The sequence below is a fragment of the Bubalus kerabau genome, chromosome 1 (genome assembly GCF_029407905.1).
Source record: "Bubalus kerabau isolate K-KA32 ecotype Philippines breed swamp buffalo chromosome 1, PCC_UOA_SB_1v2, whole genome shotgun sequence".
Taxonomy (NCBI): Eukaryota; Metazoa; Chordata; class Mammalia; order Artiodactyla; family Bovidae; genus Bubalus; species Bubalus kerabau.
The window spans coordinates 244,463,947-244,752,304 of record NC_073624.1 but is presented as its reverse complement, the minus strand read 5'-3'; the positions used below and the strand labels follow the sequence as shown (position 1 = coordinate 244,752,304).

At 39.5% G+C, this 288,358-nt stretch overlaps 4 protein-coding genes and 1 long non-coding RNA gene across 11 annotated transcripts; 2 read left to right on the top strand and 3 right to left on the bottom strand.

Moving 5' to 3' along the window:
- Positions 1 to 66,605: 66,605 nt before the first annotated feature.
- MAT2B (methionine adenosyltransferase 2 non-catalytic beta subunit) lies at positions 66,606 to 84,872 on the bottom strand. 2 transcript variants are annotated; one of them, XM_055562084.1, is made up of 7 exons: positions 84,403 to 84,872; positions 76,811 to 77,005; positions 74,066 to 74,180; positions 73,722 to 73,874; positions 70,695 to 70,888; positions 69,726 to 69,839; positions 66,606 to 67,546 (listed from the first exon to the last, which is right to left on the bottom strand). In XM_055562084.1, the coding sequence occupies exons 1-7, from the start codon at positions 84,430 to 84,432 to the stop codon at positions 67,376 to 67,378; spliced, it is 972 nt and encodes a 323-aa protein (XP_055418059.1). In that variant the 5' UTR covers positions 84,433 to 84,872; the 3' UTR covers positions 66,606 to 67,375. The 2 variants fall into 2 exon arrangements, with proteins under 2 accessions (XP_055418059.1, XP_055418053.1); XM_055562078.1 differs by lacking the exon at positions 84,403 to 84,872 and adding an exon at positions 81,796 to 81,991.
- Positions 84,873 to 99,275: 14,403 nt separating this feature from the next.
- Positions 99,276 to 132,663, bottom strand: HMMR (hyaluronan mediated motility receptor). 4 transcript variants are annotated; one of them, XM_055562031.1, is made up of 18 exons: positions 132,431 to 132,663; positions 129,177 to 129,275; positions 128,610 to 128,689; positions 124,335 to 124,379; positions 120,486 to 120,674; positions 119,345 to 119,431; positions 119,158 to 119,258; positions 117,109 to 117,183; positions 116,800 to 116,978; positions 116,006 to 116,154; positions 114,370 to 114,584; positions 112,047 to 112,163; positions 106,113 to 106,259; positions 105,701 to 105,853; positions 105,514 to 105,613; positions 104,495 to 104,671; positions 101,176 to 101,338; positions 99,276 to 100,218 (listed from the first exon to the last, which is right to left on the bottom strand). In XM_055562031.1, exons 1-18 carry the CDS (start codon positions 132,474 to 132,476, stop codon positions 100,199 to 100,201), a joined length of 2,142 nt encoding a protein of 713 aa, XP_055418006.1. In that variant the 5' UTR covers positions 132,477 to 132,663; the 3' UTR covers positions 99,276 to 100,198. The 4 variants fall into 4 exon arrangements, with proteins under 4 accessions (XP_055418006.1, XP_055418001.1, XP_055417995.1 ...); XM_055562026.1 differs by having other exon boundaries at positions 128,610 to 128,692; positions 132,431 to 132,662; XM_055562020.1 differs by having other exon boundaries at positions 124,335 to 124,382; positions 132,431 to 132,660.
- A 173-nt stretch (positions 132,664 to 132,836) lies between these two features.
- NUDCD2 (NudC domain containing 2) lies at positions 132,837 to 139,138 on the top strand. Of its 2 annotated transcripts, none has more exons than XM_055562061.1 (4): positions 132,837 to 133,286; positions 135,444 to 135,492; positions 135,711 to 135,862; positions 138,644 to 139,138. In XM_055562061.1, exons 1-4 carry the CDS (start codon positions 133,098 to 133,100, stop codon positions 138,725 to 138,727), a joined length of 474 nt encoding a protein of 157 aa, XP_055418036.1. In that variant the 5' UTR covers positions 132,837 to 133,097; the 3' UTR covers positions 138,728 to 139,138. The 2 variants fall into 2 exon arrangements, with proteins under 2 accessions (XP_055418036.1, XP_055418042.1); XM_055562067.1 differs by having other exon boundaries at positions 132,846 to 132,979.
- A 6,985-nt stretch (positions 139,139 to 146,123) lies between these two features.
- On the bottom strand, positions 146,124 to 153,527 carry CCNG1 (cyclin G1). 2 transcript variants are annotated; one of them, XM_055562044.1, is made up of 7 exons: positions 153,320 to 153,527; positions 151,801 to 152,064; positions 149,636 to 149,889; positions 148,997 to 149,075; positions 148,818 to 148,916; positions 148,409 to 148,603; positions 146,124 to 147,446 (listed from the first exon to the last, which is right to left on the bottom strand). In XM_055562044.1, the coding sequence occupies exons 2-6, from the start codon at positions 152,062 to 152,064 to the stop codon at positions 148,412 to 148,414; spliced, it is 888 nt and encodes a 295-aa protein (XP_055418019.1). In that variant the 5' UTR covers positions 153,320 to 153,527; the 3' UTR covers positions 146,124 to 147,446; positions 148,409 to 148,411. The 2 variants fall into 2 exon arrangements, with proteins under 2 accessions (XP_055418019.1, XP_055418025.1); XM_055562050.1 differs by lacking the exon at positions 151,801 to 152,064 and having other exon boundaries at positions 153,320 to 153,526.
- A 45-nt stretch (positions 153,528 to 153,572) lies between these two features.
- Positions 153,573 to 276,596, top strand: LOC129637794 (uncharacterized). Its single transcript, XR_008707575.1, has 4 exons — positions 153,573 to 153,847; positions 223,061 to 223,201; positions 243,582 to 243,717; positions 275,806 to 276,596. It is a non-coding gene; the product is annotated as an uncharacterized LOC129637794 (long non-coding RNA).
- Positions 276,597 to 288,358: the final 11,762 nt, after the last annotated feature.

Sequence of the window (288,358 nt, the reverse complement as noted above, 5' to 3'; positions counted from 1 at the left end):
ACTTCAAGTTAAAGAACTTGATCATGCAAATGAGGAATGGCAATACCTTCTCCTCTGTTATGTGGACAAATCCTGTATGCAAAAAATGACTAAGGCTAATAGATGCAGCAAATCAAAGGAGGGTGACAAGGTCATGCCTTAACTAACCACTCCTGGGGAGTATGGTGATGCAAGAGAGACAGAAACAGATCAGCTAGCACATTCCCTTTTCGCTAAAGCAATAATTTGGATTACTGACAACTAACCAAAGAGCCTTGATTTATCAAAATGGATACTATTATTATCCTCTTTTCAAAGATGGGAAAGCTGAAACTTAGAGAGATTAAATAACTTGCCCAGGGTCACACCAATACAAATGACAGAACCTGGATTCAAACCAAACTCAGTAGGACTCCAGAGTTAGAGCTCTTAATCATTGTAAAATAAAATCTATTAAGCAAAGCCATCCTGCTAGGCATTTTCAGAATGCAGGGGGGAACAAAATTGCTTTCAAAGAAATAGTTCTGTAGGTGAGATAGATAGGAATATAAATGGCAATCATATAAAGCATATTATGCTATTATTATGTGACCCAGGACTCTTTCATAATAAATACTGTTCATTTACAGTATCTCATTTGAACTTCTCGATGACTCTGTGAAGTAGACAACACAGGGACTTTTGTACTCTGTTTTACAGATCAAGAGAATGTCAAAGAGAAAGTTCTCCTAAAATGAACTCACGATGTGATGACTAATGAGGTAAAGACAGGACTAGACAGCATCTTCAAATTCCAAGGCCAGGTCCCTTCTCCATCACACTATTTCCTTAACCTGGTTTTACTAACAAAAGTGTTGTGCTGTTCAGGGAAAGATATTTTGGATTCAGAGATCAAGAGTTAGAGGAACTTCCCTGACAGTCTAGTGTTTAAGACTCCGTGCCTTCCACTACAGGAGCCATGGACTCCACCCCGGGTTAGGAAACTAAGATCCTGCATGCCATGTGGCACCAGCCAAGAAACCAAACAAATAAACCAAAAAAGAAAAAAAGAATTACAATCTCTCTCTCAACATTGAACTACTTGGGGAATTTCTGATCAAAATTTCTAAATGAAACTTTTAACAGTAAGAAATATTTTTTCCATCCAATGTAATTCTTAGACTCTTACAAGTTTGAAAATTCAGTCAAATAAGACAGATGAGTGGAACCATATATTCACAAATTTTTTTTTCCGTTCTTTTATATTTTTTAAAATTTGATTTGAATCCATCTGGAACATATTTTGATGTAAAATGTTAGCTGTGAATAACTTTTTTCCCTCCACATAACTGATCAATTCACCAGTATCTTTTCTAAATTAATCCAGCATTTCCTCTCTATATACTCATATATACATCCTTAGATTCTTTTTCTGAGCTGTTAGTTCTATAAGACTAGTGTGTGAAAAACTTTGTAAGTATAAAAGATAATAACAATAAAAGAAAAAGATGGAGAGTTTTGCATCTGTGAAAACATGCAACAGTGCTTGACAGATTAAAAAAATTTAAGTCGGTACAGACTCTGTAATACACAGTCAAAAATGGTAATTTGCAGAACTGTTATAAATACAGAGCAATAAGATGTCCAAGCAGAAAGATGGACAAAGATTAGGAACAGTTTGCAGGAAAAAAATACAAATGAGAAAAAAAAGTAAAATATGACAGTGTTGACATGGATATGGGGAAACAGTCTCCTCTACTACTAGAGACCCTGTAATAATTGGTATCTTTCTGGAAAACAATTTAAAGGTATGCATGTAAGGCATAAAGTGTCCCATGCCCTCTAATCAGTAGCTCTACCACTAGGACTTTTCCAAAGAAATAACTAAGAACGTGGGCATGGCTGTTTCATACAAAGATGGCCATATTCCCATCTATAATAGCCAATAAGCAACTTTGAACTTAAACTATAGCTGGATAAAACCAACAATGGTTTTATCCACCAACAAGGACCTTCTGTATAGCACAGTAAGCTCAGCTTTCTTCACAGTCCAACTCTCACATCCATACATGACCACAGGAAAAACCACAGCCTTGACTAGACGAATCTTTGTTGGCAAAGTAATTGGCTATACTCTAATATAAAATAAAAAGTTTTTAAAAATAGTTTTATCTATGCCTAGAGCATCCTGTAGGCATGAAAACTTGTTCATCCATCCAAACTAAATTCTTGAAACTTCCACTGTGTGTCAGCCACTGTGCTGAGTCTTGAGAATACACAACCCCTACCCTTTGGAAGCTCACAGTCTAGTGGGAGAGACAGAACAATCAAAAATCACACCGGAGTAAAAACTTACAACTATGATCAGTGCCCAGAGCAAAAACCACTAAGCCATGTGAATATCTAATGGGGAATAGATAGGTTGCTGCTGCTGCTGCTGCTGCTAAGTCGCTTCAGTCGTGTCTGACTCTGTGCGACCCCAGAGACAGCAGCCCACCAGGCTCCCCCGTCCCTGGGATTCTCCAGGTAAGAACACTGGAATGGGTTGCCATTTCCTTCTCCAATGCGTGAAAATGAAAAGTGAAAGGGAAGTCGTTCAGTCGTGTCCGACTCTTAGTGACCCCATGGACTACAGCCTACCAGGCTCCTCCGTCCATGGGATTTTCCAGGCAAGAGTACTGGAGTGGGGTGCCATTGCGTTAGTGAGAGCAAAAAACAGCTCCCAAGAGAAAGAAGAGCAGTCCAGACGAAAGAAACAGCTCACAAACAGCTGTTTCTTTACACAAAGAAAATACATGGAAGTGGTGGGGGGAGGGGGAACAAACAAACAAAAAGAATGGCTACACAAGTATATGCACATTACTACTTTTACACACACACATGCACACACACACACACACACAAAGTAGAAGGAATAGCAAAATACTGGGTTGGCCAGAAAGTTCATTCAGGGTTTCCATAAGATCAAACTTTCTGGCCAATCCAATATTAAAAGTGGTTATATCTGGTTGGTCGAGATTCCAAGGTGGCCCAGTGATAAACAATCCACCTGCCAAGCAGGAGACACAGAGATCTTCCCTGGGTCAAGAAGATCCCCTGGAAAAGGAAATGGCAACCTATAGTGTTCTTGTCTGGGAAATCCCATGAACAGAGGAACCTGGTGAGCTATAGTCCATGGGTTCACAAAAGAGTTGGACACAACTGACTAAAGAATCACAACAAATATCTGGTTGGGATGATATTTATCCTTACCACCATTTCCTTTTTTCCTGTTTTATATTTCTTTTTGTAGTGATTTTGTAAATACCAAGATAAAGTATGAAATAGGACAAAAAACTGCATGATTGCCTATTGATATTATACCCATTTCCATGTGTAGGATGGGTGTCATCCAAGTCAATCCCATCCCAGGGCCGTCTCTAAGTGGCCTTACCTAGAGGAAAAAGTTCATAGTAGTTACAAACTCCAGAGTAAGCTGTGTTTTCTCACTTGCATATCTTTAGTTACAAATGACTATTTACCTGTCAGCTGGGCTGAGAACACCCATAGGTTTTCCTTTGAAGTGAACCTCTTGGATTTAAAGAGATTTTTTTTAAGCTGTTGAAGGTTTGCTTGATCTAAAGTCTCAGAGACGTTTGAAGTTGTGACTTAATGGAAGATTATTTTTATTCACAGTGATCAAGCAGTTAATGAGATAAAGTAGTGAGGAGACAAGCTTAATAGAATATGTGGTTGCGCCGCATGTTAATCTTTATAAAAGGCAAAAAGAAAATAACAGGAAACCAGGAAGAAATTGGGACAGATGGCTGAACAGCTCAAAGATAGGAAAACCAACTCTCCCCTGCACAGGCTTTCTAAAGTAAAGCCCTCTCAGGTTGAGTTCAGTAGATTAAAAAAAAGAGACAAAGAACAAGAAGATGGAGAGTCAGGATGGAAATCTTCCTGGTGGCTGATCTTTGAGACTTTCCCCTAACCCTTCCTCCATCCTTGCCCCAGCCCTCCTCTGAAGGGCAAAATGGACCTGGAGCAACTATAGGTCTTCAATAAGGAAAGAACATAAACAGTAAATAAAGCAGTCATCTGCCTCAATGGCTCATCATGCACCATTCTAACTCCAAAAGTCATAAGCAGGTGATAGTACATCTCCAGGCTGGATGGATTCAGCAGCAATGCACTGCGGAGGCCAGTGAAGCAGACGCAGAAAAGGGGAAGAGAATGTCAACTCCATCTACTCTCTGTGTTAATTGAGTCTCGTTATTATTATTTGTTGTTATTGTTTGCTTCTTTTTCAAGCCAGGGGAGAAAAATTCTGAATACCATTGAAGTCAGAAAACTGATAAAGCCCAGTGGCCACAGAGGAGAAAAGGAAATGTGTCATTAAAGGGTATCCTTTTACCCCACTAAGATGGAGGTGGACCCAAGCGTGGATGCCTGTAGTATTTAAAGTGGCCAATGCATTTGGGGAAAGTGGCAAAGACACATTTCTCATTGGGTCCTTTGAGAGCCATCTGCATCTTACTCCTTTGGGATGCTTGCTTAAAATCCAGGTTCCTGCACCCAGACGAACTACTGATTCCTTGGGACCCAGGAGCTGCACTTTTCAAATATTTTAAAGATATTTACATTCTAAATCTCATATCCAATATCTAAAGTCCTTGAGAATCTATAATTCTCCTGGGTCTGGTTACAAATGGATTTGGAAACTAGAGTTAATGTTAGACTGGGCTTTATTTCTAGAATCCACCTTGGCAGAGGGGCAACCCTGCAAGGAAAATACTCTGGTTTCTGCCCTCTGTACCTCCATCCCATCAACCCAGGAACTAGGAGTTAGTTTCAGGGTTGGTGTCTTTGTGGACCATGCAAATAATATGAGGTCACAAAAGGGGAAGCCTGTGGTATAACCCACAGGAGAGAGCTCACCCTGATCACCTCATGGAACTCAGACCCGGAGGTCTGAGGTTTATTTTTTGTTTGTGTTTTTACAACTGAATATGCTGGATGGGCCAGGTGATGGGCTAGCATCACATGGGGAGCCTTCAGCTGTCAGTGTCCTCAGTCCCTTTCTCCCCAGGCCATCAGCAGTACAGAGGAAGCTGACCTCATCTGACCTCCAGCAGGACAGTCAGCAGACAAACAGCAAGGAGCAAAGGAGGGCGAGACTCCTTGTCATTTCCCTTTGCCAATGGTAGATTTGTCTTTCAGTCTGCCTTTTTACTTAGGAAAATGCTCTCTAGAAGAACTGGAGATAGAGGTCTCAGTTCTTACTCCTTGCGTCGAGGCAGCTTCAGACCTTCCCTTCTGTCCGCCTCTAGTCTAAAATACATTACTTTAGATGCCTGTCCCTAGAGGCGGCTGGGGCGTGAGCACCCAATTACCTCTCCGAGTCCCAGCTCCTCCTGCCAGTTTCTGGCCGTAGGAATTTTCCTTTCTTGATCACAAGCTCAGTTATGCATTTATAATTATGTTGGCTATACTTTATCCAACATTTCTAGGAGTTGTGTAGCAAGAAAGAGGGTTTTCTGGGCTCTCTTGCCTTATGTATTGCTGGAAATAGAAGTTCTCAAAACTGCATTCTTAGCAAGCATCGCAAAAGATTCGGATCTACACGCTGAAGTTTGAGGACATTGTAATCTTAGCAAGTAATGAGACTTCAGAGTTGTGTAACAGTAGTTTATACAGTGTTTTCATATTCATTTATTTCATTTCATCCTTGTAACAACCTTGCAGAATAAGCAGAACTGGTATTTTTATTCCCAGCTCTCTGGTGATAAAGCTTTGTCAGCCTAAGTTTCTTGCCTAAAGATATAAAAGTGGTTAAGGAGCAAAAATGAGGAGCTTCTGCTAACTGTTGCCTGGCTGCTGAAAGGTTAGAGCCTGGCTACAGTACTCTTTCTATCTCCCATCCTCTAAATCATCCACTCTACCTAATTTGAGGGGTCACTTTTTAGCACTTCAGGAAGACCCAGTGAGCCTCCAACCGTGGTCCAAGCGGTAGTGGGCTCACCGTGAGACTTCAGCCACGTCTCTGTTTCTGGGTTTGCATTTGGTCATTCTTCTTACAAACACATGCATTCTACAGACATCTGAGCACCTACAATTGCCTGAAAACAAACTACAGACCTCATATCCAGCCTATATTTTTAATATTCTATGGGGAAATTTTACTATGGACTTAACACTGCAGTTTCAGACTGCTTCAAAGGGCTTTATAGCAAGCAATCATGTAACTAAAACAGTTTTCTGCTCTGCCCAATGTTAACAGAGTCTTCCCTTTCTACTTGGGAGAATGGAACTATCACCTTTTCCTCCTATCTTTAGGGTTTACAGAGAATAAATGTCTTCCCTATAGAAGACACGCCAAGAATTTTTTCACAAGCACAAATTGCCATGAAAACTTAAAAGAATTAGTTTAAAGGAAAGTTAATTAATTTTATTTTAGTGTTGTTGTTCACCTGCCTTTGAAATTGCTGCCTTTTTCCCTTTAGGGCCAGGCTGATTTCCTTTAGTTCCTTTAGCACATGGTAATTTGCATGAGTGTGAAAACATTTTATCTACATTAATATTCTAGAACTTGAGTAGTCTGTGTAGTCCTGAAGACAATCAGGTCAGCCAGTATCCAACAGTAGTTACATGGCAGAACATATAACTGTTCATGCAATCAACAGAAAACTCAACTGCTGTCCCCCAAATAAGGTGGACTTATGTTGAATATGGACTTCCCAGGTGGCTCAGTGGGTTCGATTCCTGGGTCAGGAAGATCCTCTGGAGGAGGAAATGGCAACCCACTCCAGTATTCTTGCCTAGAAAACTCCATGGACAGAGGAGCCTGTCAGGCTACAATCCATGGGGTTGTAAAAAGTTGGACACAACAGAGCAACTGAGTATGCCTATGTTGAACATGCCAACATAGAAAGCTCAAGTTATATCCTTAACTGAAGAGAGTTTAGCTAGAAAACAAGGTATAAGGTTTGACTCCATTCATGTAAATGCTTAGAAAGAAATCAATTTTGAGTAGAAAAATAAAAATCAAGAAGGTAAGAAGCTCTCATTAAAAAAAAATTAAAAATATATCATTTCATAAGGGAAAAAGTGAAAGCACTCAGGTATAATACATTTAACAAGAATATCTAAGCCACCAGCTAGTATCTAACTGATAAAGATCTAAAACTACCAGGAAAGGAGACAATTCTACAAATTCTTTTTGAAAAATATTTGAGTTATCCTTCTTCACATATAGTTATCAAAATAATTTTCTTAATGTCTACATGTATTAAACTCTTACAAGGTACCAATCACAGTCCTAGCAGTGTTAACCAGAAAAAGAAAGAAAAAGAGCATTAAGCTGCAAAATCTGTAAGTCACAGCTGCTCCAGAATGTCTATAAAGCAGGACCCAGAGGCAGCGATCTGACAGGGGATTGGGATTGAGCTCTATTGTATAGAATTTAAATCAATGCCAATGGATCATATTAAATAATGAGGGGAGAATGCATGACTCATGGAATGGAGATAGACCAACCCCCTCAATGCCTCTGATGTCCTGGGATAAGAAAATTCCCAGTGGAGAAGACACTGCCTCTGGCTCTGGGGAAGAAAACTGGATTTTTGTCTGATAGAAGGTTCTAGAAACTCAACAAGTTTTCAAAAATTTCTATAGAATCATTTTCAGCAATATAGTAGTTATAATGCCATGGATACAGCAACAACTTGATCCCTTCCTTTTAAAAGTTTACTTATTGAATCTAATTACATGTGGCCAACAGTTTAATTTTCCTTCAGTGCAGAGCTTGCCAAACTATCTGTGGTGAAAGACAAGTCTGTTTTTACTCCTTTGTTTATTAACTTCCTTTCCATCAGAGGCTGATGACAGTAAGTAGCTTATTCTATATGTGATTCACCATGTGGGTTTTACATCACCCAACTGAACCAAACACTAACTAAAAAAAAGAATTCACTGACCACATGCTTGGATGTCACAGCATAACAAACTGCTATAAAATTTTCTAAACACGAATTCTCCATTTCTCTTCTTTTCTTGACCTACTGCAATAACAATGCTGGTCCACATACCACAATTTAAGTAGTGTTGGTAAGAACCATACAGAGTCTATCTCAATCTTTCAGTTCACTTCAGTTGCTCAGTCGTGTCTGACTCTTTTCAACCCCATGAATCGCAGCACGCCAGGCCTCCCTGTCCATCACCAACTCCCAGAGTTCACTCAGACTCACGTCCATCAAGCCAGTGATGCCATCCAGCCATCTCATCCTCTGTCAGACACTGATCAAAAAATAGACATATTTAACCAAAAGACATAAACAATTTAAACAGAGCCAATAAAACAATTTAAACCAAAATGCCCCATTCCATTTTTTTTACACTTTTTTCTCAGTTTAATTGACAAGTATCTTGACACAGCACAGCAAGCTGTTTCCAAAAACTGCTTCCATTTGTAACTACTCATTTTTGTGAATTACAATTTTCTCAATATTCTGCAATCAAAATAAGATAAATTGGATATTGAGACTGAAAAATTAATAACAGTCATATACTCCTGCAGAGATGCTCTACAAAAAAATTTAAATTCCACTATAAAACACATGACTGCAGTAGAGATGCACGATGTACATTGGCCCTGAAACATCCTTCAAAAGTAAGCTGGATCAACCTTTCAGAGGTTTGTGAGTTATTTAATGATGAAACCCATTCTTTCCACTACATCAAGGAACATGCTGATTTACATATTTTGAGAAAAGTTGGAAAACTCTCTGCAAGGGTACCTCGTCACTTCTAATGCCTCAAACTTCCTAAATCCCTATATAGTGAATGCAGATGCCTTAACTTTTCACTACCCACCTGCTCCCTCAACACACTCACACTTTTTAAGTGCATCCAAAATTTCTATTGTTTGCCTAGGAATGAAAGGCATCTAAGGCCTTCCATTTTCAGTCATGAGAGCTTTGTGTGGAGCATAATTTTTCAGTTCAAGACAACTAGCCATTGTGATTATAGCTAAAATACAAGAAAAAGCTGTTCTGAGGTATGGATGCGGGAGCGTTAACTAGAATCACGTACTAGCTGAGGGACTAGTTTTATAGCCGATGACTCAGCAAGGGGAATTTAAAGTTGTACTTCAGCCAAAGTAAATGTTAGTACATCATGGATTCACACAATCACCTGAGGATACAGCAAGCAAAAATGTTAAATCTATCATTGCCATGGTTCTACAAAACAATCATGAACTCCCGCTGCCCCAAAACCTATGCCAGAACACTAAAGCTCAAAGCAAATCGGATAAGGCTCCTGCAATCCATCTGGCCATGTCAAACAAGTTTTTTCAGCTTGAGAGCCTAGACCATTTCATAGGATGAAAAGTGAGTTGCTCACTCGTGTCCGACTCTTAGCGACCTGTAATGGACTGTAACCTACCAGGTCCTTCTGTCTAGAAATTCTCCAGGCAAGAATACTGGAGTGGTAGCCATTCCCTTCTCCAGGGTATCTTCCCCACCCAGGGATCAAAGCAGGTGGATTCTTTACCACTGAGCCAGGAGGGAAGCCCATTTCATAGGATATTCCTTGTTAAAATGTAACTTTTTTTTTTGGACCCTAGTAATAATAGTATAACTGCATAAATGACTTAAACAAGCACTGAAATGGATACTTTCAATGGCTTGACTGAATGGTGTATAAACCACACCTCAATTAAGTATTTTAAAAGTAAAAATAATAAAATAAAACAAACTCAGCTCCTGTGTCCTAGCCTGAAATTCAGAGGTAGTTGGTGAGTAATAGAGTTTAGGAGCTCACAGTTTTTTGTACAGAACCTAGCAATTCTTTTGAGGACCAATGTCGAGACTAGACATTCTAAATTATATCCTAGAATTTAGCTGGGCCATCAGACAGCATTAACCTGAGTTACATCTTTAATCATTTTATTGAGATGCTGTCACTAAGGAATGTAACCATCAGGGAATGCCACCATCAGGAAATGCCACTCTTTTAAGATGATAAGTTAGCATTCAACACTTTTCATAAGAGGAAAGAGGAACTGTGTAATTTAAAATGTATATATATACACACACACACACACACACACACAAACTCAAGAACCAAGAAAATACTCTCCTCTTCTAAGAAACTGTTATGTTTGTTTATGATTTTCACAAATAATTTGACTGATATTACTTCCTCTTTTAATTTGCTTGCTAGGAAGCTCAGAGTCTTCCCAACATAGCTCAGTTGGTAAATAATCCAGGTGCAATTCAGGAGACCCTGGTTCAATTCCTGGGTTGGGAAGATCCGCTGGAGAAGGGAAAGGCTATCCATTCCAGTATTCTGACCTGGAGAATTCCAGGGGGTCCATGGAGTCCATGGGGTCGCAAAGAGTCAGACACAACTGAGCGACTTTCACTCACTCCCTCACCCAGGAATCTCAGAAACCAAAAGTTCTTCCAACTATAGTGACTATAAAGGAGTTAATGGCTTATCTTCAATAACAATTTCTATCTTCTCTGGTCTTGATATCTTTTTTGCATGTTTCATCTTACAGGAAACATTCTTATTTGCCTCAAAGCTTTACACAGTGGCAGTTTCACAGCCAATGAGGTTTATCTGAGGCATAATTATTATAAGTTAAGTTGCCTCAAATTTTATATGAAATAAGACAATAAAAATAAATAAGTACATATAGACACAAATACATGGAGAACTTACATCATAAAAACTCCTATTAAACATCAATATTATCTTCTAAAAAACTGGAAATGAAAAGGATAACCAAATAAAACATAGTCTATCTATCTACTCGAGCAAGAGCATTATGGTACAGCCTTCAATTAATGAAGGAGATGCATTAAGGTAGTCCCCAGCATTGTAGCCCTGTAAGATACTAAGAATCTGGTGCCAATTTACTGGAAGGCAAACTTGCCATTAAATGGCAGAAAAACCTTCCCCAAATTCTGAAGATTCCAGTTACCCCACATACTGGTGTGATTGAGCTTAGGATTGGAAGTGGAGTACAAATGTGGACTATAGAAGTCTTTGATACCCACAGGGAGTTATGGTTGGTTACACTAAACAGAAAGCTTTGGGATTCTAAAGAGACCCTTTATTAATTCTACATTTACCCTCCATTCAGAATTTATTCTAAGTGTAATGAGAAGCCATTAGAGAGTTTTGAGCAGGGATGTTGGCCTGATCTCGTAAAAGTTTTAAAATTATTTTTCTGAGAGTCTTCCGGGAAATAGACCAATGTAAGGGGCCAAGGGTAGAACAGGGAGGTCTGGAGTCTGCAGTGGAGGTCCTGACAAGAGATAACGATGCTCAGAAGGTACAGGAGGAGAGCAGAAGAGTTGGTGAGAAGCATCTGGGTATATCTTGTAGGTAGAGTTGAACAGACTTGCTACTGGACTGACTGAATTCTAGTTTCACCAGTTTATTAAACCCTCAGGTTCTGATGCTTGTGCCAGAGCCTACAGTGATAAATAAGATTTGATCACAACTCTCCATGAGCTCTCAATTGACAATGATGAGTTATATTGTTGTCAATTTAAATTGTTTTTTAAAAATCTAAGACATAATGCTTTTATGTTAATAATTTTTAAACATAAAAATTAATAGTTTCCCATAAAATATAATTTGAACATGACAAGAGAAGACAGTGAAAATATAAACAGAAAAATAGCATTTTAAAAATTAAATCACCCAGATGTAGAGAACAAATATACGGATACCAAGGGGATAAAATGAATTGGGAGATTGGCATTGACATATATACATTATTGATACTATATATAAACTAGATAACTAATGAGAACCTGCTGTATATCACAGGGAACTCTACTCAATGCTCTGTGGTGACCTAAATGGGAAGGAAATCCAAGAAAGAGGGGATATATTTATACGCATAGCTGATTCACTTTGCGGTACAGCAGAAACTAACACAACATTGTAAAGCAACTATACTTCAATACAAGTTTAGATAAATAAATAAAAATTAAAATTGGGGCTTCCCTGGTGGCTCAGTGGTAAAGAATCCACCTGCCAATGTAGGAGACACAGGTTCGATCCCTGATCCAGGAAGATCCCACGTGCCAGGTGAGCCTGTGCAGTAGAGCCCAGGAACTGCAACCACTGAGCCCATGCGCCACAACTATTGAAAGCCCTGACCCTAGAGCCTGTGCCCACGACAGGAGAAACAACAGCAATGAGGAGCCTGCCCACCACAGCGAGAGACTAGGCCCCTCTCGCTGCAACTAGAGAAGAAGCCACGCAGCAACAAAGACCCAGCACAGCCAAAAATAAATACATACAATTATTTTCTAAAATTAAAATTAAATCAACATTTATACATACACACAGAACCAGCAAGCCAAGACTACTGAAACAGCAAATTTCCCCCATTTTAAGAAATAATCTTAATCTCATATAAACTATTGTAGAAAATAGAAAAAAGCAGCAAACTCTTCAATTCTTCTACAAGACGAAAACGACCTTATCTCAAAACAGATGAAGAATAGTTGAGAAAGGAAAAAAATACAGCCAACTCACCAGACTATAAATATAAAAATAATTTTTGAAAAAACAGTTGGCAAACTAAATCCAATAACATTAACCCTCTACATTATACCACATAAAAATATTAATTCAAAGTGGATCATATGCATTTGGTATAAAACAAAATTATAAAGCTTCCAGAAGAAAACAAGAGAAAATCTTTACAACCTTGAGGTCAATAATAGTTTTCAGATAGATAGAATGCATAAGACAAGTCATTTTTAAAAATTATAAACTGGACTTCAAAATTAATTGATTTTTATTTTTAAAAGACAGCATTTTAGAAAACAAAAAAGCAAGTTACAGACTAGAAGAAAATATTCCAAAAACATATATGAGATAAAGGACTTGTAACCAGAATATACATAAAAAACACTCTAACTCATTAATATAAAAACAATCTAGGGATTTCCTTGGTGGTTCATTGACTAAGACTTCATGCTCCCAATGCAGGGGGCCTGGGTTCAATCCCTGGTCAGGGAACTAGATCCCACGTGCTGCAATTAAGGATCCCACATACTGCACAACCAAAAAAAAACATTACATATATATATATATAAATAGGACAAAACTTTGAACATACACATCATAAAAAATATGTACAAATAGCTAAGAAGTTCATGAAAAGGAAAACTCATCAGTCATCAGGGAAATGCCAATAAAAAATCATAATGAGCTATCATGACACATATATTAGAATAGATGCATTTCAAAAATAATCATATCAAGATGTAAAGGCAAGGATATAGAGCAACTGAAATGCCCATGGACTGCTGACAAAAATGTAAAATAGTATATCCATCTTAGAAAATAACTTGGCAAGTTTTTAAGTAAATATTGACCTACAATATAATCCAGCCATTCTACTCCTAGGTGTTCACCCAAGAAAAATGAAAATGTATGTCCATACAAAGATTTGTATATGAACCTTCATAACAACTTATTTTTAATAGCCAAGCACTGAAAACAATTCAAATGTCCATCAACAAGTAAGTGGATAATATAAAGGATATGCCACTTAGCAATTAAAAAGAATGAAAGGTGGATTTAACTATAGACACCCTATCATTGCAAGTTGGCAATTAATTCAAACAATTAAAGGAAAGAATATTATGACCATCTGTTTATGTGGAAAAAGGACCTTCTAAGGTTCAGTATCCATTCAGATATTAAAAATAAAGTAGCAAACTAAGAAAGAGAAAGACACTACCTTAATCTGGTAAATAGCATCTTCAAACAAAAACCTACAGCAAACAGAATAGTTAATGATGAAAACTCAGAAGTATTTCCTTTCAAGTCAGAAACAAGCCAAGGCTGTCCCACCACCACATCTTTTCAACATTGAACCAAAGGGCAGAAAACTCAGTAAGAAATAAAATGTGTAACATTGGAAAGGAAAAGTCACTGTTATTATTCCTAAGCAATGACATTGTAAACATAGAAAACCCAAATTATTCCATCAAAAAACTATTAGAACAAATAAAAACAATCAGAAACTTGCTAGACATAAGATCAGTTTCTTTAAACGTTGTGTTCCAATATACCAATAAACAATCATAAAACTATAAAAGAAAATTGTTGATTCACAAACTCAGTAGCTTCCCGGATGAAATCTGAAACTGATCCCCATATATGGAAGGCAAGGAGAGATGGAGGAAAGAGATGGACCACTCCAGATTGGCAGGTGGCCGATTTAGTAATCAAGAGAACTTACTTACGAAGCTCGTTTTGGGCAGCTGCAAGACTGAGTAGATCTCAACACAAGCTCACCAGAACCTTAAAAGTTTCTATAGAGGCCCTAATTGGGTTTGGTCACATATACCACACATACCAACACCTTATTGTCTCAAAGCCATGTCCCTGAGACAGTTCTTAATGTGGGAATGATGGACAGAAAATGCATTCCAAGAACAGGAGGGACAGTTGAGGAACCTTCAAGTTTCCAGGTCCAGCTTGTGGATCAACTGGTGGTCATATTTTCTCATGATCTCCTCCAACAGAAATATGCTGTTGCCCATCAAAGAAAAGTGAGAATGAAACAGACTCATGGACATGGGGGAGTGGGGAGGAAGGAGAGGGTGGGACAAATGGAGAGAGTAACATGGAAACACATGCAACCATATCAAAATAGATAGCCAATGGGAATTTGCTGTATGACTCAGGGAACTCAAAGAGGGGCTCTGTGACAACCTAGAGGGTTGGGATGCGGTGGGAAGTGGGAGGGAAGTTCAAGAAGGAGGGGACATAGGAATACCTATGGCTGATTCATGTTGATGTATGGCAGGAACCAACACAATAGTGTAAAGCAATTATCTTTCAATTAAATATAAGCACATTTAAAAGAAAGAACTCTGAAAAAAATAAATAAAATACTCTTCTGCTTAAAAAAAAAAAAAAGGAAAAATGAGAACGAGAGTGTAGTCAGGAGATTGATATGAAAATCCTTGTAGTTCAGTATGTATAAAAATCATACTTTCTCCTGAAGGCAAGCCCTTGGCTCTGAGGAGTCTTATGTAGCGGGAACAACAGCCAGATTTGTGTTGTAGAAAGTTATCCGCAGCTGCAGAATTGGCAAGACCAAGCCAGGCCACAAATTCCATCTGAACTATGAATACATTCTTCAGACATTCTAAAGGTGAAATAATAAGCAGCTCAATCCAACAAGATGAAATTTTCATTAACAACAACCAAATGCTGCCTTTTGAATCAAAAAGGAGTTTATGCAAATATGAGACCTGATAACAGTTTGTGAAATAAAGATTTGAAGGATCCAGGGAATGACAAGCTTATTAGGAACTCGCAGTGGGTGATAGCTATTGGGAAAGCTATTAGGAAATTCTGAATTAAAGAGAAAAGATAAAAGATGAAAAAGAGGGTCTCCCCTGGTGGTCCAGCAGTTAAGACTTCCCCATCCAATGCAGCCAGCATGGGTTTGAGCCCTGGTCAGGAAGCTAAAATCCCACACACCTTCACATCCAAAAAAAGAACACATAAAACAGAAGCAATATTGTAACAAAATTTTAAAAAGGCTTTAAAAAAGGTCCACATCAAAAAAAAAAAAAAAAAAACCAGATGATGGACCTCCCATGTGGCTCAGGGGTAGAGAATCCACCTGCCAATGTAGGAGACATGGGTTCAATTCCTGGTCCAGGAAGATCCCACAGGCCATGGGATCATGCTGCACATGCCATGCAGCAACTAAACCCATGCACCACAACTATTGAGCCTGTGCTCTAGAGCCCAGGAGTTGCAACTACTGAGCCCATGTGCCGCAACTACCGAAAGCCTGTGTGCCCTAGAGCCCATGCTCCACAACAAGAGAAGCCACAGCAATGAGAACCCCGTGCACCATGATTAAAGTAGCCTCAACTCACTGCAGCTAGAGAAAAAGCCTGAGCAGCAACAAAGACCCAGCACAGTCAAAAATAAATAAATTAATTTTTTTAAAAAATGAAAAAAGAAAATCTCATGGCCTCTCCAGTAGCATGCTAGGCTATTATGTCCTGTTTTGAACACTGTAGCTACATTTTAAGAAGTAACATTAGACATCAGCATAAGGAGAGTTGAGAATGGAGGAGCAGATGACCATAAATTTTTTTGATGCTCGTCCCATGGAGAGGTAACACCTATATCCCTTCTCATCTGAGTTGGCTCTGTGACTTCTATGATCAATAGAATGTAGCTGACTCTCTAACAGTTCCTAGGCCCAGACTTTAAGAAACTCGGCAGCCTTTGCTTCTTCCATCCTGGATCACAGCTCCACTATGTAAAATGGTCCTCTAACCAGAGGCCACCATGCTGGGAGGAAGCCCAAGCAAAGGGAACGGCCTTGTGGAAAGACAGAAGCTCAGCCAATCTCAAGATATTCCAGGAGCAAGCCAATCAACTTCTGGCCCAAACCAGAGCCAGACACTGATGAAGGAATTTCAGACAGTGGGCCCAAGTCAAAGCAGCCCTACTCACAATTTGACTGTACTACATGAGGGATACAAACAAGAACCAGCCAAGTGGGTTCAGTGAACCTACAGATTCATGAGATATAACAAAAGCATAATCACCATTGTATATATTATATCTTAAGTAAGTATCAGTATAATAAAAAGTGGTTCTAACCATTCAGTTTGTTACACAACAATAGAGAACAAAACTTGAGGTTCCTTGTCTCCAGGTCACTTCCTGCTACATGAGGAATGATTAAAAGAATAACGTATATTTAGCTTGGAAAGGAACACTTTAGAAAAGGATAATAAACATCTTCAAATATTTGAAACTCTGGCATGTGAACTAGAGAAGAGTTTTAGTCTCTGAAGGACAGACCCAGGACCAAGATCTGGTGATCAGGGAAGGAGCAAAAATCAGGTTCCTAGAAAGAACATTCCAATAATCAGCATGGTACAAGAATGAAAATGGCATTATTGTGATGTTGGAAACAACTTTCTCTGGATAATGTTCAACTGAATAGACATTTTTCCATAGAGGAAATGTGAATGGCCAAGTGGCACATGAAAAATACTCAACATCCCTAATTATCAGGGAAATCAAAACCACAAAGAGCTGTGACCTCACACCTGGCAGAATGGTTATCATCAAAAAGAACACAAATAACAAATGTTGGCAAGGATATGGTGGTAGAAATGTTAACTGGTGCATCCACTGTGGAAAACAGTATGAAAGTTTCTCAAAAAACTAAAAAGAGAACTACCGTATTACCTAGCAATTCTACCCCTGGGTATATATTAAAAAAAAAAAAAAAGGGAACAGAAACATTAATTCAAAAAGATAGATGTACCCCAATGTTCCCAGCAGCATTATTTAAAATTGCCAAGATATGGAAGCAATCCAAGTGTCCATCAACAGATGAATGGAGAAAGAAGATGTAAACATACATAGCGGCCATAAAAAACAATGAAATGTTGCCATTTGCAGCAACATGGATGGACTTGGAGGACATTATGCTGTGAAATAAGTCAGAGAAAGCAAATACTATATGATGTCACTCATATGTAGAAGCTAAAAAATATAACAGATTAGTGAATATAAGAAAGAGGCAGACTCACTGATACAAAAAATAAATTAGTGGTCACCAGTGGAGAGAGGGAAGAGAGGAGAGGATAATAAAGGGGAAGCGGATTAAGAAGGACAAACTATTAGGTATAAAATAAGCTAAAAATATATATTGTTACAACACAGGGAATATAGCCAATATTTTATGACTATAAATGGAGTATAAAAATTCACCTTTAAAAACTGTGAATCACTGTATTATACACCTGTAACTTACATAATATTGTACAGCAACTACAATTCAATAATAGATAAAAGACTAGAAGTACGACCAGGTGGCTGTGTTCATTCCATGTGTTTCAGAGAGGTGACAGCTAAACCTGTAGGATCTGTGTAAGCTAAAAGTAGCTTTTGTTGCTGTTGGTTAGTTGCTAAATCATGTCTGATTCTTTTGCAACCCCAAGGACTGTAGCCCTCCAGACTCTTCTGTTGATGGGATTTCCTCGGGAAGAATACTGGAGTGGGTTGTCCTCTCATTCTCCAGGGGATCTTCTTGACCCAGGGATGGAACTTATGTCTCCTTCATTGGCAGGTGTATTCTTTACCATTGAACCACCAGGGAAGCCCAAAAGTAGCTTTGAAAGTCGAAAGTGAAGTTGCTCAGTCATGTTCGACTCTTTGCGACCCCATGGACTGTAGCCTACTAGGCTTCTCCATCCATGGGATTTTACAGGCAAGAGTACTGGAGTGGGTTGCCATTTCCTTCTCCAGGAGATCTTCCCAACCCAGGGATTGAACCCGGGTCTCCCACATTGTAGGCAGATGCTTTACCATCTGAGCCACCAAGGAAGTCAAAAGTAGCTTAGGTATTCTCAATCCCTTCTCTTTGAAAATACTGACTTATGAGGCAATAAAATTCTGCAGCCTTGACTCCAACTTACTCTATGCTTAAACAAGACAAATTTCTTAGAAATCATACATGTATTCTATTTGTAAGATATATGCAAAAGTGAATGGCAAATATTGTCAGGAACCTCTTCTAGTATTTAAGCAAACCACTTTATGGAAACACTTTAAGACTGGAAGAAATGATCCTTCACTTCAACTCTTTGACCTACATTAGATAACTACTTCCCTACATCTGATGACTCACTATAATTCAGAAACTGCACTAGTCATTTTAGAGTATTCTCTTATTTGTGCCAAACAAAATTCTAAGATAAGGTCTTATCTCTATTTCACACATTGAGAAATTGAGGCACAGAGAGGTTAAGCAAACTGCCCAAATGCACAGCCAATAAATCTGAAACTCTCACCCAGCTGGCCGCTTGCTTGGAAAGATTGAAGAATCCTTCTCACAGAAAGCAGTGACTTTGCTCTGTGTTCCTTAGAAGCTCCACCCATATCTATTTATGGTGTCCAATAATCTTCTCATTTATCAAATGGGTGATTCAATTCTTGTGTTAGAAAAAACAGAAAGGAGAATAGATTGAGAATAAAGTACCTCTCTTAATATAGAGGTGTAGTTATATGGGTGCTCCAAGGTAGAGTTTAGGACAAAATTGCTAGCCATCTTTCCAGATCTCTTCCCTCAAACATAGGTTACATCACAATTCAAACAAATGCCGTATAGCATAGCACCACCTCAGTGAAAACTAGAAAATAAATTGTATTAATCCAAGGAGAGCAAACAATACAAAGCTAATCATTATTGAAAAGAAAGTGAAATTGATAGAGTCCCAGTCATGTCAGAACTCTTTTCAACCTCATGGACTGTAGCCCACCAGACTCCTCTGTCCATGGGATTCTCCAAGCAAGAATACTAGAGTGGGTAGCCCTTCCCTTCTCCATGGAATCTTCCTGACCCCAGGGATCAAACCCAGGTCTTCTGCATTGCAAGCATATGCTTTACTGTCTGAGCCACCAGGGAAGCCCAAATCATTATTGGGTCTCTCCATTTAAAACAACAATGACCAAAAAAAAAAAAAAAAAATTAAAAAAAAATCTTCCCTAGAAATCAGATAAACCAAACATACCGTTGCCATATTCAAGAGTCAGTCTACAAAATAATGCAAGCTCTCCTTCAGAAAGATGTAAAGTCCACTTGGGAGCCCAAATTAGGCTTATCATCAAGGTATTGATATTAAAAAGTACTGAGAAAACTATCAGTTAGAATGCTTTATGTATTAGTACATATTTAAAAATCATATCTGGATCTTTCTTCATTCCCAGGGTTACAGGGTGCATGGGAAGTTTACATGGGAGGATACACAGTTATTTGTAGCAGTATTTTCAGCAGGGGCTTGGACCAAACGACCCTTCAAGGTGACACAGTATTTTTCAAGTCCACAAACTGTGTTTATATCCAATCCCAGCTCAGACAAGCTTCACTAACCACAGAAGTTGGGATAGAAGCCAGATGCATCCCACACATCCCTGTGGTCCTCCAGCCTTCTGGCAAACTCCGGGACCAGATTGGAAAAATCTGTGCCCAGTGTGGGGGCCAAGTTTGGCGTGATCCGGGGAAGATTTATACGGCTTTGGTTGGAGTCCACATGGTATGTGCTACTTTGGCCAAGTTCAGCTTTGGGGTTTCTGACTCATTTGAAGTGAAATGTATCAGGTGGGGACAGATGGGTTCCCCGATAGGGATAGAAAGGTCTCCTCCAAATACTGTGGGACCCCAAGACAACCGAATGGCCCACCTCTCTACTTGAAGTCCTGGAAACATGCAACGCGGGTGGTGTCAGTGCAAAGGAGCTGGAGGGACACGTACTTTCCAGGATTCGCCAAAAATAAAAATAAATGGCTTTTAATTTCTGAAGGGAGAAAGGCTGGATTGATTTTGCAGGCTCTCCTCTAAACAGCAATTTACATGCTGAAACTCTAAAGCTGAGGGTAAAATATCCCTTCCAGGTGATTTGAAATCTGTTGATTAATTTCAGGTTGATGACCTTGGTCCCCTACAACAATAGAACTTTAATTCATCTCACTCAGGCTGCCTCTAACTAGTTTTCAACAATCACTAAATAACCAGCAAGTGGTGGCTATTTGGTGCATAGAATCCCTATTAATAAATACAAATGAAATGAAGCATATCAAAAGAACCTGAATCCGGTACCAAACCAAATAGGATTTTCTCTGAATTTAAGAGCAAAATGCATTCCCATCAGAAACATCTCAGATACTGTAAGGCAACTCTGCTCAATAGATAGAAATAAAAGGCAATGGATAAACAACAAGGTTCTACTGTACAGCACAGGAAACTAGTCAATACCCCATGATAAGCCGTAATGGAAAAGAATATGAAAAAGAATGCATATATACGTGTATATATATATATATGTATAATTGAATCACTTTGCTACATCAGAAATACAACATTGTAAATCAACTGATCAACTATACTTCAATAAAATAAATTTTAAAAAATAACACAAATATAAGCCACTATGTAATTTTAAAATTCTCAAGTAGCCACATTAAAACACAATAGGTGGAATTTTATTTTTAAAATATTTTTATTTAACACAATATATCTAAAATATCATTTCAACATGCAATCAATATAAAATGTTTCATGAGATTTTTTACATTCTTTTTCCAAGTAAATCTTTGAAATGCAGTATGTATCGCACACTGAAAGTGTGAAAGTGTTAGTTGCTCAGTTGTGCCCGACTCTGCTACCCCACGGGCTGTAGCTTGCCAGGCTCCTCTGTCAGTGGAATTCTCCAGGCAAGAGTACAGGTGTGGGTAGCCCTTCCCTTCTCCAGGGGATCTTCCTGACCCAGGGATCAAACCCACATCTTCTGGATTGCAGGCAGATTCTTCACCATCGGATCCACCAGGGAAGCCCATCTCACACTGAACAGCATCTCAGTTCAGACTTCCTGCATTTCAAATGCTCAAAAGACTCATGTGACTAGTAGCTACCATTAATGGGCAGTGTAGCTCTAAGGTAATAGCCACCCTAAATGTCTTTCTATAAGCAAATATTATGGTGAGCTCAGACACGAGTTATAAGAAGATGAAGAATAGCTTTGACCTCACAGAAATGGCACCATTTAGGAGCCAGCGCCATAGCGGGCCACAGGGCGTCTGAGAAAAGCCTGCTGAGGCGCTTACTCTGCCTGCCTCAGTTTCCTCATCTATGATGAGGGTAAGAGCTCTAGCTATCTCATATGGCTCAGTGATTAAATTAGGGAACACAAGTAGAGTGTTTGGAACCATTTTTGGCATATCGTAACAGTCAACAGATCCTGGCAAGAAGAGGCTGATCAGAAAGCTACCTTGAGGGCAAGGACTGTTCCTTATTCATCACCCTTAAGTCCCAGTATCTCTCTTGGGCCTGGTACCTGGTCAGCGAATGTTTTCTTCTAAGCCCTTAAGAGTGGTGAGACACTGTGACCTGCCACTGGGACCGTGCTTCCAGAAATAAAGGGAATTTAACTCAGGCTTCTGGGTGTGCTGCCAGCAGACAGCCCTCAGCTATCCTCTTCCTAATGGGATTGCCCCAACCGAAGACAAACGGCTTGCTTAAACCCAAGCACTTTTTTCCAGGGTAGTTTACTTACAATAGGACTATTAGGCAGGCTCTCTCCTCCTCAGGGAAGACTGGAGCCCCTCATCCCTTGGGCATGCTTATGCATGGACTTCTCCACCCACCCTATCCTGCATCCTTCCCCTCCGTCCACAGATCCGAAAGGCTCTTCCTACTAAACACCCTGCCTGTTAACACGTAAGCCACAGAACCCAACTGGTGATGGATGATAAGAAACAGGAACTGTTCTGTTGAAAGAAGAGTTAAGATGGCGAATAAACAGTAATGGTCAGGAAGATCCCCTGGAGAAGGAAATGGCAACCCACTCCAGTGCTTTTGCCTGGAAAATTCCACAGATGGAGGAGCCTGGTAGGCTACAGTCCATGGGGTCACAAAGAGTCGGACACGACTAAGTCACTTCACTTTCACTTTTCACTTTCACTTTCACTAATGGCTTTCTCACAATTTCTATTAACCTAGTCAATACACGTGCCACCTGTATACTGCGCGTTGTGGGTTGTCTCTTTGTCTTTCCACCAGCAGCTCATTTCTTCCAAGACGCACAACCAAGCAATGACAGAAGGAACGAGAATAGCTGCAAGCACTGAGACTCTTTCAAGAAAGCCTTTCTTCTTTAGGTTATCCAAGACCCACGCACTGCAACCAGATGCATGCCATCCCGAGCCCAAACCCTCGACTTCTCTCCCATCTCGGACTTTCAAATTCTTAAATTTGCCCTTTACTTAAAAAAGTCAATGATTTCACCAAGAAAGTTTGATTAGTTTCTTTTACTTTCTGTAATGAAGTGCCATCCTTTTTACACTTGAAAGGATCTTTGTAATAATGCAACATTGATCTTTTGAATACAGATGAGCTAACCTAGATAATAGGATTTAGAATGTGAGAGACTGGACTTGGGATGATATTTAAGGCTCCAGTGCCATCAAGAGGAATTGCAGCATAAGACATCTGCTCCCAGAGACATTGTCTGCCGCCACATTAATAGATGGAGAATCATGTTCCCTCCCGCACAAAGTTTTTATTTTGTTCAGCAGCTTCAGAGATGTCAATATGCTCTATCTCCAGATGTCAATCACCCAGTGTGGGGAGGTGGTGGGGAAGAAGGGCGAGATTTAGCCCTGAGATCCGTCCTCTCCAGTCTGCAGCTTTCTACCTCAAAGGTGGAGAGCTGGGATTCAAATTTGATACTAGAAGACAATTTAATAAAACTTTAGGGGAAAAAAAAGGTAAATCATTTATTCAAACAATACTATTTTGCACCAGGCTTAGGTAGAGACTGGGGCTTCCCAGACGACTCAGTGGTAAAGAATCTGCCTGCAATGCAGGAGACCTGGGCTCATTCCCTGGGTGGGGAAGATCCCGTGGAGCAGGAAATGGCAACCCCCTCCAGTATTCTTGCCTGGAGAATTTCACAGACAAAGATGCCTGGTAGGCTACAGTCCACGGAGTCACAAAGAGCTGGACACCACTGAGCACGCACACAGGTAGAGGCTAAGGATGTAAGAATGAACTAAACCTGGTTCAAGTCCTTGAAGAGCTGACAAGGAGAGGCAGGGAAGGTGAGCTCTGGAAAATGAAGTGTATTTTGCAAGAAATCACACAGTAGGTGGCTATTTTTCCACTTCTCCAGCCCTTAGAAAAATAAAGAGAGCTTTTTGACGGTCCCACCCTCCAAGACAGACTGAGTAGAAACAGCCTTATACACAGTCTCACACACTGGGGTCACTCGTGCTCAGTCAGGGCCAAGGTCATGACTTCCCTGTAATGAACAATGTTAGATACAACATCAAAACAAAGTAAAAAGAACTATCATGAAAGACTTAGTCTGGTGACAAGTCCAGGAGGAGCCAGGCTATTATTTTATTTATGGTACATCTGAAATTACCCATGTCTTGTTTAATTAAGCCCAAATTTGGTTTGGGGAGTGATAACTAAGCAACAGCAAAATCAAGTGAGATACTAACCGAAAAGTATTTAGAGCCAGAGACAGCCTAGTGTGGGATACAGGGAAAAGTACAGTGAAAGTGTTAGTCGCTCAGTTGTGTTGGACTGTTTGCAACACCATGGACTGTAGCCTGTCAGGCTCCTCCGTCCACGGAATTCTTCAGGCAAAAATACTGGAGGGGTTGCATTTTCCTACTCTAGGGGATCTTCCAGATCCAGGGATCAAAAACTGGTCTGTTGCATTACAGGCAGATTCTTTACCATCTGAGCCACCAGGAAATCCTGGTGGGCTAAGTTGGGCAAAATTCAATCATCCTAGTCCTGGGGGCTTCTTGGGACTTAGATGATAGGGTAGCTGAGAGTTCCTTCTCCCTCACTCTGTAACAGGTAGTATGAGACGCACTTCACACACACTCTCATTTACCCCTTCGTGGGACTATATGGAGGGGGTTACCTCTGCTTTACAGGTGAGAAAATTGGAGCCCAAGGTTGAATTACTTACCCAAGGGTTCAAAATTCTTAGGGTGGAGCTGAAATTAGAACTCAGTTTATCTGAACCCAGAGCCTGAAGTCTTCAACAAGTAAATCATACCAAACACTTGACCAAGAGTGAGGATGGATCAGCAAGTCACGGGACCAAGAAGGAAGACCGGGATATCTGATAGGCTCACAGGGAGAAGGCAAATTGGAAGACAAGGTGGAGACGTAAGCCAGTGTCATGGGGGCAGTCTAGCCATACAGAGTCAAATCTGAGGGCAGACTTGGATGCTAGACCTTAGAGTAACAAATAAGGTCAAAGGAATGGGGATAACGAACATGGGATCAAAGCAGGGGTTCCCTTACGGGAACGTCTTATAAGACAAGGACATAGTCATCAGATAAGATGGTAAGAGTACAGATCTAGACATAAAACATGAGTTTCCAGAAAAGCAATGGCAGAGCTAATTTAGATGCCCTCATTACATTCTGCTTGGGAATAGAATTGGTCCCAGACTCTGGCCTTAGGCTACCTCTCTACCTCTATGTAGGAACATGATAACCTCAACCAGTGGACCCTGAAACCTCCAAAACATGGACCTTGATATTCTGGCCCCATGAAATGTTAAAAGAAAATAAGAAAAAGAGGAAGAAAGGAAAGGGAGAGGAAGGGAGGGAGGGAGGAAGAGTTTTTAATTCCTAGGTCCAAATAAGTTGAGAAACTCTACATGCAATAGCATTCTTTGATTTATAATGCACATTAGCACAAAACTCCACCTAAACAAGCAAACATTTCCCAAATTTATTTGTCCACTGAGGCCTGCAGGGCACACCCTAAGAAAATAGTGTAAAGAAATGCAGGGGCAGAGACCCACATCCACACCAACCATCTCAGAAGAAGAAAGGAAAGTGGGCTGGCTACAGAAATGGGCATGAAGAAGAGCCAAGATTGACCAGGAATTATGTTGGAAACAGTCGAAGATTCCATTTGAGAAAATGAAGATCAGATTACAAAGGAGCTGGAAATCCTGAATGGTCAGATAGTGGGAGGTTCCTGAACTGAGGAATCATAACATTAGAGATCAAATGTGCTGGGTCTCAGAGCTCAACATCTAAATCTGGAGGGAATTTAGAGATGAGAGTGGGGTGGGGAGGTGGGCTCTGTATTTAACTCAAAGGTAGCGTATGCCTTGGAAGTGCCAGAGCTCTCAAATCAGAAATTTCCTTCTGAATGCCAAGACTGTCATTTACCACCCTGTCACCTTGGCCTTAGGGACTCCATCCGCTTTCCAGCACCCTGGAAACAAAGGCTTGAAGAAGGAAGGTGACTTGCCCAACCTTCCACTCAAAAAGCATCTCAGCCACGATTCACAACCAGTGTAGCTGCCTCCAGAACCAGTGGGCTGGACCATGGTATTAAACCATCGCTGAGATCTTTTCCCTTCAACCCTTCAAGGACAAGAAGCCAGTCTCCATGGTTCCCTCTGGTACCCTCTGCATCTCCACTTCCCTGCTGGTCAGCTGGGAGCATCACCCGTGTCCCACTTCCCCCCACAGGAAAGGTTTTATTGGAATACAGTGTTACATTAGATTTGTGCTACTGCTTTTAAAAATTCACTAAAGTCCACCTTTAGCCAACATATTTTTATTCCAGACAGACTACTATTATAGCTATTTTATTTCAAGCTAAAAGATACACTCAATCCAGTTATATCGTTGGACACCTTTCAGGTGACAGAGCCAACACCATCCCTTAGGTATGTCTCGGGTGGTTTCTATTCTTTGCGCAGAGTGGCCCAGCATTTGTTCCGGCTGCAGTTACCTAAGAGCAACACCTGTCCATTTCCTGTTGGATGTAGCCTCACCTCACACTACCTCCTACAGGTGAGGCTCAGCTCTGGAAGTCACCAGTTCCAAGGGCTTTCCCTCCAACCCCTCTCAAATTAGACCATGGCTGGTCTGGGGCGGGCAGCCCGGGGGGGGGCAAAGGGTCGAGAGGGTTCTCCATCAGAGCTGTCCCCGCAGGCTCATCCCAGCCGGCGACAGGCCCTCATCTCTGGAGGTGCACTCTCTCACAGAGTGCAGGGAAACTGCCTGAGCCTCAGCTTCGACTTGTAAACAGAGGCTTTGAAAGAGCAAAGTTGTGAGTTTGTCTCCACTAAAGCAAACTTCCTCTGCTGCTTGCTTTGGGCGTTTTGCCGATGTCTCTGCAGAGTGAGCATGGATTTTTCTGTCCGTCCCTCTAGCCTCTTGGAGCCGCGCGGAGCTCAGCTGCCACCTCCGGGCTCCGAACAGGCGTGAGCCAGTCCAGGTCGAGCCCCAGCCGAAGGCTTTCCTCTCCCGCTCTGGGCCTCCTTTAACCCTTTCTTCCCCCAGTGTCGTCAGGTGCCCCATCGAGCGCCTGCTAGAGTGCTAGTTAGGAGGCAGGCAATCTGCAACTTGCTGGACTGCTAGTTAGCAGGCTCCCCGTATCACTGGCCTGCAAACCCCGCTGCTTCCAAGAGGAAACCAAGCAGGAGCCAGGAGGTGTGGCTTCCTGGGGCGTGCCAGGCAGCACACCCTGATAACGTTAGTGCCTGCCTCGCAGGGCTGTAGAGAGAACTGAGATTCTCTCCATTTTCACCAAAGGGACTAAAAAAAAAAAAAAAAAATCAGAGTGAGGTATTCTACCCAAGGTTAACTTCAGGTCTGCCCACCTTCCAAAACAGCTCTCCTGGGAATTCCCTGGTGGTCTAGTGGTTAGGATTATGCTTCCATTGTCTGGGGCATAATCCCTGGTTGGGGAACTAAGGTGCGGCAAGCTGCCCAGTGTGAAGCTCTGCAACGTATGAAAGTCAAAGCGCTGACAATTTCTCCAAGTGCTGCCTGAAGCAGGGAGGTCCACATTCAGATTCATTTTTCTTGAGACATGTGGCACCTTCACTGTATCTTTCACTTTTCTACTTTGAGACAGGCGCGGGTATTAAATGCTCATTTTCCTTTTTATTGAAACAAAAACAGTACAAAGTGATTTCATTTTGCACCTCCCTCAGTGTTAAGTAAGCAAAAGGGGACACCTGGGTATGTAGTGACTACATACAGCCGCAAAGAAGGTCTGCGCATGCTAAGTCGCTTCAGTCATGTCCAACTCTCTGCAGCCCCATGGACTGTAGCCTGCCAGTCTCCTCTGTCCATGGGATTCTCCAGGCAAGCACACTGGAGTGGGGTTGCCATTTCCTCCTCCAGGGGATCTTCCCGACCCAGGAATCAAAGTGCTGGCAACTAATTTTTCAAAAAATGTTAAACACAGTATGGGCCTATACAGCCTGACGAACCAAATATGCTCATAGAATAGGTCTGGAACTGTCTGCCATTGCAGCCTCTGCACTGTCCTGCCTTAGGAAGAGTCAGCTGATTAGCTCTGAGTTAAGACCTCCTGCAAACAAAGGGGCCTGGGGACACTGGAACCCAGCAGGACTAGATCTGTCTGTGAAAGTGACACTTCAGAGTTTCTATGATCGTGGGGTTAAGGAAGGTCACACGGTTCCATCTTCAGAGAAAGCTGGCTGGATTCTGCCTACTTAATAGATGCGGAGAAAGATTAAATGCAAAAATTTTCTGATAGCAACAGCAGGATTTAAGTCCTATCTAAAGGTATTGAGGGTTGGGAGGAAGGATGGGTTTATGTATTATCTTTGTGACATTTCCAATTAAATGCAAAATCAACAGAACATCTTCTGCCAGGGTCACAGTGGTAATGAGCGCTCACCCCAGCTTGTTAGCACAACAATCCCTCAAAACAGCAAAAAGGGGGATAAATCAACTCCTTTGCTACCTTTATCAGCATAAACAAAGAGATAAAAATACGGTATAAAATTTTAACTATCTTCCCCCTGTTCTACCTGCAAATGTGAAATTCCCCTGTGCTTCAATAAAGGAAAAATACATCCAATGAAATCTAACAAATGTGCCATCTGTTCAGAAAGAAGGCAGGCATCTTTTACATGTGACACTACTGCCCTCGTGTGGTCTAAAGGTATAATGCAACTGTTTTCCAAAAAGGTTTGAAAGGTTCTGTCCACAGAAACTTCTCATAAATGTTAAGTACTTCTCATAAATGTAAGACAGTTATAACGTGGCACACTATATGAAGAAAGTTTCATTTCAAAAAACACAAATATCAGTTATAATTTAAAAGAACCCTCCATGCAAATCAGACTCTGGACTGAGCTTCCTTATGAAAGGGAGAAGAAATCAAGGGAAACAAGTGTCATTAGGAAACAGCTGGATAGCAAGGACACAGGACTCTCAGACCTAATGATAGCATCAGTCACTTTCCTGCCATAGTGCCGGCACCTGGCTTCGCGCCTCAATGCTTTCCTGTATGGTTTTGCAGAGGGATGAGGGGAGGAGACGAGGGGGAGGGATGGGACACTTTTTAATTCCTACTCTTATTTATTATTTCTGCACCATTAATTTGTACCACCACCTCTGGCTACATCATTCAAGTCCATGGCCTTGAATATCCCAGAGGTTATTCCTGAGAAGGCATTGTTCGAGGGGGTGGCAAGAATTCAGACAGGGAAGTCTAGACAGGGAACAGAAAGGAAAACTTCCCCAGCACAGTGAACTAGACAGAAAAGAGACAACATTATAACTAAAATGAAACAAATAATACTTCCATTTTCTTCCCTCTTCCACTGACTACAGAGTCACTCAGTTATTCAATGAACAAATTTTTTAAATGACATATGTACGAACATACGAGAAGATGGCAGGAACACTCAGCCCTCTCAGCCAGCCTTCTTCCTGGTAAAATAGGGAAAATGCCTTCTATTTAATCCTTTCCATCATCCTATGGGGTGATGGGCATCAAAGTCTTTCTAAGATTGCTCACAGCCTGTAGGCTTTCATCATAGCATTCTAGTTTCAATTGAGGTGCAAGTGTTAGATTTAAATTTCATGAAGGAGATTGTTTGGATGATAATCTGCAAGCTGAGTGGATTTCTTGAGCTTTGTGACCCAGAAGGCTCGGTTGCTTCCTGCAAGGGTTGAAATCAGGCCAATTGACTACAAAACGGGAAAGCCCCCGAGGTCCTCCCCAGGGGAGCCCAAAGCACTGCCAGGTGTAGGCTGCTCAGTCAGCGTTAAGGTTGCTGACTGAGTGGCTGGACATGCCAGCTAGACACCAAGCACCTCTGATGGCTGCAGGCTGCTGTACCCCTTCCCAATCCCACCACTGCCCCAGATCCTGCTGTAAGAGTGAGGGGGACCCTTACTCTCCAGCTAGTAAAGCAGGGGGCAACAGAGCTGGTCTTTATTTTATTCCTATGAGGCCTGTCTGCTGTTCTGTGTGAGTACCCACTCAATTGGAGGGAAATAAATTACTGCATGTTTATTCCACCTTTAGAAGTAGGAAATTAATCTTTCATCAGACCAGTGACGACGACAACGGCCTACTGAAGATTCACACTGAAAAGACTGGGCAGCAGTGCCTGAGAAAATGAGCCTTAGCATGAGTTATACCCAAGCCCAATACACGCCACCTCTGCACTGACTGGCTGTGTGGTCTCAGTGAGTTAATCCCTGTCTCTGGGTTTACATCCTAATCTATAAACTGGGGATACCCGTCCTGACCTGACTCTCTGAGTTGGTGTGAAAATGCTTGCCTGCTTGGCACATGAAACAGGTCAGCTAATGAGAGCAGAGCTGGCAGTCAATAATTGAAGCAGGTTTTGAAGGCCGGGTGAATTTGAGCTTGGCGTGAGCAAAAGTTTCGAAGCCAGAAAGCCTCTGAGTGTGATTTAGACTTAGTGACTATGAGGGATGCAAACTCTCCAGCATCGCGATCAAGGGCAGGGTGGGGAGTCTGACAGCCCAGCCAACATGACCTGTAGCCATTTGTAGAGCATTTATTCCTTCCCTTGTAATCTGTCAGGGGCCACTATCGATCATCTTCCATCCCTTCTGAGCCATCGCTGCGGCTGGGCTGACAGGGTGAACGGTAAAGTGATGGCTCTTAAGTAGGAGGTTTTCGCGATGCCACATTGCTCTGGCTGCTTCTGTAGTCTTTTCACACCAGGGTGATCAGCCTTGCCCTGGAGTGTTTCTAATGTGGTCCCCCTAGTGCTGCTGAAAAGCAAGCCACGACCTTCTTTGTTTCTTTGCTGTCGAGAGCTGGGCAGATGGATTAAGCGTCCGGTCCCTGGTCTCCTTTCAACACAGTGTCTGTTCTCTACTTTGTATCCCAGGCCCTTTTTCAGACCAACTCCCGACAGGAATCTTGGCTCTTGATCTGTCATTACCTTTTCCTGGAGCTTCAGTCCCAGCTGTTTTGTCCAGACCCACTCTTCCATTCATTCACTCCCCTTTCACTTTTCCTTTTCGCTGGTGAAAAACAGCCCATATGACCTGCCTCATCTGCAGTATCTTCCCTGAGAAAAATTGAAATTGACACCCCAGTCTCAAGCTGGAGTTTTTTTTTTTTTTTTTTTTTAGTTTTATTGTGACAGAAATTACATCTTAAAATGGATCATTTAAGTATACAATTTAATGAATGATAGTAACATTACAATTGTACCATCACCATAATCTAATTTTAGAATATTCCCATCCACCTAAAAAGAAACCTTGTGTGCATTTAGAGTGATTTCATATTTCCCACCCCCAGACTTTTGAACATTTCATATAAATGCAATAATACAAAGCATGTATTTCTGTGTCTGTATTTATGTAATACAAAGCATTACATAATCTAATGCCTTGGCCATCACTTTAGACAGGCCCCCAAAGACCATATACCCTTCTGCTTTTCTCGTAGCCTCTTAGCTACTGCTGCTGCTGCTGCTAAGTCGCTCTAGTTGTGTCCAACTCTGTGCGACCCCATAGACGGCAGCTCACCAGGCTCTGCCGTCCCTGGGATTCTCCAGGCAAGAACACTGGAGTGGGTTGCCATTTCCTTCTTCAATGCGTGAAAGTGATAAGTGAAAGTGAAGTCGCTCAGCCGTGTCTGACTCCTAGCGACCCCATGGACTGCAGCCTAACAGGTCCTTCCGTTCATGGGATTTTCCAGGCAAGAGTACTGGAGTGGGGTGCCATTGCCTTCTCTGGGCTTCTTAGCTAAGATGCACACATTTCTCTACAACTCTGAGCATCCTCTATATACTAGGCTCTGGGCTTAGCCTCAGGATACAGTCAGTGGTCAGCAAAACTAGACACAATTCTTGTCCTCACAAAGTTACACAAGTATTTATTTCACCCAAATAAATTTAAACTTATCAATGTGGTATGTTCTACAAGAGAGACAACTCTTGATTTTATTCTGAGCTAAATGAATACAATTTACAAGAATTGTCTACTACCAAGCATCTTGAAAAACATAGACTTTCTGGTCAAAATGGAAATTTTTTTGCTAAAAGTAAGGCACAGGTATTCTATGCAATCCTTATCAAAATCCCAGCTGCCTTTTCTGTGGAAACCCACAAACTGATCTTGCAATTCATATGGAAATGCAAAGCACTGCAAATAGCCGAAACAATCTTGAAAACCAAGACCAATGTTGTTCCTAATTTCAAAACTTACTACAATGCTACAGCAATTAATACAATGTGGTACTGGCATAAGGATAGGCATGTAGAAAAACAGAATAGAACGAGAGTCTAGAAAAAAGAAACAGACATTTATGGTATATTGATTTTTGGCAAAGGCGCTAAGGTAATTCATTAGAGAAAAGTATAGTCTGAGTCTCAGCAAATAATTCTGAGACAACTGGGTATTCACATGCAAAAATAACCTCAAAACAGATTTAAAAAGCTAAATACAAGGGTTAAACTATAAAACTCTTATAAGAAAACATATGTAAATCTTTGTGATCTTGAATTAGGCAATGAATTCTGAGATATAACAAAAATATGAACAACAACAATAAAAAATAGATTAGACTTCATAAAAATTGAAAACTTTGCACAGCAAAGCACATTATCAAAAAGTAAATAAAAAGACAATCTATAGAATGGGAGAAAATATTTGCAAATCATATATCTGATAAGGGTTTAATATCCAGAGTATATAAAGAACACTTAAAACTCAACAACCACAAAATAATCCAATTAAAAACAAGTAAGGGGTTAGAGTTAGAGAACAGACATTCTCTAAAGAATTTATGTTAATACAAATGGTTAACAAGCACATGAAAAGAAGCTAGGGTTATTAATAAAGTATAATTTCATTTTACAGAAAAAAATCACAATGATATATCGTTTCTCATCCATTAAGATGACTCTGGTCAAAAAGACAGACAAAAACAAGTCTCAGGGAGGATGTACAGAATTGTGATCTTCATAAATAGCTGGTAGGAATGCAAAATGGTGCAGCTGCTACAAATAACAGTTAAATAGTTCCTCAAAATGTTAAATATAGAGTTACCATATGACTCAGCAGCTCTGCTACTTGCTATATACCAAGTAGAATTGAAAACACATGGCCTCACAAACTTGTACACAAATGTTCATAGCAGCAATATTCATTATAGCCAAAAAAATAGCAACAACATAAAGCTCCATCAACTGATGAAAGATAAAAAAATGTGTATCCATGTAGTGGAATATGATTCAGCTGTAAGCAGCAATGAAGTACTGATACGCACTACAACATGGATTAACATTGAAAGCATTTTGCTAAGTGAAAGAAGTCAAAAAAGAAGGCCACGTATTTTATGATTCCATTTATATGAAATGTTCAGAATAGGCAAATCCAGAGAGGCAGGAAGTAGACTAATTGTTGCCTAGGGCTGGGGGGAGGGCCGGAGGTGCAGTGGATGAGAGTGACAGTGAGTGTACAAGATGTCTTTTGGGACGATGAGCACAGTCTGCAATTAGATAGTGGTCATCATTGGACAACTTTATGAATATACTAAAAAATGCTGAACTGTGTACTTTAAAGGGGAACATGAAATATATCTCAATAGATCACCAGAAGCCAATTCAAACAAAGCAGAAGTATATATAAAGTGAGAGGAAGTGTCTGCATTCCCTTTTCCCCACATGACTGTTATCAAGGTCCTGTCTCTAGGCTCCAAGCCTACTTTTCCATAATCTGCTTTGTGATGCTTTTTAAAAAATAGATTTATTTATTTGGCAGGGTCAGGTCTTAGTTGCAGCAGGCAGGATCTTTAGCTGGGGGCTCATGAGATCTAGTTCCCTGAGCAGGGATAAAACACTGGCCCCCTGCACTGGGAGCACAGACCCTTAGCCACTGGACCACCAGGGAGGTTTCTGCCTTATGATGCTCCCTGTCACATTTCTCACAAGAGGCAGACTGGCAGGCAGCAACGTCTCTTGACCCCAGGAGCACAGTCAGTTCCGTTCCAGGCTCCAGTGTCTTTCAGCCTTCCTAACAGCATCTCCGTGTCCCCCTTTTTTTCAAAAGTTACCAGCAAAAGCCAGGAAGTGCTCCCTTCTCAGGGCTGAGCCCTCTTCTGAGGTTCTGATAACATTTAGCCTCATCTTATTTCTCAGTCCTTGATGTGGGAGCTGCTTCCCACAGTTACTGTCTTTGTGATATCTGGATTTCCCCTTCTTACTTTTTCAGCACTCCAACCTTGTATTTCTGTAAGTCAAATCCCTTATGTTGAAATATTTTATATGGTTTCTGTTTGCTTAATTGCATCCCGACTGACAAAGCCCATTATATACCTATATACTCCTCTAAGTTTCTTTTAATTCATATTGAAATATTACTTACCATTGTTCTTTGTATAATGGGATACTATGTTATACAAGTTGTTTTATATTGTAGGCATCTTTATCAATGTACTTCCACATCATTTTGTATACAGTTAATGTATCCTTTTTATGGTACTTGGATCCATTTCATCTCCTCCCATGATGTTCATTGCTCTAAATGTGTCTAAAATATATTGTTCTTTCAGGGAAATTTAATTGCACTGAATTCTAATTATATTCACTTATTTATGAGGCATCTACTCTGTGAAGACATTATACTGAGTGTTTGAGAATATAAGGATAAATTAGACATGGTCTTGCACTGGAGAAGATATGAGACACAGCTAAGACTGTAAAATTGAATTTTTCAAGACATTTCTAGTTTTAAGTAATCCATCCTTCTCCTTCAATACACTAGCTATCTTACTCAGATTTTTATTTTCAGTCAAATACAAATTTCCATTCAGTTGCTACTATGCAACTCTTTATCCTGATACTCATCTGCCTCATTCATACCTTGCAATGGCTTTTAGACAGAAATTCTGAGAGTGTATCTAATTTTTTTAGATGAAATGGTAGTAGTTCCAAGGAGATATCAAATTTATCAAACTGTGAAAAATAATAATATAATTATACCTAATATTACAATATCTGAACCAAACTCAACTTTGACCCTACTAGAACTTAAATGGACTTCCGCTGGGTCACCAAAATGTATTTTCTTAGACATCCTAACAAGGTCATTTCTCTCAGTGTGCATAAGGGCAAGATATCAATCCTACATTTCATTTACAACTGGGAGAAGTACAGAGCTCCAGAATAATCTATTAATGACATTTTCTTTAAATAAGCTTTCTTTATACATCCATAGTATATTCAAAAGGAAAAAGAGGAATGAAATAAACTTACTGGACAGCACTAAGGGTTGCTAGAGAACCAACACATGACTCTGAAATTTGATCATTAAGAGACAAAAAAAAGTCAGCATATACTACAACTTTCTAGGGTAAGCATATCTTAAGACAATAAAAACAGCTTTAGTGAAGAAAGTTCATCTGTCTAAAAAAGAATCCCAGTTAATATACGCATAAGAAATTATACTGTTCAAAAATCACCATTTCACAACCTTTAATGAAATAATCAAATCTAGGCAATGGTCATTGTGTTAAGCTTTCTAGAGCTGCTGCAATAAAGTACCACAGGCTGGGGTGGCTTAAAACAATAGAAATCTGGGAATTTCCTGGCAGTCCAATGGCCAGGACTTGTCACTCTCACTGCTGGGGCCTGGGTTCAATTCCTGGTTGGGGAACTAAGATCCCACAAGCCACAGGGCCAGGGGAAAAAAAAAACACACACACACAGAAATTTATTGTCTCACAATTCTGCAGGCTGGTAGAATAAAATGAAGGTGTCAGCAGAGCTATGCTCCCTCTTTCTCACTTGGTGATATCCCCATCAAATGTCAGCATTCCTCAGCTGACAGCTGGATAATTCCAATCTCTGCCTCTGTCATCACCTGCCTTGCTCCCCATATGTCTCTGACTTCACATGACCATTTCCTCTTCTTATAAGACATCAGTCATGTTAGATTTAAGCCCATCCCAATGACCTCATGGCCTCCCTGATAGCTCAGTTGGTAAAGAATACATCTGCAATGTGGGAGACCTGGGTTCAATCCCTGGGTTGGGAAGATGCCCTGGAGAAGGGAAAATCTACCCACTCCAGTAGTCTGGCCTAGAGAATTCCGTGGACTATATAGTCCATGGGGTCGCCAAGAGCAGGCCATGACTGAGTGACTTTCACTTTCACAACGACCTCATCTTAACTTGATTATGTCTGCAAAGACCTTATTCCCAAACAAGATGACACTCACAAGTACCAGAGCTTAGGACTTCAACAGATCTTTTCTTTTGGAGAGGGGAACACATTTTAACACATAATAGTCAACAATAGATCATAAAAAGATTAAACAAGATGTTGATGGGAAACATTACACTGAAAGGGTGAGAATGTCACCCCGGAACCCACAGATCAACACTGGAATCACTGAAAGCTGAACCACCAAACATTACATATGACATGACATGATCAGATGTACATAACTTGGCACCACTGGAGCATATTCTTACAAAACAAATTAAAAATACACTGATTTGGAAATGAGTTTGCCTTTCATTCTTCCTTCCCCCCACCACAGGGTACTGAAGATAGAGGAACATGTTAACCTGAGTTGCTAGGAAGCACTGGCCAAACCCAGAAGCTGAGACAATTATATTGCTTCTACAGACATGGAGAATGAAAGAAAGGGAAGTGTTCTAGAAGGGAAAAAGTACAGTTAAGAGAAAATTGAGCTTTAAGAATGAAAAACCAACAGACCACATTAGGAAACCAAATCAATACACAGGGCAATTGTTAGAAAAAAGTTTATAGTAAAGCAATATTACTATGTGCTAGATATTAGATGATATTAAGAACATTTTCCTAATTCTATCATCCTATTGTGAAACGATGTCCCTTTTCAAGAGGCATTTTGTAGCAATTGGGATTCACTGACAGCATATATAATATTTACTTTATTTTTAAAATGTATTTATTTGGCCACATCGATTGCCATGTGCAGGCTCTTCATTGTGGCATGTGGGATCCCAGTTTCCCCACCAGGGATGGAACCCACATCCCCGACAAGGTGGATTCATAATCACTGGACCATCAGGAAAGTCCCTGTAGTATTTATTTTGAAATGCTCCACACAGTGGGCACTTTCTATTGAGTGAATAAATAGAGGGAGGGATGAAGATGAGGGCTACTCTGGCTTTCACACGTGGAGTAGGACACTCTGTTCAGAATGTCAAGAGTTGCTCATCCAGGTGAGACCTAAAGATTACCTCTTACAGAAAGCAGCATTTCAGAAACAAGCTCATTTCCTGAAAATGTCATGATCCTTTGGATCACTTTCTGCCCATATCATAAACTGACTTAAGGATGCGCAAGGACTACCATTTCCTGAGCACCAACCATGTGACAGGCACTGTGAAGACACATTAAAGCCATTGTCTCAGTTAATCCCTAGAACATTCACATGAGGCAAGTACCATTTTAATCTTCATTTTACAAGTCTGGAAATCGAGGTGTGGCAAGATGAAGCAACTTTCCCAGGGTCCCAGAGGTAAGAACCAACATAGGCATTGTTTGAACTGAAATCTGTCTCCCTCTAGGGCTTGTGAATTGTAAGAATGGTGCAGCAAGATCAATTGGGAGGGCTTATCAATCAACAGTCTTCAACACCTACATGGGAGAGTTTTCAATGAAATTTAGGAAAGGCAACCCACACTATCTCCTCTCCCTCCCAAGACCTCACTATATCAAGACTAATTGGATCTTAAAAGAAAAAGGCATAAACTTATAAGAACAAAGAATAGAAGAAAAAATGAAAATAAAATTTTCAACTCTGGAAAACAGACTCAGTGTTCATTGTTTTAACAGACCTGGGCAAACAGAACCCTAAGCTGGCAGAGGAAGGTTGGAGAAGCAACCCATTTGACATCAGAACCCCAAATGCACAGGAGTTTATCACATTAGGTACCTCTGGGATTGTATAGTAAAAATGAGAGTAAAAACCTGAAAACTGATGGAGCCTGTTTCATAAGCAGTTAGACAGATGCACAGAGTCCTTCCCTCATTCTGCACAAAGGTCCAGTGAGGGCACCTCAGAGGCTACGGTAGGGATCATCCACCAGAAACAGGAGGATTAAGAGAAAGTTAACATACCAAAGCTTAAGACTTCCAAACTTCCTCCCCAACCTTTAGCTCAGAATGTGGAAACCAGAAAGTATACCCTCTGGGCTGCATATAACAAAAGACCTCGCTATGGAATTTGACCAGCCAGAGAGGAAATACCTAACAATCCTGGTATTTGGAGAACTGGACGTGGAACAACAGACTGGTTCCAAATAGGAAAAGGAGTACATCAAGGCTGTATAATGTCACCCTGCTCATTTAACTTATATGCAGAGTACATCATGAGAAACGCTGGGCTGGAAGAAACACAAGCTGGAATCAAGATTGCCAGGAGAAATATCAATAACCTCAGATATACAGATGACACCACCCTTATGGCAGAAAGTGAAGAGGAACTCAAAAGCCTTCATGAAAGGGAAAGAGGAGAGTGAAAAAGTTGGCTTAAAGCTCAACATTCAGAAAACAAAGATCATGGCATCCAGTCCCACCACTTCATGGGAAATAGATGGGGAAACAGTGGAAACAGTGTCAGACTTTATTTTTCTGGGCTCCAAAATCACTGCAGATGGTGATTGCAGCCATGAAATTAAAAGACGCTTACTCCTTGGAAGGAAAGTTATGGCCAACCTAGATAGCATATTCAAAAGCAGAGACATTACTTTGCCAACAAAGGTCCGTCTAGTCAAGGCTATGGTTTTTCCTGTGGTTATGTATGGATGTGAGAGTTGGACTGTGAAGAGAGCTGAGTGCTGAAGAATTGATGTTTTTGAACTGTGGTGCTGGAGAAGACTCTGGAGAATTCCTTGGACTGCAAGGAAGTCCAACCAGTCCATGCTAAAGGAGATCAGTCCTGGGTGTTCACTCAAAGGACTGATGCTGAGGCTGAAACTCCAGTACTTTGGCCACCTCATGCTAAGAGTTGACTCATTGGAAAAGACCCTGATGCTAGGAGGGATTGGGGGCAGAAGCAGAAGGGGACGAAAGAGGATGAGATGGCTGGATGGCATCACCAACTCAATGGACATGAGTTTGAGTAGACTCCAGGAGTTGGTGATGGACAGGGAGGCCTGGCGTGCTGCGATTCATGGGGTCGCAAAGAGTTGGACACGACTGAGCCTGAACTGAACTGAATGAAATAGCCAGGGAAGTCACCTTACAGTGAAGCTCACAGTTGACAACCTCTATTCTCACTCCAGCTATTGGAGCCCTATTTTTAAAAGTGATCAGACTTGTACGATTTCAATTATATGATGTTCTGGAAAAGACAAAAACCATAGAGAGAGTGAAAAAAAGAATTTGTGGTTGCCAGGGGTTGGACGGTGGGGAGGAATAAAGAGGCAGAGCACAGAGGATTTCTAGAGCAGTGAAAGTACTCTTGTGATACTGCAATGATAAGAGTCTTTATACATCTGCTCAAACCCACAGAATATACAACACCAAGAGTGAACTCCAAATAAGCTGTGATCTTGGGTGACTATCATCAATTGTAACAAGTGCACCTCTCTGGTGAGAGATGCTGACAGAGGAAACTGTAACATGAGGGGATGGGATATAGGGGAACTCCATATCTTCCCTTCAATTTTTCTGTGAACCTTAAACATCTCAAAAAAAATTTCTTTTTGGTAAATAAAGTTTTATTAGATCACAGCTGCAGTCACCAGTTAGTTATTGGTGGTTTTCATGCTACAGTGACAGAGTTGAGTACTTACAATAGAAACCATACAGCATGAAAAGCTTAAAATACTTACTGTATTTACTACCTTTTAGGAAAACAGTCACCCCACTCCAGTACTCTTGCCTGGAAAATCCCATGGATGGAGGAGCCTGGTGGGCCGCAGTTCATGGGGTCGCTAAGAGTCGGACACGACTGAGCGACTTCACTTTCACTTTTCACTTTGATGCATTGGAGAAGGAAATGGCAACCCACTCCAGTGTTCTTGCCTGGAGAATCCCAGGGACGGGGGAGCCTGGTGGGCTGCCGTCTATGGGGTCGCACAGAGTCGGACACGACTGAAGCGACTTAGCAGGAAAACAGCTTGTCAACTTCTGACATAGGCTTGGAAATCATACACCATTACTTCTATGGTATCTTGGTATTATTCTTACAAGTATTTTAAAAGTTTATAATTTCATCGAAATAAAAAGTTACCCATCTCATTGCCCCCCTCAAAAAAAGATGTATATGAAATGGATGAAAGGGGTCAGGAGACAGAAGGTATGGTGGAATAATAGGACTGAAAATTCTGAGATGTGCTTTCAACTTTTCAGAGTTGTTTAAAAGCCTCTTTCCCCTTTCTGGAAATACTCATATTCAAAGTTGGTTTGCTTTGCTTATCACCCCACATAAGAAAATTTCCAAATAGCAAAAAAACAACAACAACAACAAGAAAATCGTCCCAAACCCATTATAAATCCCCAAGTCTCAGAAAACAGACATTTTGGTAGAACACACAAGTGTACAGAAAATAACATCAAAAAGGGGGAGCAATAGCATAAAAAGCCAACAGCAGGGAAGTGATTAAATATACTGTTACATTCGCAGCCTACAATAGTATGACATAGATATATCTAAAGATTGCTTGTTGTCATGGTTAAATGTTTATGATAGCGCATTAAACAACACAAGGTACGGAGAAAGACACACAGAAATCCATGCAAAGGAGTATGTGGATGGGGGAGCAGCCCTCTTGGATGTGACATAATGGTTTCTAAGAATTTGGGATAATAAGATCTATCTGTTAAAGAATGCAAAATATTTAGCATACGGCAAATGCTCTGTCAATATTACTAAACACACACACACACACACACAACTGGATGAAAACAAGCCAAAACAATTGACAACGACAATTTCTGTGTGGTAAGATTGTGAGCTATCTTATTTGTATGTGTGGCTTGCTCCCCCCGCCCCCCGCCGTTTTCTATAATGAACATCCATGATATCTCTTTTTTTTTTTTAGTCAGGAAAAAAAAATTGTCTTCTGCCAGCCATGCTAATTTCACCTGGAAGGTAAAGGACCCATAATTGCCCAGGCATAATGTTCGATTGCAGGCATCCAGAGAGAGTCCTGTAATTGAACAAACAGACCTGCTTTCACTGGCAGCAAGAGCATGTATGTCCAAAGAGAGCACAGTGGTTCCCTTATGAAGGCTGAGAGCTTGACGTACATAGAGTGAAACAGGTTTTTAAAAAGTGTGCACACTGGCCCAAGTTTCTCAAAAAGCCTAAGGGAGACCAAATATTTCTTGACAAAAGTGATTATTAGATACACATTAAATCCAGAGTCCTGAAGTATGTGTTTAGCTTGGTTATGGATTAACACTAAAAGAAAAGGAGGCTTGATTAATAACAAACATATTTCTTACTTCATCTGCTGAGGGATGCTTTGGGAAACTAAAGCATTACACTACCCTGTGGACATTCTCCAGGCTTGAGGGTGGGTGCCCTCATGTATGTAAGGTGAAAAGCATCAACAAGTTCCTAACAAGGGCCCCGTGGATGGCTACGTCTGAGGTTCTGTCACCACTTCTGAAAGGTCTCATTTCACATTATCATTCCCCTCCCTACCCTTTTCAATGATAGAACTTACAAGGGTTTTCACACTTGAGAAGACTTCTTTCAGAAAGATCCCACACAAAGTCCCTTGGAATGGATCCATCTGTATGGACTGAATTGTAGTCCCCCAAATTCATCTGTTGAAGCTTTGACCCATGATATGACTATTTTAGAAGATACGGCTTTTAAGAAGATAATTAAACAAAGTCACAAGTGTGGGGCCCTAATTTTATAAGACTGGTGTCTTTCTAAGAGGAGGAAGAGATATCAGAGCACGATCTCTGTGCACAGAGAGGAAAGGCCACTTAAGCACACAGTTAAGAAGGCACCCACTGTCTGCCAGCTAGGAAGAGATCTCACCAAACACCCACCCTGATGTATGGAAAGAGTAACATGGAAACACTATCATATGGAAAATAGATAGCCAATGGGAATTTGCTGTATGACTCAGGGAACTCAAACAGGGGCTCTGTGACAACCTAGAGGGGTGAGATGGGGAGGGAGGTGGGAGGGAGGTTCAAGAGGGAGGGGACATAGGCTGATTCATGATGATGTTTGGCAAAAACCAACACAATACTGTAAAGCAATAATCCTTCAATTAAAAATAACTAAATTTAAAAAAAAAAAGAAAGAAATCCACCCTAACAGCACCTTGATGTGGAATGCCCAGCATCCAGAAGTTTCTTTAAGCCACGGAGTCTCTGATATCTTGTTATGGTGGCCTGAGTCAATTAACTCATCACTCTTCTTTTTTTTTTTTTCAGGAAAAAGTTTTATTCCACATATGAAGTAAATCATGTTTCCATTATTAATTTTTTTTTCTTGGTTGCAAATAAGTGGTAATCTTTTTGCCTTTGCTCATGCTCAGCTGTGTCTGACTCTTTGTGACCCCATGAAATATAGCCAGGCAGGCTCCTCTGTCCATGGAATTTTTCAGGCAAGAATACTGGAGTGGGTTGCCATTCTCTTCTGGGGATCTTCCCAAACCAGGGATCAAACCTATCCTGTGTCTCCTGTGTCACCTGCGTTGCAAGTGGATTCTTTACCTGCTGAGCCATCATGGAAGCCCAATAAGCAGTAGGTATGCACCAAACACCATATGACATGAGTTGAAGGCTTACAACCACACAACATGATAACCTATGTCTGTGTAACCAATTAATAAGAGTATCCTGAGTATAAACATTTTAAAATGTAAAGTTTTAAAATGAAAAATATGACTTAGGGAAAAATTCTTAAAATAATTTCAAACTATTATTTAGTATTTACATGGACTAATAAATATGAATGTGACTCTTTCCTTTTCCTTTTCATTAGTAATTATTTCTATTTCTTTCCAGGCTTGTAGTATATCTGAATATCTTTAATCCATAGCTTACACAAAAATTTAACCACTCCACATTCAAGAATCTAAGGAAACAGATTCTACAATGGTTAGATTGACCAAGTTTTGAACTCCCCTGTTTTAATTCCCTTTTCATAAAGATCAGGCTAAAGGGGTATTTGCCTCTTATATGGATCTATTCATATTACTTGATGGTTCACTTTATTCTGGCTTGACTATTTGTCTGAAGAACTAGACACATAAGAATCAAAATAGCTTCCTCTGATTACCAAATAAATGAATAATGAAAAATATGCAAAAGCCATCTGGGTCTACACAAGCCAATCCTAGATATCATGATTGTTCCCTTTAAGGCTGCTGAGGTTTGAATTATAGAAAACTGATGGGAAAATTCTTTTGAGTTGTTCAGCTAAGTTACTGAGAAGCACAGAAGGGATCATGGAGATTTTATCTTTGACATTAACTGAAAGGAAGTTCCATGGAAAGCAAAATGCATTTATGTTTCAATGCTCTCGAAAATGACCAGCAAGTCACTCTAAAATTTACTTCTGAAAAGGAGTCAGCTTTGTATTGACATCATGGGAGCCGGATTTTGTTAATTGGAAGCTCATCTATGAACAGACATCTAAAAGTTCAATGAAGAACCGTAACACACTTTTAGGACAGGTTTCTCTTCATCTGTTGTCTAACAGAGCAGTCAGGATTGGGACCTGTCCCTTTTTCTTAAGATATAAAAGTCCAGTTATTGCCGCAACATACGTTCGGTGAGCTGGTGACTTCTGGAGGGCAGGGTTTGGGTGGCCTCTTTTATTGATTTGCTTGACCTCAGAAATACACAGTAAATAGCATTCTGGTCAAATTGAAAAGAGAAACTAGACTCCCAACACTGCCCATACCAATCTCAACCCTTCATTGATTTAAAAAAAGAAAAAGGAAAGGCAACAACAGAAGAAAAAGCACCCACAAAAACAACAGGCACCAAGCCACAGCAAGCCCATTATAAATAAAGTGATCTGCTTTAGCAAAGAGGCCTGGTGTTCTCCACCTAATTTAAAAATTACCATGCATTAAGCTAAAAAATCAGTCTCTTTATATGGTAGACAAAAGGGGGAACCAGGAAGACCATCTGTGACTGAGCAAGAATTGTGTTAAGTTAGAGGAAGGGATCCTTGACACACCTCCTAGGCCTACCACGACCTCATCCTAACTTTTCTGACAATAGTGTCTGTAATACAACAGAAGACCTTCCAATGAAGAGTAATAAATCCAGACCTATTTAATGATTCTTCTCACTACCTGGTATTAAAGTATACATTTATTTTCACTTGTATATTGCCCTTGAGCACCACCAGAATCAAACCCATAAAGGCAGTCACCTTCATTTCTTCAATATTCGATGAATAAATGAATTGATGGATGAAACATAATGGACTGAGATTGCTGCATTTGCTTTCAGCATGCTCCTGAAGATGAAATTCAAGTGATTTGGAGGGAGGGAAATGGAACTATTAATACTATAACCAGAACATTATCCCTTGATCATTAGGCAAAAACTGGGAAAAGTCACCTGATATAAAATAAAGAAATCATGGTCCATTGGGTAAGATTCCCAATGCAGGGGGCTCGGGTTCCATCCCTTTTCAGGGCACTAGATTCTGCATGCTGCAACTAAGACCCAGTGCAGCCAAATTAAGAAAAAAAAAAAGAGAGAGAGAGAAATCTTATTGGGAACTATCAAAGAATACTACATCCTACCATCAATACTACATATAAAAACCATAATATAAGTACAATGCAAAGCTATACAGTCATTTAAAAAAAATCAAATCACAGAATATATTTCAAGGGGGAAAATGTGACTGCATGTATATTAGGTGAAAATGGCAGGTAGCAAAGGCATCTACTTAATAATTTAATCCCACACCACTAGATACTCAGTAATCATCATTAGATTAATTCAATGTAAGATTTCCTTTGCACTTATTGCTGCTTTTTGGAGGTGTCTGTATAGACATGTATTCATATATAATTAGAAACAGTTCCATGGAGTTCAAGAAGAAAGACTTTGCTTCAGCCTGAAGCTCACAATTGGATCATAGGACTACAATTACTGCCCTCATATTCATATAATCTACCCTTTGGAGACAGTATGGGTGAATGAAAGCAATTATCTTTTAAGAAATAGGATTCTTGGAACTTTTCCTAGTGGTCCAGTGGTCCAGACTTTGCCTTCCAATGCAGGGGGTGGAGGTTCGATTCCTGGTCGGGGAGCTGAGATCCCCCATGCCTCAAGGCCAAAAAAACAAAACATAAAACAAAAGCAGTATTGTAACAAGTTCAATAAAGACTTTAAAAATGGTCCACATCAAAATGATGTTAAAAATTGGGGGAAGAATGGATACATATATTAATATATGTATGCCTAAGTCTCTTTGCTGCTCACCTGAAACTATCACAACATTGTTAATCAGCTATACCCCAATACAAAATAAAAAGTTTTAAAAAAATCTTTAAGGAAAAGAAATAGGACTCTTGAAGAAAACAAACAAAAACAAATCTGCCTCTTAACCTGGTCTGTCAAGCTCCCTGGCCCCAACCAGTATCAACGTGGCTTTTCTGACTATCCTCAGAACCTGATCCTTTCCTCTCCCTTTGGATATCTTTCTTAATGTATGGATTAGAGTCTTGCCTCCCTTGCTTTTTGTCCATCACAGATCTCTTGCAAGGAGGAGGCTCCTCCCCTGTTACAGGCAGGATCAAGTGCCCTCTAGGATGTAATATTCACCCACAAACTGTCTCAGACTGAAACAAAATCTCCTTACAGCTGCAGGTTTACTTAATGCCTACCACATAGGGTCATTTCAAGAACATGTGGTAATCCCAAAGTTAGATTCCCAGGGTGGGGCTGGGGAGAAGTTTCTGGAGCGTGTCCTCTCAAAGTAAACAAATATATATGAGATTCACCGGACGAGCTAGCTAAATGAGATGTTTCCATGACCTCTCTTCCAAGATTCCCTTTTAATAGGTCATTTTTATTGTGTATGTTGAATAGATTTCTAAGGCAGTTCTGCAGCAGATAACCCACAGATCACACCTAGAAACAGTGCTTCCAGGCTTTAATGACACAGGGAAGACAGTGAGGCGAATGGAAGTGCCTCAAAATTTTACCCCAACTCTGAGCGCAAGTCAAAAGATTTGCCTCTAGCTAGCTATAAAAAAAAAAAAAAAAAAAAAAAAAAACTGAAGTAATAAAAAAGAAGATTTTCAGAGCATTTGACATTTATATCTCAATTCCTTCCTTTAGGAATGTGATGGCATTCTTACCTGGGAACTTTAGGCAATACTGTTTGGCATTTATAGTTTATTTTGCTCAGTAATTATTTGCAAAACGTTTTGCAGGGTATATTTGGTCTCCCCAGATTGACCATAAACTCCTGGGGTAGTTTGAAGGCTTTAAAAAAAACTTCTTTAATGACATGTTAAGAAAGAAAATGTGCTTGTCTCAGCTCTGTTGATGCAAGAGAGGTCACGAGGTGTGTATTTTATACTGCCTCTCATTTAGCTCTAGGTCTGGAGTCAGATCCCTTTTAAACTAGAGATAACTATTAGGTGGAGATACTAATGTTTTAAATTAAAGAAAGCTTTTATTTTGTAATGACAGCAAGTTTCATTTTAATGCAACAGTTCTCAAAATGCAGTCCACAACCAGCCAAATTAAAATGACCTTATTAAAAATGCATGTTCTCAGGCCCCTCCCAGACCCCTTGAATCAGAACTCAGGCAGTGCACCCAGATATCTGGTTTCAATGAGTTCTCCAAGGACTGCTTCTGTCTTAGCCCAGGCCGCTACAAAAAAATACCAAGACTAGTGGGGGCAGGAGGGAGGATCTAAACAGCAAACTTTCGTTGCTCATAGTTTTGGAGGCTGGGAAGTCCCAACATCAAGGTGCTGGCAAATTCAGTCCTCAGTGAGAGTCTTCTTCCTGGTTTGTAGATGGCCGCCTTGGATCTCCGTTAGGGTGTGCAGGCTCCTCCTCCTGGGGCCTGGGGGGGTCTCTAGTTGCAAAGCACAGAACTTCTCTACCTGTGGAGCAGGAGCTCTCAAGCATACAGACTCAGTAGCTGCCATGCTCAGGCTTCTCTGCTGCTGCTAAGTTACTTAAGTTGTGTCCAACTCTGTGTGACCCCATAGACGGCAGCCCACCAGGCTCCCCCGTCCCTGGGATTCTCCAGGCAAGAACACTGGAGTGGGTTGCCATTTCCTTCTCCAATGCATGAAAGTGAAAAGTAAAAGTGAAGTCGCTCAGTCGTGTCCGACTCTTAGCGACCCCATGGACTGCAGCCTACCAGGCTCCTCCGTCCATGGGATTTTCCAGGCAAGAGTACTGGAGTGGGGTGCCATTGCCTTCTCCGCAGGCTTCTCTAGTTGGGCTTAATTGCCTGGGAGGAAAGTGGGATCTTAGTTCCAGACCAGGGATAGAACCTTCGGCCCCTGCATTGGAAGACAGATGCTTAACCACTGGATCGCCAGGGAAGTCCCAGCTGCCTTCCTGATATATACTGACATGGCCTTTCCTAGATGCGCTCTCTCTTCCTCTTAAAATGGCCTTAGATTCCATTATGGAAGGCCCTACCCTCAAGACATAGTTTAAATTGAATTACCTCCCAAAGCCTTGCCTCCAAATACCATCACACTAAGGGGCTAGGGTTTCAACATGTGAATCTGAGGACACATTTTATCTGTAATGTGTTCAAATGCACACTTAGATTTTAAGACTGGGGTTGAAAGGGATGGTGGAATCTGTTTTATTATTTAAAACAAACAAAAAAACTTGAAGTCAATAAAATAGTAAAGCTAGCATGTAATCAAAGTGTATAATCTGCTTGATAAAAAACACTATTCATAAAGTATTAGATGTGCATGAAAAGATTCCCCCATATACACATATAAAATAAATGCACAGAAACAAACAGGAATATTTCTGTTGCATTTTACAAACTACTTTGTCTCACTTGATCCCAGTGGACTCTCCTAACTTCCCTGAGATGAAAATTAAGTCCTATTACTTCCCTATTTAACAGGCAAAGGTACGAAGCTCAGAGATGACCTGGGATGAATCACATGGTCCCCAAGCCGCCTAAATTCTGTATTCACTTCCCTCCACCAAACTGCATTTCCTTATTATAACAAATGAATTCCCGTCTTTCACCTTGTTTCTCAAGGATTGGGGTAAATGTTATCTTCTGAAGCTCCTTGCTCGTTTGTTTGTTGTCTGCAGACCTTTTCTTCATTCACAAATTAACAGCTTGTCCTCGTATTAGCCAGATGGATGGCTGCACCTGGTTAATTGGAGTTGTAAGATGGATAAGTGGATTAAAGAGCACAGCGGCTGGAGTGCTCACTGCTGGCCAGACATAATTAAGAAAGGAGGAGTGAGCAAGTTCTACTGGGGCTTTGGTGAGGAAAGGGCTCAGTGGACTGATTTCCTGGAACTGCTTCAGCCGCTAATTTATGAGAGGCACTCGCTGCCGCGTTGGGAGAACACTGCAATTCTGCTGCTGAGAGGGCACAAAATTCTGCTCTCTCCCTAAGATGTTCAGCATTTAAATCAATGTTTCTCAGAGTTTGTCTATCGACCGTCTATCTCAGAATCATCTGGATGTTTATTAAAAATACAGATTTCTTGACCACATCCAAGGCCCACTAATTTAGGGGGTGGGGGTTGGTGGTAGGGACCAGGAATCTGCATTGATAATAAAAGGGGAAAAGTGAAAGTGTTAGTCGACAGTCGTATTTGACTCTACAACACCATGGACTGTAGCCTGCCAGGCTCCTCTGTCCATAGAATTCTCCAGGCAACAATGCTGGAGTAGGTAGCCATTTCCTTCTCCAGGGGATGTTCCCGACCCAGGGATTGATCCCATGTCTTCTGCAATGCAGGCAGGCTTTTTACCATCTGAGCCACCAGGGAGGTCCATCTTCCTCTAAAGATGGGAACCACTGACCCAGCACATCCTCAAACATGTAGAATTCTAGAATCACCTAAAAAAGACTTCACAACCAACACTTTGGGAAAAATAACTCTGGTAGAGCCCTTGGCTACCAAAACCTATAGCAATGGAATATCCAAATCCCCAAAGTCCTTGACCAATCAGAGTCTATTGTCAGAATACAAGAAGGTTTTGGATGTCTCAGAAGCCTCCTAAGACATCTGTTAGAAACACACTTTCTCAGCCTCAGCCCAGAAGTTGTGAATCAGAAAGTCTGGGGATGAGGTACCCTCAGGACGAGCCTGGGGTATGCTGAAACTGGAGGACCATTGCTCTAGACCCGTACTGCTCACCCTTCAGTGCATGTATGAATTACCTGGAGATCTTGTTAAAACGCAGATTGTTTCAGTAGGTTTGGGAGTGAAAAATCTCCCAAGTGATGTTGATGCTGCTGGCTCATAGACTCTGAGTAGCAAAACTCCAGGCTATTTTTTAATCTAATGGCATAAGAGAAAAATTCACGTTTAAAAAAAAAAAAAAAAAAGGCAGGTCCCCAGGCCTAGGTTGAAATGGTTGGTTAATCAGCACATTCCAAGCAAAGAAAGTAAAGCTGCTCACTGCTATGCACAAACCAACAGAACACTGTAAATCAACTATACCCCAATAAAAATTAAAAATAAAGAAGTGATGCTGCTAAAATACCATCAGTTGGCTTTGAGCTCTGATACTAGGGATGCATGTGCACTGACTGTCCCACAGGCCATCCTCTGAAACTGTAATAACTGTTAATAAGATCACAGGTTTTTACGTGGCTAGGAAAGGAAGCCAAAAATGGCTTTCCAAGGATCAGACTCTGACCCAATTTACAAACATTGTCATCAATCAGCTAATAAGCTCTGATAAATTATCCCAGTTCTCTCTACGGTGACACTGTGTCATGTAAACAGCTCCGGTCAGGGACTTGGGGACTCCTAGTGCTGACTCATGTCACTTTACTGGGCCCTCACACCTGGAGAGACTGTTTTAGGGTCTTTGTTTCCCAGGTGGCTCAATGGTAAAGAATTCCCCTGCCAATGCAGGAGATGCAGATTCAATCCTTGGATCAGGAAGATTCCTTGGAGGAGGAAATGGCAATCCACACTAGTATTCTTGCATGGAGAATCCCTTGGACAGAGGAGCCTGGCAGGTCGCAGTCCACGGGGCCACAGAGTCAGACATAATTTACCGACTGAGCACACACACACACTACCCTTGAAAGTCTGTATTCTCTGACCCCTTCAGCCCAATTATACTTGCTGTATTGCTTCTGCAGCTGCACACTACCACTGCCTACCCTTTTGCACCTGAGTTCAGTGAAAGCAGTTTGGTTTCCCCGAGTCAGCCTCTATTGCTGGTTCAGGGATCACAAACTTGAGCAACACGTGTAGGATTCAGACGCTCTGTGCTTCTTGTGCTTGTACTTTTCACCTTTACCTTGGTACGTTTTCAATTATTCAGCCTTGACATTCCATCACACTCAAATTCCTAATTTGGAATATCGTCACATACAAGATGAGTTTGCCTAGCTGACAGCGGTTTACCAAGTAGCCCGCGTCCTCTGAGATGAAGTATATATAAATTAGAGTGAGAATCTGCTTCTAATAGGGATCTACCAAAATAATTTGCTCAATAAAGACTTTGAATAGCTAGTAGGTTTATGGAATTTCTCTAGTGTAATTAGGAGAGGCATTGTTGTGTAATGAAGAAAATTAATTGGAACTAAGTGTTTAGGGATTGTCTGGTTAGGTAACCAAAGGCATATTTGCAGCCTAATTGTTTTTTGGCAGCTGGAGGCATTTTATACTCTTTCAGAGTGTTTAGTTAATGGATATTTTAACATGCCCCACTGTTTGCTTTTCCTTAAACTACTCCCATATTTTAAAAAAATAACAAAAAAACAGTTCATCAAAGGTTTGAATCAAGTATTTATCCCAATGGACAAATGCCTCAGTTATCTGATGTATTTGATCATACTGTCTACCAAATGCTAAGTATTTTCAGAGGAAGTCCATATTGAGACTAATTTGCATGCCCTCCTGCACCATATAAATTACAGAGTTCTGCTGTGTGCTTACAAAACACAAACACCAAAACATTTTCTAATATCTTTCCAATATTTCTTCTAACCTGCCCCCAAGTCACAAGCATTCTGTCTCAAGTCTCCTCTGGAACAAGACAGAGTTTTGAAAACAGTCTGTTTTAAAATAAGATGGATTACTTATTCAGTTGGTTGATTATTTTTCTCATATGCATAAGATTTTGAGGTCAAGCAGACACAGATTCAAATGCTGGCTCTGTCACTTACTATGTGATCTTCAGAAAATTATTTAAACTACCTAAGGCTTAGTTTCATGATCTGCAAATGAAGATAATAAGCCTGGCATTACAGGGTTGAAGTGAAAATCAGACAAAAATAAATATATTTTATTAAATTAAGATATTTTTGGTTTCAGATGAGAGAAAACTGACATAAAATAACTTAAAATGACAACAAAGAGGAGAATGCTAAGTGCTAATTATTTTCAGAGGAAGTCCATATTGAGACTAATTCTAAATAACATTTATCTAGAATAATTTTATATTTCCAAGTGAAATTACAAAAATATTAGTTTCCATATATTCTTCAGCCAGCTTCACCAAATATAAAATTAGCTGTCATAAAATTATCAAAACCAGAAAATTAGTATTGACAAAAATATACCTTAGTTTACAAACCTGATTCAAATTTTGGTAATCATCTCTTTTCTGGTCCAGGATCTCTCATTGTATTTAAGCTTCAAATCTTCTTGGTCTCCACCATCTGGGAAAACTCCTCAACTTTATTCTCTTAACCTTGACAAGCTTGAAGAATACCAACCAATTAATATGTAGAGACTTGCTTTTATTTTGTTTTATTGCTAAATTTGCCCCAGACTTGGCCATTGGGTGATCCTTCAAGTTGATTCCTGTGTCATTTTCACATACCTCTGTTATTTTGGGGGGCCCTTCCTTGCTTTCTGACATCTCTGTGCATCTCATTATTTCAGCCCTGGAATGAGTCATTTCTCCATAGAAACTTAATGAAAAGTTCAAGGCAATGAAGCTGGCTCCAAGCACAGCCAAATCAAAGGGTTCAAGGAATTTCATAAGGTATTCAAATCTGTCGTTCAAACTTTTGGCTCTGTTTTTCTCAGTTTCATTCTTAGGTTATGTTAACACAACTTAGGTCATATGTCCATCTCTGATCCAATCTCTTTGGCCAGGTATGTATCATATGACCACAGGCAGGGAGGAGTTCAGCACAATAATAAGTGCCACTAGAAAAATTTAAAATATAGGTATAAATAAAGGCAATGTATGTGTGTGCTCAGTTGAGTCTGCCTCTTTGCAACCCCATCAGGCTCCTGTCTATGGGATTATCCAAGCAAGAATACTGGAATGCGCTGCCATTTCCTTCTCCAGGGAATCTTCCCAACCCAGGGATCGAACCTGCATCTCTTGTGTCTCCTGCACTGGCAGGGAGTTTCTGTAGAACAAAACAAACTAACATCTGCTTTCTTCTGACAGTCACAGTGCAAGTCCCATGGAGAAGGCATATTAACACAACTTAGGTCATACAAGGCACTTCAGAATGTCCAAAACATTGAGCATCAGCTACTGTTGTATTAAAAATATTAAAGTTACAGTTAACAAAATTTGCTGAGCATCTCTTTTTTTGTTGCCTTAAAACAAGCAAACAAAAAAACAAGACCAGAAACTAGAGTGAGGAAAATGAAATGAGAATGGAAAGCCAGAGTGAAAAGGCAATCCATAGAATGGTAGAAAATACTTGTAGAAAATATTTCTACCATAGAGAATAATGGTAGAAAAGCTCGATGAGTTAAGAAGACATACAAATGGCTAACAGGTATATGAAAAGATGTTCAGTGTCACTAATTATCAGGGAAATGCAAATCAAAACCACCATGAGACCATCTCACACCTGTTACAATGTCCATTAGCAGAAAAGTAAAAGATAACAAGTGGTGAGGATGTGCAAAAATTAAAACACTGTTGATAGGAATGTAAAAGGGTATAATTACTATGGAAAACAGTATGGAGGTTTCTCAAAAAATTAAAAATATAATTATTGTATGATCCAGTAATCCCACTTTGGGGTATTTAGCAAAAAAAAAAAAAAAAGAAATCAGAATCTCAAAAAAAATCTGCACTCCTGTGTTCATTGAATCATTATTCACAACAGCCAAGACATGGAAACAACCCAAATATCCATCAACAGGTAATGGATAAAGAAAATGCGGTATATCATACAATGGAATATTATTCGGTCTTTAAAAAGAAGGGAATCCTGGGGCTTCCCTGGTGGTCCAGTGGTTAAGACTTCGACTTCCAATGCAGGGGGTGCAGAGTTGATCCCTGATCAGGGAACTAAGATCCCACATGCCTTGTGGCCGAAAAACCAAAACATAAAACAGAAGCAATATTGTAACAAATTCAATAAACTTTAAAAATAGTAAATATTAAAAAAAAAAAACTTTAAAAAAAAGGAAATCCTGCAGTATGATACAGAAGAATCTTAAGAATAGCTAGGTTAAAATATGCCAGTCATAGGACAACTACTGCACAATTTCACTTAAATGAGGTTAACTAAAATAGTCGAGCTCATGCGAGCAGAGAGTATTAATAGAATGGTAGTGGCCCGGGTTAAGGAGAGAGGGAAATGGGGAACTGTTAATCAATGCACACAAAGTCTCAGTTGTACGAGATGAGTTAAGTTGCAGAGATCTGCTATACAGTAATTAACGTGACTATATTGTATAGGTCAGAGTCTATTAAGAGAGTAGCTGCCATCCTAAGCATTCTTTTCAAAAAAAATAAATAAATAAAAACCACACACACACACATACAAACAAGAAAACCTAAAATGAGAAAGCCAAAGCCTCAGTTTCAAATGTGGGAAGAGAAGTGGGGTAGGGATTGATTATATCCATTATTGGGGCCATGACAAATGAGGGTACCACTTTATTAAATGTAATAGTCTCTCCATATTCAGAAGACCTTTAATACTTTCTTAGCATTTGTTTGTTATGTTTATATGATGGTGATTTAATGAGAGGCTGCTTTTTTAAACAAGCCAGAATACAAATTCAAGTAAGTATGTCATCCCCTTCAAGAGTCTGGAGAAATAATCTAAGACATTTGTTTCAGCGATGTTCCAAACTGCTGTCTAAAGTACTCCCCCCAAGAGCACATTTTCAAAAATAAATTAAAATTCATTTAAATTCAAGATTAAGGAGAATGATCAAGTTTGATGTACCTATTTGGCATTAAAACAGTAAGGTGATAATAGAAAATCACTGGTTTCCATTTAATGGAATCCTATGAAGCTCTTAAAAATAATAGAGTACATATATATGTACAGCTATAAAATGACCTACAAAACACACCATCCAGTGGAAACAAGCAAGGAATGTAACAGTAGGTATGTGCTCAGTCACTCAGTCGTGTCCAATTCTTTGGGATCCCATGGACTGTAACCCACCAGGTTCCTCTGTCCATTTGATTTTACAGGCAACAATAGTGGAGTGGAGGGAAAAAAAAAAAAAAATAGTGGAGTGGGTTGCCATTTTCTCCTCCAGGGGATTTTTCTGATCTGAGGACTGAATAACAAATAGCATGCTTTTAACTGTTACTTTTAAGAAAGGAGTACATGTATGACTATATACTCAATCTAGGCACAGCCTATTTCTGGAAGGATATCTGAAAAATTGGTAGTTTTCGAGTAGCTGTTCTAAAAATATTAATATGTTTGTGGCATTTTCATGTTTGTTTCTTAGCTCTTACTAGGTTTCACGATCCCTTAGGACAAGGCTCATGCTCTGTTCTCCCTTATATTCCCATGTGCACAGAAGTTACACTTACAAGACACTCAATAAAAGGCTGTGTATTAACATGCTCAGATTTACATCTGGTGAAGCTAAGATGGAGGATAGAGGCAAAGATTCATCAAAAGGAAGATGAAAGTAATGTGAGGGCTTCTTTGAGGAGGTACTCAAATACAATAGAATCAAGTTTTCATATTCTTATCTCATATAAATAAGTATAACTAAAACTTGGTAAGAGCTGTGCATTCTACTGACTATAGTTATACGTGTAACAGAAAAGATAACTTTTCATTTTGTCCCCAGAAACTGGGATAAGCTTATCCTGCTTATCCTGGTTGCTTATCCTGCAACCCAGTCTTGCACACAGACATCTGCAGTTCTGTTTGTCATTATAAAATTAATAGCCCGTGTGGTTCCCAGGAAAGGAACTTGGAAAGGGAACTTCCCACCACACAGTGTGTGGTTAGAAACAGCTGGCCCTGTGGCCAGGGAATATGCTGATGGCCACTGAAGCATTTTCCATGGGTCACTGCCATTCTTGGAGCACCGGACCAGCCCACCAGCTCTTCATGAAATGATACAAACACACAAGCAGATGGTTGCTGCTTCCCTCCATTTCTTCATTCAAAACATTTCCTGAAGATCATGGCCATGAGTACATGTAAAGTGAAATATAAAAGTTCCAGATTGAGAGCAAGTACATCTGAGACTATGTGACTTGATACAAGTTCAGAGAAGACCTAGTCCATGCTTACATGGATTGAAGTGTTGAAAAGTCTGCCAATCTGAAAAGTCACAATGCTTGACATTACTTCAAGAGGCAATGTGATAAACCACTTTCCCGATGAAAGGTTGTTGTTGAATCACGCCAAGACGCCGGGATTCTTGGCCTCCGGAGGAGAAGAATTCAATCCGGGGCCAGAGACGAGGCTTGATCACTCAGAGCTTTTGTATAATAAAGTTTTATTAAAGTATAAAGGAGATAGAGAAAGCTTCTGACATAGGCATCAGAAGGAGGCAGAAAGAGTACCTCCCTGCTAGTCTTCAGCTGGATGTTATACAGTCACTAGCAGTCTGTTAATGAAAGAAAGAAATGTCTTAAAACTCAGAATGGCACCAGGCCCCTCACCCGTAAGATGCATTTTGGGATAATCTTGGCACCAAATGGTTCATCCTGGGCCATAAAAAGATTAACTTGAATCTTGAAGAAGGGCAGATCACCATACAAATAGTTTCGTTTACAAAGATTAGGGGTACAATATCTGAATATAACATACTGGTTTGTCAAGTAGGTTCTGAGCCAAGAGGCAGAATCAACTTGAAGACAGAGTTTGGGGTAAATGCATAGTACATTAGCATAGCTTAAGATAAACATATCCATAAGATAAATGCATTGGTTATCTCTAGGTCTGAGAATAGTTAACTTCAGGTGAAACCAGGTGTCATTATGGCAACACAGTATTTTAAGAGAAACCTCCTTTTAAATTTGTATAGAGAAGGAAAAAATATCGACAGTTTCTTTCTTCCTGCCACTTAAGAGAGAGAAAAATGTCTGACACTTGCAGGCTATTTCCTCCCTTTGGAGACCCCTGGCCTTCCTGTCTGTTACGCTCTCACCCATCAACATCAGAAATCAGCTGATTTCATCTGCAAATTACAGCATTAAGAAGAGAACATTAAGGAAGACAAAAGGGTTAGCTAACACTTTAAATTTCTCCAAGGACCTACCAGAGCTATGAACGTTTATAGGAGTTATTTCTGTTTCCTTTACACAAATATCCCTATTTTACTGCTGTGGAAACTAAAGCTCAGAGAAGTTAGTTAACTTGTCCCAGGTGAAACAGCCATTGCAATGTCAGACTCTACATTCAGGACCTGACCTAAAGCGACAATTAGCTTCCCGAAATCTGATGGCCAGTAAAAAGTAAAGATGAACAGCATGATCTCTGGGACCAGATCACTTGGACATGAATCCTGATGCCGTCACTTGCCATCTGTGAGACTTAGCATGCCTATCACTTAGTTTTCATTCCAATCCTAAAGAGCGGCAATGCCAAAGAATGTTCAAACTACTGCACAACTGCACTCATTTCACATGCAAGCCAAGTAATGCTCAAAATCCTTCAAGCTAGGCTTTAACAGTATGTGAACCAAGAACTTCCAGATGTACAAGTTAGATTTAGAAAAGGCAGAGGAACCAGAGATCAAAATGCCAACATCCATTAGATCACAGAAAAAGCTAGAGAATTCCAGAAAAACATCTGCTTCATTGACTACACTAAAGACTTTGACTGTGTGGATCACAACAAACTGTGGAAAATTCTTGAAGAGATGGAAATACCAGATCATCTTACCCACCTCCTGAGAAGCCTTTATGCAGGTCAAGGAGCAACAGTGAGAACTGGACATGGAACAAAGGACTGATTCAAAATTGGGAAAGGAGTATATCAAGGTTGTATATTGTCACCCTGCTTATTTAACTTATATGCAGAGTACATCATATGAAATGCCAGGCTGGATGAATCACAAGCTGGAATCAAGACGGGGGGAGAAATATCAATATCTTCACATACGCAGATGACATCCCACTTAAGGGAGAAAGTGAAAAGGAATTATTAGCCTCTTGATGAAGGTGAAAGAGACGAGTGAAAAAGTTGGCTTAAAACTCAACATTCAAAAGACGAAGATCAAGACATCCAGTCCCATCACTTCATGGCAAATAGATGGGGAAACAATGGAAACAGTGACAGACTTTATTTTGGGGGCTTCAAAATCACTGAAGATGGTGGACTGCAGCCATGAAATTAAAAGACACCTGCTCCTTGGAAGAAAAGCGATGACCAACCTAGACAGCATATTAAAAAGCAGAGACACTACTTTGCCTACAAAGGTTTGTATAGTCAAAACTATGGTTTTTCCAGTAGTCACATAAAGATGTGAGAGCTGGACAATAAAAAAAAAGATGAGCACTAAAGAACTAATGCCTTCAAACTGTGGTGCTGGAGAAGACTCTTGAGAGTCCCTTGGACTACAATGAAATCAAACTAGTCAATCCTAAAGGAAATCAGTCCTGAATATTCATTGGAAGGACTGATGCTGAAGCTGAAACTCCAATACTTTGGCCACCTGATGTGAAGAACTGACTCATTAGAAAAGACCCTGATGCTGGGAAAGATTGAAGGCAGGAGGAGAAGGTGATGACAGAGGACAACATGGTTGGATGGCATCTTCCACTCAATGGACATGAGTTTCTGCAAACTCCGGGATATGGTTAGAGGACAGGGAAGCCTGAAGTGTTGCAGTCCAAGGGGTCTCAAAGAGTCAGACATGACTGAGCGACTGAACAACACTTATCTTCACTGTCTCCCTTACCTCCATTTGTAAAATGTGCACAGGAATAGTAACTACCCATGAGGGTCATTTTGAGGATAGGTGGATTTATATAAGTAAAACACTTAGAAAATGTACTTTGTGTATTTATTATGTTAGCTTCTGACTCGAGAGAATCAGGACAAACATACTTTAATGGGAAATAGAAAGGAGTATGATAAAGCTGTAAATCAGAGGAGGGTAGATCAGGGCAAGACAAATAGTGCAGAGATCTCAGTTATGACCTGCGACTGTATCTGAGGGTGAGAGTGGGGAGCAGCTCACCAAGAGCAAACATGGATGGATGACAATGGATAGAAGGAACATTAATGAAGATGAACTGGGAAATCAGACTTGTCCCGTGGATAGGAATATTCTGCAGTTTTTCATCGGCTTTGCTCTTATTATTTTCTAGTCTTGCAACAGAAAAAGCATCGCTTTGTTGAACTATCTCAAAAGCAATCGTGTAAAACAGTCAACTCTATACAATTTGCACTCCTATGAGAGGTTTAGTCTACCTTCCTCAGCTCAGGCAAAGCCTTCTGGAAACAAAGCACCAACTTGGATTTCTAAATGAGCTTCAGTCCCCATGGTTCAGCTACTCAAAGCTTTCAGCAGCACAGAACCTAATAGTTCATACTCCACAGCTGGGTTCTGAGCCTGGGGCTTCCAATGACTTTTTGCAGAGCTTCATGATTGGTTTGCTTCCATGGGATTTGGATCAAGAAGATGAAAAATGAGCCCAAGATTATTTGGAAACGGTTCATATTTAAGAAATCTTCAAATGCTTTCGCAAATAAAAGTGGTCTATGAATATTGTATAATAACGTCTAATAACTTCCCACTTGATGTTTATCACAGGAGGAAAATTAGCAGCGGGTATACCCATACTTCAAAAGTTAGGAAAGGGGAGATAAAATCCAAGTAGTCTGGAAGAAAATCACTTTACTCAGTGGGGAAGAGCAGTTCATGAGGGAAGGAAATTGTATTTGAATTTGCCAGCACTGTGATAATAGTGTTCTATCTGGATGATCCCTATTTTTGACAGAGTATCCCCAGCCTCCAGCACCCAACCTACCAACCTCTGTCCCCACCAACTCATGATGAGCCATCACAGGAGAATGTACTATTCTGCAGCCACAGGGATGGGGTTATGCAGATTGAAGATCACCTATCTTTAATGCATAAAGTTGAAACCAAATACAATAATCTCATGAACAGTCAAACAAATCGATGCCTTGAGTCACCATCCACCCCCATTCTCTTGCGGCATTGATGCTGACCCTCACACTTCATTCTGGAGCCAAGCCTCCCTTCAGGGCCTGCACCACATTAGTGAGTCCAATTGGCCATTTTTTTGTTGCAGAGCTGCTGGTTTAAAAATCAGCATTTATAAAGCAGCTTATTGATGGAGTTAAAAGCCAGGACAAAGATGTAATAAATAATGTTTTGAATTACAGTTTGGACATTTTAAAATGCTCTGGGCTCATTTTCATGAGGTATTTGCATTTTTAATAGGAAAAACAACAACAACAACAACATCTCTGAGCTTCCAGTCTCAGGTTAACAGCCTCATTCAAGTTGTAAATTTTCTGTAGGAGCAATTACAAACTGTACAAAGATTCATTATTTCTCGAGTACTTTATCAGGACATTTCCCCATACATCTAATTTGTCCTGTCTGAAATGTAACTTGACATAAGGGATTTTCTAATTGCTTTTGAAGCCCTTCCAAGATAATCAACAGCTTTTTGGAGGATGATAAAAGACAGTAGACAATATTGCCAGTCTGCCTAAGGATCGCACGCTAAAGTTTATGTGTAAGAGATAGCAAAGAAAGGCAGCAATTGCCTCTTACACTATTCAGTATCTCTATTTTAACTTGGTTTCCATTTAAACAGCAATGTCTAAGAATAGTAAGAAAAGAGACACTGATGTATAGAACAGTCTTATGGACGCTGTGGGAGAGGGAGAGGGTGGGAAGATTTGGGAGAATGGCATTGAAACATGTAAAATATCATGTATGAAACGAAAAAAAATAAAATAAAATAATAAAAGTTCCAAAAAAAAAAAAAGAATAGTAGGAAGAAGATGCCTCATTTTCATCTGCCCCATTCCAATGTCTTGTCACCTTGGGGGTGGGGGTAGATGCAGTCCTTATTTACAAATGGACCAAAGTATAGTCTTTTTATTTTGAAGAATCGTAAGTAAAGATTAAATAAAATATAACCAAATTTGGGGAGGAGAAGAAACTGTGTCAAAAGCTGGTTGTGTTTCTGCAAACCACCACTTAACAATTAAAGCAAATGATGGAACACTCTTTTAGAACCGTTTTACCTTGAGTTTTCAAGCTGCCAATTCTAAATAATTCCATTTTTTAGTTACAGAACTATTATCTAATATACATGGTTGGCAGATTATGGTTCCTAAAGATGTCCACACCTTGACACCTGGAACCTTATAAGGCATTATAGACTTTGTAGATGTGATGAAGGCTACTGACCTTGAGATGGGGAGGTTGTATTGGATCACTGAGAGATAACCCCATCTACTCAGATGCATCCTTAAAACTGGAGAACTTTTCCCAACTGTGGTTCAAGAGATGAGACAGAAGGGTTAGAAAGATTCGACCTGAGGATTCAACCCACTGCTGCTGGCTTTGAAGACAGAAGGAGGGGGCAGGAGCCAAGGAAAGTGGTGGCCTCTATAAGTTGGGAACAGCCTTCGGTTTATAACTAGCAACAAAATGGGGCCTTCATTCCCACAGATGCCAGAAACTGAATTTACAAGCAACCCAAATGAGCAGGAAAACTTATTTTTCTCCAGAGCCTCTGGAAAGGAATGAAGTCTGGAGACACTTTGATTTCAGCCCAATAAGACCTGTGTCAGAGTTAACTACACAATTATGAAATAATACATTTGAGTTGTTTAAGCCGCCATATTGGTAGTCATTTGTTTAAAGCGCCCAGAAAAACAATACGCTGTCTAAAGTATATTACTCTATTTTGGTATCCAGATCATTTTTGTAACACGAGATTAATATGACTTGTATTATCATATTATCATTTAGTGAGTACCACCCTGTGTAATGGAAATACCACTGACTTAAGTAAAATTAAACTATATCTCACAAATGGAAAATATAAAAGACTCTAGTGTCCTTTTAGGAAGCTGACATTACTAACTTAAGAACATCAGGACATTGGATAAAAATTATTAGCTTTGTTTTAGATCAACAATGTTAATATACTGTGCTGACCCTTTATCACCTCTCAAGAACTGCTCTTGGCAGGAATCACAGAATTGATTGTTCTCAATTTTAAAGCTTAGCCTTGGCAGTCTATAATATAAGAAGTTCACAGGAGCTCAAGGAATATTTAAATCTTTTCAAATAAAAGATACTCCAAAATGATAGGAAAATAAAAATCACTTTTTCCAGGTGAGTGCAGGCAATATTAATAGCCAAAATTAAAAGGTTACTTTGGTGCTTTCACTTGTATTAACCGATGGATGTCCTTTTCTAAGATACTATGTTCCAGTGTATTAACTTTCCCAAAGAAATAAAAGAATAGCAATTCACGCGAGCCAAAAGATCACAAGAACTGTTATGGAAGGCATAGAGTTAAAGAAAACCAGGAGCCTTCAGCTCATAAAGATGGTCAGGAGGAGATTCACCATCTAAGTCTATAAAATCAACAAAAGTATGATGTTCCATTTTAAAATGGTAGATACAATACAGGTATGAAATTTTGTTTCCTCCCAAAACCCTAAATATATAAAGACACAAAATAACAAGGACAGGAAGAACACAAAATGAAACAAAAGTAACAAAATTTTGGAAGCTGGAAACCAATGCAACTATGGTAAAGGATTCAACCAATCCCACCCCCACCCCCACCCCCGCCCCAGAGCTGAAATGTAGCCAATAGTTGCAAGAGCTGAGAACCAAAGCAATTTACTCTGAAAACCCTCCAAAGACTCAGAACCAGAGTTGCCAATCTTGGGTGAAAGGGACTGAAGACAGTAGAGAAAAATGCAAAACTAGATTCCCAGATCCCCTTCCCAACACCTCCAGATTTCAGCACGCCTGTCCTCTGGATAGTCTTAACACAGATGACTTCTGGAGTGGAGTACTGGAGGTGAGATGGGAGGGGTGAAGATGGAGGTACCCAACTTAAGTCAGAAGTGACTATAATGAAAGCGGAATGCTAACTTCAGGACTTTGAGCTGTGTGGAAACTCTAACATAATCTAGCAAGGAGTTCAACATCTTGGGTCTAGGTCTCTACTGGATGAACTGCACACTGTTAAGACTGTTACATAAAAGGCAAACTTGGCTCTAACAGCAGTTCTCTATCCTACTAATTATGGAATCTCTAAGCTGTATTAAATCCAGCTGGTATGGGAATCCCTGGATGCTGTGGGTACCACCCACCCCAGACTGATCACCTTCTGACCCTTTCTATCTTCAGCATCTCAAGGGAGGTTAAAGGCATCACAATGATGTATGTCAGGAAGCATTTAACAGGATCTGTTAAATCCTGTGTGCTGTTTTGGATCTGTCAGGAATTCTCTGTTCCTTATTAATTCCTGAATACTCAGGAATTGAGAGGCAAGCCTCTCCCAGGGGCTGAGGAATCCAGGCATTTCCTTCATTAGTGTTTCTATATGGTGATAAGTACCCTCTTCCTTCTTGTGAACCATACAGTAAAAGTGATTGTTTACAACTCTCTAATATGGATCGCCTATGTTTTGTTAAGTCTGGAATTTTAATCTTTACCTCTGCTGAGAATAACTACTTTGTAAGACAGTATATATGCCCACACCATGTTGATTAAAACACTTTTGCTCCATCAGAGCTCTGGTCCCCGTGTCTTTATTTCTCTCTTTCTCTCTCCTCTCTCTTTCAGGCTGATCCCCTGGAGTGCAGAGGTTCTCTGAGTTAGTTCACTTTCCTGCCCAGGCTTCTAAGACCCTCTCAAGAAGGTGCTCTGTACCTTCACCCTATGGAGAGGGCGCCTGAGGCCTTCGTGAACAGAGCAGGCCCTGGACCTCAACAGATGTGTTTAGTGCTCTGCTCCTTCTGGCAACATATGTTTTGTGATGAAACTTTCACTTTGATACACTCCCCCTGAAATGGTTTAATAGTACAGATCTCAGGCTTCTCTCTCACTAGTCACCAGACCACTGGCAGCCAGGCCTTTGCCCTCCAAGTAGGGGAATGAAAGACCCTTTTCTGAGGAATCTTACCTGCCCAAGAGAAGAAAATAATGACAATGGGAGCCACACCCCCACCCCCATCTAACAATGGAAGCACTCACATGGCCCTAGAATAGTTGTTCTCCTTTGGGATAACCTTGCTCCCAAAGAACACCAGGTGATATCTGGAACCATTTTTGATCACACCTGTGTGGCTGGTGTCTAGTGAGTAGAGGTCAAAGGTACTATCTATCATCCTACAATGCACATGACAGTCCTCCTACACAGATATTCAGCAGTTCCAATTGTCCTTTCAGTGTCTCTCTCTCAATCATGATCAGACAGCCAAGGCTTACCAGACAGCTTAACAAAACTAAGCTTCTCTAATAGAGAAGAAAACAGATCAAGCACATGACTATCCCTCATGCTGCTGAGAGACATGTAAATACATCAGATAGACAAAGGTGCCATCTCATGCGGTCCTAGCTCAAATAGCAGTCTTAGCTCAAATAGCACATTTTTTTTTTCCCAATCATCCATCCTTGCCCACGGGCTTTCTTAATAGCTCAGTTGGTAAAGAATTTGCCTGTAATGCAAAAGACCCCGGTTCAATTCCTGGGTCAGGAAGATCTGCTGGAGAAGGCACAGGCTACCCACTCCAGTATTCTTGGGCTTCCCTTGTGGCTCAGCAGGTAAAGAATCTGCCTGCAATGTGGGAGACCTGGGTTTGATCCCTGGGTTGGGAAGATCCCCTAGAGAAGGGAAAGCCTATCCATTCCAGTATTCTGACTCAGAGAATTCCACGGACTGTATAGTCCATGGGGTCACAAAGAGTCGGACACAACTGAGTGACCTGCACTATCCTCATCCTCCGGTTTCAACGAAAATTATAACTACAGAAGATGAGTTCTGCAGTCAATAACCCTCATTATTCGTTCAACTATCCAACAATTTACTACATATTCAGCACGTAAAGTCTAGGGCTGATACAGTATAAGAAGAAAAAGAAACTATTTCCTGCTCTTCAACAAGTCCAAATCTTCCTAGATAAGTTTTAGCATCTCATATTAAATTTGAAGCCTCCAAGTCCAGTTTACATTTCAAAAGGTAATGTTCTGTGAGTTCTGTAACAAACTAGGGAAATGGAATTGTAGGCACTGGGCTCACGAAAGCCTGCTATAACGTTCCACACAAACAACTAAGTCACCCTGCTGTGCAGCAGAGACTGACACAACACTGTAAATCAAACACATTTCCATAAAAAAGAAAAGGCGGAAGACTATAAAGTCTCCACACACTCAAAAGCACATCAGTAAGAAACTGATTAAATAAACTGATTCAGTCACTGATAAAAGGGAATAAATGCAGCCACAAAAGACTACCTGGCTCCTTCTTTGGTAGTCTGGTACACACTGGATTGTGGGGGCTGCTGATAGTGCCTCTTGGGCTGGGATGAGGTCCTCGACCAGGTGCAGTGGCCCACATGGTCACTGGCATCAAGGCCATGGCCCAGGGGTCAGGGATACTCAACCGGCTCACGGAGACCTGTGTGGTGAGGGGAACAGGAGGGGACCCGGTGTGATCCAAGAATGGCTCTTATAAATGACTTGAGAGAATGCTGAAACTAATGGGAGCTATGTTTCTCATTGTCAAAAAAGTACCTATGAGAAGACAGAAGCTAAATAAACCCTGTGGAGCAACACTAGAACTGGAGGCACTGATGTGAGTCATTGATTTCTTTATGTAGAGATGTCAAAAATGTCAAGTCTTTATGAACAGGAAAAAAGACTAAGGAACTATTCCAGACTAAAGCTAAAGCAAGTAAGAAATGCCACACGTAATCCTGGATTGGATAGACTTAGAAAGGACATCACTAGGACAACTGATGAAATGTGAATAGGCTCTATGGATTAGAGGAGGTCATCGTACTGATGTTATCTTCTTGACTTCGATGCTTCTATTATAGTTATGTGGACATGTATTCTTATCTTTAAAAAACACACTTAAGTTTAGATCCTAGGTGATTAGGCACCATGACTCCAACTTTCTCTTAAATGGCCCAGGAAAAAAACATATACATCATGTGTGCATGTGTTAAAAAAAAGAAAAAGAAAGAATAAATGACAGGAAAAATACGGCTAAATGCTGAGAGTTGGGGAATATGGGAAGGGAACTGCAGGCATTCTGTGTGGCATTATGGCAACTTTTCTGAGACTGAAATTTCAAACTGAATAGGGGAAAAAAAGGATTCTTTGTAACTATATAAATTCCAAGGTATTTTAAATGAAAAAAGCAACACACAAACTTAGTAAAATACGTATTTTGCTATCTAAATAAAAAAGGGATGCTGAGAGTATGAACATATATAGAGAGTAACATGCCAGATCTGAATTACATTGATTTCTTCCACTGATAAAAAATTTGGGGTTTAAAGGGTATCAGGTCTAGCTAGAGAAGAAAACTTTTTTAATGTGAAAATCTGAATTGAGTACTATGTGAAGTGAAGTGTAACTCAGGAAAAAAAACAAACCCAGAGAACTTCAGTGGTTGCTAAATACAAGTCCCAGGCTGGTTACTTCAGAAGGACCTGAAGAACATTTATAACTACATCAGCAGGTCATCAGTTTCAGAAACTCTATTTCAGTGGGTACATCATAGCACTCGTTGCAGTAAAATTTCCCTAGTTCCTAATAAAGCATAACATCATTTGGGAACTGAGGCTTTAACCAAATCACCCAGACCTGATCCCCTCTAAACCCCAAATTCTAAGTAAATTAGAAATAAATAGTTTTTGTCCAATGAAATAAGACTATAATCTAGGGAAAGAATACTTCACAAGTGAAATCATAAAATCTGAAAACTGGATTTGTACTGAACTCTGAAAAGAAGCCAAGGCTCACTTGTTATTCTTTCTTTCTGCTTCCTTATTAAGGACCAAAAATACTGTTGAGGTCAACGTAACCTGACTATTACCTGGTACAGAAAACACATTCAAATACTCTGCATTCTTCAAAAGGAACATTCTTTGTAAATACATTACAAGAGTATAGTTATTTACTTTTCATTAAGAAAAATCAGTGGGTACAAGTAAATACAGTGTCTGTAACATTCTAGATTTCACGTGGTAGATTCACCAGGGCTCATTTTATTACTGTGCTTTGTATTTTAATGTACATTAACTATATTCTGCATCAGATAAGGTAATTTTACATGATAAGAAGGAAATTTTTAAAATTATAGCAACAAAACAGTTTAGATATCTGGTCCCTACATTTCAAAAAAGAGAAATAAATACGAGAAAACTAAGCATTACCATGCCAGCAGTATATATTTATTATTATTCATGAATGTCAAAAGACTTACAAGGCCCATTACTATTAGTATAACTGCACATATGAAATATCACTTAGTGACATGGAGTGAAAAGGACAGTTTCATATATATTTAAAAAATACATTCACATACACACATTCTCTCTCTCAAACATTCACCATTCACTGCTACAAAAGCAGGAGGTATCAAGCTGCAGGAGTTCCAATATACATAACATGTTGAAATATCTCAAGCATAAAAACTACACTTAGGTTGCAAAAATAAAGTTTCTTTCTTCAAACATTTTGATCTGAACTCAAGCAAAGCAAACAATGAACATCAATGATTTGTATGCCATTTAACACAATTTAAAACATAAAAGGATCAACAGTTGTAAAAGTCCTGAAAATGTAGAGGTTATTTATAGGAATGAACAATGCATTTCTTCCCCCTGCCCCCCCAAAAAGTCTACAGCAGATGTGTTTCATCCTGGCTCTCAAATACTTGAAAATCATAATTTACTATATTCACACAGCAAATTGAGGCAGAACAAAATGAGAAAATCATTACTTCAAACGAGGCATTATTGCCCTTAAATTTCCCTAGACAATTTCACTTGTGCAAGAGCATCATTTACCTGAAAGACCATGAGTCACAATCGAAGAGCACTCATACAAAACTATTTCCTTTTTTCTTTAAAAAGTGCCATGACTTCTTGACTTCTTGTTTTAAAAAACACTACCACCACCCCCACCACCACACATACACTAATGAAAGACCGTCTGTCTCCATCTCTTGTCAATGAGGAAAGGCCAGAGTGACTCTTTGATTCCAATTCGAAATGGTGTTCGCTGGCCAATGCCCAAGGTCTCCAATCTAGAGCAATCAAGCTGAGCATTTCTCGGACGTTGTGCTCCTACGACAGGACTGTCGGTTATCTTTAAAACAAACACACAAAATCAAAAATAAATGAGAAGCCCACTGATGAGGTTTTACATTCTCTATCTCCCTTTGCCCTCAGTACAAGGAATATGATTTGATCCCTAGAAAAATAAATAAAGCATCTGCCACAATCAAGAAAGCACTTTTTCTATAAACTTCACCAATACACATGGGCTCCTTTACACATGGCAATTTAGAGAAATTTAACAATGGAAACTGCCAACATACAAGCAAAGTTCACTTTGATTAGATTTCATGCAAAGATGGGCTCGATAAAGGACAGAGATGGTATGGACCTAATAGAAGCAGAAGATATTAAGAAGAGGTGGCAAGAATACACAGAAGAACTGCACAAAAAAGATCTTCACGACCCAGATAATCACGATGGTGTGATCACTCACTTAGAGCCAGACATCCTGGAATGTGAAGTCAAGTGGGCCTTAGAAAGCATCATTATGAACAAAGCTAGTGGAGGTGATGGAATTCCAGTTGAGCTCTTTCAGATCCTGAAAGATGATGCTGTAAAAGTGCTGCACTCAATATGCCAGCACATTTGGAAAACTCAGCAGTGGCCACAGGACTGGAAAAGGTCAGTTTTCACTCCAGTCCCAAAGAAAGGCAATGCCAAAGAACGCTCAAACTACCGCACAATTGCACTCATCTTACACGCTAGTAAAGTAATGCTCAAAATTCTCCAAGCCAGGCTTCAGCAGTACATGAACCGTAAACTTCCAGACGTTCAAGCTGGTTTTAGAAAAGGCAGAGGAACCAGAGATCAAATTGCCAACATCCGCTGGATCATCAAAAAAGCAAGAGAGTTCCAGAAAAACATCTATTTCTGCTTTATTGACTATGCCAAAGCCTTTGACTGTGTGGGTGACAATAAACTGTGGAAAATTCTTCAAGAGATGGGAATACCAGACCATCTGACCTGCCTCTTGAGAAACCTATATGCAGGTCAGGAAGCAACAGTTAGAACTGGACATGGAACAACAGACTGGTTCCAAATAGGAAAAGGAGTACATCAAGGCTCTATATTGTCACCCTGCTTATTTAACTTATATGCAGAGTACATCATGAGAAACGCTAGGCTGGAAGAAGCACAAGCTGGAATCAAGTTTGCAGGGAGAAATATCAATAACCTCAGATATGCAGATGACACCACCCTCAGAGCAGACAGTGAAGAGGAACTAAAAAGCCTCTTGATGAAGGTGAAAGAGGAGAGTGAAAAAGTTGGCTTAAAGCTCAACATTCAGAAAACTAAGATCATGGCATCTGGTCCCATCACTTCATGGCAAATAGATGGGGAAACAGTGGAAACAGAGTCAGACTTTATTTTTGGGGGCTCCAAAACCACTGCAGATGGTGACTGCAGCCATGAAATTAAAAGACGCTTACTCCTTGGAAGGAAAGTTATGACCAACCTAGATAGCATATTGAAAAGCTTTACTTTATACATTACTTTACACATTACTTTGCCAACAAAGGTCCGTCTAGTCAAGGCTATGGTTTTTCCAGTGGTCATGTATGGATGTGAGAGTTGGACTGTGAAGAAAGCTGAGTGCTGAAGAATTGATGCTTTTGAACTGTGGTGTTGGAGAAGACTCTTGAGAGTCCCTTGGACTGCAAGGAGATCCAACCAGTCCATTCTGAAAGAGATCAGCCCTGGGATTTCTTTGGAAGGAGTGATGCTAAAGCTGAAACTCCAGTACTTTGGCCACCTCATGCAAAGAGTTGACTCATGGAAAAGACTTTGATGCTGGGAGGGATTGGGGGCAGGAGGAGAAGGGGACGAAAGAGGATGAGATGGCTGGATGGCATCACCGACTCAATGGACATGAGTTTGACTGAACTCCAGAAGTTGGTGATGGACAGGGAGGCCTGGCGTGCTGCGATTCATGGGGTCGCAAAGAGTCGGACACAACTGAGAACTGAACTGAACTGAATACTTTTAAACAACAAGAAAAATGTTATCCATAGAACACAACAGTGATGGACCTGGACTTCCAAGAAGTAAGAAGGTTACCTGTTTGTTTGTTTCGGCTGAGTACAGCTTGAGGGATCTTAGTTACCTGGCCGAGGATTGAATCTGGCCCTCAGCGGTGAAAGTGCTGAGTCCCAACCACTGGACTGCCAGGGAATTCCCAAGTAAGGTTCTAAATGCCATGTACTTACCGGTCTTAAGTGGCTGCTGGGGAGGTTGAAGGCGTCTGCAATTGCACACGCCATTTCATACTTAGTCATCTGTTCGTTGCCAGACCAGTGAAAGGTTCCCTTAATTGATGGATCCTGACAAGGACACAAATAGTTCAAACTGGTTTCAAACTTTCTGAGTTGAGTGGAATAGCAACTGTGACAAGACAACTAACTTAAACAGGTCCAGGATATACAATGTATCGTACCTTTCTGGAATGCTCTAAATAAGATATCTAAAATCAAATTTCTATAAATCTCCCCAGTTAAAAATGGAAATCAATTTTAGAATTCAGCCTTAAGAATTGTTTTAAAATAAACTGTTAGTGGCTCTGATTTAGTGGAAATCCTAAAATCATTACAGATTTTTAAGAAACACAGACCAATTCAACTAGCATTTTCAATTATCCTAAGAAGCTAACACCAAAACTTAACAGAACCATTTTTCAAGATGAGTTAATTAGTCATAACATCCTTATTGTCATGGTACATATTTTTAAAAAATACACAAATTTGATGCATTAAAAAAAAATCATGCTACTATAAATATTCTAAAATAACTCAGTCTCTAACTTTCCTTTCTGTAGATATTCTATTTAGCTCTAACTTTTACAAATACTTAAAATGAGCTATTTTTCAAATATCTAAAAGAATAATTGTAAATTATTCTTACAGTGGCTGAAACAATTAAGGTTCTTCTGTGCCACTACCTAGATCTTAAATAGACGTTACTCGGTACTTAAGACAGGCTTCTTACAAGACATCAGGCAAAGAAAAATACAAGTTTTCAGTTATCTTGCAGTAAGAGAATGACAAATGGAGTCTATAGTATTTGAGAAAAAAAATCAAATATAACAGCATAAAATTTTTATTATTCATAAATACAGCTACTATCCAACTACTTTTGCTTGGTGTCCTTCCACACGTTTAAAAAAGCACTCCGATTCTCACCAGCATCCTCTTCTCTGCTAACTGACGACACACGGTGGCCACATCTTTGACGTGTGTGGGGAACCGTTGCTGCCAGTGGTCCATGTTTGCGGACTTGTTGCTGAACTGCACTTTATCAAACATAATAGTCACAGCACTTTCCTCAAGCCTTTCAACTTCTCCATACAGAACAGGAATTCTCAAAACAGCAGCTCCTAGAGAGTAATAAAAGCAGATAATATTTCAAAGCTCACTGGTTCTTAAATCTTGCTGTAAGATCAGAGTGTGTAGATTTAAAATACATTATCACAGAAAACATGCAATATACCAGAATGACACAGCTCACCTATTTAAACAAATGTGATCTAGAATATTTTTAAATGTCTCTGTCGTGTAGGATATTTTTATAATTATATAATTTCATTACTGTGGCCATTAAAAATAAAACTGATCATGACAATTTCAACAAGTGATCCCTGATTATTCCTAGATTAAAAAAATAAATGCAATAAAGGACATTTTGGGGACAAAATTCCTACATAGATTGTGTATTGCATTAATGCTAAATTTCCCAAGTGTAATAACTGCATTGTAATTATGTGAAGAACATCCTTCTTGAAGATACATGGTGAAGTACTTTGGGGTGAAATGCAACTAATTCTCTATGAGTTCAGGAAAAAAAACAGTGTACGTGTAAAACATATGGCAAAACATTAACAATTGGTGAAATCTGTATAAAGTGTATATGAGTGTTCGCCACATAGTCCTCGAAATCACTGACTAAGGAATTATGAGGTATTTTATGTGGGTCAATACTAAGGAGTTATAACAGACTAGATAATTTACACTAATTGAAATTCAATGAAAACTATTTTAAATTAACTTACTAAAGAGCTGGGCAGATGACTTACGAATAACACAAGTTTGAACAGTGTGGTTCCATTTATACGCAACTTTTTTTCATGCAAAATATCATGGATAAGATGTACTGAAGTGGATAGCCTATCCTTACATAGGCATAAGGTGAGTGATAGCTAACATAAGGTTAATGTGTTTTCTTAATGTTTCATAACTTCATTTTCAAAGAGTTACATTACCATACAGTATGCCTCATCTCTCTTGTAACTAGAAAAACTCTGTATCAGTCTATCATCACAGGTAAGTGGTTTTTAAAAAAAAAAAATTAACAGTATTTAGCTGTATGATGAATGACTGTAATACCTATGCCAATAGTTTTATAATGATTCATTCACTAGTGTATGGGCAAGGCTACCATGAAGCAATCGTTACTAATTATACTAGGCTACCATTTACTGCTTCTTCCTTACTGATTCCTGAATCATACCTGTAAATAAATATAAATTTCTTCTCAGATTATCTTCATTTTTGATGTGTGGTCTTAGTAATACATGACACGTATAGTGTTTTGTACCATCTAAAACAACACTAGCGTAGTTACTGATGGATGATTCATCTTGTAAACAAATGAGGTAAATTTACAGTGTTGATACAATACTGTATGTATTTTCTCTTATGATTTTTTAATGTTTTCTTCTCTCAAGATTACTTTAGGAACAGTATATAATACATATAACACACAAAATATGTGTAAATTGACTCTGTTTTAGTAAGGTTTGGGACAAGAGCTGCTGTTTAGCTGCTAAGTTGTGTCTGACTTTTTTGCGACCCCATGGACTGCAGCCCACCAGGTTCCTCCATCCACAGGATTTCCCAGGCAAGAATACTGGAATGGGTTGACAGTTCCTACTCCCAGGGAACTTCCTGACCCAGGGATCAAACCTGCATCTCCTGTTTTGGCAGGAGGGTTCTTCACCACTGAGCCACCAGGGAAGACCCTCTGTCAAGAGTAGGCTGTGAGCAATTAAGTTTCTGGAATCTAAAGTTACACATGGATTTCCAAATACGCATGGGTTGGCAACACTAATCCCCAAGCTGTACAAGGGTCAGCTGTATACTAATATATATTCAAAGATGATTTCCAAAGGATAATTTATATTAATAATAAAAACCCTACAGTCTGTATATGGTATGTATAGTAGGGGATGTTTCTCAAGGATGTAGTACAGTCTAAGGCAATAGTTTCAGTGCAAAGGATCATTAAATCAGATATTATGCAGCCACTGATATGAAAAAGATATCCTAGAGATGGCTCCGTAAGAACTGAAATGCATGTATGTGGGGGGAGAAAAATCAGTTTATAAAACAATATGCACAGATGTTTAGAAATCCACAAAAAACACTTCCATAACCACATTTAGTGCTTCTCTGAGGAAGCACTGTAAGAAAACTCTACAGTTTTAGATTTTAAAAAAAAAAAAATTTAAGGAGGTTATTTCTTTTATAATTAACACATTAATGTGTGTGTGTATATATACAAACCTTTTCATTATAGAGGACTGGAATGCAAAAGTAGGAAGTCAAGAAACACCTGGGGTAACAGGAAAACACATAGGAAAAAAGAAAAACCATACAAATGACTGTGGATATACAAACACAGGGAAAAAATTAACCATACAAATGACAGAATACTGCAATCTAAGAAAAATGATACTGACCTTTTTTTTTTTTGAAAGATTACAAAAATCTGATTTACTTTCTATCTATAATGGTATTCATGTACACACTGATACTGGAAATGATCTGAAAGGATTCATAAACTCTTCAGGATTTCAAAAATTCTTGTTTTTCTTGTTAACTACATTCCCTAGTTTTTCTCCAATGGATTTATGCTCCTTGACTAAAAAAAAAAACAACAACAACAGGAACTTCCCTGGTGGTCCAGTGGTTAAGAATCCGCCTTCCAATGCAGGAGATGTGGGTTCAATCCCAGGTCCAGGAAGTAAGATCCCACATGCCACAGAGCAACTAAGTCCATACATCACAACTAAGACCTGGCACAGCCAAGTAAAGAAAAACCACTAAATAAGTATTTAAAAAATTAAGATACAGACGCGCATACACACAAATCTTAAACAAAAAGGAATCCTCAAAAAGAGTCAGGGAGCTAACTAAAGAGATGTGTCTTACCTAAATTGTTCTCCAGGACGGCCTTTTCTCCTTCTAATTTTGTTTTGCCATACAGATTTAGGGGATTTGGTATGTCTTCCTCTCTATAAGGTGGGTTTGTTCCATCAAAAACATAATCGGAGCTAATGTAGATTAGAAATGCTCCAATTGCAGCTACCAAAGAAAAAAAGAGAGAGAGAAAATAATCTATTAAATTGCTATACAACCTGATTCTTTACTGGAATTTGTAACAGCTTATTCATCAAAAGTATAACAAATTTCTTATAAGCCATCTACAAAATTTTAATATTTGCACACTCAACGATCACTTAATTTTTATGAAGATTTTATAAAGTCTTCATTACCTGCTTCCTTTGCTAAATTCCCAGAAGCATCCACGTTAAGTTGAGAAGCAGCATCTGGGTGATTTTCTACAACATCTGGCCTTCTCTCTGCTGCACAGTGTACGATGACATGGGGCTAGAAGTTAAGCATTGATGTGTTTTTAGCCCCAAAAGGAATAAAAACAGAAGAACTATAGCCTTCCAACAGTAAGTTAATTCATAGAAACATGTTTATTAAAACATTCCTTCAACTAAAGAATCTAATTTTTAATGTGGTTTTGTCACACTTCCCTTTTTCAACGTTCAAACTTCCTTAAAAATATACATAGGCTCTGAGAAGGAAAGAGCAATCGAGCAATCCCTAGGCAAAATCAGACAAAACTCTGGGGCAACAACCAGGCTTCTAAATCAAAATAAGCTTCATCCCCTCATCTGAACGGGAGAAAAGGGCAATCATTTATGTAATTCATATGACCTAAATATTTAGTTAAGTCTATGGGAAAGGGAGAGGAATAGCAATTGCAAATTAAATTCATAAATTCTAATCTCTTAACTTCATCATTTAAAGAAAATTAAGCATCCATAAAAACTTATATTGCCAGTTAAGTATGCTAAGCAGTGTGTGATGATCAAGGATTTCACAATTTAATGGAAAAAAAGGGTATGTAAAGAGACCATTTCAATACTGTATAACGTGAAGGTCCTTGGTAGAGACTGGGCATCTACTTCCCAAAGGAGCTGAGTCCGAGTTAAGTTTTGGGAAGACCAGTGATCAGAAGGGCTCATGTGCCCACACACGAAACTTCCTCCTTCTCAGAAACTGCTTGAAGAAGCATGATCTGAAAGTTGCTTTCAAACTTACATGTGCATAAGCTAGGATGGTTCTTAAAATGTGCAGTCCTAGGCTCTACCACAGGCTTACTGAATGAAAATTTTGGGGAGTGAGACATAAGAACAAGTTTTCCAAGTGATTCTGATGCAATGTTCTTTAGGTCGTATTTTTAGAAAGAACTTGAATTTCCGATTTCACCTCAAGAGTTGTAACAAAACCTAATTCTTTCTATAACTTTTCTGCGACCATGGCCAACGAGTTGTTTAACTTCTCTGAGCCTTTGTGATCTCTAAAACGGAAATGAGTCCCTTGGACTGCAAGGGGATCAAACCAGTCAATCCTAAAGGAAATCAACCTTGAATATACAGTAGAAAGACTGATGCTGAAGCTGAAGCTCCACTATTCTGGCCACCTAATGCAAACAGCGGACTCACTGGAAAAGACCCTGATCCTGGGAAAGATTGAGGGCAGGAGGAAAAGGGGCAACAGAGAATGAGATGGTTGGATAGCATCACCGACTCAATGGACATAAGTCTGAGCCAATTCTGGGAGATAGTGAAGGACAGGGAAGCCTGTCCTTCAGATGTGCTGCAGGCAATGGGGGTCACTAAGTCGGCAACTAAACAACAAAAACAGATATGAGAACAACTATTTTGCAGTGTTGTAAGGTTAACAGATACTATTTTCAAAAGGATTTGTAGTGGAAGGAGAGGGTGGGACAAAATCGAGAGAGTAGCAATGACAGATATACCACCATGTGTAAAATAGCTAACTAATGGGAAGCTGCTATATTTAACATAGGGAGCACTGCTCTGTGACAACCTTAAGGAGTAGAAATGGGGAGAGTGGCTCAAGAGGGAGGGGATAAACACATACATACACACACATACATACACACACACACACACACACACACACACACACACACGGCTATCTGTGTAGTTTTACCGCAGAAACCAACACAACATTGTAAAGCAATTATCCTCCAGTTAAAAATAAAAAATAAAGAAGCAAATATTTTTACCCTCAAAACAAGAAAAGGATTTGCATAGAAAGTGGTACTTAGAAGAGTAATTCTCAAACAGAAGCTTTTTACAAAATGCTTAATTTTCTGCCTTTTGTTAACCTATATCTCAACCTAATTTTTTAAGGATGACATACTTTTCCACCCCCTCAAAAAAAGAAAAAATGTGCACTGTATACTATTGCTGCTTAATAGGTTAGAGCTTAAGTACTATAACTTCCTTGAGAACAACAATTTTTATATCACCCAGACAGAATCACTGCAGATAGTGACTGCAGCCATGAAATTAAAAGACGCTTGCTCCTTGGAAGAAATGCTATGAAGAACCTACACAGCACACTGAAAAGCATAGACATTGCTTTACCAACAAAGGTCCGTCTAGTCAAGGCTATGGTTTTTTCAGTGGTCATGTATGGATGTGAGAGTTGGACTATCAAGAAAGCTGAGCACCGAAGAATTGATGCTTCTGAACCGTGGTGATGGAGAAGACTCTTGAGAGTCCCTTGGACTGTAAGATTAAACCAGTCAATCCTAAAGGAAATCAGTCCTAAACGTTCATTGGAAGGACTGATGCTGAAGCTGAAACTCCAATACTTTGGCCACCTGATGCAAAGAACCAACTCACTGGAAAAGACTCTGATGCTGGGAAAGATTGACGGCAGGAGGAGAAGGAGACGACAGAGCATGAGATGTTTGGATGGCATTACCGACTCAATGGACATGAGTTTGAGTAGGCTCTGGGAGTTGCTGATGGACAGCGAAGCTTGGCATGCTGCAGTCCACAGGGTCGCAAAGAGTTGGACATGACTGAGTGACTGAACTGAGACAATTCTTAATAGTTTCTTCCTTACCAGCTGAGCTACCAGGGAAGCCCCTTAATAGTTTACTTATGCTTTAAAATAAACCATACCTGAAAATCATAAATGATGTGATGAACTGCATTAGAATCCAAGAGATTGACCTGCTCAAATTTTGGTCTTGCTCTTCTAAAACCACAGCCAACGGCATGCCAATTATTCTGCTGAAATTCTTTGTACACGGCTCTGCCAAGAAGCCCAGTGGCACCAGTAATGAGAACCCGCCTGTTGGGGATGTTAACTTCCTCCTAAAATGTGAAAGAGGAGAAAAGAAGTAATTAATTTGAAAATAGCCTCTCAACAAAATTAGCCACCATCTTCATTCACTAAACATTTCAAGTCTGAGTTGTCTGCTTCACGTCCCATATGTATAAGTCTTAAGTTAGAACGAAGATCAATCAAACTGCATCAGTAAGTATGTCACTTAAGAGAAAGTTTTAATAATCCTTCCCAAGAAAAAGAACCTAAGATGATACTGTAAGGAATCACCTAGTCAAACAGATTTAGATTTCCTAACAGTAATAATGGAAAAACTTATTTTTTAGGATCAATGATGTCCAAAGTAGTAATAACCATCAACTTTATTTATGTTCTTCCATTTATAAAAATGCGGTTTAAAGCTAACTTATTTCTGCCCTGATTAAATATTAGGGTTATTTCGCCAACATGTTTCCAAACCGACAGTTTTGCTCTTCAATTTTTAATCTCAAGTTTTCTTTTAAACCTCATTACTGGGATATGTCCAAATTAGAGAATTTCATATTTCATAGAAATTTATGCGGAAGAAAAATAAATTTGGTCCTTACAGAACTAACATTCTAAGTTTAACTAAACTTGTAAATATTCCTACACTGACTCTAAATTTACCTATATAGACCAGTTAAAACTAATAAAACATAAGTAGAGGATAAGAAAAAAATAAATATTTTAAACTGATCTATGTTACTATTGTGAAAAAGGAAAAATTCCTCACACACTGAAATTAAAAAAAAAACTACTATTTAGGAAACAATTCCAATTATCTCTACATAGAAATTTCCCTTCTTCCCAAGACAGGTTAACGCCAAATATCCTCACAGACATTTGAATTAAGAAAACACTATTCAAAACAAAAAACAATTTTTATTAGTGTATCAACCTGAAGCCTTTTAAATTTGAAATGTTGGTTTAGTCACCTAATTCTGAGCTGTCAAAAACCTTAAATATACACACAATAACCAAAGATCTTTTTTCCCTAGCCCTCAAGACAGCTAATTTAACAGACTATACTTGAAAGAGAAGAAAAAAAAAGGCCACCTAAATCAAGTATGTCTATCAAAGGAAAAACCAGAAATGAAAGGGCTGAAACAGAAACAGAAACCAGAAACAGAATAAAGGCTAAGTTTTTAAAGGTATTTCTTCCTTAGTTCACCCCATTTCAAGATGTTTTAGAAGCTGAAGAAAAATTCATCTAGGCTCTCTCTTGCAAAACTTGGCTCTAAGTCAAAACAATCTATGCAAACAAAGATTTAAGCCAGCAAAATATTTTCTTTGAATTTTTGGCAAGAAAACAGCCCTGCAAAGACTGCAATTGTTAAAGAGGTTAAAACAGGCCAGGTTTAGTAGAGACACAATCAGAAAACAATTTGCACAGGATAAATACCATAAAGATCCCTGGGAAAATATTATAAAAGGCCTATGAGTTGGTTTCTTCTGAGTTTCTCATGTCACTCTAAAGAAGGAAAGGAATAGACAGTGGTTCTTGGATCAGTGGTTCATAGGCTTTACTGCCTAGGACAGGAATCAACTGGAAGGCTTTCAGATCCAGTAGATTTGGAATGAGGCCTGATAATCGGCATTTCTAACAAGTTTTCAGGTGGTGCTGATGCTGGTGATTTGGAAACTTAACTTGAGAATTCCAGGAACATCCAAGACCTTCCTAAAGATAGCTCTGACTCAAACAAATAAAAACAAACTGCCATTTACCCTTCCAGAAGCAACAACCTTGTTACCCTTTTCCCCTTAAAAAGGAAAACTAGAAAAAGAAGTCAAAGACCAAACATCATGCTTGAAGTAACCACGAAATTACTGAGCAGTAAAATAAGATCTCTGTGTACTTCACTGGTGAGTGAAGCACATTTTTTCTTCATTTATTATCTGTTAAATGAAGGAAATAAAGATGCATCTTACAAATGTGTTTGGCAGTTTTTTTGCCTTTTCAGTGCATCTTAAAATAACAGTCCAGATAATCTCACAATTGAGAGCATCTTAGATTTGATGAAATATAGTATTAAGTTACAAACACAGCGAGGGTCTTTAAGGCATATAATATTCTTCACTTGAAAACAGTATGGGTGGTTGCGTGGAGAAGATACAAACTCTGTACAGCCTGGGATAATTTGTAAGCTCCCTGGAAGAAAATATTTCAATAGTTCCCTAGTGGTAAGATGTCAGTGTGCAGTAATTTTTGGTATTAAGAGCAGAGAACTGAAGTGCAAGCATTTTCTGAAACAAAGAGATTCTGCACAATCCTCTTCTTGCAAATTCTCATGTGAGAGTTTTCCAAAGCGAGGAACCTTAAATCTAAAGATGTCACAGGTTTTGCCCACAGTAAAAGGAAAAAGGTTGGAAACACAACTGGTGTCATTTTGCTTCCATCTATCGTCTAGTCAAATGCATGCTGAGTTTTGTCTCAATCCTTTGAACTTATACTTGGTTTTTTGATGACTAAATTTTATCTTCTCTGCCACAAACTGTGGCATTAAGAAGTTACTCCAACTCTACTAATGCGACTTGCTGGTAAAAGTATGCATTTGGACAGATGATTAAGGCTCTTACAGCTTTACAATCCTACAATTCTAACATTTTCCATATTACCCTTCCCACAGGAGATATCTGAATAAACTGAAAGTCTTGTTTAAAGTAACTTTTCTTCTTTTCATACAGTTCTCTTTGGAGACTCAATCAGCATGTTCTGTCACAGTATAGAAGCCAAAACAAGAAGTTTTCATTCGGATTGCAAGTTTTTTGGTGGCTGGCAAATAAAATACACATCACTCTGAAATTAATAGAAGTCAAACAAAAATATCTCTATTTTTGAGTCTCTATAAACAGAACTCCACCTGAAGCATCTTAAAGCACAGTTTTGATTTTTTTTAAAACCAGAGAAATATTCCTCTGAAAATAATTTCAGTTCATTACTCTATAAATTACTTTACTTCTGCCAAACACAAGAATGTCCAACACCTTGAGGAACTCTAAATGAGGAACAAAAAGCTGCGTAGTTAACAAGCATAATTAAGACCTGAAGATATTCTGTATTCCTGAAAAGTCTATTTTTCAGTTTTTATTCTTATGAGTCAAGTATATTAAACATGACTTTAATTTGCATCTGCCTCTTCTCCTATCAACTCACAGATTTAGAGAATTCAGTAACACCAGGTGACCAGATTTATACACACACACACACACACACACAACAAAATGTTTGAAAAAGTAAGTACATATGAATAAATGAAGAGTCATAGCTCTTATTATGCCATCAAATCAAATAACAGCAAATTCTAAGGTACAGGACAATAAAAGGCTCTTCCAAAATGGTCCAAAACAGCACTCTGGGACAGTGGTTTCTACTTTAGCACACTTGGATTAACTTCTACTAAAAATGTCCTAGAGAAAGTCAAGAGTGAAATATGACAAATATCTAAAGTAGGATCTTCTTAACTTTTAGTGATAATTATACTTTGCTATTTTCAGAACCTCTTCAATTTGGCAAAGTTTCACATTGATTTATTTGATTGTCACAACATTCCCCTAGAGATAGATCTGTGAGTAGACACTCCTGGACTTTGAGAAGCTTTTTAAAATACCTAGGTGACCCTGGTCTAAACTCCCACTGTCACTCTATTGTACCCCACAGCCAGTAATATGAACAGGAACCACCACAGTTTATTCCTCTAACATAAACTATAAAACAGTCCCACTACTTCAGGTTCTGAGAGAAGCAAATCGTGTCAAGCCTTTGGTTGTGTAATTTGAATGAAGGAAAACGCATTTTCATTTGTCTACTGAACTCACTGTTAAAACTGATTAACCTTTATATACACACACATGCATGCCCAGTGCACATACACACATACATAAACAAGCAATATGCAACTTTAGGGACTCAGCATTGTGAGGGGTACACAGGAGCGAAACAGAAGATCACACAGCCCATCCATTCTAACTTTACTCCCCAAATCCCAAAATGACTTGAAAACACTAAATATGCTATATTTTGAAGGTGTAAAAATTTTGCATTCTCAAAAATAGCCATCACTTACATCTTCTCTTAAATCCTTAAGATACTGATCTTGGCATGAACATTCTTCTTATCCCCAGTGCTAAATATCCTATGGACTGATGAATACTGAGGGGCCTGGGATGAAATAGAGATTGGGGTTTATGGAGGAGATTTGTGCAATCTCTGCAGTGGTTCAAAGCCTGAGACAGTCAAAGTGATTGTATTTGAATCCCAGCTGCAATCTTACTGAATGAACTTGGACCAAAGACCTGCTCTCTTAGTCTCAAATATCTGTAAAATGGAACAAAACAAATAATGCATATAAAGTGCACAACAGTGCCATGCATAAACTAAGAGTTCAGTTCTTATCTCCAATCCTGTTACTACTTCTGAAAAGCCACATGGCTCCTTTTTTCCTCAGAGATACGAATAGTTAAGATCAAAAGATATGAACAAAGGATGAAAACGAAATTTAGAAAAAGTCAAAACAGCTCGGAAAATCCCTCTTCATTCCTGAGAGGAGAGACGGGAGGCTAGAAAGTGAAACCCGACCTAATCATTTCCTGTCGCAGTGGCCGAGAAACAAAACACAGAAGAGTGTGCACCGAGGTAAACAAACTCGGCGGCGCCGCCCTAGTCTCCTGGGGCCTCCGACTCTGGGAGGATGCGTCTGGAAAACCACTCGAGCCCCCGCCACCAGGCTCTTCCCGCTCAGCGCACTTGGTTACCCCGAGACGTCTCCCCACCCCACAAGACCCGGGGCGACTCCCTCACCTCCACCAACCGGCAGTCCCCGGGAACAAAGTGGATAGAGAGCTCTTTCTCCCGGCCCACCATGCCCGCCGTCTTTGCGCTGTCGTCGCCGCCGCCGCCGCAGCGACCGCCACTTCCTTCAGCCCGAGATCGCGGCGGGACGCAGCTCCAACCCCTTCGGCCCGCCTACCCTAGGTCCGGGCCAGCCCCCTTTCACCGCTTCCGGCTTCCGCCGCCAAGACCGCGCTTCCTGATTGGCCACGCTTCGCCGACGCCCCTGAAAGGAGGCGGGCGCGTTCGGGACGCTCCCAGCCCACGCGCCAACTCTTAAAGGGATACACAAAACAAAGGCCCTGGTCTTAAACTGCGAATACGAGTTTTGTTTAGAGGCCGGCAGGGGACGGGAGGGGGACACGGGGGGCGGGGGTCAATATTTTGTGTGTTCTTCCTTCTCGACTAGGTAAGGAGTGAATTGGATCTCCCAGACTGTGTGCGGTGTCTAAGAATCAACTGGGCACGTGATACATAAAGCGGGATGGAGGTGGTGGTGTAGTCGCTAAGTCGTGTTTGACTCTTGCGATTCCATGGACAGAAGAGCCTGGCAGTCTACAGTCCATGGGATTCTCCAGGCAAGAACACTGGAGTGGATTGCCCTTTACTTCTCCAAGGGATCTTCCCAATCCAGGGATCGAACCCGGGTCTCCTGCATTGTGGGCGGATTCTTTACCAACTGAACTACAAGGGAAGCCCCGTAAAACGGGATGAAACACTTTAAAGTCTTGGTGGGAGGAGTGAAGCGGACGAGGAGACGGCACAACGCGTCTGTATCTCTAGAGCATTAAGTTTTCCTTGAGAGATTGAAAGAGAGACTGGAATAAAAATAATAAGTATTGATATCTGCGTCATTAACACTTAAAGAACCCATTTGTCTTTCTGGCATGCCAGAAAGTAGTACGCGTGAAATTTCGAACGTGTCAAACTCTTAACTAGTTAAAAATAAAAACACGTAGGGGGCTGGGGGACGAATTATTTGGTTGCCCCTTCAAAGCAAGGATTCTCGGACTTTTATCAGTAATTGCTGAATGAGTTCTTGTAGGAGCCTGGCGGGCTACAGTCCATGGGGTCGCAGAGTCAGACACAACTTTGCGACTAAACCATGACTGGGACCCTACATTCTAGTGAACTTTAACCGGAGTCAAGATCAGCCTTTGAGAAGCACCGCCTTACAGGTTGCAGCGTCAAGCTACGCGAGGCGAACCTCCACTACCAAGAAAAGTAAAAGAACTAGAAGAGAGTCATGCTGAACCTTCTACAACCTGGATTACGCTTTTTTCAAGTGACAGATCAAAACCGGCCCTATTAGGCAACTGCAACGGATTTCCAGTTCAAACCCGAAAAGCCGGGATGCCCGTGAAATTTACTTGCAAAACACCCGCGCATGGATCTCATAGGTTTTGTCAAATTTGTACGTAAATCTGTACTGTTCTTGTCCAGACACGCAGGATACCAAAACCTTAAAAGTCGCCCACAAACGTGATTACTGCTTGGGTCTTTCTAAAACATATTTTTATAAACCATTTTTGGTTTAATCTTAGAGCTCAACATTAAGCAACCTTTAAAAAATTTTTTTCCACGTCTGAGTCCGGTGACTTTCTTTTCTACCCAACCCCCAACAAGAACTCATTTCCTAATTACTGTAAGAATAAAGTTTCTTTTGAACTGAAACAAGAGACTGAGCCTTCACACTTTTCTATTTTTGTTTTACTCCAGGCTGTTAATCAATTTAGCATTATCTAGAGTCCTTGAGAGAAAAGCTCCAACGCGAAACCATGCATAATTTGCAAACAACAAAGAAATGGTGTGGGTGTTGGGGGAGCAGATTCAAGATCCTCTTGATTGTTTTTTAAAAGTGGTAATTTTTGTGAAGTTTCTAGTTGCAACGGTAATGCAATCTAATCTTTCAAAAAAAAAAAATTCTGTCCTACTCGAAGACGATTTCAAGGACTTGCATATGCAATTAGCATTTTGATTTTCAGAGCAGCCTTATCTGGAGTGAGGAACAAAAAGTTTACTTGCCTACATTTGAGGATCTGGTTTAATATTTGCCAGATAAAACTTGGGTATGGTTCTAGGGGCACATCGGGTTTTAATCATCCTTTTTAAAAATGGAAGTTTCTACATGAATAAAAACGTCATTGTTGTACAGACAATATCCAAGTTCGTGTGGTGGCTAAGTCTATAAATTTAAATAGAGCAATCTAGAGATAAAAGTTAGGTTAGCAGGTTCATTTCTTGCCAAGACAAAGAAAGCCTGGAGCACCCAACTATAGATAAAAGCGTTATTTCTATAGAACCTTCACCTACATGAATGCATTTTAATCTGGTTAAGTGAAACTGCTGTTTTGGGTTATTTTTGTCGATTGAGACTTAGCTGAGCTCTCCATACAGGGTCAATAATTAAAGCTGTTTAATTATTCCAAGTCCCAAAGTTATAAGTCTTAAAGAAATGAATGACTTTTTTTAAAAACACACCCTTTTCGGCTTTTACGTTCCCAGACGTTCACTGGGATTCTTGTAAAGAAACTCTATAAAACTCCAGACTGCTTTTCTTGAATAGCTCACTCTTACCTGTTCCATGTTCTCCGGCATTTCAGGCATGATTCCAAAATTATCTGAGGAAAAAGATTTGAGATGGGTTTAAGCCTCTGCCTCCTCGGACCGGGTCTTTGTTCTGCCTGCAGAGAGCGTAGGCACGCGAAAACGTGAGCCACAGCTTCACTCGACCTTTGAAATTAGCATTTTGAGTCGGGTCCCAGAATCTCGTGCAGCATTCCACATTGCAGTAAACTGGCAGCTGATTCCCCGTGGCAGTCTTGAAAATACCCAATGAGAAGTTTCATGTTGTACTGCCAGCCAAATAAGGTCCATTATCAAAACCATTAGGAGAACCAACTTAGAAATATAGATACAACCACAAAAAGCTTCCTGTGAAGACTTGTTGCAATTTTCTCTTGTGAAAGAAAAGCAAGAGCCAGCAGTTGGAAAGCACGCAGGCCATGCAATTGATTCCTATTCTGAAATAGTTTATTGAGTTATGCCTGATTACAACAGAATCCGTTTGGTAAAGTTCTCCAGTGGTTTCTAATTAATTATTTCAAAGGACCGGTAAAAGGCACTTGTGGTAACAATACGCAGATGTTAAAAACCAACAGGTTATTTCCATTAATATGTCCTGTCCCGTTTGAGGAAATGGTGGGTGGAGTAATTTAAATTTGGCTGAGCTTTAAGGACTGCTATTTCCGTGATTCCCAGACCTACCAGCACGGTACAATCTATGAAATAAAATCAAGTGAAGCCTGGCAATCCTATTTTTAAAGTTTAAAGGGTATTGAATATACTCTGTTAAATTTTGAACCACTATTCTGGATTAAGGCCTTTTAACAGTTTAACAACAACCAACAAAAAAAAATTGCCATTCAGGTACTTCCTGGGTGGTCCACCAGTGGTTAAGACTTCAGATTTCCAATGGAGGGGTTGAGAGTTCTTAGCTACACTTTAGAATGTAGCTAAGATCCTACATGCCTCACTGGTCAAAAGACCAAAACATAAAAACCAGAAGCAATATTGTAAAAATTCATTAAAAGTTTTTCTAAAAATTGCCATTCATGTAGAGCTTTAGAAGAACATGACTTTTTATATTCTACTCCTATAAAGCACCTGGTAAACGGTATGAGGCATGTAGACGGTCTGTAAGTGATGAAGAATATACAATTTTTAAAAATTAATGAATTAAAGTTCATCCAATACTTCGGCCACCTGATGCAAAGAGCTGACTCATTTGAAAAGACCCTGATGCTGGGAAAGATTGAGGGCAGGAGAAGGGGACCACAGAGGATGAGATGGTTGGATGGCATCACCTATTCAATGGACATGAGTTTGGGTAGGCTCCGGGAGTTGGTGATGGACAGGGAGGCCTGGTGTGCTGCAGTTCATGGGGTTGCAAAGAGTTGGACACGACTGAGTGACTGAACTGAACTGCAAGTTCATCAAAATTTAAAACTTCTGTTAATCAGAAGACAATATTAAGAAAATAAGTAAAACACAGACTGGGGAAAATGATCTTGATACATTTATCTAAAAGTACTTACATTCAGAATACTTAAACTCCAACTCAAAGTTTTTTAAAAATCATTTTTTAAACGGACATAAGTTTTGAACAGATGCTTTACAAAGTACAGATAACATTTGCAGCAAGTTTTACTTTCCTTTTAGGTTCCAAGAATTCACTAATAAAAGAAACCACACATTACACACACAATAAACAATCTTATTATTTAATAGATTATCTGACTTAATTTCAATGAGAAGTGAAAGAAGCGCTCAGTCATATCTGACTCTTTGGACTGTAGCCCACCAAGCTTCTCTGTCCATGGAATTTTCCAGGTAAGAATACTGCAATTAGTAGCCATTCCTTTCGCCCGGGGTATCATCCGAACCCAGGGATCGAACCTGGGTCTCCTTCATTGCAGGCAGAATCTTTACCTTCTGAGCCACCAGGGAAGCACAGAATTCAGCTATAATACAGTCAGTATACAATCCAATATACATAATTTCAATAAATAGTTATTAAAAGAAGAGAAATAGAAACAATAGAAGTAACAGCTTACATACCACCAAATTGGGAAGACAACCTAGATTCAGACTTGAACAGCACCAGGAAGTCCCCAAATAACAGCAATCTGGAGTTCCAGTTGGGAAAAGGGTCCTGGGTGGTGTGTGCACCCTGTGGGTGAGACTTCAAATTGCAGCTTCTGGGGGCTCTCCCTTATAATCCCAGACAGTAAACTATCATCCGTTTATATGCAAAAATGCAGCTGTAAGGTTTTTTTTTAACTTTTACAATGGTATTTGTTTGACCTTGTGAGTCATAAGATTTCTTGTGGGGGGTGGGGAGGGGCCTTTGGCCAAGCTCTCAGGAGCTTAAGAAATTTCAATATCTACTCCCTTTCTTATCTAAATTGCCCCTAGACTAGCTGGTAACAATTGATGTACTCCCAGGCCAACTGGAATCCAGACAGAGTCCAGGCAAGGTCAGAAATTGGTCAGAGGCCTGCTCCTTGACTTCTGAAGCCTGAACAAAAGTAATTCCATTTTAATTTCCCTAACATTATACTTTAACAAGCGTTTTGAGCAATTAGAACTATGATTCATTCCTGGTGGGATATTAGTTCAGTTCAGTTGAGTTGCTCAGTCGTGTCCGACTCTGCAACCCAATGAATTCAGCATGCCAGGCCTCCCTGTCCATCACCAACTCCCGGAGTTCACTCAAACTCACGTCCATTGAGTCAGTGATGCCATCCAGTCATCTCATCCTCTGTTGTCCCCTTCTCCTCCTGCCCCCAATCCCTCCCAGCATCAGAGTCCTTTTCAATGAGTCAACTCTTTGCATGAGGTGGCCAAAGTATTGGAGTTTCAGCTTTAGCATCATTCCTTCCAGAGAACACCCAGGACTGATCTTTAGAATGGACTGGTTGGACCTCCTTGCAGTCCAAGGGACTCTCAACAGTCTTCTCCAACACCACAGTTCAAAAGCATCAATTCTTCCGTGCTCAGCTTTCTACACTGTCCAACTCTCACATCCATACATGACCATTGGAAAAACCATAGCCTTGACTAGACGGACCTTTGTTGGCAAAGTAATATCTCTGCTTTCGAATATGCTATCTAGGTTGGTCATAACTTTCCTTCCAAGGAGTAAGTGTCTTTTAATTTCATGGCTGCAGTCACCATCCAGAGTGATTTTGGAGCCCCAAAAAATAAAGTCTGACACTATTTCCACTGTTTCCCCATCTATTTGCCATGAAGTGATGGGACTGGATGCCAGGATCTTCGTTTTCTGAATGTTGAGCTTTAAGCCAAATTTTTCACTTTCCTCTTTCACTTTCATCAAGAGGCTTTTAGTTCCTCTTCACTTTCTGCCATAAGGGTGGTGTCATCTGCATATCTGAGGTTATTGATATTTCTCCCGGCAATCTTGATTCCAGCTTGTGCTTCTTCCAGCCCAGCGTTTCTCATGATGTACTCTGCATATAGGTTAAATAAACAGGGTGACAATATAGAGCCTTGATGTACTCCTTTTCCTATTTGGAACCAGTCTGTTGTTCCATGTCCAGTTCTAACTGTTACTTCCTGACCTGCATACAGGTTTCTCAAGAGGCAGATCAGGTGGTCTGGTATTCCCATCTCTTTCAGAATTTTCCACAGTTTATTGTGATCCACACAGTCAAAGGCTTTGGCATAGTCCATAAAGCAGAAATAGATGTTTTTCTGGAACTCTCTTGCTTTTTCCATGATCCAGCGGATGTTGGCAATTTGATCTCTGGTTCCTCTGCCTTTTCTAAAACCAGCTTAAACATCAGGAAGTTCACGGTTCACGTATTGCTGAAGCCTGGCCTGGAGAATTTTGAGCATTACTTTACTAGCGTGTGAGATGAGTTCAATTGTGCGGTAGATTGAGCATTCTTTGGCATTGCCTTTCTTTAGGATTGGAATGAAAACTGACCTTTTCCAGTCCTGTGGCCACTGCTGAGTTTTCCAAATGTGCTGGCATATTGAGTGCAGCACTTTCACAGCATCATCTTTCAGGATTTGGAATAGCTCGACTGGAATTCCATCACCTCCACTAGCTTTGTTCGTAGTGATGCTTTCTAAGGCCCACTTGACTTCACATTCCAGGATGTCTGGCTCTAGGTGAGTAATCACACCATCGTGATTATCTGGGTCATGAAGCTCTTTTTTGTACAGTTCTGTGTACTCTTGCCACCTCTTCTTAACATCTTCTGCTTCTTTTAGGTCCATATGATTTCTGTCCTTTATTGAGCCCATTTTTGCATGAAATGTTCCCTTGGTATTTCTAATTTTCTTGCAGAGCTCTCTAGTCTTTCCCATTCTGTTGTTTTCCTCTATTTCTTTGCATTGATCCCTGAGGAAGGCTTTCTTATCTCTCCTTGCTATTCTTTGAAACTCTGCATTCAGATGCTTATATCTTTCCTTTTCTCTTTTGCTTTTTGCTTCTCTTCTTTTCACAGCTATTTGTAAGGCCTTCTCAGACAGCCATTTTGCTTTTTTTCATTTCTTTTCCATGTGATGGTTTTGATCTCTGTCTCCTGTACAGTGGCACGAGCCTCCGTTCATAGTTCATCAGGCACTCTGTCTATCAGATCTAGTCCCTTCAATCTATTTCTCACTTCCACTGTATATTCATAAGGGATTTGATTTAGGTCATACCTGAATGGTCTAGTGGTTTTCCCACTTTCTTCAATTTAAGTCTGAATTTGGCAATAAGGAGTTCATGATCTGAGCCACAGTCAGCTCCTGGTCTTGTTCTTGCTGAGTGTATAGAGCTTCTCCATCTTTGGCTGCAAAGAATATAATCAATCTGATTTTGCTGTTGACCCATCTGGTGATGTCCATATGTAGAATCTTCCCTTGTGTTGTTGGAAGAGGGTGTTTGTTATGACCAGTGCGTTCTCTTGGCAAAACTCTATTAGCCTTTTCCCTGCTTCATTCAGTATACCAAGGCCAAATTTGCCTGTTACTCCAGGTGTTTCTTGACTTCCTACTTTTGCATTCCAGTCCCCTATAATGATAAGGAAATCTTTTTTGGGTGTTAGTTCTAAAAGGTCTTGTAGATCTTCACAGAACCGTTCAACTTCAGCTTCTTCAGCGTTACTTGTTGGGGCATAGGCTTGGATTACAGTGATATTGAAAGGTTTGCCTTGGAAACGAACAGAGATCATTCTGTCGTTTTTGAGATTGCATCCAAGTACTGCATTTCAGACTCTTTTGTTGACCATGATGGCTACTCCATGTCGTCTAAGGGATTCCTGCCCGCAGTAGTAGATATAATGGTCATCTGAGTTAAATTCCCCCATTCCAGTCCATTTCAGGTCGCTGATTCCTAGAATGTCAACATTCATTCTTGCCATCTCTTGTTTGACCACTTCCAATTTGCCTTGATTCATGGACCTGACATTCCAGGTTCCTATGCAATTCTGGTCTTTAAAGCATCAGACCTTGCTTCTATCACCAGTCACATCCACAACTGGGTATTGTTTTTGCTTTGGCTCCATCCCTTCATTCTTTCTGGAGTTATTTCTCCACTGATCTGCAGCAGCATATTTGGCACCTACCAACCCGGGGAGTTCCCCTTTCAGTATCCTATCATTTTGCCTTTTCATACTGTTCATGGGGTTCTCAAGGCAAGAAAACTGAAGTGGTTTGCCATTCCCTTCTCCAATGGACCACATTCTGTCAGACCTCTCCACCATGACCTTCCCGTCTTGGGTGGCCCCACATGGCATGGCTTGGTTTCATTGAGTTAGACAAGGCTGTGGTCCGTGTGATCAGATTGGCTAGTTTTCTGTGATTATGGTGGGCTATTAAAGTGAAGTCACTCAGTCGTGTCTGACTCCGTGACCCCATGGACTTCAGCCTCCCAAGCTCCTCTGTCCATGGGATTTTCCAGGTAAGAGTACTAGAGCGGGTTACCATTTCCTTCTCCAGGTCTTCCCAACTCAGGGATCAAACCTAAGTCTCCCACATTGCAGGCAGAAGCTTTACCCTCTAAGCCACTAAGGAAGCCCTAAGGGCTATTATGGAGATAGAAGGTCTGAGTGGAGGAGACAGGGCCCAAGCTTCTCAGCACTTGGATTTTTACCCGTAGTCCTCAGCATTCACAGACTCAGTCCTGTAAGTTCCCTGGGAGGCCAAAGCTTGGTAAAACCTTGGTAAAAAACCTTGAGGCAAAAGCTTAGAGGCTTAAAGAATAGGCCAAAGTATAGTCCATTCTAAAGGAGATCAGCCCTGGGTGTTCTTTGGAAGGAATGATGCTAAAGCTGAAACTCCAATACTTTGGCCACCTCATGTGAAGAGTTGACTCATTGGAAAAGACTCTGATGCTGGGAGGGATTGGGGGCAGGAGGAGAAGGGGACGACGGAGGATGAGATGGCTGGATGGCATCACTGACTCAATGGACATGAGTTTGGGTGAACTCCAGGAGTTGGTGATGGACAGGGAGGCCTGGTGTGCTGCAGTTCATGGGGTGGCAAAGAGTTGGACACAACTGAGTGCCTGAACTGAACTGAAGTGATAGGCCATTCCTTCTAAAGAGACCTTATCCACACCTCCAATACACTCTAGCCTGGTACTCCCTGAGTATGCAAACCAGTCATCATTTCGGTTCAGTTCAGTCACTCAGTTGTGTCCGACTCTTTGCGACCCCATGAATCGCAGCACGCCAGGCCTCCCTGTCCATCACCAACTCCCGGAGTTCACTCAGACTCACAGCCATCAAGTCAGTGATGCCATCCAGCCATCTCATTCTCTGTCGTCCCCTTCTCCTCCTGCCCCAATCCCTCCCAGCATCAGAGTCTTTTCCAATGAGTCAACTCTTCGCATGAGGTGGCCAAAGTACTGGAGTTTCAGCTTCAGCATCATTCCTTCCAAAGAAATCCCAGGGCTGATCTCCTTCAGAATGGACTGGTTGGATCTCCTTGCAGTCCAAGGGACTCTCAACAGTCTTCTCCAACACCACAGTTCAAAAGCATCAATTCTTCCGTGCTCAGCCTTCTTCACAGTCCAACTCTCACATCCATACATGACCACTGGAAAAACCATAGCCTTGACTAGACGGTCCTTTGTTGGCAAAGTAATGTCTCTGCTTTTGAATATGCTATCTAGGTTGGTCATAACTTTCCTTCCAAGGAGTAAGCGTCTTTTAATTTCATGACTGCAGTCACCATCCAGAGTGATTTTGGCGCCCCAAAAAATAAAGTCTCACACTATTTCCACTGTTTCCCCATCTATTTGCCATGAAGTGATGGGACTGGATGCCAGGATCTTCGTTTTCTGAATGTTGAGCTTTAAGCCAAATTTTTCACTTTCCTCTTTCACTTTCATCAAGAGGCTTTTAGTTCCTCTTCACTTTCTGCCATAAGGGTGGTGTCATCTGCATATCTGAGGTTATTGATATTTCTCCCGGCAATCTTGATTCCAGCTTGTGCTTCTTCCAGCCCAGCGTTTCTCATGATGTACTCTGCATGGAAGTTAAATAAGCAGGGTGACAACATACAGCCTTGACATACTCCTTTTCCTATTTGGAACCAGTCTGTTGTTCCATGTCCAGTTCTAACTGTTACTTCCTGACCTGCATACAGGTTTCTCAAGAGTGCAGGTCAGGTGGTCTGGTATTCCCATCTCTTTCAGAATTTTCCACAGTTTATTGTGATCCACACAGTCAAAGGCTTTGGCATAGTCAATAAAGCAGAAATAGATGTTTTTCTGGAACTCTCTTGCTTTTTTGATGAGCCAGCAGATGTTGGCAATTTGATCTCTGGTTCCTCTGCCTTTTCTAAAACCAGCTTAAACATCAGGAAGTTCACGGTTCACGTATTGCTGAAGCCTGGCCTGGAGAATTTTGAGCATTACTTTACTAGCGTGTGAGATGAGTGCAATTGTGTGGTAGTTTGAGCATTCTTTGGCATTGCCTTTCTTTGGGATTGGAATGAAAACTGACCTTTTCCAGTCCTGTGGCCACTGCTGAGTTTTCCAAATGTGCTGGCATATTGAGTGCAGCCCTTTCACAGCATCATCTTTCAGGATTTGGAATAGCTCGACTGGAATTCCATCACCTCCACTAGCTTTGTTCGTAGTGATGCTTTCTAAGGCCCACTTGACTTCACATTCCAGGATGTCTGGCTCTAGATGAGTGATCACACCATCGTGATTATCAGGGTCGTGAAGATCTTTTTTGTACAGTTCTTCTGCGTATTCTCGCCACCTCTTCTTAGCACAGCTGAATTCTAAAAGGCCTAAAAATTTCCCCTTAGATAGTCTTTGTTTGCAGAAAGCCAGGACTACTCTACGGCTGCTGCTGCTGCTAAGTCGCTTCAGTCGTGTCCGGCTCTGTATGACCCCATAGATGGCAGCCCACTAGGCTCCTCTGTCCCTGGGATTCTCCAGGCAAGAACACTGGAGTGGGTTGCCATTTCCTTCTCCAATGCATAAAAGTGAAAAGTGAAAGTGAAGTTGCTCAGTCATGCCCGACTCTTAGTAACGCCATGGACTACAGCCCACCAGGCTCCTCCGCCCATGGGATTTTCCAGTGGTTTGCCATTGTCTTCTCCACTATTACGGCTACTACTGTTATTATTATTGTTATTATTATTAGCAACTTTATGGAACACTAACCTTATTGGCCACTCACCCATGTAGTTGGTGTAAACTCCTGCTGGTCTTTACTATATTCTGTACCTCTGTTTATCCTTATACTATTTAAGCAGTGTTCCTTTTTCTTCAGAGTAGTTAAATCAGTTTGTAATTTTACATTTATGCTTGATTGTCTTTCTTGCTATACTGTAACTTTGAAGTTAGGCATTGTCTTGGTTTTCTATAGCCTCTAGCAGATTTAAGAAACCTTGATAGGACTTCCCTGGTGGTCCAGTGGTTAAGAACTAGCCTGGAAATGTGGGGACACAGGTTTGATGCCTGGTCAGGGAAGATTCCACATGCCTCGGGGCAACTGGGCCCAGGCACCACAACTACTGAGCCTGTGTGCCACAACTACTGAAGCTCTCGCCTGAGAGATCGTGCTTCACAAGAGAAGCCACAGCGATCAGAAGCCTGTGCACCACAACTGGAGAAAACCCCACTCAGCAACAAAGATCCAGCACAGCCAAAAGAAAAAAGAAAAAAAAGTTACCTCTCAGAAATTATAGGCACTCTGCAGTGGTGTTAGCAACACCCTGGGAACACACTTTGAAGCTGTTCCAAATATCAGTTAAAACTGCTAATAAAATGGAATTTTATATTTTATACAGTGAGATAAAGGTGATGTTAATTATTTCATACTTGAAGGATTGTATAATGCTGGAGTTGGGAGGTGGTTAGGTGTTGGGACTTGATATTCTCAGTCTAAAACCATCATACAAGTGGTAGCATGCTGCTGCTACTGCTAAGTCACTTCAGTCGTGTCCGACTCTGTGAGACCCCATAGAGGGCAGCCCACACGGCTCCTCTGTCCCGGGGATTCTCCAGGCAAGAACACCAGAGTGGGTTGCCATTTCCTTCTCCAGTGCATGAAAGTGAAAAGTGAAAGTGAAGTCGCTCAGTTGTGTCCAACCCTTAGTGACCCCATGGACTACAGCCCACCAGGCTACTCCGTCCATGGGATTTTCCAGGCAAGAGTATTGGATGGGGTGCCATTGCCTTCTCCGAAGTGGTAGCATAGATTCCTCCTAATAACTGTCCCACTGTCTTCATATTTTTGAAAGGGAAGAAATCATTAGCATCCACAAAATGTTTAATGGGCATATTTTTTTTCCCTTAAGGGATTTTCTTCCATTAATGATTAAAAAACAAACACATTCTGAACCCCCCAATTCCCCCCAATAAAGTTCCAGATTTTCAAAGATTGAAAACTAGTTTTCTTTGAACAAATGTAAACTAAAAATAATGCATGTAAAAATAAATAGGTCTTACATCAATAAAAGATAAAACTAAAAAAAAATCCCCAAAGACCCTCCAAAAAATGTCTTCAGGTAAATAAATAAAGCCACTTAAAATCAGTAGCCCAATTTGATAAAGGAAAACAAAACAAAACAGTAGCCCAATATTGAGAAAATAATCTCAATATTAAAACTTGTTTCAAACTGAACTACTTTCAAAAACTAATTTATTGACTTTGGCTGTGCTGGGTCTTCGTTACTGCGAGAGCAACAAAGATATATACAATATATACTGATAAAATCATCACCATAATCAAGATAGTGAATGTATCCATCACCCACAAAAGTAATATTGCCACCTTTCTTACTCCTGATACTGGTAGTTTATGTATTTTTATATTCTTGATTAGCTAGAGGTTTATCACTTTTTATTGTTTTTTTTTTCAATTAAATATTTTTCATTGATCTTTACTTTTGTTTTTTAGCTTACCGATTTCTCCTCTGACCTTTATTATTATTTTCCCCCTACTTATTTTGGTTTTAAATTGCTCTTTTACTTATTTCTACAGTAAGAGCTCATTGATCTGAAACCTTTCTTTTTTGGAAATAAAGGCCACCAGTGAGGTAATTTTGCTCTAAATCTGCTTTAGCAGCATTCTACAAGCTTTGATATATTGTGTCTTCATTTTCAATCTATTCAAAATAGTTTCTATTTTCCTTTCAGATATATTCTTTGACCAGTATCTCATTTAGTAGTGTGATAATTGATTTCCAACTATTTATGGATTTTCCAGAGACTTATGTTATTGACTTCTAATTCAATTCCATTGCCAATGGACAGCACCCTTGGTATGACTGGAATCCATTTAAATTTATAGAGACTGTTTTCATGACCCGGTGTATAAATAGTCAATCTTGGCAAATTCTTGTGCTCACTTACAAAATATTCTGCTCGTGTTAGGTGATTTCTGAAAACACCAATTTGATCAAGTTGGTTCAGAATATTTTTTAAATCTTCTATATTCTTTCCAGTTTTCTATTTGTTCTACAATTTATTGAGGGAGGCTATTGATATATCTATGTAATTAGATTTTTCAATTTCTCCTTGTAAATCTATTAATTTTTTGATTCATATATTTTCAGACTATCATTGGCTACATAAATGTTTATTTTGGCCTCCTGATGAACTGATTCATTTATCATTATCACATGAAACATATTCTTGGTAATATTCTTTGCTCAGCAATCTATTTTGTCTGATATTAATACAGCCACTCTAGTTTCTGTTTTCAATCTGTTAGCATAATCTTGGCACATCATCTTGTGTGTGTATGTGTGGTAAGAACATTTAACAGATTTACCCTCTAGAAAATTTTAAAGTGTAAAATACAGTATTTTAATTATAGGTATGATGTTGTAGAGCAGGTCTCTAGAACTTACCTTACACAACTGAGACTTTATGCCTGTTAATTAGCAACTCATTTCCTCATTTCCATGATGGATGGTTGGATGGCATCATTGACTCAATGGACATGAGTGAGCAAGCTTGGGGAGATGGTGAAGGACAGGGAAGCCTGGCATGTTGCAGTCCATGAGGCTGCAAAGAGTCGGACACGGCTGAGTGACTGAACAGCAACATTTCCTCTGCCACCCAGGCCCTGGCAACCACCACTGTACTCTTTGCTTCAGTGATTCTGAATATTTTAGATACCTCATGTTAAGTGGAATCATGCAGTTTCTGTCCTCTGGTGTTTGGTTAAGTTTACTTGGCATAATGTTCTCAAGGTTCATCCATTTTTTACACGTGGCAGGATTTCCTTCTTTCTAAAGGCTTTATAATATTCCACTACAGGTATATTACCACATTTTGTTCATCCATGCCCACATCTTAGCTATTGTGAATAACAATGCAATAAACATGGAGGTGTAAGTATCTCTTCGAGATTCCAATTTCAATTATTTGGGATAAATATACATAAGTGAGATTGCTGGACATTGGCTTCCTGGTGCTTCAGTCGGTAAAGTCTGCCTGCAATGCAGGAGACCTGGGTTTGATCCCTCAGTCAGGAAGATACAACTCACTCCAGTATCCAGCTCCAGAGGAGCCTGATGGGCTACAGTCCATTGGGTCACAAAGAGTCGGACACAACTGAGTGACTTTCATGGTAGTTCCATTTTTAATTTTTTTTGAGAAAGTTCCATCATACTTTCAATAGTGTTGCACCATTTTAAATTTCCACCAACAGTGTGTAAGGGTTCTAATTTTCCACTTCCTTGCCAACACTTGTTAGGCAGAAACTTTTTTAGTTGGATGCCGTCCTACTTGTCCATTTTTGTTTTCTTGAGTGAACTTTGGTATCATAACCAAGAAATTGTGGCTAAGACCAATGTCATAAAAGTGTTTTCCATGGTTTGTTACAGTAGTTTTAGTTTAAGGTTTTACGTTTAAGCCTTTAATCCTTTTTGAGTTGATTTCTGTGTATAGTGTAAGGTTAGGTTCCAATTTCACTCTTTTGCATTTGGATATACAATTTTCCCAATGTTTCCCAACGTTATTTGTTGGAGAGACTATTCCCCATTTCCAAAGGGAATCTGTCTCTGTATTGTTGTTGAATTAGTTTGTCAGGGGAAGGAGGGACTAGGTCTTCCTATCCCTTTAGCTTGGTGTATCTTTTAACATCCTTGTATTTTTCACCTTATTTGTCATTATACATGAAGTGTATTTTTGTGGGCAGCATATAGTCATCTTGCTTTGTAATCCAATTTGATCATTTCTGCATTTTAATTGAACAGACCATTTACATTAATATGACTGTCAATATGATTAAATTTAATTATATTATTAATTTCTTTTTGACTCATCTGTTGTTTTCCTTTTTCTTTTTTTCTGCCTTTTGAATTGACTATTTCTTTATAATTTCATCTTTGTTGACTTATTGACAAGTGTTTTATTTTAGTGATTGTATTAGGGTTTATAGTATGTATTATTAAGTTACCACAGTCTGTCTTCAAGTAACATTATTTCACTTTACATATAGTATAAAGAACTTGCAATCATATTCTTCCATTTTTCTCCTCCGAGGCTTTGAGCTATTGCTGTCCTTATGTAATTTTAAATATGTCTAAACTACAGACCACACTCTTGCTGTTCTTTTTAACAGTCAATTATATTTTAGAGACTAATAATTTTATGTCTGAAAATAATTTTTCATCCTTGCTTCTGAAAACTATTTTTGTTGAGATAGTTTTAGGTTGACAGTTTTTCTTTATCACTGCTTTTCAGCAATTGTGATGTTGGGTTCTAGTTTTCCTATTTGGAAACGTTTCCACCATTACTTCTTCAGAAGTGATTTTTCTGTCCCCTCCTTCCCTCCTCTGGGAACTCTGATTACATATATGTTAGGCTGCTTGAAGTTGTCCCAGAGTACATTGGTGTTCTGCTCGTTTTTTGAACCTCATTTCTGTGTTTCATTTTGGATAGTTCCTATTGCTGTTTTCAAGTTCACTAATCTTTCCTTTTGCAATGCCTTCTCTCTGTACTCCCATTGAGAGTTTTTATTTTCTTATATACTGTAGTTCTTATCTCTACAAGTTCAATTTGGATTCTTTTTTAATGTTAAATATCTTCACTAAGTTTTGGTATATGTGGCATATATAAAATAGCCATTGTGATGTTCTCTGATAATTCAGTCCTGGGTTGACTGAATCTTCTCTTCAGGAGATGATGTTTCCTGCCTCTCTGCATGTCTAGTGATCTTTTGATTGGATGTTAAGAAACTGTAAAACTTACATTCTTGGGTGCTTGACATTTTTATAAACCTATGCGGTTTCTTGAGCTTTGTTCCAAAATTGTAATAATTTTCTTAGAAAGGATCGATCCTCTTGGGTTTTCCTTTTCTAAGATTTGTTAAGTGGTACCAGAGTGCTCACTTTAGGACTAATTATTCCCCAGTACCAAACCCTTCTGCATATCCTAGTCAGTTCCCTATAAATCATGAGGTTTTCAAGTTAGGCTGGTGGGAACAGGCAGTATTTCTAGCCTGTGTGAGCTTTGAACACTGTTACTTTTAATTTTGGGGGATGGTTCTTCCCCAGGCTTCAGGCAGTTTCCTCATATGCATAACTAGTCAGTATGCAGGTGATTCCTTGAGGGACCCTTTGTATCTCCACAATTCTCTCCTCCAATTTTGTCCTTTCAGTACTCTGTCCTGCAGTCTCCAGTATCTTTGGTCTCTCCAGATCTCACTTCAGGCTTTTCAACTCAGTTAGTTGGCTGGGCTTTGCCTGGGTTCCCCTTTTATGTATGTTTGCAAACTCTCTCAAGGCTGTAAACATGGATGAATTGTAGGATTCACCTTGATTTTCCCCATGTCTTAGGGATTTTTTTTTTAATATTTAACATAATGAAAATCATTCTTTTATATATTTTGTCTTTCTTGGATAGTTTTAGGGTGCACGTGCATATGTGTGCATGTGTGTGTGTGTGTGTAGGGTAGGAGGAGGAGCAATAAGTCTGATCCATGTTACTTTACCTTGGCTAAAAGCAGAAATCTTGAATGATTCCATTTTATTTGACAGTTTTTCTAATTTCTACATTTCCTTTGAACTTAACTATGTATTAAGATCTAATAAAATAATTTATTAAGAAAAGTTATCCTGATTCCATTTTATTTGACAGTTTTTCTAATTTCTACATTTCCTTTGAACTTAACTATGTATTAAGATCTAATAAAATAATTTATTAAGAAAAGTTATCCTGATTAAAATAGTCGCTGTTGGTCCATCAATGGGGAAACATGACAAAAAGGTGGCTTATAATATACCAACTGTGTAGCTCAGGTATTTTAGGTGGAGAATGACCACTTTCTAAGTAGTATACTATTAATACCATTAGTGGTTCTGCAAACAATATGGGGAGAGGAGGGTAGGGACAATAAATGCACCTTAAATAGAAGCATTAAGTGATTTCATATAATACAAGTTGTATAATTGGGTCAGTGACTTAACATGTAATTTTATTTCATGATACATAAATATTAATCAAACACCCAGGAATCAGGCAGATGTCAAGCAGCTAGACAAATTCTCTAAGGAGGTTATGAGCAGGGACTTCCCCAGCAGTTCTGTGGTTATGACTCCATGGTTCCAATGCAGGAAGCATGGGTTCGATTCCTAATCAGGAACTAAGATTCCACACTTGGTGCGTGGTATGGCAAAAAAGAGGTTACAAGCTGAGTTTCTTAGAATTAACTGCTGTTTATGAGAAAAAAAAAAAAAAAAAAAGGCAGATTTCTAGACCAAAACAGATTGTAATTTAAGAGGACTGGGATGGGGTCTAGAAATCTGCAAAATATTAACCAACTCAGTGGCTTTGGTAAGAGATAACTATGGAAAAAAGCTTGCCTCTATTTCTTATTTGAACTGGAAAACGGACAATGGGTGGGGCAGAATGAACATTATTAGGAGAATTAAAGTAGAGGCAAGAACAAGCCAAGGTATTTTAGCCTAGCATAAGAGGTTCAGACTAGAAAAGGTCTTCAGCATCAAACTAAAAAAACCCTAAGGTTTCAGAATAGGGAAATGATAGTATGAGAATGATTTTTAAAAGACTACTGATTTGATGGGATGAGTGAGCAAAGCTGGAAAGCGTCAGAACATTTAGAATGAGGCAATAAGGGTGAGCATCGAGGAGGAAGTACTGACTATAGTAACTAGAATGTCAGAGAACACTGGTAAAAACGGTCAAACTTCCTTTCACATATGTAAGGACAGGAAGTTAGTATTAAATAAGAGATTTAAAATATTATAAACACAATAGTAAGCAAAATAATAATAATAAAAAATAGTAAGAACAAAATAATCTTCAACAGGTTTTTCAGATGTTCACTTGCATGATTCTTGAAACTCCACTAAGAGCTCAGGAGCAGTTTGTATTGCCTGGAAGGAGTATTAAACAGCAGTGTTAGTTTTCTAAATTAAAACTAATGCATCGGTCATTATAAACAAAAAGCAGTTTACCTTCTCTAAGGAAGATGAAGCAATACTTGCATTTTATTTATATTTCTTCATTTGCTATTTCAGCCAATTTCAGTTTATTGTCAAAGATAGAGAGATTGTAGTCAAGAAAGAGAGAAAAATGGACTTCTCCGGTAGTATAGTGGATAGATATCCACTTGCCAGTGTAGGGGACATGGGTTCAATCCCTGGTCTAGGAAGATTCCATATGCCAAGGAGCAACTAAGCCTGTGTGCCACAACTACTGAGCCTGTGCCCTAGAGCCTGTGTTCCGCAACAAAAGAAGCCACCGCAACGAGAAACCCTCACACCGCAGTGAAGAGTAGCCTCCACTCACCACAACTAGGGAAAGGCCAAGAGCGGCAACAAAGACCCAGTGCAGCCAAAAATAAAGGGAATAAGTAAAACAAAAGAAAAAAACAAAAATCTACTTCTCCAAAATTACAAATTGGATGTTTAGGTTACAACATGTCAAGGGTGTGATAGAGGGATTAATTCTGGTAGGGAGTGGGTATGAGCAAAAAAGGCAGACGAGGGGACTTCCCTAGTGGTCTAGTGGCTAAGACTCCACACTCCCCACACAGGGGCCCTGGGTTCAATCCCTGGTCAGGGAACTAGATCCTACATGCCGCAACTTAAGAGTTTGCATGCCACAACTAAAGGTCCTGCGTGTTGCGACTAAGACTCCACATGGCCAAACAAATAAGTAAATAAATATAAAAAAATAGAGAAAGAAGTATGACAAGTTTTCAAGAAAGATAAAAGGTATCAGAAACTGTTAACAGATTTTCACAGTTCATAAAGATAGATAACTTGCTCAGTGCTGTGAAAGCAAATCCAAAGGAAGATGACAGTTCTGTATGTTTATTCATTTCTTACCTTCTTTTAATGGAGTTTTGGGAACAAAATTTTCTTTACTTTCATGAAGAAAAGCCTTTGAAGGATCAAAGTGTTTGATACCCAGAACTTTATTCAATTCCTCCTGAAGTTTTGCTTCACTTTGTTTTCTTTTAGTAAGCTGAGCACGGAGTTTTAACACCTCCTATCGTAAGAAAAAATACAGTCCGTAAATAATTATTGAAGATCATGTTGGTGAAATGTGCTACCGACATTACTGACAACTCCACAGTTGCTCTTTTTTCAAACCTTAATGGCAAAAGCCTACTGCATACAAGCTTTCAGACTATAAATTACAAAATGAACAACTATGACAAAGAAGATAACAAGTTATTTAAATCTTCCTGTCCCTCTATAGGTACAAAGTTGTATTTCTGATAAAAGTTCAATACCAAATTAAATGCTGAGATTCACTACTGGTGAGACAGCATGAGAAGCTCTAATGACTTGCTTCCTAGTGACATAAAAAATTGCCAAAAAAAGCAACTACTTAAAGCCTCTATAAATGGCCTTAAGGTAAAATAGCAAGTGAAGAAACAATTCAAGCAGATCCACAAAAGTGCTTTTTGTTTTTTAAAAAAGGCAATGTCCTGTTGTGTTTGAACCAATCCTGTTCCCTCTCACCCTAGTCCTTGCTTAGCAAAGCAGAGACTCCACATTAGACCTCTGCAGACCGGAGCAGAGGGTTCCGTCCTCTCCCTGCTCCCAGTCAGAGGCTTCTCCTGCCAAGAGGAGCAGGATGTCAGCATCTCTCATCTTGCCCCTAGCTCTTCCTTGATCTGAACCACAGAAAATGTGGCTGAGAGGTGTGTGTGTGGGTCTTTTCTTTCAAGAAACCAAGGTGCAGAGTGCTGAAAATACCCAGACCCTGATCACCCTTTACCTGGCTAATGAGACAATGGTTCCAAGCCAACAGAGGCAAAGTGAGAGACCCTCAGATTGCTCATTTCCCTCTCCCCAAGTCTACTAAACATCCAGCTACAGGGACATAGGTGTCACTCAGAGGAAAGCTTGCCATTGTTCCCAAATCCAGATCTGAAGCCTTGTCTCAGAAATTCTGACTAGGAGGAGAACACAGAGCTCCTAATTTATTCCCAGAGATAGTGACTTCACTTACAACAGAGCTTAGAGCAGTTCAAGCTGAAGGGTGACCTTAAGAACAGTAGAGGCTGTGTGGTGCAAGGGAATGGGAAGTGATTAAAAACTGGGCTAAACTGTAAGCTGACTAGTTTGTAGAAGAGAAGTGTTGAATAAGACAGGTGGGAGGAGCCCTCCTGTAGCCAGAACAAAGCCAATCACTGACCTAAAACACAGTTCCAACAAAGGAACCAGAATTAGATTGGATTAATCTGTAGAGTTAGAACTGGACATGGAACAACAGACTGGTTCCAAATAGGAAAAGGAGTACATCAAGGCTCTATATTGTCACCCTGCTTATTTAACTTCTATGCAGAGTACATCATGAGAAATGCTGGGCTGGAAGAAGCACAAGCTGGAATCAAGATTGCCAGGAGAAATATCAATAACCTCAAATATGCAGATGACACCACCCTTATGGCAGAAAGTGAAGAGGAACTAAAAAGCCTCTTGATGAAGGTGAAAGAGGAGAGTGAAAAAGTTGGCTTAAAGCTCAACATTCAGAAAACTAAGATCATGGCATCCGGTCCCATCACTTCATGGCAAATAGATGGGGAAACAGTGTCAGACTTTATTTTTGGGGGCTCCAAAATCACTGCAGATGGTGACTGCAGCCATGAAATTAAAAGGCGCTTACTCCTTGGAAGAAAAGTTATGACCAACCTAGATAGCCTATTCAAAAGCAGAGACATTACTTTGCCAACAAAGGTCCGTCTAGTCAAGGCTATGGTTTTTCCTGTGGTCACGTGTGGGTGTGAGAGTTGGACTGTGAAGAAGGCTGAGCGCTGAAGAATTGATGCTTTTGAACTGTGGTGTTGGAGAAGACTCTTGAGCGTCCCTTGGACGGCAAGGAGATCCAACCAGTCCATTCTGAAGGAGATCAGCCCTGGGATTTCTTTGGAAGGAATGATGCTGAAGCTGAAACTCCAGTACTTTGGCCACCTCATGCAAAGAGTTGACTCATTGGAAAAGACTCTGATGCTGGGAGGGATTGGGGGCAGGAGGAGAAGTGGACGCCAGAGGATGAGATGGCTGGATGGCATCACTGACTCGATGGATATGAGTCTGAGTGAACTCCGGGAGTTGGTGATGGACAGGGAGGCCTGGCGTGCCTTGACTCATGGGGTCGCAAAGAGTCAGACAGGACTGAGCGACTGAACTGAACTGAATTGAACTGAATCTGTAGAGGAATTTATGACCTGGGGCAATGTTAAAAATAATCGAGGGATAAGCCAGCAACTATGTGTGATCAGGGAGACAGGGAGGCAGACTTACCCAAACCAGCATCATCTCAGGGTGACTGTGTACACACCCCAAACTGAACCTCCCTCAGAAGCAACATCAGAGGCACAAACTAGTGGGGGATGGGGAGGACGAACAGACTTCACTAAATAAGAAAATAACAAGATACTTGCAAGGGGACGGCAGTACCCAGAGGTGCTACAATATATTGTCTAAAACATCCATTTTCTAACCGAAAAATTACAAAGTACGCAAACAGGAAAGCATTCCCCGCATACTGGGGAAAAGCAGGCAACAACAACTGCCCAAGAGAGTAACCCAATATCAAATTTATCCAAAAAAGGGTTTAAAGCCATTATAAACATTTGAAGTGAAGGAACTTAAAAAAAAAAAGGGAGTAGACTCAAATTCCTACAAACAGAAATGAAAGAGGGGCCATTGCTACTGATATTATCAAAATAAAAAGGAATGTAAGGGAATATGGCACATAATTGTGAATCAACCCATCAGAAAATGAAATGCACATATTCCTAGAAAGATACAAACTACTGAAACTGTCTCAAGATGAAATAGTCAATCTGAGGTAGGACTGTATTGCTATAAACTTCCCTGTTAGAACTGCTTTTGCTGCATCCCATAGGTTTTGAGTTGAAGTAGTCAATCTGAATAGACCTATTATAACAAGTGAAGAGATTAAATTATTGATCAAAAACCATCCACAGAGAAAAGTCCAGGTCCAGATGCCTTCACCACTGAATTCCACTACACATTCAGTAAAGAATTAATATCAATAATTCATGAACTATTCCATAAATAGAAAAGGTGAAACACTTCCCAACTCATTTTATGAAGTCAGTATTACCCTGATAAAATAAAAACCACCCACCCCAATATCAACAAAAGTAAACGTGACTTGACAAACCGATTTGAGATTGCTATTTTCATCTTTCAATTTCACAACATGCTTGATTTTCTGCTTTAGATTCTGATGACCCAATAATTTGGCATATGAATCTCTTAGATTATTTAGTTGTTCCTGAGCCGCACCATGTTCATTCAACAAAGCCTGTTTCTCTGCTTCAAATGCATCCAGTTGTAGCTGAAAAAGATTTTTTTGTGAAGTTAAGACTTAAAACTATTAAATCCTACTTAACTCGTATTAACTACAAGGAAAACTAAACTGAAAGAAAGTAAAAAGGCAAGACAGGACTTCCCTGGTGGTCCAGTGGCTAAGACTGCAGAAGACTGCAGGCTCCCAATGCAGGGGAGCCAGGTTTGATCCCTGGTTGGGGAACTAGATCCCACATGCTGCAATTAAGACCCGGTGCAGCCAAATAAGTAAATAAATATTTAAATAAGAAACTCAACAACCACAACAACAAAAAAGGCAAAAAACAAAAATATATTATATTGACTTACTCTTAGGGCTCTCCATAAATTGTCTTTTTTTTTAAATAAAAAGTTATTTTTCATTTCAAAGATCAATGAAACAGAAAGAAAGAAACAATGAAAAGACCTGCTAGCTGGGCTAATCTGTATTACCACAACACATTATAACCAATACTGTCTTCTGACTCTAAGTACCCAGATTTGCATTTATCCTTTAAGCATTAATTAGAGGAACATTGAGAAAGATCATAACAAAATAAGTGTCATAAATTTACATAGATTATCAAAAGTTCATATCAGGAGAGCCTTCTAAGGTATTAACTTTTAAGAACCTTATTAAGGGGTAATATTTAAGCCTATAAAGCCTATATTAAAAATGTATGCATAATAATGTAGTAACATCTATAATAAACCTTCTGTAATAGGAAGTTAAACTGGCAATGTAAATGCACAGCAAAATGATCTTTCAGAAGAACCATGTCACTGCCATGACTGTGACACAGAACAATACGAATTCTCAAATACAAATAAGTTAAGTCCTAATTAACAGACCTGAAAAGGCTTCGTCTTATTATATAATTCTTCATAGAGGAGACGCCACTTATTCATTTCCTCAGTTAATTCTGCTATTGAGTTTTCTTTTCCAGCTTTTCTGTAAGGGAAAATTAAATTAAAAATCAAAGTATACTAGAAAAAATAACTTGAGATGCATGGCATTTTAGTTTTCAACCTAGATTACCTTGCTTCTTCCTCTTCCAGTTGTTTCTTAAAGTCTTCGCTTTGTTGCTTGAGTTGGTTCTGCAAATCAAATATTCTTTTAAGAGAAGAAACTGTAATTTCTTTAATTTCTGCTTCTTTAAGTGCTGATTTGGTCTGCAGATCTAGAAGCATCCTTTGGTTTGAGAGAGAAGAGTCCATTAAAAAAGTTATAGCCATTTAAATTACCTTTTTTAAAAAAAGAATCTCAAAGAATTGTTAAGAATTATACTTTTTAAACTGTATAAATTCATAATTCACCATTGAAGATCACCCAAAGCAAGCCATGGGACTACAGTTTTCTGCACCACTTAGTAGCTGGCTTGCAGCAACATCCAATTGTCCTAATGGTTCTAAGACCACAGGTGTGGGTAGGTTTTATGTCTCCTACATACCTTGCATATTCTTGATTTGAGTTCTCAGTGGCCAATATTTGATCTCGGACATCCTCTGCACTTTGCTCAGCCTTGGCCAGTTTTTCCTTAAGTGATTCGTTCTGCACCTTAAGATCTTTTAGCTCACTTGCTGTTGATGCTTTATAGCTTATTTTTTAAAAAACAAGGTTAAAGGATTTTTCTAACATATGCATGACAAATCTATAGCTGATTGGTTTATATTTTATACACTTTTAGGTAAAACAAACAAAACCTTATGTATTTTCACATTTGCACAGCTAAGAATCCAATGTTTTGAAGTCAAGTTAATACTAAACATTAACTTATATGACATATGCAGTTCCTTTAAAGAAAAGAGTCAAGTGCCTAGTATGGGTGGAATCTATGAACAAAAATAAAAAGAAATCAACTACCAAACATGGAAATTACCTCAGAACAAAAACCCCACACAATCCCTCTACCTACTGTAATACTTTATTATCTTGTGGGTGAGAGAAAAAAATGCCTCTTCAGGTTGTTGCAAAATAAAAGGAAAAATAACTACATAATTAACTTTGTTCTAAGTGTTTTAAAGGCAAACTACAGAACATGTTAGCTGATAAAACTGGAGAACCTACATTTTGCTTCATGATTCAGAAAAGGCTTTTCTGAGGAATTTACAGTTAAGTTGAGGTGTGAAAGTGAAGAAGAACAAAAAGCCTCTTGATGAAAGTGAAAGTGAAGAGTGAAAAAGTTGGCTTAAAGCTCAACATTCAGAAAACGAAGATCATGGCATCTGGTCCGATCACTTCATGGGAAATAGATGGGGAAACAGTGGAAACAGTGTCAGACTTTATTTTTGGGGGCTCCAAAACCACTGCAGATGGTGACTGCAGCCATGAAATTAAAAGACACTTACTCCTTGGAAGGAAAGTTATGACCAACCTAGATGGCATATTCAAAAGCAGAGACATTACTTTGCCAACAAAGGTTCATCTAGTCAAGGCTATGGTTTTTCCAGTGTTCATGTATGAATGTGAGAGTTGGACTGTGAAGAAGGCTGAGCACCAAAGAATTGATGCCTTTGAACTGTGGTGTTGGAGAAGACTGTTGAGAGTCCCTTGGACTGCAAGGAGATCCAACCAGTCCATTCTAGAGGAGATCAGCCCTGGGATTGCTTTGGAAGGAATGATGCTAAAGCTGAAACTCCAGTACTTTGGCCACCTCATGCAAAGAGCTGACTCATCGGAAAAGAGTCTGATGCTGGGAGGGATTGGGGGCAGGAGGAGAAGGGGACGACGGAGGATGAGATGGCTGGATGGCATCACTGACTCGATGGACGTGAGTCTGAGTGAACTCCGGGAGTTGGTGATGGACAGGGAGCCCTGGCGTGCTGCGATTCATGGGTTCGCAAAGAGTCGGACACGACTGAGCGACTGAACTGAACTGAGGTGTGATGGATAAGGAGGATTTAGCGAGCCAATTGGGGAAAGTATTTCAGAGGGAAAAGATGTGTATGTGCTCGGAGGCAGGTAGAACACAGTCCACTAAGAGCTGGGACTGGGGCTTGCCTGTGGCTCAGTGGTAAAGAATCCGCCTGTCAAGCCGGAGACATGGGTTCAATCCCCGGTCTGAGGAAGACCCCACATGCTGTGGAGCAACTAAGCCTGTGCGCCAGAACTACTGAGCCTGTGCTGTTAACTACTGAACTCAAGTGCCCTAGAGCCCACGCTCCTCAACAAGAAAAGCCACCTCATTGATAAGCCCGCGCACCAGAGTTAAGAGAGCAGCCCCCACTCACTGCAACTAGAGAAAAGCCCTCATGGCAACGAAGACCCAGCATAGCCAAAAACAAATAAATAAAATACTAAGCATAAAAAAAAAGAGCTGTGACAAGAGTCTAACAAACAAGAGAGGCCAAAAAAAAAAAAAGAACAAGAGAGGCAGGAGCAGGAGCAGAAGCAAGAGGCATGAGTCCTTGCTGGTGGGGCATAGTGGGCTTACCTGAATGATAAAGAACATACTTCAAAGGTCTCTTAAGTAAGTGTGTAAATTATTCCAGAGATATGCAGAGAACTGACTGGGGAGGGCCAGGAATGCTGAACTGGAGGATTAACCAGAGGATGATTATTTTTCAGCCCAGATGAGTGGTAAGGGAGGATTGGACCAAGGAATTGGCAAAAGAAAGATGTGAGATCTCTTTTGGAGGCAGAATGAAAAAACTCAAGAAAGAGATTGCATGTTGGGAGAAAGGGAGAGAAGATGATTATGATGACTCAAGACTTACAGAAGGAGAAACTCAGAAGATGGAGATGTCACCGACTGTGATCAACAAGAATGAGAAACGAGAGGGACAAAGGGAGACAAAGATGATCTAGAGTTGTTTTGGTGGGGTTAATACCAGACAACAGTGAGAGATCTACTTGAAGTCAAGTAGGCAGCTGAATATATGAGTAGGGGATGAAGGGAGAGGTCTGGTTTGAAGAAATAAATTTTAATGCTACTTGCATACTAATGGTGACTGACATCACAGAATGCCTCTAAAGGCACTAGTTTTCAAAGTAGCAAGAAGGAAAATTTCTTTCCAGAGTTGTGAACAGCACTAAAAATTGTATATGTATACGGATATATATAGTTGTTGTTCAGTTGCTCAGTAGTGTCCAACTGTTTGTGACCCCGTGGACTGTAGCACACCAGGCTTCCCTGTCCTTCACCATTTCCTGGAGCTTGCTCAAACTCATGTCCATTGAGTCAGAGATGCCATCCAATCATCTTGTCCTCTGTTGTCCCCTTCTCCTACCCTCAATCGTTCCCACATCACAGTCTCTTCTAATGAGTTGGCTCTTCGTATCAGGTGGCCAAAGTATTGGCGCTTCAGCTTCAGCATCAGTTCTTCCAAAGAATATTCAAGGTTGGTTTCCTTCAGGATTGACTGGATCTTCTTGCAGTCTAAGAGACTCTCAAGAGTATTCCAACACCACAGTTCAAAAGCATCAATTCTTCAGTGCTCAGCCTTCTTTATGGTCCAACTCACATATTCATACATGACTACTGGAAAACCACAGCTCTGACTACACAGATCTTTGTTGGCAAAGTAATGTTTCTGCTTTTTAATATGCTGTCTAGGTTTGTCATATGTATATTAATTATATGTATGCTGACATATAAAATTAAAATATACAGGGACTTCCCCAGTAGGCCAGTGGTTAAGACTCTGTGCTTCCACTGTAGGGGGAATGAGTTTGATCCCTGGTTGGGGAACTAAAATTCCTCATGTCACACAGCATGGCCAAAAATTCAAAAAACAAAACAAAACATATATATATATACATACACACACATACATGTACACACACACACACACACACACATACATATATATACGCTATGTATGTCAAAATATATCAGATGCAGAAACACATCAGAGAGATTAGAAGGTACTAGTTAATGAATGGGTATTAGGCAGTTGATTATCCATATGGAAAAAGAAATATGAATTTTATCCCTTTATCACTACACATACAGAAATCAGTTCTAGGTGGAAAAATGAAAAGTGCAATTTTGAAACAAACAAACAAAAAAAGGTGAATATCTTTAAGTTCTTGGGATAGAAAGAAGTTTTTGTATGTAAAAGTGTTCACATAAAACTCTATAAGTTTAACAACACTAAAATCAAGAATTGCCATTCATCATAGGAAACCATAAGGAAAATGAAAAGACAAGCCACACTCTGTAAGATATCTACCACCCATATTGCTGATAAAAACCCTACAAATCAACCAAGAAAAGATAATGCTCTAGAGAAATGAATAAAAGTCATATATAAGCTTTTTACAGAAAAGGAAAAATGAATTATCCACAAGAAGAGGTCCTTTTACATTTAGTATACTGGCAAAATTTATGAAGTCTAACAAGCTTCAGAGAGGAGGTAGATCAATGGGAACTCATACATCACTAGTGGGAGTGTAGATTTTCACCTCCCCTTTATAAAATGATTTGGAATTAAATTTTGAAGTTGAACACTCACTTAAATGTGACTTTAGAGTAATTCTTACAGGTATGTAAGAGGAGACCACAAGAATATTCACAGTACTGTTAATAAAATGAAAGAAATGGGAAACGACCCAAAAGCCCAAAGCGAGAATGGATAAATAGTGGTAGACTGATAAGATCAAATATTCTATAACAGAGGATGAGATGGCTGGATGGCATCATCGAATCAATGGACATGAGTTTGAGCAAACTCCAGGAGATAGTGAAGGACAGGGAAGGCTGGTGTGCTGCAGTCCATGAGGTTGCAAAGAGTTGGACATGACTAAGTGACTGAACAACAATTCTATAACAGTGACCATGAACAAACTATAGCCTCAGGCAATATTGTGATTCAACCCTAAAAACATACATAATGCAGAGTGAAAAGGCAAGTCCCAGGATATGGCATATACTACTAGGACATTTTTGGTGAAGTTCTGGAAAAAGCAAAATTAGGTATTATTCATATGGACATACATTATACAATTATACACAGGAAAAAAGCAAGGAAGTAACTGATGTAGATTTTGAGATGGTGTTACCTACTGCGGGGAGGAATGAAGATGGGACAGTGGAGGATTCATACAGGTAGCAAGCTGTTGAAACTCTTGGTTTATAGGTTGTCTTCTATGAGCTCATGCATGTTAAATTTACCTTTATGATTCAGGATTTCTGTACACATTGTATCTTTTTATTGAATATACTAAAATAGATAAAAGAGCCCTCCACCCAAAATTATATAAAGTAAATACAGTAAGTAAAAATGTTAACATTAATACACTCAGTGTGAGACTGTGTGATGTACTAGTGTTTGTTGTATTATCCTTTGTAATTTGTAGTGCCCTCCAAAATAAACTTTCTTTAAAAAAGGGAAAATAAGTAGACTGGATAGGAAGTAGATACATTATAATATCTATCAAGAAGATGGGCTATGAGATTATATTATAAACTATAAATATAAACTAGTATATATGTGAAGTCGCTCAGTCATGTCCGACTCTTTGCGACCCTGTGGACTGTAGCCCACCAGGCTCCTCCATCCATGGGATTCTCCAGGCAAGAATACTGGAGTGGATTGCCATTTCCTTCTCCAGGGGATCTTCCCGACCCAGGGATCGAACCCAGGTCTCCCGTGTTGTAGGCAGACGCTTTAACCTCTGAGCTACCAGGGAAGCCATATATATAGGATGAATAAACAACAAAGTCCTACTGTATAGTATAGGCAACTATATTCAATATCTTGACATAAACCATAATGGAAAGGAATGTGTAAAGGAATCTATCTATATGTACAGTAGAAATTAACACACTGTAAATCAATTATACTTCAATAAAATAAATTAAAGAAAAAAAGATGGGCTATAAACATGAGGAGGATTTGGGGGTAAAAACAGTATTGGGAATGAAAGGTGCAGAAAGAAGTGGGGGGTGAAGGGAGATTTAAAAAGTTGTGTTTTAAAGACAAAGGCACATTAACATGTTCTAATACTGATTGGAAAAATTCTAGAAGAAAGGTTGAAAATTAAGAGATAAGGGATGAATGATGGAAAGAGGTCACTAAAGGTTAAGGAATGAGATACCTCATCTGTAATAGGTGGGAAGAAGATAGGGTAAGCATAGATGCAGGTACATTTATAGGTTCCATGAAGAGGAAATAAAAGCGTTTGGATTCTTTGTGAGGAAAATGATGACATCAGGAGAGTCAGACAGATGTGTATGAAATCTGAAGTGGGTACTGGGAGAGGGAAATTACTATATATTCTAAGACTACAGGTAACATGAAATGCCCATTTATGATTGGGCACTGTGGAATTTAAAGTAATAACAATTGTTTTATTCATATAGTTTTGCTGACAGATGTCCCTAGGTGAACACCCCTTGCCTGCTCACGTATGTTTGAGAGCAGCCTCCCCATAAAAATACCTTTCAAACTGAGCAGTAACATCTTCCAGATTCTGCACTGTACTGTTATGTTTTTCTTGCAAAAGCAAGGTGGCCTGAGTATTAGCAGCATTACTTTCCTCCAGTTCGGCTTCTTTCCTAAGAAAAAGGAATGGTTAAAAGATAAGATGCTAACTGCATCTTAATTTAATATACCATTTAATATACCATTAGCTTAAGAAAGAGACTAGGATGTACCTTTGACACTGTGAATCATATACTCCACATTGGACAGCTTAGATCTACATTCATGATCTATATCTGCTATCATGTTTATTTACATGCAGCTTCATCTTATCTTTCCCATTCTTATTTTACTTTTGTTTTTATCCTAATTTACTTACTTTTATTTTCATACCATATGTACTTATGTAGGTAGTTTAAACACTTTTGGGGAAGAAATGAGATTAAAAAGACTCTTAAGACAGAATCTTGGCAGCATCCAAGACTGAAGAATGTGAAGGATTGTAAGTTAAGAAGCTCTTGGGTTAAATAAAATTTAATTCTCTGAATTAGGATATTTAGGGAACACTAGGTACAGTTAAGGTAACTTCGTTTTAAGAGGTCTTTTGAAAAAATAATTACAAGACTATGTAGATTTATTGTGACTATACAAATAACCCACAAAATAAATTACTAATTATTTAAAGATTCAACAACTTATTTAGGAGGCTATTTTGCCTAGACAGAATGGCTTTTAAGTCATCTTTATAACTATAGACTACAAATCTATAAAGATTTCAAATACATGAATATTACATATTTCTACAATGGTGACAAACTTTATTTGACAGGCATATGAGCTTATAAGAGGTATTTGAAAGAACACATAAAACTAAAACTATAAGCAGCATTATTCGCTTAAAAGCTAAGTTGGACACTGAAACAGGATACACAATTGTTCAAATTCATTCTGGAATGAGCATAGGATTTTAAAAATACACACCACAGCTAAAAGCAATTAACTACTACTAAAGGATTTAAAATAAAAATACTTTTTCCTGCTCCCTAGAGGAATCTTGTCAACTTTTAAGTTTTTCTCTGAACCCTGAAATTTCCACACTGGAAAGGACCTTACAAATAATCTCATAAAACTCCTTTATTTTGTATCTAATGAAACAGAAAACAAAAGAAATTAAGACAGTCTTGCTCAGAATCACACATTTAACTAACAGATCTAGTAATAAAATCTTTATCTCCTGACCTTTGAATTGAGTTGAGTTAGAATAAATGATTATCTCCTTTTTCTTTCTGAAATTGACATCATCCACTCAAGTTTCTTAATGTACCTGTTCCCTGAGGCTGGCTGCAGGATGAAACAATCCCCCTAATTACACTTTGGTACTGTTCCCCAAAATGCAGGCATATATAAAAAAATTTGGTGTTTTTTAAAATCACTAACCACTAAAATAGAAAAGGGATTAATAAAAAAGCACCTAATAAGAGATAGATACATAGTTGTGATATAAGTGATGAGTTTTGTAAGGTTATGTCTAGTAACCTTTCTAGAAAATGTTTACTGCTGAGATCCCAAGAATTCAAGTATTTGTTTACTATTTGAACTCAAGAATCAACTTGAATACTGTAAATAAATGTGATGGAGGGCATATAATGTGAAAACAATATGAAATTAAACAAAAAAAAAGGCACTGGATCTCAGGCTTTCTACTTTTAATGATACATTTTTTTTATTTCTGGATTTCCTCCAGTTCTGGTTGTTTCTTCCCCATTTTGGTTTTTGATTGTTATTTCTGAAGTGTTTGTGGCTCCCTCTTTGAACTTTAAATAAGAAAAGGGCATGGCTTCTGACTTGGGCTGTCACATACCTGTCTATCTGTACTTCCCGCACATGTACTTTACCTCTCTGTGTCTCTTTCTTATTTGTGGACTTCCCTGGTGGTCCAGTGGTTAAGAATCTGCCTGCTAATGTAGGAGACCATGGGTTCAGTCCCTGGTCTGGGAAGATTTCACATGCTGCAGGGCAACTAAGCCTGTGCGCCACAAGAACTGAGCCTACACTCTGGAGTCTGCATGGCAACTGCTGAGCCCATGTGTTATAACTACTGAAGCCTGGGTGCCCTAGAGCCCATGAAAGTAGCCCCTGCTCACAACCAGAGAAAGCCTGCATGCAGCAATGAAGACCCAGCACAGCCAAAAGTAAATAAAATTAAAAAAAAAAAAAGAAAGAAAATTCCTTATTTGTAAAATAATTCCAACCTCACCACTCACATGATTGGTGTGGGAATCCCAAGAGAATGTACTAGAAAATAACTTTTAATTATAAACATGAAGTCCTATTACGAACCCTTTCAGCTTTTCTTTGAGGCATTTTAGTTCTGCAGCTCTAGATTCTGCTTCCTCTTCCAGTTGCTTAAGCAGGTTTTCAGCTTGTTCCTCCTTTTGCTGTAATTTATCCAGCTCATCCAAGGCCTGCTTTAATTCTCCCTCAAAGAGAGTTCTCTCTTTAATCATTTCTTCTTGAAAAGAACAGAGCTTCTGCTGAAGACCAGAAGATAATTCCTGCATATAGATAGAAAGCCAGCAAAATCATCTGAAAGGTTTTGACAATTTAATAAATAATTAAATTTAATAATCTGTGAGATTTTACTAAGGACAAGAGAGAAGTACAACTAATGAAGTATGGACGCTAAACTCAAGAGCCTCTGAGAAACTTGAGAGATTCATATTCATTCTGTCATGGGTTATATCCTACCCTTTGTTAAGACTGGGGTAAATGTTATTTCAGTTTTTTTCCTATGCAACACACACTTCTTAGACAACAAAAATTATATTCTACAACTGGCTTTTATCATATATTTTTCTCATATGATACTATATACAGTATTATGATTTCAATGTTATATAGAAGTATTTTAAAGCTATATAAGTAAATAAGAATAAATAAATACAAGTAAATCACCATTGCAAAAAAAATTCTAACATTACAAATAAAGGAAAAATTGCCTTTGACTATTCCCCATTCCAATCAAGATAACCTCTAAATTTTGCATTATAAGCCTTATGGTCTTTTTCTATATATGCACATTCTTTTAAAACATAAATTAAATACACTGTGTATAAAAAGGTCATTTAAAATATCATAAAAATAGTTGTTGAGGTCTTTTCAAGTCAGTATATACAGATCTACCTAATTCCTTTGTCACTGCAGATTGCCAACAATATAATATTTTGCATTAGTTCACATGAGTACTTGCTTGCTTGACTAATTCTCACCAATATATCATATTACCAAATGTTTTAACTTGTGCCAATCTTGGAAGTGGAAAAAAACACCAAAGGATTTCTTTGATTATTATGACAAGTACAGCATCTTCTCATTTTACAAGCTATCTGAATTTCTACTGCTAAGAATTATCTATTTCCATCCTATGCCCATTAAAAACACTTTTTTGTTTAATTAAAAAAATGTTTTTGGCAGCACTGAGAGCCATGCAAGATCTTCATTCCCCGACCAGGGATCAAACCTGTGACCCCTGTAGTGGAAGCTCTGAGTCTTAACCACTGGATCACCAGGATTATTATTATGATTTTTTAATGAACTTCCTGTGTTTCTCATTGATATGTAAAATGTTCATGTAATCTGGATTTCAAAAAGTCACATTTTGTTTTTTGTTTAATTAGACACTCTTTTACCACAGAACTGTAAATGCCTACATAGTAATCTAACACAAGAATGTGCTGAAAAACAAATTAAAACAATTTCCCTATATTGTTTCAACTGTTGCTTAAATTTTTCAAATCATGAATGACTGTGGTGACATCAGTTAAATATGCAGCAAAGACACGATTACTTCCTCAGGATAAGAATCTAAAAGTAGAACTGTTGGATCAAAGGATATATACAATTTAAAGGTTTTCTGATACACAGGGAAATGTATGACATAAAAGAAGCACTAGGCTTTTTTAATATTGTAAACTACCTTCTCTTGTTGCAGAAGTGAATCCATTTGCAATACTTTTTGTTGTAGCTCTTCATGTTCTTGTTTTTCAAGAATAGACCTCTCTTTTAAGCTTTGTATCTCAGAATTTAGATTTTCGTCCCGTTCTCTGTTTCTATTGATGAGGTCTTCTAGAAAAGGAAAAATATTAACAATGGTGTAGTTAGATACTAATATTACCTTTGAAAAACCCAGATTCCCATGGTGGTTCAGAGGATAAAGAATCTGCCCACAATGCGGGAGACCCAGGTTTGATCCCTGGGTTGGGAAGGTCCCCTGAAGAAGGGAATGGCAATCCACTCCAATATTCTTGCTTGGAGAATTCCATGGACAGAGGACCCTGGTGAGCTATAGTCCACGGGGTCACAAAGAGTCGGACATGACTGAGTGACTAACACACACACACACACACACACACACACACAGAAGTCAAGTACTTCCAAAGAGGGAAAAAAATTCTGAAGTTTCTGTCATTACTACATATAAAACAGTATATACGTTATATAATAAAATCCTCAAACCTAGCTCTATGTATCTATCACTTTTAAATGGCCACCCAATGAGGAGGTCAAATGTATATATTTCAACCAAGATAAGCAATATATTCAAATAAACAGATAACAAATATCATAAAAGATAAAAATTCCCACGCATAAAACAAAATTTTCATTGTTGTTTATGTAATTATTTAAAGTTGCTATAACATATCAGTACTTTTAAAAACTATCATAGGTAGTATTTATCTAAAGAAAATAGTACTATAGACAGTAGAATACCTTTTTCTTCTTCAAGCACCTGGCATTTAGACTTCATGTCTTCTATTTGTTTAGACAATATAGTAATATTTTCCTCAAGAGACTGCTTAAGGCTTAAAACTTCATGATTCTTCTCTTTCAGATTTTCTTCTAACTGGGCAATATCTAGCTTGTATTTTTCCACTTGATCTGATGCACAACTGCATTAAAACAAATTATGTTGAAGAGCACATCTATTTAAGCAGAGGAAACATTAAATGAAAAGAGATGAAAATGATGTATTCATCGCACTTCAATAAAACAAAGTCCAAAAACTACTCTTCATATTACCTTATTTCTTCAATGTATTCTAAGAGCTTCTCTGCTTCAGATTTTTCATCAACCTTTTCCTTCTCTATTGAAACACTAAAAAAAAAAATGCATACATTAACATACACAATAATCATACTTACTCTGTACCAGAGTAAGCATCTCTGGTACAGGGTAAGCCTCATTCTGGTGCAGAGTAAGCTTACTCTACAGAGATGCTTACTCTGTGCCAGATACTGTTCTCTCAGGCAGGCTGAGAGACAGGCTGACTCTAGGTTCTAAACTCCTAACCATTAATTTGTGTGACCGCTCACGTTGACAATTTATGCAAGTAGGAGGCTCAAGTTTATTGTTTTTTTTTTTTTAAGTGAGAAAGCTTTCCAAATATATTCTGACAAAAGGATTATGATGATGAGAGTCTGTATACAGTTATAGATCTGTAACACTCTGAGTGTATTAGAAACCACCTTTCCCGTAGCTTTCTTAGAATCCCCACCCACCACACATACAAAATAGAATTTTGTGTGCTTCAAAGCCTTTCTTCCAAGCTGCCTTTTATTCAGTTACTTGTTGAGAAAGGGGCAAGGGACTTTAGTAGATATCTTACGAAAGGATACATACGAATGGTCAATAAGCACATAAAAAAGATGTCTGACATTAACAGCAACAAATTGAAAACATAGATGATATACTATTTTACATCCACTAGAAAGGCTGAAATCAGACAGGCTGAAAAGTATCAGTGCATATATGACTGTCAAGTCGATTCAGTCGTGTCTGACTCTTTGCAACCCTATGGACTATAGCCCACCAGGCTCCTCTGTCCATGGGATTCTCCAGACAAGAATACTGGAGTGGGTTGCCGTGCCTGCCTCCAGGACAAATATTGGTGAGGATATGGAATGAATGGAACCATCATGCATTGTGAAGTGGGAGTGTAAAATTGTATAAACACTTAGAGCTTTTAAAAAAACATTACATGGGACTTCCCTGGTGATCCAGTCGCTAAGACTCCATGCTCCTAATAAAGAAGGCCCAGGTTCAATCCCTGGCCCAGGTTAGATCCCACAGGTCACAACTAAAGATCCCGCATGCTCCAACTAAGACATGGCAAATAAATAAATAAATAACAAAACAAACAACATAGAAAACATTATACGTACACACTATGACCTTGAAGTTCCACTCCTAGATATTTACTCAGAGAAACAAAAACCTATGTCTACAAAAAGGTAAATATAGTAGTCTTATTGACAAGAGTCAAAAATTGGAAACCCAAGTCCTGATCAATAGGAGAGTAATGAACAAATGGAGGTATATACGTATAGTGGAATACTACTCAGAAATGAAAGAAACATATAATACACACAATATGGATGAATCTTGACTCTGCACTTTCAACACAAAACGCATGGGTTTGAGACCTGGTCAAGGAACTAAGAGCCTGCAAGATGTGCAGCATGTCCAGGGAAAAAAAAAAGCCACATATACACATATGTGCATGCATGTGATGATAAATGTCCCCAAAAAGGTCAAATTAACTTACAATGATGGAAGTCAGAAAGTGGTTGCAGGCGTGGGGGGTAACTGTGGGGAGGAACAGGGAGCAGGAAGGAGCACGAGGGGACTTTCTGAGGGAATGACAGTGTTCTCTACCTTGTTTGGGTGGTGGTTACATAGGAGTACACAATTGTCAAGTCACTAAAATGAATACTTACGATCTGTGCATGATATTGTATGCAAATTACAGTTGAGTAATTAAAAGAAGTCTAGGATTGTAAATTAATCATAGCTTCCTGTATCAATGCTTCTCAGTTTCAGTCTCATTACAACCTCCATAAGATTATGTGCCTTTCCACAGCACTGATACAGAAGATGTACAAACACAATACATTCATATTTCTTTTCAGCATAAAATGTTGGGGAACGATTAGGGTTCAGCTGTTACTTAGGAAGAGAAATAGGGCAAGTAGAGGCAGGCAGTGAGATGAGTATGGAGTAATAACCAGCCAAGAAAGCCAAATACAAAACTGGTTACACAACGTAACCTCTTTTCTTTTAGTCACTCACAGTTTCCCCTCAAGTTGTACTATTTTCTCCTGAGACTCCACGAGGTTCTTCTGGGTGAGCTGCAGCTTTACCTCCATGCCTTCTTGTTTAGCCATCATGCTCTACACAACAGAAATATCTGTTTTAGGAAATGAGAACTTGTTCAGATCTCCCCAGTTCCAGAAAACTCACCTAAGGTATCACTCACCCGCATCTTGGTTTCTCTTTTGTTTCTCAGTTTCATCAACTCAAGGCTTAGAATTCTCAAATTCTTCTGGTTATTATCTTCAGAAAACTGAGTAGAGCAAACACATAAAAAATTGAGAAATATTTTCTACTAAAGTTGTGTAAAAATCACGTAAGTATTGAGTATTCTATCTATTATAGGCACTACTATTTGCTTACAACATACTTTGGTAGAGAAAAGTATCCTTAACCCACACCGGGATTACTGGCTTTATACTACTTCTATTCTTGTCCCTCCTTTTCCTTCATGTGATTTTCTGGTCTACTTTTGAAATCAGCTTCAGTGATTACTTATCTGTATATGCTGGAAAGTCTACTGTGTGGCTCTAAAACAAGATTTTTGCAGAGTCTTGTCTGTAAAAATTGGTTAATTCAAGTGTGTTTGCTTAACAAACTGCATTTGCATTGTTTCATCTACTTTGAAATATGCAGATTACAGGGTCCATCACAGGCCTAATAAATGATAATCTCCCTAAGTGAGGCTCAGGAATCTGCTGTCTTGCCCATGCTTAATTCTTATGCATCCTTACTCCCTTTGTAAGCAAAGAGCCCAGCATGTTACAGGCCTTGAATAATAGATTATTAAGCTGAACGGTGATTTACAGCTTCCTTCCACGTCTATAAAAAGGAGGATGACCATGTTAAGTCCTTTAAGATCTATTAGTTTATTGATAAACAGAATTTATCTACTGAGCATATTTAGTCCACACATTTATTCATTTTCTACTGTATTCCCAAAGAGATTTAAGACAGAGGCCTGCTATCATGCTATTATTTATTGCAGAGAAAGATCTTTAAAGATACTTCTAGATGTAAATTCTAAAATGTTATTAGTGGTCTTACTAATTGGGAATGACTTTGAAGGAGGGTGAGAAAATGTCAGATGTTAAAACAAAAAGTAAACGATTGTTTATGTCCTCTTATGTGCCAGGCACCATAATAAACAAGATACAATAATAATTCCTATTGGGAGTGGCTTAATATTTAATGTACATTTATTGACGTTAAATGACTAAACTAGGCCTAAAATTCCCAAACAGTTCTATGAGAAAAAAAAAATAATTGTTTTTTATTCAATTGTAAAGATTATGAGGTTCAAATACCTTCGATTTTAGGAGCTCATTAGTCCTGGTTAATTCAATAAGCTGTTTTTCCAGTGAAGCATTACTTGCAGAGAGAGATGTTTTTTCCCTGACGGCAGCGTTTAGCTTTGCTTCCATCTTCTCCACCTCAGCTTCCAGATCCTGGATCCGCCTGTCCTGAGCTCCACGCTCCTGCACAAGAATGCGGATCTGGACAGGAACAAGGAGAGGAAATGAATAACTCCCATATTACTGCCAATACAGTTACTAGATGCTGTCCTGTGCTGTTCTTAGTCCCTCAGCTGTGTACAACTCTTTGTGACCCCATGGACAGTAGCCCGCCAGGCTCCTCTGTCCATGGGGATTCTCCAAGCAAGAATACTACAGGGAGTTTCCATGCTCTCCTCCAGTACTAGGTGCTAATGATAATCAAAACATTAAAGTTCTAGAAAAAGCTCTGATTGTGATATGATGTTCTTCAATAGTCTTAGCTGTTTAAGCAATCATATTTTCTTTATGACACATCTTGAAAATCTATAAGCATTTTAAGAACAGAGAATTCAAACTGCCATAAACTTCTAGGTGTAATTATACTGTTTATTTACTTTTAAGGCATTGCTACCTATAAAAGTTCTTCTTTTCTCTAGTTCTAATTATAGGAATTCAAATTACAGCTTAAAATGCTAAACACCTTTATTTCTGGGAAAACAGAACAGGGCTTCTGGGTAGGGTATGGTAGGCATTAGCAAGCCATCATACCTGATGCAACTAATGGGTAAAAACAAAAATGAAAATAAAAAACACATATTTGTCAACAGGAAATGTGGAAGCCAGAAGATAATGAAATGTTTAAAATGTATGGGAAAATCTGCCAATATAAAATTCTATTCCCAATGAAAATAGCCTTTAAATATGAAGGTAATATACAGACATTTTTCAGAGAAAAAACAAAAAAGAGCCGAGAATATCTGTCAACAGTAGAACTGCACAACAAGAAATATTAAAGGAAATTCTTCAGGCTGAAGGAAATGATCTAAGGACTGACAGACTGACAATAAAGGTAATAGAAAAGGTTTACCATGTAAACATTAGATAAATGAAAGCTGGCATGGCTATGTTAATATTATACAAAGCAGACTTAAGGCAAACATTATTACTAGTAACAAAGAAATTTTATGGTCAAAAGGTTATTTTAAGAGAAGATATAATCTTAAATTTTTCATGCACAACAGCAATATTGTAACAAATATACAAAGTCAAAACTGACAGAATTAAAAAGAGAGTAATCCACAGAGCTGTAAGTCTAAAAATACCTTTCTCAGAACTAATAAACACACAAAAATATCAGTACAAATAATAGATTTGAAGAAAACTATTAAATGACTTGAACTAATTGATGTATATAGACCACTATAACCAACAAGTGCATTTACATTCTAGTGCATATAAAACATTTACTGCAATACACTTTATGGCTTCCCTGATAGCTCAGTTGGGAAAGAATCAGCCTGCAATTGCAGGAGACCCCAGTTTTGATTCCTGGGTCAGGAAGCTCCCATGGAGAAGGGATAGGCTACCCACTCCAGTATTCCTGGGCTTCCCCTGTGGCTCAGCTAGTAAAGAATCTGCCCGCAATGTGGGAGACCTGGGTTTGACCCCTGGGTTGGGAAAATCCCCTGGAGAAAGGAAAAGCTTCCCACTCCAGTATTCTTGCCTAGAGAATTCCATGGACTGTAAAGTCCATGGGGTCGCAAAGAGTCACTTTCACTTCACTTCAAAATAGACTTTATGCTTGGTATAAAAGTATCAGGAAAGCACAGCTATATTAAGTCACATAAAAAGCATTCTCTACTCTTACTGGCTTTGTATTCAAACTTATCTCAGTATTCTAAGCCAATAATACTTAACTAAAAATATATCAAGCACCACTTACATTATGATTGTGAACTAGATGCTAGGAACTGAACAAGATTTAAGATTCCCAACTGTAAGAGTCTTTATTCTTACATTATTGGTTTACAATCAATGTCCATAGCATAGTACTATAAAGCAGAAAAAAGAACATTTAAGACTACCTACATCACACTTTTTTCAGTTAAAGAAGTATAAAGAAGGGTTTGTAAACTCAAATGCCTACATGACCAAGTAGACAATATAAAAGAGCCAGGTGAGGACTGACAGCAGATGCGACATCTAAAGAAGGCAACCCAGGTAGATGCAACCTATTATTACTTTTAGAATGGATAAGCAACAATGTCCTATTGTATAGCACAGGGAACTATATGATTTCCTGGGATAAACCACAATGGAAAAGAATATTAAAAAAAAGTTAAAAAAAAAAAAGAACGTTTTTGTGTAAAATGTGTAGAACTAAGTCACTTTGCTGTACTGCAGAGATTTGTACAACATTAAGTCAATTATATGTCAATTAAAAAATATAATTAAAAAAAAAAAAAGAAGGCAACCTTGCACAAGCCTAGTAGATTCCCCTGGAGGGGAACGCAGAAATTGTCCTGTGAGATCTTTTTATTCTTCAACAGTAGTCAGAAATCTGAGTTTGTTTTCCATGAAATTTTACTTTTAAATTAAATACTGATATTTAATTCAAATTACCCAAACAACAAATACTTGGGGGGGTTAAATAATATACAGCAGTATTTGTAAAAAATTTTTATTATAAAAGATTAAGTAACTGATACAAATGACTAGTTCTAACTCTGGAACTGCCACTCCCTTATCAGCTATCTCCAGAGACACTTAGTTATTAAATCTCTAAGTATTTACCCCTACATCACAGGCATGTGTCCTCAATAAAATGATAGCTAATGTTATTAAAATAGATACAATAAAGGATCAGAGAAACAAGGGCAGAGATTTTCAAAGTTATCTTGACATATTTCTGGCCTAAGCCAACATTTAACTGTAATCAATGGAAAATTTTAATATGTCTACCAGAAAGAGTTGGTCAGTAATGGAAATGTAGAAAAAAGACTGCCAGAAAAGCAAAGCTGGCAGTGACCTGCCTGGCCCTGCTTACAGAAGTAAACAGGTTTTTTATAAATAGCTAGTGTGAGGCTGCTGTACAGCAGAGAGTTCAGCTCAGGGCTCTGTGATGACCTAGAGAGGTGGGATGGGAGGGAACCTCAGGAGGGAGGGGACATGTGTATACACATAGCTGATTCACTCTGTTGTACGGAGGAAATTAACACAACGTTGTAAAGCAATTTTACTCATCAATATACATATACACACATATATGTATACATTGAAAAAAAAAGTAAGCAGGTTTTTTAGGTTAGTTTTGCTCAAAAAGATTTATTCTACGGTGGAAATGCACTGTTCAGTGTGGTAGCCACTCTCCACAAATGCCTACTGAGCAGGTGAAGTGCGACTAGTGGAACTGAATTCTTCATCTTATTTAAATAGTCACGTGTGCGCAGTTGGTCATTTTATCCTTGAGAAAGGATATACTTTAGTGCAGAGATGCATTAAGTTAGCACAACTCCATTGCAATTCAACTAACCTGCTAGGATTTCATGCTTACCAAGCAATTCTCTAGGTAGTTACTGTTTTAACACAGAGATTAGCATGTAGGAATAGTGTATGCTATGAGGAAAGGTAAACATTTGATCCACATACAAACTAAAATACTGAGCTTTACTTATCAGTTTTTCATGACATAGATGATCTTATATCCCTCCCTTAGTATGCTAACTGTATACTACATTGACAATCAAGGTCTACAATATGGTATCCAAGCCAACGATTGGTTACCCTGTGGGTACCAGTCTGGATGGTACATATATTTCATTATCTGACTCCTCAAACAGCAACAGAACCCTTTTTCAGTAACTTAAATGTATTGCTCACCTCTTTTTCCAACATCTTCAAATCTTTATCATTCTTCTGAGATTCCTTCTATTTAAAAATCAAAGAACAGTGACAATCAGCTTTAAGTGCCACAAATATCATACCCAATTTTGATTTTTAGTAATCAGGAAAGATTAAGGGTTCTAAAAGATTAATTTCTATTTTAAACATTTCATTAAGTCTAGTAAATATTTTGTAGGTGATTTATCTAGCCAATGAAGGAAAAGTTTCTTCAAATCTTAAAATATTTCAGGTTTGAATGTTTTTAGCCCAATAAATTAGACTTTTGCTAACAAGTTCAGTGAAAATAACAGGTCTTCTTTTCTAATGTTAAATAATACATTTTAAGTATTTAATTATACTGTCTCAGAAGAAAAAAAAGACTTAAAAAGAGATATCAACTTAAACCTAGATCCACAAAACAAAAAATAAAACAAATGCAAAGACATGAAGAAAAACTGAAATAGTACAAACTGATTCTAATCTACTCATTGCCTTTATTCTTAGTAAGATGTGTTTTTTATATATCTTTTTATATTCACCGGTCTTTGTGAGATAATGGCCAAAAACAGAATATCTATCTTTTCCATCTACAGATGGAAGAAAAGTCATAAACATCTTGAACAAAATGTATTTTATATATTTCTAACATGGCGGTTGGCCTGTCACATGTTTAATTTCCCACCTGATGGCATTTTCTAGGAAGGTCAAGAAAACGAAATAGGCCTTCCTTGAAGGCCTATTATGTAGGAGTTTTACACAAACTTGTATGTAATTTCGTTTTGGTTTGGGAATTCTGTAATTAATTTAAAATTTCAGAACTGTTTATCCAAGAAATTCAAGTCAAGAAATTTACATCAATTTCCAAAAAAGGATGCTTATATCAGTGCTGTCCATAAAGATATAATGTAAGCCATGCACATATTTTCAAATTTTCTGATAGCCATATTTAAAAGTAAAAGTTTTAATAACACATTTCACTTTATCCAAAATATCAAAAGTATATTTCAACATGTCAGTATAAAATTATTAGCAAGATATTTTATATTTTTGGTACTAAGTCTTCAAAATTTGCTGTATATTTTATACTTATATTGTTGTTTAGGGCCTAATAGTGTCCTTAAATAGTCTTTGCAATTCCATGAACTGTAGCCTGCTAGGCTTCTCTGTCCATGGGATTTCCCAGGAAAGAATACTGGAGTGGGTTGCATTTCCTTCTCCAAGGGATATTACCGATCCAGGAATCGAACCTGTGTCTCCTGCATTGGCAGGTGGATTCTTTACCACTGAGCTACTAGGAAAGCCCATTTTATACTTCTAGTACATCTCAATTCAAGTGCTAAATTTTCAATAGAAATATCTAGCTATATTTATTTATTTTAAAAATATTTACTTTATTTGGCTGTGCCAAGTCTTAGTTGCGGCACGCAGGGTGTTTAGTGGTGGCTAATTTTATTATTATTTAATTTTAATTAATTGTGTAGTTAGAAACTGAAACTTGATTCTGTTGATATTTCTAAATCTAACTATATTTAGACTTCACAAAACATAGGGATGAAAAAGTAGATTCACATATCCAAGTTATTCCAAAAACACGTAAGAAGTACAACTGAACTGAATATCAGTTTTTAATAATACATTAATTAAAATTCAGTTCAGTCAGTTCAGTTCAGTTGCTGAGTCGTGTCTGACTCTTTGAGACCCCATGAATTGCAGCACGCCAGGCCTCTCTGTCCATCACCAACTCCTGGAGTTCACTCAAACTCACGTCCAGCGAGTCGGTGATGCCATCCAGCCATCTCATCCTCTGTCATCTTCTTCTCCTCCTGACCCCAATCCCTCCGAGCATCAGAGTCTTTTCCAATGAGTCAACTCTTCGCATGAGGTGGCCAAAGTACTGGAGTTTCAGCTTTAGCATCAGTCCTTCCAAAGAACACCCAGGACTGATCTCCTTTAGAATGGACTGGCTGGATCTCCTTGCAGTCCAAGGGACTCTCAAGAGTTTTCTCCAACACCACAGTTCAAAAGCATCAATTCTTCGGCGCTCAGCTCTCTTCACAGTCCAACTCTCACATCCATACATGACTACTGGAAAAACCATAACCTTCACTAGATGGACCTTTGTTGGCAATGTAATGTCTCTGCTTTTGAATATGCTATCTAGGTTGGTCATCCTTCCAAGGAGTAAGCGTCTTTTAATTTCATGGCTGCAGTCACCATCTGCAGTGATTTTGGAGCCCCCCAAAATAAAGTCTGACACTGTTTCCACTGTTTCTCCATCTATTTCCAACGAAGTGATGGGACCAGATGCCATAATCTTAGTTTTCTGAATGTTGAGCTTCAAGCCAACTTTTTCACTCTCCTCTTTCACTTTCATCAAGAGACTCTTTAGTTCCTCTTGAGTTTCTGCCATAAGGGTGGTGTTATCTGCATATCTGAGATTGATTGATTACTGATATTTCTCTCGGCAATCTTGATTCCAGATTGTGCTTCTTACAGCCCAGCGTTTCTCATGAGGTACTCTGCATAGAAGTTAAATAAGCAGGGTGACAATATACAGCCTTGACATACTCCTTTTCCTATTTGGAACCACTGTGTTGTTCCATGTCCAGTTCTAACTGTTTCTTCCTGACCTGCATATAGATTTCTCAAGAGGCAGGTTAGGTGGTCTGGTATTCCCATCTCTTGAAGAATTTTCCACAGTTTATTGTGATCCACACAGTCAAAGGCTTTGGCATAGTCAATAAAGCAGAAATAGATGTTTTTCTGGAACTCTCTTGCTTTTTCGATGAGCCAGTGGATGTTGGCAATTTGATCTCTGGTTCCTCTGTCTTTTCTAAAACCAGCCTGAACACATTCTAGGAATCAGCTAACTAAAATGGACTGGAATGGGTGAATTTAACTCAGATGACCATTATATCTACTACTGCGGGCAGGAATCCCTTAGAAGAAATGGAGTAGCCATCATGGTCAACAAAAGAGTCCAAAATGAAGTACTTGGATGCAATCTCAAAAAACGACAGAATGATCTCTGTTTGTTTCCAAGGCAAACCATTCAATATCACAGTAATCCAAGTCTATGCCCCAACCAGTAACGCTGAAGAAGCTGAACGGTTCTATGAAGACCTACAAGACCTTCTAGAACTAACACCCAAAAAAGATGTCCTTTTCATTATACGGGACTGGAATGCAAAAGTAGGAAGTCAAGAAACACCTGGGGTAACAGGCAAATTTGGCCTTGGAATACGGAATGAAGCAGGGCAAAGGCTAATAGAGTTTTGCCAAGAGAATGCACTGGTCATAGCAAACACCCTCTTCCAACAACACAAGAGAAGACTCTACACATGGATATCACCAGATGGTCAACACAGAAATCAGATTGATTATATTCTTTGCAGCCAAAGATGGAGAAGCTGTATACAGTCAGCAAAAACAAGACTGGGAGCTGACTGTGGCTCAGATCATGAACTCCTTATTGCCAAATTCAGACTTAATTAAAATCAAATAACGCTAAAAATCTAACTTTTCATTTTCAAGTGCTGAGTAGCTACATGTAGTTTACCACTTTCATACTGGACAACCACATTTTTGTTTTTGTTTTTTTTATAGAATAAGAGATTTAGGTAATTGTCAAGTGAATAAACAAGAATAAGCTTAATGTATAGCTTTGGTTTTCTAACCAAAGAGCTTGGGAACTCTTTCCCAACTCTGAATCTTTTTCACATTAAAATACCAAGTTGTACAACTCCTTAAGAAAGTACAACTTGCTTTATGAACTAACGGAAACAGTAACAGTACACTCCTGCACAAGTCCTAACATAAAGATATTAAGGATTTAATCTCCTCCCACTCCGTGGCAGTTTCTGAGTGGCAAATCCCTTGTGGACATTAGAATGGTTTTTCTTTTCCTTCATCAATATTTACCCTCCCCTTACTTTGTAAAGTCAAATGATGATAACTCAAAAAATCAAAGCATTACATAATTTTTAAGGGCTCACTAGGTATTATAAAGCTTATCCATCTATAGAAATGACTAAGAAGTGGAGACCACTTTGTAATTCTGAACTAAGGGTACATTTAAACACAATATATTTAGTAATGACATAGGTTGATAAGTAAAACTTACTAGAGTTCCAATGATAATGTTTTACTCATTTATAGATTTATTGATTACCTTAATTTATAAACTGAACTTACTCTAGTCAAATATAATAACTTTCAGAAATGTTTTTATGATACAGTTGATGAACCAGCTAGAATATAAGGGCACCTCACCTTTAATCCTGAAGTCTTGACTTTTCTTGCTGAAACAGGCAAGGTAGTTTCTTTGTCAATGTTAAGATTTTGTTGTGATTCTGCTATAAAATGAATTGTACAGATCATGTTTCGTGCTCACATGTTTGAAGTACAGACAAAATACCAATTCCCAAATTCCTTATAGAAACTATTAGTGAAGCAATATAAAATTATTCTTTTCTTGATTGTACATTTTCAAGTAATTAGTTGCACAAATGACATATTTCTTTACACATTTTAACACTTTCTTGATTTTCCTAATATTCCCTCTAATATTTTCCGAGAGGATTAATGTAATTACCAAAAGGAAAACTACATGTCTATGTGAGTGTCTTACTTAATTTTTCTGGTTATATGACAGTGTAATGATAAAAGTGTTATTCAGAAGTCGACCCTTTTGTATATCTATCAATTAAGAAAATTTAAATATAGTTGTAGCTTCATATTTTTAGAAATGTTATAGCATCTTTAAATTTAAATAATGTTATCCTTAACTTCAAAATTTACATGATCATATAACTATTATTCTATTTTGGGATCCATTACCTTTTTCCTTTTTAAATCTTTGTGACTTCTGAAAGGATACTGGTCCTTTCAATACTTCTGAAGTTTTAACATCATAAGCACCTGGGGATGGTGCACATCCTAGAAGAAAAATAAAACATTAAAATCTCATCTAATGTGACTTACATGTTAACATGTTTTACAAAAATCATATAATATCATTTATATGTGGAATCTAAAAATTAATACAAATGAATCCATATGCAAAGCAGAAACAGATTCACAAACACAAAAACAAATTTACAGTTACAAAAGTGTAGGAGGTAGAGGGATAAATTATAAGTATGGGATTAATACATACAAACCACTAGACATAAAACAGATAAACAACAAGGATTTACTGTACAGCACAGGGAATTATATTCACTATCTTATAATAACCTATAATAGAAAATAAGCCAGAAAAAATATAATTGAGTCACTTTTCTGTACACGTAAAACTAACACAATATCATAAATCAACTATACTTCAATTAAAAAAAGTAATAGTAAAGTGAGTAGCATAAATGTAAAAATACCATTAATAAATTTCTTTTCTAATTAAAAAAATGACATAAAGTAACTTATTCACAAAACAAAAACAGATTTCGAAAACAAACATGTACCAAAGGGGAAATGTGGAGAGGAGGGATAAATTAGAAGCTTGGGATTAACATACACATACTACTATATATAAAACAGATCTCCAACAAAGACCTATTATATAGCACAGGAAACTCTACTCAATATTCTGTAATAATCTATATAGGAAAAGAATCTGAAAACCTACGAATATATGTATAATTGAATCACTATGCTGCACACCTGAAACTAACACAACATTGTAAATCAATTATACTCTAATACATTTTTTTTAAATGCTTCATTTTCAAATGTAAAATTAGCACATTTGATATTATAAAGTAGGCCTCTCTGTGAAGAACAGTATCATTATCTTCCCAGTGATATTTATTTCAGTTAGGTCAAAGGAACACAAACAATTCAGCAAAACAACAAAGACAGTCTTGGGATGGACATGTCCAGTCTTGAGATGAACATGTCAGAACAAGCAACACAGCTGTTAGTAAGAACTGAATTAAGAAATAAAATATTTGGAATCAAATCTATTCAAAGAGAGTCACTGAGATTTTAGAAATTATGCTACTAAAAATGTCTAGCCCTGAAGATTTAGCTTGGAATAAAAATTTAGTGATGATCCATCTGTGTCTAATATCAGTACATTAGGAAATCTATAAAGCCATGTTATGCAAAGTACAAACTACACTAGACTGTATTTCTATGTTCCAGCAATTTATGCTCTATAACCTCATGTAACTAGAGTCTCAAATCAAAGGTATTTCCATGTACTTATGCAAAGATGACTTGAGATCTGGCTCTTAATTACTTTAGATCTCAGTCTGGATGTCACCTCTTCCATTTTCTCCAAATGCCCACATCAAGCTAGAATCTCCATTCCATAGCAGTTTGCGTGTACTATTCCTATTGCAGAACTTCCTGCAGTTTTGTAATGGCCTATACTAATGTACTTATCCATCTCCCACCTTAGACAAAACTGCTTGAAGTCAGGGACAGTCTCAATCACGTCCCTACCCTCAGTATTTACCTCAAGGTAGAGTTTGGTAGTGTGGCAGAGAAAACAGAAAGTCATGGGGGATGTAGGATTGGGAACAGAGGTTTGTATAGTAATCAGTTAGATTAGGGTTCAAATCCAGATTTGTCTGCCAATCTGGTATGATAATTTTATACCTATAAACTGCCTTTACCAATCTTTTTTCTTTTACGCCTGAATGGGACATTCAAAAGAAATTCACAAGTCCACACCAAAAGCAATAGTAAATCTGGTATGATAATAGTATGGGCCAGGTACTTTGTAGCCACAGGGAGAAGATGATGAATAAGAACATTATACTCTCTCCTTTTCCAATCTAACGTTAAGACCCTTGGAAAGTTATTTCTATTTGAGACTGTTCTTCATTCATGAAACAAGGCTAAAAAAATAGTATCTACCTCATACTTTGGTGTTTGGATTACTGGAGTAACATAAAAATCATTGCAGTGCCTAATACACACACTAAGCATCAAATAAATGGTCACTTATTATTAATAAAGCTGTGAGCCTAAAGTTTTATGTAATTGTCAAAACCAGTTCAATATATTATAAAGCAAACAAATCTCCTAAAAGGACACAATGACATAACTCAGAGTAGTTCTTTGAATGTTTGACAAATTATATGGTCCTTAAGTCTTTAGTTAAAAAATAAGCTGTGTTGATCCAATTCTTCACTGGCCTTCCTTTGTGAGCAGGGTGATGCTCATTTCCGTTTGTATGTTATTTGACAGAAATTAAGATGTAACAAGAGACTTAAAAAGTGTACTTTATAATGGATAAATCATGAGTTATGATGTTAAGTTCTGTTACTTGCAGGCTGCTCAGTAGTTACAACCCCCCTTAGTTTCCTCATCTGTAAAATGAGAACAATTGTACGCGCCTCCCCTGGCTGTTGGAAAGAATAAACCAGACCCAATAGGGAAGATCTTAGCACAGTCCCTGAATACAGTTAGCATCCACTGGGCTCAGGAACACAGGATGGATTCATGCAGGCCTGGTTTCAGGCCCCTGTTCTGCCAGTTCGGTTGTGTAACAGTGAGCAAATATAAGTTTCCGTTCTTTTATGGATAAAATAATGAATATTACGGATTTGGGGGAATTGCTCCCTTTACTTCATCTATAGTGTTTTCAGTAAGTGCTACTGCCATAATTTTATACGTATAAACTGCCTTTACCAATCTTTCTTCTTTTACGCCTGAATGGGACATTCAAAAGAAATTCACAAGTCCACACCAAAAGCAATAGTAAAATATACGTATGTGTATATACGCACACATATATACAAGTGAGGACTCCGGACTTGATCAACAGCTACCAATGCTTCCTAATTCCTATTCCCTTCCCTTGGTTTTAGCTTCTCCACAGCACTAATTGTATATTGGCTGCATTCTCCAACTGAATTAAACTCCATGGAGCAGAGACTTTGCTTCGCTCACTGTTATATCCTTAACCTCAATCGTGCCTGGCAAGTAGTAAAAGCTTGGCATGTGTTTCAGGAAAATGGATCAATTTAACGAGCCCCATCCCAGCCGTAAAAATCGCCTATTTGCCTCTGATGAAGGGAACCCAAGCAGGACAAGGGGCGTGAGAGCATATCCTGTTCCCCAGCACCTTTTCCCGTACGCACCAGAAGGGTCATTGAATCGTTTCAGGGGCGCCTTAGGGAAGGACATGCTGACGACCAGCTCCGCAAAACCGAAGGTCTCTACCGGTCTGCGGCTACTATCCTGCGGGTTGTTTAGGCCTGTTGGCTTCAAATTCAAATCGCCCCGCTTAACTCCCGCCCACCGACGTCAGCCAATCGGAACGCCAAAGACCAAAGAGCTTGCATCCTCGGCTCTCGCTTCGTTCAATTACGTGACCTGTTTAGGCCACCATCCAATAGGAGGCTACTACTGTCTCCTCTCGCTCACTGGCCCAATCAGTACTGGCGTTACTCAATTGTAACTACGCAGCAGCCGCGTTTGCGCAAGCGCAGTTCACACCAGCGAGGTTTCCGTCGCTTTTGACGTCATATTGGTGGCAGTGTAATGAATTCTAACTTCTCTGGGTCCACCCCTCTTCCATCGTTCTTTAGATGCGAACTTTTCCGGATTTCAGTTCCTTAAACCTGGGTCCTGCCGGCCTCCTCAATGGCCAACTGAAAGGGAAACGCGCACTCAAGCGGAGACCGCAGGTTACATTTCTGCGCATGTGCAGTGACCCGAGTGACAGCCTTGGTGTGGCTCAAGGCGGGGATTCCGGGGGTGAACTCCGCTTGCTCGGTGCCACCGCTTCCGGGAGGCGACTGGAGTATGTCAGCCCCGTTTGAGGAGCGCAGTGGGGTGGTTCCGTGCGGAACGCCGTGGGGCCAGTGGTACCAGACCTTGGAGGAGGTGTTCATTGAAGTTCAGGTGCCGCCAGGCACTCGCGCCCAGGATATCCAGTGCGGCCTGCAGAGCCGACATGTGGCGCTGGCCGTGGGTGGCCGCGAGATCCTCAAGGTAGCGGCTAGGTTGGGGCTTGTGCTCAGTTTCTTCCCGGCCTCCCCAAATTCCCGAGTCCTCAAGTTCATGGTTTCCGTGGAAAGATTGCTGAAAGGCCGTTCGGCCTCTCTGGCTGGCCGAAGGGTGAATAAGATTGCCCTGATTTTGGCCTGGTCGGAGCCCCTGACCTCAGGGCCGTTCGTTGTTTGAGGTTGGCATGAAACTAGCCAGTTTACCTTGCTTTGTTTGTAAGCCAAATGAAACTCCTCTGCGGGTCTTCACTGAGAACTGCCTAACTAGATCGTTGAAGGAAAACAAATATTTTTGACATCTGTACCTCCAGGCACTGATCTTGGTGCTGGGAGGACCGCGGTGAACGAGCCAGGTACTGTTCCCTTACGCAGGGAGGCATAATTAAATCAATAAATATATAGGAGGTTATAGGAAATGAAAAACGAAAATAAAGATGTTGGGTTGAGGACTTGGAAGTGATGTCCGTTGATTTATTTTCTCATCTAAAATTGGAAAAAATCTGTAAGTTTGTGGAGTGTTTAAGCCGGTGGTCAAGAACTTGTCAAGAAAGTAATGGATAGCCCTTTTATTCTTAGCAGTACCCTTTGGGTCTGGGACCCATTTCTTCCTTGTTAAAACGTGTAGTTTAATTCAATTAACTTGAAGTTAGATTTCTTCTTCAGCTTAGAAGCCCAAGATATTTGATGGCAGTGTTGTGTAATGGTGAAGGGAGACTGCTTGAGAGTATACCTGGCTTGGCCATTTTCCCAGTTGTAACCTTGGGCAAGAGATTTCATTGTCTAAGCCTTCATCCCCAAAGTGGGGTAATTATAGTACCTTTCTCATAGGATTATTTTAAAAGTAGCATGGTATCTATGAATGAAGAGCTTGGAGTAGGTAATAACTAATATGTAATAAGCTTGCACTACATGTTCCTATTATTATCTTAATATGAAAGTGTTTTGAGTGTCTCAGAAAAGGAAGATTTATACGAAAGACACTGATTTATGTCAGCTTGGCTCTTGATGACCTTTCTGGATAGTTGTGCTATTTATAATTTACTGAATGGTGATTTCAAATTACATTTCAAATTTACTTTAGTAATTGCAGTAACCTAGGGAATTTGGCGGAGAAGGCAATGGCACCCCACTCCAGTACTCTTGCCTGGAAAATCCCAAGGACGGAGGAGCCTGGTGGGCTGCAGTCCATGGGGTCGCGAAGAGTCAGACACGACTGAGCGACATCACTTTCATGCATTGAAGGAGGAAATGGCAACCCACTCCAGAATCTTGCCTGGAGAATCCCAGGGACGGGGGAGCCTGGTGGGCTGCCGTCCATGGGGTCGCACAGAGTCGGACACGACTGAAGCGACTTAGCAGCAGCAGCTAGCAGGGAATTTGTCAATAACTCAGTCTCTAGGATTTTAGCTACATTTATACAAGTAGTATTCACATACTCCCCCACCCCTTGAATTGACATATGAAAAGACTGTTTTCTTTTTTTAATGTGACATGTAATTTCATTTCCTAAAGCTAAAATTTGGTAAGTAGCAACAAATCAAATTGGATTTGAGCAGGTGCAGTCTCTTTTAAACTTATGTTTTACTTAGTTCTTTCTTAAAACAAGAGTTTCTCAAAAATCAGTCACAACTCATCTGACATCATAGGTATATACGGATGTGTGTGCTTTCATTTTTTTTTTTTTTCTTTTAGTGCTAAACGGCCTTACAAAGAGATTGAACCAGTTTTTTTTTAAAGTTTATATTAAGATATCATTTTTCCTTAATATCTGTAGGAGAGTTCTTTTTGTAGTTTATTGGTAAAGTTAACACACTTCAGATGTTGACATCACATTTGACCAATCAGTAGTATTTCTTCATCTTCTAAAAATTAAGGAGCCCTGATCTTTTTGTAGAGTGCTCTGTGTTCTTTACTGTAGTATATACTCCATCGTGTAAACTAGGTTCTCTTTTACTCGCTAGGCAGGAACTTAGGGTTGGCCACCTATCGATGTGTTGAAATAGTAGAAAATTTGTTCTCCCTACTCTAAACAAATTAAGTAGTTATATGTAGATTAGATAGGAAATAAGGGAAGTCTTAAATCGGGAAAACTTGATGAAAATTAATGGAATTTCTTTTAGTACCTCATATGTTTATTTTTCAGGGCAAACTCTTTGACTCTACAATAGCTGATGAGGGAACATGGACTCTGGGTAAGGGTAATCTATTACATTTCTTAGAATCTTTTTAAAAGTTAATTTTGTCTTGGAAATTAGTATATTTCCCCCTGCTGTAGATTTGCAACTTTGTAAGCTATAGTAAAAGGAATGTATTGAAAACAATTGTATGTCAACATTTCCTAATTATGTTTCTGAAAATATAAATTAATGATGAACTTTGATTTCTTTGTGATTTTTGTTTGTTTGTTTAGAGGATAGAAAAATGGTCCGTATTGTTCTTACAAAGACGAAGAGAGATGCAGCAAATTGTTGGACTTCTCTTCTAGAATCTGATTATGCAGCTGACCCTTGGGTGCAAGACCAAATGCAGAGAAAACTTACATTAGAGAGATTCCAGAAAGAAGTAAGTCAGATCAACTGAAGAATATGTGTAGTTAAACATCTTAAACTCATAGAATAATTATTACTTGAAATCAAAACTCAAACGTCATTTTAAAAAATTGCTAGCATTCTTCAGATAAATGTTTTCAGTTTAATGGTTAGAAAACTGACTGGCCTTTCTATATAGGGATTTAACCTCACCACCCCACCTCTGCTGCCCCAGAGGAATTTATCTGTACCACTGTGATATCTAAGTTTAAATTTATTTAGTTTGCATCAGTAGTTCATGAATAAACTGATAAAAATTCTCTCAGTACATACGTCATGTAAAAAAGTGAAAGGCCCTTTAGTATCTCCCATTCTGTATCTGTCTCATTCTCATCTCAATACATTGAATTTATTGTTTTTTTTTTTTTAATATAAGTGGAGGATCACACAGTATGTATCATCATGTAGCTTTTTCATTTAATAATATGTCTTAGGTCTCTTTCCCTACTAATACATGTGGATAAAATTCATTCCTTTTAATTGCTTTAGAGCGTTTCCTAGTTTGAGTGTATTGTTTTTACTTAGCTCTTCCTCTTTGATGAGATTTAGATTTCTCTGTGTGTATTTCAAACAAAGTTTGTGCTTTCATCTCTGAAAATACTCAAATTTTCCTTTAAGATAGCTATCTAGGAGAATTATTGGATCAAAGCACTGTTAAAGTTTTGATAGATAATTTCTGTATAAATGATGATGATTCCCAAATGTATGTCTCTAGCCTAGACTTTTTATGGAATGTCGGAACTGCATATCCAGCTGTTTACTTAACATCTTGGCTGTTTAACAGACATATCCAGCTCAACATATCCAAGTGAACTTCCTAATTTCCCTCACACATTTGTTGTACCTCTGGCCTTCTTATGTCATCTGATAGAAACTGGTTGTTCTGATGGAACAACATTGGGGAATCATCCTCCACTCTTCTCTTTGTCTCACGCCCTGCTTGTCAGGAGCCTTACTGTCACGGCCTTCTAGGTATGTTTAGAATTTGACTGCACGTCACCACCATTCTACCACTGCTCTCACCTGGATCACCTCTAAAGTCTTGCTTAGGTTAGTCTAATGACCTTCCCACTACCCGGTTTTCTTTTTGGCTTGAACTGGGTCTTGATTGCTGCACACCAGCTTTCTTTAGTTTCAGAAAGCAGGGGCTCTTCTCTAGTTGCAGTGTACTGGCTTCTCATTGTGGTGGCTTCTCTTACTGCAGAGCACAGGCTCTGGATGCACGGGTTTCAGTTGTTGCAGCACAGGAGCTCCTTAGTTGGGACTTGCAGGCCCTAGAGTGTGTAGGCTTCAGTAGTTGCGGTCCATGGGCTCAGTAGTTGCAGCTTCTTGGCTCTAGAACACGGGCTCAACTGCTCCTTGGCATGTGGAATCTTGCCGGACCGGGGATTGAACTTGTGAACCCTGCATTGGGCAGGCAGATTTTTATCCACTGTGCCACCAGGAAAGTGTTTCTTAATGACCTTTTAATTGTTCTCTTTACTTCTACCCTTGCCAAGCTGCAGTCTTGTGAAACTAGCAGCTAGAGCAGTCCTTTTAAAATGTAAATCAGACAATATTACTTCTCAGAACTCTTTCACTCGAGTAAAAGACAAAGTCTTCTACAAGGCCCAGACTCATCTGGTCCTCCCTGACGCCTCTGATCTCCTGTCCTGCTGCTGCCCCTCTCATGCATTCTGCTCTAGCCATGCTGGCATTTTTGCCTTTTATGAAACATGCCTGACCATTCCTTCTCTGTCCTTTTGACTGCAATGCTCTTCTCCCAAAGTTTACCTGATTTCTTCACCGTTTTCCAGCAATTTCTCAATGAAGCATATTTTGATGATCCTATTTAAATACTCTAATTTCCTTATTTTCCATACTTTACCCTACGTCTTTTTTCTTTTTTCTTTTCTATAACACTTACTGACTTTTAATACACTGCATCATGGGGCTGACAAACTATAGCCAGCAGTCAAATCCAGCCCACTGCCTGCTTTTGAAGGAAATGTTTTACCGGAACACAGCTATGCTCATTTGTTTGTGTATTGTCTTTTATATAGCAGCAGCAGAATTAAGTCTCGGCCATGACCGAGACTATGTGGCCTTCAATGCCTAAAGTATTGATATTTACTACTTGATTCTTTACAAAAAAGTGTGCTGGCCCATGCACCAGGTAGCTTAGGGTTTATTATTTGTCCTCTTGTTAGAATATACACCAGAACAGGGATCTTTGTCTATTTTGTTCGCTCTTAAATTCTGCATGCCTTTCATGGTGTCTTCTAAACAGTAGCAACTTAATATATGTTTGTTGAATAAATGAAATGCCTCTTAAATGACTGAAGCCAGAGGTAGTACTTCCTCTATAAGACTGTTATGAGAATTGAATATTTTAGTGTATATATATATATATATATATACCTCTTAGAACCCTGCCTGGCCTATAATAAGCTCTCAAAAAAATGCTAATTATTAAAATCTGTTTATATACTGATGGTAAAGAATATGTTTGCCCATACACTTGTGAACATTATAATATGCATACTAATCTTCTAAATATTTGTAAATATGAAAATTGAAAAAAATCTCATAGTTTTAGGTTCCATTTTGGCGATTACAGTAAAATTGGATATCTTTTCATGTTTATTGGCCATGTATTAATATATTTCCTTTTTTGTCAGTTGCCAGTTTATATCTTTTTATCATTTTCTTTTTGGCTTATTTATATTTTTCCTTTTAATTTTATCTGAATTTTTTTTTTCCCCATGTCTTTTAGAATCCTGGTTTTGACTTCAGTGGAGCAGAAATCTCAGGAAACTACACTAAAGGTGGACCAGATTTCTCGAATCTTGAGAAATAACTGTGACCTTCTTGCTGCATTTTGTGGATCCTAGCAGATGTTGCCAACTTAATCAGAGGAACAGATTATGTGGTGGAATAAAAATGTGGATACCTAGTTAACAGATTGCAAAATACATTTAAATATGGTTCTAAAAATTGCATTCAAATATGATTTACATAGGAAACATCTTAAATACTGTGGAAACTATTCTATTGATACATGGTAACTTTTATTTTGGACTTGTTTTTGCTCAGCATGATGTTTTATATGCTGCACTTTACTAATTTCATATTTAGCCTGTATTTTTAATACAAAAAGTTCTAGGGTCTAGATCATGTAAAATGACAGGGTGCCTTCAGGGAATATTAAGTTTTTCTTTCAATAACTGTGATGCAGGAATAATGTTCAATAAATTTTTCTAAATAGGAATTGTGTACCCCTTTGTCTAAGTGTACCAGTTCACACAAGGAAATTGTATTACTGAAGAAAATTTTCAGAAAGGAAAAAATAATTCATGAATATATTCTAAGTTAATTTTAAGAGTTACTGAAAATTTCTGAATTAGTATATTATTCTTTGAGAGATGCCTTTATGTCAAGAAATTGAAAAGTAGCTAAAAACGTATCAATAAGAATAGACTAATGCAAAAGGAAGCACTGAAGCAAATTTGGTTATTGGTAAATCCTTTGTTAGGGACAAGAAGCACATTCAATGAGTATAACTCAGTGATATCTTTTTGATGTTCATTGATCCAGGCATATAGGTAAGAATTGTCTTGAAATTTTCTTTCATCCTTTTTATGTCCTTTCTAATTTTAAATATTTTGAATAATCTGGAATGTATAGAGAAGTTACAAGTAAAGCACACAGAATTGTCTTCTTCCTGATTCTTCAGGTTTGTGTGTAAGTTGATAACATGATGCCCCATCACCTCTGAGTACTTTAGTGTGTATTTCCTTCAAAGGACATCTCCTACATAGCTTCAAATACAACCATTAAAATCAGGAAATTAGCACTGACACATTATGACCACCTAATTCTGGACGTTTATTCCATTCAAGTTTGCTTATTGTCCCAGTAATGTTCTTTATAGCAAAAGGATCCAGTCAGAATCATGCCTTGCCTTTTGTTTTATTTTTGTGGTTGTGCTGCACCACTTGTGGGATCTTAGTTCCCTGACTAGGAAGTGAACCCAGGCTCCCAGCAGTGAAAGTAATGAATTCTAACCACTGGTCTGCCATGGAATTCCCCATTTCTCACTTTTTGATATCAGGGGTCTATAGTATGCTTCAGACTGGAAAAAGTCTTCATATTAACCTTGACTTTTATAACCATGACAAGTTAGAAGATCACAGGCTAGTTTTGTACAACATCTATTATGGTGTGTTTTGTCTGATATTTCTACACGATGAGAATCAGGTTATGAATCTTTGACCGTTGCAGAAGAGACGTGATACTGTGTTCTTACTGCATCCTGTCACAAGTTACTGGTTACAGTTCACCCTTTTTCTGATAGTGTTTACTGTTGGCCTGCCATATTGGTGGTTTTCAAACTCTCAGATTCAATCAACCAAGGATAGAAAATAGTAAAAAAAAAAAAACAAGTGCAGAAGCTTCCAAATAGCAAAACTTGAATTTGCCTTGCAACAAGAAACTAGTTACATAGCATTTATGTTGTGTTTATAACTATTTACATAGTATTTACATTGTATTTTACTAGGTATTATAACTCTAGAGGTGATTTACAGTATCAGGGAGGATGTGGGTAGATTATATGTAGGTTATATGCAAACATGATGTCATATTATTGAACATCTGTGGATTTTGATGTTTGAGGGGATTGCTGGCTCCAATACCCTGCAGAAGCTGAGGGACAACTATACTTAGATCATTGATGAAGTGGTGTCTGCCCATCTTCTCCACTACGAAGCCATTCTTTCATGCTTATGACTATATTTTGTGTGATGTAGTTTCAAAGTACTACCTTGTTTCTCATCAAGCTTTAAATATATGTCTTATATAATACACACTCATTATTTCCACTTTATTCATTGAGTAAAAATCTATTATTCCCATTACTTTTATCCTCAAAATTTTTCTAGATTTGGCCAGTGGAAATTTCTTGTAGATGGCTTTTATGTCCTTTTGGCATGTTCCCATTATTATTTGAGCAATTTCTTATTCTCTGGCATAAGATATTCCAGGCTTCTTATGCTTTCCCTACCCTTGGCCAAGAATCAGCCGTTTTTCCAGAGTCCTGGTTTTCTGTGAAGAATGGTGTTTAGAAACCAGGATCTGTTAGCAGTTGCTGTTTGTGTGTGTATTATGCATATGTTTACATCTATACATTTATGTCTACATATATGTTGAAAACCATGAGTTCACACTTAAACATTGATTTCTGACCCCATGGGGTTCATTTTGCTCTCTCCAATTATACAAAACTTTCAACGTGAGATACCTGATTCTTGTTATCCTTAATATATTTGGTTCCCCATTCTAGGTCATCTTCCCATGTGAATGCCTTTCTCAATCTGCTCAGCCTCCAACACCCTGTGCTAAGCAGAGGTACCTGTTTCACTTGCTTGGTTTCTGATGCCCCACTTGTCCACTGCAGCCCAGGCACACCCTTTGGCAAGATACCTGTGTTGTTCATTTTGCCCAATAACTTAAAGGATGAATGGGGAAGAGATTTTTTTTTTTTGACATTAAAACTTTTTTTAATATATTTTGAATAAACATAAGTAAAATTAGTTTGTAGTTTTGTGAATTTTAACTTACATAGATATATGTGTGAAAGTGAAGTCGCTCAGTTGTGTTCGACTTTTCGCAACCCCATGGACTGTAGCCTACCAGGCTCCTCCATCCATGGGATTTTCCAGGCAAGAGTACTGGAGTGGTCTGCTATTTCCTTCTCCAGGAGATCTTCCTAACCCAGGGATTGAACCCAGGTCTCCCGCATTGTAGGCAGACGCTTTACCGTCTGAGCCACCAGGGAAGTCTAGATATATGTGTGAACACCTCCAAAATCAGGAAACTAAACAGTTCTATCACCACAAAATCTCCTTCATGTTCTCTTTATAGTCACACCCTACTCCTAGCCTCAAACCCTGGAGTCCACTGATTTTAGTCTCTGCCTCTATATTTTGTTTTTTTCAAGAATTTCATTGAAATAGAATCATATGTAATCCTTTTTAAAAGATAGCTTTGAGAGAGAATTCACATCCCATATACTTTATTCATATAAAGTATATAATTTCTCAGTGGTTTTTAGTATAGTCATATATTCAACTATCACCATAGTCAACTTTAATTTTCATCACCTCAAAAAAACCAAACCCATACTTTTTTCTTATATTTTGGCTGTGCTGAGTCTTCATTGCGGTGCTTAGTTGCCTGTGGCATGTGAGATCTTAGTTCCCTGCCTGGGATTGAACCCAGGCCCCCCTGCACTGGACGGCAGACTCTTAACCACTGGATCACCAGGGAAATCCCTAAAACCTGTATTTTCTTAACTAACCCTCCACACATATACCCAACCCCCTCAATCATTCACTACTTACTTTTCACCTCAGATTTCTCTGTTACGGATATTTCATATACATGGAGTCATAATGTGGCCTTTTGTTTCTGGTTTCTTTAACTTACATAAGGTTTTAGAAGTTCATCCATGTTCTAGAATGTCAGCGCTTCATTCTGTCTGGCTGGATGATATTCCATTGTATGATTACCACATTATTTACCCATTTGTCAGTTGATGGACATCTGGGAGGTTTCCACTGTTTGGCTACTATGAATATGCTATAAACATTGAACTACAAATTTTTATGTACATCTATTATTTCCTTACAGAGGAGTGTAATCTCAAGTTTTTCAAAAACTTTAATCATTTGAGGAGGATTGTTTGTTTTCCAATCATGTTTGTTTTCCAAAGCAGCTACACCATTTTACATTCCCACCAGCAGTATGAGTTTCAGTTTCTCCATAACACTTAATGTGATTTTTTGATCTTGGCCATCCTAGTGAATGTGGAGTGGTATCACGCTGTGGTTTTCATTTGCATTTCTCTGATGGCTAATTATTTTGAACATCTTATATTGTACTTATTGACCATTTGTGTTATCTTCCTTGAAAAAAATGTCTATTCAGATCCTTTGCCCATTTTTAATGGGTTATCTGCCTCTTTAATATTGAAGTGTAAAAGTTCTTATATATATTCTGGAGACAAGTCCTTTATCATATATGATTTGCATATATTTTCTTTTTGTATAGATTTTCACTTTCTCAACAGTGCCTTTTGAAGCCTGAATGCTGTTTTGATACAGTCTAATTCAATCATGTTTCTGGTGTCATGTCTAAGAATTCTGAAATCCCAGGTTACAAGGATTTTCCTCCCAATGTTTTCTTCTAAAAGTTTTATATTTTTATCTTTTACATTTAGATCTGTGACCTATTTTTTTTTTTTTTTTTGGAGAAGCTGTGAAATATAGGTGGAGTTTCATTTTTTAGCATATAGATATCCAGTTGTTTCAAAATCATTTGTTGAAAAGGGTATTCATTCTCCATTAAATTGTTTTTGCACTTTTCACAAAAATCAATTGCTATTTATATGGGTCTGTTTTTGGTCTCTGTTCTATACCATGAATCGGTGTGTCTTTCCCTTCACAAATACAACACTGCCTTTAAGTCTTAAAATTGGGTAGCATGATTCCTTCAACTTTTTCAGAATTGGTTTGGCTGTGTTAATTTTCTTTGCTTTTTCATGTAAAGTTTAGAATGAGCTAGTCTATCTACAACAAAAAGTCCTGAAATTTCCACTGGAATAGCATGTCTTCTGATCCATGAACATGGGGCATCTCTTCATTTAGCCCCTCTGATTTAGATCATTTTATTGTTTTCTGCTTCTAGAACCTTTACATCTTATATTTATTCCTAAGTGTTCATTTTCTGGAGATGTTGTAAGTTATTTCCTTTTGAAACTTTTTGATCCTGTGACTTTGTTAGTTGTCTCCTTGGAAATTTTTGCATAAACCACAGACAGGAAAGTTTTTGTCTGCTCTAGTTTGTAGTCTTTTGTTTCCTTTTCTTGCTTCATTGTACTTGCTAGAAAAAGAGGTGGTGGAAATGGCCATCCCTGTCTTGTTCTAGATGTTAGTTTTGAAAGCATTCTAACATTAAGTATTATGTTAACTGTATGAATTCTCTCAAATGCTTTTTTCTGTATCAGTTGATCCTTTTTTTTTTTCTTCCTTTAGACTCTTAGTATGGTGGATTATATTGATTTTCTAATTTTGAACCTGCTTCTCTCTCCCATCCTTTTCATTCCTAAAATTTCTTATCAGTCTTGCTAGAAGTTTATCTGTTGCTCTTTTCAAACCCCAATTTTTAAATTTTAATTAGCCTTATTGTTTCAGTTTCATACACTTTTTTTTTTTTTACACATCCTTCTTCAGACTTTCTTCCTTGTGCTTGCTTTGGGTTTGTTTTGCTCTTTTTCTAGTTTCTTAAAATAGAAATTTACTAGTTTTGAGACCTTTTTTAGCAAAAATGATTGATACTATGATTACTAAGCACTGCTTTAGCTGAATTCCATGTATTTTGATATTTTCATTAAGTTCAAAATACATTCTCTTTTTAGACTTTCCCTTACAGGAATGGATTATTCATAGATGTTTCTTATTTAACTTCCAAGTGTTTGGAGATTGTCCTTTTAACTGTTTTCTAGTTTTATGGTCAGGGAACACGTTTTATATGATTTTAGTGCATTTCTTGGTTTGTTTATGACCCAGGATATATTCTCTCTTGGTGACTATGCCACATTCACTTGAAAAGAATGCTTATTCTATTTTGGGATGAATTTTAAATAAAGTAGATCCATATGGTTGTTGGTACTTTTCAGTCCTACATCCTTGTTGGTTTTCCAGTACTATACGTTACTGAGTGGATCTTTTAAGCCTGCAACTGGAGCTTTGTCCATATGACCTTTCACTGCTGTTAGTCTGTATTACTTCTTGTATTTTTAAGCTCTGATGTTAGGTGCATACATATTTAAGACTCATATCTTGGCGAATTGATTCTTTTATCATTTTTTAATGTCCTTTATTCCTATTAACTTTGATACAATTTCACATAAGTCCATTTAATCTATTTTGGGAAGTAATGCGCAGAGTGTTTAGGAACATAGCCTGAGTCACAATTGCCTGGATTTGAATCTCACATCCAAGTACAGGTATGTGACCTTGGGCTTATCTCTTACCTGCTCTGCTGTTCTGGTTTATTTGTAAATGGGATAATCTCATTCAGTTTGGAGAATAACATGAAATGATTCATCTAAAATATCTGACAATAGTACCTGACAGTAAAAACTATCACTGCTAACCACAAATGTTAGATCAGAAATACCTAGTTTTTAAAAAGTATGCCACATAATTTAAAAAAGGTTAAAGTGCCTATTTTAAAAAACAGCACTTATGAAAACAAGGATTATTCAATATATCTAACCTGAGTCAAATAAAATAGGAACCTTCTTTTATAAGTTTTTCTTTATTCAGTAATTCCTTACAGTATCTACTTTCTAGCTTGTTAGTTATATGAACAGTTCAAAATCATATATTAATAATTAACAAGCAGTCTAACCAGACTAATACAATACTTGGCGGTTGCCTGTCATTACCAACCACCTGCTGGAATCCTGTTTAATTAGGTAAGAGGGTCAAACAGAACTACAGACGGGCTGAATCTGAGGGTGATTTAGTATTAAGGACAGTCATAACAGTGATGGGGTAGTCCATGTGGTGATGGTGGTAAAGAACCCACCTGCCAATGCAGGAGACTGACACGGATTCGATCCCTGGGTCGGGAAGATGCCCTGGAGGAAGGCATGGAAACCCACTCCAGTGTTCTTGCCTGAAGAATTTCATGGACAGAGGAGCCTCGCGGGTTACAGTCCATAGGGTCACAAAGAGTACAGACATGACTGAAGTGACTTGGCATGCCCATACAATGGAACCTAAATAATAAAAGTGACCAACAATGCATAAGCAAGTTTTTGATGCATATTAAGCATATTTAATTGTCATCATCTTGTGTTTATCTTTAAAAAACCACTAGAAAGCAAAGTGTCAATTAGGTAATAGCTATACTATCATAACTTTTTTTCCTTACCATGCATCTTGTTGTTGTTCAGTCCTAAGTTATGTCTGACTCTTTGTGACCCCACGGACTGTAGTCCACCAGGCTCCTTTGTCCATGGGATTTCCCAGGCAAGAATACAGTTTCCCAGGTTGCCATTTCCTTCTCTAGGGGATATTCCCAGACCAGGGATCAAACCTATGCCTTCCTGCATTGGCAGGATTCTTCACCAGTTAGCCACCAGGGAAGCCCACCATGCATCTTACTTTAGTGCTAAATTGAAAGTGAGTGGAGACAGCTTTTTATTGTGGTGCTATTATCACATTGCCAAAATAGTTAATTACATTAGAAGAGAAACAAATAGAAAACCACCTGGCAAAGGAATGCATTTCAGTAACTTTATTGAAAGGTATATCCCTTAGTACCAAAACATAATGGGAGTTGGTTAGGTTACCTCTGGCAACTCAAAATTAACACTGATGTATTTAAAATATTGAAATTTATCAGTATTTTGGAAAAACTGTAAAGTTATCCATAAAACATGGTTTACCAAAGTATAAGATACACTGTGGTTCTTTGGTTCATTTTCTAATGCCTCTATAACCATAAAATGATGTCAAAATTGGGTACAGCCATCCTGGATGGATTCAGGCTACACACTGCATTGAGTAACTCTCTGCAACACTTTAACCCTGTAGATCTCCAAACACTACACCTCAGCAACCTTATAATTACGAAGATGCCTACTTTCTTAATACTTGCTTTTGGCACACAGTAGGGGCAATTAATGTAAGTATATTCTCTTCCTTTTAAGCAAAATTCTAAGTTAGAACCAAGTTTTATAAAAAGAGTCCTCAGTAAAAACTGATGGAGTGTTAAAAAGTTTTCAGAGTGATGCTAATTTGTTTTGAGTTACTAGTACAGTAAAAACTAATTTTCTTGATGGGACTAGACTGAGGCAGTAAATTTTGTATAAAACTTTTAAAATCATGGATACAAACATCACCTGTTTTCTAGAAAAATATTAAAGATAACATGCCAAAATTAACGAGTTGGTAGTTTTGCTTTACATAAATGCCCTCAAATTTAAATGGGATTTCTATATAGCAGTAAGGTCCACATCTCTGGGTTAATAACTACTTGCATTATAGGTGCCAAGAAACTAACTATTCTCACTGTCTAGAATAGTGACCCTTATTGTGCCTTAAAAAGTGCATTTGTGAAATGGTGGTTTTGATGTAAACCTCATAGTTTAAATTTAAGTAGGTTACCCTTTTTAAACACCACCTAAATACAATATATTGACCCAATATAGAAACTTGGATCAATGTCAGAAATGAAGATTCACAGTTTACCTTTCCAGGCTTGTCATTTGCATTTCACATTTATACTGTTATTTTGATTTGTATGTTTCATAGGTGAATTCAAATTTGAGTAATTCCACTATAGGGTAATGTTAATTAGGCAGTTTTCCCAAATCTGAGAACACCGATGCTAATCTAGTTGTGATGTTTTGAGGCTTCACAGCTTAAATCCGTTATATTATGGAATCCACAGCTCAGGATTGTGGAGAAAGGCTTCAGAAGTTTTTTGTTGCTGTAATCATCCTATTTAACAAACAAATAAACCAAGTTATCAGAAGTCTGCCAAACACAAATTTTACTACCTGTTAAAATATCTAAGATTCATAATCATGTCTTATGTAGATGTGTTCTATGTTCACATTTAGTTTTGGTAGGAAGAAAGTTAAATCACCACTGTTGAGTTAAACTTAGATGGTAAGAAAGTCTATCATATATTCCTGAGGAGGTTTACATTTTTTATGCATGTAAATACTTTCCACTGTTCAACTCTTAGAGCAATGATACACAACTACAGTGCTGAGACACCCTGGCAGTTTCCAAAGACCCAGTGTAGAAACCACCTGTCCTAACTTATTTTTCTTTAAGTATAACACCCAAGTTCATACTGATTTTCCTAGTAAGCTAATAGTCTCAAATTAGTTCAATGTATGGTTCAAAATTTTGGTCCTGTTCTTTTACTCAGGCTTGTGTAACTTTAAGTGAAATAAAGGTGGAGTCTACATGTAACAAAATAATATGCAATTAGAAAAAAACAAAACACTGTTTTAGTGCTACTTTTAAAGTTTACATTATTAAGGAGGATGTGGCTTTGTAAGCTGATAATTTAATGAAATGGCTAACGTATATTTCAAAGTTTAGATAATTCCTTACTCTTGGGATGTTGTATTGATACCTTGAATGTAGTGTGCTTGGTCACTAATTTGGGTCAAACTCTTTGTGACCCCATGGACCCCACCAGGCTCATACGTCCATGGGATTTTCCTGGCAAGAAGACTGGGGTGGATTGCCATTTCCTCCACGAATGTAGTAAATGCCCTCAAATATTAGCTGATTAGATCAGTGAGGTCATTTTCCCCTTTGCTATTCCAACTCCATTTTGTTTATTTTGAAAATAATTCAGACTTATATTCTTGAATTGTAGAAGAAAATTATATAGCATTAGAAAATTTTCTCTAACGTGGAGGATAACTACAAACCACATTTACCAATTAAGGGACCGTTTCAGGAATTGTTGGAAGGTGGGTTATCCTGTAGTAACTATGCCTCAGTTGCCGTGCAGTACGCCCAGAAACAATCCATTTCAACTTCTGAACATTTGGTTTGGCACACTTGTTCGATGAATATTCAGCTAAACACTTGGATACAAGCTCTTGCCAGAAAGTCAAATCTCTGCCACTGATCTGTACGTAAATTAAAAAAAAAATGTTAATAGTCCTATAGTTTTCATTATAGTAATTAATAATTACAATCTTATTAACATGTCTTTCCTTATCAAAAAAAATTTAAGTTACTTAAGTTTCAAGCAAACACATGACATCTCACTTTACTTTAGGAACAAGTGGTTTAGTTTTTTTTACAGCTGTGAATAGGATTTAGGCTATGACCTTGACATACCTTGGAATGTTTCTGAAGATGTTCTACTCCTTCTGTTAACTCTATATACTTCTGTGCTTGGATCTCCAATGCGATGATAGACAATGCCAACACAGACGGCTAAAAGAGATTCATTTTAAAGTAAATGTTGAATATGAAAATAGGTATATAAACAAATTTAATCTTTATAAAATATTTACCTTTGCTTTAGAAAATATGATCCTGCAGTAACATGCCTTAAGTTGGGCTTCTAGTCTTTCAAAATTAAGGCTACTCTTCCTTTAAAGAGAAAATGAAATTTTATGTAGGTAATTTTACATCAAATCAAAAGAAATTTTTAGAAAAATAATGAAGTCAATTTTAAAGTGAAGATTATGCACACTTATCATAGAAAAATGAATTATGTGAAGAAGTTTCCTTCCTTCAGAGACATTAACTTAAGGATACCATAGATGAATTTTAAATAATTTGGGCCAAAAAAGAAAAATTTATTCTACAACTACCAAGGTTTCTTTTCATTTTAATAAATCTATTTTTGAATTGAAAGTTTCTTTTTCCATAAATTCATGTTAGATGCTTGTCTATTAGGTTCTGTAAGTTAACTAGCCTATAAATGGAAAATGTAATGTTAAAGACTTTACCATTTTAAGAATTCAAAGACTCCAAGAAGCTACTTTTGACTGAATGTCTCCTCACTTTTGCTGGAGAGTAAAGTGAAACTCAAGGGGCTTAGCTGTCATTTTACTTGATTGAAATTCTCCCAGCATACTGATTTTATGAAACATTCAGATAATATTCTGGTTTCTACATCTCCTTTGTTGAAAACAAAGCTCACATACCTTTCATGTGGCACGTTCTCTTGAAGGAGTGAGTAATAGAGCTGTAGAAACTGAAAGGCAGTAGTAGCTTTGACTTTCCAACACACCTTCTCCAATACAATCTTCTCCATTCTCATCAAGTCTGAAACCGTGAACCTGTACTGGCTTATTCGGATCAAGTCAGTTGCCAATGGGACATTCCTTTCCTCTTCTGTTGATTTTACAGCCAGATAGAAGCAGCTTAGTCCAACACACCCAAGGTGCTTGGGCTGTACCTGAAAAGACAATAAGTCCATCTCTATCTTATTTCAATTAAAAAAAAAAGTATAATCTAGAACTCAGACCCATCACTTTGAAAAATGTATTTGTGAGGTGAATTTCTCAGTGGCAAAGGACTTAGCAAGATTCACTGATGCCTCAACTGTAGGCTGTTAACCATATGCACCCACTTGGAACCAATTTTTGAGTAAATGGAGTAAGTTTCAGTGTACTGTTTGGCTTTAGCATGTAACAATTCTTAGTTCTTTTGGTTTTTTAAATCACTGAAGAATGATAAGCAGTAAGTTATTTGGTCAAAGACTCATATGAGGATTGAAATATCTTACAGCTTATACACAAAATTTCTTTTTAGAATGTTGTGTTTTTCCAGGCTGTTTTCTTTGTAGTAATACTTGTGAAATGTTTTTAAGTACCGTGACACATACTGTTTACTCTACCTGTAAAGCTCTATTCACTACCAAGCTTTTAAATTTGTCCATCATTTTCTGAATGTCTACAATCAAAATTCTATCCAGTTTATTTAAAAAGCTTTATTTTGGCTATGCTGAGTCTTCCTTGCTGTGCGGGCTCTCTCTAGCTGTGGAGAATGGGGCCTATTCTTCATTGTGGTGTGTGGGCTTCTCATTGTGGTGGCTTCTCTGTTGCAGTGCATGGGCTCCAGGGTGTGCGGCTTCTGGGGTCTAGACCACAGGCTCAGTAGCTCTGGCACATGAGCTTAGTTGTGTGGCCGCATGTGAGATCTTACCAGACCAGGGGTTGAACCCCAGTCTCCTGCATGGGCAGGTGGATTTTTTACCACTGAGCCACCAGGGAAGCCCTCAATCCACTTTAAGTTTCAGCTCAACTGAAGCTTTAAAAAGCTTTTACCAGTATTTGGGCTCTCCTCTTCTTAGAACCCCTTCAGCAATATATTTATATTTCGTTTGAAGTATAATGTAATTCTTTTCTTATTATTCCTTGTACTAATGATAGTTATAAGTGCAACCATTACTCCCACTAAGATTATAATATACTTAAGGAACAGATGCATGTCATTCACCTGTGACACATTTAGAATTAAAGGTAGTGCCTACACATGGTGTCTAAAAGAGTTGTTTAATTAGACTGTTGAACAAGTTTCTTGAACCATTCAACAAACATTGAGCTCTTTCCATATATGTTGTATTCTGTTAGGTACTTTGAATAAAACATGAGTTTCATTTTAAGTGTCACATTATCTCATTATCTACCAACAACCATGGACACCGAGAAGTCAGATGTATTTTTAATAATTAAACTCTGAAAGCTACACAGATGTCCTGCTTATCCAATACAGGGTAACAACTGTGTATCTGCTCCTTCAGAAGATACTCTCTACTATATGCAAACTTAGGCTGGAAATGCCAAGCATAGGCATGACTTGGGTAAATGTAAGGCTAAACCAGTTGGAACTTTATTATATATGAACAAAGATCAAGAAATATACTCTACTGATCAGATGGTAGACATCATGAACAAAAAGGAAAAAAAAAACAAATTCTAATTTTTAACCCACAATCTAGCATTCTGCCTTTAACACATTTCTTAAAAACAACAGTAAACAAATGAAAATACCCAGACTATCAAACAAGACTTAAAAAATTTTACAACAGCCAGCTCTCCTACTGGGAGGCTTTACAATGATTTGATATTAGACTATTATTCAATGTCAGAAGTTAAGTTTAATAGCTGATGCATTACTCTTGATTAAAAGGAAGAATATTCATCAATGCTATAGCACACAGAATTACCACAACGTTTTGGTTACTTGCCGAAAACAACAAAAAAATGGTCAAGTTATGAATACCAGCCCAAAGCTGGCAATACCATCTCCAAAACACATTGAGCAAAATCACGAAATACTCAGGGTAATGCAGCTTTAAACATACCTTCATTTTAGACAGGAATCTGTCCAGTAAATTCACAGCTAGAGAAAATGTCTCCGTGTCAAAGCCAAAGAACTGAGTTAGACTAAGAAGATCTTTTACTTCAAAGTCCCTCAGTCTTGCAGTCATTCTAAGGCCATTATCATGTGCAGATTCAATTAGTCTCAAGCCGCAGACCTTTGGCTGACATCTCAACTCCTGTTCCAACAGGGCATTCAGCTGGTGTAGCAGTTTCTGAGAGTCAGTTGTTGTCAGTACCTCTATCATCTATATATAGAACAAAGCCCAGAAAGGAGTGAAAGAACAGCCCTTCCTGTCCTGCCAGGTGCCTTATAACACAAGCCTCCCCTCTCTCAATGCTATTAGTGAATCTCAGTCATTGCAAAGGGCCATCTGTTATTCTCCCCCTCCCCAACCAGTTGGTTACATCCATCCTAAATTGTGACTTCCTAGACGGCCTTTTCAAAAAAAAAATTAATGAATAAAAATAAATAAATGCTAATCTTCATGCCCAAACTTTGAAATTAGACGGTAGTATGTATTCTGCCGCTTAGTAACAATGTGAACTATTCAAGTTAGTCAATTTTTCTTAGTCCTCAATTCCTAATCTGTTAATAGGTTATTACCCATTTCATAGACTTATGTGAAATGAGTAATATATTGCTTGCTACGCAAGAGAAACGAGTTCGATCTCTGGGTTGGGAAGATCCTGTGGAGAGGGTATGGCTACCCACTCCAGTATTCTTGCTTGGAGAATTCCATGAACGCCCGAGCCTGGCGGGCGACAGTCTATAGGGTCGCAAAGAATCGGACACGACTGAGTGACTAACACGTTCAGTTTCAGGTACACAGGTATCTAGCACATATAATAGGTGCCTAATAAACACCTGGGCAATATTAACGAGCTTATTTATAGTCTGTAAAACGAGGCAATATCTGCGTCTTTAAATGGCTGTTAAGAGTAAACAAGATGATTCAACTAAAGAGTTTAGCATAGTGCTTGGCACTCAGTGTTCAGCAACTGTTAACTTTTATTGATGTTACGAAAGGAAACTCAGGTGTTAAGAGCACACGCAGTGGGAACAGGAGGCTAATCCATCCTGAAAGAGCAACCTGGGAGTTTCATTAATTTAGGGCAATACTGAACGCCCACTATGCCCCAGGCACAAGATATATGGACAGTCCCTCTCCACAACAACCGAAAGGCAGGAAGCAAAGCATCTTCAGGGTTGAGCGACGGAAGAGGTGGACAAATGTGGAATCACAATCTTCAGGGATCCAACTCTTTCGCCCCCGGGCTGGTGCCTGGGACCACGCCAACTTGACATTAAGACGCCTAGGGAGGTCTAATCTGGCCCCGCCCCTCCAGGCTCGGACTAGCCTGAACTTGTTGCTCGGTCTAAAGTTAACCGAGGAAAAGGGCGCGAGGCGAACCCTCCACCCCGGCCCCTTACCCCCACCCCGCGCCCCCAACCCTGCTCCGTAGCTGCACCCTGCAATCAACCCCGAAATCCCAGCTCACCTTGATCGCGACTGCAGCTCCTCAGCGGTAACCACCCTCCCCGGGCCTGCTCTCACCTCACCCCACGATATTAGATCCGAGAGGCCTACGAGGCGAGAGGACTCGCGGGCAAGAGGGGACAGGCCCGGGGAGGGGGAGCCGTCTTGGGTGGGGGTTTCTGCAGCGCCGCCGAGACGACACTGCCCTTTTCTGGGCCAGTTCGGAGCCGAAGGGGCCGCGCCTGGCCTTCCGAGTAATATATTGGAGGGCGGGGCTTTCTCGCTGCGATGGGAGGTGGGGAAATGGGAAGCATTTCCCCGCTAATTGGTGTAAGTCTTTTGATGGATGGCTCCCGCTGTCCAAAGAGGGCTGGTCAGTAGAGGGAAGATGTCCGGCCAATCAGCACACGTTTTTCCTTATCCCCGGAGTCAAATTCTCCGCCCCTTGAGACCACGCCCCTGCCTCTAAGCGTCTCTCATTGGAGGATTTCCCCAAGTGTCTTCGATGAAGAGGAGGAGTTAACCGCTGCGTTCACTAACCCAGGCCCGGGTAAGGCCTCAGCTGGCAAAAGGATTGGCCGGAATATCGTTCCAGAATGTACTGGGAGTTTTCATTCAGTTCCGTTTAGTAGAGTGGTTCTGCTGTCTTTCACAGTGGCTAGTTCTAACAAAAAAGTGAAACCCCTATTTTTCTTTACAGATGGAGAGGTGGTGGGTTTTCTGTGGTGTGGTTTGTGAAGTTTCTAGAAGTTTCCCCATGTGCGCTTTGGAAATCACTGGGTCCTTGCCTTATTTTGCTTTTTGTAAAATTTAATCGAAGAGTGGAGTTGGGCTACATAGATTCTTGGTCTTCCTGAATTTCCTGAATTTGAATTGTGAACGAATTAGAAAAGTTGGTAGTTCTATAGTGGCTTAAAACGAAAGGTATGTGGTTGACCCTTAAGAGGAATGAGTAGACCAGAATGATTGCAGTGATTAAAAATCTGAGTCCACAGATCCCGTATGTGAAGCGATATTATTCTTTTTATTTACTGGCCATGAACTTAATCTCTGCTTGTGAGCCTCTGCCTGGTAAGTGGGAAAATAATTAGTTTGAAGCGTTCTTGGACTCCTTCCCTCCTTTTTTCCCTATTCTCACAAATGCGAAGGATCTGCATTAAAAAGGGGTTGAGGATTGGAGAAGGAGGAGTTGGTTATCATTTCTCATGGACTGTATGTACTTTGACGTCTCTGTTCTCATGGCCTCTTCCTGGTTAGTGGCTACCTGGGTTTTGAAAAAATGAGAATCTGAAAGGACATCTCTGTTGTTTGCCCTGCCAGGTGCTTCCCCGAGGCAAATGACAGGCAAATGACGCAGAACCAAGCCTTGAAACGGGGGCAGAGTTATGAGGAGAAAAGGGTAGGGAAAACCAGGGAGAAAAAGTTAATGCCTCAAAAATATTATCGCTAAAGCATCACTGGGTCCGTTTGTCAAAGCTCCGTTTGTCAAAGGTCCGACCAAGGAAGGGTCCTTGGTCCTCCTTGAAAATGAACTCATGAAATGAGTATAAAAGGGCAATTTAAAACATTTGCTGCTACTGCTGCTGCTAAGTTACTTTAGTCGTGTCCGACTCTGTGTAACCCCATGGACGGCAGCCCACCAGGCTCCCCCGTCCCTGGGATTCTCCAGGCAAGAACACTGGAGTGGGTTGTCATTTCCTTTTCCAATGCATGCAAGTGAAAAGTGAAAGGGAAGTCGCTCCGTCATGTCTGACTCTCAGCGACCCCATGGACTGCAGCCTACCAGGCTCCTCCGTCCATGGGATTTTCCAGGCAAGAGTACTGGAGTGGGGTGCCATTGCCTTCTCCGTTAAAACATTAAAAAAAATTCTTTTTACAGTAATGCGTGAGTTTACAAATGTACATATTTCTCCTTTAGTAACAAAGGAACCAGTTAGGAACCAAATTAGGAATATAGGTGTGTGTGTGTATATATATATATATATATATATATATATGCACTCTTTAACTATTTACTGAAGACGTATTGTATGCCAGTGGAGGATGGGATATACTAGTTCCTGCCCTTGTGGAACCTGTGGTTTTGTGGATAATATAAACCGATTTGTTTTGAAGTCACAGATTACTAACTAGGTTTTAGACTTTTAGCAACTTTTTAATCACATTGAGTTTCCATTGTCGTTTCTTAAAAAAAATAGGAGCTAAATACACTTTATTCATAGTGCTGTCAGGAGGATTAAATAATACAAAGTACAAAAAGAGGTAGGCATTATGCCCAGAGCACAGTAAGTACTTGATAAATAGTATCCTTTATTGCTAACATTTCTTTTGAAATGTTTTGCTAAAGGATGTATTTAATTCTGTTTTATCTATTTTAGACTTAGTCTTCTAGAATCAGATTGTTAGAATTATTTGTTATTGTTGTTGTTTAGTTGCTAAGTCATGTCTGACTCTTTGCAAATCCGTGGACTGTAGCCCACCAGGCTCCTCTGTCCATTCGTTCTCTTGGCAAGAATACTGGAGTGGGTTGCCATTTCCATCTCCAGTAGAATTGTTTACTTAACACTAATAAAAGTATCTAAAGTGCATGTATTAATTTCTATGCCTTTTATACTTAAAATTTTCACAGCAGCCTTAGGTAATATATCACTGTTTATGTAATAAAAATGTTTCTCTTACATTATGATCTTATTATTACTTTTTATTAAAACCTGAAATTCCCTGTATGAAAAAAACTGTTTCAGTAGTACTGAAGAAGCATTGATTAAATATAAATCAAATCAAATGAACATTTTTTACCTTTTCTCCTAACCTCTCACCTCCACTGTCATTTTTATTTGATAATAGAATACAGACTGTCATTTAAATAACTTAAAAATCCTAATTAGCAAAATGTGCAAGTGTAAGACAGTTATGTACTACTGTAAAAGAAAAAAAAAATGAGCCTTTTGTTAACTGTGATTTTATTTTTAAAGACTTGTAGGTTGAGTGATGAGACTATCGGGAATCTTTTAAAGGACTGACTTCCAGGCTATTTTCTAGGCTCAGTGATATATTCAGCTGTCAGTTTCATACTTCCTTCTCCATCAACAGTTAAGTGCAGGAAGAACCAAAGCTCAGAATAATGGCCTTAAGGCTGGGCAAAAATCCAATACAGTAAGAGGAGGCTTTAATCATACTCTCTACATTACAGACTATTGAAGTACCTCGAGCAGCAAAAAATTATAACAAGCAGGTAAACATTGATGGCTTGTCAAATGCTGCCCTAGCTGTGGGAACTTCCTCCTTGGTTCTGCTTCTATCCTGGAGACTGGAGGAATCTTTGCACTTCTCCTTCTGTTGAGGCTCTCTGACATATGTCCAGAACTTCGGAATGTAGGCTTGTCCAACAGTGACGAGGGCCAAAAAAATGAGGATCAAAGGGATCACAGCTGAATTGTCTTCCCCTCTACTTCCTGATCCTTCCTGGAAACTACTTATTACAGCCCCCCCCCATGTATCCAGATGTTCTCTGGTGCATCTGCTCTGTCTTAGAAGAGAACTTGCTAGATCGTGGCTTCACGCAGTCTTTGTTGATCTCTGGGATAGTTTGGGGCTGAGAAATTGTGTATAGTTTGGGTGGTGATGGAAAGGCAGGGAAAAGGATACATAGAAATCAGATTACTATCATTTGTAAAATAGAGTGGAAACCTGCTATATAGCTCAGGAAGCTCAACTTGGTACCCGTGGTGACCAAGACGGGTGGCATGGAGGGGGGAGTCAGAGGGAGGTCCAAAGGAGAGGGGATATATGTATACATATAGCTGATTCACTTTGTGTGTGTGTGTGCTCAGTCATATCTGACTCTTTGCGACCCTATGGACCGGAGCCCTCCTGGCTTCTCTGTCCATGGGATCCTCCAGGCAACAATACTGGAGTGGGTTGCCATGCCCGCCTCCAAGGGATCCTCGTGACCCAGGAATTGAACCCAAGTCTCTTATGTCTCCTGCATTGACAGGCGGGTTCTTTACCACTAGTGCCACCTGGGAAGTGACTCACTCTGTAGTAGTGCAGAAACTCCCACAACATTGTAAAGTGATTATATGCCAATAAAAACAAAATTAAAATAAAGAATGCCCAGTTAAATATATATATATAATATTATATAAAATTATATCTATAAATTTTACACAATATATATTATATAAATAAAATTATATATTTATTATACATCATATAAAATTGTACAATATATAAAATTATATATATATAAAAAATAAAATAGACTGGTAATTTCAATTATATCTTGCCTTTGAGAGATTCTAGCTACCTCAGATAAAGTCACCCTTTCCAATTAATTGAGATATTCACTGGAAAAATAAACTTTGTCAAGTAACCACTGCCTGGTTATATAAAGATACCTGGAGACATTGGATGGAGATCTTCCACTTGCTTGTATTTAGTCTAATGGCCATAGACTCTGTTGAGTACAGGGCACAAAGCAAAGATCAGCCAATAGTCAAGAGTTTATGTTTATTACGTATTTCCCATGTGCTAAACTTAAACACACATGACCTTATTTAGTCCTCTAACAACTGTGATATTATCTTGAGAAATGAGGAATATCTTGTATATTTCTTAGTTGCTACATATGCTTAACTGTTTTACTGTTTACTAAATGTACTTAACACGGCTTCCCAGGTGGTGCAGTGGTGAAGAATCTGCCTGCCAATACAGGAGACCCAAGAGATGCAGGTTCAATCCCTGGGTCAGAAAGATCCCTGGGAGTAGAAAATGGCAACCAACCCTAGTGTTTGGCAACCTACTCCAGTATTTTTGCCAGGAAAATTCCATGGACAGAGGAGTCTGGTGGGCTACAGTCCATAAGGTCGCAAAAAGTCACACTTGATTGAGCTACTGAATGTGTGTGTGCGTGGGCACACACACACACACACACACACACACACACACACACAAATATACTTAACAAAAAACTTGAATTTTGATTTTACAGTATTAAAAAAAAGTTGTAACATTGTAAACTGACTCCTCAACTTCAATACTCATTACCATTTTGCCCATGCTGTCCTTTTACTTTCTGTTTGTCCAGCATTCAATGCATATTTATTGAGGACTTTCTGGATGCCAGACCATTGTGTTCTGTAGTCTCAGATTAAAAATGTTAACGATTTTGGGCAGTAGGGTGTGTTGATCGTTGTTCTCTGTGACGATAGTGGTTGGAAGGATCAGCTGGGTAATTCTCCAGGGGCCATCTGTTTCTTTTTTGAAGGTGTCTCTGGGGTCTGCTGCTTTGGTAGGAGAAGGACGGATTGGGGATGGATAATAAGTTCCCACTGGAGAAGGGAATGGCAAACCACTTCAGTGTTCTTGCCTTGATAATCCGATGAACAGTATGAAAAGGCAAAATGACAGGATACTGAAAGAGAAACTCCCCAGGTCAGTAGGTGCCCAATATGCTACTGGAGATCAGTGGAGAAATAACTCAGGAAAGAATGAAGGGATGGAGCCAAAGCAAAAAGAATACCCAGTTGTGGATGTGACTGGTGATAGAAGCAAGGTCTGATGCTGTAAAGAGCAATACTGCATAAGAACCTGGAATGTCAGGTCCATGAATCAAGGCAAATTGGAAGTGGTCAAACAGGAGATGGCAAGAGTGAACGTCGATGTTCTAGGAATCAGTGAACTAAAATGGACTGGAATGGGTGAATTTAACTCAGATGACCATTATATCTACTACTGCAGGCAGGAATCCCTTAGAAGAAATGGAGTACCCACCATAGTCAACAAAAGACTCTGAAATGCAGTACTTGGATGCAATCTCAAAAACGACAGAATGATCTCTATTCGTTTGCAAAGCAACCCATTCAATATCACGGTAATCCAAGTCTATGCCCCAACCAGTAATGCCGAAGAAGCTGAAGTTGAACGGTTCTATGAAGCCTACAAGACCTTTTAGGACTAACAGCCAAAAAAGATGTCCTTTTCATTATAGGGTACTGGAAACCAAAAGTAGGAAGTCAAGAAACACCTGCAGTAACAGGCAAATTTGGTCTTGGAATATGGAATGAGGCAGGGCAAAGGCTAATAGAATTTTGTCAAGAGAACGCACTGGTCATAGCAAACATCCTCTTCCAACAACACAAGAGAAGACTCTACACATGGACATCACCAGATGGTCAACACCAAAATCAGACTGATTATATTCTTTGCAGCCAAAGATGGAGAAGCTCTATACAGTCAGCAAAAACAAGACCGGGAGCTGACTGTGGCTCAGATCATGACTCCTTATTGCCAAATTCAGGCTTAAGTTGAAGAAAGTAGGGAAAACCACTAGACCATTCAGGTATGACCTAAATCAAATCCCTTATGATTATACAGTGGAAGTGAGAAATAGATTGAAGGGACTAGATCTGAGAGTGTGCCTGATGAACTATGGATGGAGGTTCATGACATTGTACAGGAGACAGGGATCAAGACCATCCCCATGGAAAAGAAATGCAAAAAAGCAAAATGGCTGTCTGGGGAGGCCTTACAAATAGTTGTGAAAAGAAGAGAAGCAAAAAGCAAAGGAGAAAAGGAAAGATATAAGCCTCTGAATGCAGAGTTCCAAAGAATAGCAAGAAGAGATAGGAAAGCCTTCTTCAGTGATCAATGCAAAGAAATAGAGGAAAACAACAGAATGGGAAAGACTAGAGATCTCTGCAAGAAAATTAGAGATACTAAGGGAACATTTCATGCAAAAATGAGCTTGATAAAGGACAGAAGTGGTATGGACCTAACAGAAGCAGAAGATATTAAGAACAGGTGGCAAGAACACACAGAAGAACTGTACAAAAAAGATCTTCACAACCAAGATAATCATGATGGTATGGTCACTCAGAGCCAGACATTCTGGAATGTGAAGTCAAGTGGGCCTTAGAAAGCATCACTGCGAACAAAGCTAGTGGAGGTGATGGAATTCCAGTTGAGCTCTTTCAAGTCCTGAAAGACGATGCTGTGAAAGTGTTTCACTCAATATGCCAGCAAATTTGGAAAACTCAGCAGTGGCCACAGGACTGGAAAGGTCAGTTTTCATTCCAATCCCAAAGAAAGGCAATGCCAAAGAATGCTCAAACTACCGCACAATTGCTCTCATCTCACATGCTAGTAAAGTAATGCTCAAAATTCTCCAAGCCAGGCTTCAACAATACGTGAACTGTGAACTTTCAGATGTTCAAGCTGGTTTCAGAAAAGGCAGAGGAACCAGAGATCAAATTGCCAACATCCGCTGGCTCATCGAAAAAGCAAAAGAGTTCCAGAAAAACAGCTATTTCTGCTTTATTGACTATGCCAAAGCCTTCGACTGTGTGGGTGACAATAAACTGTGGAAAATTCTGAACGAGATGGGAATACCAGACCACCTGACCTGCCTCTTGAGAAACCTATATACAGGTCAGTAAGCAACAGTTAGAACTGGACATAGAACAACAGGCTGGTTCCAAATAGGAAAAGGAGAACGTCAAGGCTGTATATTGTCACCCTGCTTATTTAACTTCCATGCAGAGTACATCATGAGAAACGCTGGGCTGGAAGAAGCACAAGCTGGAATCAAGATAGCCGGGAGAAATATCAATAACCTCAGATATGCAGATGACACCACCCTTATGGCAGAAAGTGAAGAGGAACTCAAAAGCCTCTTGATGAAAGTGAAAGAAGAGAGTGAAAAAGTTGGCTTAAAGCTCAACATTCAGAAGACGAAGATCATGGCATCTGGTCCCATCACTTCACGGGAAATAGATGGGGAACCAGTGGAAACAGTGTCAGACTTTATTTTTCTGGGCTCCAAAATCACTGCAGATGGTGACTGCAGCCATGAAATTAAAAGACGCTTACTCCTTGGAAGGAAAGTTATGACCAACCTAGATAGCATATTCAAAAGCAGAGACATTACTTTGCCAACAAAGGTTCGTCTAGTCAAGGCTATAGTTTTTCCTGTGGTTATGTATGGATGTGAGAGTTGGACTGTGAAGAAAGCTGAGTGCCGAAGAATTGATGCTTTTGAACTGTGGTGTTGGAGAAGACTCTTGAGAGTCCCTTGGACTGCAAGGAGATCCAACCAGTCCATTCTAAAGGAGATCAGCCCTGGGTGTTCTTTGGAAGGAATGATGCTAAAGCTGAAACTCCAGTACTTTGGCCACCTCATGCAAAGAGTTGGCTCATGGGAAAAGACTCTGATGCTGGGAGGGATTGGGGGCAGGAGGAGAAGGGGATGACAGAGGATGGGATGGCTGGATGGCATCACTGACTCGATAGACGTGAGTCTGAGTGAACTCTGGGAGTTGGTGATGGACAGGGAGGCCTGGCGTGCTTCGATTCATGGGGTCTCAAAGAGTTGGACATGACTGAGCGACTGAAGTGAACTGAACTGAACTGAATAAGTTCCCTTCCTTATTCAGATATCTTTTTATGCTGCTAACCTTCCTTACAAAAGCATGTACACGCACACGCACACACCCCTCTACAAAAAATTTTGACAGAGTTGAGGTTTGGAAAATGAATACTTTCCTTTTTTATTGGAGTATAATTGCTTTACAATGTTGTGTTAGTCTCTGCTATACTAAGAACTGAAACAGCTATATGTATACATATATCCCCTTTCTCTTGGGCCTCCCTCTCACCCCACCACCATCGCACTGCTCACAGAGCATGGAGCTGAGCACTGAACTGAGTTCCTTTTACTATATAGCAGGTTCCCACTAGCTATTTGTTTTACACACGTGTGTGTGTGCTCAGTCATGTCTGACTCTTTGTGACCCCATGGACTGTTGCCCACCAGGCTCCTGTGTCCATAAGATTTTCCAGGTAAGAATACTGGAGTGGGTTCCCATTTCCTCCTCCAGGGAATCTTCCCAACCCAGGAATCAAACCTGAGTCTCCTGCATTGGTAGATGGATTCTTTACCACCGAGCCACCTTGGAAATCCCTGTTTTACACATGATAGTGTTTGTATGTTAATCCTACTTTCCCAGTTCATCCCACCCTCCCCTTCCCCCTCACCCCCTGTCCACATGTCATTTCTCTATGTCTGCATTTCTGTTCCTGGCCTCCACATGTTTATCTGTACCATTTCTTTAGATCCCACATTTATGTGTTAATATACAGTATTTGTTTTTCTCTTTCTGACTTATTACACTCTGTATGACAGCTCTAGGTCCATCGACATCTCTGTAGATGTCCCAATTTTATCCTTTTTTATGGCTGAGTAATATTCCATTGTATGTATGTACTATCCCATGTATGTACCACATTTCCTTTATTCATTCATCTGTTGATGGACATTTAGATTGTGTCCATGTCCTGGCTATTGTAAATAGTGCTGCAATGAACTTCAGGGTACATGTGTTTTTCTACATTATGATTTTCTCAGGGTATATGCCCAGTACTGGGGTTGTTCTATTTTTAGTTTTTTTAAGGACTGTCCATACTGGCTCCATAGACACATATCTCCATAGTGTCCATATCAACTTACATTCCCTCCAGTAGTGCAAGAGTATTCCCTTTTCTCCACACCTTCTCCAGCATTTGTAGTTTGTAGATTTTTTGATGATGGCCATTCTGACCAGAGTGAGGTGATACCTTATGTAGTTTTGATTTGCATTTCTCTAATAATTTAGAGAATGTTTTCTTGTGCCTTTTGGCCATCTGTATGTTTTCTTTGGAGAAATTTTCTCATCTAGCTTTATTGTTCCTTTGCATTGCACTAGAATAAGGGACCTCATAGGCCAGAACCTTTATTCTCTAGATTGGCCTTAATTGCTTGGAGTCACCCACTTTCCTCATTTCTTTACCTTTTAACTCTTTAACTTTTGATCTGAGTTTTGATTTAGCCAAATTAAGAGGTTGGTGCAAAGGACATTGCAGACAAAAGCAGCAGTATGTGCAAAGACACAGAGGAAAGAGACTAAGATTTCTGTAAGTGAAATATAGATTAGTCTGGCTAAAGCATGGAGGGTGTCTGAGGGGTGTTTAGCAATGAGATGGGGAATGAAGCATTTGCTTATCCTAAAGGACCAGTAGTCATATATACTATTATTGGGATGTTGAACTTTAAAGGCTTCTAGGAACCAACCATGGAATTTAAAGAGAATACCACATTGGATTTGTGCTTTAGAATGACCATTTGGCATCAGTGTGAAAACTGGAAAGAGGGAACCAAGAGTAGAGTTCACATCAGATCAGATCAGATCAGTCGCTCAGTCGTGTCTGACTCTTTGCGACCCCATGAATCGCAGCATGCCAGACCTCCCTGTCCATCACCAACTCCCGGAGTTCACTCAGACTCACGTCCATCGAGTCAGTGATGCCATCCAGCCATCCCATCCTCTGTCGTCCCCTTCTCCTCTTGCCCCCAATCCCTCCCAGCATCAGAGTCTTTTCCCATGAGTCAACTCTTCGCATGAGGTGGCCAAAGTACTGGAGTTTCAGCTTTAGCATCATTCCTTCCAAAGAAATCCCAGGGCTGATCTCCTTTAGAATGGACTGGTTGTATCTCCTTGCAGTCCAAGGGACTCTCAAGAGCCTTCTCCAACACCACAGTTCAAAAGCATCAATTCTTCGGCGCTCAGTCTTCTTCACAGTCCAACTCTCACATCCATACATGACCACAGGAAAGAGTAGAGTTAGGAAGAACAATTAGGAGCCATGGCCCTAACCTAGGAAAAAATTAGAAGACTCAACTGAGGGAGTGAGAGTGGGAATGGAAAGGAGATGGATTCAAGGGACCTTAGAAGGTCCAGCTGATGGATTGTGGTGATTGATTAGATTTGACTGGTTAGGAGATCTGGATGAAGGAGTCAAGAATAATGTTCACATTTCTGGTTCAGGCAAAAATTGAATGGAGAAGTCTATTTATGTGCTAAGATCAGAAAATATCGGAAAAGAGACCAAGTTTGTGGGGGAAGACGTTGAAGTAGTGATGCCTGAGGAAATTCCAGGGGGAGATGTCCAAAGGCATCCAGAGGAACATTGGTGCCACAGATAACTTTGAGACTCATTAGAATATGGGGGCTGGTGGTGGTGATTGACTCATGGAAGTAGAATAGTTAGGGACCATTGGAGATTGTAAGAGAAGCCTGAGGAGGGAGTCTAGGGAACAGGAGTCTGTGAAGGGATCTTGAAGGAAAGGACTTGTTGCAGGATTCAAGAGAAAGTGTTTCAAGAAGAGAGTGAACACCAGTGTCTGATGCTATACTGAACAACCAAGAGAGGAAACGAAATCAATGAATGTGTAACCCACTCTTGCAAGGAACTTGAACTAGGATAGAGGCCCTGGAGAGGGAGTGGATATGGAGTTGAGAGAGAGATTTTATTTTTCAAAGATGAACTAAACTTGCACATGTTTGTACAGTAACAGGAAAGAGCCAGCAGAGAAAAAGAAGGATCTGACTACTGGAACAATCTAAGTCCTCATATGACACTAGTCAATTTGCATTTAGTCAGCTGTATTGTTATGGAAGCTTCTAGTCAAATACTCACAGACTACAATGGAAGCAAACCACACAAAGGGGCAGAAATTCTATGTGTTTAGCGTGCCTAAAATTTTCTAAATAGATGTTAAGAAATATTGCTACATGCTTGATAAACGTTTGTTTTTTATAGCTATTTTGTATTCAGCATTTCCAGTTTCAAATTATCCAAAGCATTCCTCTTGATTTAAAATATTCTGACTTGTCAGTTTTAGGAACTTTATATCAGTGTTGAAGTAAGAGTAATAAATAAAAACATGCATTTTATGTACCCATGTATAGTTAAAATATGATAGAACAAGGCATCTATTTGCTCAAGCTTTAAACATCGAGCTTTTGTTGGAAGTCAGCCATACATAGATTGAATCAAATAGAATAAAAGCTTTAGGCACATTATGGAAGTTTCTATTTTTAATGGAAATATATATATATTTACATCAAACAACCATGAATGTTCATGAGTATGGAAATACATGGTTGTGATAACTAATACTGTCAAATAACCTTGATAAAAATTTTTCTGTAACACATTTCCTGTCAATCTTGGCCTTTAAAAGAACTTTTAATAACTAAAAGCGGTGGTTTGGTTGAGACATCAGTGACAGACTATAGTCTGAGTCTCATTTTTCCCATCTCCCAACTTCAATACTTTCATATTTTAATTGGAAAAATAGTAACAGTACTACATCTGAGGTTTAATTAATTGAAATGATACTCAGAAATAGCATATGTAAGAACTCAATAAATGTTAGATATTATTATTTGGAGAAATAAGTAACCTTCTGTGAGATAAATAAATTACAACCCATGGTACCACTGACGTCAATGACTAAGTATATTTAAACTAGCAAGGTCTTTGCTCTTTTTTATTTACAATAATAAAATAGTCTTCCAGTTGTTTTCACTTTAAAGTGGCAATTCATCTCCTAGTATGCCAGATATATGACCTCATAAACTGGGAGTGGTTGGCTTAACACAAATTAGCTAACAGACATAAACCAATATTATACATTTTTGTTTAGACTGTCTTCTGTGAAGCATTTTCCATAAGTGGACTCTCCCTTATGTATAAAAGTATATGGTGATTCCCATCAAGAGATAGTAGTTCAGTTCAGTTCAGTAGCTCAGTCGTGTCCAACTCTTTGTGACCACATGGACTGCAGCACGCCAGGCCTCCCTGTCCATCACCAACTCCCAGAGCTTACTCAAACGCATGTCCATTGAGTTGGTGATGCCATCCAACCATCTCATCCTCTGTCATCCCCTTCTCCTCCCACCTTCAATCTTTCCCAGCATCAGGGTCTTTTCAGATGAGTCAGTTCTTCACATCAGGTGGCCAAAGGATTGGAATTTCAGCTTCAACATCAGTCCTTCCGATGAATATTCAGGACTGAAAATTCCTTTAGGATGAAGTGGTTGAATCTCTTTGCAGTCCAAGGGACTCTCAAGAGTCTTCTCCAACACCACAGTTCAAAAGCATCAATTCTTCAGCACTCAGCTTTCTTTATAGTCCAACTCTCACATCCATACATGGCTACTGGAAAAACCATAGCCTTGACTAGACAGACCATTGTTGGCAAAATAAGGTCTCTGCTTTTTAATATGCTGTCTAAGTTGGTCATAACTTTTCTTCCACGGAAGAAATTTTTAGCAAACTCTGTAGTTAACAAGGGGCCTCTCTAGTAGCTCAGCAGGTAAAGAATCAGCCTGCAATGCAGGAGACCCCAGTTCAATTCCTAGGTCAGGAAGATCCCCTGGAGAAGGGATAGGCTACCCACTCCAGTATTCTTGAGCTTCCCTTTAGTTCAGCTGGTAAAGAATCAGCCTGCCCAGTTCTATTCCTAGCTTGGGAAGATCTGCTGGAGAAGGGAAAGGTTACCCACTCTGGTATTTTGGCCTAGAGAATTCTATGGACACAGGGTTTTCATATTTATTTTCTCAAGCTCCCTAAAGTCCTTGCCAGATTTTTGGGGCAGAGATTGTGTGTTAGTTTGCTAGAGCCACCATCACAAAATAGTAATACCACAGACTGGCTGCTTTAAACAACAGAAATTCATTTTCTTACAGTTCTGGAGGCTGAAGTCCAAGATCCAGATGAGAGCAGGTTTGGCTTCTCCTAGGGCCTTGCTTTGGCTTGCATGTGGCCACCTCCTCACTGTGTCCTCATGTGGACTTTGTGCTCACATCTTCCTGGTGTCTCTTCCTCTTCTTCTAAGGACAACAGTCATATTAACTTTTTAGGGACACACCTTTAACAGCTTCATTTAACTTCAAATAGGAAATGGCAACCCACTGCTGTGTTTTGCCTGGAAAATTCCATGGACAGAAGAGCCTGGTGGGCTGCAGTCCATAGGGTCCACTGAGCAACTGAGCACAAATCTCTTTAAAGGTTAGATTTTCAAATATAGTCACATATGAAATTGAGGGAGGTACAATTCAGTCCATAACAGACTGTGGTTCATATTTTCTTGGGGAGAGCCATAAGGCCAAAGGGGTTAAATGATTTTATTTAGGGTCACTTGGCAGGACTTCTCATCCTATTTTTCCTCATTGAATGTCCCATATTCCCTTCTGGAATTATTTCTCCAGAAATGCTTTCTTGATGGCATGTGTTTATAAAGATGATTTTTGGTTCATGAACTGAATAAGGGTATTTTATCCACAGTTGAACTCTAAGCTCAGAATTTCATTGCTTGATTATAAGCTTTTCTTTATTCAACTAAACTGTCTGTCTTAGAGTTCACTACTGTTAATTTTAGGTGGTCATTTCACAATAGCTTTTGAACCAGCTTGAGAAATTAAGGGCTACTGCTAAGTCACCTCAGTCGTGTCCGACTCTGTGCGACCCCATAAACGGGAGCCCACCAGGCTCCCCTGTCCCTAGGATTCTCTAGGCAAGAACACTGGAGTGTGTTGCCATTTCCTTCTCCAATGCATGAAAGTGAAAAATGAAAGTGAAGTCGCTCAGTTGTGTCCAACTCTTAGCGACCCCATGGACTGCAGCCCACCAGGCTCCTCCGTCCATGGGATTTTCCAGGCAAGAGTACTGGAGTGGGGTGCCATTGCCTTCTCCGAAATTAAGGGCTAGCTTACTTAAATACTTCCTACCATACACACCCCTTAACAATAAGGACTTGAAAAAGAAAGAACCTGTTATGAAACTGCTGGTAAGGAATGTGATGTTAAGAACCTCTTTTGGGCTGTGAATTAATAATTGTTGTGGTTCCAAATTTTCAGTTTTTTAAAACAGGGTAATGAATAGGGACATCTTGTGAGTATCGATACAAATGAAATATCCTCTGTGGAATACAGAGTCTGAGTTCTTCTAGCTTCTCCCACCCCACACTCCATCAGGAGCAGCCTGTTTTGATTCCTCTCCTACAAGGCTCAAAAAATTCATAGCATGTTGGGTAACAGAATTTGTTAATATTTGAGAACTCAAAGCATCTTTCTAATCAGACATTTTATTACACGTACACATTCACATTTATTCTTGATTCATTGTATATTGAATAAAAAGATGTTTCATACAGACTTATCTCTGATTCATTGTACATTTCAAACAGAAGGTGTTTTCATAGCCGGTATGACTATGCTTGATCTTAGCTAAAAGACTGAGACGCGATAGAGCCAGTATGACTATAATCCCCTTTCTTCCAAGAAGAGGCCATCATAACAATATTCTGCGGAACAGTGCCCACACACAAGGCACATTTGCTTCCTTTTTCCTACCTCTAATTTGAGATCATAACTAAGAGGAATTTAATGAATCTATAGATATAAGTGGACTTCCCAGGAGGTGCTAGTGGGTAAAGAATATGCCTGCCAATGCAGGAGATATAAGAGATGCAGGTTTGATCCCTGGGTCAGGAAGATCCCCAGGTGGAGGGCATGGCAACTCACTCCAGTATTCTTGCCTGGAGAATCCCATGGACAGAGGAGCCTGGCAGGCAATGGTCCACAGGGTCGCAAACAGTCAGACCTGCCTGAAGCGACTGAGCACACACACATTCATGCACGTGGTAGCTCTATATTTAACATTCTGAGTAACTGCCAGGCTGTTTTCTAAAGTAGATGCACCACAGTACATTCCCACCAGCAATGTATAAGGGTTCCCATTTTTCCACATTCTCATCAACACTTGTTATTATCTGTTTTTTTGATGACTGCCGTCCTAGTGGGTATGGGCTTGGTATTTAATAATTTTGGTTTGCATTTGCCTAGTGGTATCACAGCAACACAATAATTACTGATATAGAGCATCTTTTCATGTGCTCATTGGTCATTTAATATGTTCTTTGGAAAATATTCAAATTCTTTGCCCAGCTTTAAAATTGTGGTAGTATATACATTAAATAAAGTTTACCATTTTAACCATTTTAAGTGTACAGTTCAGTGGAATTAAGTACATTCATATTGCTGTGAATCTATCACCACCTAACTGCCTGAATCCTCTTCCCCAGTTCTTGGCAACCACCATACTACTTTTTGTCTCTAAATTTGACTATTCTAAGTATTTCAGGTAAATTGAATCATACAGTATTTGTCTCTTTGTGACTGGTTTATTTCACTTGGCATAATGTCCTCAAAGATCATTCATGTTGTAGCATGTGTCAGAATTTCTTTCCTTTTTAAGAGTAAATAGTATTCCATTGTATGTATGTACCATATTTGTTTATCTATTTACACATCAGTGGACATTTGGGTTGTTTCCATCTTTTGACTTTTGTGAATAGTGCTACTATGAAGATTGCTGTAGAAATATTTTTTGAGACTCTGCTTTCAAGTCTTTTGGGTATTCTGAAGTGGGACTGCTGGATCATATGGAAAGCCTATTTTAAAATTTTGAGGAAACATCATACTGTTATGTATAATGGTTGCACTATTTTACACTCCTACCAGTAGCATACAATAGTTCTAGTTTTTCCACATCCTTGCCACACTTGATAGTTTCTTTTTGTGTGTCTTTTTCTTCTTTCTTTTTTCCCCCCATTGTTTGTTTTTGATAAGAGCCATCCTAATTGATATGAAGTGGTGTTTTTGTGGTCTTGACTTGCATTTCCCTAATGATTAGTGATGTTAAGCATCTTTTCATATTATTTTTCATTGTTTTTAAAATTCAACTGATGTTTATTAGGTGTCTTCCAAGACCTAAGTCTGAATATACAGAAACAAAGTACATCATAATCTCAGACCTCAAGAAACTCTTCTTAGTAGAGTATGCTACTGGGATACTAGTAGTGCTTAAGACCTTTTTGGATTTAGGTTGGCTCTAGCTGTGTGACCTTGGGAACATTTTGAACTTATCTTAACATCCATTCTCTCTTCTCTGTAAAAGTAAGAACATCCATTTCACAGGGTTGTTTTGCCTTTTTATGTTATGGCTGACCATTTATGTATTTTCTTTGGAGAAATGTCTATTCAAATCATTTGTCCATTTTTTTTTTAATATCAGATTTCTGTTGTTGCTGTTGCTGAGTTGTAAGTGTTTCTTATATATTCTGGAAATTAACCCCTTGTCATATATATAATTTGCAAATTTTTTTTCTCCCCTTCCATGGATGCCTTTTCACTGTCTTGGTAGTGAGCTTTGATGCACAATAGTTTTTCATTTTGATACAGCCCAACTTTTAATTTTTTTGTTTTGTTGCTTGCACTTTTGGTTTCATATCCAAGAAATTATTGCTAAATTCAATGTCAAGAAACTTTCCCTCTGTATTTTCTTCTAAAAGTTTTAGTTTTAGCCTACCCAAACATAAGCAGAAAAATCTTGCTTTAGATTCAGTATCTCTCTTCTTCCTTATTCTCTCCATGTTGTAATCTCTCATGATTTTTATATCTACTACAAAATGACTAGCTAATCTGAAAAGTTAACCTGTACCAGTATTAATGTGTTACTCCTATTTCTTATCTATGGGTACTTGAAAAACTCTCAAAGATAAGTACGTAAAATAATGTTCTCAGCTAGTCTTGGCTCGAGTGGGTTCGAGGTTGGTAGATGGAATCCTCTGCAGGGTCACTCACTCACTCACATTTGTGGCCTTAATGCCGTGTGGGACATCAGGTTTGGCTGTGGTCAGAATGCTTACATGTGACCTTTTCTTGTGGCTACTGGGCTTTCTCACAGCACAGAGGCTGGATTCCAAGGGTGATGACTTAGACAGAGACAGAGAGCAGGCAGAAGCTATATTGTCTTGTCTCAACTAGTTTTAGAAGTCATGCTACATTCCTTCTGTTTTGCAGTGGGGTCTGTGGGCATGCATGTGCTTAGTTGAGTCCAACTCTGTGCAACCCATGGACTATAACCCACCAGGCTCCTCTGCCCATGGGATTCTCCAGGCAAGAATACTGGAGTGGATTGCCATGCCTTTCTCCAGGCAATCTTCCCAACCCAAGGATAGAACCCCAGTCTCCTGCATTGCACGTGAATTCTTTACCTTCTGAGTCACCAGGGAAGCCCCTTTGTGTTGGTAGCCTAGCCCAACTCAAGGACAGGGAAAATGGGTTCCTCTTCTTAATAGAGAGCTTCCAAGTTCTGGAAAAGCATGTAAAATGAAAAATAGGGTTGTGGTTGTTTTTGAAATATATAATCTCCATGGTAATATACAAATTTTAAAAAGGCAACATCAAAATCTAAAGAAATGATTGTCCAAGTGGTAATTTCAGGCAGAGTTCTGAAAGGGAACCATGAAGTTTTTCTAAGCCTTAAATGAGCCAGGTTTTCATGTAAGTGTTGCAAAGTAGAATTTATTTTTGCAGACTCATTAATCTTAGGATTTGAATGAGATGGTCTAATAAGTTTTTTTAATCATTTTATTTAAGCTTGTACAGAAATATCGCTATCCAAAATGGTCTGGATGTTATCACTGTGGGTTCTTTTTAAAACTTCAAAACCACCAAATTATAAAATTAGGAAAGGTTAGACAGTTTGAAAGACGAATGTTGAACAAAATAATATGTCAAGGAAAGTCAGAAAAAGACATTGGATTTGAAGTTCATTTAGAATTCTATAGAGAAAGAGTGACTGTATTGCCAGAATATGGTCAGTGCTTTTATTTATGCTGTTTTTGAACTTACAGTGATTTACATTTGTGTAACCAGATCTGATTATTTCCATGGTCAATATGGGCCTTTTGAGGAAGTTACTCATAACTGAGGGTGGGGTGGGTGGTGTGGAAACCTACTCCAAATTTTATTCTTTGTTGCTTTGCTAAACAGAAAGTTCTCTAATTAGATATATTTTATATTTTTTATTTGAACTTCAGTGTAATTACTGGTACAAATGCTGACCCTCACAGGAATAAAGCATTAAGTGAATGTTGAGTTGCTGCAGTTAGTTATCACTTTGATTTGAGAAGAAAGACACGGTTACTTCGTTCTCTTAGTCACATGATGTTACTGGTGGTGTTTCTCCCTATTTACTCTCCTGAATTGTGGGTTAAAGGTTAAGGAAACACGAATGTTATCAGTTAACCAGAATGTTTTCGTAACTTTCCTTTATCATTCCGTGGACAATAGAGCCTTTATTTCATATATAAGCTCAAGACTGTTGTGGTAGGTACAAGGAGTTCTTGTTAAACAAGTGCTTATTAAAAGTTACCCTGCAGTTGCAGTTGCGGATGGTAATATGAACATACTCACTAATGAGCTAAACTCATGAAATTAGTCTCATCTTAAAGAGTCTTTCACTCATTAGCACTTGTGTCTAGCTCACCCATCAGGTCAGTGTCTTTGTCAAGCAGAATATATAATGTATATGGGACACACACGGATTACAAAATGAAATTGCAGACCTTTTGAAAAGGATGATGGCAGGATAGATGATCAGAATGGAATGATTTGAATATCAAAGGATAAGGAGAGGCCCTTGGGAAAATTGATGAAGGTCTGTAATGTTTTGCAAAAACTCTGAAAATTGAAGATGAAAGAAAGACTGGTTTATGACTCTCAGACAACTTTATCAAAAGAATTATGCCCAAAATAAAATAAAGTCTACCCTTAATTAATTTTTTGTTTGTTGTGTTAGAATTTAATTGTAATTATAAACTCATTCTTAAATGTGACATAAAATTATTTCATAATCTTTGGTTTCTCTTCTCATGATGAATGTCCTTATAAAAGTTTCTCATTACTTACTATGAAATGATATTCTCCTTTTAAGTAGATATAATTTTCTTGTTATTAATTATCTGCAGATAATGAGGACCTCCTAAAATCAATGCTCTTCCTCTTGGTAGTTTCCTAAAAACCTGGATATTAATACAGTAATTCTCCCTCCAAGACTAGAACCCCCTGGGTTGACATCCCCCTCTTAAAATATTGGAGAATTACAGCAATGGCTGGAATGTTAGAATTTGCCATGCCATAGCATGCACTGTAGGAGAAGGCCATGGCACCCCACTCCAGTACTCTTGCCTGGAAAATCCCATGGATGGAGGAGCCTGGTAGGCTGCAGTCCATGGGGTTGCTAGAGTCGGACACGACTGAGCGACTTCACTTTCACTTTCCACTTTCATGCATTGGAGAAGGAAATGGTACCCCACTCCAGTACTCTTGCCTGGAGAATCCCAGGGGCGGAGAAGTCTGGTGGGCTGCAGTCCATGGGGTCGCACAGAGTCGGACACGACTGAAGCGACTTAGCAGCAGCAGCAGCATGCCCTGCACCTAACAGTGTGCCCTTTGTCTGCTAGCTGAGGAAACTGAACTCTTCCTCTTGTTTCCCTGTAACTGCTCACGTAACAGCCATTCTCTTCTCCCTGGCTTGCATATTCAATCTCGCTTAAACGTAAATTCCTTTGTCTGAAATGTCTCCCACCCTCTTATCTCCACATTCTCAATTCTTTTGGCTTTTTAAGATAGTTTTCAAACACACCTTCTATAGTGAAGTGAAGTAAAAGTCGCTTAGTCCTGCCAACTCTTAGCAACCCCATGGACTGTAGCCTGCCAGGCCCCTCTGTCCATGGAATTTTCCAGGCCAGAATACTGGAGTGGGTTGCCATGCCCTTCTCCAGGGGATCTTTCCAACCCAGGGATCAAACCCAGGTGTCCTGCATTGCAGGAAGATTCTTTACCATCTGAGCCACCACGTGAAGATATTGCCAATTCCTCAGTTCCCCAAAGAAAAACAACTTTTTCTCTCTTAAGTTTTTTTTTTTTTTTTTTTTAACATCATTTGTCTCCTCCATTTGGCAGTTATCACCTTCTGTCTTCTTAGTACTAATGTTAACAGCTAATTTCCTATCTATCGATGTGACTCAAATCCCTGCCCCACTTCTTCCTATCCCTCACATCTGTTCATTAAAGATAAAAGCCCTGAACATTTTCAGTACTTTTTTTCTTGCATTTACATCCATACTATTTTTTTTTGGAAATGGAGGGCAAGGATCCTCATCTAGGGGTGATTTCGCCCTCTAGGGGACATTTGCCTACATCTGGAGACATTCATGACTGTTGCTGCTGGGGAAGATCTATACCTTTTACTGGCTGGAGTCCAGGAATGCTGCTAAACATCCTATGAAGTACAGGACAGATCCCACAACAAAGATTCATAGGGTCCAAAATGCCAGTAATGTCAAAGTGATTGGGTATTATCGCCTTTGCTATGTTAGTGATAGGACAACTGGGAGATATAGTCACAAAACTCTTTGAAAAACTATTATCTATGGATATGCTTCTTGGGGAGCATTCATTTTGTCCACCAAGGGATCCTCTAATAGTCTGTCTGCAGAATTAAAAAAAAAAATAATAAGTTTCGCTGACAGGGAGTGAGGTAGGGAGTGTTAGTTGCTCTTTGGTGTCTGACTCATTGGGACCCCATGGACTGTAGCCTGCCAGGCTCCTCTGTCGATGGAATTCTCCAGGCAAGAATCCTGGAGTGGGTTGCCATTTCCTCCTCCAGGCAAGGTTAGGCAAGTCTGCTTGTTTTCAGTAAGGGGCCTCACTCCATCTCCTCAGTGGCTTGTGTTCCAGAGCCCAGGATCTCTCAGCCTCAGTGTCTTTAGAGAATAAGCCCAGCAGTGTCCATGGGGGTCTGGGAGAAGCAATTACCTGGCTGTCACTTGGGGATGGGGAAGTGAGTGGTTTACTGCTCCTTTTACAGAGTTCCAGACGATCACCCAGATTTCACTCTATCTTCTGATACCCGAAGCTTTTTATTCCTGTGCTTCTCTCTCTTGCCTCCTCTTCCTTCTACCCTCCCTTCTTCTCTCCCTCTCTCTTTCTTAAAATATTTATTTATTTTTGGCTGCACTGGGTCTTCGTTGCTTCGAGTGGGCTCTTGTTGCGGTGAGTGGGGGCTACCCTCTAGTTGCCATCTCGGGCTTCTCCTTGCGGTGCCTTCTCTTGTTGCAGTGCATGGTTTCTAGGGCATGGATATTGCAGTACTTGTTGCTCGTGTGCTCAGCAGTTGTGGCTCCTGGGCTCTAGAGCACAGGCTTAGAAGTTGTGGGACACAGGGTTAGTTGCTCCGAGGCATGTGGGATCTTCCTGGACCAGGGATCAAACTGATGTCCCCTGCATTGCAAAGGAGACTCTTAACCACTGGACCACCAGGGAAGCCCTCTTTCTTTCTTTTTTTTTTTTTTTTTGACTGAGTAGCTTTTCTGCACGGAGAAGGCAATGGCACCCCACTCCAGTACTCTTGCCTGGAAAATCCCATGGATGGAGGAGCCTGGAAGGCTGCAGTCCATGGGGTCGCTGAGGGTCAGACACCACTGAGCGACTTCACTTTCACTTTTCACTTTCATGCATTGGAGAAGGAAATGGCAACCCACTCCAGTGTTCTTGCCTGGAGAATCCCAGGGACGGGGAGCCTAGTGGGCTGCCATCTATGGGGTCGCACAGAGTCAGACACGACTGAAGTGACTTAGCAGCAGCAGCTTTTCTGCAGGCTTTCCAGATGGCGCTAGTGGTCACGCCTGCCAATGTGGGAGAAATAAGAGACTCGGGTTCTATCCCTGGGTGGGAAAGATCCTCTAGAGAAGGAATGAGTGAGTACCCACTCCAGTATTCTTGTCTGGAGAATCCCCTGGACAGAGGAGCCTGGCAGGCTATAGTCCATGGGGTTGCAAAGAGTCAGACACGACTGAAACGACTTAGCACGCAGCTTTTCTGCAGGAACAGTGGTGATGGTGGGAAACCTCTTTCCTGAAGTCCTCTTTTGAGCTTTCTTCACTCTAGTAAATCAGTAACCATTCTTCTATCTACTTTTCATCCTTCAAATACATGTTAACTACTTCTTCACTGTCTCCTTTCCCATTCTCTTTGCATTTTGGAATTATATTGTTTTCATTTCTTTTATTGTTGTTTTAGTGGATGTCAGATAGGTGTGGTAAAAAAAACGCATGTATTCAGTCTGCCTTTTTAAAAGAAGTCCAAAATGCCCTCAGTCCTTTTGCATGGTTTTGAAGTATTCTAATAAAAAAACAAAACCAAAGAGTGATCTCTAGAGATTCATCTTCTCCTTCTCTGGCCTAGGGTGTGTGACGGGCAAGCAGTAGCCAGAGAGCACGTATACCAAACCCAAGACTGCAGTGTTCACTGGAGAACAGTATGGAGACAGAAGGAGCAGGCAGGCAGGTGTCTTGCTTATCCCCTCTAGGGCAGCACAGAGATCCAGTAAAGTCAGGTATCAGATTGCATGAGAGAGACTTCCAGCTGCATGATTAAAGAAACACTTGCCCTGCTTCCAAAGGGAAGAGAGTAGGATTCAACAGAAATGTAATGTGATAGAGTCTTGGTTACAGCCCTAGCCCCCACCCAGAGAGTGGAAAAGCCTCAAAAGGAACTGCCCTTGGTGGGCCCATGAAGCTGAGTTCTGGGGCTTCTTGGCTAGGGGGAGTCCCCTGTGCCCCATTGACATGGTGGCGGTGAAACCTCCCACACTTTAAGGGACCCTGCAAAATCAGCCACTGAGGATCATTATGGCAATCACAGTGGACAGAAGAGTAGATGAGTTTTGTTGATTTTTCAGGTACCTGTAAGCTCCCCAGATTTCCATCTAAGTCTAGAGAAGGAAATAAATGGCAGAATTGGGATAAAGAAAAATAAATGTGAGATTTCTTACACATTTGAGTTGGTGAATAAGGTGTCACATACAATATGTATGTTTAAAATATTGTTCTACTGACTCACTATGGCCTGACATGTTATAAACTAATATGAAACTAAGTTGTTTTCAAGGTTTGTTGGGGTCCTGAAACAGAGTTGATCTTTTTCATTGCACAGACTATGGAGACTATGAAAGAATATGAAAATCTCAATATGTTGACCCCAAGACATTCAGAACTCCAGGCAGACATTATACTGATGAGGAAGTAGAAATGAAAGAAACTGAAACAGCACAATTGAAAGAGAAGTAAGAGCAAGATGAATCTAGATGATACAGAGCAGTACGGGCCACCACTGCCCTCTGCATGTGTTGGACCAGTGACCCGACTGTTGTCAAAAAAAAACTCTGTGTGCTGAATAAAATGAAGTAGAAAGATGAATTTACTGTGAGGGTTTCAACCTGAAGCTGGGAAACACAGGCTTATGTGAGCAGTGAGTTCTGAGTTGCCCAGACTAAGGGATTTTTGTGGGGTAAATGCAGTAGCCGTTTGGCTTTTCCAGCTGACTGGTTGCCTAGTGGCCTTCTTCCTTATTTGGATCAGGGGAACAAGGAAGTCAAGAGATAGTGAGAGCAGGTGTGGCATTCGGGGATTAGCTGGAGTTCTCTGCTGATCTCTGAGAAGAGATGTAAGTTTCTGTTTCTGGAGGTAGTTTTGTTTTTCTTTAAGTACTTGCATTGACTGTCTCCATTTTGTCCCTGACATGGATGACTCCATTTTAGTTTGGTTCTACCTTGTAATTTCAAGAACTGGCTCAGAGTGGACCCACTTCTCTTGCCTCTGAGGTCTTGTGCTGATTGAGTGCTTCTATGTTCTGCCTTTCAGCCTCATAAACAAAGGAGGATTAGGGGTGTCTGAACTCCACACAGCTCTGTCTGGGAAGTGGATCACATCCAGACTGGTGAACTCTGGGACCCTGGGTGTAGTGTGAGTACAGTTTCTGAGGGTAGGATGATGGGGGCATTTGACCTGGAGGCTGAGAATGTCTTCCAAGTAAAATTAATTTTGGCTGAGGAAAATCATGAATTTCAAAGTAAGTAGACTGAGGAGGTCTTCTGTAGCTTAAAAATATAGTTGTCTATCTGGTTTTCATTTGAAATATCATATTTTGCACAGCTACCTATGAAGAGATGCTGTGAGCAAACAACATTTAGCAATTCAGCATTTTGCAGGATCTGTCAAAGGAGACAGAGGGTATCTTACTAACAACTGAGCATATTCAAAAGCCTCAAATTCAACTGTATAGGTACCACAGTGGTGCTAGTTATGAAATGACTGTGATATTATGGTAAAAAGAGAAAAAACTTCAATAAATAGGAAAAAAATAGAAAATAATAAAGAATTTTATTAAAGCAAATTTCATTTGGTTTATAAGTATGTATGTATGTGTTCAGTTCAGTTCAATTCAGTTCAAAATTTACAGCAGGCAACCTGTGTGGAGTTTGATAAGGACAGTGACATGTAGGGGAGTGGGATGCATAGTCATGCGTCCTCTCTCTTCTGCTTTGAAGCTGGTCCCAGAACAGTGGCCAAGCGGACCTCAGTGCCAGGCATGAGGGGTAAACCTTATATTTCTGGGACTTACTAGCTTCATTTCCAGTGATGCTTCAGAGTGCAGGCTTGGTTTTGCTGAAGTAATTAAGTGAGGAGGCCATTAGACTGGGGTGGCTTTAATGCTTTGGCAGCCCAGGGAAGCAAGCAAACCAAACCCTAAGCCAGAGTTGATGCACTTGAATCCAAGAAAATGGACTTTAAGAACAACCAGTCACAGATAGCACCTAGGCTTTCCCAACAAGGCACTCACTTCAGTTATATTCATATAATAATTCTTTGTTTTGCTTCTGTAAAGCATAAAACCTCTCCCCTTGCTCCTGTCAGTGGTGTGTTCCTAACAACTTCTGGTTTGGCAGTGCCTGATTTACATGGACGTGTGCTTAAATAAACTCGAAACATTTACTGTGCCTCAGTTTACCTTTTAACAGCTTTTATTGCACCATAGTGGTAAAGAGTATTGGAGGTGGGGGCAGGGGCCAGAGGGAGCACCATACCTCAGTCTGCTTTGGGCTGAGGCTTAGGTGAGGGAAAGCTTCCATATGGTCCAAATCGATCATTAGATTTCTGTATGGAGACTGGGTCCAAGGCTCTGGCTGGTACTAAAGTGTTCCATTCCTTTTCAACATCTGACTAAGAGCAAGGATAATAGCTAAGATAATTACCTTATTCCTGAGTTTGCTGGCCATAACAACATCAAGATACCTCTCAGTATGACTCCAGTTTCTAACTGCATGAGGGTCACTCCCACTCTCAACATGGCAGCCATCTACCTTTCCAGTTGACTTGTTTTGCTTGTTGTTCCCTCATCAGACCTCTTCCTGTCCCTGGAACACATGATACCTTCATGAGATTGCACTTTTGTTCTTTTCATTTTCTTTATCTAATGGTTTACTTTTAACCCATCCTCCAAGGCTGTATTGGTTTCCTTAGGGCTGTTGTAACAAATTATTCGGTGACATACAACAACAGAAATTGATTCTCCCGCAGTTCTGGAAGCCAGAAATCCAAAGTCAAGGTGTTGGCAATTTTGTTTCTTTCTGGAGGCTCTGAGGAGTATTCAGTTCCATGCCTCACTCCCAGCTCCTGGCGTGGCAGGCAATCCTTGATTTTCATTGTCTTATCACTCCAGTCCCTGCCTCCATTTCACATGGCCTTCTCCTTATTCACCCTCAGGCTTCCCTCCTCTCTCTTTTATAAGGACCCCAGTTATGGCATTTAGGGCTCCCCTATAAATTCAGGATAATATCAAGATCCATCACATAATTACATCTGCAAAGATTCTTTTTCCATTTCTATCACAGTCACAAACACTGGAAACTAAGACTTGGCTATCTCTTTTGGGGGCTGGAAGCCACAGGCTTCCCAGGTGGCACTTGTGGTAAAGAACCCACCTGCTAATGCAGGAGACACAAGAAATGTGGGTTTGATCTCTGGGTTGGGAAGATCCCCTGGAGGGGGCATGGCAACCTACTCCAGCATTCTCACCTGGAGAATCTCATGGACAGAGGAGCCCTGCAGGCTACAGTCATGGGGCTGCAGAGTCAGACACAACGGAGCGACTTAGCCATGACTCACTAGAGCAGCCTAACTCACTTTTCTCACTGCAGTCCTTCTTGATCAGCCCACACTGTTTCCCCCTCTTCTTTGATTCTGTGGCACTATTCAAATACTTGTGTGCCTGTTTCACCTGGGAGATGAGGAGCTCCTTAGACTTGCTGTTCTTGGCACAGTGCCTGAAGTATCGTAAGACCTCAGTGTGCTTGTTACTTAAAGTATTGCTCATGTCACACTGTCATTCTCAGGCTGTCTTACAACAGCAGTATGTTACTCAGACCAGGGCTGCTCACAATCCATTCTGAAATGGGTGAGTTCCTACCAAGGCCAGATATCTTCTCTGAACTAGAAAACATTTTACTCATCTGTTTTACATCTTAGATATGGAACCAAGTGGAGATGGCAACTGTTCAGGTGATACTTACTCATTCATTCAACAAACACTGAACACCTGTTCTGAGCCAGGCCCTGTCCTCACAGAGTACTTGCAATAAAGCAGTCAGTATGCAAACTAGGACTGGAACATGTGAACGCTCAACTTGTATTATGGTAATTGTTTGAGTGCTGAATGAAGTTCAGGACACTGTGAAATTCCTAACATGAGCCCAGAACCTAGGTGGCAGGGAAATTACCCAGGGAGAAGTGACCTGAATGCTGAGACCTGAGCGACACTGAGGAGTTTTGATGGTGAAGGGGTAGGGCTGGAGTTTTCTGGGAGAGGCAATGTGCACAATGGTGGCAATGAGAGAGAAGGGGTAGCCTGCTTGAGAAATGGCTGAGGATGGACAGGTTGTGGTTCTGGCAGCATCAGAATCACCTGCTGGCTTGTTAAATGCAGGTTCAGTTCAGTTCAGTTCAGTTACTCAGTCGTGTCCGACTCTGCGACCCCATGAACCGCAGCACGCCAGGCCTCCCTGTCCATCACCAACTCCCAGAGTTTATTCAAACTCATGTCCATTGAGTCTGTGATGCAATCCAACCATCTTATCCTCTGTCATCCCCTTCTCCTCCCACCTTCAATCTTTCCCAGCATCAGGGTCTTTTCAAATGTGTCAGTTCTTCACATCAGATGGCCAAAGTATTGGAGTTTCAGCTTCAGCATCAGTCCTTCCAATGAATATTCAGGACTGATTTCCTTTAGGATGGACTGGTTGAATCTTGTTACAGTCCAAGGGACTCTCAACAGTCTTCTCTTCTCCAACACCACAGTTCAAAAGCATCAATTCTTCGGCACTTTTAGCTTTCTTCTTAGTCCAACTTTCACATCCATACATGACTACTGGAAAAACCATAGCCTTGACTAGACGAATCTTTGTTGGCAAAATAATATCTCTGCTTTTTAATATGCTGTCTAAGCTGGTCATAACTTTTCTTCCAAGGAGTAAACATCTTTTAATTTCATGGCTGTGGTAACCATTTGCAGTGATTTTGGAGCCCCTCAGAATAAAGTCTGCCACTGTTTCCACTGTTTCCTCATCTATTTGCCATGAAGGGATGGGACCAGATGCCATGATCTTAGTTTTCTGAATGTTGAGCTTTAAGCCAACTTTTTCACACTCCTCTTGCACTTTCATCAACAGGATCTTTTATTCTTCTTCGCTTTCTGCCATAAGGGTGGTGTCATCTGCATATCTGAGGTTATTAATATTTCTTCCAGCAATCTTGATGCCATATTTTGCTTCATCCAGCCCAGCGTTTCTCATGATGTACTCTGCATATAAGTTAAATAAGCAGGGTGACAATATACAGCCTTGACATACTCCTTTTCCTATTTGGAACCAATCTGTTGTTCCACGTCCAGTTCTAATTGTTGCCTCCTGACATGCATACAGGTTTCTCAAGAGGCAGGTCAGGTGGTCTGGTATTCCCATCTCTTTCAGAATTTTCCACAGTTTATTGTGATCCACACAGTCAAAGGCTTTGGCATAGTCAATAAAGCAGAAATAGATGTTTTTCTGGAACTCTTTTGCTTTTTCAGTGATCCAGCGGATGTTGGCAATTTGGTCTCTGGTTCCGCTGTCTTTTCTAAATCCAGCTTCAACATCTGGAAGTTCACAGTTCACGTATTGTTGAAGTCTGGCTTGGAGATTTTGAGCATTACTTTACTAGCATGTGAGATGAGTGCAAGTGTGCGGTAGTTTGAGCATTCTTTGGCATTGCCTTTCTTTGGGATTGGAATGAAAACTGACCTTGTCCAATCCTGTGGCCACTGCTGAGTTTTTCCAAATGTGCTGGCATATTGAGTGCAGCACTTTCACAGCATCATCTTCCAGGATTTGAAATAACTCAACTGGAATTCCATCAACTCCACTAGCTTTGTTCATAGTGATGCTTCCTAAGGCCCACTTGACTTCACATTCCAGGATGTCTGGCTCTAGGTTGATCACACCATCATGATTATCTGGGTCATGAAGATCTTTTTTGTACAGTTTTTCTGTGTCTTCTTGCCACCTCTTAATATCTTTTGCTTCTGTTAGGTCTATACCATTTCTGTCTTTTATTGAGCCCATCTTTGCATGAAATGTTCCCTTGGTATCTCTAATTTTCTTGAAGAGATCTCTAGTCTTTCCCATTCTGTTGTGTTCCTCTATTTCTTTGCATTGATTGCTGAGGAAGGCTTCCTTATCTCTCCTTGCTATTCTTTGGAACTCTGCATTCAAATGGGTATATCTTTCCGTTTCTCCTTTGCTTTTTGCTTCTTTTCTCCTGTGCTTTTCTTTTCACAGCTATTTGTAAGACCTCTTCAGATAGCCATTTTGCTTTTTTGCATTTCTTTTTCTTGGGGATGGTCTTGATCCTTGTCTCCTGTACAATGTCACGAACCTCTGTGCATAGTTCATCAGGCACTCTGTCTATCAGATCTAGTCCCTTGAATCTATTTCCCACTTCCACTGTATAATCATAAGGGATTTGATTTAGGTCATAACTAGGTCTAGTGGTTTTCCCTACTTTCTTCAATTTAAGTCTGAATTTGGCAATAAGGAGTTCATGATCTGAGTGACAGTCAGCTCCCGGTCTTGTTTTTGCTGACTGTATAGAGTGTCTCCATATTTGTTTGCAAAGCATATAATCAATGTGTTTTCAGTGTTGACCATCTGGTGATGTCCATGTGTAGAATCTTCTCTTGTGTTGTTGGAAGAGGGTGTTTTCTATGACCAGTGCATTCTCTTGGCAAAACTCTATTAGCCTTTGCCCTACTTCATTCTGTACTCCAAGGCCAAATTTGCCTGTTACTCTAGGTGTTTCTTGACTTCCTACTTTTGCATTCCAGTCCCCTATAATGAAAAGGACATCTTTTGGGGGTGTTAGTTCTAGAAGGTCTTGTAGGTCTTCATAGAACCGTCAGCTTCAGCTTCTTCAGCATTACTGGTCAGGGCATAGACTTGGATTACCGTGATATTGAATGGTTTGCCTTGGAAATGAACAGAGATCATTCTGTTGTTTTTGAGGTTGCATCCAAGTACTGCAATTCAGACTCTCTTGTTGACCATGATGGTTACTCCATTTCTTCTAAGGGATTCCTGCCCACAGTAGTAGATATAGTGGTCATCTGAGTTAAAATCACCCATTCCAGTCCATTTTAGTTCTCTGCTTTCTAGAATGTCAACGTTCACTCTTGCCATCTCCTGTTTGATCACTTAAATTTGCCTTGATTCATGGACCTAACATTTTAGGTTCCTATGCAATATTGCTCTTTGCAGCATCAGACCTTGCTAAATGCATGTAGCTGGGCCTTACTCCAAAAGTTTGAAATTCATTAGGTTTGGCAAGGTTGGAAAACTTGTTTTTCTAAAGGCTCTTAGGTAATGCTGATGCTGCTGGTCTGATGACCACAGTTTGAAAATCATTAGTCTAGAAAGAGCACAATGAGTGAGGTACAGAATTGGCTAGAGATAGTCTGAATGTGGGCCTTCCCTGGTGGCTCAGATGATAATCTGTCTGCGGTGCAGGAGAACCTATGTGTGATCCCTGGGTCAGAAAGATCCCCTGGAAAGGGAATAGCTACCCACTCTAGAATTTTTGCCTGGAGAATCCCATGGACAGAGGAACCTGGTGAAACACAGTCCACTGGGTCCCAAAGAGTCAGACAGGACTGAGTAACTTTCACATTTTTCAGGCTGGATGTGAAGCAGGGACTAGATTATAAAGGGTCTTAAAAAGATGATGTTTGAGACACTTCCCTGGTGGTCTAGACCCCAAGCTCCCAATGCAAGGGGCCCAGGTTTGATCCTGGTCAGGGAACTATATCTCACATGCTGGAACTAACAGCAGAGAGCACAGATGCAACTAAGACCCTGGTGCAGCAAATCAATAAACATTTTTTAAGAGGTGATGTTTGAATTGGGTCCTGAGGTCCATTGGAAACTCCTGATGGGTCTTGATGGTGACGTATTTTTGTTATGGAGAATCTATCTCCAAGGGACAAAATTGAAGGGGACTGTTGAAGGAATGGAGGAGAGAGGCAATGGTTACTTCAAGCACAGAGGTAGCAGAAGGGATGGAGAGGGTGGATGGATGTCAGAAATACGAGGAGATAGCACAGGAACGGTTTACAGAGGTGTGCCTTTAAAAATCCTCTCCCTAGAGAGTAACATGGAAACATATACATTCAGATCAGATCAGTCACTCAGTCGTGTCTGACTCTTTGCGACCCCATGAATCACAGCACGCCAGGCCTCCCTGTCCATCACCAACTCCCGGAGTTCACTGAGACTCACGTCCATCGAGTCAGTGATGCCATCCAGCCATCTCATCCTCTGTCGTCCCCATCTCCTCCTGCCCCCAATCCCTCCCAGCATCAGAGTCTTTTCCAATGAGTCAACTCTTCGCATGAGGTGGCCAAAGTACTGGAGTTTCAGCTTCAGCATCATTCCTTCCAAAGAAATCCCAGGGCTGATGTCCTTCAGAATGGACTGGTTGGATCTCCTTGCAGTCCAAGGGACTCTCAAGAGTCTTCTCCAACACCACAGTTCAAAAGCATCAATTCTTCAGCGCTCAGCCTTCTTCACAGTCCAACTCTCACATCCATACATGACCACAGGAAAAACCATAGCCTTGACTAGACGAAACTTTGTTGGCAAAGTAATGTCTCTGCTTTTGAATATGCTATCTAGGTTGGTCATAACTTTCCTTCCAAGGAGTAAGCGTCTTTTAATTTCATGGCTGCAGCCACCATCTGCAGTGATTTTGGAGCCCAGAAAAATAAAGTCTGACACTGTTTCCACTGTGGCCCCATCTATTTCCCATGAAGTGGTGGGACCGGATGCCATGATCTTCGTTTTCTGAATGTTGAGCTTTAAGCCAACTTTTTCACTCTCCACTTTCACTTTCATCAAGAAGCTTTTTAGTTCCTCTTCACTTTCTTCCATAAGGGTGGTGTCATCTGCATATCTGAGGTTATTGATATTTCTCCCGGCAATCTTTATTCCAACTTGTGTTTCTTCCAGCCCAGTGTTTCTCATGATGTACTCTGCATATAAGTTAAATAAACAGGGTGACAATATACAGCCTTGACGAACTCCTTTTCCTATTTGGAACCAGTCTGTTGTTCCATGTCCAGTTCTAACTGTTGCTTCCTGACCTGCATACAAATTTCTCAAGAGGCAGATCAGGTGTTCTGGTATTCCCATCTCTTTCAGAATTTTCCACAGGTTATTGTGATCCACACAGTCAAAGGCTTTGGCATAGTCAATAAAGCAGAAATAGATGTTTTTCTGGAACTCTCTTGCTTTTTCCATGATCCAGCGAATGTTGGCAATTTGATCTCTGGTTCCTCTGCCTTTTCTAAAACCAGCTTGAACATCAGGAAGTTCACGGTTCACTTATTGCTGAAGCCTGGCTTGGAGAATTTTGAGCATTACTTTACTAGCATGTGAGATGAGTGCAATTGTGCGGTAGTTTGAGCATTCTTTGGCATTGCCTTTCTTTGGGATTGAAATGAAAACTGACCTTTTCCAGTCCTGTGGCCACTGCTGAGTTTTCCAAATGTGCTGGCATATTGAGTGCAGCACTTTGACAGCATCATCTTTCAGGATTTGAAATAGCTCAACTGTAATTCCATCACCTCCACTAGCTTTGTTCTTAGTGATGCTTTCTAAGGCCCACTTGACTTCACATTCCAGGATGTCTGGCTCTAGGTGAGTGATCACACCATCGTGATTATCTGGGTCATGAAGATCTTTTTTGTACAGTTCTTCTGTGTATTCCTGCCACCTCTTCATAATATCTTTTGCTTCTGTTAGGTCCATACCATTTCTGTCCTTTATTGAGCTTATCTTTGCATGAAATGTTCCTTTGGTATCTCTGATTTTCTTGAAGAGATCCCTAGTCTTTCCCATTCTGTTGTTTTCCTCTATTTCTTTGCATTGATCACTGAAGAAGGCTTTCTTATCTCTTCTTGCTATTCTTTGGAGCTCTGCATTCAGATGTTTATATCTTTCCTTTTCTCCTTTGCTTTTCTCTTCTCTTCTTTTCAGAGCTATTTGTAAGGCCTCCCCAGACAGCCATTTTGCTTTTTTGCATTTATTTTTTATGGGAATGGTCTTGATCCCTGTCTCCTCAATGTCATGAACCTCATTCTGTAGTTCATCAGGCACTCTATCTATCAGATCTAGTCCCTTGAATCTATTTCTCACTTCTACTGTATAATCATAAGGGATTTGATTTAGGTCATACCTGAATGGTCTAGTGGTTTTCCCTACTTTCTTCAATTTAAGTCTGAATTTGGCAATAAGGAGTTCATGGTCTGAGCCACAGTCAGCTCCCGGTCTTGTTTTTGCTGACTGTATAGAGCTTCTCCATCTCTGGCTGCAAAGAATATAATCAATCTGACTTTAGTGTTGACCATCTGGTGATGTCCATGTGTAGTGTCTTCTCTTGTGTTGTTGGAAGAAGGTGTTTGCTATAACCAATGCATTTTCTTGGCAAAACTCTATCAGTTTTTGCCCTGCTTCATTCCATATTCCAAGACCAAATTTGCCTGTTACTCCAGGTGTTTCTTGAGTTCCTACTTTTGGTTTCCAGTCCCATATAATGAAAAGGACATCTTTTTGGGGTGTTAGTTCTAAAAGGTTTTGTAGGTCGTCATAGAACCGTTCAGCTTCAGCTTCTTCAGCGTTACTGGTTGGGGCATAGACTTGGATTACCGTGATATTGAATGGTTTGCCTTGGAAACGAAGAGAGATCATTCTGTAGTTTTTGAGATTGCATCCAAGTACTGCATTTTGGACTCTTTTGTTGACCATGATGGCCACTCCATTTCTTCTGAGGGATTCCTGCCCACAGTAGTAGATATAATGGTCATCTGAGTTAAATTCATTCATTCCAGTCCATTTCAGTTCGCTGATTCCTAGAATGTCGACATTCACTCTTGCCATCTCTTGTTTGACCACTTCCAATTTGCCTTGATTCATGGACCTGACATTCCAGGTTCCTATGCAATATTGCTCTTTACAGCGTTGGACCTTGCTTCTATCACCAGTCACATCCACAGCTGGGTATTCTTTTTGCTTTGGCTCCATCCCTTCATTCTTTCCAGAGTTATTTCTCCACTGATCTCCAGTAGCATACTGGCACCTATTGACCTGGGGAGTTTCTCTTACAGTATCCTGTCATTTTGCCTTTTCATACTGTTCATGGGGTTTTCAAGGCAAGAATACTGAAGTGGTTTGCCATTCCCTTCTCCAGTAGACCACATTCTGTCAAATCTCTCCACCATGACCCGCCCATCTTGGGTTGCCCCACGGGCATGGCTTAGTTTCATTGAGTTAGACAAGGCTGTGGTCCTAGTGTGATTAGATTGAATAGTTTTCTGTGAGTATGGTTTCAGTGTGTCTGCCCTCTGATACCCTCTTGCAACACCTACCATCTTACTTGGGTTTCTCTTACCTTGGGCGTGGGATATCTCTTCAGGGCTGCCCCAGCAAAGTGCAGCCATTGCTCCCTACCTTGGACGAGGGTATCTCCTCACCACCGCACTTCCTGACCTTCAATGTGGGATAGCTCCTCTAGGTCCTCCTGCGCCCACGCAGCCATGGCTCCTTGGCTCCATATACATTACCATATGTCAAATAGGCAGTGGAATTTGCCGTAGGACTCGGGAACACCCCGGGCCTCTGTAACAACCTAGAGGGGTGGGATGGCAGGGGAGATGGGAGGGAGGTTCCAGAGGGAGGGGATATAGGGTATACCTATGGCTGATTCATGTTGATGTTTGGCAGAAGCCAACAGAATATTGTATAGGAATTATCCTTCAATTAAAAATAAACAAATTTAATTATAAAAAAATCCTCTCCCTCATTAACTGTCTCCTATTATGAAATTCTGTCATAGAAATTAGAGTCTAGAGTGTGATCCCCAGACCAGCAACATCAGAACATCCCAGAAATCGTTAGAAATCCTTGTTTCCAGAGTGTAGCAGTGGGGCCAATATTTAGTTTTATAGAGCCCTTAGGGGGATTCTGATGCACACCAAAGTTTGAGAGACCCTGCCTAAGCAATTGTGCCCTTAACTGAACAGAATAAGATGAAATGGAAAATAAAATCCAAATTAAATCAGAATTAAAATGCAAGTCTCCCATGGAATGACCCTGCATTAGGAATTTGTAAAAATAAAAGAACACTGGAATTTAGTTTAATTCTTTCTAGTGAAGTGGCTGGCTGACAGCAGGTTTTGATGGGAGGGGTTGGGCACCCAGTTGGGCAGAACTCAAAGAAAGGGTCTGTGTCAATGGCTTTGTTGCTGTACTTAAGATGTTAGCTGTTTACGGCCAATCAAGTCTTGTGGTGAGGGGGTGTTTTTAAAAATAGGGGTGCCTTTGGGAAGATTCTCACTATACAAAGGGTTTGGCTTTCATTCATTCAACCACAAGATGGCAGCCTCATGTCACTTTTCAAACAGCAAAGTCTAGGAGGAAAAGCTTCAGCTTAAATGATGCCAACCCATTCATCTCTATCCTGTTCGTGGTTCTGGCGTTCTATTTGTTTTTTTTTTTTTTTTTTTTGGACTTCCTCCATTAATTATGACACTGAAAGTTTTTTGTTCTCAGAGAAGCAAAGAACCAAAGTTTTAATTAAACCCATGGGGGCGCTGCTTTAGTAACTACCATGTGCCACACACTTAACATGAATTGTTTCATTTACTTCTGATAATATCCCCATGAAATAAATTTTATTACCTCTCATCTTACATTGGAGAAAACTCAGGGTCATGAAGTTTAGTGATGAGCCCAAGACTACGCAGCCAAAAGGTAGAACTGAGTTTGGAACCCAGGTTAGTTTAACTTGCCAGTAAAACACTCCCGCTTAATTCTTGAGAAAAAGTTGATTGCAGTTAATACGTTTTTAAAACCTCAGTAAACTTTTGGATCGCAGCCATTCTGACTGGTGTGAAATGGTACCTCATAGTGGTTTTGATTTGCATTTCTCTGATAATGAGTGATGTTGAGCATCTTTTCATGTGTGATATTTGGCAAAACTAATACAATTATGTAAAGTTTAAAAATAAAAAAAAATAAATAAATAAAACCTCAGTAAATTAAAGCATTCCGTGATAGCTCAGTTGGTGAAGAAGCTGCCTGCAATGCAGAAGACCCTGGTTCAATTCCTGGGTTGGAAAGATCCTCTGGAGAAGGGATAGGCTACCCACTGCAGTATTCATGGGCTTCCCTTGTGGCTCAGCTGGTTAAGAATCTGCCTGCAATGCAGGAGTCCTGGGTTTGATCCCTGGGTTGGGAAGATCCCCTGGAGAATGGAAAGGCTACCCACTCCAGTATTCTGGCCTGGAGAATTAACATAGACTGTATAGTCCATGGGGTCACAAAGAGTTGGACATGACTGAGCGACTTTCACTTTCACTTCAAATTACAGCTAGACTCAACCCCAAGTTTTGTAAGATGGGAATCATACATAAGGCTTTAAATGAACCTTTTGGGATGGCAGTTAACCTTTTCTAGATATTATAGAAAAGAATAAGGTTTAATTGGAATTTAGGTATAAAACATCTCCAATTCCAGCTGCACATTAGAACTAACTCTTTTGCTTCAAAACATATGGAAATATAGGCATGATTTTCTTAGGATATGTAATAATAATTTTTTACTTTATAATATAAAGTAGTACACAGATAAAATTATCTATTTCCCTGTGAGTCCAGGAAGATAGGGTCCATACTTGAGTCATTTCATTATATTCTGGCCTTATATTGCCTTATTGAGTTGGGTATAGTCAGAATGTATGTAATCAAATAAGAAACAAAATAAATGCAAAATAATCCTTATGAAGAAAATATCAAATTTTATATATAGATAGGACCAGCATCAGTGCATGCTGTCCTATCTTGGAGCCTGAGGCAAAAGGCTCCAAAAGGTTTTTTCATGCCCCCTTAAATATTGCACTCACATGGGTGCCTCGCTTGCTTTACCCTAGTCCCAGCCCTGGAAATACTCCTAAGTGCTTATTCAGATGGGTTTTCTCAATATTTATCCAATAAAATTTTACTGAGTGATTAATACATGCCAATCACTGTGCTTAGTTTTTTAAACAAAATGATGAGCAAAGATGGACCTAATTTTTCTCTCATGGAACTTTATTTTTCCTATGTAAACTTGGAAAGCACTCTAATGCAGTACATGACTATTAGTTACTCACTTCTTTGTTAAAAACAGGAAAAACAGGTGGCAAACTGAGCCATTAATAGTGCTTTAATGGAGCCCTATTTCTCTAATTAATTTTTATAACTTCTGAGTACAATTTGCAGATTGAGATCAGAAAATATTCTGAAAGAAGTTTGATTGTTGATATAAACCATCATCCTTACCTCCTCTTCCTCCATTGGTTTTCTGAACAGAAAAATCAACACACTCTCATAATCAAGGATACCATACATTGTTTTACAGTTTTATAGTGGTTATGAGCATGGGTTTGGGATGGTCATATTGAGTCAATGAGGTATTAAGAATGACTGGTATTTTAGTGCAGGGGTTTGCCTCTCAGCTCTAACACTTTGTTTTATTAGCTGGGTAACTTTGGAGAATTTCACATCTCTCTGCTGCTGTTGCTTCCTTGGCTAAAGGAAGATAATGAGTAAATAAACTAATCTATATAAAGTGCTTAGAGAATTCTTTGATACATTGTAAATGCTGTGTATGCATACTCCTACTAGAGTCCCATAGGACAGAGTGACTGAGCACACACACACTAATAATAGTAGTAGTTCCATCACTGTGATCCTGTGTAAATTACTTGCTTATCTAAACTTCAGTTACCTAAGTGGCATATGGAAAAAACAGCAGTACTTGTATCATGAGGCTCTTGTGATGACTGAGAGAACAAATGAAAATCAGGTAGCTAGGCATCTAAGTGCTCAAAAAATGGTAGCTTTTAAAAAAATGTTTGTCTTCTTAACTGAGGATCCTTTATAATCCAGTAGGAACTATAGAGTACTCATCTTATATACTTGGTGTTGTTCATGGTGACTGGGACACAACAGTTCAGGTCAGTTCAGTCTCTCAGTCGTGTCCGACTCTTTGTGACCCCATGAATCGCAGCACGCCAGGCCTTCCTGTCCATCACCAACTTCAGGAGTTCACTCAGACTCACGTCCATCGAGTCAGAGATGCCATTCAGCGATTTCATCCTCTGCCATCCCCTTCTCCTCCTGCCCCCAATCCCTCCCAGCATCAGAGTCTTTTCCAATGAGTCAACTCTTCGCATGAGGTGGCCAAAGTACTGGAGTTTCAGCTTTAGCATCAGTCCTTCCAAAGAAATCCCAGGGCTGATGTTCTTCAGAATGGACTGGCTGGATCTCCTTGCAGTCCAAGGGACTCTCAAGAGTCTTCTCCAACACCACAATTCAAAAGCATCAATTATTCAGTGCTCAGCTTTCTTCACAGTCCAACTCTCACATCCATACATGACCACAGGAAAAACCATAACCTTGACTAGACGGACCTTTGTTGGTAAACTAATGTCTCTGCTTTTGAATATGCTATCTAGGTTGGTCATAACTTTCCTTCCAAGGAGTAAGCGTCTTTTAATTTCATGGCTGCAGTCACCACCTACAGTGATTTTGGAGCCCCCCAAAATAAAGTCTGACACTGTTTCCACTGTTTCCCCATCTATTTGCCATGAAGTGATGGGACCAGATGCCATGATCTTCATTTTCTGAATGCTGAGCTTTAAGCCAACTTTTTGACTCTCCACTTTCACTTTCATCAAGAGGCTTTTTAGTTCCTCTTCACTTTCTGCCATAACATTGGTGTCATCTGTATATCTGAGGTTATTGATATTTTTCCCGGCAATCTTGATTCCAGCTTGTGCTTCTTCCAGCCCAGTGTTTCTCATGATGTACTCTGCATATAAGTTAAATAATCAGGGTGACAATATACAGCCTTGATGTAATCCTTTTCCTATTTGGAACCAGTCTGTTGTTCCATGTCCAGTTCTAACTATTGCTTCCTGACCTGCATACAGGTTTCTCAAGAGGCAGGTCAGGTGGTCTGCTATTCCCATCTTGAAGAATTTTCCACAGTTTATTATGATCCACACAGTCAAAGGCTTTGGCATAGTCAATAAAGCAGAAATAGATGTTTTTCTGGAACTCTCTTGCTTTTTTGATGATCCAGTGTTTATTGGCAATTTGATCTCTGGTTCCTCTGCCTTTTCTAAAACCAGCTTCAACATCTGGAAGTTCACGGTTTACGTATTGTTGAATCCTGGCTTGGAGAATTTTGAGCATTACTTTACTAGCATGTGAGATGAGTGCAATTGTGCGGTAGTTTGAGCATTCTTTGGCACTGCCTTTCTTTGGGATTGGAATGAAAACTGACCTTTTCCAGTCCTGTGGCCACTGCTGAGTTTTCCAAATGTGCTGGCATATTGAGTGCAGCACTTTGACAGCATCATCTTTCAGGATTTGAAATAGCTCAACTGGAATTCCATCACCTCCACTAGCTTTGTTCGTAGTGATGCTTTCTAAGGCCCACTTGACTTCACATTCCAGGATGTCTGGCTCTAGGTGAGTGATCATATCATTGTGATTATCTGGGTCATGAAGATCTTTTTGGTACAGTTCTTCTGTGTATTCCTGCCACCTCTTCATAATATCTTTTGCTTCTGTTAGGTCCATACCATTTCTGTTCTTTATCGAGCCCATCTTTGCATGAAAGGTTCCCTTGGTATCTCTAATTGTCTTGAAGAGATCTCTAGTCTTTCCCATTCTGTTTTTTTCCTCTATTTCTTTGCATTCGTCCCTGAGGAAGGCTCTCTTATCTCTTCTTGCTATTCTTTGGAGCTCTGCATTCAGATGCTTATATCTTTCCTTTTCTCCTTTGCTTTTCTCTTCTCTTCTTTTCACAGCTATTTGTAAGGCCTCCTCAGACAGCCATTTTGCTCTTTTCATTTCTTTTCCATGGGGATGGTCTTAATCCCTGTCTCCTGTACAATGTCACGAACCTCCGTCCATAGTTCATCAGGCACTCTATCTATCAGATCTGGTCCCTTAAATCTATTTCTCACTTCCACTGTATAATCATAAGGGATTTGATTTAGGTAATACCTAATGGTCTAGTGGTTTTCCCTACTTTCTTCAATTTAAGTCTGAATTTGGCATTAAGGAGTTCATAATCTTAGCCACAGTCAGCTCCTGGTCTTGTTTTTGTTGACTGTATAGAGCTTCTCCATCTTTGGCTGCAAAGAATATAATCAATCTGATTTTGGTGTTGACCATCTGGTGATGTCCATGTGTAGAGTCTTCTCTTGTGTTGTTGGAAGAGGGTGTATCTGGGATACAACAGATACTCAAATCTTTGATGAGAACATTTAGAAATAAATACTGGATTCATACAAGCCCTAAGTTCTGAAGTGTGGGTACAATTGTGAAGTAAATAAAGGTCACTTTTATGTGTATGTGGTGTGTTTGTGTGTGTGTGTGTGTGTGTGAGAGAGAGAGAGAGAGAGAGAGAGAGAGAGGAAGAGATTATACCCATCTAGGAAAGTACTAGGAGAAGGCAATGGCACCCCACTCCAGTACTCTTGCCTGGAAAATCCCATGGATGGAGGAGCCTGGAAGGCTGCAGTCCATGGGGTCGCTAGGAGTCAGACATGACTGAGCGACTTCACTTTCACTTTTCACTTTCATGCATTGGAGAAGGAAATGGCAACCCACTCCAGTGTTCCGCCTGGAAAATCCCAGGGACGGGGGAGCCTGGTGGGCTGCCGTCTCTGGGGTCGCACAGAGTTGGACACGACTGAAGGGACTTAGCAGCAGCAGGAAAGTACTATGGTCTGAATGTTTGTGTCCCCTCAGCCCTGAAAGTTACAAGCTGAAATATAATGACATTAGGAGGTGGGGCCTTTGGGATTAGGTCATCGATAGCTCTGCCCTCATGAATGAAATTAATGCCCTTATAAAAGAAGTTTCAGACCTGTAAGGACACAACTAGAATATTTTAGTTTGTAACCTGGAAAGGGCCTTCACCATAACCCAATCATACTGGCACCCTCATCTGGGACTTGCAGCCTCCTAGACTCTGAGAAATCCATTTGTGTTGTTAATAAAGCACTGATATATGGGATTTGTTGCAGCAGCCGGGATGGATGATGACAGAGTAAATGAAGAGCTCCACTGAGTTCCAGTGAACCTTTTCTGTGCGTCCCTCGCTAGTGCTTAATAAAGACCACAAAAGAAGGCTTCAAAAAGACAATGCAGAGTTTTGCATGTAAAAAAGAGTATTCCCAGTTCTCTATCAATTTCTCTGACAAATCACCCAAGTCAGGTGGAGTTATTCAGGTAGATATCAGAGTAGATTAGTTTATTGGAAAAATATACAGCTAAGAAACACAGAATAGTGGTGACATTTTTTTCCCTTTTCTCCTTGATCCTTTCCTTCTTGGTCATGTACTCTCTTTAGCTTATCCTTTTATTCTCTTTTTAAAGCTTTTTCAAAAGTTAGGGGAAAAAACCAAGTCGATCAATATTTACTTTGAAGATTAAGTGCTGTAGCTTTTTTAGAGTATATCTTTTAAGTTGGTGCCATATGAGGCTGTCTGGACTCTCACCCCACATCTGGAAAGATTTCATCTGCATTCACTAAGCATTAAATCATATTGAGCAATTGACAATAAGAAATAGTCACTTTAGTTCTTGGGAGTCAGGCTCTAGTGGTTTTATCATCATAATGTCAGGATTGTTGGTCTAGTTAGAAAAAAAATCCATTATCTTCTAGAATTTTGCCAGTGCCTGTTAAATAATCAGTTGAATTAAACTATCCATTTAAGAAAAGAACTAGCCTTGAGGGTAAGAGTTTGAACTCTGGAGTTAAACTGCTTGGCTTTGAATTCCTATTATACTGTTTGCCAACTATGGGACTTCTGTAGTTTACTTAACCTCTTAAAGTCTGTTCCCTCATCTCTAGACCGGAGATAATAATATCTGTCTCATAGTTGCTGTAGAAATTAAATGTATGTAAAGTGCTCAGCCCAGTGTTAGCATATGACAAGTGCTGCATAAATATTAATTATCATCACTGTTATTCAGCTGATTGAGCATCCGATGGCTGCAGTCACTGGTGAAGTCACTTCCAAAAGGGGAAAAGTCAGAGCATACATTTTTTCCAAGGTTGCTGTTTTGCAAACTTTAATATTAATGCAGTCAATTCAAGAGATGAACTTCAAAAAATTGGATAGCTGAAGAGGAAAATTACCTAATCACCAATGTGATTTAAAAAGGTTGTTTCAAATTATACTGAATACTAATACTGAACTGTTAGGGAATGAGAATATGGATCATGCCCTAAATTATTTTATCATCTTTTTTTTTTTAATTTTATTTTATTTTTAAACTTTACATAACTGTATTAGTTTTGCCAAATATCAAAATGAATCCGCCACAGGTATACATGTGTTCCCCATCCTGAACCCTCCTCCCTCCTCCCTCCCCATTCCATCCCTCTGGGTCGTCCCAGTGCACCAGCCCCAAGCATCCAGTATCGTGCATCGAACCTGGACTGGCAACTCGTTTCATACATGATATTTTACATGTTTCAATGCCATTCTCCCAAATCTTCCCACCCTCTCCCTCTCTCACAGAGTCCATAAGACTGTTCTATACATCAGTGTCTCTTTTGCTGTCTCATACACAGGGTTATTGTTGCCATCTTTCTAAATTCCATATATATGCGTTAGTATACTGTATTGGTGTTTTTCTTTCTGGCTTACTTCACTCTGTATAATAGGCTCCAGTTTCATCCACCTCATTAGAACTGATTCAAATGTATTCTTTTTAATGGCTGAGTAATACTCCATTGTGTATATTTCATCTTCTTAACTGCACCCCATAGACACCTTCTCAGAAAATATCAGTGACTAGGAGCTCTTTCAGTGTGTATGTATTAGAGAATGTATAGTGTGCAAAGTCTTTCTCTGTTTCTTTTTTTAAATCTTTGGCCACACCTCACGATGTATGGGATCTAAGCTCCCTGACCAGGGATCAAACCCATGCCCCCTGCAGTGAAAGTGTGAAGTCCTAACCACTGGTCCACCGGGGAATTCTCTTTGAAACTAGTTACGATAACTTCTGCAAAAATTCCTAGGATACCAGAAATTTCCAAATGGTTGTATATAAAAGAAACATGAATTTAAAGTAAGATATTTTAGTGTGTCTCTCCCACCACCAAGTGAAAATGCATGGGTATTTGGTTTAGGCTGAAGAACCAGAGCTGTTTCTAGCTACTTACATAAGTATAAACTCACATGAGTAAAAATATTATGAGTAGCTACTATTCAGTTCAGTTCAGTCGGTCAGTCATGTCCGACTCTGCGACCCCATGAACTGCAGCACGCCAGGCCTCCCTGTCTATCACCAACTCCTGGAGTCCACCCAAACCCATGTCCACTGAGTCGGTGATGCCATCCAACCATCTCATCCTCTGTGGTCCCCTTCTCTTCCTGCCCTCAATCTTTCCCAGCATCAGGGTCTTTTCAAATGAGTCAGTTCTTCACATCAGGTGGCCAAAGTATTGGAGTTTCAGCTTCAACATCAGTCCTTCCAATGAACACCCAGGACTGATCTCCTTTAGGATAGACTGGTTGGATCTCCTTGCAGTCCAAGGGATGCTCAAGAGTCTTCTCCAACACCACAGTTCAAAAGCATCAATTCTTTGGCGCTCAGCCTTCTTCACAGTCCAACTCTCACATCCATACATGACTACTAGAAAAACCATAGCCTTGACTATTTAGTAGGTTCTGTATTTATGTCTGTCAAAACATTTCATTTCCATTAAGTGTTTCTCTGAAGAGGGTCAAGAACCTACTCATTTTTCTACCCCATAGATCCAGTGTTATTTATATATTTTATTTTGGGACACAATTTCAGGATAACCCACCAGTGATTTTACTCTAGAGGTATGATTATCTATTGAAAGTTGATCAGTTTGAAATCTGAATTTTGCATGGATTAGGTAGGGGGCTTCTCTGGTGGCTCAGACAGTAAAGAATCTGCCTGCAGTGTGGGAGACTCACATTTGATCCCTGGGTTAGAAAGATCCCCTGGAGAAGGGAATGGCAACCCACTCCAATATTCTTGCCTGGAGAATTCCATGGACAGATGAACCTGGCAGGCTACAGTCCATGGGGTTGCAAAGAGTCAGACATGACTGAATGACTAATACTTTCACTTTTTTCAGGGCTAATTTACCTGCTAAGATATTAGGGTCTATGGGCTTTTTATTTTATTTATTTATTTTAATTGGAGGATAATTGCTTTATAATATTGTGATGGTTTTTGCCATACATCACTGTGAATCAACCATAGGTATACATGTGTCCCTTCCATCCTGAATACCCCTCCCACCTCCCTTCCCACCCTAACCCTCTAGGTTGTCACAGAGCACCGGCTTTGGGTGCCTTGCTTCATGTATTGAACTCACACTGGTTGTCTATTTTACATATGGTAATGTATATATTTCCATGCTACTGTCTCAAATCATCCCATCCTCTCCTTCTCAAACTGAGTCCAAAAGTCTGTTCTTTAAGTATCTTCTTTGCTGCCCTATAGATAGTATCATCGGTACCATCTTTCTAGATTCCATATATATGTGTTAATATATGGTGTTTGTCTTTCTCTTTCTGACTTACTTCACTCCGTATAATAGGCTCTAGGTTCATCCACCTCACTAGAACTGACTCAAATGTGTTCCTTTTATAGCTGAGTAATATTCCATTGTGTATATGTACCACAACCTCTGTATGCATTCATCTTCTGATGGACATCTAGGTTGTCATGTCCTAGCTATTGTAAATAGTGCTGCAATAAAGCTTTTGCACAATGAAACTATAAGCAAGGTGAAAAGACAGCCCTCAGAATAGGAGAAAATAATAGCAAATGAGACAACTGACAAATAATTAATCTCCAAAATATACAAGAAGCTTTACTGTTCAATACCAGAAAAGCAAATAACCCAATCAAAAAGTGGGCCATTTAAACAGACATTTCTCTGAAGAAGACTTACAGATGGCTAACAAACACATGAAAAGATGCTCAACATCATTCACTATTAGAGAAATGCAAATCAAAACCAAAATGAGGTATCATCTCACCAGGTCAGAATGGCCATCAGAAAAAGTCTACAAACAGTAAATGCTGAGGAGTATGTGGAGAAAATGGTATCCTGTATGGGCTTTTTAAAGGACTGCATTTGAGACCTGAAAAAGAATTCTTTGAATTGGCTCCAAAATGCAATAGAAAGCTGAAAAGTCATAATGGAAAAATATTAAATCAGGTATTCACAAAATATAATATTTTGTCAATGTTAATAATCTTAAATGTCTCAGTCATAAAATTTTATTCAGTTTGAAAACTTTAAAAAATTAATTTGCTCACCTGGTAGGAATTCCTAAGTAGGTGTGATGATTGCTCATAAAATTAAATGTGTTATCCAGAGCCAAATATTTTAACAAGCAAAATTTGTGAAGTGTTTAAGAATGTTTATATAGCAAAAATGACTTTAATGAAGCATTTGTAGTTATATGCTCATATAATTCATTAACATGATGTTAGGGAGAAAACTCAAGTGTGAGAGTGAAATGGTCATGTGATTGTCTCAAAATATTCTGGGCAAGCTTTTATTTTTAGCTTGATATCTCTTTCTGCATGACCAAGGTGGCATGGTTAAGCTCTCTGACAGGATTAAGGACTAAAAGCTAAGACAGCAAGCTCCATGTGTGCCTGTCCCATCATTAAGTCAATGCACAGTAAGCAAGGTAGTTGTTCTCAGTCAATATTGTCAGCTGAGACTGTACTAGTACTGTACTGCTGTATTGGCCCGTCAGCTCTGATTCACCTACACAGAAAGATTAGGAGAGGGACAAAATGTCCTTTTAATCATCCTACTAGGAATCGACCCGCTGTTTCTCTGTAACCTAACGAGAAAACTGAGGTATAAGTGCTGATCTCTTGAATAGCCAGGTAGGGCTTCATTTTCAAATGAAACACGAAACTCCTTGGTGCAATTGCTGATCTTGATTTTAGGGGCCTCGCCTGGGATCAACATGAAGCCTTGGGTTGGGAAGTAAAGCCTTCAGAGCTCACATGTGCTCTTGTACCCTGGAATGAATTTAATTCATTGATTAGTATTTTAAATAAGGAAAAAACAAATACCAAGAGCATCCAGTCCACATTTTCTGTCTCTAATGAAAGACAAGTAGGAACCAGTTCATGTATTCCTAACACTGGATCAGAAACCCACTCTGGGTTCCTGCTTTGTATTCTTTTGCTCACTTTTCCAGTAAATATACATTGAGCCTTATCTAGCGGCCAGGGACAATGCTAGACCCTGGACATCTAGCAAAGAACAAGTCAGATAAGCAATGTGTTCTCATTTGGCTTATGTGAAACACACTATCTGGTCATTCCGATTGTGATGGGCACAATTAAAGAAGCTACCAGGAGTGTCAGATAGTGAGTCATTGGAATTTACAAAGAATGATCTGGGCTGTCCTCTGGGAAGTAGTGGCATGTAAGCCAGGGGCTGAAGGCTGAGAACGAGCTGGCTGATTGAAGAAACAGGGAAGAGCATCGCAGGGGAAGGAACAGCAGGTGCAAAGGTTCAAAGGTGGAAAATGCACCTCTGTCCTTCATGAATGGTAAAGGAAGGAGCCAGGGAAAAGCAGGAGGGACCCTCCTCTCAACTGTGTGTGTGTGTGTGTGTATGTGCTCAGTTGTGCCTGACTGTTTGCAACCCCATGGACTGTAGCCACCAGGCTGCTCTATTCATGACTTTTTTCCGGGCAAGAATACTGGAGTGGGTTGCCAAACACTGGAGGCAAGTATACTGGAGTAGATTTCCATTTCCTACTTCAGGGGATCTTCCCAACCTAGGACTCAAACCTGAGTCTTTTGCATCTCCTGCCTTAGCAGGTGGATTCCTTACCACTAGCATCACCGGGGAAACTCCCTCCACTCAATTAGATAATCCTTTAACAAATAGTGATTAGGAGGTATTTTACTAAGTACTTTTAGGGATACAAAGATGAAGACATAGTCCTTGCCCTAAAGGAATTTGTATAAAAAATGTTATTATTTTCCCTGGTAGAGAGTCACTCTCTTAGTCAATGAATAAATAAATAAACTATAGCTTTGTGAGTGCTGGTAACATATATCTCAAATTTAACTTATCCTGAAAAAACAAACCAACTGACAGGCAGAGAAAATGGTCTGTGGTAGGGGTGGGTGGGAGGTCACATTTTTAAAGATGTAGACTTGAGTTGCTCCAAGAAGCTGAGCAGTTGACCCAAGACACACTATTTTATTTTAATCTAATAGCTTTAAAACTCAGATGTCTTCTGCTGTGTGACCTCCAATGGGGACATTAACTTCACCCACAACATCTGAAAAATGGAGGTTTTGGGTGGAATCTGGCTGTTGATCCAAGCTAATTCTGCAACTGAATGATATGACCATGGAACTGTTGCCAAAAAAATGCAGAAAGGAAGGACACATTTCCCAAATGTGCGCTTACTTCCTGCTGGCATCTTCTCAGGGGAAGTAGAAGGACTTTAGGAGACATGACAACAAATAATATTTGGTAATCTACTACTTTGTCCAGCTACTGTGGTAAGCCTCTTTATTCAATTTATCTCTTTTAAATCTAAAAAGTGCAGACGAGGAAACTGAAGTTTAGAAAGCCCAAGGCCATATATCTACTGAACGGTGGAGCCAGATTTGGAACTCTTGTTTGCACACTTTCTATTATATCTAAAGGCAGCCAATGGGAGGCACATGAGTAGATGACCAGGGACATCTTTTCTGGTTTCATCTTTTAGAAAGAACTTCCTAAATGAGATGATTGCTATAGTCTGGAGTAGTTGCTAAAGACAGCTGTTAGATTTTTAACAACAGAAAAGCTATATTTAGCCAGAAGAGAAATAAAGAGAAATCAGGCAAAGCAAGTCAGTAACATTTATTGAGTATATACTTTGTACTAGACTCAATACTATATGCTGTCAACACATCTCAATTTACCTCTTAAGTCTTCCAGCAAAACTTTAGTGATCATCCCTTTGTTGCTGAGCATATCAGTCCTGACTGAGAAAGTAAGGCTAAGAGATTAGAAAACTTTGCCCTTTACAGAGGAGGTAAGCCTCAGGGCTAACATTCAAACTCCTGTTTCTTTGAACACCAAACCTGGGCTATTTCCACTAAGAGAAGCCAAGTTCTAGAGAGGAAGATATATGACTTCCAGATGTTTTTTTCTAGTTCCTTATCCTTTGGCCATCTTCATTTTATTTTTTACTTCTGCATCCATATCTTTCACATACACAAAACATTGTTGATACACCTTTGCTTTCTTTTACTCTTTGCTCAGCTCATATATATATATATTTCCCCCCTTTGATTTTCCTTTGCTGTCTGTGACCAAAGGCTGATTGATGAAAAGTTAACAATTCTCTAGTTAGCATATTAAATAGACTTTTATCCTTTCTGCCAACGTTGAGGCAACTAATTATCAGTCCCGTTTGGGAGCAAGGAAAGTTGACCTCAGATAGAGTAACAGAACCCTTCAAAGGGAAAAAGGAAAAAGTGGAGTCTCCCAGCTTCCTCAGCTCCAAGCCAATCTGATATAATTGCCTGAGAACAAGGACTCAAGTACTTGGAGTCTTCATAGATAGAGAGCGTCGGAAATAATGATTACAGCAAATCAGGACTCATGAATATGCAGTTTATTTCTGCTTAGAGACACTTCAGTTATTGAAATTAAAGATACAAAATTATGGATTGCAAAGAAAGCGGCAGGGACTTTTTTTTTTTAATTTTAACAATTGGAAAATATCACTGGAAATGAAGTCTTCCTGCCAACATGAAGCACATAATAATCATGCCAGAGAAATGATGCTTTTCTAGATGCTTGTTTTAAATAGATTCCTCCCTCCCCACCCCCCCGCTCCCCACCAAATTGTGTTTAAAGATAGCCTATGGAAGCTTTAACTCATGTGATTTTTCCTTCTGTGGATTTCAGTTTCAAGGTTATTCATTTTGGGACAGAGTGTAATACCATCTCATTCACGAGACCTTCCCTATAGTTAGCATCTACCCTCAAAAGCCCTGAAACAAGGCAACTTGGTTCTGGTGCCTGTTTCTTTCAGAATTTCCTTTTTTTTTTTTTTTTTCAGCATCTCCTCAGATGTTTCTAAGCCTGGTGTGCCAGAGACCCTCCATTCCTCTAGGCTTGACCTTTTAGATCCTACCCCATGCTATAGATCTCACTTCCATTCCCTGCTAGACACATCAAAATGACTCATTCTGTGCTCTTTATTCAGGATTTTTAAAAACAGTATAGCTAATAAATGTAAGTGTATGTGCTAATGTTTTATAATTTGTCATGTTACTGTTATCTTTTTACAAGTTAAATTTGCAAATTCCATTTTTAAATGTACAGGCCTGCAATCCCAGGTTGCTACCATGTGGTTAAAATTGACTTGATCATATGCATTGAGCTATAGATGTAAGGATATGTAACCAAAATAGTTCTTTTAAAATGACTCTGTGTGTGTGTATTCATGTGTGTGTTTGTGTCTGAAGAAATAACTAAACCAAAACACAGGATTTAGTGATTCACAGGAGAGTTGGCGAACATATTGCAGGCATTTTTCCATTTCTCTCTTAGTGACTGTAGCAGATATTGCTAATTGCTGAGGCATCTGTTCCAACCAAATTAGGATAAGACATCAGAATCTTTCTTAACACAGCACCTGAAACAAGCTCTATTGATTAATATAAAGTGGCATTTGGAGTAAAATCACATATCTTTCTTGATATAGAGGAAGTTTAAAATAACAACAATAGCGCATCAAGGCTTTGAAACATCAGGCTGGTAAGCTGGTGCTGGGATATAGGAATGAGACAGAGATGATCTCTGGTTATTGGGGTGAAGTCAAGGTAGAGGTGGGAGTGTGGTATTAATAGAGTAATTTAAGTGAATAAAGTTTCAAAACCACAAGGCAGTGTGAAAGTTTGAGTTATAAGGGGATGGGGCATGCAAAGAGACAGTAACCCAGCCTAGAGTGAAGGGAGTGCCTTCTTTGGGGACTGGGCAGGTTTGGGAGGGTAAATGGGGCTGAAAGTCTAGAGATTTCTTGAGGCTTTGTAGCTTTACTTCTGCTCAAAATGTACTTCACAGCCTTTCCAAAATGCTCACCATGTGCCTCCATAAAGCAACTTGGCATTTGCCATTTTGAATGTATAGGTTGGCACACTTGGCATGCTCTTTGCATTCCTAAGTGGGCTTCTGAAATTGAGTAAACAGTCATGTTTCTATAAATAATGGAGGCAAGAACAGGACAACATGCTTCTCCTACAACCCTTGTTTCTTGAACAATGCAGTAACCTAAACCCCATTTTACTTTCTGTGTTTTTCTACTGAGGTTGCTTTCCTACTGAGTTTCTACTCAGTTACTCAGTCTTGTCTGACTCTTTCATGATCCTATAGACTGCAGCCCTCCAGACTCCCTGTCCATTGGATTTTCCAGGCAAGAATACTCGAGTGGAGTGCCATTTCCTCTTCCAGAGGATCTTCCCCACCCAGGGATTGAACCCACATCTCCTGCATCTCCTGCCTTGCAGGAGGATTCTGAACCATGAGGGAAGGCTACCCTATTGAGGTTGAAATGACAACAAATTCTAGACTTTTCAGGCTACTTTAGGACCAGTTAATAACTACCTTTACTTCATCCTGCATTCTTGATACCCACTGGAGAAACAATTGAACTTCATGCTCAGATTGACCAGTGAATAGGAAGCTAAGGGCTATATAGTTCTGCTAAAGCTGTAGACTGTCCTAGAAAAGAAACTTGTTGGAGTCATGGGATCAAGGTATCATTTTATCAGATACATTCTCTTCACTAAAGCTCTCATTCCTTTTCTTGGGTGGATGGGAGGCTAATGCTTCTGAAATGGAAACGTTCAGAAGCTTAGATGTTTCCAGGCAGGTGTGGGTCTTGACCTTCATGTGACACATAGAGGCAGATGATTGGAATTGTTACTTTTGCATTTCCAGCATTATCTTCATCCCTCCCTCCAGCCCATTCTCCCCCACTTGCACAGAAAGGTACATGAACCCACATGGAACTGAAAGGGGGAGTAGATTAGACACTGAAACTAGGACTAAATTGCTTAGCAGGTTAGAAAGGGAAAACCCTGCCTTTCAGTGATCTCTTCTCTGTATCAGTGAATAGAGAGGGATGAAAGTGTTAAGTCTTTTTGGTTAAAGATAATCTAAACTCCTTTACCTGAAATCAAGTTTACTACATAGTGATCAACCAAAGTTGAGGACTGAGACCATTATCTGGATTATTTAGTCAGTAGGAAGGAACCTAATTTTGCTTCAATTAATCTGATTTTACTGAATAAAGAATAGTAGAAGTTTTGGCCTGGGTTATCAAGGTATTTATCTCAATTTCTGACTTTAATTTGGTCTGAGAATAGACTAAACCCTTTCTTTATTAAAGTGTATGCAAAAAATGAAAATTTAAAATTCTCAGAGGTCATATAATCCCCCTTTCATTTCCACTCTTGTGATGCGACATTTCTTGCTTTATGTATTAATTTCCTATAGCTGCTGTAACAAAGTACCCCAAACTGTGGCTTCAACAATAGGAATATATTGTTTCATAGTTCTGAGTCAACAAGGTTAGTTGCTTCTGAAGCTAAAAGGGAGAATCTGTTCCATGAGTCTTGCCCTGCGTCCGTTGGTTTTCCAGCAATTTTTGGTGTTCCTTGCCTTGTAGAAGCATTACCTTGCTTGCTGCCTTTATCCTCACATAGCATTCTCCCTGTGACTGTTTGTCTTCAAATTTCCCCTTTTTATAAAGATAGCAGTCATATGCTAATGACCTCATTTTAAATTGATATTCTCTAAATTGATAGATAAAGACTATCTATCATTTAAATTGATAGATAAAGACTCTATCTCCAAATATGGCCACATTCTGAAGTATGGGGTGTACTATGACATCAACATATGAATTTTTGGAGAACACAATTAAACCCATAATACTCGGATATATTGTGTGGATCCCTGATATACACACTGAATATGTAATTGTAAAACTATAATTATATAATCAACATGCCATTGCCTTCATTAAGAGTCTGGTTGAATAAACGTTTCAAATACACGCATTTCCTCTTAAGTTGAAATGAGAGAATCAGAATTTATCGATATCTATTCAGTATTGTGTTGGAGCTGTGTAGTAATCCTTTTTCCTATCTGGGAAATAGAACCGGATGGACAGCTGGCTTCAGAGTTTGCATGAAGAGTACATAATCCTATTTATGTAACCCATCATGTTTGCAAAATCTGCACTGCAGTTTTTGAGAGGGAATGAGATGTTTGGAAATAAAACCTGCTGTGCAAGAGTGGAAAATTTATCCATTCCTCACTTTATTTCTGTTGTCTATATTCTTATTTTGCATTCTCAAGAGGTATGTATTCCTACTTGTGTTTCTTTCCTGTACATGTCATGAATTCAGAAAAGATGAATTATGTTTCTAGGTCTATTCATTGATCTTCTTTGTAATGTGCAAGTTGTTTAATTCCTCAAGGATTATGATTTCTTAAGTTTAGAGTCAGTCAGATTAGACTGAGGGGGGATGAGGAAAGAATGCTTTAGGGATGAAGTTATGCCACCCTTAAAAGTGTGAGGATTCATCATTCAAAGTGTAACTCCACAAACAAGTCAGCCATTATATCCATATAGTAGCCATCTTTATTTTTTATCAGTCCAGCAACATTTTCACCTTGCTTCTTCTGATTTATAGCGATATTACCCTTTATTTTGTAGAAACCTTTATTGTCACTGACCAATCATATTACCCTATCAACTGGTGACAATGATTGGACAATAATTGGACCAAGGAATGTGAGCAAGTCAGCCAATCAGAGACCTTCCCTGGGATTTTCAATACTAGTAATGAGGTTGAGGGGAAAAAAGCTATCATTTTTCTCTGAGCTTAACTAAGCTGGGGTGATTTAGTCTTTTCTGAAGTCATAGCCTGCTCAACATCTTATGACCAAAGACTTTGTATGATAGGAAAGAATCAGATAACATATAGACACACAGAAAGAAAGAGAGAATGAAATTATCATTTGAATGCTTAGAGAAGGTCAGTTTCATGTGTGAACTTTTAAAAGTTACTTGAGTTGATAAAGTTGTCCAGTTGCTTACGTTGGTTTCAATTGGCATTCTGTCAGTTGTGACAGAAATGGTCTTTTTCTAAGACAGTTCATAAAAAGAATAAGCAATAATACTTGTATTAAATGTTCAGATTTCTCTTTACACTGGCAAAGAAAACTTTCTGTAGGTAGCAGTATTTGAAAGGTATTGGGAATTGTATATTTTTCATAATCTTATTTTTTAGAATTGAAGCTAGTATTTTTCATGGAATTACTCTTCCATTACCACCTGGGATTTTACTTCTCACTTCATCCTTGCATTTCCCATAATTTGAGGGGAACTTCAGAGTAGTATCTAGGGCTCTCAGAAGCCTTCTGAAAGAGAGAATGGCTTCAAGCTTATGCTATACGCTATATGAAATGCTTCTTGTTTTCTACTTATCCTTTAAGATGAGCTGAGATTGAACTTTTCTCCAATTTTCTTACTTAGAAATGGATCTTTACCTGTGTCCCATATCACCCTATGTCTTAATGATACCTATCCCATCTGTTATGTGTTCTAGTGTTGTGGAATAAATCACCCCAAATGAATGGCTTAAAATACCCACTCTTTTATTATAACTCATCATTTTGTTGGTTGGGATTTGAATAGGACTTAGCTGGGGATTATTCTCTATCTGTTGATGACTGAGGTCACTTGCTGGTATTTAGCTGGTCTAGTCTAAAAGGTCCAAGACAGCCTCACTCACCAGTCTGGCACCATGGAGGGGTTGCTACTGCTGTTGTCTCCTGAACGTCCTTTTGGGTTCTGTTTTCCTTTTTCTTTTGGATTCATGCTTGAAAAAAAGTCCCTTTCCTCTTTTTTTAGAAGGGGTGCTGAAGGGAGCATGTGTTCAATCTAGTGTTTTTCCCTGGAAGTCCCCCAAACCTAATTTAAAAGTACTTTCACATTCAGTTTCTATTTTGTCTTTACAAGAGCCTTTTGATTGTTGTTCCTCTATCATTTAAGATAGTAAAACTAAAACAGACAAGGTAAGTGTTTTGGTATTCAAATCATTTTGATTGGGAAGAGTTGAAGCCCTTTCAAGCCACTTGGAGGTAAATATAAATTTTCCATTTCCTTTAAATATCCTTATCAGCCCACAGGCTTAAACTTGTGGTGTCTGCAGGTTGCTCTAGGTACACCATTTGGATTCTTCTGATTTCTGGAGCCCAGGAGGTTATTAGGGTTCCCAGATTAAATAAAAGATGCCCAGTTAGATTTTAATTTCAGCTATACAACAAATACTTTTTGAATAAATATATTTCAAACATCTCATGGAATACTCAAATTAAAAATTTTCAGTATTTATCTGATATTCCAGTTTAAATAGGCATCCAGTATATTTATTTACTAAATCTGGCAACCCTAGCCTACTTAGGTCAACATAGGGTCTATTCTTATGAGGACTGGTTGGATTTTATAAGAAAAATTAAGAAAACATCCTTGGTACTTGGCTGCCAATTGTTTGGAAGCATTCTTTAGCAAAATCTTAAAGAAAGGAAAACGTGGTCTGTCTTTTTAACTTTTTACCTTTGCTTTTCTCCTTCACCAGGTGTAAGCTAGCTTGAGTAATCTTCAAGCTATTTTCTAGCAATACTGCCATTGCCATACATCATAATACAAATAATAACTGTTATTTATTGGGCTGTATGCCAGGCATATTGCTAAATTCTTTAGATGTATTCTCTCATTGAATTCTCACACTAACAGTAAGCAATATCTCTTGCAAATGGGGAGACTGCTGAGGCTCATAAAGCTTAACTGACTTGTCTAAGACTAGTTAATAAGTGAGAGAGGAGGCAGTGGATCACTAGTGCCCCAGTTTTTTCCCAAGAGCAGTTTTGTTGAGAAAGAAGGAAGGAAAGTCTGTGAAATTAGTCCTTTGCATCTTCTTGTGAGCATATTGGAAAGTTTTCTTTTTCTAGGAACTTTTGAGTTTTGTTTTGGCCACAAGAAGAATCCAGGTCTCAGAGTTCCTTATCTCTTTGTCTTCATGGCACTGAACCAACTCTCTTTCTGTCTTAGCTGCTCATCTTTGCAGGCTTGTTGGACAAATTCAAATTCTAAAATAGAAGAGAGACTGCAAACCCAGAACACACTGACTTGTACTTTATTCTCCCACAAAGCAATGCTATGTGGACTAAGCCTGAAAGACTCATCATGTTCATTGTTCAAGGCATCTGATTAACCCTTGAGAAAACAGGCCAGTAGCTGAAGTTTGTTTACACAATGATTCAGTGGTGGTCATGGTTGTTGTTCAGTCACTAAGTCAAGTCCAACTCTTTTTGACCCCCTGGACTGCAGCAGGCCAGGCTTCCCTGTCCTTCTCTATCTCCCAGAGTTTGCTCGAACTCACATCCATTGAGTTGGTGATGATATCCAATCATCTCATCCTTTGTCACCTCCTTCTTCTCCTGCCCTTAATCTTTCCCAGCATCAGGGTCTTTCCCAATGAGTCAGCTCTTCACATCAGGTGGCCAAAGTATTGATAGAGATGGTAAAAAATACCTAAAACAACATCCTTAAGCATTTGGGAAGTATCTAGCTAGATGTAGTTACCTTGAACAGTTGTCATGTACTAATGCCATGCATATGCTACCTCATTTAATCTCATAATACCTACTCTGAGAGTAGGTATATTGGTCTGTATATTTTATAGATGAAGAAACTGAGGCTCAGAGACGTTCAAGGACACATCATTGCATTAAAGCCCAGATTTTGGAATAAGTCTGGGCTTCAAAGAATGCTTCCAGCTCTCCCATTCTTCACTACCTCTCCCTGCCCTCACACTGTAGCCAATTTCTGAAGCGAAAGATTCTTAATGAGAAAGGGCAACTTATGGGCTCCATGTTTCATGCCATTTACTTTGTATACTTTACAATCAAAAGCTCGCAAATCAAATGACTTGCCTATCTTTATTTTTGGCAATTTTATTCATCACAATTATTTGAAATGACCTGATTCTCTTCTCATTATGCTGTTACATTTAGGTGATAAGACAGTAGGTTGGAAGAATTAAAGAATGACTGAGGGACTTCCCTGGTGGCCCAATGATTAAGACTTGGTGCTTCTACTGCAGGGAACATGGGTTAGGAACTAAGATCCCGCATGCCACATGGTGTGGCCAAAAAAAAAAAAAAAGCTTCAGAAATGCATCAAAAAGTTAAAAATTGTGATTTATATAGAGAAAAATGATTGAAATAGAATTTGACCTTGACCATGGTGGTGGAATGTCCTCAAGTTTTGGAATTAAAAGGCATAGATGTAAGTTATGGTACTACTGCTCATAGTGGCTGTGGTTAAGCTATTTAAATTCTCCAAAGCTCACTGTCATCCAATATATGACACTAATATGGATAATAATATCACTCATACTGTTGTTTAAAAGGGAAGGAAAAGATAAGATGTCTGTGGCAGCATTTTGTTTAGAACAAGGCACTTACAGATAGAAGACATTATGTTGAGTGGACATTGGAGTACTGATGAGGTCTTTCTCCAAGTTGTTGTTGTTCAGTCACTAAGTCGTGTATGACTCTTTGAGACCCCGTGGACTGCAGCACACCAGGCTCCTCTGTCCTCCATTATCTCCTGGAGTTTGCTCACATTCATGTCTCCTCTCCTTTGCCTTCAATCTTTTCCAGCATCAGGGTTTTTACCAATGAGACAACTCTTCGCATCAGGTGGCCAAAGTATTGGAGCTTCAGCTTCAGCAACAGTCCTTCCAATGCATATTCAGGGCTGATTTCCTTTAGGATTGACTGGTGTGATCTCCTTTCTTTCCAAGGGACTCTCAAGAGTCTTCTCCAGTTATCACAATTCGAAAGTAGCCTTTTGGTGCTCAGCCTTCTTTATGGTCCAACTCCCACATCTGTGCATGACTAGTGGAAAAACCATAGTTTGATTATATAGAACTTTGTTGGCAAATGATGTCTCTGTTTTTTAAATATGCTGTATAGGTTTGTGATAGCTTTCCTTCCAAAGAGCAAGCATCCTTTAATTTCCTGGCTATAAGAACAAAACAGAATTTTGTTATGTATTGTATTTGCTTGGTCAGTGCGTACTATCACACTGCTGGTTTGAATTACAAATCTAGTTTGTCTATTTCTCCCTAACAAATGAATGCAAAGATTGCAAATATTTACTCACTTTGTACTATGTGAACATAGCCTGTTGCTGCTGCTGCTAAGTCGCTTCAGTCATGTCCGACTCTGTGCGACCCCATAGATGGCAGCCCACCAGGCTCCTCGGTCCCTGGGATTCTCCAGGCAAAAATATGGAGTGGGTTGCCATTTCCTTCTCCAATGCATGATAGGAGAGTTTAATATAATAAAAACTATTTCACATGCACTGCTGTTTTTTTTTTTTTTAACTGAAGACTTTTCTTGTTGGTTTCATTAATTAAACACATTTTGAGCATTTAGTCTGTGCCAAGCACCATCCTAGACACTGAGGTTGAAAAGCATTGCCCTTGTTCTTCAGGATTGTATAGTCCAGTGTAAAGCATAGTACAAAAAAGGAACCCTAGAGGGGTCATAACAGGATGCCCTGGTGGGGACTTTACTTCCATCTCATGGACTTATGACAGGACGAGACCCCACTGACCCCAATGGAAAGGAAAGCCTCTGAGCTGGAAGCTCAGACAACCAATGTACAGAGGGTTATTTCTGAAAAAGTGTCCATGTGTCCAGAAGAGATTTAAAGGAGAAATAGGATTTACCTCAGCAGAATCCCTTCTCTATATGACCCAAAATGGTCAAATACTTTCATACATGTTATCTGGTTATGGTTATTATGTTTACTCTTTGCAATAAATCTAGGAAACATTATTAGTCCCGTCATGCAGATCATGCCTTTGAAAAACACACACTGCTTCTGATGGAGGATCTCTTTCTGCTTCTCAGGTGTATGTTGGCGGTGGACACTGGTTCCTGTGGGAGGAAGGGACACTGCTGTTGCAGTACAAGATCAGGTTCTGGGATGACAGTGTTTTCTTGGGAGGGTTGTTGTGAAGCAGGGTGCAGACTTTTTGTTTAAAACAGTCTTTATTTTATATTGGAGTATAGTTGACTTTCAATGTTGTGTTAGTTTCAGGTGTATGGCAAAGTGATTTAGTTACATATTTACATATATCCATTCTTCTTGAGATTTTTTTTCAGATTTCTTTCCAATATAACTTATTACTGAATATTGAGTGAGTTCTGTGTGCTATACAGTAGATCATTATTGATTATTTTATGTATAGTCATGTGAATATGTTAATACCAAATTCCTAGTTTCACAGGCACTACTTGATCATTAAGAAATTTTGGAATCTGAGTCTTCTAATATCCTACCAATATTCAACTAAATCTGCCTCTGCAGATACTACTAATTAATTAGCAAATATTTCTTGAGTGTTTACTCTTGGTAGAGCATTGCATGAAGTTGAGCAGAGTTGCCAGAGGCAATTCAGTGCCGTACAGTCAAGGGTCATCATTCACATGGACTGGGATACCATAGTACCGCTCAAGGTATGCAGTGTGGTGGCCTGTTAGAAGTGGAAATATGTATTTTTGGGTTTAGCTGTTAAAATATAAAAAAAATTTCAAATGATGCCCCACCGGGCTTTTGCAAACAGTGACAATTTGCATTTGGAAGTTTATTTCAAGGGAAATTCAAACATTACAACCCAGAATTATCTAGTAGGGGTTTTAGAGCCTGATATGAATTAATGAAGGAATTCAAAAGCAATACTTTTAGATTCATCAGACTTCTTCTTTCCTGAAGCAACAGAGAAATTTTACCTTGAAAGGGCTTAGAAGAATGAAACAAAAGCTGATTGCATAAACTCTCTCAAAATTCTAAATCTGAGAGTGCGATTACTTTCTTCCTAAGTCAGGGCAAGAAACCAAAGATGTTTCTAAAAACTTCAAAACTGAATCATTTCATTCTGCTCCTTTCGAAGTCTGACATCTTTTAACATGTAAAATTGTTGACAGACTGGGTCATTATTTGTAATTAACGAAAAAAGTACTCATGTTGAGTAATAATTTTAGTTTTTAAAGTAGTTAGCCATTGCTCAAATATTTCAGATTTAAACCTTATCAGTTAATTATATCTACCATGTGCTGATACAAACATTGCATTATTTTACTGACTGTAAATTATGTTTCCTCCCTTGTGAAAGCCATAACTTGGAGTTTTAAAACAAGATGGACAACATTGGATATGAAAAATCTCTCTTTGCCTGATAAAAATAGTATAAAATCAAATAATGCAGTGGCAATTTGGTAATTAAAGTAGTTAAAATTATCATCCAAAGAAAGGTATGAGAATATCACTGCTCTTTTAAGATTTATTTTCAGTTGGAGGATAATTGCTTTACAATATTGTGTTGGTTTCTGCCATACATCAACATGAATCAACCAGAGGTATACGTATGTCCCCTCCCTTTTGAACCTCCCTGATGAACCTATTTGCAGGGCAGCAATAGAGATGGCTGTATATTGTCACCCTGCTTATTTAACTTATATGCAGAGTACATCAGGAGAAACGCTGGGCTGGATGAAGCACAAACTGGAATCAAGGTTGCCGGGAGAAAGATCAGTAACCTCAGATATGCAGAAACCACCACCCTTATGGCAGAAAGTGAAGAAGAACTAAAGAGCCTCTTGATGAAAGTGAAAGAGGAGAGTGAAAAAGTTGGCTTAAAGCTCAACATTCAGAAAACTAAGATCATGGCATCCAGTCCCATCACTTCATACAAATAAATGGGGAAACAGTGGAAACAGTGGCTGACTTTATTTTTGGGGGCTCCAAAATCACTGAAGGCAGTAATTGCAGCCATGAAATTAAAAGACGCTTACTCCTTGGAAGGAAAGTTATGACCAACCTAGACAGCAGATTAAAAAGCAGAGACATTACTTTGTCAACAAAGGTCCAATTGGTCAAGGCTATGGTTTTTCCAGTAGTCATGTATAGATGTGAGAGTTGGACTATAAAGAAAGCTGAGCACCATAGAATTGATGCTTTGGGACTGTGGTGTGGGAGAAGACTCTTGAGAGTCCCTTGGATTGCAAGGAGATCCAACTAGTCCATCCTAAAGGAAATCAGTCCTGAGTGTTCATTGGAAGGACTGATGCTGAAGCTGAAACTCCAATACTTTGGCCACCTGATGGGAACTACTCATTTGAAATGACCCTGATGCTGGGAAAGATTGAAGGCAGGAGGAGAAGGGGATGACAGAGGATGAGATGGTTGGATGGCATCACTGACTCAATGGACATGAGTTTGGGTACACTCTGGGAGTTGGTGATGGACAAGGAGGCCTGGCGTGCTGCAGTTCATGGGGTCGCAAAGAGTCAGACATGATTGAGTGACTGAACTGAACTGAATGGAGAAGACAGACATAGAGAACAATCTATTGGACACAGTGGAGGGAGGAGAAGGTGGGATAAATTGAAAGAGTAATATTGAAACATATACATTACCATATGTGAATAGAGAGCCTGTGAGAATTTGCTGCATGACCCAGGGAGCTCAAACTCAGTGCTCTGTGACAACCTGGAGGGGTGGGATGTGGGGAGGTGGGAGGGAGGTTCAAATGGAAACATTACTCTTAATGAGTGATTTATTTGATCCTAAATTGGAAATGTTTCTAGGAAGTAAGTGTATATAATGGAATTGTTGAAAAAATAATGGACTGATAAAACAAAAACAGAAACAAACAGGATAAACTGAACCCCACATTGGATTGCTTCACTTCTGTATGTATGGAAGGTGGATGGTTTTTTAGTCATAATATTTGATCCACAAGGTCACCCACAAGTCATCAGCACAAACTGTTGAAAGAGTATGAGACCTCCAGATTTTTCTTTTAATCTATACAGAATCAAGTACTATTTTGAAGAATCTTTGGTATGTGATAAGGCAACCAATCTATTCATTAAAATAAATGAATTTCTTATCTGGTGATCTGAGCCATATAGACAATCATGACTGGATTAGTATTAGCAGGTAAAAATTTCTAGGTGTTATGGGTTTGTACTCTTATTGGAAAAGTACAAATTAAAGCAGTTTCCTCATAAGATATTGTTCATAGCATTGATTGCCTTTGGACATTTCTGACCTTGTATAATCACAGTCACTGTGGTTGAATATTAAATATAGTCATTACAGGTGATGAAGCTATTTTATTTTATATTTTATTTTTGATCTTGCACCTCAGCTTGAGGGATCTTAGGGGCCAGGGATGGAACCCATGCCCTCAGCAGTGAGAGTGTGGAGTTCTAACCACTGGACAGCCAGGGAATTCCTTAATGAAGCTGTTTTAAAAATTATTTTAAAAATGAATACTTATAAAATCAACTGATTATTATTGCATTAAAAGCCATTCTCTTATCCAGTTACTGTGTTTCAGAGTGAAACAGCCCTAGAATGTATGTTTGTCTGTGCTGTCAGTTGTGTCCAACTCTTTGCGACCCTCTGTACTGTAGCCCACCAGGCTCCTCTGTCCATAGAGTTCTCCAGGCAAGAATACTGGAGTGGGTTGCCATTTCCTTCTCCAGGGGATCTTCCTGACCCAGGGATTGAACCCATGTCTCTTGTCTGCTGCACTGGCAGGTGGGTTCTTGACCAGCTAAGCCACCAAGGAAGCAGCTCCAGAATAGTGTGGGAAAAGCACCATGGTGATTGAGTCATTCTTAGCTGACCGATAAGGAAAGCTAGCTATGTGGAGGCCAAGGTGCCCAAGGTCACCTAGTTCTTTGTGAAATTGCCTTCATTTCAGAAACACACAAGAAAACCAATCATTGTGGTAGAGACAAATATAGCTTTCAACCAAAATGGAATAATCCATTTTAATCAATACTGCACTCATGAGACTTGCTTTCAAATTATTTGAGGCTTAAATTATTTTTATTATAGCAAATTTCAAACAATTTGTAAAAAATTTTTAAATTTCAAAAAAATTCAAAAATTTCTATAGAAGTAGAAGAATGTAATGAACCCTAGTGTACCTGTCACTAAGTTTCCATGTTGTAAAAGATTTTGTTACTCTTATTTTTTTTTTTCCATTCTTATTACTACAACTATGACTGATGACATTGCCATTGTTTTTGCTGGTATATTTCAGCCTTTAAAGAAAATCCCAACTATCATGTCATCTAACTACAGTTACTAGTTTATTATGTACATTATATGCATAATATATGTCTGACATATAATGGCATATTTTTAACACAAATACAATGCCATTTAGTTCAGTTCCGTCGTTCAGTCGTGTCTGACTCTTTGGGACCCCATGAACCACAGCACGCTAGGCCTCCCTGTCCATCACCAACTCCTGGTGTCCAACCAAACCCATGTCCATCGAGTCAGTGATGCCATCCAACCATCTCATCCTCTGTCATCCCCTTTTCCTCCTGCCCTCAATGTTTCCCAGCATCAGTGTCTTTTCAAATGAGTCAGCTCTTCGCATCAGGTGGCCAAAGTATTAGAGTTTCAGCTTCAAAATTAGTCCTTCCAATGAACACCTAGGACTGATCTCCTTTAGGATGAATTGGTTGGATCTCCTTGCAGTCCAAGGGACTCTCAAGAGTCTTCTCCAACACCACAGTTCAAAAGCATCAATTCTTCAGCGCTCAGCTTTCTTTATAGTCCAACTCTCACATCCATACATGACCACTTGAAAAACCATAGCCTTGACTAGACGGACCTTTGTAATGTCTCTGCTTTTCAACATGCTGTATAGGTTGGTCATAACTTTCCTTCCACGGAGTACATGTCTTTTAATTTCATGGCTGCAATCACAATCTGCAGTGATTTTGGAGCCCCCCAAAATAAAGTCAGCCACTGTTTCCACTGGTTCCCCATCTATTTGCCATGAAGTGATGGGTCTTGGGACTTGGGACATAGCATCATGGGATGCCATGATCTTAGTTTTCTGAATGTTGAGCTTTAAGCCAACTTGTTCACTCTCCTCTTACACTTTCATCAAGAGGCTTTTTAGTTCCTCTTTACTTTCTGCCATTAAGATGGTGTCATCTGCATATCTGAGGTTATTGATATTTCTCCTGGCCAATCTTGATTCCAGCTTGTGCTTCCTCCAGCCCAGCGTTTCTCATGATGTACTCTGCATGTAAGTTAAATAAGCAGGGTAACAGTACACAGCCTTGATGTACTCCTTTTCCTATTTGGAACCAGTCTGTTGTTCCATGTCCAGGTCTAACTGCTGCTTCCTGACCTGCATACAGGTTTCTCAAGAGGCAGGTCAGGTAGTCTGGTATTCTCACCTCTTTCAGAATTTTCCAGTTTATTGTGATCCACACAGTCAAATGCTTTTCTGGAACTCTCTTCCTTTTTCCATGATCCAGCGAATGTTGGCAATTTGATCTCTGGTTCCTCTGCCTTTTCTAAAACCAGCTTCAACATCTGGAAGTTCATGGTTCACATATTGCTGAAGCCCGGCTTGTAGAATTTTAAGCATTACTTTACTAGCGTGTGAGATGAGTGCAATTGTGCAGTCGTTTGAGGATTCTTTGGCATTGCCTTTCTTTGGGATTGGAATGAAAACTGACCTTTTCCAGTCCTGTGGCCACTGCTGAGTTTTCCAAATGTGCTGGCATATTGAGTGCAGCACTTTCACAGCATCATTTTCCGGATTTGAAATAGCTCAACTGGAATTCCATCACCTCCACTAGCTTTGTTCGTAGTGATGCTTCCCAAGGCCCACTTGACTTCACATTCCAGGATGTCTGGCTCTAGGTGAGTGATCATACCGTCGTGATTATCTGGGTCGTGAAGATCTTTTTTGTACAGTTCTTCTGTGTATTCTTCCCAGCTCTTCTTAATATCTTCTGCTTCTGTTAGATCTCTACAATTTCTGTCCTTTATTGAGACCATCTTTGCATGAAATGTTCCCCTGTTATCTCTGATTTTCTTGAAGAGATCTTTCAAGATTCTTTCCCATTCTATTGTTTGGTCCCGTTCTATTCTATAGACTTATTCTTAATGATAGTTAAATTCACTTAAGCATTTCCAGCTGGGGAATGAGATGGCCAGATTTAAACCTTTCACTCCATTCTCTGCATTCCTTCACTTTAAAAAATAATAACGTTCTATTTTGATTAGTTAGTCAGGATCTTTGCTATTGTTTGCATTCAATGAAGCTTAACTGATTCCAGAGTGCTCTTGATTTGCATTCTGTTGTCAACACTCAGTTGGACCGGATTTCATTATACTGGGTCCTGTTTTATTCTGTTGTCTGAATATTGCCTAAAGCTACAAATACACTGTTCAAAAGCTTCTTTTGTATTTTTAACATCTAGTTGTTTTTGGTTCCCTTTAATAGCTGTTGTTGCACTCAAATCCATTCACAGCTGTCATTTTTCAGGTACAATTCTCAAGTTAAATCTCTTTTCAAGCAAGTCTTTCACTATGTCAAAAAGAACTTTAATTTGTTTCTGGCATGTTATCTCTTTTAAATCCTAAGAACTTTAGGCATGACAATTGTCACTGCATGATTCAGTTGCAGTTTTTTTGTCATCTTGTTTCTGTTTGTTAAAAATTTTTATTTGTAAAAGGGGCAAAAATTCATGATGGATGAGGATCACATTTTCCCCTCCCCCTTACCTGAACCTGAACATCTGTGCCTGTCTACACTTCTCCTTTCACCTGTGGTGCTGATCAGGCCAATTAGTGAACCAAGGACAGGGAGGGGATTGTTCAAAAGGAGGTAAGTGGTATTGCAAAAGCAAAAACGCGCTCCCTCCCCCATCCTCAAATGCTATTCCCAAAGAGAGTTCAGGAGAGGAACAAGGAAATAGAACTGTCTGTGAGGATAGGACTTTTGGGTAATTAAAAATTTTTTTTTTCTTCCAGAAAATGCAGAGTGAAGAATGGGGAGAACAATTTGGGGGCAGTTAACATGAAATTTGGGGTGAAGAGAAATGTGAGAAGAATTTTAAGATGTGATCCAGTCAGTTTCGGAGAAGGCAATGGCACCCCACTCCAGTACTCTTGCCTGGAAAATCCCATGGGCAGAGGAGCCTGGTGGGCTGCCGTCTATAGGGTCACACAGAGTCGGACACAGCTGAAGTGACTCAGCAGCAGCAGCAGTCAGCTTGTTTTAAAAAATAATTTGAAGAATAAGAATTAGTATTTTTTTCTTTGAATGTTGTGAGACTGGTTCATACAGAACCTCACTACAGAACCTTGAGTAGTAGTAGATTTGTAATTTGTACTAAGATTGGGAAACAGCAGATGGAGCTCCAAGTTATTATTATTTGGTAAATCATGCTAGTGGTAGAGTTCTTTGCTAGTTTAAAGAAATAGGTTCTGGGCATGGTCTGGAAGGAGAGGGCAGTAGAAATGACCACTTTTTCTGCATGAACACATCATGGGCTTATGATTTTTTAACAGAATAATTTTATTTATTTATCTTTAGCTGTGTGGGGTCTTTATTGCTGATGGGCTTTTCTCTAGTTGCAGTAAGTGGGGGCCACTCTCTAGTTGTGGTGTGCAGGCTTCTCACTGTGGTGTCTTGTTGTGGGGCACAGGTTCTAGGATCCATGGGCTTCAGTAGTTGCGGCTCTCTGACTCTAGAGCACAGGCTCAGTATTTGTGGCGTCTGGGCTTAGTTATTCTGTGGCATGTAGAATCTTCCCGAATCAGGGATTGAACCTGTGTCTCCTGAATTGGCAGGTGGATTCTTTACCACTGAACCCCCAGGGAAGCCTGGCATATGATTTTTGAGAGGGCATCTTAAGGTTAAGGAACCAGTAAGATAGAGAGAGGGTCCTGCAGCATGACAAAAGGGCCAGGGCCAGGGCTTCAAGGCAAAATATGACCACTGCAAAATTCCCAGTAGTGAGGATGGCTCAGAGAAATTTAAGGACGGGGATGGGGCATCCGTCGTAGCTTAGTCAGTAAAGAATCTGCCTGCAGTTCAGGACACCCGGGTTCGATCCCTGGGTCAGGAAGATCCCCTGGAGAAGGGAATGGCAACTCAGTCTAGTATTCTTGCCTGGGGAATCCCATGGACAGAAGAGCCAGGCAAGCTACAGTTCATGGAAATGCAAGAGTTGGATACGAGTTAGTGACAAAATCACCACCACCAATGTTAGATTTAGAACTGTTGCTCTGCTGTGTATGCTGTGAGGGAACCCTCCTTTGTTACGTCCAACACCACCCTGTGGGACACATACTTAGGGAGGTACACAGTTAATACTGGACAGAGAAAATGATACCTATTGGAAGCTAAAATGAGAACAAGAACTTCTGTAGGATCCCCAAGTAAAAATAAGTAGTAATAATGAGACTATAAATTCCTAAAAATTTGTGGAAGCCTTGGGAAGGGCATTATGGACTGGGGGCATGAACACCAGAGGCATGACTCTGTAAAGTGGAAGCAGACAAGTAGATTATGAGAATATCACAGGGTTTCTCCCATCATCAACAGAGGTGGTTTCTTTAGATGGTTTTCATTTTTTTGACTGATGTGAAAATCTTTCAGTCAGCTACTCAAGAAAGAATTTACAAAGACATCCTTTCTATCCAGAATGAAGGGATAATGGAGTTCAAACCACAACAACCAAAACTTTGTTATGCTTCTAACAGCAAAGTTGGCAAATCACAAGATATTTAATGTGGCTAGATGAGCTCCCGGGAAACCTAAGACTAAATACCTTGAACAGTGTGTTAAGGGTTCTGCACTCCAAATGGCCTCTAGATCAGCGCAGCTGCAGGCAATTTGCAGGAGACTGGCAATGTGGTGTGTGGACCCCGTGGCATGGAATGCTAATCTGAGACTATCCCCTCCAAGAGCTTTCACCATTCATCATTTTTACATCCAGATGGCTCCCATTGTTTTTCTAGTCCTCTTTTTGTGCAAAGTGTCTGCTCTCAAATCATTGTATATTAGTCTTGGAAGCAATTTTATTATTCATCTAGTAGTCCAATTACCACTCTTTGTAGAAGAGGAATTGGAAACCCAGAGAGGGGAAATATCACGGTCAGAACTACCCACTTACTTCGTATCACAGCTGAGACAAGAACATTTACCTCTTGGATCTCAGCTCTGTGCTCATTCCTGGATATCATAGCTTTGGGGGAAATCTGTAGCACAGAGTTTGGAGTCAGATGATCTCAAGTCTAAATCTCATCTCAGTTATTTAATAGCTATGTGACCTGGGAGAGTTAACCTTGTTTTCTCTTCTGTAAAATTAGGATGATAATGGAAACTCCATCACAGGTCGTCTTTACAACAAATGAATATTGATATTTTTTTGAAGTGCTTAATGGTGTCTGGTCCATAGTAAATGCTCAGTTAGTTAGCTTTTGTCATTGTGGCTCCAAGTCTTTCCCCATTAAAACAGGAAGAATGGGTTCGTTTTTTTAGGAGGGGGTCAGAAGAGCCAGTATTTTGTTCATGAGCATCTGGACAGGCATACATGCTAATAGTGTAGTCCGGTTCAGTGATCAGTGCTTGCCAATGTGATAGCTGGTAATGCCTTTCAGTGGGGAACATTTTGCTGGACAATAGGGAGAACGGAAACTTTAAGTTCTTAAATTCTGTGCGCACCACCTCCCACCCCACCGCCATTGGTATCTGGCGTACATTTATTGATAATGATCATTAGTGGACCTTGTCAGCATTTTGGGCTACCAAATATGAAGAGATTCTCTGAATTCTTGATACACTGCATATTTAAGAAACTGATTTTTTTCAAGATTATAAAAATGGCTTCAAAATAAAACAACATTCAATCTTCATCTTAAAAACTTGAATTCTGATAAGGGGAACAGCATCTGGAAGATACAGGAGAAGAATATACACTTGAAAAAAATTAGCAAGAAAACGATACTGTTTGGCATACTGACATTTATTTACTCTTTACTGAACAGTCTTTCCCATGAAATCATAACATCTTTACCATTAATTATAGAAGTTCAATTTCCATGACAACAAAAGCCTCCGCAGACTATTTGCAGAGGAATTATGAGGGAGAAAGTTTTTTGTTTTTAAATTTTTATTATTTGTTTATTTAATTTCTGCCTGGGCTGGGTCTTTGTTGCTGCATGCAGGCTTTCTCTAGCTGCGGACTACTCTTTGCTGCAGCGCAGGGGCCTCTCACTGCTGTGGCTTCTCTTGTTGTGGAGCACAGCTTCAGGTGCGAGGGCTCAGTTGCTGTGGTGCACGGACTTAGTTGCCCCTTGGTATGTGGGATCTTCCTGGACCACAGATCAAACCCATGTCCCTGGCACTGGCAGGTGGATTCCTAACCACTGGACTCCTCAGGAGGTAATATTTAATCTGAGACCTGCAGTATTTGTAAGAGGTAAGGCAGACCAAGAATAGGGGAAGGGCATTCTAAGCAAAATTTCTGAGTTTTATGAGATTTTATTTTCTCCCCAAATGTGGTGACCTAATAGAAAGGGAAAATAAAAGCATGTATACTACCAATATTTATTATTATTATATATTAAATATGATAAAATGATTTATGTTCTGAATCAGTGGTTTTATGACTTTTTTGGTGTGGCTAATTAAGCATATGTAACTAGATGCCATTTAACCTTTTAGAGCAGGAATCAGCACACTTTTGTCTTAATGGGAAAGTGGTAAATATTTTAAGCTTTGCCAGCCATCCAATCTCTGCCACAACTACCCATTTCTGTTGTAGTGTGGAAACAGCTATAAGCAATATGTCAATGAATGAGCATTGCCTATGTTTCAATAAAACTTTATGAACAGTGAAATTTGAATTTCATATTATTTTCATGTGTTATGAAGTATTATTGTCTGATTTTTTCAGTGAATTAAAAATGTAAAGCTATTTTTAACTTATGGGCGATCCCAAAACAGTTGGTGGGATGAATTTACCTGGTAAGTCATAATTTGCAGACCCCTGTTTTTGGTCTCACAAAGAGAGAGAGATTATTCTTTGCTGGTAAAATGGGAGGATATTTTCTCTACCAACCACCTAGGGTGGTGATGAGTGAAAGACATTTGTCATTGAAGTTTTTTGCATAGGACATGTTCAGATGTGATATACTGTCATTTGACATTCAGAAAAATTATTGAATTATCCATAGTAGCAGGATGCACACTTTTACTGGGAGCTAATGAGAAATTTATCTTTTCAAGGAATAATTTTTGCTGAAGGAAGAAAAAATATGAATATACTTTGCATAAGTAATAGTACAAGTATGATTCTATTATTCCTAATATTTCTAGGACACTGGTTGATAGGTTAAGTAATTTCTTAAGTAGAGAAGGGACTGAGCAGATTACATCCACTATTGGACTTTATTTTTACTTCTTTACTTGAACTTATCATTTTCTGTTTTATGTAGATGGTTTATTGGATAGACTGGACTGAGAGGGTACAGTGAGGAATCAGCTTCATTATTTTCTAAACACTACCTTCAGCAAGACTCTTTGGATCACCTTCCCCAATTCAGAGGATTTCTTTGGTGAATCTCGGACACTTTCAGGTATTTGAACAGTCTCATTATTAGGTATTATCAATTTGTATACAAACCAAATCAAAACTTTAATTGCTCATCTAAGTCAGGGTTTCTCTCTATCCAACCTCTTCCCCCAGGCCTGACCACTAAATCCTAGTCCCCCAGTAGGACAGGGCAACACGGTTCATGCTTTGATTGTACTTGTTCCACCTGGTCCTTCCATTCACTCTGCTGCTTATGGCTCTTCTAGAGTTGAGCAGAGAGCATGTATAAGTGTACTTGTGTGTGTGTGTGTGTGTGTGCTGAATTTAAAGAGAAAGGGTATACTTTCTTTGGTATTACTTCTCTGATGCTGGGTCAGTTTGATTGCTGGTGCTTTCTTTCATGACAAGGATAACCTGCTGGCTCTTCCCTACCAAGGAGCATTTTAATGACTCTTTGGATATCCCATGAGGAACAAGTGCTGCCCTCTCAGGCTACTGACATCCCCTTAGTGCCTGTCCACTGGCAGTGCACTCCTGTGTTCCCTTTGTCCTGAGTCAGCTACCATTCTGTGTGTTCACCTGCCCACCCTCCCTGCAACACTCTGGATTTGTTTTCCCGTCTCCCTGAAGGATTATCTTGTGGGCACTTCATGGGATGTGAGGAGAGTGAGTGGATATTTGTTGGAGGATGACTCTGTTTCCACAAATACCCTTCAAAGTGTATTCTCTCTTCCTTATTGTATCTCTGGGCTTCCTTTATCCTGGGGAGAGGTATGTGATGACCCAAGAGCTACTACCGGACAGGATAGCAATTTCTTCAGAAGTGTGTCTAGTACAATTCTGTTTTATGTATGGACCTTAATTGCCCATGATCATCAGGTTTCCATGAGACAAGAAACACTGCATATAAATTGCTATTTCACCTATATATGGTTATTTGTTGTATTTCCCTGTTGTATTTCCCCATATTGCATTTATAAGCTACTTGAGGGTAAACTTCCTTGAATTTTCATCAGTTTTAATACTTGTTCAATGGATCATTGAGTAAGCAGACATTCAGTCCCTCCTCATTACTAAGTAAATGGGGATTGGAATCAGTGGGCCGATTCATTCATTTAGTATTGAATGCCTACTATGTCGGAGAAGGCAATGGCAAGCTACTCCAGTATTCTTGCCTAGAAGATCCCATGGATGGAGGAGCCTGATAGGCTACAGTCCATGGGGTCACTATGAGTTGGACACGACTGAGCGACTTCACTTTCACTTTTCACTTTCACACAATGGAGAAGGCAATGGCAACCCCCTCCAGTATTCTTGCCTGGAGAATCCCAGGGACGGCAGAGCCTGGTGGGCTGCCGTCTGTGGGGTCGCACAGAGTCGGACACAACTGAAGCGACTTAGCAGCAGCAGCAGCAGCAGCCTACTATGTGCCAAGTTTTGTATTATAGTAAGTGCTGGGGATATAGCAGACCAAAAAGGCATCACCCATGGCTTTCAGGATTTATTTTGGTGGAGGAGATAACTATATATAGTTAATTTCAAATTTTTGTGTGTGCTGTGAAATGACAGTGCAGAGTCTTGTCAGAGCGTATAAATGGGAACCGAATTGAAATTGGGGTGATGAGTATCTTAGGATGTGGCATTAGAGAACTGTTGGATTTGTAAGAGTTAAGGCAGGCCAGAAATGGGGAGAAGCATTCTAAGCAAAAGAAAGAGCATGTGCATAGACCTTACTGCAGGGAAAAAGTTGGTGTTTTAGAGGATGTGTTCAAGGAAGTAAGAGAAGGTAAGTGTAGCAGATCCTGAATTGGGAGAAAGAGTGGGGTGAGCTGAGGGTAGAGAAGTAGTTCAGAGTTTGACCTTATAAGGAATACAGGCCATGAGAAAGGATTTGGATTTTATCTTCAGAGCAATGGGAAGCTTTTGGAGGGTTTAAAGCACCCTATTTGCATGCTCAGGTGGTTCAGATTCAATAACTTTTTTGGTATAAGGGTCATAGTTAATAAATACAGGAAGGGTGCCTTATCAACAGAAGTCAGTGCCTGTTTTAGTCTCATAAATGTCCTGCAGATCCCACTGCATTCTGTGAAGACAGTCTTCAAAAACACACCTCATTCTCTGCTAGTCGGAGACTGCATTTGATCATACAGATGGAGTTGTGTTCAAAGGACAGTCTATTGCTCTGCGGAAACAGTGCGGAGCAATCCTGCAGATTTCAGATAACCTAATGGCGAGAATTCTCTTCTTTCAGTGGGAAACCATAGCAACATGCCACTTAGGAGGCACACTATATAATCTATCTGTTCTTCAGTTAGTATTTTGCAGTCCAGAAATAGTCATCACTGCCTAATGTGATTATGCAAAGATCAAGGCAAATTTAAGCCCTAGTGACAGTATACTTCTCCCTCTAACCACGGGGTGGAGGTGGGGAACTGCACCTTCTCTGGAGATGCAGGATCAAGCGAATGGGAGCCAGGAAGGAGGAAGAAATTTGAGCTAGTAGCTCAGCAGTTCAGCACAACTTGTAGGCTGATCCTCAGTCTCAAAGAATGGGGCTGTGGTCGATAGAACTGGATCTTTTTTCCAAAACCTCATATACAGTCAGACTCAGTACCCCTGGGTACAGTTCTAATTAAACTGCAAGATTTATGGTTCAGAGAGTTTATGTCCCAGCACCTTTTGTGATTTCAAAAACACTCCCTATCTTGCTTTAGGTGCAAAATAATAATCTATTAATTCTCCAATGAATACATAAGGGATTGAGGAATTTAGAGAGCCAAAGCTGCCAACTTGGTATCCATCAGTGTGTGCTGGTTAGAAAGGTCTTTGCTAAAAAAGACAGAAATGGTAAGAACTTTAGGGATGGGGATTCAAGAGAGTTGTCACAGTATTACATCAGTTAGTATTTGATCAGTGAAAAATGGTAAAACTCTATAGAAAATAAAGAGAAAAGCAAAAGGAAAAAAAATCTTCTGGGGTCTTCTGCATGGCTGGTAAGACATCTAGATATGTTTTGTTTTGATGAGAATCACATCTTAAAGTGCAATTTTCTTCTCCTTTCTTTCTTTTAACTAGGCTCTCCGCCCCCCTCCCCTTGTCTTTCTCCTTGTGATCTCAGTGCTTCTTGCATTTCCTTTATTTTATTTTATTTTTTTTTCACTTTTAGCTGTTCTGGGTCTTCACTGCTGCCCAGGCTCCTCTAGTTGCAGAGAGCAGGGGCCACTCTGTAGTTTTGGCGCTCAGGCTTCTCATTGCAGTGGTTTCTCTGTTGCAGAGCGTGGGCGCTAGGCCGTGCAGGCTTCAGTAGTTGTGGCACATGGGCTCAGTAGTTGTGGTCAGGGCTCTAGAACACAGGCTCAACAGCTGTGGCACACGAACTTAATTGCTCTGCGCAAGTGGAGTCTTCTTTGATCAGGAACTGAACCCACGTCTTCTGCATTGGGAGGCGGATTCTTTAGCAGTGAACCACCAGGGAAGACCTTGCCTTTTTAATTTTTAGTGCTTTGTGCTGGCTTCATTTTGTGAAGTGTCTCCCCAAGAAACCCATCTGTAAGGTCTCCATGTGTCCTCTATCCATCAGCTTCTCCCTAAGCCAAGCATTACAAAGCTTAGTTGCTAAGAGTATTTATTTCCCACCCTTGTTGACTTACATCCCCAATGTGTCAAGGGCTCACCAAGAAGACCTTTTTAAAAGAGATCGTGCAGTTACATGGGCATGATACCATGACGGAGCCCTAGGGGAAAAGGTAACTCTCCTGCAGTATAGAATGGCATTTGCTTTAGGTCTGTACCTAAGATAGGCAGAGGGAGAAAGAGAAGTCAGAGCTCCTGGAAATGATGCCCAGAGGTGTTTAACTTGATTCATTCATTCATTTGTCCCTTCCTTCTTTCACCATTCAACAAATATTCCTTGAGTACCTCTGTGTCAGGTGGTGTGCTAAGTACTGCGGATATAGCATAGACCTGAATAGACATAGTTTCTATCAGAAGATAGTTCATAGTCTTGTTGGCTGCATCCTGCAGGCATTCATGCCTTGTAATTGTTTAGCGGAGAGTCTGGAGAAAGAACCCAGGACAGTGACAGAGACATCAATGGGTTATTGGATAGAGACTCTTACAAGTCGGAAGCCAAGTCCTAGAATGACAGCCCACTGTGTACAGCCGCTGGCAGACAGGACACAGCAACAGTGTTCGCTACTGGGGAGGGAGAAAGGGGGTGTAAAAAGGAGGCTACCAGTTACAGGGGGAATGGACAGCAGTTTGGCTTATCAGTTATCAGGGAGACCAGAAGCTGGGGCAGGGGCCATGTATGTAGGCAGTTACTGATTAAGCCCTATAATAAAGAGGATTGGATAGTAATGTGAGTAGGTGTACGCTGAGCAGGGAATGTACAGAGAGCAAGAGAATAGCCATCTTAAGTGACTTGATCATACAGTTTACTATGAAAACCAAATACACAACTACTACACAGTATGATATGGACAGTGAGCCTTGGCCATGTGGATTTTATGTGAGAAATAAACCTCTTTTGGAATTAAGCTACTGAGATTTTCCGGTTGTCACTGTGGCATAGCTTATCTTATCGTAACTAGCAGACTGTACCTGGATAAGAGGAATTATACCTGCCTAAATCATCTCTCAAGCCTTTTTTTCATGTTTCAGGAAGAAAGATATTTTCAGAGGCCAGGATTCTTTCCTCAAATTGGTCTCTATTTGGCCACAATATTGTAGAAATCAGCCTTCCCTTGCCTCCATCTCATCAAAAAAGAAAGCTCAGGTGGGTATTCCTGCTGCTTACCTTATGTATAATGGAATCCTCCTGCAATTTGGCTAAACTTGGCTTCTGAAGAAATTTCACATCATCCATTCTCAGCAACCATGGAGCAAGTTCTGTTTCTTTTCGGCTTCGATGCTTCTGCCTGATGCTAAGACAGCTGAGTAATTTTTCCCCTACCTATTGCCCTTCCAAAGCACAAAAGCTGCTTTCACTTTAACATTTATGAGTTACTCATCCGACGTAACTAGTTCTAGCAAGTAAATTACCTGCAGCTGCCTATCAACAGGGCTAGGTGATTATAAAAATTTTATTTAAAATGAAATTGAGCTAGTTTCTTATACCATACAGGCTGTCTCTTTGCTGCATCAACCAGAAGGGGGCAATATAAGAACATGGTTTGCTTATCCCTAACTGTACGAACTCTTTGAAGAATCTGCATTTTAGAATTTTTTTTTTTTTTATTAGAAATCACACCAAGTGCTTTGTGAACTTACTTTTACATATATTTCCAGGGCTGAAAAATTCCAGGGCATTAAAAAAGAACCCTGCAACATATACAAGAGATGTTTATAGACTTCATTTAAACTCAAGGAGACCAAAGTGGAAGTTTTCTATCAAAGATCGGGTAAAAAGTTGACTGGAGGAAGACCAGGCAAACGAGTTTAAGTCCAAAGTGTCCTTGCTCGGCTTCTACTTTTGGTGGAGTAGTTATTAGAGGGTTGAAAACTTCTATTTGTAGAATTTGGCTTTCTCATATTCTCCCTCTGACTGGAGGCAGCTAACACTCAGCAGTCCTTTAAAAAGGAATCCTAAATCAGCACTAATTGAGCATGTTCATGAGCAGCAACCACGAGTTATTTTGGAATAGGAATGCTGAATCTACAGGTGTGGAGGGACGAATAGTGATTCTTAGTTTGCCAATGAGAAGCACAATGAGTGTCATCTCATCTCTCTACACTTCAGTTATCTTCCCTCTTAAATGAGAGGCTCAGATAAAATAACCCCTGGCGTCTGTTCTGTGTTTAAATATCTATGATTTTAGAGTCAAGCATGATTATTCTACCACGACTATTACAACTATTACTGGAAATGTCATGTACTGAATTATTCGTGTGTACCAGCCGTTATGTTAAGCATTTCACATTCCTGTTCTATAATCTTGAAGCAATGCTACAAGGTGATGCTATCACTGATTTTGTAGGCGTGAAAGTTGAGCATCAGAGAAGTTAAAGGAATTGTCGAAGGTCACAAAGCTAGCAAGTGGGGAAGACATGACCCAAACCCAAATATTCTGACTCCTGAGTCCCTACTCTTGGCCATTATCCCATGATTTTTTTTCTTTTTCACCGCTCTTGCCTCTTTAACATTCATAGGCTTGGCACCAGGTTACAGCGATTGCTCTCTTGGGCCTTCTAGCCTTTGCTTCTCTGTTCTTTCCATTTTTCACGCCTCACAATGCCCTCTTACTGGCTCTCCAAATATTACTCACCCTTCAAGGTCTAGTTTATACCTTCTCTCTTGCCTGACCACTCTATCCCATACTAATCTGCTTTTCTTCTGGGGTTTTATAGCATTTATAACTCATTCCATGAAATTTGGACTTGATAACATCTCTTATTTTGCTCTGGGTTTTAAATAAGTTAGTCTTGTCAACATTAACTATACTGCAAAGCTCCTGAGGATGAAGAATACATCTTAGTCTTTTTAATCTCCTGCTATGAAGAGTGTGGGCAGGGTTGCATAACCAGTTGTGGATCAATAACTTCTTCTTATTTGTTAGAGACAGACCTCAGGCAAAAATGATCCCCTTTGCTTCTGAAAATTACAGCATTCTCTGAGAAAAAGTGCTTTCTAGTCTTGCTTTTTAAAAAAACCTATGAAATTGCAAACCTTTCTGGGAAATTTAGTCAACTATTTTACAAGTTTAACAATCAGAAATAATTATTGTTATTAACATTATACAAATAGTTAATGTGTAGGTTACCAGCTGCATTCTTTGCATTGAGCTATTGTTTTATGTGATTATTTTATACTCACAACAGCACTAGGAGGTAGGTAAGTATTCCCCACTTCAGAGAGAGTATAACAGGTTCAGAAGATTGTTGTTGTTCAATCGCAAAGTCGTGTCCAACTCTTTGCGACCCCATGCATTGCAGCATTCCATGCTTCCCTGTCCTTCACCATCTCCTAGAGCTTGCTCAAACTCATGTCCATCAAGTCAGTGATGCCATCCAACCATCTCATCCTCTGTCGTCTCCTTCTCCTCCCACCTTCAGTCTTTCCCAGCATCAGGGTCTTTTCCAATGAGTCAGTTCTTTGCATCAGGTGGCCAAAGTATTGGAGTTTCAGCTTCAGCATCAGTCCTTCCAATGAATATTCAGGACTGATTTCCTTTAGGATGGACTGGTTGGATCTCCTTGCAGTCCAAGGGACTTTCAAGAGTCTTCTCCAACACCACAGTTCAAAAGCATCAATTCTTCAGCACTTAACTTTCTTTACAGTCCAACTCTCACATCCATACATGACTACTGGAAAAACCATAGCTTTGACTAGATAGACCTTTGTTGGCAAAGTAATGTCTCTGCTTTTTAATATGTTGTCTAGGTTGGTCATAGCTTTTCTTCCAGGGAGCAAGGGCTTAGAAATAGCTGAGACAAGAAGAGAAGAAAAAGGCAAAGGAGAAAAGAGAGACTGATTAATTCATATAATATATAAGGCCTCACAGAGCTGGTGAGAAGTGGAATAGCTACAGCTTTTTTTTTTTTAAAAAAAAAACAAAAAATCCTGGGTCTGCCTTTTCTAGATCTGGCCTATTTGTACCATGTTGTGAACTAGACTGTTTCTACAATGGAAGATGTGGGGCTGTTTTTCATCTATACGCATTCTACTCTGTATGGAAAGTGACCTAGGATTTCATTCACTGGACTGTTTAAAAATTCCTGTATTAGATTATGCCTCTCTATCCAAGTGTCCAGTGGCATATTGTGGTATTGTGGTGGGCTGAATTATGGTTCCCATTGGTACCCCACTCCAGTACTCTTGCCTGGAGAATCCCATGGACAGAGGATCCTGGTAGGATGCAGTCCATGGGGTTTCGAAGAGTCGGATGACTAAGGGACTTCCTTTTCACTTTTTACTTTCATGCATTGGAGAAGGAAATGGCAACCCACTCCAGTGTTCTTGCCTGGAGAATTCCAGGGATGGGGGAGCCTGGTGGGCTGCCGTCTCTGGGGTTGCACAGAGTCGGACATGACTGAAGTGACTTCACAGCAGCAGCAGAGATGCCTACCTCCTAGTTCCCAGAACCCATGAAGACTGGCAGTGTTGCAAAGACATTTTGGATGTATGATTAAGTTAAGGGCCTTGAGATGGGAAGATAGTCTTGTATTATCCTGTGGATACTAAAGATGATCACCATGGTCTTTATAAGTGGGAGGCAAGAACAACAGAGGTAGAGAAGGCTGTGCGATAATGGAGCAGGTATTGGAGTGATGCCACAGGAGCCAAGGAATTTGCAGCTTTATATCCTGGAAGAGGCAAGGAATGGATTCTCTCTGGAGCCTCTAGAAAGAGCAAGCTTTCCCAAGACCTTTATATTAGTCCCTTAAAACTCATTTTGACTTCTGATCTGAACTGTAATAAGAGAATACATTTTTGTTGTTTTAAGTATGTGGTAATTTGTTATGGCAGCCACAGGGGACTAATGCACTAAGACAGAGTTCTGTGGATTTACCCATGTCCAGAGGCTGAGGGTCAAGACTGAGACCAACTGCTTGTACTACACCCATACTCTCCCCGATCCAGAAGAGATGAACCCATCTGAAAGTTTTGAATAAACAAGAGTCCCAGCCCTAAATGCCCTCCAGTGTCTGAGCAGTAGTAATTGGGCAGTACAAGAAAAATGTAAAACCAAAGTCACACTCCACTTGCAATTTTCTTTATTCTGGAAAGGAGGGAAAGACTGATGGAACATGACATTATAATGTACCATGGAATGGGATGGACTTTTTAATATTTAGGTGGTTTTATAGAAGCTGGCTTTTGTTTGTTTGTTTATTTTCTTAGTAGAATTTTTCCTGCTTGGATTTAAATGTCTGTGTTCAGATAGTAGCACTACTGCATCAATAGTCTCACCACCACCACCACCAATTAAAAACGAGCACCAGAAGATGCTGCTGTTTGACATCCTTAAGCTGCCTGGTTTTCGTCTGTAAGCAGTGGAATGTAAATGTTGCTGACTCTGCTTTTAGGTACCAATATCATGCATTCCTTTAAACCAGGTGGTAAATATCCACCTGCAAGGCACCTTTGGTTTTATAGGGAAATGAATCATGCTGAACTACTTGAATCTGACCGTGAGAAGCAGAATCCATAGTTGTTAAGAATTTTTTTTAAAGGAATTAGTAGAGTAAACCTTTGATGAAATCTTTTCTGGGGACATGCCAGTGAGGTCATCCATCAAGACTACCCCATTCCTTTTGTTCCGCAGAGCTTAGCTGCTAAATCAGAGTCTGAGAATTGTGACCAACCTTATGAAAGCATCTGCAAGCCATTTAACACAATTACTAACAGCAAATTTTAACTTAATGAGCTCTCAAGTTCCTGGTCTATAACCTTGAACAACTCACTTAGCTTCTCTGAGCTACACTTTCTTCATCTATGAAATGAGGTTGATTACGATTTCTCACATACATAGAAGTGTTACCAAAGAATCTAGTATAAAGGGGCTAGTCAAGACCTTTTCGGTTATAAATAGCAGAAATACAATTCAGACTTATTAAGCAAAAGGAATATGTTTTACATAACTAAAAATCAAGGCTAGACCTGGATTTTGGTACTGCTTGATTCTGCAATTCAAAGAATGTGATTACAAAGAGGGACCCATTTGTGAGGTAGATTCTTTCCTTACAGAGGGCAAGGATTGCTTAGCAACCCCCAGGAAGGAAAGAAACATCTTTCTCTAAGAGCACTGGCTGAATGGTCCTAGGGAGCTCCTGCCTTGGCTTCTCTGTGTGTACTTGAACCCTGATATCTGTAAATTGAGGGGTGCATGTGCTCTGATTGGCCAGGTGTGGGTCTCATGATCTTTCAAATGTTTTTTGTTTGCAGGAGACAGAAAATTCTATTTAAACTACTGCAAACAATAAAAGGGAATCAAATGGCTCACACAGATTTGATTTCAGGTGGGATTCAGCCTACAAACAGTGTCATCAGGGTGATCCCTGATTTCTCCCCAGCTCTCCATGCTGTGTCCTATATTGTTAATTTCATTCTCAGGCTCCGTACATGACCCTCGCAACTAGAGTTTCTCTCTTTACCAGATCAGAATGATTTCATTTCTCACACTGCTTCAGGTTGAGAGCACTCTTTCAGTGCTCCCACACAATTTCTGACTTTCGTCCATCCTCTTAATGGCTGGCATTGGGTCACATGCCTCCTCCTATTGTCTGGAGGATGGAATATATCAATTGCATTAAGCAAGCATAGCTTGCTTATTCAGCTAGGATGCGACTAAGAATGGGGAGATGTGTGTTCCATAAAGAATTTCAGGGTAATATTGGTGAGGAAAGGGAGTTAAATGATGGATAGAAGTGTATTATGGTGACACAAACTCAGTGCAGGCTACTAGCAATGCCTTTCTCACTCATAAGCCAGATCTCACTACTAGACAGAAGGTAAAGGCATGTATATAAGGTAGACAAAACAACAGGTGTCCATGACAGGTATCCTAATATATGTTAGTTTGTTAGGATATTATCATCCCATTCATGTTGTATAAACGGAGGTCCTAAAAGATGAAGGGATGCCTTTAAGGAAGCAGAGATAATAAATGGCTGAGCTGATACCAATATATTCATATATATATATTCCTTATGAAAACCAGTTATGGGAAGTAGCTATAAGGGCCAACTGTTCAGTTCAAGAAGTTGAGGGGAAAAAATGAACATAGAACTAAGGAGGCAGAGAAATGAAAGTACTGAGGATGAGAAAACAGTATTTCCAGATTTTCCAATTATATTTGAAAATGGAAATCCTCTGATAACCTTTTTTCTGGTGTTTTGCTTGAGGATCTATGGTCCGGAACTTGAAAAAACACGTCATTGACTCAACAGCTCTCCTGCGGCATGAGGTTTTTAGCCACTTCTAGCTACCCTCTTAGCTAGGTAGGCCAGTTAGACAAGTGGCTTCTTTTTAGAATCTAATTCTCTTTGTTTTCTCTTTTCAATCATTCCTACTTTCTTTCATAAGAAGTGTCTATATCAATGTGTGGGAAACCACTTAACAATTCAATTCTTCTCAGAATAATTGAGGGTCAAGGATTATCAACACTAAAGAAAATGATTGCATTTCCTATGATCATACAAAACATGGCACTCTCAAAGTGGAAAAGATGAGTATGTCCAGAAAAGAGGTACTGAGGCTTTTGTCAGTCTGGAATTAGGAGTTCAGTCATTGGGTTGAGATCCTCTAGAGTAGGGAATAGGAACCCACTTCAGTATTCTTGCCTGAAAAATTCAGGGGCAGAGGAGCCTGGTGGGCTATAATCCATGGAGTCACAAGAAGTTGGACATGACTGAGTGTCTGAGCACACACATAGCACACTGGGTGGATAGACCAGACTGTATGGGAACAGCAGGTGGACACAAGATAGCTGCTAGAGTAACTAGGTAGAGGAAGAAGAGCCGGGCAGGTCGGACATGCTATTTATAGAGTATAATGGTAGATGGTAGGTCTTAGTCCCAGTTAGAGTTTGAAAGGATGGCTATCAGTATGAAAGATAATACAGCAGTCAGATGGTACCTGTTCAGAGATTTTGAAGTTTTGCCTTGATATCCTTTGTATCTGACATAGTCTTAATGTAGTCAAGTCTTGCCACAGTAAAGTCTTAATGTTTCTTCAAAAAGTGAGGATTTAGAGATGTAGAGAGGCAGCTGGCATCACGGAGATTTGGTAGAGAATGGAGAGGGAACACATCTATAGGTAGGGTTTCCCAGATGCAGGACTTGCAGGGCTAGAACCAGGATGGTCCTGGGTACACCTGGATAGTTGGTCATCCTTTCCCACAGAGCCAAAAACTAAAGGTCTAATTCTGGGAGTACTAGCAGGAGTGGATGGCATTCCTTCTCAACTTCCTAGATGTCATATCTAGTTCAATACAAGGTCACCACTTGAGTCAGAGCACCTCTGGTTTGTGGCTCCTCTAGAATGAGAGATGAGGATTTTCTTAATCCTCAGATTTTTTTTCCCTCAGAAAATCAGTGATCAGATTTCATAACTAGAATGGCCATCAGAGATGATCAATATTGGTTGATTCTCAGTCACACCAAGTAGGACATATCATTTGGTTATTAATATAGGTGAGTTACCTGATTTACTTGTTTACCCCATTGGTGAAATGGTATAATAGTTCTTATACCAAAGGGCTGTTATAAAACCTACATGATATAAAGTATGTGAAGCACTTACTACAGCACTAGGCTCATAGCAGTCAATCATTTACAGTAGGTAGATATTATTCTATGGTGAGGGCTTTCTATCTTCTGCTTATGTAGGTTTAATAATGACAGTATTTTCTTAACACAACTTTGGGTTTACCTCTAAGACAACAGAAGCTGTACCTGGTCCAGAAGACAAATGAATCGGATTAAGAAATAAGAAAAGCTGACGCATGAAATATGAGAAAATAATTAACATTCAGAGTGTTTTAAGCACTCATTAAAGCCCAGACTGTACATTGTATGAATTATCAAAAAAGTGGCTAAAATCTAGAATGCTTATGTGATTCTGAGATTTTACTGGGAAAAGAGAACAATGAGACATAACATTTTATTTAAAATAATTTTGTTTAAAAGCTGCACTGATGTATCAGTAGAGTTAGAAGCCAAGCATTAGATGTAAGGCTTCTGCAAGACTGGGGAAAACAATTCCAGCCTCAAAGAATTTTTGTCAGTTCAATGTAGCTGTCTTTCCAATGACTTGACATTAATTAATGTTAACTTTGATGGGAATATAATTACTGTTTTCTTTCAAAACAAATATATTCATATTCACAAAAGCAGATCAACCAGGTGTTTATGAACCGGAAGTCTACTTCAGCATTAATTGGGAGGTTTGTTTGCTGAATTTTGCTCCCCTTCCTACTCCTAATTCTTTGAGGCCTTAAACAGGTAACTTATGCTCTTGGTGCATTAACTTCCTCACTTAATGTTTTTATTTTTATCTTTGTGGGGGATTAAATGACATATTAAGTGTTGATGATGCAGGTCAATGGTTTCCAATTAGGTGTGATTTTACTCCCCAGTGGACATGTGGCCATATCTGGAGACGCAGTTGGTTGTCATTAGGGCCGTGCTATGGGCAACTGATGGATGAAGGCAATAAATAATGTAAAACATCCTCAGTGAACAGGACAGGCCTCACGCTGCCCATCCTGCCATATTGAAGAATTACCATGATCATGAGATTAGTTGAAGATTTTTCTCTTTTTACCATTGAAGAATTAGGAAAAATATTATTTATGAGGATTCTCTGCTTTATATTATCCTAAAATTTGTACATTCATTTGCAAACAGGATTTTTATGAACAGACTAGAGAAGCATCCTCCTCCACTCCAGGCTCAATGCTGGGTGCTGGTGTGCAATGAAGAACCAAGTAGTTGTGGTCTGTGTCTTCACACAGTGTGGCCTTGTGGGTAAATCAGACAGTGACAAGTAAACAAAGAAATACTTAGCAAAATGGAAACACATTGTCATAAGGGAAAACAACAGGGAAGCCTCTCTGGAGAGGTGACAGCTGAGCTGAACCTTGAATGGTAAGATGGTTCTACTCTTTCAAGCAGCGGTCCCCAACTTTTTTGGCACCAGGTGCAGGTTTCGTGGAAGACGGTTTTTCCGTGGACTGGGGGTGGGGGATGGTTTCGAGACGATGCAGTCACATTACATTTATTGTGTACTTTATTTCTATTATTATTACATTAGATCATCAGACATTAGGTTCTGGAGGTTGGGGACCCCAGTTTTAAAGTTTTGAGTAGAAGGATATTCCAGGTAGTGGGATGAGTATGTTTACTGGTATTGAGGTAGAAAAGAACGTGGCATGTTAGAGGACCTGAAAAAAAGCTGTTATGAGTGAAATGTGTTAGTGAGAGGGAGAGGGGGTGAAATGAGGTCAGAATGAATAGAGAGCCAGCCACCGGAATATGGGGGCTCTTTAAGAAGCTTGGATCATTTTGTAAATACAAGGGAAAGCCATTGAGAGGATTTAAGCAAGGGCCTTAAATGTTGCTATTTATGATTTTAAAAGGATCCCGCTGATGTTCCAGGGAGAATGAATCGTATTAGGGCAAGGATAAAAGCAGAAAATCGATTAGAAGTTGATTGTAATAGTCCAGAGAAGAGATGATCATGGCCCGGATGTGGATAGTGGCAGTAGAGCTGAAGAAAAAGCTCATAGAATCCAGACACAGGTTAAAAGTAGAATAGATAAGACTTGATGAGAGAGTGCATAACTTTAGAGGAGTGTGAAGAAAATAGGAGAGCCAAGGATGGGTAGGTGCTGAATGGTGCCATCAGGTTAGATATCAGTGACAGAGGGGAGGGAGAGGTTATAGGGACCAGAAACCAGGAGTTCTGTTTTGGATCTGATAATACTGAGGTGCTTGTAACTCTTCTATTTTGAGATTCTAGTCAGGAGTTTAGAAGAGAAGTTAGGTTAGAGATATAATCTGGAAGTCACTTGTAAAGAGGTGTTAATTGAGGCCACAAGAAGTAGTAGGGGGGTCTGGGACTGAGCACAGAAGGACTTAAATATTTCGAATCTGGCCGCCCAAATTGCAAAACATTGTATGTTCACATTTGTTAAAAATCTTGTTTTACCTTCCCTCTGCCCTTTAAGTTTAAGTTTCACAGTATCAGTCATGCTTCTTTTGCTAACTAGCTAATGGAATTCCAGTAATTAGACTTCAAACTCTAGCCTCCTCCAATTGTTGGTGCAAGAAACCATTATGCCACGAGGAGAAAAATTTCCACCTTATCTTGTCACTGACGAAAAGCAGATTCTGTTTTGCATCATATATTTCTCCTTGCAATAGATATTTTTAACAATAGCATCTTGTAAAACACTGGGACTTCACATATGGATAGGCCCTATGAGAATAACCTCTAACTTCTAAAATGTCTATAAATCTCCTTAGTTTTTCTTGAGAATGTGTTGCCCCCTCCCCTGCAAATAATATTTCTGTTGACTTCACTTTCGAAGAAGTGTAAATACTCAAGAATTTTCTTTGTTAAACCGGGAGAATGTTCTTCCTCTGCATGTATGAAGGTATACCACCACCACCAAGAGAAACCTCAATCTCTGCTAATTTCTTATTTAAACAAAATATTTCAGAAATTTAAAAAAAATTTAATTTAACAGACAGAACTAGCAAAGGAGGTTGAAGAGTCACCAGATTGGCCTGCGAAATACTAGAAGAGTGGAAGATCAGAGTGTAAATTTAGGAAAGAGTGTTTTCAGAAATTGATCAGTTCTGGAGAGATGTCTGGAAAGGTATTGACTGAAAACAGCCAATAGATCTTTACAGCATGGAAGTGACTGGTGATCTTCATCTAACCAGTTTCAGTGAAATGGTGGAGATGGAGGCCAGTCTGGGTGAGGCTCTTTGGGAAGTGGGAAAGGCAAAGTAAGTCTGTGTGGAGGAAAAGGTATAGAGCAGGTAGATTCAGGACTTGAAAGAGGCAGCATGTATCTTTTAAGCAGCAGGAAAGCAGCTTGTATCAGCATGTAACACATGATGATTTTGTAGGACTTTCCATTTTCATTTTCAAGACTTCTATCTAGTCAGTTAGATAAGTCTTTTATCTCCATTTTTATTGATAAAGAAATAGATAATCAGTTACTTAGAGATATAAAGCAAGTCAGCACTGAGTAACAGAAGCCAGTGCTTGCAACTAGGTCTGCAAAATCAAAGCCAGTGCCCCTTTTTCTTACAACACATATAAAAAGGGAAGCAATGTTTGGGAGAGGAGAAAGGAACCCAGGAACAAAGAATCAATACTCAGTGAACAAAATTCTCCAGTCTAATGGAACCTACAGTTGGTTCCTACTTTTTGTAAGTGAATAAAATGGTGAATCAAACATGTCTAATTCTTTGCAGAGGAAAGGAGCCCTTAGGTTCATTGCATATTGAAAATGGTGTATTTCTAAAGGAAAATTAGAAGAATCACCATTTAGATAGCCGTAAGTTCATGGCATCCAGCCCCATCATTTTATGGCAAATAGAAGGGGAAAAGATGGAAGCAATGACAGATTTTCTCTTCTTAGACTCTAAAATCACTGTGGATGGTGACTGAAGCTGTGAAAGCAGAAAACGACTGTTTCTTGGAAGGAAAACAATGACAAACCTAGATAGTGTGTTGAAAAGCAAAGACATCACTTTGCCGACAAAAGGTCCGTATCGTCAAGGATTTGGTCTTTCCGGTGGTCACATATTTTTGGAGAGCTGGACCGTAAAGAAGGCAGAGTGCCAAAGAATTGATGCCTTCAAACTGTGGTGCTGCAGAAGACTCTTGAGAGTCCCTTGGACATCAAGGAGATCAAATCAGTCAATTTTAAAGGAAATCAACCCTGAATTCTCACTGGAAGGACTGATGCTGAAGCTCCAATATTTAGGTCACCTGATGAGAACAGCCAACTCATTGGAAAAGACCCTGTTGCTGGGAAAGATTGAGGGCAGAAGGAGAAGAGGGCATCAGAGAATGAGATGGCTGGATGGTATCACTGATGCAATGGACATGAACTTGGGCAAACTCGTGGAGATGATGAGGGACAGGGAAGCCTGGCATGCTGCAGTCCATGGAGGCACAAAGAGTCAGACACGACTGGGTGACTGAACAACAACAAGCAATAGAAGAAAATTTAAAACACTAAACTAGCTTTAGTTTTGCCAAACATCAAAACGAATCCGCCACAGGTATAAAAATAAAATAAAATTAAAAAAAAAAAAAAACACTAAGCTAGCATCTGAGATGCTCCTCTTTCTTGTTTCAGCGATACTGACAAGAAGTGCTGGGTCCTCCAGGTATCAGGATCTGATATACCTTTATGGTCTTACATGGTACATTTTGGTCACTCAGGAGTTCAGTAGCAACACAGTGAGAAATTGTGTGAGCCAGATGTAGGAAATGCATCTGGTGAACTCTTGAGCACCTTGAGTTTAAAATAGAAATACCATTTTTATGTCATATTCCTTGAATTTGACATAATTCAAATTTGACATAATTCAATTCCTTTTAAGATCAGAATATCTGAATTTGTTCAAGGTGTAAATATATTGAAATAAATTGCAACATATTCTACTGCTATTTCTTACCCTTGTATATATGCAGATGGAGCATGGAAGCTGTAAGAAATACCCAATTAAAAAGAACTGGATTATTTTCTATTTTTAAAGCCTGAACACCTTGCTGGGATGGTGGTCCAGGTTTAGAAAGATCTAAAAAAGTTAATTACAATATATTTTCAATGATGTCAGTTATGTACTGTATGATTCCAACTATATGACCTTCTGGGAAAGGTAAAACTATGGAGATTGAAAAGATCATTGGTTTCCAGGGGTTAAAGGAGAGGGAGAGATCAATAGGCAAAGCACAGAGGATTTTTAGGACAGTGAAACTTCTCTGTATGGTACTGTAACGATGGGTACCTGTCAATATACATTTGTCCAAATCCATAGAATGTACAACACCGAGAGTAAACCCTAGGATGAATGATGGACTTTGGGTGATTATCTTGTGTCAGTATAAATTCGTCAGTTGTAACAAATGCACCACCTTGGTGGGGGGATGTTGGTAGTGGGGAGGGTTATGCATGTGTAGGGGCAGGAGGGATGTGGGAAATCTCTGTACCTTCCCCTGTATTTTTCAGTGAACCTAGAACTTGTCTAAAAATAATCCTAATTAAAAAAATTGTCATTTTAAGTATTGTCTCCAGGGTAACACGTTGTCAGCTTCTGCCTGAGCGAGGTCACTTCCAGCCTAGTCTGACTCTCAAGGCTGCCTATGAGCCAGTGCTCCTGTGCTAAACACTAAAAGCTTCCTTTCCCTTTACTAGATCTGTGCTCGCAAACTTCATATTCTGCAATCAATTTGATCGACCTCAGAGCCCTATATATAGTCTGTCTACTTATTTATAGACTCCTAATGAAGCCATTTAAAAATACTTTCTCTTGTGAAAATTTTAGTCATTTGCAAATATAGACAGAACCCCTATATACTTTATGAAAGTGAAAAGATCCCTGTGTACCCATCACCAGCTTCAACATTTACCAATTCATGACCACTCATGTTTTCATCTAAACCTCGATCCATTTCCTCTCCTCTCATATTAAAGAAATTCCCAGGTATCATATTATTGAGGCTATTTTTGCTTTAATTTACATCAGTAGATTTTCATATGCTTGCTTTACATGCATATAGTATATGATATACATTGTGTTCCCAAATAGCATACTTTTCTATCTGTCATCACCACTGTGGGAATTGTAATACATTTAAAATTTTCATTAATGTTTATTTACTTTTTAACAAGTAGTATGTGGTTCAAAATTCTAAAGATTTGAAAAGGTATTCATAAAAAGTTAAGACTTCCTCCTTCCTCCTCTTCTGCCTCTCCCCTCCAGCCATGGTAGCTGGTTTATGGATTGTTCATAGATAGTCTATGTATGTATAAAAGTACGTGTGTGTTTGTATGTGACAGAGAGATAAAATATTTTATATACTGTTTTTTTTTCATATAACAGTATGCCTTGGACATCTTTTTTTAACAAGATTTATAAAATGTGAGCCGCCTAATTATTGTTAAAGGCTGCTTAGCATTTCATTTTGTGATTCTACCGCAACTCATTTGTGTGCATGTGTGCTAAGTTGCTTCAGTTGTGTCTGACTCTTTGCAACCCCATGGACTGTAGCCTGCCAGGCTCCTCTGTCCATGGGATTCTTCAGGTAAGAATACTGGAGTGGGTTGCCATGCTCTCCTCCAGGGGATCTTCCCAACCTAGGGACTGAACTCACATCTCTTATGCCTCCTGCCTTGGCAGGCGGGTTCTTTACCACTAGCGCCACCTGGGAAGGCCATAATTTGTTTAACCCACTTCTATTGCTGCACATGTATTTTCAATCTTTTGTTGCTGTATGATATATCTTGCATACATTCTAGGTCTGTAGTACAGTTTTTAAAATTGAATGCCTTGAGACCAATGTTCTGTGTACATTCTGACTTTCTCTTTCTATCCATTCTTTGTTCTAGTCTCTTTGCCATAACTTCCCACCTATAGCCTCCTCACCACATTTTTGGCATGTGATTGAAAATCAAGGGCCATGCTTTGCTCTTAAGGCAGTGATGCAGTGATGATCAGGAGGCTTAACTTTCTGCAGCTCAGCTGAGTCAGCTAAGCTTGGCAGCACAGTGCATTGTAAGATAGTAGAGCTGGGTAGTCTAAATTCAACCCTTTTATTTAATGGTAAACTGAGGCCTAGGAAGGTTAATTATATTTCCCAGTTCCTCAGATTCTTATCTTCTTTCTCAAAGAGTCACAAAAAGACTGAAAAAAATCTGAATATATTTCATATTAAAGTGAAAGTGGAAGTCGCCCAGTCGTGTCTGACTCTGTGACCCTGTGCACTGTAGCCTGCTAGGCTCTTTGATCCATGGAATTTTCCAGGCAGGAATACTGGAATGGATAGCCTATCCCTTCTCCAGGGGTAAAGGAAGATGTAAACTTGTCTTTAGGGTATGGTTTCTGTACTTAAGGAGTTAATGTGGTGAAAGGTCAGCTGATATCACCGGGAGAAAAGGACACTGTAATATGTGTAAACTGCCCTTACTCACATCGCATATATAGCAAGACAGGGGTGATGAACTCCTCTTTTTTTTCACTGAGTTCCCCTTAGGGTTCATATTCATTGCATATTTTTCCCACTCTAAGCCTCTCCTTAGATGCTTTTGATATCTTATTTTACCTGAATAATGGTAACAACAACAATATCAAGAATAGCAGCAATTCACACTTACACAGTTACATGCTTTAAGCATGTTCATTTAATCTTGTGGTCATCCTAAGAGGGAGGTACTATTACAAGTGGAGAAACTTAGGGCAAAGAACAAAATTAGCTCACAGTTAGTCAATTGCCAAGCTGAGATGTGGGTTTGGTCAGGTTCCAGAATCTACATTCTTAAACCTGATGCTATATTTTCCTTTTTGTGTGTGTGTGTGTGAGTCTTTGTTTCTGTGAGCAGGCTTTCTCTAGTTGCAGCAAGTGGGGGCTACTCTTCATTGGGGTGCATAGGCTACTCATTGTGGTGACTTCTCTTGTGGAGCACAGGCTGTAGGCGCACGGGCTTCAGTAATTGTGGCTTTCGGGCTCCAGAGCATGGGCTCAGTATTGTGGCGTATGGGCTTAGTTGCTCTGAGACTTGTGGGATCATTCTAGAATAGGGGTAGAACCTGTGTCCCCTACATCAGCAGGTGGACTCATCCACTGTACCTGAAGGGAAGTCCTATACTTACCTTTGAATAACAGCATTTGGGAGAAGGGGAATGCAAGTGACCTAGACTGGTTCACAGATGTTCAAATTCTTGCCCTACAGGTGGAGGCCAGGAGTGGATGGACCTGGAATTCTATGCGCTTGAGCTTGGTCTGGATGGGCCACTGCTGCTCTTGGACTACCAAGGATGCACCAAGGAAGATAATAAACGGGCATCCAGGAAGGATGCTGTCATCAGGTCAGGTGCACTGTTCAGCCAGAGGATTAACCCAGGGAAGCTGGGCAGGTCTAAGGGAGGTACCATAGTAGAAGACGTTGGGAGAGAGTAGACAAGTTCATCATGGAGGGAAATAGACTCTTCTCGAAGAGATCTCCTGAAATGCTGGAGCCCAACATCAGGGATTTTTAAAGAGAACTTGTAGCCTCCTTTGTGGGGGAAGAGATTTGATAGTGGTGCTTCACTGACATGGATCTGTACAGTAATTACATGGGAAGCTGGTTAAACATTCAGTTTCCTGGGCCCCATGCCCTGAGATCCTGAGGCCGAAAGTCTGAAACTGGCCCCTGGAATCCCGTCTGCGGTAGACACCTCAGGCAGTTCTGAGGCAGCAATTCTGTGGACTCCCTGTTGAGACTGTGGACAAATGTGCAGAGGCAAATTTTTCCCTTTCTCTTGCTCTCAAATCCCACTGTGTTAAATGCTGGAAAAGAATGATGTCAGGGAATCACACGACGGAGACTAATTAGCGCTACAGAATAATAAGAAAAAAATACCCGCAGGGATGTGGGCGGGGCTGCACTGCCACCATACATGTCTGGTGGCTGAGTCGATACCAGAGAAATAGCTGGGGGAGGGATTCTTCACGTGGTGGTATCCTTCATGCTTCTGAGAGTGTCCTGTTTTCTGTACCCAAGAAATCTGAAGATCAAGGGAACAAACTAGATTGAAAACTTCATTTATTTGTATTTTCATCATTTAATTATACAATTAAATAGTTAGACAATCATTAGACACCTACTGTGTGCCACACACTGTTCTAGGATTTTGGAGGTATGCAAGTGAGCAGGATGACTCAAGTCCTTAACTCACAGGCCTTACCCACTGTCTTTTAATGAAAACCACAAAGCTGGTCTCAGGACCTACTGAAGTTCAGGTTCTCTACATCTCAGCACAGAAAGAACTTTCTAATGAGACAAAACGCTGTAGGGTAAGAAGCGAATTTATTTTGAGAAATACACATCTCATAGACAGAATGTGGTCTGTCTCAAAAGGCGAGAACAGCCCTGGGAGAAACACACTCCACAGTGTGTGGGCCATCTCAGAAGCCCAGAGGAATAGTTAGCTTTATGGGCTGGGTAATTTCATGGGCTAATGAGTGGGAGGATTTTTCTAATTATTTTGGAGAAGAGAGAGAGATTTCCAGGAATTAGGCCAATGCTCACTTTTGACCTTATAGTTAGCCTCAGAACTGTCCTGGCACCTGTGGGTGACTCATTTAGCTAATGTTTTACAGTAAGCATACGATGAGGCTCAAGGTCTGCTGGAAGTTAAATCTTCCACCATCTTGGGCATAATTGGTTCTAATCAGATTTTGTTGTATCCTCAAGGGCTCTGTCATTCTTTAGGGATTGTGCCCTGCCCCCTTCCCTCCTGTTTCAGGGCTATACTGCCTGGCATAAACTTTGGCTCTACCACTTACTTACCTCTTACTCTATGCCTATTTCCTCATATATGAAAAGTGGATGATAGTGATGCCTCTCATAGAGTTGTAAGAGTTAAGTGAGGAAATGAATGCAAAACTTTTGCCATTGGCCTGGCACATGTGTTAGTACATAGCATCATTTTTCCAAGGTTAGCCTTCTTTTTGAATCTTTGGTTTATAGCTATTGGTAGTCAACTTCCTAGATCATCTTCATTTGCTCTCTACCTCAGTGGAGCTGCAGGTGAAGGAGAGCTTCCTGTGTTCCCAGGAATATTCACTCAGAAAGGAGCTCCTTTGAAGCTCCTGTGAGCTTCAAACTTGGCTACTCGTTGCAACTGAAACTTATAAATTATGTAATCTGGTTTGTGCCCAGCCCAAAGCTTTGAATTATTCTAGTCAGTGTGGGAAAATGTTGGGGAAAAGGAAAAAGAAGTGATAATCACTCCTTGTGATTTTTAAAAAGTATTCCTCATGAATATTCAAGACCTTCACCAGTACCAGTCACAGCAGAGAAAGGCTGGCCTAACATTTGCTCCCTCAAGTATAGTCTGTTTTTCTTCAGACAATTTTATGTAAAATATCTACATTGTAAAAAAGAAAATTAGAGTGAAATACTAGGAAGGGATAGATGGAGCCACTGTATGCTTTGATAATTCTGTCTGAGTAATTAAGAATACCCTCAAATGCTTCCAGATTTTACTGAGCTCTTTCTCAGGAAACTGCAGAATAATTCAGTCCTCATGCTCACCATTTTAAGGACAAACCTCCTTTCCAGGATGCACTTTTGCAAAGGAGAACAACTTAATGGCTAGGATATAATAAGTCCCCTACATAAGCATCAAGTTCTATTCTGAGAGCCCATTTGTAAGTCCAGTTTGTTCATAGTCCAACAAAATTAGCTTAGGTACCCAACTTATGCAATTGGCTATATAGTACTATACTATAATAGGTTTGTAATAATTTTCACACAAATAGTAGCACATAAAAAACAAACACAAAAATAAAGAAAACATTTTAAATCTTCAAGTACAGTACCTTGAAAAGTACAGTAGTACAGTATAACAGCTGGCATACAGAGGCTGGCATGCATGTTCGTGTCTTTGAAAGTTCAAAGTGTGAAGATTAGTATGTAGGGGACTTACAGTAATTGAAAATGTTTATATAATCTCAATGTAAGGGAGGATCTGGAAAATAAAAATAAACTCAATGAGGATCAAGGCTCCTATTTGGCTTTCAGATTGGAACCTTGGGTTTGGTCTGATCAAAACAAGAAACCTTGTTTCTTGGTCTGATCAAAAAGTAATCTAGGCCTTAAGGATTGCTTAAAAACTTTTAAAACTCTCCTTAGATTCCATTTATCTCAAAAGAGAAGGACTAGGCTAATCTGCATTCAGCAACTGACTGCCCCAGAGCCTCTGCAGTGTGAGATTTGAAATTGACTTTCTCCCTGGAGGATGTTTCTTGGATGCAGGAGGGGAAGAAAAGTCAGCTAAGCCAAGGCATCTTTAAAGATCTTCTCTCAGAAGCAAAATACAAACTGTGCTCTTTAGACAACACATTTCCAATGTTCTAAGCTGTGACCTTCCCTACTTCAAATGAATACCAATGAAAATCAATTCCTCTCTGAGTGAGAAACAAAATTTGCTGGGGCTAGGAGGTAGATGAGAAGGGAATTTAGTTTATCAAGGGAATAGTAGTCTTTGCAGGGGTTTTTGGATCTGCTAAGCAAGCTTTGGTGCTGGGAAAAGATTGAAGGCAAAAGGAGAAGGAGCGGCAGAGGATGAGGTGGTTAGATAGCATCACCAACTCAATGGATGTGAATCAGGGCAAACTCCAGAAGAGAGTAGACAGGGGGGCTGGCATGCTGTAGTCCATGTGGTCACAAAGAGTCAGACATGATTAAGCAACTGAACAACAGCAAAGCAATTTTTGCTTAAGGGGGAAAGAGCTGAATTCCTATACTTTAAAGAGAGTGAGATATTTATTTCAATCTTGGAATTCAAGAAAATTGAAGTTTTTGTCACAAGACGGACATTCTGAATAAAAATATATGCCTTCCTCAACAAACAGAACACTCCAGTCTGATCGTGTTTATCATGACTTGACAACTGTGATGTTGGGAAAAGCCTAAGTACCGCATTGGGCAAACCTGGATTCAAATCCTGCCTCTGTCACTGCTAGATAGCTCTGTGTTCTAACCTCTGTAACCTCAGTTTCTTTATCTCTAAAATGGAGATAATACCTGCAGATGTGTTCTGATGATTAAATGTGATTACTATGTAAGGCTGGGCTTCTCTGGTAGCTCAGCTGGTAAAGAATCTGCCGGAGATTCTTGCAGAAGAAATGCAGGAGACCCAGGTTCAATTCCTGGGCTGGGAAGATACCCTGGAGATACCCTGGAGAAGGAATAGGCTACCCATTCCAGTATTCTTGGGCTTTCCTGGTGGATCAGATGGTAAAGAATCCACCTGCAATGTGGGTGACCTGGGTTGGATCCCTGGGTTGGGAAGATCCTCTGGAGGAGGGCATGGCAACCCACTCCAGTATTGCCTGGAGAATCCCCATGGACAGAGGAGCCTGGCAAGCTACAGTCCATGGGGTTGCAGAGAGTTGGACATGACTGAGCAACTAAGCACAGCACAGCCACATGTAAGGCAATGAATGCAGTACTGGCCTTCACTGGGTACCCAACTCACGGTTGTGTCTCTCCTCTCCCTCTCCTTTCTCTATCTCTGTCCCTTTCTGTTGCTGTCTCTCACACACACATGCACACACACTGTGAAATTCCTCTATGAATTGCTGTCTCCTCCCTTGCTTTTTCTGTTTCTCATTTGCTCATTCTGTAAGGCTCAGCTCCCATTGCCTTCTTATTGTCCCTCTTTCTACATAGATGTCTCCTTTTTACTTTTTGTAGTGCTCATAGTTTCATCCGTGACCCTCAGGAGTTTATTATTTGATTTATATGGCAAAACCAGAATTTTAAAATATTCCACAGCACCCCAGCTTTGAAGGTCGCAGTAAGTTTACAATAAATTTTACTGATTGATATTATTTTTCACTTCAGTACAAAGTCTCTGGATTTCTTCTTTTTTCTAAGTTGACCTGGGGACATCATTATGGCACAGTGGTAAAGAATCCTTGCTTCCCTGGTAGCTCAGCAGTAAAGAACCCACCTGCCAATGCAGGAGACGTGGATTCGATCCCTGGGTCAGGAAGATCTCCTGGAGGAGGAGATGGCAACCCACTTCAGTTTTCTTGCTTGGAGAATTCCATGGACAGAGGAGCCTGGTGGGCTACCGTCCATGGGTTGCAAAGAGTCAGACACGACTGAGTGACTTGAGAGCACACATACGTACAATTTACACATATTAACTCAGTTCTTCAAAAGCACTCACGAGACGGGTATTGTTATCCTCATTTTGCCAAAGAGCAAACAGAGAGTCAGAGATTTTTAATAACTTGTCCAAATTATATGCCAGGGGTGGATTGTTAGGATCTGAATTCAGGTCTTTCTGATTCTTCTTTTTTTTTTTTTTTCCGGCTGTGCTGGGTCTCCCTTGTGGTGCTCAGGCTTCTGTAGCTGTGGCATGCAGGCTTAGTTGCAACATGTGGGATCTTAATTCCTCAACCAGGGATCGAACCCAGGCCCTCTGCATGAGGGCATGAAGTTTTATCAATTGGGCCACCAGGGAAGTCCCAGGTCTTTCTGATTCTAAAACTTAAGCTCTCCCATATTATATAATTTTTCCAGTAAGTTTGTGATGAAAATGTATTTAGGGTTCTCAGTCTTGGCTTTTGAGCATGTTTTCTCTGTGAATATTTTTCATTACTAAATTAGTTCATCCCTTACTGCCCTGAATGTGCCCAGTCTCGTCTGATCTAGGGAGCTAAGCAGGGTCAGGCCTGGTTAGTACTTGGTTAAATTGCCTGGGAATACTACATGCTGTAGGCTTTTGGGGCTTCCCAGGTTGCATAGTGGTAAAGAATTTACCTGCCAATGCAGGAAATGCAGAAGACGTGGGTTTGATGCCTGGTTCAGGAAGATCCCCTGGAGGAGAAAATGACAACCCACTCCAGTATTCTTGCCTGGAAAATTCCATGACAGAGGAGCCTGGTGGGCTACAGTCCATGGGGTCTCAGAGTCAGACACGGCTGAAGCAACTTAGCACACGCACAAACTTGCAACATCCCCAGCCTCTCCTTGGCAGCCCTTTCATAATGATTCTGGGTCCCTGTGAGTAGTGGAAGGGACTCAGATTTCTCTCTTCTGTTCAGAGACTTCAGGTGAGACTCAGTCTCTTGTCCATATCCCTCTTCTTCTCATTGTGAACATCATTAGACAACTAGAAACTTCTTAGAGAGGCAAGAGAGAGCATTATAGATAGAGTAAATCTTTTTAAACAGCTCTGTTCATGGGGTACATATGTGGCTGTGGCATCTGCAAAAAGAACCAAATAGAACACCCATATGCAAACAGTTTTCTTCTTTTTACAATATTGCTTCTGTTTTATGTTTTGTTTTTTTGGCCCTAAAGCATTTGGGATCTTAGTCCCCTGACCAGGGAATTGAACCCTGCATTGGAAGGCAAAATCTTAACCGCTGGACCACCAAGGAAGTCCCTTATTTGCTTCTTAAAAATATTTTCCCCTGCTATAAAACTTTAATAAATAGCTTGGGAAATGATACACATAATTCAAATGGCAACTTTTCCCCCTAAAATCAATGAAAAGAACAGTGCTATTGCAAATAAATTCACTTTCCCTGTGCAAATGACAAGTATTTTCTATACTACAATGCTTTCCAATTATGTTGGGTAGCTTCATGTTGAATAACAACACAAGCTCCCAAATTGAGTCCTTGTGGCCAGTATCAAAGCTTAATAATTTTGGTAATAGATCTTTTTCATGCTTAAATGGATATGTAAACATCATATTAGAGGTTTTGGAGGATAGATATAACACTTTTTCCTTAAACCCTATAATTTCTGCTTTGAACAATGATCAGTGATTTCTCATTATCTTTCTAACTTTCCTATTTATTTATATTTAAAAAGGCCTTAGTATTAAAATAGTGTTTTCTGTTTTGGAGAATAACAAATTCAGCAGGTTGGGCAAATTATTTAAGTGCTTACTGTTGTTTCCTTTGCTGTAGATTGCCATAAATTACTGTGAAACTTTTAGAGGAGATAATTCCAAATCCACAGCCTTTTTTGCTGAATTTCTTAGAGGGCTCAAGAAACATGTATTTTTGGAATGAAGAAAGGAGACACACAAAAGAGAAACATGTGGGCAAAGCACTATATGGAACGTCCCTGATGGCTCAGTGGGTAAAGAACCCTCCTGCCTATGCAGGAGATGCAAGAGACACGTTGAATCTTTGGGGTGGGAAGAGCCCCTGGAGAAAGAAAATGGCAGCCCCATCCAGGATTCTTGCCTGGGGGATCTCATGGACAGAAGAGCCTGGAGGGCTATATAGTCCATGGGGTAGCAAAGAGTTGGACACAACTGAGCTCATGGCCCAAGGCACAGTATGGTCAAGTTTCATCCTTGAATGCAGTCAGTTATACATAATTAAAGTGGAGTCCCAAGGTGTGCTGCAAACTAAGTATTGGGATCAATTTTATTTCATATCTTTTTCAATTTAGTTCCTAATTTTGATGTTATCTTTCAGTTGACTCGACTGTCTCCTCAAATTTGGTTTTCTGTGTGTTTTTTAGAGATTTTTTTTGCACCTGAGAATGTCTTTATACACTCATTTAAAACAAGTGATCTGGATACTAAATTACTGAGTCACTGAATTTCCCTTCACAATAAAATTTAGTGTTAAATCTTAGGCCAACCTAGCTTTTATTTATTATAGGTGGCGTGTTTCTTCTTCTTGCTTGAATACTTTTAAGATGTTTCCTTTATTCTTGTAAGCTGAAATATTTGTTGTGTGCCTGGATCTGAGTGTCTCTCTATTGATTGCATTGAACATGGTGAATGCATTCATACTGCATACTCAGGCCATATTTATTTTTCCAGCAAGGGAAATCTTTCTTTGATTATTAATATTTGAACATCAGAAATCATCCCCTGTGTGTGTTTTTTTTAATAGATATGAGTTTACCCAGAAAAGATAGTAAGCTTGTTCTTAGTGACCCAAGGAAATTTAATTAACTTTACCATGAGACAATATGATGGTTGAAAACATACGTTAAAAGTATATATAGATTACAGAAATACTTTTTCCTGGACAAGGAGGAAGAAACTGGTTGTTTGGAAGGAGAATTTTTTTGTGTGTTTTTTTGTTGCATATTTTTTCAGAGTCATATTCTTTTTTGACATACATAGTAGACATACCTAAGGGCATTTTTCTCTTAATTTTGGAATCCAAGATAAATCTCTTGTTCCAGAACACCCAAATGATATAACTTTAATGCTAAAGAAAACCTAGGCCCCTGGTGGTAAGAGGACTATATATGTGCCGGATGGAAGGGTTGGTAAATAAGCTGAAGAGTCATCATAGAGTCACGACTTAACAGCATAATATGAGCTTTTCCCTTTTATATCAAGCTTATAGTATTGTTGGAGAAGGCGATGGCACCCCACTCCAGTACTCTTGCCTGGAAAATCCCATGGATGGAGGAGCCTGGTAGGCTGCAGTCCATGGGGTCGCGAAGAGTCAGACATAACTGAACGACTTCAGTTTCACTTTTCACTTTCATGCATTGGAGAAGGAAATGGCAACCCACTCCAGTGTTCTTGCCTGGAGAACCCCAGGGATGGGGGAGCCTGGTGGGCTGCCGTCTATGGGGTTGCACAGAGTTGGACACGACTGAAGTGACTTAGCAGCAGCAGCAGCATAGTACTGTGGCAATATACATTAAGAATTACTTTTGTCCCAATTCTGTGTTTTGTTGCTTGGGAATATGTATAATTCTTAGCTTGATTCTCTCTTCCATTATTTTCTCTCTCATGAAACTCATCTTTTTGTCCTGTACTTAATCAGGAACATTTAACAGCAATGTAAGGCAGTATACAGTTAAATGTAAAATTGAGAGAAGTGGAAAAGGAGGCATGAGAATAAACTCAAAATATTACTTGAGGCTGTTAGAAAGGGTAACATGTGATTTAGTATGTATAGGAGTGAACAGACCTAAAAGATGTGCATGCATGCTACATCACTTCAGCTGTGTCCAACTCTGACGCTATGAACCATAACCTACAGGCTTCTCTGTCCATGGGTTTCTCCAGTCATGAACACTGGAGTGCGTTGCCGTGCCCTCCTGCAAGGGATCTTCTCAACCCAGGGACTGAACCCACATCTCTTACACCTCCTGCACTGGCATGTGAGTTCCTTACCACTAGCATGACCTGTGAAGCCCACCTGAAGGGTGATATTTAGGTAAATGTGATGGGAAAAACAGCTGGTTATGAAGTGGTTTCACCTATTTGGGTAATTTTTAGGTGAAGGTATTTTATGCATGGCTTTATTTATAGGCTGAAATCCACACAGTGGGTTTTATCTTCACACTTTTTTAAGCAAGAGTGATGTTGTCACAGACATGGTTGGCATCAGGCTAACACTTCTTAAGTGTGAATCAGAAAAAAAGAGAGGAAATATGACTAGTGCCATAGAGCTGCTGATGTTGGCAGTGAGGGCAGTGGGAGGCCTCAGATTTATCAATGTTCAGAGGCAGCTTGAGGTCTGTGAGTCAGGAAATAGAGGTTGAATTGGGAAAACCTAGAGTATTAGGGATCCAGATTAAGACCCAAGAACAACACTGCTAAATAAAGTGGAAAGAAGGCACAGAAACTTGATGGTCAGTATTATCAGGAGTATACCACAGCAATGGACTTACTCCAAGATGTCTGATAGGATCAAGATCGATGCACTGGAAGTATAATTCAGGAAGCCCCTCCAGTCTGCCCCTTATTTTGGGCCAAGGCTTCTACTTTACTAGAGAAGGTCTTACCTGGATCCTTTTTTGATCCCAAATGAAACAGAAATTGCAGGACACTAAGAGACTGAGACTGGTCAGAAGATTTCATTCTCTATTTAATTCCTGTCTGAAGTTGGGATTCTTTAATTTTCTGAAAAGTCTTTGCTGCTGAACTGATGTACCTTCAAGAGAATGGACATGAACAAGTAAATGGAGATGCATTTCTAGCAATGCTACCAGTTTTGTGAAATTGGGGAGAGACAGAGAAAGAGAGGTGGGGGAGTGAATCTCTCCTTTATTGTTTCCCTTATGGCAGAAATTATGGACCTTTGGTGACAACCACTCGTGACATTTGTTTTACGTATTTGGATCACTGTTGTTTTATAAAATCTTGAAAAGCAAAGACACGCAATTTCCAAAAAAAGACACTGAATTAGCCAACATGGAAAAGCTGAAACTAAAGCCTGCAGTGAATGAAGCCAATGAGAGAAAAGGAAAATTATATCCTAGCATCTAGAAAGGCGTAGGAATCGGAGATGCCAGATAGTTTCTAAAAGTGAGAATGGCAAGAAGTGGAAAATCAGGATTCATTAAACTTTTGCGTCATGAGATGACTTCTCTTAGCTCTCTTACCTAGAAGCTGCTCCTTGTCCACCCTGGTAAAAAGTGGGAAGTTCCCACTGGTGAGGTTTGTACAGCTGGGGATCACAGTGAGATACTGAATGTCTGCAGCTTGAATGGTGAGATCCCCTGTCCCTATTCTGAAATGTTTCAGAATACTGACAGCTAGGCTTACACCCCCAACAGGAGGAACCCACGAGTGCTGACAGTTGGGTGCTCCTCAACCAAATGGCTCACTCTCTAGCCCACCATCTGATTGTGACTTGAAAGCCACGTGGATGCATTAGTTTGCTAAAATTAAGAAAACATTAAGTAAAAAAGAATAACTCACAGCCTGTTAAACCATCTGCTTCTAACACACAGATACTTGTCATGAGGCAGGAATGAGGGTTCATAGACCATACAGGGAATTTTCCCAAGGGTATCCTATCACAGATGGGAATCCCAGGGTCACAAATATGTATATAAAGAAAGTCGTTATAGAGATTGACTGTTGTACCTCCAAGTATGGTCCTATCAGAGTTATACTGGGGAAATGGATTTAATTGCAGAGATACATTATTTGAGACTTTTCAAGGCAAGTATCATAAGAGATAAAATCTTGGTTGTCAGAATATTTCTCACTGCTGCTTTATTACTATATCCATTTTTTCTCTAAGTTGCAATGGCGCTTCCAAAAGCCACATCCCCCTGGGCTATGTTTGTTCATTTATTCATTCAAGAAGTATTTTCTAATCTCTTTTATTTCATTGGGCACAGTTCTAGACAGTGAGAAAGCAAAAGAGTCCCTGATCATGGAATGTAATTTACATTCAAGTGGGAGAGATTGACATAAACAAATAAAAACTATATTCTTTCTTTCCTTTCTTTTACAAGGGTTGACTTCACCCTCTTCTGGGACCAAAAGCAGAGAAGTGATTTACATTTAAAATTTTTTTTTTGAAATTGGGAAATTGGATTGGAAATCAAAATGGGAAATAAAAATTCATACTTTCTATAGAAAAAATTAGCTTTTGAGATGATAGTGGAACAGTAAAAAGTGTTAACGGAAACTGGAAAATTGAAAGATCAAGATAAGTGAATGGGTTAGTGAGTTATACTGTGTTAAGCTGTGAGCAAAAACCACTCTAGAAAAAAAGCACATAAGCCCATAAATATAATAAATACAGGCACAACTATTATTTGAAGTCTTGTTCAATTTCTGGGAGATTTCCTCATCTTCATTTTTCATCTCTTCCATTGAGTTACACGCATGTGCACACACATAGCCCTGTATGTAAGCACACACCTATATATGTACTGGTGGTGGTGGTGGTTTGGTTGTTGGGAGTGGTTTAGTCACTAAGTCGTGTCTGACTCTTGCGATCCCATGGACTATAGCCTGTCAGGCTCCTCTGTCCATGGGATTTTCCAGGGAAGAATACTGGAGCGGGTTGCTATTTCCTTCTCCAGGGGATCTTCCCCACCCAGGAATCGAACCCGGCTCTCCTACTTTGCAGGCAGATGATTTATCAACTGAGCTATGAGGGAAGCCCCATATATGTACTATATACATATAACTGTATGTATGTATATATTTATTTTTCCCCATAGCTCTCTTTTGTTCTGTTCTTTCTTTCCTTTCTCCCTCTCCTCCTTCCCTCCCACTTTTCTTCCTCCTCCTCCTTCTTTTAATAGTATCATGTTCTTATTTAATGTATATTATAGCTTGCCTTATCTTTTGAGTAAAGCAGGGATAGTTTATTTAAAGTTTTATTCTCCTTGCAAAGACTCTGCTTCCTTCAAGTTGCTTTTATTTCTTTCCAACTCTACCTTACATGTTTGAGTCTTGTTTCCAATGTTGGTGATCCTTCAAGAATAGGGCAATAAACAACTGACAGGAAGCTCCTGAGTGCATGTGTGGGGCTTCTGGACTGTGGGCTTCCTTATAGTTTGATCTCAGTGGGCCCTTTCATGAAGACAATTCCTGATGGAGAACTCCTTTTTTCCATCTATTATCTTCTGCCTTAGTTATCTATGCCTTCTGCTCTCCATCTAGAGAGTAAACCTATCTTATGTCCTCTAGAGGATAAACACCCTTCGTCCTGTTGGGCAGAGATGATGCCCAAACTAACCATAGAACAGGGAAGGGAGCGGGATGTAGCTAATCCCAGGATTCTCTAACTACTGCTTTAAGTCTTTCCAGCTGTCCTCTTGTTTTTAATTTCACGTGCATGTGCATTCCCAGAGGACCTAATGTTGCCAATTCCAGAGCCTTTGTAGATTCTGCAAAGCATATTGAGTTTCTTCTTGGCTCCTTCCACTGCAGATCTAGGACTGAGCTTCCTTTAGATTCCTTCCCCTTAGATTCTTTCCCACTCAGCCATCCAGCTTTCAAAATTGTGCTGCACTTGTACTTTTTCCTTTGTCCTTGTGGTTTGTGCCCTTTAAAAAAGTCCTGTTCTGATGTTTTAGTGTAGTTTGGGAAGGGAGTTAAACAAATGGAAATTCACCTGAAAGTCCCCCTTGTTTTCTTAAGTATTTAAAATATTGCAACAATAATTCAAAGATACATGAAATTAAAATTCAAACAACCCATTAGTATATCAAAGAAGATGTGGCTATCTTTGCTCTTCCCCTACCTTTGGATTTCACACTCACTTCTCCTGAGCTAAACAGTATTAACTATAATAATGATTATTTTCCCAGTTTTTCTTCTGTGCATTTACATATGCTTACTTATATATCTCAGAAAATAATTGGGATAGTATTAAACACATGATTTTATATTGTTTTGTTTGCTTATTTTTTAAAAATGGGTGATCTTTCCACATAAATACATGTAGCTCTTTGCCATTCTTTGAACAGCTGCAATCTAAATGGTGGTGCCATATTTTATTTAACTTCTTCTGTATTGGGAATATTTATTTTTTTCAGTTTTTCTGTATTATAACAAGGCTGTAGTGAACATATTTGAATAAACTTTCTTTGCACTTGCACAAGTATTTCCTTATGAAAGTGTTCACTGGCTCCTAGCCTAGGTCTGTGTTTTCCAAACTTAACTCAGTTGCATTCAATTTCTTTTTTTTTTTTAATATCTACATAACTGTTTAAGCCCAAAGCATATTAACTGTTTTATTTTGTTTACAATGGAAGCTTTATAGTATTATTTCTACTTATTTATATAAATAGGAAAAGAGTGCCACTTGACATGAATAGATGGTAAATATAAAAGTAAATGCAAATTTAATGAGAACAATTTTATTGAATTTCAAGTGGATGTGGTTGTTTTCTGTCTTTTTTAAAAGAGATATTACTAAGTGTTATAATAGAGCTGTTGAAGTCATATTAGTACTAGTCAGCCTCAGTATGGGCTGCTCCTCTGTCTTTATTGCTTTTTGAGTTTCTATATGACAGCCATATATACACATGTGATTTGTATGACATTCCACAGCTTTGTATCTTTTCTTGAATTCTGGTTATTGTTTTTTTCTAATATACTATTTTTATTTTGGAAAAAGACCTGTGTTTCTTTTTATTTGTTCATTTTTAAAAGTTTTTATTCTAGGTTTTAGTATAAAGTTGATTGACAATGTTGTGTTAGTTTCAGGTGTACAGCAAAGTGGTTCAGTTATACATATACATGTATCTATTCTTTTTCAGTCTTACAGTTTCTTATGCCCTTTACCACACCAAGTACAGTGTTTTGTACATGGTAGATGCTTCATTAAAGTAATAGAATGATTTATTTATAGGCTTAATTGATTACCACAAATGAAATGTTCATTAAATAAAAACTTAGTAGAGATGTTCCAATTATCGAGCCATCTAAATTCTCATAATGATGTAACTGTGAGACTCTTCTTTATAATACTGCAACATTAGAAAACACAGTACAAGGAGGACTTTCTAGTGGTGCCACTTTTTCTACTGAGTTTGACTTATGTTCATCATATTTGTTTCCTTAATTTGAAAGCCTAAGCTCCCATAACTTTTAAAGAACTAGCTGATTTCCATGTTTCTGAGTCACTTCTGGAACGCATTTTATCTTAATAAGAATAACCTACCAAGCAAGAAAGCCAGCAGGCTCCTCATTATCATTCTCTATGTAGAGGAGTTTATCTTTTGGCTGCCAAACTTGAATTCCACACTGTCCGACTTTAGCAAATGGATTGTTTTTAATGGGTAAGTTTGAGTGACAAAGGCAGAGAGCAAGCCAGTGGCCTGTCCTCTGAGTTGATAGGATTAGATCTGACTGAATAAAGACATGTGATGGGCTGCAGACTTCAGGGGATAGTCTGCAGTGCACATTGGCACTTCTGAGCAGCATTAACATTCTCTGCCTGCTGTACTAACTCCTTAAAATGCCATTTGCATTGATGATGGTATAATTGACATTGCTCCCCAAGGAGCTCAGAGGATTGTGGGGAGGTGGAATCAAAGAAAAGTCATCTCTTCTGAAGGTTCTCCTCTGGTTACAAAATACAGAGAGTAAAGGACTCTTGTTATTGAGTGATGTCATATTAATAAAAAAACAACAGGCACAAAAATCTATCGTCACAGTTTTCCCAATGGACTTTTTATTTCATCATGTATAATCTTTCTAATTGCCTTCATAGCATTTATCTAGCTGCATGATATTATTATTATTATTATTATTATTGCACTAAGTATCTGTTAAGATTCTTTATGATCTATTTGCTCCCATTAATCTCTCTTTATAAAAAGTTAAACGTGTAGTTCCAGCAGTAGCTTAATGCCCAATCAGACAGTTGTGAACGTGTATGAGAGACAAGGCTTGGGCAGAGGACTCAGTATTCAACCTTTGCCACAATTGGAGTTGAAATCACTATGAATGAACGTGACCATTTAGGGGTCAAAGAACAGCCGCAGTATGTTGAAACTGTAATGCAGAAAGACACACACACATATAAATAAAAGTTTAAATGAAACTGTCAGATTTCAACAAGGTCAGTTGTGATATATTTACTCCCTGGATTTGTGCTGGATCAGTGTTTATTAGCAAAATTTTGATAAGTGTTTTGTGGACAATAGGTTAAGTAGAGGAAGTAAGTGATTTCTAACTGGCATTTTATAACAGTTACAGGAGAAATAACTGATTATTTATAGCATTTTATAGAAGTTAAATCAGACAAAAGACCATAGATACCCAAAGTAGAATACAATCTCTAGTCCAATATTGGCTTTTCACACAACAGTGGATTGAGGGATAGTTTTTTTCTTTGTTTTATTTTGGGAAAATGCCAGTAAAAAAAAATCTATTTTGTCTCTTAAACATTTATTCCAAATAGGAAATATATTGATACTTGGTTTTAGAAAACATAACCCAAAGGCATTGGATTATTCTGAACAGCCTTCTAAGTCACCCAAGAAAGATCAAAGTATGTTTGGTGCTATTTTGAGGTTGTTCACTTAATTGTATTATAATCTTTGAACTGTTAATCTCTATGTGTTAAATGTGTCTTAGTGCATGTTTGGTTGCAAAGAAAAGAGAGCTAATCAAATTTGCTTCAGGACTTACTGTAAATAATAGAAGGGAATCACAGAGCAGGCAGTTTCAGGCAGTATAACTAGACCTTCAGGTGAGTAGAAGAGACAGAAACTCAACTCAAACTGGCCAAAGCAAAAGAACGATTGTTTCACAAATCTAAAAAGCCCAGGTGAATCAATATGTTTGTATCCAGGTGCATAGATAAGGTCAGGAGTTTGTCTCTGTCCCTAAGCTGAACTCTCCTCTCATTTGGCTTCATTCTTAGGTAGGCTGCTTCCTCCTGGTGATAAAGTTGCAATTTTACCTTTACATCCTCAGATCTTAGCAACCCTGGGAAGAGACATTCCCTCTCCTAAGAGTTCTTGCAAAAATTCTGGATCCGGCCCTTATCATTTCAAATTGAGTCATGAGCTGGTGGCTACACCTATAATTATGACCCCATTGGTCGGGAAGCCTCTCTCATGTCTACTGATCACTACAGTTGAGGTGGGAAGAGCAGAGACAACTCCAGCAGAACAAGTTGGGAGTAAAGAAAGAGTAGTTCCCTGAAGGAACAATGAGTTCTGTTAAGAGAAGTGCAGTCGATGCTGTTGGTGCTCCTTCCAGATCCTGTTCTCAAGCTGGAGCATCCATTCCTGAGCTGCTCTGCATGTTGGCTGCTCACAGTGTGGAGCTTCCCTCTTCTCCAGATAATTGCCTTCAGCAAAGGAAGCAGCTCATCCGGAAAGTAAATCACCCCTTTCTCCAGGAGCTTGCACCTAGTGACTATTTGATTCAAGGGCACAGAGGGCCACCTCTTTTCTCAGGGAAGGAGTAAGGTAATAATGCACGTCATGCTCCAGAGTTCCAAGAGAGAGCACCGCCTTGATTAGCTCACTCCTGTGTCCATCCTGCTTCCCTCACTCCCTTGCTCCTGAGAGCACAGCCTTAATTGATAACTCCTTCTCTGGCTCTGTTTCTGGGGAACCTAAACTAAGATTTAGGGCTGGATGTTGGACAGGGAAAATAATTGATGTCCATTCTAAACAAGAACAGAGATCTTTTTCTTCATCTCTCCAGGGTTCCTTCAGTCCTTTCCTTTCTCTGAATGTCTGTCTCATTCTTCTCTTGGAAGACAGCTTCCTTAACTTGCATAGCCCCTGATTCTCAGTTTTCTTGCTGATTCTTCTCCCTTTTTTTCTGACCTCTAAATGTTGGTATGCTGGAATGCTAAATTCTAAGTCCTGTCTTTTTAATCTATCCTCATTCCCTGAAGACTCCACCCAGTTACATGGTTTCAAACAGCTTTCACTGATAATTTCCAAGTTTTCATCTCCAGCTTCATCTCTCCTAGAGTCCCAAACTCAGATGTCCAGTTGCCTCCTTGGAATTTGCACCTCAATGATAGAAGTGGCATTTCTATCACACTTAGTAGAAATCTTGATCCCACCTTCCAAACTCATCTGTCTCTCTGAATCTTTCCCATGATTAGAGGAAAATGTTCTGGCAGATCAAATATTCTATCAGAGTGATCCTATCACAGCAACAGTGGCCATCCACCTGCTTATCGTTTGTGAGATTCAGACTGTGACTAACAAAGCCATAGTATGTAGTAAAGCCTCATAGAAACATTTTCTTATACACTTCACCCCAGTAAGGGGTGAAGAGGAGTGTGGAAGCTTCTTTTATGCAGCTCTTTCTAGAGAGAGCTGAAAAATTTTCGATTTTATAAGATAAGGTGACACTAGAAGGAAAGGCCCAGGTACAGACAGGGCCTCCTGGTTCTCATGCAGATACAACTTACCAACTCAGGTAAAGGTGGAAAATGTAAATCCTCCTTGATTTTCTTATTTCACAAGATGGGAGTTAGAAATTGCAAGAAGAAGGGAGAAAATGAGACAAGTTCATGAAGAAGCAAAGCTCTCCCAACTGGTGTAGCAGCCTTGCATTCTGGACATTTTGAGCTGGATGATTCTTTGTAGTGAGAGGCTGTCCTGTGTGTTGTATGGGGCTTAGCAACATCCCTGGCCTCAATCCACCAGAAGCAAGTGGTATCTCCCCTCAACCCCCATCCAAAGTCATGGAAATAAAAATATCTCCAGATGTTGCCAAATCTCCCCTGGCATCCAAAATTGCCCATAGTCGAGGACTTCAGAATCAGAAAGTAAATAGACGCATGTCAGACTGTCACCAAACTCTCCAACCAGTTGCAGCCTTTCTTCTTGAGGGGAGAATCCAGTAAGGGCTGAAGAGGAGTGTAGAAGCTTTTTAATCCTTCTCTTCCTAGAGAAAGCTGAAATTTTGGCCCAAGTTTCTATTTTATGGGACAAGGTGAGACCAGGAAGAAAGGATATAAGAAGATGTTTCTATGAGGCTTTACTGTATACTGTCTTTTCACAGTATGTTGACATGCAGTTTATACATTTCCATTCAAATGTGTGCTCAGTTAAACTCATCTTTACAGATTGACTTGTTCATAGATTTAGAGCTAAGACCTTATGCTGTCCTTTCAAAGTATCAGATAAATATGCAAACAAATCGTCAGTTTATAAGACAGTGTGTAGCGTTTCAAGAAAGAAAGAAATTTTTTCTCACTTGGTTCTTACTTTAATTTTAGAAGACATATCTATTAAGAGATACATGATAAGTGTTGAATTTAGGAGTCGTAGCCAACTCTGGTATTTAATCCTTGTTTCAATTGACTTGCACTTTTACCTTTGACTTCATGGAAAATCAAACCAAACTAAACTTAATGTATCTCTAGCTCAATTTTCACAATATTGTCACTTCTATTCTTTAAAAATATGTTAGTCTATGGTTATTAAATTCTTTGATTTTAATTTCATTGATTTCAATTATATTTTCTTACTATTTTTTTCTTCTCCGTCTACTTTATATTTGCTTTTCTGCTCTTGTTTTACACAGGTTATATATTCTGGCATCCTACTGAGAAGTGCTATACCATTTATAATGTTTTTTCCTTTGTTTCTACTAGTAAATCACTTTCAGAGTTACAGCCTCATGATTCTTCAGTGTGACTTTTCTTCTTAATGTTTTGCATATATCATCATTCTTTGAGGACATCTCTCTCTATCTTTCTATTCCCCAGTTAGGAAAAACTTATCCAGATTCAGTGTTTACCAGCAGAGATTGGTGCACATTTCTTATGTTTCTTCCCTGCTTGTTAAATTCTTCTATCAAATTAACAATAAGAAATTAGCTTTTTTCCCAATGCTTTACAGATTTTAATACAGGAATTCTTTTTTAAATTTTAATATTTTAATTTTATTGGAGTATAGTTGATTTACAATGTTGTTAGTTTCAGGTGTACAGCAAAATGTTTCAGATATACATATATTCATTCTTTTAAAGATTTTTTTTTCTCATAGGTTATCACAGAATGTTGAGTAGAGTTCTCTGTGCTATACAGTTGGTTTTTTCTGGTTCTCTATCTTATATATAGTACTATGCACATGTTCATCCCATGTGTGTAATTCCTAAATACAGGAATTCTTAAATCCTACTGCCTATAACCATAACATTTTGAACTGATTCCATATACATACTTCAGTAGATACTTCCTTTAAGATCTTCCTTTCTTAGCCTTTCTAAGACTTTTCTTGGAGAATTCTTTTCTTGGAGAATCTACACCTTCTAGGGGAGGTATCTCTCTGCCTTCTTTCTTCCTTTGTCTCCTATTTATATTTTTGAGAGCTGTTCTTCTCAAATAACAAACTGACTCTAGCTATGTCAGGCCAAAGGGGTTTGATATTTTGGAAGAAATGAGAGAATTGTACTATTGTTGGGATATTAGTTGGGCATCAGTACTGCATGAGGGAATGAAATTTAAATGTCTTTCACCTTTGTGACTCTTGGTCCAACTGTAATACAGGGGCTGGGAGTATCCAAATGGGCTGAGACCGGGTCACATGTCTGGCTAGAAACTGGGAAAGTCTGATTTCTCCTTGTGTAGTGCAGGGCTACAGGGCCCTGTCTCACATGAAAACACACATATTGTAGATTGAATTGTGTCCCCTCAAAAGATATGATGAAGTCCTGATCCTTGGTATTTGTGAAGGTGACCTTATTTGGAAATAGGGTCTGATTAACTGAAGTAATCCAGTTAACATGAGGTCATATTGGATTAGTGTGAGCCCTAACCCAAGGACTGGTGTCCTAATGGAAAGAGGGAAATTTGGAGACAGCTGCACAGGAAAACACCCTGTGATAATAGAGGTAGAGACTGGAATGACATAGCTGCGAGGATTGCTGGCAACCACTAGAAGCGAGGAAGAGGTAAGGAAGGACCCTCCTCCAAAGCCTTCAGGGAAAGCATTGATTTCTCAGACTTTCTCAGATTTCTCAGACTCTCAGACTCCCAAACCGTAAGTGAATAAATTTCTGTTGTTTAAGCCATGTAATGGTTTCCTTTGTTCTTGGAGTCCTAGGAAATGAATACAACACACAATGGGAGATTTCTTCTGAAATTGTAAAGGTGGCAGTGGATGCTGGCCAATATCAGAAACCCAATGATCCAGTAAGGAGATGGTAGAAAGAGACAGTGTCCTGCCCATCTCCCAGTAGCACTCTTTCAGCAGCTGAATGCTCACCCTGTTTTCTTAATGACCAGATTCTGGGTCTTATAGGAATCAGGCCAGAGTGGAAAAGGAATCACATGTCTTCCTATCTGCTCTCTGGGTTGCTCTATATAAAGAACTAAAGCCTGGGGAAGAGATTTATTTTCTTTATCCAATTTTATAAGCCATAATATTGTGAAAATTTCATGCAAAGATGGGCTCAATAAAGGACAGAAATGGTATGGACCTAACAGAAGCAGAAGATATTAAGAAGAGGTGGCAAGAATACACAGAAGAACTGCACAAAAAAGATCTTCACGACCCAGATAATCACGATGGTGTGATCACTCACCTAGAGCCAGACATCCTGGAATGTGAAGTCAAGTGGGCCTTAGGAAGCATCACTATGAACAAAGCTAGTGGAGGTGATGGAATTCCAGTTGAGCTAGTCCAAATCCTGAAAGATGATGCTGTGAAAGTGCTGCACTCAATATGCCAGCACATTTGGAAAATTCAGCAGTGGCCACAGGACTGGAAAAGGTCAGTTTTCATTCCAATCCCAAAGAAAGGCAATGCCAAAGAATGCTCAAACTACTGCACAATTGCACTCATCTCACACGCTAGTAAAGTAATGCTCAAAATTCTCCAAGCCAGGCTTCAGCAATATGTGAACCATGAACTTCCAGATGTTCAAGCAGGTTTTAGAAAAGGCAGAGGAACCAGAGATAAATTGCCAACATTCACTGGATCATGGAAAAAGCAAGAGAGTTCCAGCAAAACATCTATTTCTGCTTTATTGGCTATGCCAAAGCCTTTGACTATGTGGATCACAATAAACTGTGGAAAATTCTGAAAGAGATAGGAATATCAGACCACCTGACCTGCCTCTTGAGAAATCTGTATGCAGGTCAGGAAGCAACAGTTAGAAGTGGACACAGAACAACAGACTGCTTCCAAATAGGAAAAGGGGTATGTCAAGGCTGTATATTGTCACCCTGCTTATTTAACTTCTATGCAGAGTACATCATGAGAAACGCTGGGTTGCATGAAGCACAAGCTGGAATCAAGATTGTCAGAAGAAATATCAATAACCTCAGATAGGCAGATGACAGCACCCTTATGGCAGAAAGTGAAGAAGAACTAAAGAGCCTCTTGATGAAAGTGAAAGAGGAGAGTGAAAAAGTTGGCTTAAAGCTCAACATTCAGAAAACTAGGATCATGGCATCTGGTCCCATCACTTCATGGGAAATAGATGGGGAAACCATGGAAACAGTGTCAGACTTTATTTTTTGGGGCTCCCAAATCACTGCAGATGGTGATTGCAGCCATGAAATTAAAAGACGCTTACTCCTTGGAAGGAAAGTTATGGCCAACCTAGACAGCATATTAAAAAGCAGAGACATTACTTTACCAACAAAGGTCTGTCTCGTCAAGGCTATGGTTTTTCCAGTAGTCATATATGGATGTGAGATTTGGACTATAAAGAAAGCTGAGCACCGTAGAATTGATGCTTTTGAACTGTCATGTTGGAGAAGACTCTTGAGAGTCCCTTGGACTGCAAGGAGATCCAACCAGTCCATCCTCAAGGAGATCAGTCCTGGGTGTTCATTGGAAGGACTGATGCTGAAGCTGAAACTCCAATACTTTGGCCACCTGATGCGAAGAGCTGACTCATTTGAAAAGATCCCGATGCTGGGAAAGATTGAGGGCAGGAGGAGAAGGGGACCACAGAGGATGAGATGGTTGGATGGCATCACTGACTCAATGGAGAAGAGTTTGAGTAGACTCCGGGAATTGGTGATGGACAGTGGAGGCCTGGCGTGCTGTGGTCCATGGAGTCACAGAGTCGGGCACGACTGAGCAACTCAACTGAACTTAACTGAACATTGTGAAAGTTTGGAAATACCATATCTGTTCATCTTTATTTTAATCTTTTAAAAAATTATTATTTTTGGTTCAGTTGCTCAGTCGTGTCTGAATCTTTCCAACCCCATGGACTGCAGTACACCAAGATTCCCTGTCTTTCACCATTGCCCAGAGCTTGCTCAAACTCATGTCCATCAAGTCTGTGATACCATCCAACCATCTCATCCTCTGTCATCCCCTTCTCCTCCTGCCTTCAGTCTTTCCCAGCATCAGGGTCTTTTCAAATGAGTCTATTCTTGACATCAGGTGGCCAAAGTATTCGAGCTTCAGCTTCAGCATCAGTCCTTCCAATGAATATTTAGGACTGATTTCCTTTAGGATTGACTGGTTGGATCTCCTTGCAGTCCAAGGGACTCTCAACAGTCTTCTCGAGCAGTACAATTAGAAAGCGTCAATTCTTCAGCACTCAGCCTTCTTTATGGTCCAGTTCTCATATCTGTATATGACTACTGGAAAAACCATAGCTTTGACTATATGGATGTTTGTCAGCAGAATGATGTCTCTGCTTTTTAATATGCTGTCTAGGTTTGTCATAGCTTTTCTTTCAAGGAGCAAGCGTCTTTTGATTTCATAGTTGCAGTTACCATCCACAATGATTTTGGTGCCCAAGAAAATAAAAGCTGTCACTGTTTCCATTTTTTCCCCATCTATTTGCCATGACGTGATGGGACTGGGTACCATGATCTTAGTTTTTGAACACTGAGTTTTAAGCCAGCTTTTTCACTCTCTTCTTTCACTTTCATCAAGAGGCTCTTCAGTTCCTCTTTGCTTTCTGCCATTAGAGAGATATCATTTGCATATCTGAGGTTATTGATATTTCTCTTGGCAATCTTGATTCCAACTTGTGATTCATCCAGCCTGGCATTTTTCATGATGTTCTCTGCATCTTAGTTACATAAGCAGGATGACAATATACAGCCTTGATGTACTCCTTTCTCTATTTTGAACCAGTCCATGTCCATTTAAAGAACATTAAAAGAAAAATTATTCATTAAAATACTAAGCCAACAGAATCAGTTAGGAAACAAAAACATGTAGCTGCTTTTGAATAATAATTAGAATGATTTAATGGAGATAAACTTTTAAATAATTATAAGAGAATAAAGACATAATCTTGGACTTTGAAATACTTCTGAGAACATTTTGACCAATAATTTGTTAGCTTGAAATTTATTTCAAATGTCAATCCCAGGAGTGTTATTGAGACAAAAACAAAAAACTGTCTAATTTTTAACTTTATCCTCTATTTTAAAGTTTGAACAAGCTAAAAAAATAAGTATTTTAGGGCCATAAATTTTTTCAAAAACCAGAAATCTTTCTCAGTTTTACCTTTGTTGAAGATATGTTTTTTGATAAAAGAGCAAAGAAAGCTATTATTTTCTTTAGCAAATTTCAAGGCATCTGTTCTCATAGATAAGATATTTACAAATGAAGACTACCCAAGATAATTTAAAAAGCAGTGAGACTTGATGAGGGGAAATAGGTATTTTATTTTTGTACCAATGCTGCTGTCACTCAACTCTGCAGAGAAAAAAGGAACAAGAAAAGGACAAAGTCATTTACCTTTAAATGCTCAAAAGGTGCAGGTGTCTGTGCAATGGTTTGCAAATGAAAAGATTTTTCTTCTTCCTACTCATTTTTTTTAGATCTCCCTGAACTAGAGGAAAAAAGTAATTCAGATAGAAAATTCAGAGTCAATGAAAATTTGTATGTGGGGGAGCTTGTAAAATTAATTTTAGTTGCTAGGCCTTTTAATATCAGAGTGTGTCCTATGCCCTGTGCCCTCTTAAATAATCCTTTTATGTTGCTCAGGGCAGATATATTTTGGAAATGGCACCTCTATTGACCTTACTTGTATACCTTTCAGAGAAAAAAATCACTGGAGGTGTATTTTGAATGCTGCCCATGTTGAGCAGTTGCCACAGAACATTAGTTTGAAATCTAAACGGTGTCTTGACTATTCTTTTCAGGTAGGAGAGAAACAAGGTGGTAAAGGAACAAAGATGCTTCTCACTCTGAATTTCTATTATGACATTGTGATGCTATGTAAGAGGATCTGGAGAAAACAAGAATCAAAACAAGACATTTTAAAAGGGAAAGAAAAATAGCTATAGATGTCACAGTGCCAGACAGTTAAATGATAATAACTGATGTTTATTGAGTACTTAGAGAATGCCAGCATAGCACTAAATGCATCACATGTCATAGCTCAGGGGTCTCCAAACTCCAGCATCTAATGCCTGATGATCTGAGGTGGAACTGGTGTATTAATAATAGAAATAATGCACACAATAAAAGTAATGCAGCAGACTCATCCTAAAACCATCCCCCCACAGCCCTGGTTGGTGGAAAAATTGTCTTCCATAAAAGTGGTCTCTGGTGCCAAAAAGGTTGGGAACTGCTGCTTAGCTCATATTTTCTACCAATAGCGCTAATATCATCTTGTTTTTATAGGTGCAAAAACTGAAGCACAGAGAATTTAAGAAATGTGACTGAATTCTCACCACTAGTAAATGGTGGAACTGAGACTTGGTCCCATAGTTTGGCCCCCTGAATCTTACTCTTTACTTCTCTACTCTCCTACCTCTCTCCTTTGTAATACCTCTTCCATCTCTTCCCATTTATATGGGTACAGGGTGTAGATTTCAGTGAATAAGTGGGATGACTATAAATTTCCAGATGCATGATACCACTTGCAGAAAATTTATAATAGATTATGGTGGCCTTTATTGATTTCATCTGTTCAGTGTCTCCTCTCTCTTATGTTGGTATCAGCATCCTTATTTTGCTTAGGGAAACTATCTCTCCATCATTACCTTTGTTTGAGTGCCCTGGATCCCCCTGGCTAAAGGATAGACTCGGGATGCAAACTAGTGGGGTCAGATCCTCTGTTCCTATATTTTGAATCTTCACAGGTGTGGGACCAAAACAGCTCAGTTCTTCCATCTTGATGAGGGTGTCAGGAGAAGACTGAACAGAGCTCTTGCAGTTCATCAGGAGTCCTGAAGCTCCTCTGGCTGGGCCTTCTTAGAAGTGTATTATGTTTGTTTTCCTTCACCCTGTGAGCTGTCCCAGGTTTCCTTTCTGCCTTAAGAGAATCAGATTCTGTATGTTTTGCCTGCAACCAGAGAACCATATTGGATCCCTGACAGCTGTCTCTCTTTCATGAAATTGACATAGTGGTGCTGGGGGAGGGCCTCTATTAGTTCAGGTTGGAACACCAGGATGGGGGTTCACGACTTGAAGGAAAAGTGCTTGGGAGTTTGGGGCCTGTTGCCTTCTTCCTCTGAACTGATAAAGACTTTGTTCTTCCCTGCAAACAGCCATTTACCATTTTGTGTCCCTGAAAAGTTAATTTTTTTTTGGTAAAAATAAATTCTTGTTTCACTCAGAAACTCCTCTTGTCCAATAGAAAGGAATGTAGGCCAAAGAGTTGACTTTTGGTAATAGCTTGTTGTTATACAACTCTAAAAAGTTAAATTTGTCTTTTGTCATTTAATTTATCTTTTAAATGAGGAAGAAAATAGTCTTGATTGACAGATGTGAAAAAACTTAAAATGGTTAAAGTTGTTACTATGTCCTAGGGGAGAGCAGGTAGACACAAGTCACTTCCTTACTCCCTCCTCTCCCGAGCACCTCTTGATAACCTCCAACTCTCATTGCCTCACAGGGTCTTGAATTAACCAGACTGTTTTACGTATCTTATATAATTGTCCTTTCTGTGAATGCCTCTCTCTAACATGCCCATTGAGCAAACGTCTATTAATCCTCCAACATCTCATTCCAGTATCTCATTCCAACAACTTTTCTTCCCTTACTGTTCTAAGTATAGCTGATCATTTTGTCTCATCATGTTAATCGGTGTGATCTTATCTTATTAGAAGATATATTACACAGTATTTCAGTTATTTAACTACAAGTTCATTTCCATTATTTGACTGTGACCTTCCATAGGGAAGCCCCTTGCATTTTTGCATCTCTATTTTGTCATATTGAAAATGTTTAAAAAATATTGAGCACACCTTGACAAAATTACCAAGAAATCTTACCATTTAAAGGAACTCTGTCACAGATTCTCTGTAGGTTTAAAACTTCTTGGAAAATGTTAAGCTTATTTCACAATGGTATGCTTTCTAAATCATTTTTTCTTCACTATTAATATACTTTTGGATCATGCTACTAAGTCTATTCAGGCTGCTATAACAAAATGGATGGATACTTTATAAACAACAGAAAATTATTTCTCATAGCTCTGGAGGCTGGAAGGTCCCAAATGAGGGCGACAGCTAGGTTGGGTTCTGGTGGGGACCAGCCTCTGGGTTGCAGGCTGGTGTCTTCTCACTGTTATCCTCACATGACAGAGAGCACACAGGATGTAAGCTCTCTCATGACTCTTACAAGCACACTAATCCCATTTGTGAGGGCTCATTTTATGATCTCATCTAATCCTAATCAGCTCCCAAAGGCCCCACCTCCTAGTACCACCACACTGAGGGGTAGGGGTTAACATACAAGTTTTGGGGAGAACACACCTTCAGACCATGATGCTAAGGTTGTTGTTTTTTTTTAAGTTGCAGCTCAGATATGAGAAACTGCCTGCTACCTGCATAGTGCATGTCTTCAGGACTTGATGACTGTCACTTTTCCTGTGGGCCTTTCTGTATCTCCTACCTCTAAATCCCTAGAAATGTCATTAGACATGTGTTTGAAATAGACATGCCATACCGAGTTAGAGCAACAAGGGAGAAAAAGAAATTCTCAGCGCATTTTGCACTAACCATCCAAAAAATGGACTAGGAGGTTGCTGGGGGCTATGCATCCTTTAAAATGTGTGATTGACAATGAAAACTGTATTATTAAAGCAGCTGGAATTTCTAACTTCATATCAAACTGGTTTTATTTCATCTTGGGAAAGGATGGTCATCTTCTGCAGTCCTCCTTGTGGTCTAACTTGTCTTGATTTTAGGAGACACAGAAATATCCCAAGTAGCAGAATAGAAAGAAGTAATGGGAGAGTGCTCTTCAGAAAAGCTTTACATTTACATGTATTTAGAGACCTATGGCAATGGCACCCCACTCCAATACTCTTGCCTGGAAAATCCCATGGATGGAGGAGCCTGGTGGGCTGCAGTCCATGGGGTCATGAAGAGTCGGACACGACTGAGTGACTTCACTTTCACTTTTCACTTTCATGCATCGGAGAAGGAAATGGCAGCCCACTCCAGTATTCTTGCCTGGAGAATCCCAGGGACGGGAGCCTGGTGGGCTGCCATCTATGGGGTCACACAGAGTCGGACACGACTGAAGCGACTTAGCAGCAGCAGCAGAGACCTATGAGGCTTACTTGCTCAGCTGGTAAAGAATCCGCCTGCAATGCAGGAGACCCTGGTTAGATTCCTGGGTCAGGAAGTTCCCCTGGAGCAAGGATAGGCTACCCACTCCAGTATTCTTGCCTGGAGAATCCCCAGGGACAGGGGAGCCTGGTGGGCTACAGTCTATGGGGTTGCAAATAGTCAGACACAACTGGGTGACTAAGCACAGCACAGCACAGAGACCTTTCAGTGTGGATCCACTCTTGGGACAGATTTTCCCTTTCATCTACTCTCTCCTGCTACATACATAAGTATTTCCCAAAGGGTGTTTTGGGGACCATTACAGGGTTTCCCAGATGTCTTAGTGGTAAAGAATCTGCCTGCCAATGCAGGTGACGCCAGTTCGATCCCTGGGCTGGGAAGATTCCCTGGAGGAGGAAATAGCAACTCACTCTGGTATTCCTGCCTGGAGAATCCGATTCATGGACAGAGGAGCCTGGCAGGCTACAGTTCATAGGGTCACAAAGAGTCAGACGTGAGTATACACTCACTTTCTCTAAGTATTAATTGATGTTAAAGGGAGGAGCAAAAAAAATTTTTTTAAGCTAAATAAGTTTGGGAAGCACTGGATTAAACAGGTGGAGCCAGATTCTTCACTGTCATACATGTTAATCATAAAGGAAGATGAATCATTCAGCTCAAGCCTACTCAACCAGGGACCCTCACAGAGAGTGTTCCATGTAGTATGTTGAGGCAAACACTGCTGGGATAAATGACCCAATTCTTTCTTAAAATAACAAATTCAGGCTCATGCTTGTTGAATATTTTGTAGCATTGCTAGAGTTCATTCATGTGTTGTTTTTAGCCCCCAGAGAGCTTTAGAATTAATTTGTTGTTTTCTGTTCTTTTGTGATGAATTGATTTTATTCCGTTTCTTGCTTGATTACCTTTTTCTAGGTACTTAGGATACTTTGCCTTTATGTCTTTTCTGTTGTTTTTTTAATGGCTGATACTAATGCCAAAGCATTTCCCTCTGCAGAACAAAATAGAATAAAACAAAGAAATAAAATCTAAATGCCAATAATTCTTCCTTAATGTCTGCCACAGGGAATTAGCCAAACTCAGTGGGATGAGTTCCATAGTTATAACTCAGGCTTGATGAGTTGTGAATCTGGTGCTGCTCTGAATTTGCTGACTGGACAGATCTCATTGTCTATAAAATGAACACGAGGCTAATTGGCCTCATGAGCAAGTTCATTTTTTACAAATTCACCACTTTAATTAATTCAAACTATGTAGTCAAGGCTATGGTTTTTCCAGTGGTCATGTATGGATGTGAGAGTTGGACTGTGAAGTAAGCTGAGTGCCGAAGAATTGATGCTTTTGAACTGTAGTGTTGGAGAAGACTCTTGAGAGTCCCTTGGACTGCAAGGAGATCCAACCAGTCCATTCTAAAGGAGATCAGCCCTGGGTGTTCTTTGGAAGGAATGATGCTAAAGCTGAAAATCCGGTACTTTGGCCACCTCATGCAAAGAGTTGACTCATTGGAAAAGACTGTGATGCTGGGAGGTTTTGGGGGCAGGAGAAGGGGACGACAGAGGATGAGATGGCTGGATGGCATCACCGACTTGATGGACATGAGTTTGAGTGATCTCCGGGAGTTGGTGATGGACAGGGAGGCCTGGCATGCTGCGATTCATGGGGTTGCAAAGAGTCGGACACGACTGAGCCACTGAACTGAACTGATATTTATTAAGCATCTTTTATTGGTCCTAGAGGCATAGCAAATAAAATAAATGTGACTGTTTCCTGGAGGTTTCTATCTGATGGGATAGAAAGAAGAAAAGAGACAACTATGATGTAGGTGGATAGTTGAGAGTGATGAGTGAAGTTTAGAGGAAATACACAGAAAGTCCATCTATTTATTTGATAGAGAAGTTATTCACACACACACTCAAAAAAACAATGGGAGGGGAAGGATATTCCAAATATGAAAGAAAAAGTCTGAATACAGTTTTTATTGAGCATGTAATTTGTGTCCCAGGGCTCCCCTAATAGCTCAGTGGTAAAGAATCTGCCTCCCAATTAGGAGACCTGGGTTTGATCCCTGGGTCAGGAAGATTCCCTGAAGAAGGAAATGGCAGCCAACTCCAGTATTCTTGCCTGGAGAATTCCATGGACAGAGGAGCCTGGTGGGCTACAGTCCATGGGTCATGAAAGAGTCAGACATGACTCAGTGACTAAACAACAAACAATTATTTTTGTTTGTGTCCCACTGTTCTAGGCATTGGAGATAACACTGATCCAGTTTACATGGAGACATACCCTTCACAGTCAAACCTGTGAACTGTTAAAAGAGGTTCAGGGACACATTTCTGTGCAGCACAGAGGAGGGAAATATTTTATGGCTGGAATATTATCAGGTTGACCGACATGTGGTGACTGAGAATCATGTGTGTAGTTGTCAGTTGCTACCTTAAGGTGTCCCTAAAATAGCTTGAGATCTATTTACAAGGCAAGAATTCTTTAGGGCACAAGTGTTTCCCTAACATTGCTGCAACATACCACCTACAGCTCAATCCTGTGCAAGAAACCTGCTACTACTATGTTGTCTCAGAGATTCGGTCCCCCCTTGTTCTTTGGCTCATTGAGTAATTAAGAGACTTGGGAACAGTTTCTTGCTGCACTCTTTCTGTGGTCCATATTGGACCGGTTTGCTATTTACGTTTAACTGCAATCTTCTTTCCCCTGAGCACGCGACTTCTGCAGTCACACTGTCTCCTGGTCCTCGGATATGCCAAACCTTTCCTCCTTCGGGCTTTCTCATGTATCTATCCTCTTGGCATGGCTTCTGCTGTCTGTGCTTGAATAAATCATCTGACTCATAGTTTAAGTCTCAGTTTGAAGCAGCTTTTCTTAGGAATTTCTCTGATCCATCCCTTTCCTCACTGGAAAAGACCCTGATGCTGGGAAAGATTGAAGGCAGGAGGAGAAGGGGACCACAGAGGACAAGATAACCACAGAGGACAAGATAATGACATCATTGACTCAATGGGCATGAATTTGAGTAAACTCCAGGAGGTAATGAAGGACAGGAAAGCCTGGCATGCTGCAGTCCATAGGCTCACAAAGAGTCGGACATGACTAAGCAACTGAACAACAACAATCCCTTTCCTACAATAGGTTAGGTGTCACAGTACTTTTTTTTCATGCACTTATTACATAGCAATTAAAAGCACATAAAATTATTAATTTGACATTTACAAATATACTTTTTATTCCACTAAAAGATTGATGAGGGCAGGCATTGTATCTGTATCTCTTTGTTGCTCCTTGCTGCATTTCCAGCGCCTACCATAGAGGCTCATATCCTAGTAGACATCCAGTAAAAGAACTGTTGAATGAATGAATTAGTGAAGAGTAAGGGAGATTTTTTTTTTTTGCATAATTCCACAGAAGATCAGAAATGACACAATAGTAGAATGGAATGAAATGTCAGCTCTGGAATTCAGGTAATGATAATTAGCATAACTTTGAGTGTATGTGATATGCCAGTGAATTGTGTTTTAAAAATTACTGTAAATCTAGACAGTAATTCTACTAGTGTGAACCTGAAATGCAGAGAGGTGGAGCAACTTGCTAAGACTCACACAGCAGTTTGTGGAGGAACAAGCATGGACCAAGGTCCATCTGACTCTGAAACTTTCTTCTACTGTATCATGTAGCATTTCATTGATTGTGAGCCAGAGGGACTGGAAGTGAGTTACAGAGGTATAACCAATGGCTGGAGGGACCAGGTTGGCATAATAACTGAATAATGAAGGATAGTGTCCATAGACCAGAACAATTCGGAGGCAAAGAGAAGTATACTGTGCCTTGAATTTACAGAGATTAAACATGGAGTCTTGGGTGGTTGAATGAATAAGAAGCAATGGATTAGGGATCTGAATAAAGTTTCTGTTCAGAGAGATCCAGACAGAGGGGGACGCTCTGACTCGTGATCTGTGCAAGAGACCTGAAGCAGAGGCATCCAGAAGAACATGTGCCTCCAGCCTGTCTGAGGTGTACTGTGCCGTCCAGACCACCCTTCCCACCCCCAGTGCAGAGGCAGACCTAACTAGGAGAGAGGCTCCATCATTGCATGCTTGTTATCATGTATGTGCTTCGAGTCTGTTTTTATCTGGCTTCTCTTTTTCCAGTGAGCTCCATTTGAAATTCCTAGATTCAGTCACCTTATTTCTCTTTTACTTTCCACCTGATATGTATGTAAAGTGCCCATTTTTCTTTTCAATCTTAAATTGGCTAAATTTCTTTTCTTGCCTGAGAAATGGCAAGCCCAGTTTTAGATGTCCTACATTGTTTTAATAAGACATATGAGTACTGTGCTTAATTTTGCTTCTATTTTACAGAAAGTCTTCTTATAATACTTACATATACATACACACATTTTAGAATTTTTCTTAGTGTGTATATATATGTGTGTGTATATACACTAAGAAGTATATATTCTCTCTATAACATATAGCATCCTATATAAAACCCAAAGTGTACAAAAATATATACTATATATATTTTAATTTGTATATATAAATTGACTTTTACTTAGGATGTTAGTTGTCTTTAGTTGGTCCCCATGGAGTTCTTCCAGATGAACAAGTTTGATTTATTGTCGGTTTATTTTCTATGTTTTTGTTATTTGAGGTAAATAGCTTTCCCACAAGATTGCAATTTATCTGACAATAAAATTCAGTGCTATTTGATTTGTTTTCGTTTTGTTTCTTGTTCTCTCATAGGTCGGTTGCCCTTGGGATATGGCCTTCGGGTTTGTTTTCTGCTGCGGAACACTCAGAATACTGTTGCCTAGTTTCCCAGACTTTCTTACCCTGTCTTATTCCTAACCTCACGCTGATCTGCGTGCAGTGAAGGCTTCTGAATCACTGCTTATACTTCCCGTGTTTTCTATGACTCTCAAGCTAATCATCTGAAATGGACTCTTAATTTTCTCTCCAATAGGAGATATTCTAGGATGATGCTTTATAGTGAAAAACAACCTCAAAGTAAGAAAAAACAACAATAACAACAAACACCATCTCAAATTAGAAATCATGAAATAAATTTAGAATCTAGAAAATTTTGCATCTGCAGTGTTATTTCTGTGCAAGGACAGTTATGTGTCTTAGTTGAATTTTTTTCAATTAAAAATGAAATTGAATGATGTTCTAATTTTCCTATAGCTCTTCAGCACTCTTCTAGAGATGAAAACCAGCTGCAGAATATTATTTTCTCACAAGTTTGAAAGATGCTTTATATTTTGGAAGGTCTGTGTATAAATTTTTCATATAAATTCTCCTTCATCAGCTTTCTTCTCTGTAGAGAATGTTTATACTAATATTTAGACACTATGACCTATTGTTCTCATCTTTGTTACTATCATCATCAACATCGTCATTGCTCATTTGTTACTTTGAACCAAATCCAGCCATAGTTTGTCAAATATTGTGATCCCTAAATTTTATATTTAATTTCTCTTCACATGTTCCATTTTAAATTTAATATGAATGTATAGGAAGCCCTGAATAAATGTTATGCCCTTACAAAGATTAACTCTCAAGAATTATTTCCCCTCATTTTACTAAAAGCACCAGAATAATAAAATTTGTGCCATAATCTCAAATGAATGATGTTGACACTCCCAGCCTGGCATGGTAAATAACCTCTTTCTTTCTCCCCTGTTATTTCCAGAGTCCACGCAGATATCACTAAGCAATCACAAAATAGTCTCCTCCCCCCAAACATTATTAACCTATCAGGAAGCTTTTCCTTCACCCAGGAGAAACCAGACACAATTTTTAGAGTTCTTGACACAGAGTTACAAACATCTGCTACCAACTGATCCTAGTTGGAGGGTGATCTAAGATTGTCCTGGAGCATGATCTAAGATTGTCCCCCCTTCTATTAGTCTTAAGGCAGCAACACTCTCTCTTCCTTTATTGACATCTTTATCTCCTCTGGTCATAGTTGTTTTCGAGATGATGAAAACAAGAGTTTGTTTGTTTTAAAGAATAATAAAAATATAAAGCAATGGAGGACCACAGTGATCATGTAATTGAGTGAAAGGATCAAAAAATAATCTAGAGTCACAGAGTATGGTCCAGGCTTTCACACCAACTGTCTTTTGGGTTACTTTGGATAAATGGCTTCATATTGTCAGACCTAAGTTTTCTTATTTTAAAATGAAGGTTAGAATACCTTCTCCATACATATGGCAGAATTTTGTGACTTTAAAGTTAAAAAGAAATAATGAATGCAAAACCCCGCTATCTAAGGAAAACACTAGTTCTGTACCTGAAATTATCCTTTGGTTAGAGAAGTGTACCCATTAATCCAAGCCTGCCACAATCCATTTCCAAGGTGGTTTCTTTAACATAAGTCTCCATTATGTTACCATCTGAGCACAAGAAATTGGACTCGAGATGAACACCTGATCCCAAGTCACCAGTTCAAAAGTTGACCTGTGTTTTGTGTGATAGTCTCCTGTGGTGAGGGGTGGAATGGAGAAAACTTTGCCTCATCTGGTCACGGATCAGTATCTGAACCAATCAGATATTTTGTGGCACAGTTTGGATTTAAGGCTCATGTACTTATTCAAGCTCGTGTACTTATGCAGGGAAAAGACCCTGATACTGGGAAAGATTGAGGGTAAGAGGAGAAAGGGATGACAGAGGATGAGATGGTTGAATAGCATCACTAACTCAATGTACATGAATTTAAGCAAAGTCTGGGAGATGGTGAAGAACAGGAAAGCCTTTTGTGCTGCAGTCCATAAAGTCTCAAAGAGTTGGACACAACTTAGTGACTGAATAACAACTAAGTCAAGCAGTTAGTATGGGAGCAGAGACAAATGGAGATGTGATCTTGATCTTTCTGAAAAGAGAGTTTCAAAGAATGAGAGATTCTCTTACTAGCTTTGAAAAAGCAAACTGCTATGTTGTGGAGAGGGCCACATAACAGGGTCTAAGGATAGCATTGAGGAGGCTCAGCAGTGAGAAACCAGAGGAGATGCTCTCAGGCCCACTCAGTCTTCCGTGTGTCTCAAGGTTGCCTTGCCCATGACTAGCCTGTATCATAAGAAAACTCTCTCTCTATACTGTACAGCAGAAACTAACACAACAATGTAAATGTACTATACCTCAGTAAAAGTGAATTTAAAAAGAGAAAATTCTTAACATAGGAAACGGTGGATTGGAAAAGGACACAATAGCTTCCTTAGGTAACTAGCCTAATTCTACATGAAGATGTATATAAGAACATTTGTAACTTCAGGTTACGGTGGAGCTGAGAGAGTTGAGCTCTCTACGTGTGGTCTATGTTTTTTTTTTCTCTTTCTCACTTCCCTGCATGGAAAATCATTATAGATGACTGTCTAAACTTAAATGTTTATTCTGTAGTTTTTGTATTACAACACTTCTCAAGCTTTAGAAGACTCTGTGGTCGCTGTACCCTCCCCCTTCCCTAACCCCTTGGGTTCTATGAGCACCCATACAACCTCGGCTGTAGCTTTTGCTAGATGTGTTTCTCCCACTTGCAACTCAGAATTCTGCCTCTTTTAAATTCTCATTATTATTTGTATTTTATGGAAAAGGTATTAATATTCATGTTTCAGAGAGAGAGATAGTTCAATCTATTGCCCAAGGTCTTATGTTATTAAATCTCAGATTATCTTACTCCAAACTCATATTCTTTCAGTCCCATTAAAATTCCTTCTTCCTATATGAAAGTTGCTTCCAATTTCTTTCTTTCTTTCTTCTAGCTGCTTCTTCTCTCTCTCCTTCCTTTTCAAGATTCCTTGTGTGAAAAATGAATGAAAAATTTCTGTGGGAATTTCCCAGCTTGTGTGACAAAATATTTATTGGAAGAACAAGGTAAGACCCCTCAGGAAGCTCTCCATCTTTCTGCATTTATCAGCTGCTGACTGAATATTATTGACCCTCTATAATGTGCTCAGCACTGTGTTATTAAAAAGGATAAGCTAAAAGAACAATGAGAAGGGAAATGGCTCCACATGTGTCTTAATGTCCGCTTAGAGAGTACATAAACCTAAATAAAAATAAATAAAATATGTCAGTGCATAGTTAACATGCTTGATTACAAAATAGAAGCATTTCAAAATAATTACAAAGATAATCTTGCATGTTGATTGGGCAGGTCTGACAATCTGTGCGCAAGGACTTAGAGATGGCTGTGACTAGAGTCATCAGGGAAGTAGCCTTATGCATTGTCTGTATCTTTCCCTCATACACTAGTCCCCAAAGGACCAGAGATGTCTTACATCTATGTAGCATTTACTGCGCACTTAATTGGTACTAGAAACTGTACTTGATACTGTGGATAAGAGGATGAAGTAAGATGTGGGTTTCTAAGGACAGGTGAGTCACTTTACCAAAACTTCAGTACATCCTTCTCATTTATTTCCAGAGAACTTTACATTCCTGCTCTTGTGAACACCTTTAGTGTATTTTCCATTTGCCTTAGCCTGTGTCTTAGGAAAGCGTCCTAAGGGAAGGTGATAACTAGGGAACAGGAGTCTTCTGAGAGATAGCTCTACCTCATCTTCCATGACCAGTGGATATGCCAGAGCTTTATTTAAGATCATTTTAGGGGAAGTAAGCAGGTTGTTGGAAGAAGAGGGAGTTAGAGATTTGTCTTAAAATTATGTTTCCATAGCAAGCACACTAATTTTATTTAGATTCTGTATTTGAATTGGTTAGGGGGAAGAGGGAGAGAAAAAGATGGAGAATATTGGGAAAAATTAAAGATTTCCCTAAGCCACCCCTTGGTGTTGGCATTGTGGGTACAATGGGGTGATCTACTGTTTTCATAGCTGAGTGTCTTACCAGCTGAGACAGGCACCTTACAAATTAAGGAAAAGCAGTTTCTATAGCAACACTCAAACCTTTTGCAGGAAGACTAGATAATCCTTTCTTATAACCAAGGAAGCAGAGATGGAAATTTATTAAAGGTATATTTCAGATATATTCAAATACATATTCAGGGAAAGTATATTCCATTTGAGGCTTCCCAGGTGGTGGTAGTGGTAAAGAACCCATAGGCCAGTGCAAGAGATGTCAAGAGATGTGGGTTCTATCCCTGGGTTCGGAAGATCTCCTGGAGAAGGAAATGGCTACCCACTCAAGTATTCTTGCCTGGAGAATCCCATGGGCAGAGGAGCCTGGTGGGCTACAGCGCATAGTGTTGCAAGGAGTCAGATACAACTGAAGCGGCTTAGCACAGCACAGCACATATTCCATCTGTGTCATGTTGTACATCTGACTTAAATCCCAGAGTGTTAAATACTGAAGTATCTCAATGGCTTAATTAGTTTTCCAAGACACATTTAGCCTGCTAGGAGCATTAACATCATGATTAACGACATACTGTAAAAGCTAACTGCCTAGATTCATATCCTGGCTTGAACAATTATTATATTCTCAATTTTAGTTTATTATTGACCTATTTGCTGTTCAGATTCTCATGTTTAGAATGAAAACAAACATAATATTACTTATTGGGTCTTTGTAAGCCTTAAAGAAATGAATATGTATAGTGACCTTAGAAGAGTGCCTGGTAAATGATAACAGCTCAATAAAATATTAACTTTAAAAAATATTAACTATTATAATTAGCAAAATTGTCAACAACTAAGTAGCTTTCTCTTTTCACAGATAGAATTGGAATTTGTAGTACATTTAAATAAATATAAATAAATTTAACTACATTTCTTGGCCATCTATTATATTTTATATGAGGTATCACACTTGAAGTTGTGGGTAATGAATAATAAGTAATATATCATTTCTGCCCTTAAGTTTTTATTGTCTAGTGAGAGAAAGGGAAGGAGACAGATAGCCATTTTCACCCCAGATTCCAAAGGCAGAAGGGCTTATTAGAGGGTCATATTCTTAGCCTCTCTCTTCTTTTTCAGTTACTATAGCCTACCTTTGGCTTCTGGAACATACCATGCCTATTCATGCCCGAGGGCCTTTGTATTTGCTGTTCCTTTGCTGGGTTGTTCTATCTCAGTGCTTAGAAGGGCTGATTCCTTGTGGTCATTTGGGTCTAATCACCTCCTCAGAGAGCCCTTCCCGGAGCACCTTTTCAAAAGTTGGTTCTTCCTGGTCATTTTCCATCAGAAGTAAAGTGAAAGTCATTCAGTTGTGTCCAGCTCTTTGCAGCCCCGTGGACTATATAGTCCATGGAATTCTCCAGGCCAGGATACTGGAGTGGGTAGCCTTCCCCTTCTCCAGGGGATCTTCCCAACCCAGGGATCAAACCCAGGTCTCCCGCATTGCAGACAGATTCTTTACCAGCTGAGCCACAAGGGAAGCCCTTTCTATCAGAGAATCTGTTAAATCTTTTTTTTAATTAATTTTTTTTTTATTCAGAGCATTTTCAGTTCAGTTCAGTCGCTCAGTTGTGTCTGACTCTTTGCAACCCCATGGACTACAGCATGCCAGACCTTCCTGTCCATCACCAACTCCCAGAGTTTACTCAAACTCACGTCCATCAAGTCGGTGATGCCATCCAACCATCTCATTCTTGGTCGTCCCCTTCTCCTCCCACCTTTAATCTTTCCCAGTGTCAGGGAAATGAGTCAGTTCTTTGCATCAGGTGGCCAAAGTATTGGAGTTTCAGCTTCAGCATCAGTTCTTCCAATGAATATTCAGGACTGATTTCCTTTAGGATGGACTGGTTGGATCTCCTTGCAGTCCAAGGGACTCTCAAGAGTCTTCTCCTAGAAGGCTAGGGTGGGATGATTTGAGGGAATAGCTCTGAAACATGTATATTACCATATGTGAAACAGATCACCAGTCTAGGTTCCAGGCATGAGACAGGGTGCTCAGGGCTGGTGTATTGGATGACCCTGAGGGATGGGATGGGGAGGGAGGTGGGAGGGGGATTCAGGATGGGGAACACATGTACACCCATGGCTGATTTATGTTAATGTATGGCAAAACCCACTACAATATTATAAAGTAATTAGCCTCCAATTAAAATAAACAATTTTGGAGGAGGAGCCAAGATGGCGGAGGAGTAGGACGGGGAGAACACTTTCTCCCCCACAAAGTCATCAAAAGAGCATTTAAACGTGGAGTAAATTCCACAAAACAACTTCTGAATGCCGGCAAAGGACATCAGGCACCCAGAAAAGCAGCCCAACTCTTCGAAAGGAGATAACCGAGTGGCGGGGAGGCGATAAGTCGCAGCATTGGCGCCCGCCAAACACCTCATCACCTGAGCTGCTCGACCTGGGAAGAACACAAAACGCAGGCCCAACCGAGTCTGCGCCTCTGAGGACTACCCGAGTGCCTGAACCTGAGCGGCTTGGACCTGGGAGCTCAGCCCAGGGCCGGCCTCTGATTGTTCCCGGCGGAACAACCTAGAGCCCGAGCAGTGTGGGCAGGGAGGCTACACGCCCCGTGAGCGGGGGCAGACCCAGTGTGGCTGAGGCACTGCGAGCGCATGCCAGGGTTATCTGTTTGCAGCATCCCTCCCTCCCTCCCCACAGCGCGGCTGAACAAGTGAGCCTAAATTAAAAAAAAAAAAAAATAGTGTCCTCAACCATCCCCTTTGTGTCAGGGCGGGAACCAGACACTGAAGAGATCAGCAAACAGAAGAAGCTATAACAGAGGGAAACGCCTTGGAAGCTACAGGCCATAGATTAAAACCCTGTGGTTACTACGGATTACATAGGAAGGGGCCTATAGATCTTGAGAAATATAAGTCGGACTAAGGAACTGCCAAAAATGAACTGAACCCACAATACTCACAACAAAACCAGAGAAAGACCTAGATATATTTTTACTATTTTTACGATCAATCTTTCTTTCTTTTTTTTTTAATTAAAAAAAAAATTTTTTTTAAGTCCTCTATTGTCCTTTAATTTTCACTTTTATAAATATTACTTTGCAAAAAAAAAAAAAGACCCTATTTTTTTTTTTCTTCTTCAGCAAACTTCATATATATATTTTATAATTTTTTGACCGTGGTTTTTTTTTTTTTTTTTTTCTTTTTTCTTTTTCTTCTTTTCTTTAACATTGTATTTTTGAAATTCCAAACTCTACTCTAGATTTTTAATTTTAGCCTTTTGATATATGTTATCAATTTTGTACCTATAGTTTTTTTCATAATTGCTGTGACTTTTTTTTTCCTCTGTTTCTTTCTCTTCTTCTTTTATATAACATCGTATATCTGCAATTCCAAACTCTACTCAAGATTTTTAATTTATGCTTTTTGGTATTTGATATCAATTTTGTACCTGTATTTTCTTTATAAATTTTGCGACATTGTTTTTGTTGGTTTGTTTGTTTTCTCTCTTTATTTTTCTTCTTCTTCTTTTTTTTTTTTTTTTTAACGTTGTATTTTTGAAATTCCAAACTCTACTCTAGATTTTTAATTTTTGCTGTTTGGTATTAGTTATCAATTTTGTACCTGTAGTTTCTTTATTACTTTCACGACCTTGTTTGTTTTTCTTTGTTCGTTTTTTCTCTCTTTCTTTTCCTTCTCCTTTTCATTAACATCGCATTTTTGAAATTCCAAACTCTACTCTAGATTTCTAATTTTTGTTTTTATGTATTTGTTACCAATTTTGTACCTTTAAGAACCCAATCTTCAGGACCCATTTTTCACTAGTGTATGAGATTACTGGCTTGACTGCTCTCTCTCCCTTTGGACTCTCCATTTTCTCCACCAGGTCACCTGTATCTCCTCCCTAACCCCTCTCTACTCTACCCAACTCTGAATTTCTGTGTGTTCCAGACGGTGGAGAACACTTAAGGAACTGATTACTGGCTGGATCTGTCTCCCTCCTTTTCATTTCCCCCTTTTATCCTTCTGGCCACCTCTGTCTCCTGCTTCCTTCTTCTCTTCCCTGTATAACTCCGTGAACATCTCTGAGCGGTCCAGTTGTGGAGTGCACATAAGGAAGTGACTACTGGCTAGCCCACTCTCTCCACTATTGATTCCACCTCATCTCATTTGGGTCACCTCTAACTCCCTCCTCCCTCTTCTCTTCTCCATGTAACGCTGTGAACCTCTCTGAGTGACCCTCACAGTAGAGAAACTTTTCATCTTTAACGTAGAGGTTTTATCAGTGGTGCTGTATAGAAGGAGAAGTTTTGAAACTACTGTAAAATTAAGACCGATAACTGGAAGTAGGAGGCTTAAGTCCAATCCCTGACTCCAGGGAACTCCTGACTCCAAGGAACATTAATTGACAGGAGCTCATCAAACGCCTCCATACCGACACTGAAACCAAGCACCACACAAGGGCCAACAAGTTCCAGGGAAAGACATAACAAGCAAATTCTCCAGCAACAAAGGAACACAGCCCTGAGCTTCAAGATACAGGCTGCCCAAAGTCACCCCAAAACCATAGACATCTCATAACTCATTACTGGACATTTCATTACACTCCAGAGAGAAGAAATACAGCTCCATCCACCAGAACATCGACACAAGCTTCCCTAACCAGGAAACCTTGACAAGCCACCTGTACAAACCCACACAGAGCGAGGAAACACCACAATAAAGAGAACTCCACAAACTGCCAGAATACAGAAAGGACACCCCAAACTCAGCAATTTAAACAAGATGAAGAGACAGAGGAATAGCCAGCAGATAAAGGAACAGGATAAATGCCCACCAAACCAAACAAAAGAGGAAGAGATAGGGAATCTACCTGATAAAGAATTCCGAATAATGATAGTGAAATTGATCCAAAATCTTGAAATTAAAATGGAATCACAGATAAATAGCCTGGAGGCAAGGATTGAGAAGATGCAAGAAAGGTTTAACAAGGACTTAGAAGAAATAAAAAAGAGTCAATATATAATGAATAATGCAATAAGTGAAATTAAAAACACTCTGGAGGCAACAAATAGTAGAATAACAGAGGCAGAAGATAGGATTAGTGAATTAGAAGATAGAATGGTAGAAATAAATGAATCAGAGAGGATAAAAGAAAAACGAATTAAAAGAAATGAGGACAATCTCAGAGACCTCCAGGACAATATTAAATGCTACAACATTCGAATCATAGGGATCCCAGAAGAAGAAGACAAAAAGAAAGACCATGAGAAAATACTTGAGGAGATAATAGTTGAAAACTTCCCTAAAATGGGGAAGGAAATAATCACCCAAGTCCAAGAAACCCAGAGAGTCCCAAACAGGATAAACCCAAGGCGAAACACCCCAAGACACATATTAATCAAATTAACAAAGATCAAACACAAAGAACAAATATTAAAAGCAGCAAGGGAAAAACAACAAATAACACACAAGGGAATTCCCATAAGGATAACAGCTGATCTTTCAATAGAAACTCTTCAAGCCAGGAGGGAATGGCAAGACATACTTAAAATGATGAAAGAAAATAACCTACAGCCCAGATTATTGTACCCAGCAAGGATCTCATTCAAGTATGAAGGAGAAATCAAAAGCTTTTCAGACAAGCAAAAGCTGAGAGAATTCTGCACCACCAAACCAGCTCTCCAACAAATACTAAAGGATATTCTCTAGACAGGAAACACAAAAATGGTGTATAAATTCGAACCCAAAACAATAAAGTAAATGGCAACGGGGTCATACTTATCAGTAATTACCTTAAACGTAAATGGGTTGAATGCCCCAACCAAAAGACAAAGACTGGCTGAATGGATACAAAAACAAGACCCCTGCATATGTTGTCTACAAGAGACCCATCTCAAAACAGGGGACACATACAGACTGAAAGTGAAGGGCTGGAAAAAGATTTTCCATGCAAATAGGGACCAAAAGAAAGCAGGAGTAGCAATACTCATATCAGATAAAATAGACTTTAAAACAAAGGCTGTGAAAAGAGACAAAGATGGTCACTACATAATGATCAAAGGATCAATCCAAGAAGAAGATATAACAATTATAAATATATATGCACCCAACACGGGAGCACCGCAGTATGTAAGACAAATGCTAACAAGTATGAAAGAAGAAATTAACAATAACACAATAATAGTGGGAGACTTTAATACCCCACTCACACCTATGGATAGATCAACTAAACAGAAAATTAACAAGGAAACACAAACTTTAAACGATACAATAGACCAGTTAGACCTAATTGATATCTATAGGACATTTCATCCCAAAACAATGAATTTCACCTTCTTCTCAAGCGCACATGGAACCTTCTCCAGGATAGATCACATCCTGGGCCATAAAGCTAGCCTTGGTAAATTCAAAAAAATAGAAATCATTCCAAGCATCTTTTCTGACCACAATGCAGTAAGATTAGATCTCAATTACAGGAGAAAAACTATTAAAAAATCCAACATATGGAGGCTGAACAACACACTGCTGAATAACCAACAAATCACAGAAGAAATCAAAAAAGAAATCAAAATTTGCATAGAAACGAATGAAAATGAAAACACAACAACCCAAAACCTGTGGGACACGGTAAAAGCAGTCCTAAGGGGAAAGTTCATAGCAATACAGGCACACCTCAAGAAACAAGAAAAAAGTCAAATAAATAACCTAACTCTACACCTAAAGCAACTAGAAAAGGAAGAAATGAAGAACCCCAGGGTTAGTAGAAGGAAAGAAATCTTAAAAATTAGAGCAGAAATAAATGCAAAAGAAACAAAAGAGACCATAGCAAAAATCAACAAAACCAAAAGCTGGTTCTTTGAAAGGATAAATAAAATTGACAAACCATTAGCCAGACTCATCAAGAAACAAAGGGAGAAAAATCAAATCAATAAAATTAGAAATGAAAATGGAGAGATCACAACAGACAACACAGAAATACAAAGGATCATAAGAGACTACTATCAACAATTATATGCCAATAAAATGGACAACGAGGAAGAAATGGACAAATTCTTAGAAAAGTACAACTTTCCAAAACTCGATCAGGAAGAAATAGAAAATCTTAACAGACCCATCACAAGCACGGAAATTGAAACTGTAATCAAAAATCTTCCAGCAAACAAAAGCCCAGGTCCAGACGGCTTCACAGCTGAATTCTACCAAAAATTTAGAGAAGAGCTAACACCTATCCTGCTCAAACTCTGCCAGAGAATTGCAGAGGATGGTAAACTTCCAAACTCATTCTATGAGGCCACCATCACCCTAATACCAAAACCTGACAAAGATCCCACAAAAAAAGAAAACTACAGGCCAATATCACTGATGAACATAGATGCAAAAATCCTTAACAAAATTCTAGCAATCAGAATCCAACAACACATTAAAAAGATCATACACCATGACCAAGTGGGCTTTATCCCAGGGATGCAAGGATTCTTCAATATCCGCAAATCAATCAATGTAATACACCACATTAACAAATTGAAAAATAAAAACCATATGATTATCTCAATAGATGCAGAGAAAGCCTTTGACAAAATTCAACATCCATTTATGATCAAAACTCTCCAGAAAGCAGGAATAGAAGGAACCTACCTCAACATAATCAAAGCTATATATGACAAACCCACAGCAAACATTATCCTCAATGGTGAAAAATTGAAAGCATTTCCTCTAAAGTCAGGAACAAGACAAGGGTGCCCACTTTCACCATTACTATTCAACATAGTTTTGGAAGTTTTGGCCACAGCAATCAGAGCAGAAAAAGAAATAAAAGGAATCCAAATTGGAAAAGAAGAAGTAAAGCTCTCACTGTTTGCAGATGACATGATCCTCTACATAGAAAACCCTAAAGACTCCACCAGAAAATTACTAGAACTAATCAATGACTATAGTAAAGTTGCAGGATATAAAATCAACACACAGAAATCCCTTGCATTCCTATACACTAATAATGAGAAAACAGAAAGAGAAATTAAGGAAACAATTCCATTCACCATTGCAACGGAAAGAATAAAATACTTAGGAATATATCTACCTAAAGAATCTAAAGACCTATATATAGAAAACTATAAAACACTGGTGAAAGAAATCAAAGAGGACACTAACAGATGGAAAAATATACCATGTTCATGGATTGGAAGAATCAATGTAGTGAAAATGAGTATACTACCCAAAGCAATCTATAGATTCAATGCAATCCCTATCAAGCTACCAACAGCATTCTTCACAGAGCTAGAACAAATAATTTCACAATTTGTATGGAAAAACAAAAAACCTCGAATAGCCAAAGCGATCTTGAGAAAGAAGAATGGAACTGGAGGAATCAACCTACCTGACTTCAGGCTCTACTACAAAGCCACAGTTATCAAGACAGTATGGTACTGGCACAAAGACAGAAATATAGATCAATGGAACAAAATAGAAAGCCCAGAGATA

Excerpts from the sequence above, each read along its gene's own strand:
- MAT2B (XM_055562078.1), bottom strand. The coding sequence starts at position 81,858 with ATGGTGGGCCGGGAGAAAGAGCTCTCTATCCACTTTGTTCCCGGGGAC. Across the intron at positions 70,889-73,721 it reads CGTCCTGGAGAACAATTTAG|GAGCTGCTGTTTTGAGAATT; the intron begins GTAAGACACATC and ends ATTACTCTCTAG. Across the intron at positions 67,547-69,725 it reads CCAGCAGCCACTTAAGACCG|ATAACCGACAGTCCTGTCGT; the intron begins GTAAGTACATGG and ends TTTGTTTTAAAG.
- HMMR (XM_055562010.1), bottom strand. The coding sequence starts at position 132,476 with ATGTCCTTCCCTAAGGCGCCCCTGAAACGATTCAATGACCCTTCTG. Across the intron at positions 106,260-112,046 it reads GTTACTGCTCAGTTTGAAAG|CTATAAAGCATCAACAGCAA; the intron begins GTATTTTTATGG and ends TTAAAAAATAAG. Across the intron at positions 105,614-105,700 it reads CTGGAAGAGGAAGAAGCAAG|AAAAGCTGGAAAAGAAAACT; the intron begins GTAATCTAGGTT and ends TTTCCCTTACAG.
- NUDCD2 (XM_055562061.1), top strand. The coding sequence starts at position 133,098 with ATGTCAGCCCCGTTTGAGGAGCGCAGTGGGGTGGTTCCGTGCGGAACG. Across the intron at positions 135,493-135,710 it reads TGAGGGAACATGGACTCTGG|AGGATAGAAAAATGGTCCGT; the intron begins GTAAGGGTAATC and ends TTGTTTGTTTAG. Across the intron at positions 135,863-138,643 it reads TAGAGAGATTCCAGAAAGAA|AATCCTGGTTTTGACTTCAG; the intron begins GTAAGTCAGATC and ends CATGTCTTTTAG.
- CCNG1 (XM_055562044.1), bottom strand. The coding sequence starts at position 152,064 with ATGATAGAGGTACTGACAACAACTGACTCTCAGAAACTGCTACACCAG. Across the intron at positions 149,890-151,800 it reads GATTCCTGTCTAAAATGAAG|GTACAGCCCAAGCACCTTGG; the intron begins GTATGTTTAAAG and ends TTGTCTTTTCAG. Across the intron at positions 148,917-148,996 it reads TCATATTTTCTAAAGCAAAG|CCGTCTGTGTTGGCATTGTC; the intron begins GTAAATATTTTA and ends AATCTCTTTTAG.